Genomic DNA, 252,491 nt, shown 5'->3' with positions numbered 1-252,491 from the left:
TCAAATCCTTTCCTCATTTTTAAATCGGGGTAAAGTTTTGTTGCTGTTGCTGTTGCTGTTGAGTTGTTAAGACTTTTTAATATATTCTGGATACGAGACCAAGATCTAGCTTAGAAGGATGTTAATATTCTTTAATTTTGGGAGAAGTCCTTGAGAATTCAGTATTGATTAGGTTTGGCTCTGAGTGACAAAAAATTCAAAGTAAATATGGTTTACACAGGAAAGAAATTGATCTCTTTTGTAAATGAAGTCTAGATATAAGCAGTTCGGGGACCTAGGTTTCTCATGTATGTATATGGACCTTGGCTTCTTATGTCTGTATATGGACCTAGGATTCTTATGTTGTTGCTCCACTATTCTCAATGTGTGACCCCACTTCATGGTCCAAGGTGACTGCCCGAGCACCAGCCATCTTGGGTACTTTACATTCAGCACAAAGGAAGAAAGATGAAGAGGAGCGAGCGTGCAGCCTTGCCTTAGGGACTTCCCTCATAAGTCACACACAGCACTTTTATTTATTTCTCATTGGAAAGAATTTGTTCTTGTGTTCACCACTAGCTGCAAGAGAAGCTGGAAAATATAATCTTTATTCCAAGCAGCCGCATATCCAGCTAAAAATCAAGAGTTCTATTGTTGAGGAAGATGGGGAGAACAGATATGGGAGGACAACAGATATGGGAGGGCAAGTGTCTCTTGCAGCTCCTCTGGTATTTGTGTAAGCACTGTTGTTGCATATGCCATTAAAATGTACAGTCTTTTCTATCCAGTTTAACAGTCTTTGTTTTTTAATTGTAACATTTAGCTCATTTACGTAATACAGTTGTGGATACATTTTATAATTAGTTTTCTGGTTGTCTCATCTCCTGTTCCTTTGTCTCTCTTTTTCTGCCTTTTGGATTAATGAATACTTATTATTTTCATGTCCTCCTATTGTCCTATTTTACATTATAAATAAAATTCATATTAGCTTATTATTTAAGGTTATCCTAGAGATTATAACCTTCATACTTGACTTAACAACATCTCATATATTAATGCCTTTACCACTTCCTGGACAATTCAAGGACCTTTAGATGACTTCAGTACTATTGTTTTCTATACTGCTATTTTCAAGTATTTTATTTTTCTTTATATTTTAAAACTCATAACGGGAATTCCCTGGTGGTCCAGTGGTTAGGACTTGGTGCTTTTACTGCCATGGCCCAGGTTTGATCCCTGGTTGGGAAACTAAGATCCTGCAAACCGCATGGCACAGCCAAAAAAAAAAACATAAGACGTTATTGTTTTTTAAGTCTGTATATTAATTTATATGTGTCATAATTACTATTTGTATTGCTTTTCACTCTTCTCTGCATCTTTGGCAGTTCTTTTCTTTCATCACCTTGACAGTATCATTCATTTGTCTTTTGGAGTTCCATTGTTTCTGTTGCAAAAAATCTGTAAGTGCTATTATTCGTTTTAAAGAAATGTGTCCCTTGCCCCACCCTACCCCCAGCTGCTTTTAAGATTTTTCTCATTGTTTTGTTTATGGTGTCAGATCTTTTCTGCTAGGAGTTGTAAAACTACTTGAATCTGTGATTTGATTTTTTTAGTCATTTTGGGACAATTCTTAGGCATGAATTCTTCAAATATCGTGTTTGCTCTATTCTTCTTTCCACTCCTACTTAATTAGGACTTTCACAGTGAACCATATGTGTCTTAGATTCTCTTCTGTTTTGTTATTGTTTTATTCTTTTTCTTTTCATGTTCAGCCTAGATTTTTTTCTATTGACCTATCTTCTAATTCACCAGTCTTCTCTTCAGCTGTGTCTAATCTGCTGTTTAACTCATCTACTGAGTTCTTAATTTCAGTTACATTATTTTTCATTTCTATAATATCTATTTAATTCTTTTTTAATTGATTTGAACACTGCTAAAATTCTTCATCCTGTGTATTTTCTTGAACATATTACAGTTACTTAGAAGTTATTTGGAAGCCCATGTTTGATAATTCTTAATGCCAGTTTCTCTTTTTCTCTTGATTTTCAATCATTTGTTGTTGCCTCCTGGTATGGTAGGTAACTTTTGCCTGAATGCCTGACATTGTACATGAAAAATTATTGAGATGGTGATATTAACTCTTGATGATGTTATCTTTCACAAAGGATTTACTTTTTTGCTTCTAGCAGGCAGTTTGTATAAGAACAGATCAGTATAAGAATTAGCTGGTTCAAAGCTGATCTTTGACCCTTTTTTTTTTAATTTTATTTTTTCTTTGGCTGCGTTGGGTCTTCATTGCTGCACGTGGGCTTTCTCTAGTTGCAGTGAGCGGGGCTACTCTTCCTTGCGGTGCGCGGGCCTCTCATTGCGGTGGCTTCTCATTGCGGAACATGGGCTCTAGGCACGTGGGCTTCAGTAGTTGCAGCACGCGAGCTCAGTAGTTGCAGTGCACGGGCTTCAGTAGTTGTGGTGCGAGGGCTCAGTAGTTGTGGCTTGTGGGCTCTAGAGTACAGGCTTAGTAGTTGTGGCGCATGGGCTTAGTTGCTCTGCGGCATGTAGGATCTTCCTGGACCAGGGATCGAACCTGTGTCCCCTGCATTGGCAGGCGGATTCTCAACCACTGCACCACCAGGGAAGTCTGATCTTCAGTCCTTTTGAGGGTTGGTATATTTACATTTCATCTAGCGCTCTTTTACCTTGGCTGATCCTGAACTCCAATTTTTATATCCCCACTCCTCTAAGAATGCCTTAAACTCTACTTACCTTTTCAACCTCTGGGCTACCACTTTCTGCTCAGCTTTTCCCACCTTTAGCTTTTCAGCCTTAGGCCCCTGCTTATGAATAGGCAGTTGCCTTAAGGGGAAAACAAATGCTAAATATCAGTCTCACTTCCATACTTCCCTACTGCACATGATCTGGATTCTTCAGGTCCTTACTGCCTTGGTGGCCCTGGTCTTTTCAAGCGGACCACAGAGTTCTCCATCTTTATATCTGTATCTATATCTAATGTTTGGCTAGGGTAGTTGGCCTGATAAAAGTTGGTCTACTATAGCCAAAAGCAGAAGTCCCCATAATCTGTTCCATGACAAAAACTCCTACTAGAGGAAAGCAGGTACCTAGATTATTCCTAGAATATCAATTCCATTCATTTTCTCCTCTCTCTTCTTTTAAAAACTTTATAGCCTTCATAGCAATACTCTATACATATGCAATATTTTGGTATCTCTGCTTGAGCACACTCTGGAACCCTTTACCCCTCTATGTCATGTCTCAGTCTATGTAGAGCTTTTATATACTTTCACCAACTCATGCTTGGATGGAGAGAGGCCGTGATGTAGAAGCACTGGCAAAGCCAGCTGCAGATTACACTTTCCGTTTTTATTTGATCTCAAACTAGAATCCTGTCTGTCTTGGTTCAGGAACTTTCACTGTGTGTTTTAGTTTGCATTTAACTTAGTCTTTTCGCCTGGTGTAGACTGTATATCGATTTTAGTTCACAAAAGTGACTCACCCTAAGAGGCTGTATATATTCAGTTTGTTGCAGGGAAGAACATAGATATGCCAAGTCAATCCTTGAGTTAAACCTTTTTTTTTTTTTTTTTTCCTCCCAAATGCTCACCAGTGTGAAAAGGCTTCCTGAATGATGGGTGCCTTTCACTGTCCACCTCCTCCAACTCTCCTTCAGATAAATTTATCAATATAACTTGGGACAATATGCAGAAGTGGCTGCACTTTAATTCATAAGCAGAGACCCTCATTGATACTACATTTACTCCTAAATCCAAGACACAGCAATTACCCTTATTTTACCTAAAACAGAATTTAGCAAATAGAACACACCAAGACTTTTCAAGAGGTACTTGTTGTACGTGGAGAATTTTAAGTGAATCTATTTTCATTTTCTCAACTCCCATGTACTCTCCAAAAATTGATCTTCCTGTTAATATACCTGTCTCAGACTGATTCTCTTTCCTACCATCTCTTGCACATTTGTCCTTCTGTTTACAGAATTATGAAATAATTCTCACCCATCTATCTCTAATTTTACAGTGGCCAAGGTAGGGAAAACAAAAAAACCCTGGGAGCCTAGAGAGGTGATTTGAAATACGCGGAGAAAGATGTTTGTAAGGGCTAACAAATCCTTTTTTGCAACTCAGTGGTTTTCAGTTGCTTACTTTTGATAAAATAAAAGCCTAATAGAGGGACTTCCCTGGAGGTCCAGTGGTTTGGACTCCGCACTTCCACAGCTGGGAGCATGGGTTTGACCCCTGGTTGGGGAACTAATATCCTGCATGCCGCCCAATAGAGCTGTCAGTCAATATATCATTAGAAATTATTTCATGTTTAGCATATTACTCAGAAAAATTTAATGAATGCAATGACATTGAGTAACAAAGATTGAGTTACTATAAAACTCCATTTTCATCTACTTATTCACCTGAAGAGTTTTCTCAGTAATTTTATTTATAAATAGGAAAAATAGGAATAGAATTTATGTCAACTGCTATCTTATTTTAGTTATATATTTATAAGTAATTATAGTAATATATAGTTATAAGGAATATATATATATCTGTGGAGCTATGAACTAAAAATAATAAAACTACAAACTAGTGTCAACTCTAATAAGAGATGAATTTCCAGTAAGATTTAAAATATTTTATGCTTAATTACCTATAAAATTTCTAATGTTTATGATTTGTGTTCTAATAGTTATTTAATAACAATCTAGAAAAATATTTTTAATACCTACAGTTTAGTCACAGGAAATCAATATTTAAATTTTTAAGTTTATATTCATATTTTTACTATACAGCAGTATTATAGGGGGATAAAGAAAATATTTTAAGCACTCCAAATATACTATAATTCTGTAAGGGAAATGGAGTAAAAATACAGATCCAATGAATGATGTCAAATGTCCAACTGTTAAAGAGTTTTCTTGTATTATTTTATTGATGATGGGAATCAAATTGCTATAGCATTTAGATTCTATTAGGTATATTTAAGAGAATGATATAACAGTTTCTATTTTTAAAAATATAAGTGTTTATAGCATGCCCCTGGAAATTATCTTATTTATACTTATTTAAACTTACGATGATAAACTTTAGTTATCAATTTTAAAATATGTGAAGTGGTACATACTTTCGCAAAATTTGTTTGGGAAATTCTGTTCTGGCAGATGGTAAGCGAAAGGTTGGCAGCAGGTTCCCATACGAGTTAAACAGACCTACACAGACAGCTCTTTATTGATAGTTTTAGAGACATTTAAAAATGTTTCTTAATTTTAGATTTGGTGCTAGAGAGTTTATCAGGAATAGCATGTCACACTATCTTCCAGGTGAGCCAGTCAAGTCATGGTGCTAGAAATGTAGAAGAAACTGCTGTACTGCTTGGGTCAGATCTTTCAAGGGCTGTATTGATAGGATTCTAGCCATTGCCTGAAGAAAGAGAGAAATCAAACAGAACTCTATGTAGTCAAAGCCTAATTCTTACATAATAACAGAACTGACAGCTCTTACAAAGTGAAAAGTTTACAATTTCTTTTTTTAAAAAAATACATATTTATTAATTTATGTTAAATAACAATAGCAAATCCATCACCTGTTAATATAGAACTGGCATATTTTTATGACAAATAATTATATTTTCCAAAATAAAATGTTTAGTGAGAGAGCAACATAGTTTTACAATTTTTGCAAATTTCTTTAATGTCTGACTTGTTAGAAGGCAGCTGGATTCTCATGTCTGCTTCTGCTTTCAGTTGGCTGCCATCTGTTGTTTTGGTTGAAGTACATTAAAAAAAAAAAAAAAAAAAAAACTAGCCCCACACAGATATGTAAAGGTTACATTTTCTATCAGCAAAAGAATATACATTTTGACATGTCTTACTAGAAGTGAGTTTTTAGTTGTCACAAGATTACAATTAAATAGTTACATTTTTTGGAAAGCACTTTCCTTAATTTAACACCCTTTCATGCCTGTGTAACTCAAGCTTTGTCATAATCTGCTTGACAGTAGTTCTGAGAACAGTCCTATAGAATTTCACATCTTGTTTCCTCATCTGAAGTCCTGAATGGATGGTGAGTTTAAGCAGATACTTTTCTACATTTAAGTAAATGACAAGGTTTTCCTTTTTCCTTCTCTTTATCCTCGTGGTGATTACCTAAATAGATTTTCTAATCTTGAACCATCCTTGCATTCTTAGTATAAACCCTACTTGGTCATGATCAATACTATTATTACTAATAATATATTTGTGGATTTTAAAGATATTTTTTCAAAGTCTGCTTCTTTGTTCACAAACCACCCTATGATAATCTTTATTGTACTGTATGTATATTCATAAGTGATATTAACCTATAATTTTCTTTCTTATATTGTTTCTGTTTGGTTTTGGTATCAATGATATACTAGTATATCAATGATATAATAGCTCATATTTTAAAAAATGAGTTAGGGTTCTTGAGTGTTTGATAAAACTCACTTGTAAAATCACCTGGGCCTGGTGCTTTTGTTTTGTGGAGTGGAGTGGGCAGATACTCAACTAACTTTCTTTAATGGTCATAGATTCTTTAAGATGTTCTATTTTTTCACAAGTTAGTAAGTTTTATTTTATTAGGAAATTATTCATTTCATCTGTTTTTAAATGGATTGGTATAAAGCTATTCATGGTATTTTCTTATGATTTTTAGTATTTATACAATGTATGATTTTTCATCCCTAATATTATTGATTTGTGCCTTATTTCTCTTTTTTCTTGATCAACCTAACTAAAGATATATCTAAGTAATCTTTTCAGAGAACAGGTCTTTGTTTTGTTTGACCACTCAGATTCTTTTATGTTTCATTAATTTTTTTCTGTTATTTCATTATACTTGTAATAGTTTATTCTTTTTGTAACTTCTTGAGCTATTCATTGATCTTCTATAGTTTTTGTTTTCTAATAGATGTATTTGAGAGATATATTTCTCTCTTTATATTACTTGAACCCTTTTCCAGAAGTATTGATATGTGGTACTTTTTCATTTCATAATTTTCAATATGACTGTTAATTTGACTCAGTTATCTAAAAGTGAGGATTTAAAATTTTTTTTTGTTGTTTAAAAAATATATGAAGCAATTTGGCCTTCATTTTTATTTTCACTTTTTGAAATAAATTTCTACATATACTTCATTGTGGTTATTATTTCTACTTTGTTGTGGTTACTGTTTTTCCCTTTGCATACTCTAATCCTTAGAAGTGAATCAGTAAGACCAGCTCACACTCAAGGGGTTAAAAAGTAGACTCCACGTTTTGAAGGGAGGAGTGTCAAAGAATTTGTGGACATACTTTAAAATCCCCACAGTGGAGCTAATGCACATACAGATTTTGCTGGAGCACAATGTTGTACTAAAAACAAAGTTCTTTCTAATTTATGAAAGCTATGAAGCAGAAGTGAATTTGAAATTGGTTGCAGTGACTGTATTATTTATGATAACATCTCAAGTGTGATATTCTACCAAATAGCCCTGTAGTTAATTTACACACACACACACTTTACACTAACTGAACTATTAAACATTTAAGCTAATATTAAAACAAAAAATTTTTAAAAATTAATTTTAAAAGTATGATATTTACCATACACTGTGGGAGTCATCCGCCTACTTCAAAAATGTATAATTATTTTAAAGTGACTGCTCATAGACAATTGTTTTATTACATGTTACTGCAAAAAGTGCATTTATATATCATTCTGTGAAGCATGACTTTCCATTTAAATTAAGTGATTATTCTCAAGTAATTTCATTATTTTCTGTTCTCATTTTTATTTCACACATGAAAAGCAAAGCTATCATTGTTGATGTTTCATTAGCAGAACTTTGCAGTTAAATAATGTCAATATCATCAGATATGTCAAAAGAAATCAGTTAAGTCAATGCCAAAATTGGTCCAAAAATTTTAAAATTCAGTTCAAGGAACTGAATAAACCTCTTGGATATTCATTCCGTTGAAGATACAACCAACATCTGACAACATTGTGCATGTTACAAATTAAGTTTAAAAGCTCCACATTGAATAGAAAGCTGTTTGACGGTTTTATTAGTTATTTATTACTATGTAACAAATCACCCCAAACCTTAATTTAAAACAAACATTTATTTTCTAACACAATTTCTATGGGTCAGGAATTTGAGGCTGGCATAACTGGGTGGCTCTATTTTGGGGTCTGTCATGCAGTTGAGGTCAAGATGTTGGCTGTGGCTGCAGTTATCATCTGAAGGCTTGATCGGGGTTGGAGGATACCCTTCCAAATGATTCACTCACATGGCTGTGAGCAGGAGACTGTGGCCTCTCACCACTTAGGTGTCTTCAAGGGGTTGAGTGTTCTTACAAACATGGCATCTGGATTCCTCCAGAGAGAGTGACCCAAGACAGTAAGACAGAAGCTGTCTTTTATGGCCAACTCTCAAAAGTCTACATCATCACTTTTGGGCTCTCTAGTACTTACACTCCTAGCTGTGGCATGTTTAGCCCCACTCTGCACTAGTGCCATGTTACACATGCCAGTCACTGCATCTTGTGCCCTCCATTTGAGCATACTTCACTAACGATTACTTGTACCTTAGATAGAATAGGTCTACCAGGTCCTCAAGGACTGACTTAGCCCATAAACATAGGTTATGCCTTCCTTCTGAAAGCAGAGATTGGCACCATCTGCCAATTCTCTGACTCTTGTGTAAACTGCTCGAGTGAGATGCTCAGCTAGCACTGAAGCAAGAGATGTAATGGCCATTGGTTCAGGTTCTCTTCTTAGGTCCAGTGTCTGTATTTCTAAGGCCAGTTCAGGGCAAGCCCAGCCCTTGCCAGTGTAGGTGCCCCCTTTTCCTCTACTGAGACAAGGGAGTTGCTCAGACTTTACAACCATTACTGCACCTATGAAGGGGGATGGGCATCCCTTACCAAAGCCTCTATTCCTGTGGTTATCAATCCTGGCTGCATGTTAGAGTCATATGGGGAGTTTTGAAAATATACTGATTCCCAGCTCTCATCCCTCAAGATTCTGATTTGATAGGTGTATGGTGGGGCTCCTGGCATCAGTATATTTTGAAATATATTCAGACAAGTAGAGTCTGCAGTGAGGGTTAAGAAGCATTGCTCTATTTTCTCCCTGGTTAACTCGAACAGGGGTTGTCAAACTTTCTGTAAAGGGCCAAGTAGTAAATATTTTAGGCTTTGTGGGCAACTATTTAACTCTGCCAGTGTATCGCAAAAGCAAATGAATGAATGAAAAGCTGTGGTCCAATAAAACTTTATTTACAAAAGCAGGTAGTGGGCCAGATTTCGCCTGTGGGCTGTAGTTTGCCAGCCCTTGAACTAGATCAACCCAACATGAATAGCACCCCAAAGCTGTTAACAGAAGCCTCTGTCAGTGCCACCAAACTTCAGGAGACTCACTAATGTATTCTGAATTCTGGCAATGGTGAATGGTTAAATTTCACTAGTTGTCACCTGTTTGAAACCAGCTGGTTATCATAGCCCCTAGCTGTGGTGTCTTGAATAGGATTGGACCCGTAGGACCTAACCTTTAACCAAAATCTCAACTATCACCCTACTGTGGCAGTTATGCTCAGGGGCTCTGAGCCAGAAGACCCAGTCTGTGGGACTCTTGTCACACGAGCTATGATATTCACTGCAGTGTCTCAGCAGAAGGCCCTATGGACATGCAGTCACTGTTCCTAGTCCCTGGTATCTCCCCCACTTGGCTGAAGATGCATGTTGGAAGATAATTTTCATGGATCTCTTGTGTTTCTTCATGTCTTGAAATTAAGGCACTAACGTCCCTTTGTTCTGGATTATCTCTTCAAGAATGTTTGTATAGGGCTTCCCTGGTGGCGCAGTGGTTAAGAATCTGCCTGCCAATGCAGGGGACATGGGTTCGAGCCCTGGTCCAAGAAGATCCCACATGCCGTGAAACAATTAAGCCCGTGTGCCACAAATACTGAGCCTGCGCTCTAGAGCCCACAGCCACAACTACTGAGCCCGCGTGCCAGAACTACTGAAGCCCATATGCCTAGAGCCTGTGCTCTGCAACAAGAGAAGCCACTGCAATGAGAAGCCCGTGCACTGAAATGAAGAGTAGCCCCCGCTCACCGCAACTAGAGAAAGCCCGCGCGCAGCAATGAAGACCCAACGCAGCCAAAAATAAATAAATAAAATAAATAAATTAAAAAAATACATCTGTATAGTGACCATCCTTTAGAAAATAGTGATAGTGTCTCTCTCCAAAGCAGAGAGAAGACATTTCTCAAAGAGCAGGTACTCTTACCCTCCAGTCTAATAAACACAGTGTCTACACAGCAAAGGGAAGGCATGCTTAATGCCCACAAGGAAAATTTGGGGTTCCCTTAAATTCAGGGTTTCTCTTCTATAATGCAACCCACTGTGTATGCCAGTTATCCTTCTGGCTCCCTCCAAGTTGCTCCTATAGGACTCCAGGGCAAGGAGAAGCTGATGAAAATATGCTGATGCTCATATTAATTGCTAGACTGAGTAATAAAGTTCTTTGTCTCTGATCGAGAAGCCTCTTTCTTCTGCCAACAGTGAGAGTGTGTCAGGTTAACCTGTTAGCTTACAAGTAGGGTAAAAGCTCAGATCCTTTACATTTCTCGACAGTGCCGTGTCCTGCAGTGTTTTCTGTGGAACCGCCATTAGTGCTGGCTTACTGGAGCCAATGGGCCTTCATACAATAATCCACTCCCCAAAATGTTGTTATGGCACGTTTGCAAAAGTACTGTCATAGGACCCACAGCCAAGGGCTATAGTTTGGAAACAAGTCTCCCTGGTGACCTGTACTTCATACTCCTTTCCCACTCTTCACTTAAATCATGAGGTTTTTCTTGCCAATTCTACTGCCTATGCCAATGAGCTAAGCCAATCTAGTTGGAGTTTATAGATCTGTGAGAATGACAGTGAAACTCAGCCTAAGTTGTTTTCACTTTGCCATTGGAGCAAAAATCAAATTCATGGCCTAAAGATGAAATTAAAGGTATGACTATAAAATCCTTCCCTAAGACCTCAGAAAGATCAAAGGTGGTGTCTTAGAGCATTTTCAGTCAGAATAAAGGCTCTTTAAATATTTTAAGGATGAGCCTCACAGATTCTCTTAAATAATAGGGCCTCTAGGAAGCTTAAGGGCATTAACCCTAAGATATCTCAACAGAAGCCCACGGTAGAGCAGGGCTTATCTTGAAAAGATTTATGTGTGTGGCATATATCTAATCGAGTTAACCTCAAAAAGATTTTCATGAGACCTTAGAGTTTTAAAGAGAACTACATCAGTGGAAATATAACTGGGACTGAGACCATCCAAAATGAAAAGAGATTTTGGACCTCTAAACATCTATAAGCAGGGACCAGCCTGAGAAAACGACTCAGATGCAAACATGTGCTACCTTTATCTTGTGGTTTAACAACCCATACAGGATATTGTAGTGAATGCTGAAGCTTGAGAAAGTTCTAGGAAGTTGTCCATTTCATCTCTGTTTAAAAATTATTGGCATCCAAGTGTTCATATTTTTTCTCTTGTGACTTCTCTTTTTCATTATCAATATAATCAGAATTTCTCATTTTTCAGATATTTGTCCTTTGATATATTATTGTATCTTTCTTTTAAAATCAATTTTTGGGAATTCTCTGGCAGTCCAGTGGTTAGGACTCAGTGCTTTCACTGCCGAGGGCCTGGGTTCAATCCCTGGTCAGGGAACTAAGATCGCACAGGCTGCCCAGTGTGGCCAAAATAAATTAATAAATAAAAATAAAATAAATTTTTTCTCTCATCTATATCATATTGCCAATTTTCCTACTTTTTTAGAGAATTTATTCTAGCTTCTCAAACTGGATACCTAGTATATTAATTCTAAGCCTTTCTTCTTTTCTTTTATAAGCATTTAAGGCTGTAAATTTCCTTCTAAGTTTTACTTCCACTGAATTCCCTAAGTTCTGATATTGAAATTTTCATATCATTCAGTCATTTAAAAAATGCCCATTATCACTTAATTTTGACCTATAAGTTATTTAGAAGCATGTTTTAAATTTTGCAAATGTATGAAGAGTTTTAAAATTGATCTTTTTCTTAGTGATTTATAACCTAATTACTTTATAATCAGAGAATATGGGCTATATGATACTGATTCTTTGATTATTACAGGGACTTGCTTTTGGCCTAATAGGTAATTATGTTTGTAAACATCCCATGTATGCTTATGTATTCTCTAATTGTTGGCTCCAGAGTTCTATTATACGTTAGTCTATAAACCAAACATTTCTATTGTTCAAATCTACCTTTATGTTTCTTGTAAATCTCCTTGATGTTGTGGTAATTGAGAGGGGATTTGAAATCTTCCTGTATGACTGATCAGTCAACTTAAACTTGCATTTCTATTTTTATTTTGTATAGTATGAGGCTCTTTTACAGTTGCATTCAAGTTTATAACTGTGAATATCTGCCTGTACACCTTTTATCATTCTTTAGTGTCCATTGCTATCCCTAATAGCGCTTTTAACTTATTGTCAGTGTATTAGCTTCCCAAAGCTGCTGTAACAAAATACCACACAGCTGGGTGGCTTAAAACAATAGAAATTTATTCTCTCAGAGTTCTGGAGGCTAGAAGTCTGAAGTCAGGGTGTCAGCAGGGCCATGCTCCCCATGAGGGCTTTGGGGAAGAATCCTTTCTTGCCTCTTCCAGCTTCTGGTAGTTGGTGGCAATCCTTGGCACTCCTTGGCTTGTAGACTCATCACTTCAATCTCTGCCTCATCTTCATGTGGTATTTTCCCTGTGCCTGTGTCTCTACATCCAAATGTCCTTCTTCTTACAAAGACAACCATCATATTGGATTTAGGGCCCACCCTAGTCCAGTATGATGTCACCTTAACTTAATTACATCTGCAAAGACCCTATTTCCCAATAAGGTCACATTCACAGGTTCTGGATGGACGTGAATTTTGGGGGGAACACTATTCAACCCAGTATAGTCAACTATTAATGTAGCTATCTCAGCTTGTTGATTTGTCTAATATATCTTTTCCCATCCTTTTATTTCCAATCTTAAAATGTACTATACTTCAGGTAAGTCTCTTAGAATCACTGTATAATTGAAATTAAAAAATTATAACATTTTTCTTCTAGCTAGTGAGTTTAATTCAATTACTTGGATAACTGAGATATTCTAAATTATATCTCATTACCTTGATTTACCCCCCTTTTCTATTTGTCTTTTTTTTTAATTGAGGCTTTTTGTTTTATAATTTGCTGTTTTCCTCTCCTGTTTCTACTATTTTGGTGGTTACCCTTGAACTTTGACCATACTGTATTAGCTTCCTATGGCTGCTGGAACAAATTACTGTAACCTTAGTGGCTTAGAACAACAGGAATTTATTCTCTTGCAGTTCTGGTGGCCTGAAGTCTGAAATGGGGTTCTCTGGGCCAAAATCAAGGTGTCAGCAGGGTCTCACTCCCTTGGGAGGCTTTAGGGGAGAATCATTTCCTTGCCTTTTCTAGCTTCCAGGGCTGATTCCTTGCGATCCTTTAGTTCATGGCCCCTTGTTCCACCTTCAAAGCCAGCAGCATCGTCGTAATAAACTTCTCCTCTTTTGTATTAAAATCTCCCTCTGCCTCTGTCTTATAATACACTTGTGATTACACTTAGGGCCTACCTAGATAATCCAAGATAATCTTCCCATCTCAAAATCCTTAATCACTTCTGGCAAGTTCCTTTTATTGTATAAAGTAACATTCACAGGGTTCTAGGCGCTAGAAAATAGATATCTTTGGGGGCCATTATTCAGCCTACCACACATACATATTAAGTACTATCTTTACCTCCTGAACATTGCAAAGAATTTAGAACACTTTCACCCTAATCAAAATGCCCTACCTAATTTTATGCAGCTGTTCAATATTTGTTATTTCTATTTTCAAACCAATTAAATCACACTATAATTACTAGTAGTATTTTATATAATGTTTGCTTGCATTTATGTACATCTTTTGCATCTTATTTGCCATCAGTTATTTTTTCCATTTGAGACCCCTGGGATGTTTTTCCTTTTTCCTGAAATACGTTTTTAGAAGTTCCTTTACTGTAGATCTCTTATTGGTAAACGCCTTCATTTTTACCTGTAAATGTTACTTTTTAAAACCTCACTTGTAAGAGTTTTGCTGGGAACACAATAGGTGGACCACTACTCTCAACATTTTGAAGATCTTACTCCACTGGCTTCTGGCTTCCACTGTAGCTGTTTAAGAACTCTGTTGTTGTTTCAATTATAGTTCCTTTATAGCAGGGGTTGGCAAACATATTAAAGGAACAAAGAGTAAATATTTTGTGGTTTGTGGGCCATATGGTTTCAATGGTAACTTGCAGTCACTCAACTCTGCCACTGAAGTCCAAAGCAGCCACAGGCAATGCAGAAATGAACTGGAGTGGCTGTGTCCTAACATTTTATTTACAAACACAGTTTGTCAACATCTGCTTAATAGTGATGTGTACCTTCCTTCTCTTTGATTGCCTTTTAAGATCTCTTTGCCTTTGGTGTTTTGCAATATCACTACTATATGTCTAGGTATGGATTCTCCTTTATCCATTTTTTGCTTCCAGGATTCATCTTCTTTTTAATTAATTAATTTATTCTTGGCTGTGTTGGGTCTTCATTGCTGTGCACGGGCTTTCTCTAGTTACGGCGAGCAGGGGCTACTCTTTGTTGCGGTGCGTGGGCTTCTCATTGCGGTGGCTTCTCTTGTTGTAGAGCACGGGCTCTAGAATGCAGGCTTCAGTAGTTGTGGCGCACGGGCTCAGTAGTTGTGGCTCGCGGGCTCTAGAGCGCAGGCTCAGTAGTTGTGGTGCATGGGCTTAGTTGCTCCACGGCATGTGGGATCTTCCTGGACCAGGGCCTGAACCTGGGCCCAAACCCATGTCCCCTGCATTGGCAGGGGGATTCTTAACCACTGTGCCACCAGGGAAGACCTATAGTTTTTATCATTTTGAAAAATTTTGGCTATCAGCTCTTTAAACACTTTTTTTTCAGCTCTCCTACTCTTTCTCTTCTCTTTCTGGGAATTTGACTGCATATATATTGTCCTGCTTTATATTGTCCCACAGATCACTGAGGTTTTGTTCCTATATTTTCAGTGTTTTTTGTTTTTAAATCTCCCTTTTTGTATTTGGATTGTGCTGTCACTGTTTTCTTATTCACTGATCTTTTCCTCTGCTAATCCCTTATAGTGATAATTTTACTTCGTATATCATATTTTTGATCTTTAGAAGTTCTGCTTAGTTCTTTTTAAATATTTACTTCTCATTATATTCAAGTTTTTCTTTATATCTTTGTACTTATTCATAATATTTATAATAACTATCTTAAAGTCCTTGTTTAGTAGTTTATAATCTATCATTGTTGGGTCTGTTTCTACTGATAGATTTTCCCCTGATTATGGTCTATATTTTCCTGATTTCTTCACATTGTTGCAGGAAAGAATTCAAGAGTGAGCCATAGTAAAGTGAAAGGTTTATTCAGGGAGATACACACTCCAAAGACAGAGTGTGGTCCATCTCAGAAGGTGAGAGAGGCCTCATCTTCTTAAAATGTCAGTTCAGGAAAAACATTAGCCATTACCTTTCCAAACAGTCTCTTTCTTACATTCTTTTTGCGATTCTTGTTTTGCTAGACCTTTGCATTCTATCCTCCATAATCATTATTTTTCTTCATATTTTCTCTTTTTGTCTCTCAGAGCTACATTGTTTCTTTCAGATCATTAATTATCTTGTTAGCTATCTTTTTTTACCTTCTCCATAGTGGCTTTTTAAAAAAAAAAAATTAATTAATTTATTTATTTATTTTTGGCTGCATTGTGTCTTTGTTGCTGTGTGTGGGCTTTCTCTAGTTGCAGCGAGCGGGGGTTACTCTTCATTGCAGCGTATGGGCTTCTTATTGCGGTAGCTTCTCTTGTTGCAGAGCACAGGCTCTAGGCGCGCAGGCTTCAGTAGTTGCAGCACGTGGGCTTAGTTGCTCCGTGGCATGTGGGATCTTCCCGGACCAGGGCTTGAACCCATGTCCCCTGCATTGGCAGGCAGATTCTTAACCGCTGCACCACCAGGGAAGTCCCCATAGTGGCTTTTGATTTCAGGAATTCTATTTCTCATTTTTAAAAGTTGCCTTGAATTTCTTCTTTCCAAACAGTTATCTTCTTGTGTGTCTCCTTCGTGATTATGTTAGCTCTAAACATTTCAAACATTCTATATAACAATTCCAGTATCTGTATTCCTTGGGTGACCAATTCTGAGTTATTTTTTTCCCTCTGCTCTGATTGACTGTTTGCAGAACGTGGGTATTTCCCTGTTGGCTTGCTAGGGTTGCCATGACAAAGTAACACAGGATGAATGGCGTAAACAGCAGACATTTATTTCCTCACTCTTCTGGAGTCTAGAAGTCCAAGATCAAGGTAGCAGCAGGTTGTTTTCTCCTCAGACCTCTTTCCTTGGCTTGAAGTGGCCACCTTCTGTGTCCTCACATGGTCTTTCCTCTGTGTACAAGCATTCCTGATGTTTTTAAATCTCCTTTTCTTATAAGGACACCAGTCACACATGCACCCCAATGTTCATTGCAGCACTATTTACAATAGCCAGGTCATGGAAGCAACCTAAGTGCCCATTGACAGATGAATGGATAAAGAAGAAGTGGTACATATATACAATGGAATATTACTCAGCCATAAAAAGGAACAAAATTGGGTCTTTTGTAGAGACGTGGATGGACCTAGAGACTGTCATATGAGTGAAGTCAGAAAGAGAAAAACAAATATCGTATATTAACACATATATGTGGCATCTAGAAAAATGGTACAGATGAACCGGTTTGCAAGGCAGAAATAGAGACACAGATGTAGAGAACAAACATATGGACACCAAGGGGGAAAGCGGGGGTGGGATGAATTGGGAGATTGGGGTTGATGTACATACACTAATATGTATAAGACAGATAACTAATGAGAACCTGCTGTATAGCACAAAGAATTCCACTTCACTGTACTGTAGAAACTAACACAACATTGTAAAATAATTATACCCCAGTAAGAAAAATAAAGAACACCAGATTGGATTAGGGCCCACCCTAATGGCCTTTTTATTTAACTACCTCTCTTAAGGCCCTATCTCTAAATACAGTCATATTCTGAGGTAAGAGGGGATTAGGGCTTCAACACATGCATTTGGTGGTGGTGACAAGGGTGGGGTAGGGGGGGAGACACAATTCAGTCTGCAACAGCTATGTATGTGAAGTCCTTGGTGTTTTATGTAGCATTTCTGTTTAGTTTCCTATGTTGATAGAAGTCCTCTATACTAATTTAAAAGTATTTCAAACATTATTTGAAAAAGTATTCAAGACCTCATTCCCCAAAACTATGACTAAGAGCCCACAGTAAAATTCTAAGGTTAATTTTTTTTTCTCCTGGGATACAAGAGGTTATTTACTATAAGACTTCATTCAGATGGCACTGTTTCTGGGAATGGAAATTTATTTACAGATATCAGATTTAAGTAAATACTAATTTTGACATTTTTGCTGCTGAAAGCAGCATAAACAAAGAAAAAGACAGCTTTTGGAGTCAGATCTGTGTTTGAAATGTTGACATACTGTTTTCACTCTTTACTACTGTGTTTCTTTGAACAAATTATTTAACGTTTCTGAACATCGAAGGTGGATAATTCTATTCTTTCTGTGGATTGTCCAAAGGATTAAATGAGCATGCTATCTAAAGCAATAGTTCTAAAATTTGACAGGGTGCCTTAAAGAATGTTGAGGAGTACATTTTAAAAAATACAGGTTTTAGGTCGGGTCAGCAGAGTATTCCATGGGTTTATGGTGGGGTTTAGGAATGTATCATCTTGAACTTCCTCAGGTGATTCTGAATGTAGCCAAATTAAAAAATTATAGATTCCTCTCACTCTGGTCCTACACAGTCCTGCTAATTGATTTTGATAAATACAGTTGACCCTTGAACAACACGGGGGTTAGGGCGCTGACCCCCCTCACAGTCAAAAATCCACATATAACTCTACAGTCAGCCCTCCACGGCATCCGCGGATTCAACCAACCACGGATTGTGAACTACTGTAGTCTGTCTTTATTGAAAAAGATCTGTGTATAAGTGGACCCGTACAGTTCAAACCCACGGTGTTCAGGGGGCAACTGTATATTTTAAATGGTGGGGAAGTTACAGAAGAGGTTCCTAAATTTAGTAAAGGTAATTTGACATTTCTTGAAAGATACATGTGGGCTCTTAAAAATGTGATTAATTTGACTGCTGGGTTTATTTACATACAACTCTCCCGGACCTAAGAAAAAAATGAAAGCAGTCTGCAATATATATGCAAGAAGAAAACAGAAATATATGATGATAGAGGATAAAAAGTAGGAAAGACGTGACCAAGGAGAAGAATGGAGGCAGAAGCCATTCTAAATAATAGAAAGAGAATGGAGACAATAAGTAAAGGTAAACTTAAAACATTTTAAATAAAAGATTGTGTTTAATTACAGAATACACTATCATTGTACAAACGCCAACACAAAAGAATGAAAGTTCCTCTATTCCCACCTGTTATTTACCTTTTGAGAATTTCTTATATACACATACACACAAACTTTTGTTGTTAGCTTTTCAAAAATATACATATAGGTTAGTACTATTTTGCAACTTGAGTTTTTTCACTACTCAATAGTACATCATGAACCCCTTCTGGTTCAGTATATACAGAACTGACTTGTGTTTAATGGCTGGATATGTCACTCATGTTCAGTAACATGAATATACTGTAATTTATTTTACCAATCCCTTTGCTGATGGACATTTAGGTTAACTTCATTGTTTTGCCATTACAAGTAATGCTGAAATGAACATCCTCTTCATATACAAATATAATTTTTTATTATATATTCGCCACATATTATATAATATATAAAATTCAAATTATATATATATTATACATATTTACTTGCATTTGTGCAAATATTTCTGTAGGCCTGATTCCTGGGTAAAAGGAAATGCCTTACTCTTATGCCTTTTTCTATATGACAAATTTCTGACTTTACTTGTTAACTAAGAAATGACTTCTGTTTCAAAATATGCCAAATGCATGCAGCTTTCAGTAGCACACACTGTAGATTAGGACTTGGTGAACTTGAGGACTGAAAGGATTTCTTGGCCTGCTTGCCTGGAAAGTGCAGTGGTCCCTTGTAGACCTTTTGTCTTCATTATTTCCAAAATTTCTTCTAAAACGAAAATTAAAACAAAAGGTAAAATCCAATTAAATCATATGGTGAAGTACATATTATCACTAAACAGTTTAATAAGATGATAAACACAGACTATTTACAAATTCTATTTATCTAAGAAAATAGCATATACCATGTAATTTCTGTTGAAGTGAACTTGGACTTTAGAAAGATGAGAGCACCTTGGATTTTCAGGGTGTTGCTGAGAATTCTAATCAGACTGAATAACTGCTTTGCAGTGGTAGCCTACTCTGGACTCAACAGAAACGTTAGTTATACTTGCTATTACAGTAAATGATTCATTTTTTAGTTGATTGGCTCTAATCTCTGCCCTATATCCTCCCTTTTGGATGAAAAATGCCAACGAGGGTGTGTGCAAATCATATACTGACACTGAAAAGTGGTAGTAAATGAAGTAGCTTATTTCTTTCAAGAGTACTGAAAAAAGCAAGACCTTCCCTTTCCAAATAAGTAACACTAAAAAGATGAAACCAAGAAACTGGAGTTACAGAAAACAAAAAACCCCCTCAAAACCAAACAAACCGAAAACCCTAGTAATTATGATGTGATTTGAGGGGCTGAGAATGTAACATATAAGATAATAATCAATCCTGAGATGTACAGAAAAGAGAAGAAAGATTATGGTCGATTTAGTTAACCAAGTAATCTGAAAACCAAGATATAAAAATCGTATCAGGAGATACCTTTCATGATAAAACTTCAGATGAACTAAAGAGTATGCAGCAGAACTGTCAAAGACATAAAGACTAGAATATAGAGAGAAAATTCACAGGGTGAATTGAGGGTGAGGTGTTGTAAGAAGAAATTATAGATTCTGTATTTGAATATTAGTTGATAAATTAGGGAAAAAACTCTCCCTCACTCCAAAAAAGACAATACTCTTTAAAATCAGAAAAATCTACCTCTAAAAAATCTCTCTCCTCTTTCAACATGAATGTTATGTCTGTATTATCTGTTGTCAGTGACTACATTCATTAACATTCTGGGTTACTACCGTCTTTGACATAATTAGCCTTGATTTCAGCAAAGTAAATGGTTAAAAGATAAACTGGTCTGTATTACCTGGATTGTTTTCTTTAATGGTGACTAAATAGAACAATCCTCTTGGTGAAAGGAGCTCTGGAGCCAGTGGAAACAATCTGTCCATGACTTCACGACCATTTCTGCCACCAGCCCAAGCTGCCTCTATCCCGTGACTCCTTACCTGTGACCAATTAGAAAGATTGTTCTGTTTTGACTTGTTACATTAAAAAAACTGAATCTTTTTGACAAGTAACATTCACCAAGCGGGTATACACTTTTTATTTTACTGCTGATGAGGAGGCAGCAGTAAAGTTGAATCTGAGCCCCACCATTTCCTAGCATGTGTGACCTTGCATAAGCCTGTAATCTTTTTTTTTGCCCTTGGGATAGACCTTTGTGTGATTAGTAACATAAAGCTAAAGGTCCTAAATATCTGTCACCATTTCACATTTAATTACGGCAGCTGGCACTACAGGAGAAAATTCCCTCACAGAACCCTTCATGTCTCCAAATCTTATACAGATAAGTCTGTAATCTTGATGAATTAGTTTCCTCTCTTACCTGTAAAATTAGAAAAACAACAGTTTTATCTGTAAAATTAGGAAAATGATAAAAAATTATTTTTCTCCTTTAGGAATAAATGAGGAAGTACATTTAAAGTGTGAGAACAGTGCTCTGAGCATAATAATGTGGTTTAATAATAGTTGATACTATTAATACAATGTTTAAATTCTTATACTTAATACAGAACAATTAGGAAGAAACTAAAAGGGAGAAATTGTATTATAAGAGATCTACTTTGCAGAAACAAAGTTTCAAAATGTCCCACTGTATCTGGCTCTCTTCTAGATTACTGAGAGTACTTCAGTCCCTTTTTGGGAACCCATTTATTACATAAAAGTACATTGAAGCATTTTTTCCTATAATGATCTAATTATAGTATAGAAACAAAACCCATTAGTTTATATAGTATTAAAAATCTTTAGATCCTTAACATTGTACATGTTTCTAAAACTTAAGAATACATCGAGAGATGAATGGATAAAGAAGATGTGGCACATATATACAATGGAATACTACTCAGCCATAAAAAGAAATGAAGCTGAGTTATTTGTAGTGAGGTGGATGGACCTAGAGTCTGTCATACAGAGTGAAGTAAGTCAGAAAGAGAAAAACAAATACCGTATGCTAACACATATATATGGAACCAAAAAAAAAAAAAAATGGTCATGAAGAACCTAGGGGCAAGACGGGAATAAAGATGCAGACCTACTCGAGAATGGACGTGAGGACATGGGGAGGGGGAGGGTAAGCTGGGACAAAGTGAGAGAATGGTAGTGTATATATGGACATATATACAGTACCAAATTTAAAATAGCTAGTGGGAAGCAGCCACATAGCACAGGGAGATCAGCTCGGTGCTTTGTGACCAGCTAGAGGGTGAGATAGGGAGGGTGGGAGGGAGGGAGACGCAAGAGGGAAGAGATATGGGAACATATGTATATGTATAACTGATTCACTTTGTTATAAAGCAGAAACTAACACACCATTGTAAAGCAATTATACTCCAATAAAAACATGAAAAAAAAAAAAAGAATATCTTGATGAAATCACTCAAAAACGACTTAAACTCTAATACAATGATTTTCTTCCTAATCCCTTTAATGGTTTTTGTCCATGTTTTAGTTTAAATTATTTACATACAATTATACATTCTGCTTTTATTCATTTATCATGGCATATATTTCCCCATTAAAAATAATTTCTTGGGAATTCCCTGGCAGTCCAGTGGTTAGGGCTCCACACTTCCGCTGCAGGGGGCATAGGTTTGATCCCTGGTTGGGGAACTAAGATCCCGCAAGCCACATGGCGTGGCCATAAAAAAGAATTTCTTTATACCTATAACCATATACATGTACAATTAAGAGAAATATGTTCATATACCTCCTTTAAAAAACAAACTGTACTTTTCCTGTTTTGCTTGTCTGCTACCCTCCCATCTTACATACACACACACACGTTTTTCTTTTTTGTCCGTGTTTTACGAAAAAAGGATTATATCTACATTCTTACCTGTATCTTGCTTTTCTCAACAGTACCATATGGAAATCTCCTCATGTGATCAGGTATAGTTCAATTTCCTTTTTAATGGCTGCATGATATTTTATTGTGGAAAAGTATCATTTCTTATTTAGCTATTGATGGGCATTCAGCATGTCCATTTGCTTAATTTTTTTTGTATCTAATTTAAATTATTCTCATATTTATCATAAGCTCCTCAATATAATTTCCCACATAGTTAATCATACTAGGGAATTTATCAGTTCCTCTGCTTTTTTTGTCATGACTTTCCTCCTGGAGACTTCCCTTTTCTAACATTCCAAGAATTCCCTTTTTCTGGGGCCCATATCTTCCCGTTTCTTGGCTTACTCCCTTATTTTGGTGGAGCCCATTCTCTGGATGTTTCACAGGGTAAAGTCATCTGTGGAAAGAGTGCATGGTGACGACAGCTTTTGCCAAGCCTGTCCCTTGTCATTTCTGTTTCAGTGTGGACTAGGAGCCCTCTGTGCTGGACCCTGTTTACATGCCCCGCCCTCCCAGGGATGCTCAGCCAGGTTTTTCTGCTTGCACTAGAGACGGCCCTCCAGGAGGATCTCCTGGCAACAACCACATTCTCACAGGCCACAGAGGGGAAGTTTTCATCTCTGGAAGGAGTCACGTTTGGTGGTCTGCTGACTGCCTACTACCTGGGCTTTGCTGTGCCTGCTCCTGATACTTTATAAGTCACAGGTACAAACCAACAGTACCTAACCTCATGTTGAGGGATGTAATAGTAAGTATAGCCACAACTTTTTATATGTACAAACTCCTACTATTTGTATGTCTCCTGGATCTAACCTCTAAGTCTCTTAACTTTTACCTTCATTGTTTCCTTCTTTTTCTCTTCATGCTCAATGCACTGAAATATTTTCATTTGGTTTCCATACCACTGATTCAGGTCTTGACAGAGACTACATTCTCTTTAAATTCATTTCCTAATGTTTTACATAATGAAGCATGTTTTCAGGCTCCAGAAAATCTTTGTTGTGCTGTATTTAACCCTGCTCTCCAGCTAATTGCTCAGCTAATGGAAATTATGACACTATCTCTCTCTGTTGGAACTCTGACAAAGCCCAAGTCATTGCCCACACTGAATTACCTACATAATTACACACACAGCTTAGGAGTAGGAATGTGGGAGAAAGGAAGCCCATTCATCTCACCATATTCCCAGAATCTCCTCCTCATTCACTAGTCCTCCTAGTAGTCTGTAGACCTGATAAACCATGATTTACTTAACTGTCTCTCTTCTGTTACATATATAGGTTCATTTTACTTGTCATCATAAATAAAGGTGCACTAAACATATTTTTGTAAATTACAATTTATATTCTACTGTTAATCATTTTCCTAAATTAGATCTCAAAGACTGAGATTATTGGACTAAAACATTTTTGTCACGCTTGATATTTATTTCCACAGTGCTTTTCTAAAGAGTTTTATTAAGCTGCAGGGACTTCACTGGTGGTGCAGTGGTTAAGAATCCTCCTGCCAGTGCAGGGGAGACGGGTTCAATCCCTAGTCCAGGAAGTTCCCACATGCAGAGGAGCAACTAAGCCTGTGCGCCTCAATTACTGAGCCTGTGCTCTAGAGCCTGCGAGCCACAACTACTGAGCCCACGCGCCACAACTACTGAAGCCCACGTGCCTTGAGCCCATGCTCTGCAACGAGAAGCCACCGCAATGAGAAGCCTGCGCACCACAACGAAGAGTAGCCCGCCTCTAGTAGCTCACCATAACTAGAGAAAGCCCGCGCGCAGCAACGAAGATCCAACGCAGCCAAAAATAAATAAATAAATAAATTTATTTAAAAAAAAGTTTTATTAAGCTGCATTTACCTCAACTGCTGTTCACCTTATGACAATGACTTTCCTTCTCACATGAGTTCATATGTCAGGGGACCAAGAACTTCTCAGTAGTCACAGCAGCAATATAGACCCTTCTCATCTTGGTAAAGGTGAATGTAATATTTATCAGTCTTGCCAGAGAGTGATCATCAAAGAATAAAATAGGTACAATAATTCAGAGGAAAGCTAGCTAGTCCATCACTAAACTTTTGTCTGCTTTGACCATCCCTGCTTTAAACTGGGAAATGGTTACTGTGGTCTGCCTCTTCATCACTGGAAAGGCTACAGCAATGCGTGTCAGGGTTATAGCTTTTTCCTACCTGAGATGAGGACTGCTTTCCCCCACCCCCACTTCCTGACACCTGTGAAAGGACGAAAGCTGAGACTTTCAGAAATAATTCCTATGGGAATTTAAGGTGATTAAAAATATTTTTTTTTGCAAATTTGTTATTCATGATAAAGGTACACACAGATACATGAATTTGAACACCATGGCTTGATTTGGATGGGATTTTAAAGAATAGATATGGACCACAGTTTGTATTTCCATTAGTTTCAGGTTCCTTTCCTATGTCTACCAATAGTATCCAATAATTGACAATTATGAGTAAAATGAGAGCAGCCTGTGTTATTAGCAGCTGACTGATGTCATATGATGAAGTATGTTTGACTTTTAGATAGAAAAAAGCTGAAAATATTAGTAATTAAATTTTGTTATACGTCTTACCTCTTCAGGTGGAGTCACTACATAGGGAGGATTAAACACCAGAAGATCAACTTTTTCCTTCAATCTTGGTAGCAAGCCTTTGACCTAAAAAATGTTCAAAATAGTCAGAATTTTAAGCTGGACCCAGAAATAGTAAATAAGTAGATGGATAGATAGATATCCATCTAATCAATCCTTAAATATACTCTCTCATGTTTTTAGAAAAAATGTGTTAGAGAGCCAAATTTAAGACAGATATGGAGATAAATATCATTACACTTTCATTCAGATAAAGATTATATGCATTCACCTAAAAATAAGGAAAATAAACTATTTATCAGAATGACCCTCTGCTCTTCAGTAGCTCACGTTTACATTCTGCACTCACTTTTAGAAGATAAAATAAGATGGAGGCAAGCTCTCATATATTCTACATAGATTTGTGCACAACTTTAAAGTTATAGCTGCTAGCTCATGAAGCTCAATAACAAAAAAACAAACAACCCAATCCAAAAATGGGCAGAAGACCTAAATAGACATTTCTCCAAAGAAGATGTACAGATGGCCAATAGACACATGAAAGAATGCTCAACATCATTAATCATTAGAGAAATGCAAATCAAAACTACAATGAGGTATCATCTCACACCGGTCAGAATGGCCATCATCAAAAAATCTACAAACAATAAATGCTGGAGAGGGTGTGGAGAAAAGGGAACACTCTTGCACTGTTGGTGGGAATGTAAATTGATACAGCCACTATGGAGAACTGTATGGAGATTCCTTAAAAAACTAAAAATAGAACTACCATACGACCCAGCAATCCCACTACTGGGCATATACCCAGAGAAAACCATAATTCAAAAAGAGTCATGTACCAAAATGTTCATTGCAGCTCTATTTACAATAGCCAGGACATGGAAGCAACCTAAGTGTCCATCATCGGACGAATGGATAAAGAAGATGTGGCACATATATACAATGGAATATTACTCAGCCATAAAAAGAAATGAAATGGAGGTATTTGTAATGAGGTGGATGGAGTTAGAGTCTGTCATACAGAGTGAAGTAAGTCAGAAAGAGAAAAACAAATACAGTATGCTAACACATATATATGGAATCTAAGGGAAAAAAAAAAGGTCATGAAGAACCTAGTGGCAAGATGGGAATAAAGACACAGACCTACTAAAGAATGGACTTGAGGATATGGGGAGGGGGAGAGGTGAGATGTGACAGGGTGAGAGAGTGTCATGGACATATATACACTACCAAATGTAAAATAGATAGCTAGTGGGAAGCAGCCACATAGCACAGGGAGATCAGCTCGGTGCTTTGTGACCGCCTGGGGGGGGGTGGGATGGGGAGGGTGGGAGGGAGGGAGATGCGGGAGGGAGGAGATATGGGAACGTGTGTATATGTGTAGCTGATTCACTTTGCTATAAAGCAGAAACTAACACACCATTGTGAAGCAATTATACTTCAATAAAGATGTTTAAAAAAAAAAAGTTATAGCTGCTAACTTAACATTTATTTTCTATAACCAAGGGAAATGTTTTACAAGATGACAGAAAACATATATGAATGACAAAAATATCAGAAGACAGAGTTTTATTTTTCTTTCTGCTTCTTTAATTACTTGTATATGTACTGGCTAAAACAATTAGATATCAAAGAAACAAAGGACTAAAAGTAGTGGGAAGAGACCTGAAAACATCAGTTGTTTGGCATTGTATAAATATTTGAACTGATACAACTTCCTATAGAATAAGAAAAATGTCTTTTTAAAGAAAGTATATTTAGGGCAAAATGCCATTTAAAGCATCCCTCTGATTGAATTAAATAACTAAGTATTTAAAAAATTATGTCTGATGATGTCATCCTATACCTTCACAGGCACAGTAAAGTAAAAATGCTGTATCTGGATGAGTTCTCACCCCTAAAGCCATTTCCTTCAATTATTACTTCACACTGACTCTCACTCATGAATTCCAACCCTGCTATTCTTCAAAGGTAACTTCTTTCTCTACTCATTTAAAAAGAGAACAGATAACTATTTTGCGGAACATAATTCAGGTGTATCTTCTGCAAGTAGAAAGGCGACTAGCTAATCTGCTGTTCTTTCTAGTAATAACATTGGTGAGGAAGTACATTTGTAATAACCAAAAGCTTTGTTTTCAATTCCATAAAGAAATTAAGTTTCCCAATTGTAAAAAGAATTCAAAAATGTAATTTTCCAGAAATGCTGAGTAAGGAAATTAGAAAAGAATTTGCTGTGTAATTATTTATGATGGCCCTGAGGTACTATATACTAATAATCATTTCAGTACTGGACTTCAAATAAAGGAACAAATTGACACTAAAAAAGTAGAAAATTACGGAGTTAAAAAGGAAATGGATTTAAATGAGAAGTCACTGTGGACTGGATATAAAGTCTAATTACAGGCAACCCTCACTCATCCATATCTACCTTTTGAATAGTCTCACAGCACTAGAATAAACCCAAGAATTAAGAAGTAAGCAAAAAAGGCCTCTGACAGCCAAGTTTTAAATCCATACAGCAAAAGGTACTTTGTGTGAGAAGCACTTATTCAGAATCCCTTAACTGTTAGTTTAAATACAAGTCTAACTAAATTAATTGTTTGGTATTCTAGCACAAAGCACATGAAAAGAGACAGGAAAATGCTATCAATGGGTAGCAGTGAAACATAACAACATAAAGCCAGTGAAAAGACAGACAAAGAGGAGAGAAAATAAAAACTCAAAATCACTGCAGGCTACAGCTACTTAATGTAAAGGCAGAAACACCTGAATAAACCTTAGTCATTATCACGTATAGTACAGAATAATAACTGATATTCATATTAATGACCCTGAATCACTAAAAGGTAAAATTATGTTCATTTTGTTTTAAGAATGTAAGGAAATGCATAAGACATATTTGAAAAAGATTTTCTTCTAAAACTAAAAAAGAAATACAATGAAAGTACTACTTTGTGAACAAACTCAGTTATCCAAAACAATGATTTTCTTTTATATGATAGCTGTGACACTCTATGTCCAGTGTTCTGAATACAAGCAAATGTAAAGAGTTTTGTAAACTGATCACAATACCTATGCTCATACCTATCTCTTCCTACCTTCTTTGCCACAAGTCAACACTCCGCATCATGGTCAGCTTTCATTACTGAAAGAATGGATTGTGATAGCTTTAGAACTGACTACCACCAGTCATGTTATAAAACAGCTGTGAGACCTCTCGACTTTGATTCAGAAGATGTGGGCTTAAATTCTGGATTTATCACTTTATTAGTTATGTGACTTTCAAAAGTGTCCCTTACCTCTGTTAACAAAAATAGATATTCTGAATTTCTTGTATCTCTAAAGTTTTATTGTTCTATCAAAAAAAATATATAATACTAATTATGGACACATTAAAGAAACAACTTTAAAAATTTAGGGACTTCCCTGGTGGCACAGTGGTTAAGAATCCGCCTGCCAATGCAGGGGAAATGGGTTTGATCCCTGGGTCCAGGAGGATCCCACATGCCACAGAGCAACTAAGCCCGCAAGCCACAACTACTGAAACCCGCGCGCTCTAGGGCCCGTGTGCTGCAACTACTGAAGCTCGCACACCTAGAGCCCATGCTCTGCAACAAGAGAAGCCACTGCAATGAGAAGCCTGTGCACCGCAACGAAGAGTAGCCCCCGCTCGCCGCAACTAGAGAAAGTCCGCGTGCAGCAACAAAGACCCAACGTAGCCAAAAATAAATAAATAAATAAATAAATAAATAAAATAAAAATTTAAAGAGTAAAATCACCACACTGATTGAGTACCTTTCTTGACAGTCTAATTTTTAATGGCAGTAACAACTTCTAGTGATATGTACAGAATTTCTTAGATCTTTGGATTAATTCCTTCTAAGCTGCAAAATCATTTGTGAGTTTAAAAAAGAGAAAAGCTCGATACCCTTATCAGTACAAGAATAATACAGGTCAAGAAGCACGGAGAGCATTTTATATTTCTTACGCCCACCTGGTACATACTATTATGATTTTTGCTTATAAAAAGGCATTCACATTTATAACTGAAAAAAAGTTCAGAATCATCCAAATCTTAGTAATATAATGTAAAATGTTTTAAAAACTGGAACTGAAAAACGTACGATGTGTAACTTAAAATGATGGTTCTGTAGTTGTCATTTGTTGTTTTGACCTGCCCAGGACCCATTCTGCCTTTCATCTGATTACATGTCTTTGACTTTCATTGGGGAAACTCTACCTCCTCTCATTCTCAATCCAGGTGGCTTGGATTATCCCAGCCGAGCTGCCGGAGTGGGACTATGAATCAGGCTCAAGCCAATGATGTGCATATTCCAATCCCCCTTGAGAGACAGGCATATGACTAAAGCTGATATAACAAATGGTACTCATTCTGGGGCTTCTGCTAGAGTAACTGAATAGAAAGTGTTTCTTTCCCTGTGAAGTTGCTGAGAAACAAGATACAGACATGCAAGCATCTTGTTACCATGAAGGGAACGACTGCTGAGGAATACAGCCACCAGAGAGAAGTTTAGAGCTAAGAAAAAGATGCCTGTAACATCATTTGAGTTCCTGAAACCGTTCACTCTTTTTATTAAAGCCAGTTTGAGCATTCTTCTGACTGAAAGATACCTGATCTATACAGGCCAAGAGAAAGTTCCTTTGAATTGTGGAAAAGATGGATTATATCAGTCAAGAATTTACTTTGTTCAGCGGGTTAAAAGTTAATTAATGACTCAAGTTTCTTTGACCTAAATCACCTTGACCTTAACTTACCTGAAAAGAAAATTAATTATTACAGTACTGGACAAGAACTAACAGCTTACCAAATCCGTAATTACTGGTTGAATGTGGACGTTGTTACAGCGTGCTGTCTCCAGGGTACACGCTGCCGCCTCAGGGTTGACATCAGTGCACCTATAAACAGAACAGAAACCAACCACATCCTGTGTCTACGGACAAAAATTCAAGGAATGTTCTACTCCTTTTACGTAAAGTAGATCTATAAAAAAATTGGAATGCTTTAATAATGGTGAATAAAAAAAAAGAACTCAGATTTGTTATATTGACGAAAAAGATTGTTATATTGATATAATGTCCAAGAGTAGGAGAATATACTTACATGCACACGTATCTGAAGGAATTTATTAAATTATGAATCCAGTAGAAGAATACTATGTAGCTACCAAAAATGAAATTTAAAAGGAAAATGCTCATCATACAATATTAAATGAAAAACATAGGAAATGAAAAAAAATAAATAGAGGAAACACAGTTGGACCATGTGTGGTAAAATTTATAGGTGATTTAAAAAGAAAAATTATTTATTTGGTTGCACCTGGTCTTAGTTGAGGCAGGTGGGTTCCTTAGGTGTGGCATGCAAACTCCTAGTTGCGGCATGCAGGTGGGATCTAGTTCCCTGACCAGGGATCGAACACAGGCTCCCTGCGCTGGGAGCGTGGGGTCTTAAACACTGCACCACCAAGGTGATTTTTATTTTCTTCTTTATATTTTCTATATTCTCAAATCTTCTAAAGAGAAATTTTATTAACTTCCAATTTTTTCTGATAATCAACTTATTTATCTAAAAAAAGATTCATTTTTTTATTCCAATAATTTAATAGAAAATTAAAATAATAAATAATATGAAAAAAACGGAGAAGATGCTGAGCTGGTGCAGGCCCAGGCCCGCCTAGTACAAAGTTAAGGAGGTAGGGAGGAAGGTGGGGAAGCAGGAGGAAGGCAAACTGCCCTGCACAATGGTGAGGAGGCGGCTCAGAATGTGGTGGGTGTTATTAACGGCCGGCTCGACACTTTGGTGTGTACAATGTACTCAAAAAAGACAAACGGAATTCTAAACCCTTCTAAACCAGCTGGTGAGGGAAGAGGGCAGGACAAGGATGGGGATGAGGGAACCAATGTAGGCCTTCTCAAGGCCTCTGAGGGGAGGGGCTGGAATGTACTGTGTGGTTAGCAATGAGGTGGGAATGGATGGAAAAGGGCCAAAGTGAACTGTACTATGCAATGAAGGGATGGAAGAAAGACCCACGACTTGGCCAGCAAAGCCGGGGCAAAGGTCTGGGAAGGGGAGGAAGAGAGAGAGGGACTGGGTCCCAGTAGCCTGGGTGCAGTGGTTAAGAATCCACCTGCCAACGCAGGGGACACGGGTTCGACCCCTGGTCCGGGAAGATCCCACGTGCCGCATAGCAACTAAGCCCATACGCCACAACTACTGAGCCTGCTCTCTAGAGCCCGCAAGCCACAACTACTGAGCCTGCGTGCCACAACTACTGAAGCCCGCACGCCTAGAGCCTGTGCTCTGCAACAAGAGAAGCCACTGCAATGAGAAGCCCATGCACCGCGATGAAGAGTAGCCCCCGCTCGCCGCAACTAGAGAAAGCTCACGCGCAGCAATGAAGACCCAACGCAGCCAAAAATAAATTAATTAAAAAAAAAAAGATTCAAATTTAGAGATGACCTAAAATTATTATGCTTCTTGTATAATTATGCAGTATGATGGAATGGTTTTGAACACGCAATTATAACTTTTAGGGAAGCATAATTTGCATCTGAGTACTTACTACGCTTAAATAGACACTATCAGATACATATTATTTACTTACAAAAATGATTTCATTCAAGCAGTTATATCCATAGTGAAACTCTTAGACCAAGACGTGGATGAATTTGTATACTTACATGTACAAAGCTTGAGGACCTATCATAGAGGCTAGGAATGCAGATACCACTCCAGACCCTGACCCTACTTCAAGGCATATTTCCACTCTAAAAAAACAAAATAAAACAAGTATTAGTAGTGGTATTAAAATACACATCTCGGAAAATAACTCATGCTACTTTTATGTCTATTTCTCCAGCATCATCCCTCACCTACAAATATATGGAAATTTAAAAGAAATTTATAAATAAGCTGATTTCCGACAACCACTTTGTGCTTGTTTAATACTGCATAGTTCAAAACTGTTTTGGGGTATGTAATTTATTTTAAGTCTGTAAAATAGTAATGTAACAGGTAGCTTTCAATTAATTTCCATAAAACATTACATAAACCATGGAATGTTAATTTAGGGTTGGAAATATTAATATGGAAGACATCAGCCCTTCCCACAAGGAGCTTCTAGTTTGGTATTTCCTAAAATGGTAGGATATTATTACAATATTTATTTATGAAAAACATTTTCTCTGTCACTTTGAAGTAATTCATAAGTCCATCAGCATATCCCAGGGAAAGAAAAGTTCCCCCATTCTACTGATAATAGATTTAGAGCAGCAAAGAAATTCCATATTTGTACAGCTCTACACTGAATTGGGAAAATATCTGAGTATCTGATCTTAGAATATTAATAATACTCTTAAGAATGCTATTGAATATAATAAATTCTTGATTCTACTGTATTTGTCCTTCCCTATAATCATATACATACATCAAAGGCACGAATTATCCCCATTACAGAAATAGGTTTGATGGGATTTAGGGGCCTCTCTAGCACCTAACTTTCCAAACAACTATTCAAAAACAACAAACTCCAGCGGTTTCTCACTTTTGGAACCATTCTACACATCTGACAAGCCTTTACTGTGCTCTAGGAAGGTCTGTTGAATCTTACCAGGAGGCTTCTACTTGAAAATAACTATTGTGGCCTCATAAATAATTAAAACTCCTAGACCAGAAATACCCAAGACTTTAAAACAAAATCAGTTCCTTTTACAGCACACTTTGCAAGGCACTTTGTGCTTGTAAATCTTTCTGTGATATCTTGATAATAAAAGACAAGTTATAAAACAGTACTGTTTCACTCTATATTCCAGTAAATCCAAAAGTTCCACCATTCACAATGAAAAACTAGTTTAATAATAGTTGGGGCATTTTACACATGGAAAAATCTGACCAAGAGGGATAAATAATCACAATATGGATCTTTGAAGCCTGACAACTCTTTGTTTCATCCTGAGAAAACCCATTTCAACTCTTGATCTTTACATAAATCTAATTATCCAAATTTCCTTCACTTAAAAAATGACAATGTAAGTATTCACTCTTTTTATATTATTAATTTAAAACTTATATGAGCACTTCAACAAATCAATTTTAATACTTATTAGGAGCTAGGGTATATTCTACAGGCAGCTAGCTGCATGTAACTTTAAATTTTTTACAGTTAAATGAAAAATTCAGTACTAGTCACATCTCAAGTGCTCAGTAGTCACATGGGGCTAATGGCTGTTGCTAGATAGCTGAGTATGCTATTCAGTGGGTTCAAATACACTCCCCTACTCCAATATTTTACAACCTCATTTCCTTTTTGTGCTCTTCCACCGCTAGAGGATGCTTTCATGTACTGAGTAAATTAATGCCATGCGACACTGATATTTACTAAAAGTTGTAATATTAAGACGCAGCGTTTTCAGAATGTTTTGCTTTTGAACGTGTTATAATATCGCTACTCTCAGGGGCTTAGGGTCTTCAGTTAACAGCTGATAGGAAAAGATACGTCCCGGCGTGGTGAGGAAGCATCGAGTCCCTGAAACCAAAACACCACCTTGGCAACTGCGGACAGATCCCCGCTACACTGACTACGTGTATCCACGGAAAAATCCTCAGGTACGGTGTTCTGGTGTCAACTGTCGCCAAGTGGACCGACACCGCCTCCTCTCGGAGACAGCGGCGACAGTCCTTGCCTTGATCGTCCGCCGCCGCCTCTCCAGGACTCCCGAGCCCTCTCCCGCGGGGACCCTCGCCCTCCTCGCACCCCGTGAGTTCGGCTGCCGCCGCCTCGAGCGCGTCCAGCAGCAGGAATGTGTCCTCCGCGGGCTCGTACACGTCGCTGAAGGCGCCACGGCCCACATGCCTGTGCAATGGCGTGGGGAGGCAAGGCGCCGCCATCTTTCGCCCCTCCGGCCCACGCTTATGCGCAATGCGCATGCGTGCGTGCAAGGGCGCAGGCCCAGCAGTGGGGGCGGAGCACCGGGGGGCGGAGAGTCGCCTCGCTTACAGGTAGTCAGCAGATGCGCTTGGGATTTCTAATTAGACGGTTATATAATCTGCAACTACTAACATTTGCTTTCTTCTTTAGAGTATTAAATTTTCTTTTATTTTATGGACTAGCACCGGATAGAGGCAGCCTGTATTGTTTTTGATTAAGGGGAATGTTTTCTCTCTCTATTCTACACTTAGAAGTTTTCCTCTATTCCTAGTTGGCAAAGATTTGAAAAAATACATAATGTAATGGTTACTAAATTTAATCTTTTTTTTTCTTTTACATCCATTGAACTTTCAGCGTTGAGCCTTAAGATTAAGATTTTTTTTCCTTATTTCATTTTTTAGTAGTGCAATATAGTACAAAAATTGCCTTCCTTATGTTGGATCATGAATGCTCTTTTTACAAACCTCACTCAAGCAAAACGATGCATTTTTCTTTTATTTAATACACTGTTGAATTTGAAATGCTAATGATCTAGCTCTGTTTTGTATCAGGGTTATGCTTCCTTAGGACATCGTTTCTGGAGCATTTGGTAGAACTACCCATAAAACTGATTGGGCTTGGTGCTTTTAGTGGGTGGTTCTCTGGTGTTTGGGGGAATCTTCTGTAGGTTATTAGACTATTCAGGTATTTGCATTCTTTTTGACTCAGTTTTTGAAATTTCTTTCTCACTAAAACATTTAAATTTGAGAAATAAAAATACAAAGTACTTGGATAACATTTTTAAAAACCTTGAATATCCACCACCCAGAATTGACAATTGGTAGTATTTTCTCATGTTTCCTTAAAATAGTTTTAAAATATAAGAACTAAAATATTACAAGTGAAGTGGATGTTCTTTCTGTACTCACCTTCAGTTCCATTTTGTAATCCTCAATCCAAAATAACTTCTTTCATGGATTTAGGATCCGTCTAACCCATGTTTTCATGCTTTTATTCGTACATTCATAGACAACATCTGGTTTATGTATTTTCATATTTGTGTAACTGGTGATAGGTTGGAAATATTGTTCTTCAAATTTCCTTTTCACTCAACATTATCTGAGATTTGTGTCTTGGTATATAAAGTTAGTTTACTCCTCTTAATTGCCACATAGTTTTTTTGAAATTATAAAACAATTGCTATCTGGCATGGATAAATATCAATTGGTAAACATTTAGTTTTTTCCAGGTTTTCACTGTTATGAACGACACTGTAATCAACTTTCTTAAACATGGCTTTTCCCTGGTCTTTTACAGACATTTCCTGGCATTCAACCCAGAGTGGATCAGCAGGGTTGTAATGTGTACGCATTTTAAAATTTACTTGACATTTTCAATTTTCCAAATTTCTCCCCAAGCTAATTATACTTATTTATATTTCTGCCACCTCTTTGTGGCAGATTTTAATATTTAATATTGTTAGATTTATTTTTTGTTTATTTTAAATTAAATTGTTCTAATTGCTAACTGAGGTTAGGCATGTGTTCATATTTTCATCATTTGAGTTTCTTCCTTTGTGAATTGTTCATTTTTGCATATTTTTCCTTTTTGGTTTTGTTTTTATTTTTACCAAGGTTGATAACATACATAGACCAAATAATTCTACATGATTTATTATGAAAAAACAATCCACTCTAACACCCCAGCACCCAACTTCTCATGTCTCATTTCCCAGGGGTGGCCATTTTCAACTTTTAGCTGTTTCTTTGCCATTTATTCCCATCTTTCTATATACCAAGCTTATAATGATATTACTTGATTTCTCAACTTTAGCATTATCTGTCGAGTTCCCATAGTAGGAGGTAAAGTTCTCATGATAGAAGGCAAGAATTTAATTCTTCTGCCTCAAATAAACAAATGTAATTGCCACCCCCTCTCTCCCCATGTTCTCAATATGATTATATCATGATTTTTTTACATTTTTTTTATATAAATGCTACTCAAAACAGATGTGTAATATACCAGTTACATTTGCTTTCTTGTACAACTTTTTGCTTTTCCTTAAAGTTAATAATTATCCAGTATATTAGTTTCCTAGGCCTGTCATAACAAATTACTACAAACTAAGGGGTTTAAAAGAAGTTTATTCTCCCGTAGTTCTGGAAGTGAGAAACTGAAAATCAAGGTGTTGGATAGGCCATCCTCTCCATGAAGCCTCTAGGTAAGAATCCTTCCTTGCCTCTCCTAACTTCTGGGGGTTACCAGCAATCCTTGACCTTCCTTGGCTTGTGGCAGTGTAGCGCCCATCTCTGCCTTAGTCTTCACATGGCCTTCTTTCCTGTATGTCTTTGTATCTCCAAATCTTTCCTTATTAGGACACCAGTCATTAGATTTAGGGCCCTACCTATTCTAGTATGACCTCATTTTAACTTGATTATATTTGGAAAGATTCTATTTGCAGATAAGGGCATATACACAGAGGTGAGGGTGGGTGGATGGTTTAGGACCTCAACATGTCTTTTTGGGGAATATGATTCAACCCACAACACCTAGTGATAAGTACTTTTTCACTTGCATAGTTTTCTACATATCAAAGTTCAGCCTCAAAGTCTCTTCTAATTGTTTATCCTCTGCCTGCCCACCACCCCGCCCCACATATATTTAAAGACATTGAGAATACTGATTACTTCTATCTAATCTATTTAGGCACCAATATATGGCTCTGGGGTTCATTCCTTAGTTTTGCCTCTTCAGCTTCGTTCTCAGGTTAATCCTCCTTTTGGTACCTAGATGGCTGCATCTTTACAGCTTCATGCCACCAAATTCAGTGGAAGAGTCTTTTTCTCCAGTTGCTTGCACAGACAAGTCCTTATCATTCGCTCTTTCTTATTGGCTCTGAATAGGTCATGTGCTAATGATTGACTTGATCCTGTGACCAGGTAGATGACATGATCTCCCCCTGCCTCTCTTGGGACCCGGAGGGGGTGGGCCCACCACAACCAGAGAGCCAAAATGATCCACCAAAGCAAAACTGTGGTACTGATATAGATGCTGGGCAAAAAACATGAGCTGTCTACTACATGAAAGTTTTTCATATGTTTGGTAATTATTTGCCTTCAGTTTGTTATTGCATTTTGATTTTGTTTTTCAGTATTTTTTGCTATGCAGGTATTTTAAAATATTTATTAAATCTACTTTTAAAGTTTCTGATTCTTGCATTGTGCTTAGTAATGTCTTTCCCACTCTCTGCTCTTTATTTTCTGGTTTTAAAGTATAGACTTCACTATATTATTTGGATCTACCTTATTAGTTAGGTCGTTAGATCTTCTAGAATCTTATTTTATATCTTCTTGATTTTCTATGGCCTGAATGAAGTGATTTAATTGTTTATAATCGACGCAATCAAAAGTCTTTCATTATTAGCATGCTTCTGTCTACTTATATATTTTTTGGTAGTTTTTGAATTTTCATGATATACCAGTTGGGTCATTGATATTTATGATCAATACATCTTATTTGAGGATTATGTTTACTATAAAATGTCTTTGTCTTGCTTACTGCTTTTTGTTGTGAATTCAACCTTGCTTAAGATTAAGAACACAACACTGCTTTCTTTTTGTTTCCATTTTCTACTATGCCTTTGTCCTTTTTTCACTGTAATTTTTTCACCCTTAAACTTTGAAACACACACATGCGCACAAAGACATTATGTTCTCACGGTGTTCCCACTGATCAGCATCATATCCTCTCTTAATAAAGATAAAAATTTTAGCATGCTTTCACTTGTTTCTCCTAATGTCTCCCAACCCCATTTCCCATGTTGAGATCACCTGAGAATTTAGATGATACTTTTGATTTTTTTTAAAAACAGCTGACAGTGATTTTAATTTAATGACTCTACTGGCTCTCTGATCCACATATTTATGGTATCCCATGTTTTTTCCTAGGACTCATATTTAGCTGGAATACATCCTTTATTAATTATTACTGATGGTAATACCCCAAATATCTTTATTTTACTCTTCAACCTAAGAAGTAGTTTGTGTGTATAAAGAATTCTAGGTTGAGAATCATTTTCCCTTAGAATTTTGAAAATATTTCTCCAGTGTCTTCCTAACATCCAGTGCTGCTGATGAGATGTAGTGCCAATCTGAGTCTTATTCCTTTATAGAAAATTTAATTTTGGCCCTGGAAATGTATATTTTTGGTTTTCTGAAAGACTCAAGGTAGGAGATGCATATCCATAAGTAGATCTATATGTGTGATGGTTAATTTTATGTGTCAGCTTGGTTGAGCCATGGTGCCCAGAAACTTGGTGAAACTTTATTCTGGATGTTTCTGTGAGGGTGTTTTCAGATGAGATTAATATTTAAATCAGTTCACTTGTATTAAAGCAGATTGCTCTCCCCAGTGTGGGTGGGCTGACACCCAATCAGTTGAAGGTCTGAATAGAGTAAAAGACTGACCTCCCCAGAGCAAGAGGGAATTCTGCACCAGATAACCTTTGAACCTGCACTACCACATCAGTTCTTCTGGGGTCTCCAGCTTGCTGGACCACCTTGCATATCTTGGGACTTGTCAGCCTCTGTAATTGTGCAAGACAATGCCTTGAAATAGAACTCTTCCTATATATACACATCCTGGTTCTGTTTCTCTGGAGAACACTGACTAATACTATATGTGTATATATACTTTTCATTTTGTTAAATACTTGGTGGACTCTTTCAATGTGATCAGTCTTTCTTCCATCAGTTCTGGGAAGTGTATTTCTATGTTTTCTTTGATTTTCCCTCTCCTTCATTCTCTGTTCTTGTCTCCTGGAAATCCAGTCATATAGATGAAGATACACCTAGATGTCTTCAGGTCTTTTTATTTTTATTCTTTCAATCTGTCTTAGATTGGGCTACGTGAAATGGACTCTGAGGTGTGTGTACAGGAAGTTTATTGCCCAAGTTCTCTAAGAAACAATATCTGTTAGGGGGAGAGAGGCAAGGTAGGGAAAAGGGAGAAGTTGAGCCATGATGCAGTTGCAACCAAGGCCTCAGCTGACCTTACATGGAGCTCTGGAGCTGGGATGACCCTTCAGATTGTCCCAAATTCAAGCAAGGGGACTTGTGTGCCTTTGGGGAAAGGACATATAACCTTGGGCAGACAATTCTCTTTCCTAAGGGCAATTCCTGGAGAGAGACTTGGCTGTGAGCTGTCAGCAGCCAAAGGTGGTGGAGTGCCTTGGTCCCTAAGGGGGAATCTGGGTGACATACTACAGCACTCTCTACACCATCTCTGCCATTTTGAGGGAAATTTAGGCTTCCAGCTAACGTGTCCTCTCTTTAGTTGAACATATTCTGCTTTTTGCCTTCTCTAGTGAGATTTTTATTTGGTAAGCCTTTTTCTTCCTAGTATAGGGTTTTAAAAAATAATAATCTTTTGTTTCATGGAGGCAATATCTATTCTCATCCCTTTGAGATTTACTTTTTTTTGAAGTTTCCATTTGTTTGCTGTATAAATTCGAATTTGGTGAAGTTTCCTTTTTTCATTATGTTGTATGTTTCTCTTTCATGGTGTTTGTTTACCTCAGGTGTTTAATTTTCGGTTGCATGCTCATCTTTGTAGCTGAGGTTCTGTTAGCCTACGTATGAAAGCAGTATGCATACCACAGTTAGCCTCCAGGGATTTTGAGAAGATGAGGAGTTGTGCTGCCAGGCAGAGCATACCAGTAACTTCTCTTAAGGAAGTGGAGCTCCCTGTTTCTCTTAAGCATGGCCTCTGGCCCAACACTCATATCCAGTACTCCAGTCTGTGTCTGTTATCTACTCAACAGAGGGAGTTAGAGGGGAGTTAGAAATCGCCTGCCTACTGCTCTGATATTGATGGAATCAGCCACCCTGGTGGTTGCTCCAGGATTCCCTCCAACTCCTTGTGTCCACAACCTGTACACTTGGCGTTCTCTGGTCACTCCTGACTTTCCTCTGGCAGTCACGTGCTTCCTGCTCCCTTTTTAGGATGAGTGGGACACTGTATCACCTCACTCCCTGTATCCTTTCCATCTTCCTTATAGTAAGTCTTCCTGGATTATTGAGGCTGCAACCCTCAAAAACTACATTTTTTAGATTCCCCTGAAGCTCCAGTTTTAGATGTGATTTAAATCCCACCAATCATTTACAACCACGTAAGTTTTGGAAGGAAGAGTGGAACACTCTGATGTAGAGGCTGACTTCTTGCCTGTGTTATTTCTGCTGGCAAGCTGAGTTGTAGAGGAGTTTGATTTTTTTGCAACAACTGTGACAGGATTCTCAGTGTTAGGCCTCTAGCTTCATGGGTATCGAGAGGCAGAGCACAGTTCCTTCATTTTGCAGCTGTGGATGGGGGTGTATGTGATTTGAGTCTGCAGTTAGCAGCTGCAGCAGCTGATTCCTGATTCCATGGTTTCCTGACTGTGGCAGGGCCAGTAGCTCAGTTCTGTAATGTGCCTTTAGGAGGTGTTCCTGGAAGTTCAGTTCAGAGCTGATCTTCTTTAAACCTTTCAATGATTATAATACCCATTGGATATCGTATTTTAAAAATTCCTTTTAGCTTGAACTAATTAGAGTAGATCCTATGGTATGCAACAAAACCCTCACTGATACATGGGGATTCCCTGCATTTTCTGGTATGTTGTGATAATACCTTCTTATTTCAGAGATGTTTTACATTTGTTATTTTAAGGATATTTGGTTCCATCATTACTGGTGGTATTGGTGGTATGGTAGTAAAATCAAATGCTTAGTCAGGCATTTTGATTTCATCTTCCTAGTGAGAATTCTTTTTTCTCAGCGGCAATGGAGTCTAATACCATATTGCAACAAGGTATATTTCTACTCTTAAAAAGGCTTTGGTATAAGCCTCTTACATAAGAGAGAATATCTTCTCTTTTTTTCTGGCAAGATATATTTAGCTGGTTCTTGTCTCATCTTAGCCTGGCTTGCATTTTAATAGTAACCACAAGTTGCAGCTGGCTCTCTTCATGACATCCAAGAGTGGAACCAACCTTGATTAGTTTCCAAGTCTCCTCTTGGTGTAAGGGGGTTATGTAGATTATTTAAGTTAATTCCACTATAGTTTAGTAGTTAGTGAAATAACACATGAGTCAAAGATAGATCATTTTTAGTGCATCTTCAAGAATGACTCTAAATCTTTCCAACAAAAGAATTCTTTTCAAAAATTTTTGTTTGTTTGTTTTCATAAAGCATCAACCTTTCAGGGTTGTTCACTACACTTAAAACACTATGACACAGACTGGGAGAAAATATTTGCAAAAGACACTTAAAGTACTGTTATCCAAGATATACAAAGAACACTCAAAACTCAAGGATAAGAAAACAAACAACCTAATTAAAAGCTGAGCAAAAGATCTGAACAGACACCTCACCAAAGAAGACATACAGATTGTAAGTAAGTATAGTTAGGAAATCTCAAATTAAAACAATGAGATATGAGTATACACCTATTAGAATCGCCAAAATCCAAAACACTGATAACACCAAATGCTGGTAAAGATGTGGAGCAATAAGAACTCTCATACGTTGCTGGTGGGAATGCAAAATGGTACAGCTACTTTGGAAGACAGTTTTGTGGTTTCTTACAAAACTAAACATACTCTTACCATATGATCCAGCAATCCTTGATATTTATCCAAAGGAATGGAGAACTTAAATCCAAACAAAAGCAGCTTTATTCATAATTGCCCACATTTGGAAGCAACCAAGATGTCCTTCAGTAGGTGAGTGGATATATAAACTGTGATACGTCACAGACAATGAAATATTATTCAGCTCTCGAAAGAAATGAACTATCAAGCCATGAAAAGACATGGAGGAAAGTTAAATGTATATTTTGAAGGGAAAGAAGCCAAACTGAAAAGGTGATATATGGTATGATTCTAACTATATGACATTCTGGAAAAGGACAAACTATAGAAACAGTAAAAATATCAGTGGTTGCCAGGGTTTAGTGGGGAAGGAGGGTGAACAGACAGAGGCTAGAGGATTTTTAGGGCAGTGAAACTATTCTGTATGATACAAAATGGTGGATACATGGCATTATACATTCATCAAAGCCCATAGCATGTGCAACACTAAGACTGAAGCCTAATTGTAAACTATGGACTTTGGGTGATAATAATGTGTCAGTGAAGGTTCATCGATTGTAGCAAATATCTTGCTTTGGTGGGGGATGTTGATTGTGGGCAGGCAGTATGTGTGTAGGGGAAGGGGGTGTATTTAAACTCTGTACTTTCCATTCAATTTTGCTGTGAATCTAAAATAGCTGTAAAAAACAAACTATGACACACTAAAATATATATATTTGTTATTGGTTAGATTTAGAAGTATAATTTTAAATATTTTAATGAAAATTACAGTTAAATGTGGAGTCAAAGATAAGCATGTTTTAGTTAATGAAATGCCTTCTATTATTATTACTATTATCATAATTATTATTGACTTAAAAATCCTCAGTAGACCTTATAAATTTAGTGATCAATGATGTTCATATTGAAAAATACATATATATATATACTTGACAGAATTGGTTTTTGTTCTTCTGACCTTGCTGTTGTTAATATTCTCATGGTATAAAAATCTCAGTTAAAAATGTTAAAAAGAATCTCTCCAATACTACACAGCCAGCACAGTAAGCGGTATGGTTACCTGCCAGTACAGCTCTTTTTGCATCAGCCAGTTGAACTGTTAAGATGGTTACTCATCCACTGGATAATTTCACAACCCTCTTCTTAAACTTGGTTGCTTTGGACACATTCTACCCTGGAAACAAAATCTAGGCTCCATAATACATTCAGAAATAGTACACTCATGTCTCTTTTCCAGCTGGTGCTGGTAGGGTTGACACATTTACTTCTGCACCATAGGAACGGCTGCTAGAAAAGCTCAAGTGTGCATTCAATTCCATTACTTTGGCACAATGCAAAGTCACGTAGAAGAGGGAGACTCTCTCAGCCTCTCTATATTGGAAAATTAATTCTTTTAAGTGCTTTAAAAAATCTCTACATGTGCTCAGATCTTATGAACTTAGGATCAGCAATGACCTCATCACCTTCAGCTGGTCTAAAAGTTATCTTTGGCTGCTGTGTACTTTATGAAATCTTGTTAATTATGACTGTTTTTCCTAGTTATAAGTCCTTCTGGGTAAATTTTTATAAAACATTCATTTTTATCACTTACATAACCACATAAAATATTTTCATTGGTGTCAAAATGTCATGTTATTGCCAAACAGATTCCATTTCAATTTCTAGAAATTATTGGAAAGTTAATATTCACATTTTAATGGCACCCTTGCTGTAGTCTTAAGTCATGTTTTCCTGAAATTCCCAACAGAAGTCATCATTACATTGTGTTTATACAGGATAAAGCACAGAAATAGACAACATTTCCAGTTAATCTCTGTGGTTAATGATTACCCTTTTCCTTTTTTTTAAAAAAAGACAAATCATGAATAAAATTCAGGGTCTTTTTGAAACTGAGTTTTCATGAAAATGATCATCGTGGATACTCATCATTCACTTCTGTTTTCTGCACAGTGATATTTTAGTTTAGGAATCATAAACTGAATCTTTCCCCTGGCTTATGAAACTTTACCCTATCCATTTCTATTTAAAGTGAGGTTAGGTAAGAAAGTCATATTCCTACCTAGGCTTTTGGTTTCTCTGTAGAGATGTCAATTCAAGAAAACTCAATCTCGACATTGTTACCGAGTCCCAAGCTCGTACAGCTCGCTGCATGACAAGCCAATAAATCTAGAGAAGAGTTCAGGAATAGCAGCTTTATTCAGAAAGCCATCAGTCTGAGAAGATGGTGGACTAGTGTCCCAAAGAACCATCTTACTTGAGTTAGAATTCAGGCTTCTTTTATACTAAAAGGGAGGGGGTGTGACTGATTGTTGCAAACTTCTTGGTGCTGTAATTCTTTGTTCTTGTGGTTGTCCACGGTAGGTCTGGTCACAATGTTCCTATAAACCTCCAGCAAGACAAATTATTCTTTGTTCTGCAACTTTTTTTCTCTATATGAATGGAAAAGTGTTATACATCGTCCCCTACATATGAACCATCAAGTTGTGAACTTTCAAAGATGCGAACCTGCGTTCCCATGTCCAATCATGTAAATTAGTTCACATGTCTGGAGTACATTGTCACGTGCGTGCATCCTCTACAAGTGGTTGTGCTTTTGTGTACTTTACAGTACTGTGTGGAGTACAGTAGTACAGTATCTTTATTTCAAGCCCAGGATGTGAGTGAAATTGCAGCTTGCCTTCCATCCCCTATTGCTGACAATCCTTCAGCTCTACCATCTCCCACCTCCTCTCCCTGCTCCAGTCAGTAAGTCTTCTTGCCTGTTCACTCGATGCCAGCCCCTGTATGCCAGCTGTTGTACTGTACTACTGTACTTTTCAAGGTACTGTACTGTAAGATTAAAAATGTTTTCTTCATTTTTTGTGTTTGTTTTTTATGTATTATTTGTGTGAAAAGTGTTATAAACCTATTACAGTACAGTACTATATAGCCGATTGTGTGAGTTGGGTACCTAGGCTAACTTTGTTGGACTTACAAACAAATTGGTCTTACGAATGTGCTATGAGAATGGAACTCGTTCATATGTAGGGGACTTACTGTACCTTTAAAGGTTAGAGCCTTGAGAATGAGCTATCCTGTATATTTCAGGCTATAGGCAACTTTCTTTTACAAAAGGTGCAGAGCCAGCATGACTAAGCACAGGCAACAGAGCACAAAGATTAGAGCTAAAGGAATACATCCAATATGGAGTCAGGTTTGTTCTTCTCTGTTACAACCTCATTTCAAGAATGTAATTGTTTAACTGCAAAGCTACACTTTTGGGTAGAAAACACCCTTTGGAGGTTGCACATTGAAGCCATGTTTAGAGATCTGGAGAAATGAGCTTTTAGCAGTAATCACATTTACTTTGTCCCCAGTCTGGAAGAAGTCCCCACGAGAGCTGGAGGATGACTGAAGAGCTGACTTTGATTGTGGTTGCCAGAACATGTACCGTCACTCTGAGACTTTTCTTTGCCTGGATCTTGCACATCCCCTCCTATGGACCAAATTGTGGTGCCCCCTCCCCACAATTCTTATGTAGAAGCCATAATCCCCAATGTGATGGTATTTGGAGGTGGGGCCTTTGGGTGATAATTGGGCTTAGATGAGGTCATGAGAGGGCAGGCCTTCATGATGGGATTAATGTCCTTGTAAGGAGAGACATCAGAGAGTTTGCTGTCTCTCTTTCTCCCTGCCATGTGAGTACCTCGTGAGACGGCAGCCATCACAAGCCAGGAAAAAGGCTCTCACCAGAACTCAACCATGCTGGCACCCTGATCTCAGACATCCAGCCTCCAAAACTCCGAGAAATACGTTGTTTAAGGCCTCTTAGTCAGTGATATTTTGTTATGGTAGCCCTAGCTTACTAATATGTCCCCCAAGGACAAGATACTTGGAGCCAGAGCACACACAAAGGGTCTGGTGGGGAATTCAGGTGGTGTTCCAGGCAGTTCAGGAACACATGTTTTACACTTTCAATTACTGCCTCTTTCAGTGTATAAATAGAACCTCAGAAGATGGTTAAGCTGAAGAGAGAGCCTTAAGAGGACAGCATTCCAGCAGGATCAATTAACAGTTTGTAAGTAAAATTATCATTTTTGCCTATACTGATTGCTAATGAAATTCTTAAAGTAGTTGTTATTCTTAAGAAAGTTGAATTGATAGTTTAAGTTATGGAATGTTCTGAGCTGGGCCCTATGCCTTCCTCATATTATTCTCATTAAATATTTGTTGTTTTGATTAAAAATGTTTTCTACTTCATGGCATAAATTTAGCAAAGAACAGGAGGCCTATTCAGGAACTTTATTACATTCTTGTGAGAGAGTATACCTTTATGGCTCACTTATACTAGAAGTGGCACTAATTACTTGGGAATGTGAGTGAAAATTTGCCCTGGCAAATTTGGAAAAGCAGCTTAAAATAGCTCATATAGGGACTTCCCTGGTGGTGCTGTGGTTAAGAATCTGCCTGCCAAAGCAGGGGACACGGGTTCGAGCCCTGGTCCGGGAAGATCCCACATGACGCAGAGCAACTAAGCCCATGCGCCAAAACTACAGAGCCTGCTCTCTAGAGCTCGTGAGCCACAACTACTGTGCCTGCATGCCACAACTATTGAAGCCCACGCGCCTAGAGCCCATGCTCCGCAACAAGGGACACCACCGCGGTGAGAAGCCTGCGCACCGCAATGAAGAGTAGCCCCCGCTCACTGCAACTGGAGAAAGCCCGCGCGCAGCAACAAAGACCCAATGCAGCCAAAAAAAAGAAAAAAAAATAGCTCATATACACATGGAGTTTTTCTCTACAGTCTTGACTCAGGCACTTATTATCTTGACTTTCTGTAAGTCATCAGAGCATAAATGTAAATTACTTCTGTTTTCCCCCAGTTTTACTGAGATGTAATTGCCATATAACATTGTATAATTTTAAGATGTACAACATAATGATCTGATATATGTGTATATTGGGAAATGATCACCACAATAAATGTAGTTAACATTCATCACCTCACATAGTCACACATTTTTTTCTTGTGATGAGAACTTTTAAAATCTACTCTCTTGGCAACTTCCAAATATACACTACAGCATTGTTATCTATAGTCATCATGTTGTACATTACATCCCAGAACTTAAATGCCTGGCATTTGTTTTTAATAAGTAGGATTTGGCAGTTTTTAGAAGTAATTTAAGGTGGAAGTTTGCACCTTTTGACCTTTTGTACCTTTTAAATTGGGTGAAGGTGATCAAAAAGTACAAGCTTCCAGCTTAAATTACTTCTAGAAACTGCCAAATCCTACTAATCAAAAACAAATGCTGAGCACATGTCTAATATTTATTGTACTACATATTTATGCTTTTGAAATATTGCTTGAAACAGCTATCTAGGACATAGCTAGTTTTTGTCACATGTAGATCTATGTCATAACTAAATGTGTTGTGACAGAATTTTCCCTGTAGGCCAGAGTTGCATATATTCAATCGTGGTGGACAGAATAATGGTCCCCCAAAGATGTCCACATCCTAATCCCCAGAATCTGTGACAGTTTTAACTTACCTGGCGAAAGGGAACTTTACATATGTGATTAAATGAATGATCTTGCGATAGGGAGATTATCCAAGTGGGCTCAATGTAATCATAAGGCTCCTTCTAAGAGGGAGGGAGCAGAGTCAGAGTAAGAGTAGGAAATGTGGTGATGGATGTAGCAGTCAGATTGAGAGAGAGAGATTTGAAGATGCTGGTTTTGAAGATGGAAGAAGAGAACAAACCAAGGAACATATGTGGCCTCTAGAAGCTGGGAATGGCCAGGAGATGGATTCTCCCCCAGAGCCTCCAGAAGGAAGGCTGCCAACCCATTTTAAACTTCTGATCTCCTGAATTATAAGATAATAGATTTGTGTTGTTTTAAGCCACTAAGTTTGTGGTAATTTGTTATAGCCGCAATAGGGAAATAATACATCAATTACCACTGATTTAATTTTCTTAACGTGGTACAACTAATATCAATTAAAAACAGTTTAAACTTTAGACCCTATTTCGAACCTCTAAAGACACAAGCATGGCGGATGTAAAAGACAGGCTAAGTTAAAGTTCTAACATGTACTGGCCCCCAGTTGAAAGCTGGGGGAGATGGTAGTGGGTATAGTGTGCAGTCCTTTAATATCCAGCACGCTTAGACCTGCACCGTCTACCCACCTGGGGCTACTGAGCCCTGAAAATTCAGCCAGTGTGAAATGAAACGTGCTGCAAGTGTAAAATACACCATGAATTGTAAAAAGACTGTAAAATATTTCATTAATAATTTAAAAATATTGATCAGATGTTGAAACATTACTGTTTTGAACATATTAGGTAAAATATAGTATTAAATTTCAATTTCTTTTTACTTTTTGATTGGGAAATGAAAACATTTTCATTACATATATATGGGTGAGTCATATGTTTTTATTGGATAGTGCTGCTGTAAACAGGTAATGCTATTAATGATGTAATTAACAAGATATAGATTATTTACATGCCGATTAATGTATTATTGAGTAATGAATATGCAAATGCAGTCGAGAGTTAATAGGTTTATTTATATACATTTAATACGTTTTACAATTAATATCTCCATTTTTTATAGTCACATTCTCCTAGAGTCTGATCTCCATAATCAGATTCGACATTTGGGATACATATGCCTTTTTACCTGCAGGCAGTAACGATAGTTTTGAATCACTTAGATTTTTTTGTCTTCTCCCAAAGACCCCATGGACATCGTATCTTTCTTTTTCTGAAGAAATAGAATTTCTTTTGAAATCCAGTCAATGTTTCATAAAGGCATCTAGCCAGTGTAATTTCCTGGACCAGATTAATGTTTGTAGGATCAAGGAATCTTAGGAAACTAAACAGAATCTGTAAGCAATTATATTTTGGGTGATGATTACCTTAGAGTTCAGTGAAGAAAAAACTATACATGTGTGTGTTAAGAATATATATGTAATGTATATCAATGCATATATTATGTATATATACATAATTATGCATAAAGAATACATGTTATATGTACATGTATATGTGTTATGTATATATATCAGCACATATATATTATGTAATATACATATATTATGTGTATATATATATACATTATATATACACACACATATTCCTAATACACATACATATATAGTTATATAAATGCAAAAGCAAAGTGATGAATATTTGATAAAAGGCAAAGACTTTGCCTTCTGGGCACTCCATGACATTTTGGGGGTGCCAAATATCACCTAGGACAAGATGTTCATGGTTTGACCCTCAACCTGAGCAAATCTATGTATTAAGGAAATTTATACAAACATTACAATTTCAGTAAGTGAGTAAATGTTATAAATGATTCTTAGTGGGTGGATTTCTCCTTAAATTACTTGGATCATCCTTCCCTACCTCCAGTTCTCCCCTGTATTTTGTAGGGGCTACCACACCCAGTATCTCCTGCTTGGTGTGAGTATTGACCATCTAAAGGGGTCTGTAATGAAATGGTAACCTTTGAAGAGGTTTCCCCACTTTCTGATAATATCCCTGTGTACACTTATCATTGTGGTATATGTTCAGGAAGTAGGGAAGGCTTTTCAAGGAATACTTGGATTGGATGGAAGTCAGCTACCAGAGGCTAACATCCAACTGAAATTCTATCGGCAAAAGGTCTTGTTTCTTTCCTAGTGAAAAGTGGAACGTATATTTCTTGGCTTGCCAAGAGTATAAAAACATCTCATTCATTAACAGAACTTAGCTTTCATGTTTTAAATAAATAATTCTCCTGATTTCTTAGATAACACACCAATTAGATATAAATGCACTTATGAAGAACCTGGTGCAAGGGGTTATCCCAAATAGCACTTCAAGTCTAAGTGCCCTTGGTTAATGTTGTCAAGGCATGAGGCTGAGTGAGGACACGGCAAGTTTACCTGCCTTGGGGCATTTCTGAGACCAGCTGGCTCTCCTAGAGCCATAAAACTTTTTACTATTTTTTCTGCATATATTATGCCATGGAACTGTGTGACCTTCTGGGACTTCTGCTGCTTGTAAAAAGGCCCAACATTTTTGTTGGCTGAAGTGCAGGGTGAGAATTGCTCATCATCCTTGCAGAGCAACAGGAGACCTCTTTCGGGGCTCATTGGTTAACCTGCACGGGAGGGCAGTTAATGAGCCAATGAGGGAAATGTTAACATTAAATTAAAATATGTGAAGAAGGTTCCTATGAGCATCAGAAGAGCTAGATGCAGTAGGGGCATTGAGAGTCAGAATTCAGGGAAAGAACAAAGTGTTTTGTTCTTTTCTAAGGCATGCAGAGCTCATTATTCTTAATGGAAATGAAATTTACAGGGCTGAGTGCCTTGAATAAGTCAGAGGTTGGAAACCCTTTGACTCAACTTTATTGGCCAAAAAATTTCTCTAAAGAGAAGCTTGCTTGACCTACTGTGAGAATATTTATTACTTTCATAAATAATCAATACACATATTTCTACATATAGTTTCATCACATTTGGAAAAACTTCTTATTGGTATAGAAGGTATAGATGAATTAAAACCAAATGCCCAAAATGCCCATATTCTCCCAGAGAATATGGAATTGGCCTTAGAAGAATGTGATCTTTGGGCTGATAGATAAAGCATGGTGCTAGATGTCTCTTTCTGGTATGTCCTACTGAATTCTTAAGATTCTCAACGGTTATCATTGAGCCAGTCCGATCAGCCCAAAGAATGACAAGGCAGTATAATGCAGCAAATAAATTAGGCCTTGAAATCAGCAAACCAGGTGCCAAATCCCTACTAATTTCCGTCTTATTTAACATAGCAGAATTTAGTAGTATACAGTATAACAAAATAGTTTACTATTCTACCCAATAGACTTTATTCTACTAAATAGAATTCTATTCTACTAAATAGAATTTAGTAGTATATAGTATACTAAAATAATTGTGCAGAGTTTTATTCAGCTCTTTTGGTTGTAAAGACTAGAGAGTCATCTATTCCAATAATTAAAAAAGTTTTAATGTAGCAGTATACGTATATTGTTTAGAAAAATGGTCTCTCAGAAACCCAAGCACAGGGTTCACAGTAGAAAAATCTCTATAGAAAATGGAACAGGAACTGGGAAATAATTTGGAACCTAACACAAGCCTGGGATCCTCAGAAGTTGGGGTCTGTTCATTTCGATCTGGGTGCCTAAGTGTTTTTTTTGGCTCCGGCTCCCTCTGCCCAGATGGAGCACCCATGGCTTTCATTTGCATTGTGAACGCATCTCCTTTCACAGGCTATGGAACTGGTGTGGTAATCTGCTGGGGGCTGCACTTCTGGTGTGGGTAAGTGGGGGCTGGGACCACAGCTGGGACCAGTGACCCAGGATGCACAGGACAGTTATGTGGGCACTGCCATGGCCATCGTCTGCCAAGGCCCAGGAACTGCCTAGGGAGCACAGCCATGGGGAGGAGGCTGTGGACCTTCAGCAGGCCCCACCTGCCTGGCCAGAACCGGTACCCCAGCTCCTGATGTATTTTGTTGGGTGCCCAACTTTAATATGAAGACACCATGTGTCCATATGAAGACACTGTACATCCAGTACCTTCTCTATGGCTACCAAATGACCTACTTTTTCTGTATTTCACTACTCAGATTCCTAGAACAGGCATTCTGGTCTGGATAAGCATTTACTGGCCAGGCCACATTGTAGTCCAACGACAAGACTATGGATTGGCCAGCCATAGGACAGGTCTTTGCCCCAAACTTGGGTGGTAATTAAGGGACTATCCCTTTAGCAGGGAGAATGGGTGGATATCTTACTTTTGCTGGAGTTGTTGGTATAACTGGCACAATGACTATGTCTGATGGTTCCTGGGAGATTATTATGGTTGGATTTGATCTACATGCCATCCTGTTTTCTGATTACATTTCTCCACCATCACTGGGGCACAGGTGGAAATAAGGCAAAGGCCTTTATTTGAGAACACATCTTCTGAATGTCCATTCAGTGAAACTCAGAGACCGTCTCTAGGTAAGACTCAACTTTTTAAACTATTCACTTCACAAATGTAAAGCATAGAGGTTTTCCTACAGGGAAGTGACAGAGCAGAGCTAACCCTGGGCAAAAGGGTCAAGAGGGCAATAAAGTTTTGTTATCAGGAACTTTCTTTCTTCTCCAACCCAGAGCCATTTTATACCCCAGTACGTTAAAGGCAGCTGTAGTTTGGTAAGAAGAGGATGTGACTTGGAATCAGAAGATACCCTTAAATCACACCTTTGACCCATATCCTGTGCCTTGGGTAAATAAACGAGCTTCTCTGAGCCTTAAATTCCTCATTGTAAAGTGCAACTATCATACAAGGTTGTTTTCACTACCGTGTGAAAGAGATGGGCCTACGGTACATGATTGTTTAATAAATACTTAAATCAGAGGTGGAAGGGGCACCTAAGAGCTCTTATTTTATAGATGTGGGAGCTGGGGTCCAGAGATGTTATTTCACTTGTTTAAGTTCAACCAGCTACTTAATTGCAATCAAAACTAGAACCCAGGTCTCCTGATTTCCCAGGCCAATGTTTTTGCAAACTCCCTCTAAGTTTCTCCACAATTCTCAAAACTTGCTCTTTAGAAAGTCTGTGTAGGTGTGCAAAGTTATAGCTTCTAGTTTCTTTCGATGAACAAAACATATTTTTATAATTAGAGTAGAAATTCCCAAGGTTCTTTTTCTTTAATTTTTTAAATTTATTATTTATTTATTATTTTTATTTTTGGCTGTGTTGGGTCTTCGTTTCTGTGCGAGGGCTTTCTCTAGTTGCGGCAAGCGGGGGCCACTCTTCATCGCGGTGCGCGGGCCTCTCACTGTCACGGCCTCTCTTGTTGCGGAGCACAGGCTCCAGACGCGCAGGCTCAGTAGTTGTGGCTCACGGGCCCAGCCGCTCCGCGGCATGTGGGATCTTCCCAGACCAGGGCTCGAACCCGTGTCCCCTGCATTGGCAGGCAGATTCTCAACCACTGCGCCACCAGGGAAGCCCTCTTTTTTTTAAAAAAAGAAAATATCTGATTCTTATTTACTGTGAAGAATGAATTAAAATTAAATAAATTACTGTCCTAGGTGAACATGTGTTTAGTAACTCAAGTCTTAGAGAAGTGAAACTCCTTAACTAGGCGTTCCTGGGCCTCCCTGGCCTCTTACAGTCACTCTGGCCACATGATTTCCTCCTGTGGCTCTAAGGCTGAGAGCAAAGCCAAGCCTTCTAATTGGCAGTCAGATGCTTCAGACTGAACGACCACAAAACCCAAGGTGATTGGGGCTCACCTGCCCGAAGTGTGCTCTGTGCCATGCATTCCTTTGTCTTGTGAGCAAAATGTGGCATGGTACAGTGGAAACTTCGTGTAATCCTCTATATTTTCAATTACCAAGGAATTCTTTTAAGAAATGTTAAAGGACTAGATTCCAGAGTTTCTTAGCAGAATACAGTTGGTTTGTCTATACATAATTGTTATTTTCTTTGCCCAGGAGTGCAAGATTTTCGAAGCATATCTTTTTTCTTCCACTTATTATAATTTCCTCACAAACACCTATTGTCTATTTTGTGCAAAGCACCATGGGAGATACAAAATGGTATTTGATACTCTCTTTCCTAAAGGAACCCATTTCCTTGTTGAGATGAGAGCAGAAGCTCCATGGGACCTTATCTGTCTTATTCACTGTTGGAGTTCAGTGCCTAGACCAGTATCTGGCACAGAATAGACACTCAGGAAATATTTGTGGAATGCATGAACGAATATACCTATATCAAACGTTAATAATAGCTAATGCTTATGTAGCTAATATTTACGCCCACTAGTTTTCCAAGTACAATTGCTGCTTCATTTGATCTTCACAACTCTATGAGGTAGGAACTATTAATACACCCATTTTGAAGATGGGGAAACTGAGGCTTAGAGAGATTAAGTAACTATCCCAAAGTTGCACACTGGTGATACTGAGATTTATACCAAAATCATCTGGCTCTGAAGTCTGTGTTCTTAACCACTATGCTCTGTTGCCCCTGCATGTTATGCTTCCTTAGGGCTAAAGACACTCCTTCCATGCATGATTTTTAGAACTAAAATCAAGGAGTGTTGTAGGGGTGAGGGATAAATCAGGAGCTTGGGATTAACATGCACACACTACAATATGTAAGATAGATAACCAGCAGGGACCTACTGTATAGCACAGGGAACTCTACTTAGTATTCTGTGGTAACCTACATGAGAAAAGAATCTGAAAAAGAATGACTATATGTATACGTATGACTGAATCACTTTGCTGTACATCTGAAACTAATACAACATTGTAAATCAACTATACTCCAAAAAAACAAAAAAAAATCAAAGGATATTTATAATGGAATCACATATGCGGCATTAACAACAAGAAAGCTGGAAAGTTTTGTAGAGTATGAAACAGATGTAGGACCAAAGCCTAAGGGGTAAGAAGGATTTAAACAGACGAGAAGTAGAGTTCATCTCTCTTTGACTTCTGGGAGAAGATGACCTTGGAAATTCTCTTTATAATATGGTTATGTCATAATCTTATACAATATTATAGTATTATTTAAAATTTTTTAACCAGTTTCATCATCTTAACTAGTTCGTGTCGGTGAGAATCCAGTCTTGTTCATCTTTCTATGCCCCCTTAGTGCTAGGTTGGGTCCCTTCCCATTGATTTGAAAGAAATTGAATTATCACTAGGTGGTAACTTGATGGGCTGGGGAAAGCTAACTACACCAAAATATCCTTGCCAAATTTGAATTCTGATAAGCTTGCCTCTTTCATGCTTTTCTCCAACTCTTCTTTTTAAGAAATCCTCAGGAAAAAAACACAAACACAACTACTCATATGAAATCATTTTTGACATCTTCAGAGATTTCTCTAGGTTCTGGCCCAAGTCTGACTGTTGTTCTCTTCTACCTACATTCTTCCTACACTTGAGGGATTTCAAAAAATGTGCTTAATGATTGGACCTTGTTTTAATTTTCTCTAACTTATTTATTTTCTCTTGAGGTTAAGAACATTTTGTAAATTTGCAAATACCAAAAGTATTTTGCACACATGTAATAAGTTTAAGAAAACAATCAGATCAGATTCAGAATATCTCCCCAAGGAAAGGAAGTGCACAAAATAGTCAAATGAGTAATTGAAAAACAAAGCAAGGGAACTAAAATATCTCCCCGAACTAGTTCCTAAGATATGCCTTTTTTCCATTATGAAACACTGACTAGTCTGCACTGGTTTTTATATATATATATATATATATACATATTTAGCTGCATTGCGTCTTCGTTGCTCCTCGTGGTCTTTCTCTAGTTGCAGCGAGCGGGGGCTACTCTTCGTTTCAGTGTGCAGGCTTCTCACTGCGGTGGCTTCTCTTGTTGTGTAGCACGGGCTCTAGGCACGTGGGCTTCAGTAGTTGTGGCACGCAGGCTCAGTAGTTGTCGTGCACGGGATTAGTTGATCCGCGGCATGTGGGAACGTTCCCGGACCAGGGCTCGAACCCGTGTCCCCTGCATTGGCAGGTGGATTCTTAACCACTGCGCCACCAGGGAAGTCCCTGCAGTGTTTGTATTTTGAAGTGAAACTTTGATGGGAAAATTCATAACTGAATCCATTGTGTATTTAACACTACCATTAACATTCTTTTTCTTGCCAGATATTTTGCTATGAACTTAAGCATTTATCCTCGATATATTTTCCAGCTTCTTCAGGTGTTCATTTTTCTTGTTGCCAATAAATATTCCACTAAATTTTCAAGTCACAGTTCCTGAAAGGTAGGACAGGTTCACCATATCTTTGTAGAGACTAATAATAAAAGCATATTTTCTTTTGTTCATCCATAATGAATAACACAAGCTCCTGGTTTGAATTTTACTCCACTGAGTATGATCTCCTTGGTCTGGAGGTCTGATGTTGATAAACAAGTCAGTTTTGGAAATGCTTGGGATCTGAAGAAGAGTGGCAAGCTATGTATGGCCTAACTGACAGGTTGATAAAATGATTGAAATTGCTAAATTGACAGGACCAAAGTTGATAAATTGATAAGTAAACATTTCTTGAGCACCGACTATATGCAAAGCCAACTTCAAATTGAGATTTGCTATCCATTAAACACAGGTGAGGGTGTAGGGGCTTGATGTACACACCTCGTTAGTGATGTGTTTCCTGATTCCCTACCAGCAAGTCACGGACAAGAATGAGCTCTTCTCAGCTTGCTGTTCTAACTTACTTCAACTGGGCAAGAATTTGACTTCCACATGCAAATCAGTTGGTCTTTGTAACTGACACTTTAATGCATTCTGCTGCATAGCGGTGCCACCATGTACTACTTCTGGCTTACTTTGGACTTCACACAAACTTTTCTTTGTCTGGATCTCATCTTGCAAAGAGACACTCCCCATGTCTACAAGATCTAATTATATCTATTTGCGTAAGTCAAACTAAAACAAATGTTGATAGGCTTATCATGAGTTCGTTCATTATGTCTGGGACTCAGGAGACTATAAAGAAACATGAATAATGGGAGTAGAAACAGTAGTAAAAATAACAGTAAAAATTAGTAGGAATGGTAAAAGATGTAGTTAATGTTTACTGAATGCCTAACCCTGACATTGTGCTAATTTCTTTTTTTTTTTTAACATCTTTATTGGAGTATAATTGCTTTACAATGGTGTGTTAGTTTCTGATTTATAACAAAATGAATCAGTTATACATAAACATATGTTCCCCTATCTCTTCCCTCTTGCATCTCCCTCCCTCCCACCCTCCCTTATCCCACCCCTCTAGGTGGTCACAAAGCACAGAGCTGATCTCCCTATGTGTGCTAATTTCTTTATGTGCAATAACTTCCTTTTACAGAAGAAGAAATTAAAACTCAGAGAGGCAAAATAACCTCTCCCAAAGCTCACACAGTCCCAGTGGTGGATCTGGGAAATGCATTTTTATTTAAAGTTTAGCAGAACTCACCACTTGGGTGTGTTTTTTTTTTAAACAATATCTTTTTTTTTTTTTTTTAAAGAAATTCACGTTCTTTTATTTATTTATTTATTTATTTATGACTGTGTTGGGTCTTAGTTTCTGTGTGAGGGCTTTCTCTAGTTGTGGCAAGTGGGGACCACTCTTCATCGCGGTGCGCGGGCCTCTCACCATCGCGGCCTCTCTTGTTGCGGAGCACAGGCTCCAGACGCGCAGGCTCAGTAACTGTGGCTCACGGTCCCAGTTGCTCCGTGGCATGTGGGATCTTCCCAGACCAGGGCTCGAACCCGTGTCCCCTGCATTGGCAGGCAGATTCTCAACCACTGCGCCACCAGGGAAGCCCTGGGTGTTTTTTTTTAAGAGGGGAAGTTTGTGAATATCATTTCAGTTTCCCACTTTCCATTGGATAGATTGAGTTTTCTTCTCTGTGCTTAAAAGCTGTACATTCATAGGGAGGGTGGGAGGGAGGAAGACGCAAGAGGGAAGAGCTATGGGGACATATGTATATGTATAACTGATTCACTTTGTTATAAAGCAGAAACTGACACACCATTGTAAAGCAATTATACTCCAATAAAGATGTTTAAAAAAAAAAAAAAGCTATACATTCTATTTTCATTCTTACGGTGGTTACTCCTTTGCCTAAGCTTATTGTCATATTTATTTATTTATTTATCCTTTTTTGGCCATGTGGCTTGCGGGATCTCCCCGACCAGGGATTGAATCCAGGCCACGGCAGTGAAAGCCCGGAATCCTAACCACTAGGCCACCAGGGAACTTCCTGTCATATTTATTTTTTTTCTATTGAGTGCTGAAACTTTTCAGTGTCTGTGTTTCCCTTGAACCAGACAAGTAATGCTCTCATGTCACTTTGTTCTCTTCCCCCATCACTACCTCACATCTTATGCTGATATTTTCTAGAATAATTCTAGGTCACTAAGGGCAAATATTATCTTTTTCTTTGCTTTGGTTCTAGCCTTTTTTTGTTTTTTTTTTTCTTTTGGCCACACCACGCAGCATGTGGGATCTTAGTTCCCTGACTAGGGATCAAACCTGGGTCCTGGCAGTGAAAGCACTGAGTCCTAACCACTGGACCACCAGGGAATTCCTGGTCCTAGCCTTTTAAAGACAACTTTCATGTTGTTTAAATCTTCTCTGCCCTGATTGTTTTTGTCTGCTTGTTCTATCAGTTATGAAAGAGGTATGTTAAAATCTCTCATTACGATTGTGAATATTCTATTTTTTGTTTTAGATTTTTCAATTTTTGCATTATAGATTTTCAACCTATGTTAATAGACAACCAAGTTCCGAATAATTATGTATTCTTGGGGAATTGAATCTTTATCATTGTGAAATGTTCCTTTTCATCTTTGGTAAAGCTTCTTACCTAAAAGTCTATTTTGTGTGATATTAGTATAGCTACACTAGGTTTTGTTTGGTGTTTAGCATGTTTTAGCTTTGTGCATCATTTTACTTTTACTCTTTCTGTTTTTTTTTTTTTTTTCTTTTTGGTTAAGGTGTGTGTTATGGACAGAATGTTTCTTCCTCCCACCTAAAGACACACGCTGAAGTCCTAACCCCCAGTGTGTCTGTACTTGGAGATGGGGCCTCTAAGTGATGTTGAAAACTCGGCCTCTGTGTCCGGTGCTGAATCGAATCTCACAGACAGAGTTTTGGGTGAAGTAAAAAAGAATAGCTTTATTGCTTTGCCAGGCAAAGGGGGACACAGCGGGCTTGAGCCCTTGAAAAACTGTGTGTCCCAACCCGGGAGGTTTTGGTGAGGAGTTTTACAGCAATGGTTCAAGGGAGGGGTTGCTGATAAGATTAGGGTGTGTGCAGGGCCTGCACTCCTCTAATCTGGTCTCAGGTAATCTTTTGATGAGCTTCTCTGATTCCTTTAATCTGGCCTCAGGTGGTCTTCTCTGGAATGAAGAATGCTGACATCTTCCATTTGTTGGGGGTTTTAGTTCTATAAAGAGCTTAAAGATATTGTTATGTGTATCCCTTGAGGTGGAACCAGGACCCTGCCCCAAGACTGCACTATTGTTTCTTGGCTGTTCCTCCCTTGTCTCTGCATTCCCTCCCTTCCCTGATTAGCAACTGTTCAAATATGCCCTTTGGAGCTCAGGGAAGGTCATGGAGGCTGGAGTCTGCTCCCTACAAACAAGCAATGGGAGACACAGAAAGGCTTCCATGCTCAGGAGCCCCACAAGGTCCTGCTCGTTTTCATAAGGAAGTAAATAAGGTTAAATGAGGTTTTAAAGGTGGGGCCCTGATCTGATAGGATTAGTGTCCTTATAAGAAGAGACCTCAGAGAGCTTGCTCTCTTTTTCTCTGCTTGTACCCAGAGAAAAAGCCATGTGAGGACATAGCAAGAAGATGACAATCTATGAGCTAGGAAGAGAGCTATAACCAGGAACCTTAATCTTGGACTTCCCAGCCTCCAAAACTGTGGGAAAATAAGTATTTCTTATTTAAGCCACCCAGTTGATGATATTTTGTTATGGCAGCTGAAGCTGACTGATACAGATTTTGGCACTGTGAAGTAGGGGTGCTGCTCTAACAAATACCTGAACATGTGGAAGTGGCTTTGGGCCTGGGTAGTAGTCAGAGGATGGGAGAGTTTTGAGGCACATGCTAGAAAAAGCCTAGATTGTGTGAATGGAGGGCTGGTATAAGTACAGATGTTACAGGCAATTTCAGTGAGGTCTCAAATGCAAAGGAGGAACAGGTTATTAGAAACTGGAGGCAAGGCAAACCTTGTTATAAAGTGGCAAAGAATTGGCTGAATTATGTTTCAGTGTGAGCAATGAAATTGGGTATTTAGCTGAGGAGGTTTCTAAGTAAAGGATTGGGAGAGCAGCTTGCTTTCTCTTTACTGCGTATAGTAAAATCGGAGAGGACAGAGATAAATTGAAGGAATTGTTAAGCAAAAAGCAACCAGAACTTGAAGATTTGGAAAATCTCAGCTTATTCATATTGCAAAAAAATGAGGAACTGCATTCTGAAAAGAACAATAAGGGTGTGGCTGAACAACCATTTGATAAAGAGATAATGGGTGCCTCCGGATTTGGTCAACTATCTCAGCAGAAGACAGGAATAGCGATGAGATTATACTAACAGAGACACTGCCAGTTTGAACTAAAGGGGACAGAGAAAGTGAAACAGAACGAAGGCTGTTATACTTCTAGGATTCTACAGGAATGGATGATTCAGCTGCAAACATGGTTTACCTTCAAGAAAAGGGAAGTACAGTTGACCTTGAACAACATGGGGAGTTAGGGGCACTCTTCAAGAAAAGGGAAGTACAGTTGACCTTGAACAACATGGGGAGTTAGGGGCACTGACCCTCCCCGTAGTCGAAAATCAAGTATAACTTTTACAGTGGACCCTCCGTATCCACAGTCCTGCATCCTCGAGTTCAACCAACTTCTGATCATATTCAGTGAAAAAAATCTGCGTGTAACTGGATCCATGCAGTTCAAACCTGTGTTGTTCAAGGACCAACTGTATAACCCTGAAGGTGACTCAGAGACCATCAGGGCTGCCACTCCCACCACAGGCCCAGGGGGGCAAGGCTGCTTCCTCCTTGGTTTTGGAGGGTTGGGCCCCCTCCTTGTTTTCAGCAGGCGAAAATGTGGACCTTAAATCCCATAACAAGTGTCCTTGTAAGAGTGAGGCAGCAGGAGATTACACACGGACGCACAGAGGAGAAGGCAAAGTGGGCATAGCAGCAGAGATTGGAGTGATGCAGCCACGAGCCAAGGAGTGTCTGGAGCCACCAGAAGCTGAAAGAGGCAAGGAACAAATTCTCCCCTAGAGGCCTCAGAGTGAGTGTGGCCCTACTGGCACCTTGATTCCAGACTTCTGGCCTCTAGAATTGTAAGCAAGTAAATTTCTGATTTTGGCAATTTGTTGTTAGAGCACCACAGGAAACTAATACAACCCACAACCTTCTCTAAAGTGATTCTCCCCTTCTCTCCTAGCCATTTGAAATTCCATTATTTTGTTTATTTCACCTTGAGTTTAACCTCACTTCTCTGAGCCTTAGCTTTCTTATGTATAAAATGAGGGGGTTGACCTGGATATAGTACAATAATAACTTGTCTATCAGACAGAAGGCATGAGCTAAAATAAATGGCCCCTTCAAACTCTATCTTTATTTTGTCAGAATATTCTAACCCCCCATTCAAATAAATTTACAAATAACTCATTCATTTTTTTAAAAGACTTATTTATTATTTTTATTTATTTTATTATTTATTTTTGGCTGCGTCGGGTCTTAGTTGCAGCACGTGGGATCTTCGTTGAGGCATACGGGATCTTTCCTTGTGGCGCACCTGGGCTTCTCTCTAGTTGTGGCACGCGTGTTCCAGAGAAAATGAGCTCTGTAGTTTGCGGCACACAGGCTCTCTAGTTGCAGCGCGGGCTTAGTTGCCCCGCGGCATGTGGGATCTTAGTTCCCTGACCAGGGATCAAACCCGCATCCCCTGCATTGTAAGGTGGATTCTTTACCACTGGACCACCAGGGAAGTCCCATAGCCCATTCATTTTATATTAGGCAGTTTTTTGTTTTAATTTACACCCAGATAAATGGAAGCAGTGAGAGAAAGAAAGAAAATGCAGGGAAAGCAGTTCTGTTTTCCCACCTTCTGTTTCTTGATTCCAGTTTCTGGCTCAAGGATCATCAGCCTCTGAAGCCCCAAGGATCCCCTTTCAGGAATTGTTCGGTATTTCTGGGTGCTCCTGGCAAGCTTATTGCACAGACAAGGATAATTGGAGAAAAGTTGGGAAAATGGAAATTCGTAAAGGGAAGGAATAATCAGTAAAAGAGATAAAGGAGAGAGAAATAAAGGAAGGCAGTATGCTGAGGAGAAAGAGATTGGAAAGTAGTATTTTGCGGAAAGTAGCATGTGATGACCCCACCTCAGCGAAGCAGATTACTTCATTAAAAACAGCACTGTCATATTAAATTATATTATGAAAAAAGGGCATTTCAGGTTGTTGAATTATGAGAAGTACAAATGGTTTAACTCTTAAGGGCATGGCTTGGATGAGAATCCACCCTCTTCCTAGCTCTGGTACCTTAACTTCTTTAAACTGTCATTTCCTCATTTGTGAAATGAGTGTCATAATAGTAGCTACCTCATTTGGTATTCTGGGGATTAAATAAAATATTCATAGTTAAAATCCTGGGGACTTCCCTGGTGGTCCAGTGGTTAAGAATTCACCTTCCAATGCAGGGAACTAGGGTTCAATCCCTTGTATGGGAGCTAAGATCCCACATGCCATGAGGCAACTAAGCCGTGTGCCGCAACTACTGAGCCCACGCACTGGAACCCACACGCCACAACTAGAGAGAAGCCCGCATGCCACAACAAGAGATCCCACGTGCTGCAACTAAGACTCGACACAGCCAAAAAAAGAAATCCTGGCACGTCGTAAGTACTCAGTAAGTGTTACGTACTTTATTATTATTATTGTTTAGTGATTATTATTGGCATACTAGGTCAGTAATAGAGAATTATAAGCCTTGAATTTTAATTCAGTCCTAACTAGAAATTATAACTCAATCTAGCAGCTATGTGTCAGTTAGTTTAATGAATCAATTAGTTTAATGTATGAAATTTAAATTATATCTATCTGTATCTAGTTTCTTTTTATAATAAAATTGAATTTTCTTTTTCAAGTCTGTTTGCTAAGAATGGAAAAGAGCTTCCCTGTAATAGAAAGAAGTTTCATTTAATAGTTTTAAAGACCAATAATTTCTAACTTTGTGAACTTCTGACTTTAAATGTGGTTGTAGAATGTAACCTGTGTGTTTATCACCATGGTTTGTTATGTGGAGTTGCATATATTGGTTAAAGTAAATTATATTTATTAGAATATGTTTGTTATAGGAATGACATTTATCCACCAAACCTTATAATATACATGCCAGCACTATAATCCTTAGCTCACTATCCATCATTTCTCACTTGAATCTGTGACTTCATTAGAATATCAGTGACCTTTGTCTCTACAGGCTTATTTGTGATAAACTTAATTATTCTAACAGATTTAATTGACAAAGTAAATGCAAGGCTTTCTCTGTCATTAGAAACACAGCATTCTAGAAAGAACATTGTGTCTTTAGGAGATGTTTTCCAGGAAAGACAAATCTGTAAAAATTCTTCATGTCATCAGAGTTTATACTATTATTCTGGAGTGGGAGGTTATTATTCCTATTTTGCCAAAGAGTACAAGGGGATCAGTAGCTTCATGAAGGCCAATAGCTACTCTCTGGTGTGACCAAGACCATAATCGGAATCATCTGTTACAAATTCTCCTTCCAGTCCATAACATTACTTTACAAATTGGAATACTTAAGTGACACCAAAAAAACAAATAAATCTTAAATCAGATGTAAACTCTTTAAATAGTCTCTGGATACGAGAGCTGCTTAGAAACTAATAAAAATTATTTTCCCTATTGGATGGAATGCTAATAAGTTATTTTGGTTGTTGTGAAAATTCATTAGTGTCTATGTGAACAGCATTAAAAGTGTACTACCTATTAAAGGTTACCTATTTGCTTATTTTGACCACCATTTTCAAAAGTGAGTTTTGGCATTTCAACAAAATTAATGACCAACTCATTTTAGGTCACCAAGTCCTTGCAGTTGACTATTATTCCCCAGAAATTTCCCTGAGCCAAGTCTTATAGCCAAAGTAATTCTTTAACAAAAGTCATAATTGTGAGTAGGCGTAATAACTCCAAAAATTTACACGAAATAGATGGAGCTGCCAATGTTCAACAAATAAACAGGATAAATGAATGGTTATATGTAAAAGAGTAAATGAATAAGAAATAGTACACTCACATTTTCATCTGCCAGAAATAATCGCCTTTGGTGGTTTTGAGTAATGTCAATTATTGAAATAATTAAGGGAATATGGAGAAATCCAGAGACTAAAATATTGAATGACCAATCATTGTGTAAATGTCTATTCTGTATATGACATTTCCATAGATTCTGTGGCAGATAAAAACAAGTGTAAGGCACAGCTACTGTTTCCAAAGACTTCACAATTTGATTTGTAAAACAATATTTGATACAGAAATAACAGAACTTTAGAGCATGAATCAAATACAGCAAGTTTTATAACTGAAAGACATCTTAGAGATCACCTACCTAATCTTCATGGTTAAAGAAGTAATTTAGTGAAAACTTAAAATGATTCAGCTCCTTATATTTGTAACCAACATGACAGGCTCACTCCTTTTATATTTTTTATTTTCTCCCTTCATACTGAATGCTATGGTGTCAGTTGACCATATGAATTGAATCACAAATTCAGTGAATAATTCACTGACTTATGAATAAAAATTGAGTTTTCCATTCATATATTGAAATTCTGACTCACAAGGCAAAGGTATCAGGAGGTGGGGCCTTTGGGAGGTGATTAACCTATGAGGGTGGAGTCCTCATGAAGGGGATGAGTGCCCTTATAAAAGATCTCAACCTTAGAGGTCTCTTAACCTGAAGTTCATGGACTTCTAGAGATCTGGTGCCCATCTGAATGTACAAGAGGGCATTTTCTTCTAGAGAAAGAGTGTCTAGCTTTGTTCAGTTTCTCACTGATCCCTGTTATCCTCCAGAAGTTAAGAACCCTTTATTTCCCTAAAGCCTGGTGATACAATAGAATAAAGTGGAACATCAGTATACCTTTTTTCAAAAGCTAAAGCTCAAAGAGTTCATTTATTAATACATTAAAAACAAACAAACATTGAGGAAAAGGATAGATAGCAGTAGGGCTTTTGGGGACATGGTGACATGAATTTGGTTCCTTTTCTCTCTACAGGGAGACACTGTGGGGGATAAGAGCCTGAGGTTTCCACACTCAGGCCTAGGGGACCAGAGGATGCTTCTCCTTCCAACACTCATGAGAGTCCAGCCATTCAGAATTCTCCACACCATGACTGGGGTCCCATGAACTGTCAAAGATAAAGAACAACAAATCTAAGGTTCTCATAAGTGAGAGAGAAAAAAAATATCAGGCAGAAAACCTAGAGCACAAATTCAGCGGAAGCGAATTGTTGGAAGAGCAGAAGAATAATTGAATTAAAAAAGGAAATATGCTTAAGAGCAGCAGATAAAAGACTTCTTTGAACTTGACAACATGATTTCTGAAATAAACAACTCAGTAGATGAGTTGAAGATAAGGATGGTTGTTGTGGATGTTTGAATTGGTCAGCTGATGATCAGCTGAAAGGACTCTCAAAGCACAAATGAAAGCCCTAATTGAAAATGTAGGCAACCTGGATATATAATTTGAGGATCACTATCATGGAAACAATCAACATTCCTAAATGGAAAAAAGACCAGATGGAAGAAAAGCATAATTAAACAAATACTAGTAAAATATTTATCTGAAGTAAATAGTCTTGAGACTGTCAGTTGTAAGGGCTGCCCAAATTACAGGCTTTACTGATGAGAAAAGACACAATTACTGATAAAGAGAGAGACACATATACTGATAAAGTCCTCCCAACTTTAATAATGAAGAGAATATTATAATGTTCTAGGCAGGAGGAACAAACAATCAGCCAAAGCAAATATCCAGGAAGCACTGGACAAATGACATCCTTTATTTATATTTCAAATTAATTTACTGAATGCTGATAGATAGTGGAGTAGCACCAATCAAAGAGTTGCAACCCAAAGTATTCTCAAATAAGATATCATTGACCTGTCAGAGTGAGAGAAATATATGTGAGCATAAACAAGAATTCAGAGAGTATATCAACCATACACCTCTTTAAGAAAAGTACTTGTGAAAATCCTCTAACTGAACAACAAATGAACCACAACAGATGTCTTAAGATGGAGAAAATATAGCGGCAAGGTAACAGTGGCAAGCAGCAGTAAATGTCTTTTTCCTTCCTTTCCTTCCTTCCATCCTTCCTCCCTCCCTCCCTCCCTCCCTCCCTCCCTTCCTTCATTCCTCTCTCCCTCCCTCCCTTCCTTCCTTCCTCTCTCCCTCCGTCCCTCCCTTCCTTCCTCCTTCCCTCCCTCCCTTCCTTCTTGTTTCCCTCCATACATCTATCTGAATAAGAATATGATAGCTCAAAATGTGATCCATATGTACCATGCAAGGTCTTTGAAACAGGAAGAATAAGCTTTAAGTAAATTTCCTTTCTTTATTTTTAAACCACTTTATCGTGTACACACATTTAATGTATAAAACTTGATGAGTTTGGAGATACATACTTTTGAAGCCATCACTGTAAAGAATACCATAAATATATCCATCACTTCCAAAAGTTTCCTCCTGCCCTCTTTATTTATTTTTATTTTTTATTTTTGTGATAAGGACACTTAGCCTCTTAGTAAGGTTTCAAGTAGAGAATACAGTATTGTTAACTATAGACAGTGATGTACAGAAGATCTCTAGGATTTATTCATCTTGCATAACTGAAACTTTGTATGCTTTGACCAGTACTTTCTTGTTTTCCCCTCCCCCCAGCACCTAGTACCACCCTCTGCACTCAGCTTTTATGAGTCTGACTATTTGAAATTACTCCTATAAGTGGGATCATGTAGTATTTTTTCTTCTGTGTCTGGCTTATTTCACTTAGCATAACGTCCTCCAGGTTCACCACGGTGTTGTATGTGATAGGATTTCCTTCTTCTTTTTTTTTTTTTATAAATTTATTTATTTTATTTTATTTATTTTATTTTTGGCTGTGTTGGGTCTTCGTTGCTGCGTGCGGGCTTTCTCTAGTTTTGGCGAATGGGGCTGCATTGCGGTGCACATGCTTCTCATTGCAGTGGCTTCTCTTGTTGCAGAGCACGAGCTCTAGGCATGTGGGCTTCAGTAGTTGTGGCACACGGGCTCCAGAGTGCAGTCTCAGTAGTTGTGGTGCACAGTCTTAGTTGCTCCATGACATGTGGTATCTTCCTGGACCAGGGATCGAACCCATGTGCCCTGCATTGGCAGGTGGATTCTTAATCACTGTGCCACCAGGGAAGTCCCAGATTTCCTTCTTTTTAAGGTGGAATAACATCCCATTGTGTGTATATACATTTCTTTATCTATTCATCTGTTGATGACATACAGGTTGTTTCCATGTCTTGGCGATTGTGAATAATGCTGCAATGAACATGGAAATGCAGATATCTCTTTGAGATCCTGATTTCAGTTCTTTTGGATATATGCCCGGATGTGAGATTGCTGGAGCAAATTTATTTCTATTTTTAACTTTTTGAGGAACTGCCATACTGTTTTTCCATAGTGGCTATATCAATTTAAATTCCCACCAACAACATAAAAAAATGTCCTTTTCTCCATATCCTCACCAATACTTGTTATCATTTCTTTTATTGATAATAGCCATCCTAACAGGTGTGAGGTGATATCTCATAGTGGTTGTGATTTGTATTTCTCTGATGATCAGTGATGTTGAGAACATTTTCATATACACATTGACCATTTGTATGTCTTCTTTGGAGAAATGGCTATTCAGGTCATTTGTCCCTTTTTAAATTGGATTTTTTGAGGGGTTTTTGTTTGTCTTGTATTGTTTTGTTTTTTAGTTTTTTGCTATTTTGTGCTTTGAGTTCCTTATACATTATGGATATTAACCCTTTATCTATAAGATTTGCAAGTATTTCCTTCCTTCCTATAGATTGCCTTTTCACTTTGTGGATTGTTTCCTTTGCTGTGTAGAAATTTTTAAATTTGAAATTTCTAATATGTATGACACTAACTCAGAAAGACCTAGGAGTTTGTGACTGTGGAGAGCAGTGGCAAGTAGAAGCACTCCAAGGTTCTCACTGGAGGCAGAGGGTGAAGGAGGGGAGGAGTGAGGGGAATGAAGATATTCTATAGGCCTCATCTTATCGGGTTGAGAAAGAAGTAGAGATGAGCTAGAGCATCCTGGTGGGGGAAAAGAGCAGTTAGGGACATCATTGACAGAGAGCATAGACTGGGGTAAAAATAACACCTAGCTATATGCTATTTACAAGAAAATAAAGCCTCATTTAGGCAGTGTTAATGGCTAAAATTGAAGACTGAACAAAGAGATATGAGACAAATTCAAATAAAAAGGAAGGAGTGTGTGGTGGAACTTTGCAGCTGTTTTGTGGTCCAGTTGCATGAAGATAAGAACAAAGATAGAGGGTCTTAATAGTGGGATTACAGGCTGAGTTGTGTCAGCGTGACCTGTAAAACAAGAGTCTGTTACTGTCTAAAAGTCAAAACCAACCACAATACCTGACACAATCTGAAAAGTTTTTAATGAGCATCTGACCATTCAAGAACACTGTTCCTAGAACATATATAGCTTTGTGACATGAATGCAGTCTAGTTAAACAGTATAAAGATTTAACATCGACAGTATCTCATAGAATCCTTTTTCCAAAAGGAGAGCGTTCTTTGGCCATTCTTTACAAAACCCAGAACATCTATTTTCTGACACAAGTGCAATTTATTTTATGCAACAAATGGCAATATTAATGACAGACAAGGTCAAATTTAAAATTAAATGCACGGAAGAAGTACATTATGTAATAATGTTTACGAAGAGTATATTACACCAAATAACATAGCAGCTAACTATACAAAGTAAAATATTTTAGGAATAAAGGCAAAATTTGAAAAAAATAAAATTATTGTGGAAGGCAAAATATTCATCTTCCATACTGGGACACCTCTAGTTAAAAACAGAAAAAGGACATACAAGAAAGAATGATACAATCAATAAACTTTATTTAATAGATGTGTATTAAACCTTACATACTTCTAAGGGAGAATAAATATTTTTCACATATTTACAGAACATTTACAAAATAGATCTTGTTCTTGTACTGTACGTGGTCTCAGAAAACTTCAATAATTTTATTTTTAAAAATTTTTAATTATTTATTTTGTAGTAAAACAAATAAAGTGTTTATTAGGAGGAAAAAGAGTATATGTGAATAGGCACACACTGGCAGACTCAGAGAGAGAGTCGCACACTCGTGGTAGTTTAAATCACTTATATGGGGCATTTCTTCTGGGTTTCCTTTGGCCAATCCTGAGTTCGTATTTGGTTTATCTCAGGGTCCTCCCCTGTGTGCATGCGAGCATCTCCTAGCCAAGATGGATTCTAGTGAAGAGGCCTATGGGTAGGTTGACATCACTTACTATGGGGTGGTGCCTCCTCCCTTTTGACCTCTGAGGAGCCTTTCTGTGCATGTGTAGTTGGGAAGGTCTTCTTGACCTCGAGAATGAGGACTATGTGGTCTCTTTATCTCTTATCTGGGCAGGGCTCAACTTCTCCTCCCTCCTGCTATTGTCTTTGTCTTGGAGTATCTGTCCCCAGGGGACAACTCCAGCTGCTCAGCCTGGGGCCCATCCATCTCCTGCCTCAAATCCCCCTGACAGATGTAGACCGCAAGAAATCTTTATTGGGAAGATGAAGGGTGAAGGTCTGTCTTCTATAGCTTCTTTAGGCTGGCATTGGCCTCATAGACCCTACCTAGTTGGGGTCATGGAGCTATCGCCCTATCTCATTAAGGGGCCCCAGGGTGACTTCCATTGTTATTTCATCAGTATCTGCTGTGGGGAGTGGCTGGAAGTTTTCAAACTTCAATACTTTTATTTTATTTATTTATTTTTTTGGCCACGCTGCGCGGCATGTGGGATCTTAGTTCCCTGACCAGGGATTGAACCCATGCCCCCCGAAGTGGAAGTTTGGAGTCTTAATCACTGGATAGCCGGGGAAGTCCCTAAACTTCAATAATTTTAAAGTAGAAATTTTGTAGTTCAAAATCCCTGATCAAATTCAATAAAATTGAAAAACAATTATAAAAAGTTGGCTTAAAATTTCAGTTTCTTTGGAAATTGAAAAGTATACTTCTAGATAATCTGTGGATCAAATAAAATATTAAAAGTGAAATTACAGACTATGTTGAAAACAGTGTAAAGGAGAACATTTCATAACTAAACCTTTGAAAGCTATCAAAATCTGTACTCAGGAAGATTTTTACTTTTAATGCCATCATTATTAAAGGAGAAAACCGAACAGATGAAAATAATAACTCCACTTAAGAAATTAGATAGAGAAATCCGAAGTAAACCAAAAGATACAAGTTATAAGAAATGAAATCTAAAATTAATGAATAACAAAAAATTAGAAAAAAGAAAAAACAAATCCAAAAGAAAATTTAAAAATACCCATAAAATAGATGAGCACCTTATAGCGCTGATTAAGGAAGTTAGAAAAGGAGTAAATATTAAGAATAAGAAAAGAAACATAAACACATATAGAGAGAAATTTAAAATAATTATAATATAAAAATGTAGAGAAAAACAAATACCGTATGCTAACACATATACATGGAATCTAAAAAAAAAAAAAAAGGTTCTGATGAACCTAGGGGCAGGACAGGAATAAAGACGCAGACATAGAGAATGGACTTGAGGACATGGGGAAGGGGAAGGGGAAGCTGGGATGAAGTGAGAGAATAGCATTGACATATATATACTACCAAATGTAAAATAGATAGCTAGTGGGAAGCAGCCATAGCACAGGGAGATCAACTCAGTGCTTTGTGACCACCTAGAGGGGTGGGATAGGGAGGGTGGGAGGGAGACACAAGAGGGAGGGGATATGGGGATATGTGTATATGTATAGCTGATTCACTTTGTTATACAGCAGAAACTAACACAACATTGTAAAGCAATTATACTCCAATAAAGATGTTAAATAAAAAAAAAAACAGAAAAATGTATGCAACTCTAGAGTAATAAATTCGAAAAACCTAGAAAAAAATAAAGGATTTCCTAACAAAATAAAAGTTAACAAAACTGACCTAAGATTGGATTAAATTTTAAAGGTAATATAGCAAAGATGATTATAACTTTAACATTGAGAAAGGCACCGTGATCAGACGTTTTCATAACTGAGTTTTAGCTAATCTTTAAAAAGTAGATAACTGCAGTATTATTTGAACAGTTGAAGGAAATCTTCCAAATCCATTTTTCAAGCCAAAATAACTTTAAAATTAACCTGCTAAAGATGGCCAACCAAAAAACCCATAGATCACTAAGGAGTGTAGAGGGTAATTCTTTTTTTTTTTTTTTTAATTTTTGGCCATACTGCAAGGCATGTGGGATCTCAGTTCCCCAACCAGGGATTGAACCCTCGCCCCCTGCATTGGAAGGCAGAGTCTTAACCACTGGACCACCAGGGAAGTCTGAGGGTAATTCTTAATACATTTTACCAAACAGTATCTGCAATGCATTTTACAGAGCAGATTCCCCATCCCAGATTTTCAGGAGTTCTTGAGTATCAGGAAATCTATCAACATAATCTATTATATCAACACATTGAAGAAAAAAATGTAATTTTAGCAATAGATGCTTAAAAGGCATTTGATAGAAATCATTAGTTATTTCTAATAAAATTATTAAGGAAGATAGATCATGAAATAAGAAAATATAAACCACTCAGCAAATGCTTTAAGTTTTAAAACACAAAAACTATTTTAATTAAATTAGTTACTAGATAGGGATATCCACTACCACCATTATACTTAACATTATCTTGGAGGTACTAGTGGATATAGAAGGTAAGAAACTAAAATAAATGATATATTGGGAGTTCCCTGGTGGTCCAGTGGTGAGGACTCGGCGCTTTCACTGACATGGGCCCGGGTTCAGTCGTTGGTCGGGGAAATAAGATCCTGCAAGCCATGCAGTGCAGCCAAAATGAAAAAAAAAAATGATATAAACTTTGAAAAAAATAATAAAATGATCTCTTTTTGATGATGATATTTGTATACCTAGAAAATTCAAGATGCCCTAGTAAATATCACCAGATTTGAAAAGGAGAACTTGGTGAGGGCATGGATACAAGATAAATTATTTTTAAAAGCAATAATTTTCAAAATGTACTTTAACAAAATACTTAGAAACAGAAATGGGAAAGATTTCCTATTTACAATCATTGAAAAATGTAAAATACTTAAGAATTACTGAATAAGATAGACAAATTTTTTCTGTAAGGGAAATGATAAAATCTTAGTGAAACAAATTAAGTAAGATTTGAACAATGGAAAGCATACCTGTGGGACAGGAGTACTTAATAACACAAAATCAAATACATACACCTAATAAATGTGTAAGCATAATGCACTAAAATTAGAATTGCTGTTTTTTGGGAGGATCATTGGTCAAAGAAGGTTAAAGTCCATATTGAAGAACAGATGCGCCAGAATAGCTAAGAAAATATGCAAGGGAGATTTGTGAGAGCTCTTATCTTACTGGTATTAACATGTATAATAAAGCTACTGCATCTCAGTCATGTGGTATTGGTAAAGGAATAGAAGAAACAATGAAGAAATAGAGTCCAGTGTAGATGATAGTTGAATATATTTCTAAAGTGGTAGATCATTTTAGTGAGAAATCAATCAATTATTTAATAAATGATGTTTAGACAACAGACTACCCATCTGGAAGAAAAGTATGTCCCTATCTTATTCTACATTTAAATTTAAATTCCAATGGCTGAAAAGCTTACATGGTCAAAATAAAATTGCAAAAGTCATGTAAGATGACCTAAAAACTGAATGTATAAAATCTATGCACTGAGGAGCATATTTTCCAGAAGCTATAGAAATCCAGAAGCTATAAAAAGAGAGACATGTTTAAATTTATAAAAGATAAGAACCTTGATATGACAAAAGATACCATAAAAAATAACAGATGAACATTCAATTTAGAATAAAATATTTGTAACTGATTTGTCCAAACAGCTAAATATTTGACAAAAAGAGAAACAACTCAACTGAAAAATGGGCAAAGAGTAGTGAATCCAAATGGCCAATAAATTTATAAAAAGATTCTCAAATTCATTATTAGCAAGCAAAATTCAAATAAAAGTAAAAATAAAATGTCATTTTACACCAGACTGACAGGAATGGAAGAGAATATGATAACTGTTACTGGTGGTGATTTAGGGAAAGGATTACTCTCATGGTCATGGCTGGTAGAAATATGAGGTGTTATAGGTTTGGGGAAATCCATCTGCCAACGTCTATTAAATTAAAAAAAATATGTATACTTTTTTGGCCCAGTCCATGAACTCTGTTCCACAGAAAGAAATGCATCAGTATGTGAGGCTTTATCTTGTAGTGGCAAAAACCTCATTAGAAATAATGCATTAGTGTTATATCCCTTGACCTATAGTATTTTCCACAAGGTATTTAAAATTTTTTAAAAATTTATATTGAAGTATAATTGATTAACAATGTTGTGTTACTTTCAGGTGTACAGCAGATTGATTCAGTTATACATATACATGTATCTATTCTTTTTCAAATTCTTTTCCCATTTAGGTTATTACAGAGTACTGAGCAGAGTTCCCTGTGCTATACAGTAGGTCCTTTTTTGTTATCTATTTTAAATATAGCAGCGTGTACATGTCATTCCCCAATTCCCAATGTATCTCTCCTCCTCCACCCTTCTCCTCCTGGTAACCATGAGTTCATTCTCTAAGTCTGTGAATCTATTTCTGTATTGTAAATAAGTTCATTTGTATCATTTTTTTTTTTTTTGGATTCCACATCTAAGCGATATCGAATGATATTTTTCTTTCTCTGTCTGACTTACTTCACTTAGTATAATAATCTCCAGGTCCATCCATGTTGCTGCAAATGGCATTATTTCATTCTTTATAATGGCTGAGTAATATTCCATTTTATATATGTACCACATCTTTATCCATTCATCTGTTGATGGACATTTAGGTTGCTTCCATGTCTTGGCTATTGTAAACAGCACTGCAATGAACATTGGGGTGCATGTATCCTTTTGAACCATGTTTTTCTCTGGATATATATATATATATATCTTTTTAAAAATATTTATTTATTTATTTATTTGGCTGTGCTTGGTCTTTAGTTGAGGCATGTGGGATCTTCAGTTGTGGCATGCGGGATCTAGTTCCCTCACCAGGGATTGAACCCAGGCCCCCTGCATTGGGAGCTTTGAGTCTTAACCACTGGACCACCAGGGAAGTCCCTGGATATATTTCCGAGTGAGGAGAGCAAGACATAGAAATTATAGGATCCCTTTTTGTAAAATAACAATACTCATATATGTAGACATATTTACATGTACATTTCTGTATAGGATTACATGGTCAGAGATTATATGGAAGGTTAGGCTAATGTGAGGAGTGAAGAGAAAGGAGATAGGTAGCTAGAGAAAACTATCCCTTTTCCAAAGGATGAATACCAGCCATGGTTAAGGTTATTTAAAATTGCATAATATTGACTATGAATAAAATTCCCAATGAAGAACTTAAAAAATTAAAGCCTGTCAAATCAACTGTTTTGGAGGATATAGACTTTGTGATATTTGTGAATGAATATGTACCATGTATATGTATGTATATATATATAATTTTTTTGTCATGTTTATTTATAGTCTCACATTTTTGGAAGTAGGTGTTATACCATACCATATTATGTTAAACCATAAATAAGCAATAGATTTTTAAAACCTTTTTTTCAAAAACAGTCATGCCTATAACACCCTAAATAGTGCATATGAATATACATTTTATGCTTTATTTTTAATAGCTGATGGAAAAATAAAAATAAGAAATTTACATTTTTTTTTTTTGGCCGCGCCACACGGCTTGTGGGATCTTACTTCGCTGACCAGGGATTGAACCTGGGCCATGACAGTGAAAGCTACAAGTCCTAATCACTGGACCACCAGGGAATCCCCAAGGAATTTACTCTTGATATTAGAAGACACTCCATTTCAGACAGATAAAATAAATTTCATACTATTGTTTGCTTCATGTTCTTTTACTTCCAATGTTTGGAAAATTCTCTATTGAAAATTAAAATGGGACACTAGAATGCTTTTCAAGGAATATGAAGAATGAAAGCAAGGAATTTCCTAGGGCACAAGTGTCCTGCCAGCATCAACTTTGGATTAATTAGATCTGGCAATTCTCAAATTCATATTCCAATTTCAGAAGTACTTTTAACTCAAGTTTTGGACCAAGGTGTGGGATGGAGAATTTCTCTTTATAGTCATATAGCATCAAGTCAAAATCTTGGGTCGGGGAGGGAAGGACTGGGAATGTGGGATTAGCAGATGTAAACTATTATATATAGGATGGATAAACAACAAGGTCCTACTGTATAGCACAGGGAACTATATTCAATATCCTGTGATAAACCATAATGGAAAAGAATATTAAAAAAAGACTGTCAAAAGAATACATCTTAGAGTATATTGGCAGAAAGGTGGCAGGGGATTTATAATAAATATATCCATGTGAGTTTGTAACATCAACTAGTACTTTTTCTTTTATAAATTTATTTATTTATTTATTTTTGGCTGCGTTGGGTCTTCGTTGCTGCGCGCGGGCTTTCTCTAGTTGCGGCGAGCGGGGGCTACTCTTTGTTGAGGTGCACAGGCTTCTCATTGCGGTGGTTTCTCTTGTTGTGGAGCACAGGTTCTAGGCGCGTGGGCTTCAGTAGTTGTGGCACGTGGGCCCAGTAGTTGTGGCTTGCAGGCTCTAGAGCGCAGGCTCAGTAGTTGTGGTGCACAGGCTTAGTTGCTCCGCAGCATGTGGGATCTTCCAGGACCCGGGCTCGAACCCGTGTCCCCTGCGTTGGCAGGTGGATTGTCAACCACTGCGCCACCAGGGGAGTCCTAGCAACTAGTACTTTTCAACCCTAGCAGTGTATTAGAATCACCTTCAAGTGCTTATTAAAAATGGGAATCCTTGTTAAAAATGCACACACACAAAAAAAGTCAAACCCTTGTCAAGCCTCTTTTGAGGTAGTGTGACATAGGTATAGATGTCTTCCTCCTCACCTCTAACTCCTCATGGTAGGAATGAAAAATGTAGGCACTGATACGTTTTTCTTTAATAAATGCCATGAATTTATGCTCAGTAAGATGTCATTAGTATTCTCCTACTAGTTTGACATTGAAAAGTGCGTCTTGACAAAGGTATTGAAAAACAAGGACTCTCATGTTTTGCTGGTGGTTAAACTCACTCAACTGTTTTAGAAAGTAGTTGGCAATATCCATAGTAATTGAAAATACACAGAATATTCAACCCAAAATTCACTCTTCTGGGATTTTTCTACAGATAAGCTCTCACATGTATGCACAAGGATGTTCATTACAATATTTTTTTTTAGGTAGCAAAATATTGGAAACACCTTGAATGTCTGCCAGTAGGAACCTAGTTAAATAAATTATGGTATATCCATAAAATAGAATATTATACATCACCTGTAGAAGAATGTGGCAGATCTAAATGTGTCAATATAGAAATATCTTCAAAAATATTTTAAAGGAGAAAATCAACATGTGTATGGTGTGCTTATATTTGTGAAAAAGTAGAACATGCATGCAAGTCATATACACATTATATATAAATGTGTATACATAAGTATATGTATTTGTGTCTGTCTGTGATTGTATAAAAGCACACTTCAGAGATATTGCGGGTTTGGTTCCAGACCACTGCAATAAAGCAAATATAGCAATAAAGCGAGTGACACAAATTTTTTGTTTCCCAGTGCATATAAAAGTTATGTTTGCACTGTAGTCCATTAAGTGTGCAATAGCATTATGTCTAAGAAAACAATGTGCATACCTCAACTAAAAATACTTTGCTAAAAAATGCTAACCATCATCTGAGGCTTCAGTGAGTTGTAGTTGTAACATCAAAGATCACTGATCACAGATCACTATAACACATATAATAATATAATATAATAATAATGAAAAAGTTTGAAACATTGTGAGAATGACCAAAATGTGACACAGACACAAAGTGAGCAAATGTTGGAAAAAAGGTGCTGATAGACTTGCATGACGCAGGGTTGCCTTCAATTTGGAAAAAATGCAGTATCTGTAAAGCACAGTAAATCGAAGCATGATAAAACGAGGTATACCTGTATACATAGAGTAACTACGTATACATAGATTCTCTCTTTATCTGTCTCTATCTATACCCATCTCTATATCTATCTATCTATCTATCTATCTATCTATCTATCTATCTATCTATCATCTATCATCTATCTATCTAAACTGATACTAGAGTTTATCCCAGGGAAGGAGAACTGAGAAACTGGAGGACATGGATGGGTTTAATTGTATACTCCTTTATACTAGTAGAATTTAAAAAAAAAAAGGGAAGCATTTATTTAGTATATTCCAGATTTTGTTTTTTATACCCATTTTATGGATGAGGAAGCTGAATCCCAGTAAAGCAATATGCTTGTTTCCATAACCACTAGGTAATAGAGCCAGGGTTTGAATCCAGGCAGTCTAATTTCAGAACCTATGCTCTTACCTAAACGTGTGTATATGGCCTCTTTCCACAAATTAAAAAAAAATAAATTAAAGTTAAAAACAACCTCACTGAGTTAGAAATTTCAAAATAATGGAGCCAAGAAAGAGGTATAATTTAATTTGTACTTGTTTAATTGGGAAATGATTTCTTTCTGATTATCCTGTGGGGATGCACCTGGTAAATCATTCTCAATTTTGGACAAGTTGTAAGAGTCAGAAAAATCTAGAAATTATGTAACTGCCATTTCTGGACTACGTCACATCCATCTGTTTATGTGTCTCTGCTGCAGTTATAAGTAGCAGCCTTTGGGCACCATGCTCCCAAGAACTGAAAAGATTTGATGAGTGCCATGTCTCTGGGGTTTGTGTTTGCTTGAGGTGGTGTGAACTAATCTATCAGCTCATGGGCAAAGCTGATTCCAACAGTTAGTGGTTTCATTTCTTCCTGATCAAACTGTAAGTGGCTTTCTTTCTTCCTGATCAGACACTCTTTTACATAGAGCAAAGAAGTTAAGGCAGGATCATAAGACAGAAAATATTACCAATTGGAAAGATCCAGAGGACTTAGGGCTAAAAGACCAATTTTAAAGCTTGGATGATTATATGACTTTGGACAAATCACTTAACTTTTCTGAGTCTCAGTTTGCTATCTGTAAAAGAAAAATGCTAATACCTACCGCAGAGGTTGTTATGAAGACAGATGAGATAACTCCTTAAAGTAACTAGCTCAATACCTAGCATGTGATCACTGCCTACATAAAGTGTTCAGCTCAATACCTATTGCATGGTTATCACTCAAAATATATGAGCTGAATCTGAATTTCAGTTCCTTGTGAGCAGGCACACAATTCACAGTTGTTACTTGAATGTATGAATCAATGAATGAATGATTATGATTAACATAATCTTCTGCATGTAGTGTAACACCTGTATGTTGAATCTTCTAATGATGGAAAAGTGAGTCAGATCAAAGATCCAGAGTGTGAATATCTGTCACCCAGGTGTGAAAACCAGAAAGTTAATGGTTCTTAGGTGGAGCAGGATGAGAGAGTTTTAACTCTGTATAGTATATAGTTTAGAACAATCTTCTTAATTAATATCATAGTACAGGTTCTTTGGTGTAATAGAATCTGCCCTCAATTCAGTGATTCTTTTGTGAATTTATTACTATTATTACATTGTGTTCAAAAGAGCTCAAGTGTCCCAAAGCTTTTGCTTCCGGCTCTTATTACTAATTATTCCCATCAGTGGTAAGTGAGACTTACAGAGTTAGAAAGGAAAAAGAGCAGGAATACTCCAGGTATTGGGAACACACTCAAGACAACTCCTGATTGTCATTTCCTCTCTTAACCTAGAGGCCTTGATTGTATCACCTTTGGCTGAAACCACATCCTGAAACATGACTGTGCCTCTTTGTACTGGTTCCAGAATGTTTGTCCTACAATGTGAGATTTTGTGCCCCTTCCAGGGAAGGATACTTAAGTCCAGCCCTGATAATAAGGCAAAGTGACTCCAGGGAGAAATGCCCAGTGTCTGTGCCTTGCTATGTTGGGTTTATGCTGAAGAAGTGAAAATCAAAAGCCTTAAGCACAATAATTTGTGCTTTTAGAGTCTGGAAGAGCTGCATAATATATGAACCTTTTTAAAAAGAAATCGTGTAGTTAATAAATTCCCCCTAGCAATTTGCTAATAAATTAAGCCCTATTCCCCCTGCAAAAAAAATTTTTTAAAGTAAACATTTATACAATGCAGATTGCACTAAAAAAGAAGAATCTGAACTAAACAGTGTTTTTTTGTTTTCCATTAACTTGTGCACAAATACTGAAAATGACATAGAATACCTACAGCCATGGACATGAGTCTGACAATACTTGGCATGTAGATGTCAGGGACCAATTACTGTTTGAAAGGCGATACTGTTCTTTTTTGTAACTTTAAGTTATCAACCTGCTGCTGTTTGTGTAGCCATGACATCATGTTGTATCCCTTCTGTCCCCACAACTTGATGTCTATTAATATACTGAATACCAGTGGTCATTGGCTCATGGACCCATAAGTTGCATCCAAAAAAAATCAGAATAGAAGACAATACACATTTTCAAAAGCTTTTTTTTTTCCCATTGATGGATGGAATATTTGTTTTCCCCTTCCTTCTGCCTTCTTCTCTCACCCCTTTCTATCTTCTACCCACCTATTAAAAACTATTTTGAAGATATTTTCTCCAATAATTGTGTGGATGTACCATACCCAGGATTCTTGGTTTCAAATACAGGAGTTGACTCTGGTTAACTTAGGTTTTAAAAGAAGAATTTAATAGACCTACATGGAGGACCACACTCTGGCAAGAATTCAGGGAGGCAAAGCCTGGCTTAGACCTTGGCGGAGGAAAGGCCTACTCTCTGGCTGGGAGCAGGCAGATCTTCTGCTCTTAGGCTTTTCCATACTGGGAGGTGGGACCTCTGCCAGCCACCTTTCTAGGGATTTCCTCCAAATGAGCAGAACATTTCATTTTCAATGTCCAGTAGCTTCTCAATTTGGAAGAAAAAAGAAAACCCTTAAGCTTCAATTTTTTTCCCCCAAATGTATTGTTTAGAACTAGGATGGCTATTGTGAGCGTTCACCTAGTAGGTCGTAGAGTCTAGTAGGTGTTAGAGCCACCTACATCCTTTACCTCTTAGTGGTACATTAAACATGAAAGCAGCAGATTCAGTGTCTGGTGAGGACCTGTTTCCTGGTTTGCAGATGGCCACCTTCTCACTGTATCCTTACATGGCAGAGAGAGAGAGAGCAAGTTTGCATGTGTTTCTTCTTAGAAAGGCACCAAACCCATCATGTGGGCTCCACCTTCATGACCTAATCACCTCCTAAAGGCTTCACCTCCTAATACCATCACATTGGGCATTAGGGCTTCAACATATGAATCTGGGGGAGACACAAACATGAATATCCATAGCACCTCAGATCTGGCATATAGATGCCACTTAATAACTATTTGTTGAATGAGTGATTGCATGAGTGAGTAATCTCATGTTTATTTGGTGTTCTTTCCAAGATTATCTGGGAGATTTTCAATCTTCTTGTCTGCTCTGAACTCTCACTACGGCTCTGTGAGGGCGTCTTCCTTGGGTCCCTCTGTTGCAATTTATTGGACGATTGGCTCATTCAGGAGGAACATACTTGCATTTTTTTAAAGAGATTTTTTTTTTTCCTTGATGTGGACCATTTTTAGTCTTTATTGAACTTGTTACAATATTGCTTCTGTTTTATGTTTTGGTTTTTTGGCCCCGAGGCATGCGGGATCTTAGCTCCCTGACCAGGGATCTAACCAGCACCCTCTGCATTGGAAGGTGAAGCCTTAACCACTGGACCACCAGGGAAGTCCCCATACTTGCATTTTGAAGACCTTGGTTATATCAATTTCTTCTCAATCCGTGAAGAATCAGCATACTGGGGCACTCTTCTTCCTCATCCATTTAGGCTGAAGTTCAGCACCGTAGTGACTATTCTAAGTATGACTGAGGAGATTATTTCCATGTATGCAGCATTTAGCAAGGTTTACTTGGTCACTGGGAAGATGGGTTAGTTCAGCATTGGCTTGTGGATTCTTTATGCTGGTTTCAGTACTTTCCTTAGTGATGATCCTTGTTGGAAAATTTTCTGTTGTCAATTTATTTTTATGCAGTATGTGGATGACCTTCACGAAGAATGACTTAAAAATCTATTGTTACTCGTAGGATGTGCTGTTGTCCATAGTGGCCTCGTGCTTGCCATTCTGATGGAATGTTAATTAATATTCAGTCCTGGAGAGATTTGAATGGCTCTGGCATGCTAGCTGATTGCACTAAGGATCTTAGGTAAAATTACTTTTCAACCAGAGAGACTCTTTCCCTAGATTTAAATATTCTTTCATGTTTCAGTCATCTTGAACTGTGTTTACTTAGCTAAATTTTTTTTTTTTTTTATGGTGGGGACCCAAAATAACACAGGATACCTGCCAATATTTACAAAAATTTTTCCCTATTGGGGTGTGTGTGCACATATCAGGGCCCTTTAAGGTTATACTTACAGTGGGATCTTAAGTGTGCGTGATGATTGTCAAAAGGCAGTGAGAGTGACTTCCATCTATGGGGTGTCTGGATTATTCTGTTTGTGCTGAACTTTTCCACTTTCATGAGTTTAGAAAAACTGCAGGCCTGTGGAGTCATTTAATGTTTTTTGACCATTTAAAGCAAATGCATTTCAACATTTATAGACTACTTTTCTGGGTGCCCTTTTTCCCTCTCATTTCAGCCATAGGCTGAAATGACCATCCTTGTTCTGTGCTCATATCTCCAGCTGCCCCCTCCTCTTCCTACCTGTGCCTTCCTTTCCCATGGCTGCAGCCATCTGACCAAGAGATGGAGGTGGACCTGGGCTCCAGTCTCCTGAGATCAACTGTCCTAGGACCGAGGAATTACCCAGGCCTTGGCCTTTCAGTGCTAAAATCAGGAAAGTCCTCGGCAAACCAGGATGGTTGGTCCCCATACTTTTATTCTTGTTAGGGGATCTTTAAGAATTCCTAATCAACAGCTTCATTGACTGGACATTAAGTCTGTGACCTTGCATTGTTGCCCCAGCACTGAATTTTGCCTTGATCTCAGGTTGAGGAGCCATCTTGCACCTACATCTAGTAGAAAGGTCTTGGTCATACTTCTTTATGATGGAGGTCCTCTTGTCATTATCTGTCTAGTACTCCAGGTCCTTCTAGCCTGGTTCCTGCCATGTTAGCCTTGGTCCCCAGGCTACATCTCTACCTAATGTGGTCTGCTTCTAGCTCTTTGGTGCCAAGACACCATCTATACCACCTGTTACCTATGCTCAACTTGAAGTCTACCTAGCACCTCTAGTACTGGTTCTCAAAGTATGATCTTGCACCCCATCTATGCATTAGCATCACATGGGAACTTTTAGAAATGCAAATTCTCAGGCTCCATGATCCTTAAAGCATGGCTACTTCCACTTTTGATAGAGACTGTCCAGGTTTGCCCAGGACTGAGTGGCTTACTGGGCATGGGGCTTTCAGTACTAAAACTGGGAAAGCTCTGGGAAAACAGGACAGGTGAAAACCTTAACTGAGTAAGCCCATTAGTTTATTCAATGCTATTGACTTATGGGGACAGTAAAACAGGGAAATAAAAAGATTATCAAACCTTCAGGATGTCCCCTCATTTACAACCAAAAGAAAGAATGCCAAAAGGAAGACAGTCTATTATGGGATATGCATGTGCAAAATGTATATTTGAATAATTTTCAGAATTGAATAGGTTCATTTCAACCAGGACTGTTTAAAGACTCTTTTTCTTTTTTTAAAAAAAACTTTTCTTGGAAGCAAACTCAGTGGAGTCAGGTTTTTAGAATGAACTTGCTGTGTAATCTCGAGCAAAGTACTGATCTTCTGCTTTATCTGTATTTGGGACAGTAATAAATTTTTCTTCTAATTACATTACAGGGGATGAATTGAGGATAAATGAGATTAAGTAGTGTCTATAAAAATACTCTATTTCTTAGATGGATGCTGTATAAGTATGTCATTTTATTAACAGTAATAAACCCATACACAGACACTTTCCGAAGAGAACATAATGTCTCTTACAAGATATGAGAAGAAACTAAAGGTAGCACCCGCCTTCCCCAGATGGGAGTCATTTCTCTCTCTTGTGAATTCCTATAAGGCTTACTGTCCAGGCTTGTTCTCAGCCTTGACTGCATACGGGAATCACTCAAAGAGCTCTTAAAAAACACAAACACAAACAAACACAAACTGATGCCGGGGACCCCCTTCCCTCCAGAGGGCCTGATTTAATCCATCTGCTGTGGTACTAGGTCCTTGGGTGGTTTTGTTTGTTTGTTTGTTTTAAATTTTAGAGTTTCATTTATTTTTTTATACAGCAGGTTCTTATTAGTTATCCATTTTATACATATTTGTGTATATATGTCGATCCCAATCTCCCAATTTCCCAGTTCATCACACCACCCCTTGGGTGGTTTTAACTTCACCAGGTGATTCAAATATTTAGCCAGATTTGAGAGTCATGGGCCTAGAATAGTTTTCAAACATTAGTCATAAGAATCACTGGGGAGCATGTTAGAAATACAAAATTAGCCTCCCCCTCAGTCTGGTTAAGTACATCTAGGGTAAGATTCAGCAATCTGCTTAGTGTATAAACTTGCCTGAGGGTTCTGATGGAGCTGGTTGGAGATCTGGTCATTTTTAGAAACTTTTAACTGGATGTTTATTTATTTTTTTGCACAATATGGGGCACATGGTTAGTAGAGTGTCTAATATATTACAGGTATTTAATAAATGTGTGCTGAATGAGGCTTGCTGATTTGTATCCATCGAGTGACATTGATTTTCAGCTCTTAGATTGTAAAGCACTGGGCCTCAGGACTTGGGGCTACTTTTTAAATGATCTGTGCCTCAGTTAAGCTTGACACAGATGAGGTAATGTAAGCGCTTAATACACATCTCCACAATGTCGAGAACCTTGCCGAGCTGGAGAATGCCCCAGCAGTAGAAAGATGACCCCACGCTGCTCTTCACCTTGAAACTCAGCCTTGTATTCTGGTTTCTGAAATGGTTCAGTGGAAACAGAGATCCGATGTCCAGCTCAAACTTTAAAAAAGTACCAGCCAGCAGAAATTAGCAAAGCCCACTGTCATATCCAAATCAATGATTTTATTCGATTATTTTTTCCTCTTAGAACCCCATTTCTAAGCCTGCATTCAGCAAACAACAATCCACCTAGTTTGCTAAGTGTTATCACGGCCTCAGAAATGAAAGTCCCAGAGCACTTTGAACTTTGCTGTTGAAAAATCACAACAGAGAAGCAAAGCCTGATATAAAATGGTCAGAAGCCTTTGGATATAAAATTGTCGACTTGGCAGTTTAACAAGGCCCACCCTGCATGCAGCAAAAGGCTGAAAGTCCAAGACAAGCAAAGGCCTATAGCAGTCGCTTAACAGAATTAGCCCTGCTGCCCTGTTCACATTACACTGCATTTGTCAAGCTCGATAGCCATCTCTTTCTTCCTGGAAGAACCAACTATTTTTTTTTAAGTTGACTTTTGTTTTCTGAGCCATGCCAACATTCCAGCCACATGAGAAAGCCTGAAGAGATCTAAACCCCAAATTCAAAGTACTGTTTGTACTACAAACATGTTACAGTTGTCATTGAACAGTACACAAACACATTAGGAGGAGGGAATGGAAACTGAATGGACATTAATTTCTGGGGTTAGCTGCCCAGGTGGAATGCTAATATTTCAGAGGGCCCATCCAAATGGTAACAGCCTTCCCTAAAGTCTAATTCAAGTCACTATAGGACAAAGCTTTGTTGATGCTAATCACAGCAGCTCAGCTAGATAATTAAATCAAACCTTCAGTAACAATTGAGGACAGTCTCCAGCTGGAGTTCTTCAGTTCTTTCATAGCAAAACTAATCTACCAACAATTAAGAGGGCCCAGGGACATTTACATATATAAAAGTGTGTTGTAACCACTTTTATGGTGTGGCTCATTTGAAGGAAATAAACTACAGAAATTCTTCACATACTTCATTCCACAAATGTTCTATAAAATTCCTGCTGTAATCGGTCCCTTATAATATCTTTTTTTACAACATAGGCCAAGAAACCCAGCATTTTTAAAGAAAATGACTATTTCACATGATTTGTGATTTAAATTGTGGGTTTCTTAATATTGTCAGTAGGACTTAAAACACAAATTGCCAAATGTTTAAAATAACTTTACCTTATTCTCTGCTTAATTTGGATTGATACCATTAGGTAAATTTGTAACTGCTAAGGAAAATAAGGAAGACCTTATTTTCTTTATCCTAGATATCTAGAATACTTTCCCAAATTCTTCTCAATCCGTTGGCTCCACTGTAACGTCAAGTAGGAAAATGGCTTTTTAGAGTGACAGGAATTCTGCAGGATAAAATGTCCATAAAAAGGGGACAGAGAATGTGATATTCTACAAGGTAAATAACTTCCTTCTTTGCAGTTGTTTGTCCAAATTCCCTTATTCAGTTACCCTAATGTTTGTGTTTATGTCCCTTTTTGGTCTTCCAGGTTGTATTACTAAACTTCCAATATCTAGCTCCAAAGAGATAGACAGTGAAAATAACTAAAATAAGCTACTAATAAATGTTCCCGTTAGCAAGCAGAGACAGGACAAGGTCTTGAAATACCCTCTGACTTGTAAACAAAATACTAAATTATGCTCTAATTTGAATACACTTGATTATACTAAAATTTTATTGAAGATTGAGCTATATCACTATAACAGCAAACAAATGTCAGGTCTGTTGGCCTCATCATTAGCAACTGGAAGAGGGGCAGTGGAAATTATTGGTAAGAGCATTTTGGGTCTTCTGAGACTGGAAGTTTGGCGGAGGATTTTAGTGATTTTTTTCAGACAACCATTTTAGCCTCTTTGATACTCTGCCCTTGAATTTTCACTTAGATTGTTAATATAAAGACCTGTGGTGGTCAAGTGATATGAGTTTATGGACACAAACACTGTTGTTCCTTCCAAATTCCTTCAGCCAGGGAAGAGAAACTAATACTGAGCGTCTGTTATGGACCAGTTTCTTTCACATGTCAGCTCATTGAATCATTTCAAGATTACTCACTTTGTGCTATTATCTCCACTTTCACAGATGAGAAAATGGAGTCTCAGAGAATGTAAGAATCTTGCATAATATCACTCTACTACTTAGTGGGGCAGCAGAGATTCCAACTGAGGTTGCTGATTCCAGAACCCACATTTTCTTCTACTGTAGTATCCCGAGTCGTTAGACGGTTAGAATAGGCTTTGGATGGTGTCAGTGAAACAAATGGATGGAGGTGAGCTGGGGAACCTCAAGAAAAAGAGAACAGTTGAATGAGTACTAAGTCAGATCAAAGCTACATTTCTGGCATTTCACCCTTTGTGCTTTACCCTGCCCATGTTTCTTTAAGAATTATAGCCTTTTAAATATAAGGAATGAAAACTTTTGGCTTGTGGAAACCTGCAGAGAGGAAACACACTTCTTGGGATTTGGGAGTGTTAAGACAACTGGGCTACATTTGGAATTTAGCCTCTAATGTAGGTTTTTGTGGAGAAGCCACTTTACTTGGGTATTTTGCATAGAGGGCAAACAAAAGCATATAGGATTGCTTTAGATTCCTTGCATTTTAGGTTTCTCACTGTTGTAAACATCCAAAAAATAAGTGCCAGAAACAGAAAATTGAGCCTACATGCTTTAAAGCATTTGGACATCATGATGAAATCTGTAAATTTTGTACACAACTTTTTATGAAAAGGAGGTAAATTACTAACACAAGTTTTTCTGGATTTTGAAAAGTATACACATGGTATCACCTGTGATAAGCATACCCTTAGCCTGACTTTGCATATTCTACCCCTGAATTCATATCACTTACAATAAATAGAAAACCAGAATGACATTCTGAGACATCTTAAAATAAGAAATTCTTGGTAAAAAAAGGTCATGCTCCTTAAGCACAACATACCTATTGAGTCAGGGACCTGGGATGATTTTAAAAAGTCAATCATTAAAAACTAAAGGTGGAAAACTAAAGGACTATTGGGTAACTCCTCCACTACCTAGAAATTCAATGAGCCAGAAAACTGCCCAAATATTCTCATGCATATGATTTTTCAGTTGCTGACTTTTACCTACGCTTAAATAAAAAAAGCTAAAACTCTTCACATATAAAGTATACAAAAATACTTATAAACACATGAATGATGTAGATTTAAATGACCAGGTTTTTTTAAAGCTAATAAACTGTACAGTTTTTATTCGGTTCAGACGGCACATTTTGACTCCACAACATAAAAGACTATGTGTATCCTTACATCATGCGTACCCAATAATACCCATCTAGTTTTACTTGAGGCTTTTCTGTACCCTATTATTTGTTGACTCTCTCTCAAGCAACTACCAGAGCTTCAAGAATTCCCAGTTCTGGTGGGAAGCAGCAGCATAGCACAGGGAGATCTGCTCGGTGCTTTGCGATGACCTAGAAGGGTGGGATAGGGAGGGTGGGAGGGAGACTCAAGAGGGAGGGGATATGGGGATATATATATGCATATGGCTGATTCGCTTTGTTGTGCAACAGAAACTAACACAGTATTGTGAAGCAATTATACTCCGATAAAGGTCTATTGAAAAAAAAAAGAATTCCCAGTTTCTTCAAATATTCACCAACTGAGGGTAATGAAAACATTAAAGGCTGATTATAGATAACCCACAGTTCTTAAGTTTGGAAATGGTAAGGAAAAGACAGATAAGGAGGAACATTTAAAACAAAACAACAAATATAGGTGAGAGTTTGACATATCGAAAAGCAACTTTTAAATCAGCAAGAACTTACCTCTGTAGTTCTATTGCTTTTGACATTGAGAAGTGAATCCTAGAGCTCTTCTCTGAGGTTCTACCCATTGAGGACGTTGTGAAAACAATAGTTCTTTGCCTCAAGATTGTGGTGACCAGTGGCAAAGCTAAGCTGAAGCTACCAGAGCTTTACACCAAGTCCCCCGGGCTGTGATGAAGCTCCTGAGGGGTTCTGGGAAAGATAAAGTGAGGTCCAGCTGCAGCTAGCCCACCATGAAAACTTCTCTGCACAGCTGTCCCAAAGTTTGGATGGCTGAGAATTCCTAAGGAGAGTGAGGAAAAAGAAGAGGAAGAAGAGAAAACCAGAAGGTTGTTTGGAGTGGGGAGGGTCTCAGGCTCTGTCTAGACATCATTCTATATTCCTGTCCAGAAGTGCACATGGTTGGTCCCCAAGAGAGGCTTATATTATTTTATTTATGCAGCAATTTTACGTGGTGGTATCAATTTCACTTTAACAATGGACAAAGCATAGTTCTGTGAAGGTAAGTATGGTGACTGAGCTCACACAGATAATAAATGGGAAGCTGGGACTTAAACACTATACTTTTGTCCAACGCACTGTCTGTCTCCCAACACATAGAGCCAAGGAATGGAAGGGGCAATTAAGGAAGGTCATTGCTCTCTGCTCCTCTCATAGGCCCATTTTCTTCACTCCATCAGACATGTATTAGTAGCTACTTGGTGCGACTAGTAATCTTAATAAGGCCCCTTATTTCTCTTCTTTAATTACTCCTGCAAGGTATATATTTCTCAAAAATGAATACTTATGAAATGAACCACTTCAAACTTATGTTTTTCAAGCGAAGTCTAGAGTTAGTAAGTATCTAAACATTACTCCCAAACAAGAGATGTGCGCTTTTTCTTCCTCCCTCTTTGATTAACCCCATACGTACCTAACATGTTGGGGTTACTTGTAATTTTGGTTATAAATGGTTATTAAATTTTAAAAAATCAATGATTTTTGAAATAACTACTGTTTTCTTTGTTGTCTACAATGTATTGTATTCCACAGCTTCCTATTTTTATATTTAATTTAAAAAAATTTTGGAGTAAATCTTGAAAAATTATTTCAGAAAGGATGAACAATTAAGTTTTCTGAGTTCTTCTGTATCTAAAAATATCTTTCAATTGTGTTTGCACTTGAAATTTGGCTGGCATAGATTTCTAGGTTCAACTGTTAATTTTTCTTAGAATTTTGAATAAAGTACTCCAGCATTTTCTCACACCCAGTGTTGCTGGGTCTGAGAAATGACAGATAGATAGTAATCTAATTCTCATTCCTTAGTTGACAACATTTTCCCCTTCTCTGGAAGTGTTTAGGATTTTCATTTTATCACTGGAGTTTTGAAGTTTCATGTGGATGTGATTTACTGTTGTTCATTCATTCATTCTCATAGGCACTTGATGGGCCCTTTGAATGAAAAGATTCATGTGTTTCTTCATCTCTGGGGAAGTTTCTTCAATAACTTCTATGTCATCTCCTTTTTTTCTGTGATCTCTGTTTTCTCTCTGGGATACCTATCAGACAGCCGCTGAAACTTCTGGATCTGTCCTCCAAGTCTTCTTCTCTTCCTTCATGCCTTCTGTCTCATTTTTCTTTTGCACAGTATTTTGGGAGACTTGCTCAGCTTGAGCTTCCAGCTCGCCAATTCATTCTTCAGCTATGTCCATTCTATTTAGATAACTTAAAAAATTCAACAATAATATTTTAAATTTCCAAACCCTTTAATTTGTTTTTCTTTTTGGCTATATCCTCCTGATTTCTGAGAATATCACTATTGTATTAATTTGCTAGGGCTGCCACAACAAAGCCATAGACATGGTGGCTTAAACAATAGAAATTTATTTTCTCATAGTTCTGGAGGCTGGAAGTCCAAGATCAAGGTGCTGAGCAAGGTTAGTTTCCTCTAAGGCTTCTCTCCTTCACTTGCAGATGTCCATCCTCTTGCTGCCTCTTCAAATGGTCTTTCCTCTGTGTATGCACATATCTGCTTTCCCTTATGTGTCCTCATCTCTTCTTATATAAGGACTCTAGTCTTGGATTAGGGACCACCCAATAACCTCATTTTAACTTAATTACTTTTTTAAAGGCCCTATCTCCAAGTATTCTATACAATCACATTCTGTGTTACTGGGGGTTAGGGTTTCGAGATATAAATTTTGGGGGAATTCAGCCCTTAATGACTATATAAAATTTTTACTTAAAGACATCTCCCTCACCTTGTTCTATTAATTCTGTTTTCTCAGATGTTAGTTAATCAGTTAGTTGGATTTGGTGCCATTCTTTAGTGGTATTGTTTTAACTCAAATGTTCAGTAATTTTTAGGTGTTTTCTTATCTTTGTCCTTGTCACTTGTGTGAAGATGCTGATTGTAGTAACTGTAGATCACCTTTATTGATTGCATGGGGGGGCGAAATGCTCTGCTGGATGAGAGGTAAGGAGGTTCCCTGCTCCTCCTTGGGTCAGTTTCTTTTTTTTTTTAATTGCAGCATAGTTGATTTACAATGTTGTGTTAGGTTCAGGTGTACAGCAAAGTGAATCAGTTATACATATACATATATCCACTCTTTTTAAAGTTCTTTTCCCATATAGGTCATTACAGAATATTGAGTAGAGTTCCCTGTGCTATACAGTAGATTCTTATAGTTATCCATTTTATATATAGTAGTGTATACGTTAATCCTAATCTCCCAATTTATCCCTCTCCCCACCTTTCGCCCCGGTAACCAGAAGTTTGTTTTCTACATCTGTGACTCTATTTCTGCTTTGTAAATAAGTTCATTTGTACCATTTTTTAAAATTCCACATGTAAGCAATATCGTATGATATTTGTCTTTCTCTGACTTACTTCACTCAGTATGACAATTACTAGGTCCATCCATGTTGCTACAAATGGCATTGTTTCATTATTTTTTATGGCTAATATTCCACTGTATATATGTATCACATCTTCTTTATCTGTTCCTCTGTCGATGGATACCGCCTGGGTCTTGGACCCTGGAGCAGACATCAGTGCTTTACCGCAGTTCCCAATGTTTCTCCTGGCAGCTGTTTAGCAGGATGTGGGAGGGACTAACCAGTTTAGCATCTCCAAAGCTGCCTTCAGACTCTTCCCTATTATTTTATCTGTTGACTCTGGAACTCCCAGAACTGCATGTCACCTTCTTCTGCATGTGTTTCACACTGAGGCTTTTTTCAGTTTTGTGACTCTGCAGATACGATTCTGTCTGTTTACCACCTTTTAGAGATTTCTCAGAAATGTCTTTAGATGGTACACTTTCTTTTCTTCTAACATGTGGTGAATTTATTATCTTTTATTTTTTATTTTTTTGCTTTTCATGAAATTTGGGGTAAGGGTGATAATATGTATAATTGCTTCTAAATTTTTACATTTTTATCAAGTAAATCTGGAAATGCCATTATATTATCATTCAGTATCAGTAGATATTCGAATATGTTAAAAATGCCCTCAGTCCCTCTGGCTAGATCACAAATAGTTGTTGTCTAATGCCCAACAATCTCCATTTCTATCTTCCTAGAACATTTTTACTCCTTCCATTTTTGTTCTCACATCTTTTCTTAAACGTCTTCAACAGCCATGTAAATCCATAAAACATCTTGACCTTAGGATTTACCCACCTTTTTGATGAACCATATCTTTAAAAAAAAGCACTATTGACCTGTTGAGAGGAAAAAGATTTAAGGAACAGATGGATTTTATTTTGGATATGTTGCGTTTGAAGTGACTAAGTGATATATACATAGGAACATTGAACAGCCATTTGGAGATACAGTAGAAAACTCTTCAAGCTCCAGCTTACCACTCCATTTATTCAAGGAAATCCTACTATGTAAGTATTATTATATTATGTACCAGAGATACAAAGATTAGCAAAGCATGATACTTGCATTCAAGTAACTGAAAATCTAGTGAGAATTTCTACAAAAGAAGTGTGTACAATGGATACAGAGAGTGAGTGGAATAGTGAGGACAAGCCAATCCCAAATCTCTACCCACTCTGTGGATTCTCTTTGGGTTGGAATATGCCAAAGTAAAGTACCATACACACTTCTCTTTGTATGTGCTTGGCTGGCTAACTGGGGCACTGTTCAGTACGTATTGTACAACCTATCCTTTTCGTGTTAGGGGCTTACTCTTTGGTTTAGTGAAAGTCTCTCCACACCATTCCTCCTCCACCTCTTCACCCACAAAAATGCACAAATTGTTATTCAAACTCTGGAAAAGTGGCTCTTTGGAAGATGAGGTGTGGTTTTCAAGGGGGAGCAGAAAGACCAGCAGAACATAGACTAGGGAAGAAGGAACACTCAGGTGAGTCTCTGGAGGGAAATCATCACAATGAGGATACTGTGGGAGAATGAGTCTTGAGTTCCTGGGAATGGTTTTAGTTATGGGTTGTCAAGAGAAGAAAGGTATGCTGGATGTTGTTTATTGGCTTTCAACAACATCCTTGCCCTTCTAAGCTCCATCCTGCCTTAGAGGGCTGAAATGTTAAAAATTATATTTCTCAGTTTACCTTGTCAGCAGGTTCCAGTCTAGATTTCTCCAATGTGAGGCTCATGTGTGAACTTGGAGAAGTAGGAAAGAAGGAGGAGCTGTTGACCTTTGGTTGTCATGGGAGGCAGGTGACTGAGCATCAGCAGAGGATGGGGGTGAGATTTTGCAAAAGGCTACTGGGTGTCTTGAGAATTATTCACTCTGATGCTTGTGGAAATTTCTTGGGATTCCTGCCCTTTAAGATTTAAATTATTTCTTGAAATACCCAGAATGGCTCCTGTTTTCCTGACTGAACCCTGACTGACCAAAGGAAAATGATCGCTGCCTGAACTGGCATGAAAGTTGCGTGTACCATTTGGGGAGCCTAAGTAGGTGTCATTTCCACAGATGGTTTCCCCAAGAACCAGAGGCATGGATGCTACTGAATAGATAGGAGTGAATTTCTGGCAGGGCAGGGCCTGGCACTCGCACTGGGCTAAAAGAAATCTCAGTTTGTCCCATGGCCACAGTGGATCCAGACATTCAGACTTTTTGGGCTTTGTCATATCCATGTGCCTTGTAGACCATGAAACTATGTGGGAGATCAAGGTAATGAGAGACTGCAAGGAAATTTATACCCAGATATTGATAATCTTCCAAGGTTTGTATCAATGGTTACTTATTTCTTGAGGCATTTCCCTGAGTTATTTCAGACTTATTTTTGTATTTCAAAAATGAAACTCCTTTTAGATGCACTCAAGATAGGTCCAACTCCTTATGAATTCTGTCTGTAATTAACAGCCTTACAATGAGTTTTCAGCATAATATATTGGAGAATTTTAAGAAAAATGTTATGAATTGGGAAATTGGGATTGACATATATACACTAATATATATAAAATGGATAACTAACAAGAACCAGCTGTATAAAAAAATAAATAAATTTCTAAAATTCAAAAAAGAAAGAAAAATGTTAGAAAGACTTTTTTTCCTGAACAATTATATCCACAGTAGCAGAAAGTGCTTCCCCATTTTAGAATACTGAATGGATATTAGGCTTACATTAGGTCTTCTTTCCTTTTTTTTTTTTTTTTAACATCTTTATTGGAGTATAATTACTTTACAATGGGGTGTTAGTTTCTGCTTTATAACAAAGTGAATCAGTTATACATATACATGTATCTCCATATCTCTCCCATCTTGCGTCTCCCTCCCTCCCACCCTTCTAGGTGGTCACAAAGCACCGAGCTGATCTCCTTGTGCTATGCGGCTCCTTCCCACTAGCTATTTTACATTTGGTAGTGTATATATGTCCATGCCACTCTCTCACTTTGTCCCAGCTTACCCTTCCCTCTCCCCGTGTCCTCAAGTCCATTCTCTACGTCTGCATCTTTATTCCCGTCTTGCCCCTAGGTTCTTCATGACCTTTCTATTTTTTTTTTTAGATTCCATATATATGTGTTAGCATACGGTATTTGTTTTTCTCTTTCTGACTTACTTCACTCTGTATGACAGACTCTAGGTCCATCCACCTCACTACAGATAACTCCATTTCGTTTCTTTTATGGCTGAGTAATATTCCATTGTGTATATGTGCCACATCTTCTTTATCCATTCATCTGTTGATGGACACTTAGGTTGCTTCCATATCCTGGCTATTGTAAATAGAGCTGCAATGAACATTGTGGTACATGACTCATTTTGAATTATGGTTTTCTCAGGGTATATGCCCAGGAGTGGGATTGATGGGTCATATGGTAGTTCTTTTTTCAGTTTTTTAAGGAACCTCCATGCTGTTCTCCATAGTTGCTGTAAAATTTACATTCCCACCAACAATGCAAGAGGGTTCCCTTTTCAGCACACCCTCTCCAGCATTTATTGTTTGTAGATTTTTTGATGATGGCCATTCTGACAGGTGTGAGATGAAATCTCATTGTAGGTTTGATTTGCATTTCTCTAATGATTAATGATGTTGAGCATTCTTTCATGTGTTTGTTGGCAATCTGTGTATCTTCTTGGGAGAAATGTCTATTTAGTTCTTCTGCCCATTTTTGGATTGGGTTGTTTGTTTTTTTGATATTGACTGCGTGAGCTGCTTGTAAATTTTGGAGATTAATCCTCTGTCAGTTGCTTCATTTGCAAATATTTTCTCCCATTCTGAGGGTTGTCTTTTTGTCTTGTTTATGGTTTCATTTGCTGTGCAAACTTTTACGTTTCATTAGGTCCCATTTGTTTATTTTTGTTTTTACTTCCATTTCTCAAGGAGATGGGTCAAAAAGGATCTTGCTGTGATTTATGTCATAGAATGTTCTGCCTATGTTTTCCTCTAAGAGTTTTACAGTGTCTGGCCTTCCATTTAGGTCTTTAATCCATTTTGAGTTTATTTTTGTGTATGGTGTTAGGAAGTGTTCTAATTTCATTCTTTTACATGTAGCTGTCCAGTTTTCCCAGCACCATTTATTGAAGAGGCTGTCTTTTCTCCACTGTATATTCTTGCCTCCTTTATCAAAGACAAGGTGACCATATGTGCGTGGGTTTATCTCTGGGCTTTCTATCCTGTTCCATTGATCTATATTTCTGTTTTTGTGCCAGTACCATACTGTCTTGATTACTGTAGCTTTGTAGTATAGTCTGAAGTCAGGGAGCCTGATTCCTCCAGCACCATTTCTCTTTCCCAAGATTGCTTTGGCTATTCGGGGTCTTTCTTGTTTCCATACAAATTGTGAAATTTTTTGTTCTAGTTCTGTGAAAAATGCCAGGGGTAGATTGATGGGGATTGCACTGAATCTGTAGATTCCTTTGGGTAGTATAGTCATTTTCAAACTGCTGATTCTTCCAATCCAAGAACATGGTATATCTTTTCATCTATTTCTATCATTTTTAATTTCTTTCATCAGTGTTTTATAATATTCTGCATACAGGTCTTTTGTCTCCTTAGATAGGTTTATTCCTAGGTATATTATTCTTTTTGTTGCAGTGGTAAATGGGAGTGTTTTCTTAATTTCACTTTCAGATTTTTCATCATTAGTGTATAGGAATGCAAGAGGTTTCTGTGCATTAAATTTGTATCCTGCTTCTTTGCCAAGTTCATTGATTAGCTCTAGTAGTTTTCTGGTAGCTTCTTTAGGATTCTCTATGTATAGTATCATGTCATCTGCAAACAGTGACAGCTTTACTTCTTCTTTTCTGATTTGGATTCCTTTTATTTCTTTTTCTTCTCTGATTGCTGTGACTAAAACTTCCAAAATTATGTTGAATAATAGTGGTGAGAATGGGCAACCTTGTCTTGTTCCTGGTTTCAGTTTTTCACCATTGAGGACGATGTTGGCTGTGGGTTTTTCATATATGGCCTTTATTATGTTGAGGTAGTTCTATGCCTACTTTCTGGAGGGTTTTTATCATAAATGGGTGTTGAATTTTGTCAAAGCTTTCTGCATCTATTGAGATGATCAAATGGTTTTTCTCCTTCAGTTTGTTAATATGGTGTATCACATTGATTGATTTGCATATATTGAAGAATCCTTGCATTCCTGGGATAAACCCCACTTGATCATGGTGTATGACCCTTCTGATTTGCTGCTGTATTCTGTTTGCTAGTATTTTGTTGAGCATTTTTGCATCTATGTTCATCAGTGATATTGGCCTGTAGTTTTCTTTTTTTGTGACGTCTTTGTCTGGTTTTGGTATCAGGGTGATGGTGGCCTCGTAGAATGAGTTTGGGAGTGTTCCTCCCTCTGCTGTATTTTTGAAGAGTTTGAGAAGGGTAGGTGTTAGCTCTTCTCTAAATGTTTGATAGAATTCACCTGTGAAGCCATCTGGTCCTGGGCTTTTGTTTGTTGGAAGATTTTTAATCACAGTTTAAATTTCAGTGTTTGTGATTGGTCTGTTCATATTTTCTTTTTCTTCCTGGTTCAGTCTCGGAAGGTTGTGCATTTCTAAGAATTTGTCCATTTCTTCCAGGTTGCCATTTTATTGGCATACAGTTGCTTGTAGTAATTTCTCATGATCCTTTGTATTTCTGCAGTGTCAGTTGTTACTTCTCCTTTTTCATTTCTGATTCTATTGATTTGAGCCTTCTCCCTTTTTTTCTTGATGAGTCTGGCTAATGGTTTTTCAATTTTGTTTATCTTCTCAAAGAACCAGCTTTTAGTTTTATTGATCTTTGCCATCATTTCCTTCATTTTGTTTTCATTTATTTCTGATCTGATCTTTATGATTTCTTTCCTTCTACTAACTTTGGGGTTTTTTTATTCTTCTTTCTCTAAATGCTTTAGGTGCAAAGTTAGGTTGTTTATCTGAGATGTTTCTTGTTTTTTAAGATAGGATTGTATTGCTATAAACTTCCCTCAGAACTACTTTTGCTGCATCCCATAGGTTTTGGGTCGTTGTGTTTCATTGTCATTTGTTTCTAGGTATTTTTTGATTTCCTCTTTGATTTCTTCAATGATCTCTTGGTTATTTAGTAGTGTACTGGTTAGCCTCCATGTGTTTGTATTTCTTACAGATTTTTTCCTGTAATTGATATTTAGTCTCATGGCCTTGTGGTCGGAAAAGATACTTGATATGATTTCAATTTTCTTAAATCTACCAAGACTTGATTTGTGACCCAAGATATGATCTATCCTGGAGAATGTTCCATGAGCACCTGAGAAGCATGTGTATTTTGTTGTTTTTGGATGGAATGTCCTATAAATATCAATCAAGTCCATCTTGTTTAATGTTTCATTTAAAGCTTGTGTTTCCTTATTTATTTTCATTTTGGATGATCTGTCCATTGGTGAAAGTGGGGTGTTAAAGTCCCCTACTATGATTGTGTTACTGTCGATTTCCCCTTTTAGTGTTTGCCTTATGTATTGAGGTACTCCTATGTTGGGAGCATAAATATTTACAATTGTTACATCTTCTTCTTGGATTGATCCCTTGATCATTATGTAGTGTCCTTCTTTGTCTCTTGTAATAGTCTTCGTTTTAAAGTCTATTTTGTCTGATATGAGAATTGCTACTCCAGCTTTCTTTTGATTTGCATTTGCATGGAATATCTTTTTTCATCCCCTCACTTTCAGTCTGTATGTGTCCCTAGGTCTGTAGTGGGTCCCTTGTAGACAGCATATATATGGGTCTTGTTTTTGTATCCATTCAGCCAGTCTATGTCTTTTGGTTGGAGCATTTAATCCATTTACATTTAAGGTAATTATTGATATGTATGTTCTTATGACCATTTTCTTAATAGATTTGGGTTTGTTATTGTAGGTCTTTTACTTCTCTTGTGTCTCCTGCCTAGGGAAGTTCCTTTAGCATTTGTTGTAAAGCTGGTTTGGTGGTGCTGTATTCTCTTAGCTTTAGCTTGTCTGTAAAGGTTTTAATTTCTCCGTCAAATCTGAATGAGATCCTTGCTGGGTAGAGTAATCTTGGTTGTAGGTTTTTCCCTTTCATCACTTTAAATATGTCCTGCCACTCCCTTCTGGCTTGCAAAGTTTCTTCTGAAAGATCAGCTGTTAATCTTATGGGGATTCCCTTGTATGTTATGTGCTGTTTATCCCTCGCTGCTTTTAATATTTTTTCTTTGTATTATGTCGTTCTGATAATATAGGACTGACATGGGAATTTAGAGCTGTGGCAATTATTTATTTATATTAAAAATTAATTAATTAATTAATTTTTGGCTGCACTGGTCTTCGTTGCTGCGTGCAGGCTTTCTCTAGGTGTGGCAAGCAGGGGCTATTGTTTGTTGTGGTGTGCGGGCTTCTCACTGCGGTGACTTCTCTTGTTGCAGAGCATGGGCTCTAGGCACACAGGCTTCAGTAGTTGTGGCATGTGGGCTCTAGAGCTCAGGCTCAGTAGTTGTGGCACACGGGCTCAGTCACTCTGTGGCATGTGGGATCTTCCCGGACCAGAGCTCGAACCCATGTCCCCTGCATTAGCAGGCAGATTCTTAAACACTGCGCCACCAGGGAATTCCCAGAACTGCGGCATTTAAAATGAAGTTATCAGAATGTCATCAGGGGTATTATTTATTTTGGTTTGTATAAACATGGGCAGAAGGAAAACTGTGTTCAAACTTTATGTGGACTGTGGGTTGCAGTGGTATTTATGTCCATTATCTCCTTCAGACCTCAGTCTTTCTCTGCTGGTCTAGTTGGAAGATTTTCTCTTGAGTCATACTTCCATGCTTAAAAACCTTAAGGAAAGTAGCGCATGAACTTCAAACTCAGTAGCCTGTCATTTTTTTTTTGCCGCAATTTTTATTTTTATTTTTTATTTATTTTAACATCTTTATTAGAGTATAATTGCTTTACAATGGTGTGTTAGTTTCTGCTGTATAACAAAGTGAATCAGCTATACCTATACATATATCCCCATATCTCCTACCTCTTGTGTCTACCTCCACCCTCTCTATCCCACCCCTCTAGGTGGTCACAAAACACCGAGCTGATCTCCCTGTGCTATGTGGCTGCTTTCCACTAGCTATCTCTTTTACATTTGGTAGTATTTATAAGTCCATGCCACTCTCTCACTTCCTCCCAGCTTACCCTTCCCTCTCCCTGTGTCCTCAAGTCCATTCTCTACGTCTGCATCATTTTTATTCCTGTCCTGCCGCTAGGTTCTTCAGAACCAATTTTTTTTTAGATTCCATGTATATGTGTTAGCATACGGTATTTGTTTTTCTCTTTCTGACTTACTTCACTCTGTATGACAGACTCTAGGTCCATCCACCTCACTACAAATAACTCAGTTTCATTTCTTTTTATGCCTGAGTAATATTCCATTGTATATATGTGCCACATCTTCTTTATCCATTCACCTGTCAATGGACACTTAGGTTGCTTCCATGTCCTGGCTATTGTAAATAGAGCTGCAGTGAACATTGTGGTACATGACTCTTTTTGAATTATGGTTTTCTCAGGGTATATGCCCAGTAGTGGGATTGCTGGGTCATATGGTAGTTCTATTTTTAGTTTTTTTGAGGAACCTCCATGCTGTTCTCCATAGTGGCTGTATCAATTTACATTCCCACCAACAGTGCAAGAGGGTTCCCTTTTCTTCACACCCTCTCCAGCATTCATTGTTTGTAGATTTTTTGATGATGGCCATCCTGACTGGTGTGAGTTGATACCTCATTGTAATTTTGATTTGCATTTCTCTAATGATTAGTGATGTTGAGCATCCTTTCATGTGTTTGTTGGCAATCTGTATATCTTCTTTGGAGAAATGTCTATTTAGGTCTTCTGCCCATTTTTGGATTGGATTGTTTGTTTTATTGATATTGAGCTGCATGAGCTGCTTGTAAATTTTGGAGATTAATCCTTTGTCAGTTGCTTCATTTGCAAATATTTTCTCCGATTCTGAGGGTTATGTTTTCATCTTGTTTATGGTCTCCTTTGCTGTGCAAAAGCTTTTAAGTTTCATTAGGTCCCATTTGTTTATTTATTTTTTAAATTTCCCTTTCTCTAGGACGTGGGTCAAAAAGGCTCTTGCTGTGATTCATGTCATAGAATGTTCTGCCTATGTTTTCCTCTAAGAGTTTTACAGTGTCTGGCCTTACATTTAGGTCTTTAATCCATTTTGAGTTTATTTTTGTGTTTGGTGTTAAGTAGTGTTCTAATTTCATTCTTTTATATGTAGCTGTCCAGTTTTCCCAGCATCACTTATTGAAGAAGTATCCTGTCATTTGAAACCTTCTGTCATTAGGTTCTAGTATTCCTCATAGAAGTCTGATTTGGTCTCTGTTTCTACCTTTGGAACATATTTTGTGAATCTCTCCTTCGGTACCCTTGTTTACTCTATTCCTGTATCCTGCCTACCATTAATCTGAATACTACGTTTTCTTCAAAGGCCAGTTCAGATGTCTTGTTCTCCAAAAACATTTCTTCAGTTCACATTACTGATCAGCAATCTCTTCCACCTTTTGAAGTCACAAATTACATGTCACTTCTATAGGAGGACTGTCCATTACATTAGGAAAATTCATCCAGAACAGAATCTTATTCTACTTTATTACCATACTAAGAAGAGAGTACATAAAAATTTGATGAAAAAAAAAAAAACCACTCAGCCACAACCTCAGTGATGCTTCTGTAATTGATTATTTTTGGTACATGAGTGGTCTGCATAAATGGTTATAATGATCTTGAGACACTTAGAATATATCGTTCAGCTGCAGGGATTCTGGTATGCACCAAAGTAAAGCAAAATAACCTCATTATTAACCAGAATATATCGTTCAGCTGCAGGGACACTGGTATGCACCAAAGTAAAGCAAAATAACCTCATTATTAACCCAACAGTGGAGCTGACTCTTGACTCCAAACGGGCAGTAGTATAATGGCTCTTGCTGTCACTACCCTTTTTGGGAGACCATCATATGAGCAGAGACTGTCATTCCCTACAAGGATTCAGATAAGTGGTGGTTGTCACCTTCCCTCCAGGATCCGAGAAGTCAACATGCCTGTTTTCAGCTAGAAAGTGATTAGAGGTCAAGAGAATTTGGAATTATCACCATGGAAGAAGCCCACATGGTGCCAACAGTAACGTGATGGTATCATGTGTGGGAACGGTGAGCTCAAGTGTTGAGAAATGTGAGCTGGGTAGAAATACAACTACTAAGAGGTAATTTCAATTTCATAATTTTTTAGGTTGAGATATTTTTTTCATAATGTTTTAATATCTAGTGAAGTAATACACATACAGCAAAGAAAAACAGGAAGGTACATGAATGCACAGGGAGAGGCACAGTCCCTGCACACCTCAATTCCCTCCCCAACTCTAACTTTCTGTTTTGAGTTCAGGTTGTTACCACCAAAACGCTCATTCATAGACTATTCTGCTATTTCTTTCATCTTAAAATAATTTTCAGACAGTTTCCAGTTTGAAATTTTAAAATTTAGGTCACCTGGACCAACTCCCTCTCTTCTCTCTGACCTCTTCCCAATATTAGACAGTCCTTCTGTCAGTTACAGTGTAAACATAAGTCATATAATTAAGTACATGTTTTTTAAAATCAGATTTGTATTTCTTGTCATCTCTACTTCTACACTTACTCTCCAAGCGCTGTTAACTGGACCTTTGTTAGGGGAGATAATATTTATTTTATATTCTGTACCATAATTATGTTTTGTCTACTTTGATTGTAGGTTGACTTAAGAGTTCAAAACCAGTACAGTTCCTTAACAAAACTATGATAAAGTAAATGTTATTTATCCAAAGCCAAAAAAAAAAAAAAAAAATGACAGTTTTAATCTGTTGTCCTTGAGTGCTTTAAAAATAACATCTTGGCAAACATTAAAAATAACATTTTCATAATTAAAACTATTAAATTCAAATCAGTTAAGATGCATTTAGGTAAAAGACTAAGATCAGAACGAAGAAGTAGAACTATCTCTGCAGATAGCAGGATTGTTCACATGGATAATCTTAAGGAATCTATAAACTAACCATTAGAGTACATAAGTAAATTTAGCAAGTTCACAGGATACAATGCTAATGTTAACAAATCAATTGTATTCATATATAATAATAGCAGTAAATAATAGGAAAGTGAAATAAAACAATTTACAATAACACCAAACAGCATAACATATTGAACAACTAACTGTTTGCGAACAAATCAGATAACCTTGATGAAATGGACAAACCCCTAGAAACACAAAACCTACCAGGAATGAATCATGAGGAAATAGAAAACGTGAATAGATCTATAACCAGTAAGGAGATTAAAAATGTAAGAAAAACCTTGGATCTTATGGCTTCACTGGTGAATTTTACCCAATATTTAAAAAATAGTTAAAATCAATTCTCCTCAAACTCTTCCAAAAAATTGAAGAGGAGGGAACACTTCTTAACCCATTCTGCGAGGCCAGCATTACTCTGATATCAAAGCCAGAAAAAGACGCTACAAGAAAACTACAGAGCAGTATCCCTTATGAACATTGATGCAAAAATCCTCAACAAAATACTAGCAAACCAAGTTTAACACCACATTAGAAAGATCACACACCGTGACCAAGTGGGATTTATTCCTTGAATGCAAAGATGGCTTAACATATGAAAATCAAGCAGTCTCTTACACCACATTAACAGAAGTAAGCAAAGAAATACATTATCATCTTAATTGAGGTGGAAAAAACATTTGACAACATTTAACCCCCTTTCATGAGAAAAACATTTAACAAAATAGAAATAGAGGAAAACTACTTCAATATGATAAAAGCCATATATGAAAAACGCACAGTAAATATCATACTCAATGTTGTAAGACTGAAAGCTTTTCTTTCAAGCTCAGGAACAAGGTAAGGATGACTGCTTTCACCATTTCTACTTAACATGGTACTGGAAGTCACAGCCAGAGCAATTAGGCAAGAAAAAGAAATAAAAGTCAAGCAAATCAGAAAGAAGAAATAAAATGATCTGTTTGTAAATGATATGATCTTATACGTAGAAAACCCTAAAGTGTCACCAAAAAAACTGTAATAACTAATAAAAGAATTCAATAAATTTATTGGATACAAAATCAACATACAAAAATCAGTTGTGTTTTTATACAATAACAATGAACAATCCCAAAAGGAAATTAGGAAAACAATACCATTTACAAAAGCATCACAATAATAAAATATGTAGAAATAAACATAACTAAGGAGGGGCACAAGTCTCTAAGATAGCCCCATCCACCAGAGGGCAGACAGCAGAGGCAAGAAAAACTACAATCCTGTAGCCTGTGGAACAAAAACCACATTAATAGAGAGACAGACAAGATGAAAAGGCAGAGGGCTATGTACCAGATGAAGGAACAAGATAAAACCCCAGAAAAACAACTAAATGAAGTGGAGATAGGCAACCTTCTAGAAAAAGAATTTAGAATAATGATAGTGAAGATGATCCAGGACCTCAGAAAAGAATGGAGGCAAAGATCAAGAAGATGCAAGAAATGTTTAACAAAGACCTAGAAGAATTAAAGAACAAACACCTAGAAGAATTAAAGAACAAACAGAGATGAATGATACAATAACTGAAATGAAAAATACACTAGAAGGAATCGATAGCAGAATAACTGAGGCAGAAGAACGGATAAGTGACCTGGAAGACAGAATGGTGAAATTCACTGCCGTGGAACAGAATAAGACAAAAAAAAAAAAAAAAAAAAAAAAGAAAGAAAACAAATGAAGACAGCCTAAAGACCTCTGGGAAAATTAAGTGAAACAACATTTGCATTATAGGCGTCCCAGAAGGAGAAGAGAGAGAGAAAGGACCCGAGAAAATATTTGAAGAGATTATAGTCGAAAACGTCCCTAACATGGGAAAGGAAATAGCCACCCAAGTCCAGGAAGCACAGAGAGTCCCAGGCAGGATAAACCCAAGGAGAAACACACTGAGACACATAGTAATCAAATGGACAAAAATTAAAGACAAAGAAAAATTATTGAAAGCAGCAAGGGAAAAACAACAAATAACATACAAGGGAGCTCCCATAAGGTTAACAGCTGATTTCTCAGCAGAAACTCTACAAGCCAGAAGGGAGTGCCATGATATATTTAAAGCAATGAAAGGGAACAACCTACAACCAAGATTACTCTACCTGGTAAGGATCTCATGCAGATTCGACAGAAAAATCAAAACTTTTACAGACAAGCAAAAGCTAAGAGAATTCAGCACCACCAAACCAGCTCTACAACAAATGCTAAAGGAACTTCTCTAAGTGGGAAACACAAGAGAAGAAAAGGACCTACAAAAACAAACGAATAACAATTAATAAAATGGTCATAGGAACATACATATCGATAATTACCTTAAACATGAATGGATTAAATGCTCCAACCAAAAGACACAGGCTCGCTGAATGGATACAAAAACAATACCCATATATATGCTGTCTACAAGAGACCCACTTCAGACCTACGGACACATACAGACTGAAAGTGAGGGGATGAAAAAAGATATTCCATGCAAATGGAAAACAAAAGAAAGCTGGAGTAGCAATACTCATATCAGATAAAATAGACTTTAAAATAAAGAACGCTACAAGAGACAAGGAAAGACACTACATAATGAACAAGGGATCAATCCAAGAAGAAGATATAACAATTATAAATATATTTGCACCCAACATAAGAGCACCTCAACACATAAGGCAACTGCTAACAGTTATAAAAAAGGAAATCAACAGTAACACAATAATAGTGGGGGACTTTAACACCTCACTTACACCAATGGACAGATCATCCAAACAGAAAATTAATAAGGAACATAATCTTTTAATGACATGATAGACCAGCTAGATTTAATTGATATTTATAGGACATTCCATCCCAAAACAGCAGATTACACTTTCTTCTCAAGTGCAAATGGAACATTCTCCAGGATAGATCACATCTTGGGTCACAAATCAAGCCTTGGTAAATTTAAGAAAATTGAAATTATATCAAGCATCTTTTCTGACCACAATGCTATGAGATTAGAAATCAATTACAGGGGAAAAAAACGTAAAAAACACAGACACATGGAGGCTAAACAATACGGTACTAAATAACCAAGAGATCACTGAAGAAATCAAAGAGAAAATCAAAAAATACCTAGAGACAAATGATAATGAAAACATGATGATCCAAAACCTATGGGATGAAGCAAAAGCAGTTCTAAGAGGGAAGTTTATAGCAATACAAGCCTACCTCAAGAAAGAAGAAAAATCTCAAATAAACAATTTAACCTTACAACTAAAGGAACTAGAGAAAGAAGAATGAACAAATCCAAAGTTAGTAGAAGGAAAGAAGTCATAAAGATCAGAGCAGAAGTAAATGAAATAGAAACAAAGAAAAAATAGCAAAGATCAATAAAACCAAAAGCTGGTTCTTTGAGAAGATAAACAAAATTGATAAACCACTAGCCAGACTCATCAAGAAAAAGAGGGAGAGGACTCAAATCAATAAAATTGGAAATGAAAAAGGAGAAGTTACAAAAGACACCACAGCAATACAAAGCATCCAAAGAGACAACTACAAGCAACTCTATGCCAATAAAATGGACAACCTGGACGAAATGGACAAATTCTTAGAAAGGTATAACCTTCCAAGACTGAACCAGGAAGAAATAGAAAATATGAACAGACCAATCACAAGTAATGAAATTGAAACTGTGATTAAAAATCTTCCAACAAACAAAAGCCCAGGACCAGATGGCTTCACGGGTGAATTCTATCAAACATTTGGAGAAGAGCTAACACCTATCCTTCTCAAACTCTTCCAAAAAATTGCAGAGGAAGGAGCACTCCCAAAGGCATTCTATGGGGCCATCATCACCGTGATACAAAAACCAGACAAAGATACTACAAAAAAAATTACAGACCAATAAAACTGATGACTATAGATGCAAAAATCCTCAACAAAATACTAGCAAACAGAATACAATAACACATAAAAAGGATCATACACCATGGTCAAGTGGGATTTATCCCAGGGATGCAAGGATTCTTCAGTATATGCAAATCAATCAATGATACACCATATTAACAAATTGAAGAATAAAAAGCATATGATCAACTCAGTAGATGCAGAAAAAGCTTTTGACAAAATTCAACATCCATTTTTGATAAAAACTCTCCAGAGAGTGGGCATAGAGGGAACCCACCTCAACATAATTAAGGCCATGTATGACAAACCCACAGCACACATCATTCTCAATGGTGAAAAACTGCAAGCATTTCCTCTAAGATCAGGAACAAGACAAGGATGTCCACTATCACCACTGTTATTCAACATAGTTTTGCAAGTCCTAGCCACGGCAATCAGAGAAGAAAAAGAAATAAAAGGAATACAGATTGGAAAAGAAGAAGTAAAACTGTCACTGTTTGCAGATGACATGATCTTATATACAGAGAATCCTAAAGATACCACCAAGAAACTACTAGAGCCCATCAATGAATTTGGTAAAGTTGCAGGATACAAAATTAATGCACAGACACCTCTTGCATTCCTATACACTAATGATGAAAATTCTGAAAGAGAAATTAAGGAAACACTCCCATTTACCATTGCAACAAAAAAGAATAAAATACCTAGGAATAAACCTACCTTGGGAGACAAAAGATCTGTATGCAGAGAACTATAAGACACTGATGAAAGAAATAAAAGATGATACCAACAGATGGAGAGATATACCATGTTCTTGGATTGGAAGAATCAATATTGTGAAAATGACTATACTACCCAAAGCAATCTACAGATTCAATTCAATCCCTATCAAATTACCAATGGCACTTTTTACAGAACTAGAACAAAAAATCTTAACAGTTGTATGGAGACATAAAAGACCCTGAATAGCCAAAGCAGTCTTGAGGGAAAAAAACAGAGCGGGAGGAATCAGACTCCCTGACTCAGACTATACTACAAAGCTATAGTAATCAAGACAATATAGTGCTGGCACAAAAACAGAAATATAGATCAATGGAACAGGATAGAAAGCCCAGAGATAAACCCACGCACCTATGGTCAACTAATCTATGACAAAGGAGGCAAGGATATACAATGGAGAAAAGACAGTCTCTTCAATAAGTAGTGCCGGGAAAACTGGACAGCTACATCTAAAAGAATGAAATTAGAACCCTCCCTAACATGATACACAAAAATAAACTCAAAATGGATTAGAGACCTAAATGTAAGACTGGATACTATAAAACTCTTAAAGAACACTCTGTGACATAAATCACAGCAAGATCTGTTTTGATCCACCTCCTAGAGAAATGGAAATAAAAACAAAAATAAATAAATGGGACCTAATGAAACTTAAAAGCTTTTGCAAAGCAAAGGAAACTGCAAACAAGACGAAAAGACAACCCTCAGAATGGGAGAAAATATTTGCAAATGAATCAGCAGACAAAGGATTAATCTCCAATATATATACACAGCTCATGCAGCTCAATATTAAAAAAACAAACAACCCAATCAAAAAATAGGCAGAAGACCTAATTAGACATTTCTCCAAAGAAGACATACAGATGGCCAAGAAGCACATGAAAAGCTGCTCAACGTCACTAATTATTAGAGAAATGCAAATCGAAACTACAATGAGGTATCACCTCACATCAGTTAGAATGGGCATCATCAGAAAATGTATAAACAACAAATGCTGGAGAGGGTGTAGAGAAAAGGGAACCCTCTTGCACTGTTGGTGGGAATGTAAATTGATACAACCACTATGGAGAACAGTATGGAGGTTCCTCAAAAAACTAAAAATGGAATTAACATATGACCCAGCAATCCCACCACTGGGCATATACCCAGAGAAAACCATAATTCAAAAAGACACATGCACCCCAATGTTCATTGCAGCACTATTTACAATAGTCAGGTCATGGAAGCAACCTAAATGCCCATTGACAGACGAATGGATAAAGAAGATATTGTACATATATACAATGGAATATTAGCCATAAAAAGGAATGAAATTGGGTCATTTGTAGAGATGTGGATGGATCTAGAGACTGTCATACAGAGTGGAGTAAGTCAGAAAGAGAAAAACAAATATTGTATATTAACGCATATATGTGGAACCTAGAAAAATGGTACAGATGAACTGGTTTGCAGGGCAGAAATTGAGACACAGATGTAGAGAACAAACGTATGGACACCAAGGGGGGAAAGTGGTGGGGTGGGAGGGGCTTGGTGGTGTGATGAATTGGGCAATTGTGATTGACATGTATACGCTAATATGTATAAAGTGGATAACTAATAAGAACCTGCTGTATAAAAAAATAAATAAAATAAAATTCAAAAATTCAAAAACAAAACCCCCAAAAAACAGTATAGAACATTTCAGGAGTATACACCATTTCCATATCAAACTATCAATCATTTACAAGCATCCCAATCATGTTGATTTGTAAAATACATGAAAAGAAGCCCAATGTTCAGTAAATACCAACTGAATTTGAGACCTACTTTTGGGAACTTAGAGGCTGATCAAGAAGGAAGTTTGATTCAGGATTTTGTAACGTTCAAGTATTTGACCAAAATAAATTACCCTCAAGTGATATTGAAGGTTTGCTTGAAATGTGATAAAAATATACATACATATATATATATATATATAAAACAAACCTGATTTAGGTAGTGATGAACAGTTTGTTTAAAGGTTTATTGGTGGTTACCTTGGATGTGAAAGATAATATTAAAGGCTCTTCCATATAAACTTTAGACAAAGTTTTGGGGTTTCTTGGTTTTTAAATTTTTTATTGAAGTATAGTTAATTTACAGAGTTGTGTTAGTTTCAGGTATACAGCAAAGTGATTCAGTTATACATACACACACACACACACACACATATATTCTTTTTCAGATTCTTTTCCATTATAGGTTGTTAGGCAAAGTGTTATTTTTTGGAAGCATAATTAGTACTTTATTTCACTTTTTCCTTTACATTGATGATTTTTAAATTGGGATTTTCTTTTTGAAGATTAAAAATTATAGTTTTACAGTTTACACAGTTCCACAAGAGAGCTCTAATTACTCTTCATTGCCCTGAAAGAATTCCTGCATCTTTTTTTTTTGGTCTTTTCTTTTCTTTTTTTTGACCATGCTGTGCAGCGTGTGGGATCTTAGTTCCCTGACCAGGGATAGAACCCGGGCCCTCAGCACTGAGAGCTCGGAGTTAGACAAAGTTTTCTTTTAAGTGATTTAAATTTTTTTCTATTTTATTTATTTATATTTTTGGTTTACCCTGAGTTTTGTTGTGGCCCCTAAATATTCCCTAGGCCATTGGTTGGTCCTTCTGAAATTTCCAGGTTGAAAAATGTGTCTTTTTCCCAGTTAGAGCTGTGGAGTTGATGAACTGCCTTGGAAGTCAAGATAGTGTTGTTTTATGCACTCCTTGCAGAAATAATCAACAACAATCTGTGGACACTAACACTTCATCGAGGCCAATGCCATCCTCACTGTCGAATGCACATGGTGCCCCTGTCCTGAAGGGGCACAGGAAGGACAGGAGGTGAGCGATGGTGTCAGGCAAGGGAGTCAGCTAGGAAGAGGCTTTCATGATAAGTTTTAAAAAGAAAAAGAGGAACTTAGAGACTTAAAAATCCAATTCTGAATATTAAAGAGTTTGGGAGAAAAATGACTTGAGTGAGAGCTAAAAGCTTGAAAGAGACACAAGAAAATAAAACCCAACTTCATAAGAGTGAAGAAAAACGGCTAGTGTAATGCAGGAGGTGATGGGTGGCAGATAAAAAGGCACTGCCTGGTAGTCAAGGTAAAATAGGGGATTCTGTGGTGTGTGGGTGCAGAAGGAAATACTGAAAGCCTTCAAGGAGCATTTGGACCTGATATACACAACCAAGAGTTCTGTTGACTTCATCTGTGTTTTTAACCTGATTTATACCCAGCAAACATTTCCCAGCCCCTCTTCTTCATGGCTTTCTGGGTGGGGCACCATGAACCCTGCCTTCTCTTAGGCTTAGTTTCTGCCAACAGCCAGTCCAGAGGATCACTCACCAAGGAAACTGAGCCTGTTTTGCTGGAAACCACCTGGAGCGTTCCAAAACCATTCTTCTGCTCTCCCAGCTTGCGTTGCCTCCTCTTTGCTCATCAAGCCGCAGCTGCCCACTGCTAGAGCTTCTCTGCACACTCGGGATAGAGAGGTTCTTGAGTGTGTAAACCTCAGGGCACGGTTTTGGGTGAGGTGTTTAAAACCACCATCTCAATCCCTCTTGACCCTTTCTGGATGAAATCCCAAAACGATCACAACATAAACAGAATGCTTAGTCCTACTTTTTTCACTTGGTAGCTCTGTGACTGTGGGCAATTTAATTGACCTCTCTGGGACTCAGTTTCCTCATCCTTAAAATGGGGATAATAAAAGTACCTACCTCGTAGAGTTGCTGTGAGAATAAAATGAGATACTATATGTTCAGCAGTTACTTTATAGGTAGACAGAATGCTAATAACTGGACAGATGGGACCAATTATTCTTATTCATTTATTTTTATTGCTCTATCAGCAATAAATTTTGGAACTTTGGAGTGTAAATGGGAACTAAAATAAGGGGCCTGTGGTCATTTTTCCTTTTGATCCCCACTCTTTGCTTTTGGGGGGCCTGGACAGGAAAACAATGGCAGTGGCAGAGCACCAATCAATAGAGACTAGTAGCGGTAGCGATGGCAGTCATAGCAGGAATAGTAACAGCTGATTTTTGTGGATGGCTTTGTGCCAGAGACTGTGCTGAGGACACAAATCTCCATCACATCTCTCATTGCCACTGCTCTTATAGCTAGAGGTGCGGCTGGTCCTGGAGCCATCGTATCTCTTCCAGCAAAAGGCTGCCTAGTCTCTCACCCAGTGAGTTGAGATGCTTGAGCTTTTCCTTAGAGAATCTTTTAAGATGTTCTGCCTAACTGCTGGACTCCTAACTTGAGTGCTGTCCTAAGATTGTAAACACTGAACTGGAAGTTCCAAATTCCATGGCAGCTCCCGAGAAATGGAAGAGCAGGTGGCATGACCAAGAACCTGGGTTCCAAGGCCCAGATCCCTTCATTCAGAGTAATTTATTTTGGTCTATTTTCTGCCTTGATATCCCCCACCCCTGACCTCATTTGTAAAACTTTTTAGACAAAAGGCTCATAGTTTTCAAAAAAAAACTGTGAAAGCCACTGCACTACACTTGGTCTCCTTATGTAAAATGACAGTTCTAAACTCTCTGCAGTATTTTGTTAACCAACTCAGTGTTGAATTCTTGAAGGTTTGAAAAGCCCTATGAGGTTTTCAAAGGTGTTTTTAGTGAGTAGAAAACATCATTTTTATTTATCATCTCATTTCTATGTCGGTAGCTTTATTTATACAAAACTGGACAGCTTGATTTTGATCAGGTATATAGTTGGGCATGCCCAAATTTGGAATATTCTTTTGTGAGTCTCCTTTTTTTGTGGTTCAAGTGATGAGATGGCCCAGTTTCAATCAAATAACCTGACACTCATTTTTCTTGATTCTTCAAGTGATAGTATTTTCCAAGAACACTTGAGTTTAGCAGTATACACCCTGAGATTCACATCATAGCTTTGTCCATTGCATTTTATGCATAGGATGCTGTAGTTATGTACAATAGTATTTTCCAAGACAGGGAAAATCCTCATGGTTGTATTCATTGGTCCAGACCTACAATTGGTTGGGAAATCAAAACACTATCGCCATGTATGAGTTATTTGCCTCTTGCTTTCAAGCGGGCCCCTTTGTTTTAAAGCAGTGGCACTTATATAAACACCAGACTTACTCATCTTATGCTTACTTACATGTGAAATTCTCAAACTACACAATCTTGGATTGCTCAATGTTGTAACAGACAAACCAATGCAACCACTAAAAAAGTCTAGATAAAAGAAAGCTATAATGGAATCATTTTTGAAATTTGGTAGAGGCAGGGAGAGGACATGGAAGGTCTGTGTTCGGGACGCAGAACTTACTCTATGTGTCTCTTCATTTGGGTGGTCCTGATCTGCATCGTTTATAGTAAAACTGTAATCACATAGTAAAACTGACAAAAGTGTTCTGAGTACATGGGGTACATTCTAAACATTCATTAATCAACTGCACAGATGGGGCATGGTACTAGTAGGAAATATTAGGTTTCTTTAAAGAAGTCTGATCACAGCTTTCACTTAGTTCCCTCAGTGTTTCAGTCAGGAATCTCTAGAGAAGCAGAATAAATAGGATATATATATAGAGAGATTTATTTTCAGGAATTGACTCATGCAATTATGAGAGCTGGAAAGTCCAAAATATATAGGGCAAGCCAGCAGGCTGGAAATTTAGGTAAGAGTTGACACTGTAGTCTTGAGTCCAAAATAGGGCAGGCTAGACAGGCTAGAAACTTAAGTAGGCTTTCTATGTTGCAATTGTGAGTTAAAATTCCTTCTTCTTGGGAATTCCCTGGCGGCACAGTGGTTAGGACTCCTTGCTTCCACTGCTGGGGGCACAGGTTCGATCCCTGGTTGGGGAACGAAGATCCTGCATGCCGCATGGTGTGGCCAGAGTAAAATAAAATTCCTTCTTCTCCAGGAAACTTCAGTCTTTTTCTTAAGGCCTTCAACTGATTGGATAAGGCCCACGCACACTATGGAGGGTAATATGCTTTTCTCGAAGTCCACTGACTGTAAATGTTAATCACATCTAAAAACTACTTTCACAGCAATGTCTAGACTGATGTTTGACCAGACAACTGGGGACCATAGAGTAGCCAAGTTGACGCATAGGATAAACAATTACACTCATTATTCTCTTTCTACTTTCTACTGCTATGAGTCAGCTTCTACCAGAAAAAAATCTTTACACAAATCTGCTCACACTGTACTTTTATGTCCTTAACCGAAGCTATCAGGACATTAAGACAAAAAGATTGTCCTTATTGGCATGGATTTTTCTTTCTTGCTAGATGTTGTTATGGGTCATGGGGCTGATCTTAATAATTAAAGCAGTAAGATATGAGCACAAGAAGAAACAAACCAATAGAAGTGACTAGAAAGTCTCAAAATAAACTCAAATTAACCTCCAAAAATATATTAATTTGCTGAAGAGGTCATGGTACTTGATTGACTGGTAGATCATAAACCAGTAATCCTATCCAAACATTTTATCACTCAGAACACTTGATAATTAGGAGTTAGAGAGATACTGATAGAATGATTCCACTACCTTGCTCAACTGTGACCACATTACATGACACATTTCCTTCATCTTTACATACTTGATAAGGGAAGAGGTGGAAAGATAACCAACATTCACTGAGTGCCTGTTATGCCACATGCCGTATTCTAGGTACTTTACATACTGTATGTAATTAATGTTCCTCAAACTACTCTGTATATTTAGTGACAACCAGGGTTGGGGCCCAGGAATCTGTGTTTTTAATGAAATTTATTCTTGGTTCCAATGCTGTAAGAAGATTGTCATTGTTCTTATCTTGCAAAAGCAAGAAAATTGAAGCACCAAGAAATTAAACAATTTGTTAGGACACCCAACTGACACAAGGTAGAGCTATGTGTTCAGTCTCAAGGAAGTGGGCTTCAAAGCCAACTTCATCCCTAGGTGATGCCACGGGCCAGTGAAACTCCATTTGCACTCTGTGCTTGCAACAGTGGTTTCACTGCCATGTCCATAGCAACTCTAGCTCCCCGATGCCTTTTTTTCTTTCCATCACCTGCCTCTAGGACCCAGCATCACAGACTCTCTTGAATTATACTATTGATTATTATATGATAAGATTTTGCTCAGTAGCTTGAGCAAAAAGGTGAACTAATGAGTTCCATATCATATTTCCTAATAATCTCTAGCCATACCTCTATAAGGGAAAAAAAGTTTGGGAATTACAACTAGCCATTTCTAATCAACAAAGCTTGTCAAGAATTTGGAGACTTCCATCAGCTGAGATGTTTCTCAAACAAAACACAGTCCCAAGTCCTTGAATCTTTCAGCTGGTTAATGTCTCCATGGACACTTCTACATGACTTTACACTGTTTTATTTAAAAGTTCTGCTTCCTTACCTCTGAAAATAGTGTATTTAGAGGTGCTACATGCTTTAAAAATGTACAACTGTGAAAAATGACATGACGCTGAAGCAAGCAAAACCTCTGGCAGAAAGTTGAAATTGAGGCTACCCAAGATCTCAGCCAGTACATAGTGTTTCTGCCTACTCCAAATCTTCAGCAATTTTGTGAGCTCTCTTCCCTCATTTTTTTTTTTTGGAGTACATACATCAATATGTACTGTGGCATAGTGTCTGGATTTCCAAAAATCCAGAAACATGAGTCAGCTCTTTGACTATTTTCTACGAATTTGGTGAAGTACTGTATTCATGGAATCCAAGTGTGTTTTTCAGGAATTACATCCCTGTGCCTCCACACTGACAGTCCTGATCAGTGTGTGATGTTCTGATGTGTTCTACATTTACTTTCTAAGGGCAATGTTGTCAGGATAGATAGTTATTCAGAACAGGTGAATAATGCAATGGTTTAATACATTTAATATTCCTGTTAATGTAAAATGTCATATACAATCATATGTAATATGGTTCCAACTTAAGAATATCCTTTTAACTCTGTAAGGCTGGTAGAAATCCTTGTAGGAGCCTGTTATGAGTTGAACTGTGTATCCTCAAGAAAGATATGTTGACATCCTAACTCCAAGTAACTCAGAATGAATATGACTTTATTTAGAAATAGGGTCATTGAAGACATAGTTAAGTTAAGATGAGATCACACTGGAGTAGGGTGGAACTGTAGTCCAATATGACTAGTGTCCTTATAAAAAGGAGAAACTCGGACACAGACACAGACATGCACAAACAGAAGATTATGTGAAGAGACATATGGGGAGAAGACGGCCACGTGAAGATGGAAGCAAAGATTCAAATTATATGGCCACCAGACAAATAATGCCTGAGACCATGGGAAACTAGGAAGAGACAAGGAGGGATCTTCCCCCAGATGGTTCAGAAGGAGCATGGCCCTGTCATCTCTTGGATTTGAGACTTCTAACCTCCAGAACCATGACACAATAAATTTCTGTTGTTCTAGGCCACCCAGTTTGTGGTACTTCATTATGGCCGTCTTAGGATGCTAATACAAAGCCTTTGCTGGTATTTGCAGCTGTGACTGCCAGAAAATGTGTGAGGAAGCCAGAACTAAACTGAGGTCCCTGATTAAGTAAACGTATCCAGCTCAGGGCTCTAAACGTCATTTGTATCATAAGACTTCCAAAGGTAGTGTCTATATTCATGACCTCTCCCCAAGCTCCGGGATCAAATCTCCAACTGCTCACTGGATAGATTTCTAAATGACATCTCAAAACTAGCATGACCAAAGCAAGACATTGAATTCAATGCCCACCCAAACTTCCCCTAGTCTACCCTATCTAAGTGAATGACACCACCATCTACTAAGTTATTCAAGCTCAAATCAAGAATCTTCTTCCTTCTTCCCTACCACCATAAACAATCCATCTGTGTGTCATCTAAGTGTTACCTCCAAAATAAATTCGAGGTCAGTAGATTTTACTACAAATCTACTTCTCAGACTTCCTCTAAGATGTAGATTTGTAATAAAAGAATAAAAATTTTTTTAAAAAAGAATTAATTAAAAATGCCATTGGGAATTTGATACGGATTGCATTGAAAGTGTAGATTGCTTTGGGACATATGGACGTCTTAACAATAGTAGGTCTTACAATCAATGAACACAGGATGTCTTTCCATTTATTTGTGTCTTCTTTAATTTCTTTCAGCAACATTTTATAGTTTTCAGTGTACAAGTTTTTACCTCCTTTGTTATGTTTTTTGTTGAATTTTATTTTATTTTTTATACAGCAGGTTCTTATTAGTTATCCATTTTATACATATTAGTGTATATATGTCAATCCCAATCTCCCAATTCATCACACCACCAAACCCCTTGCCACTTTCCCCCCTTGGGGTCCATATGTTTGTCCTCTACATCTGTGTCTCTATTTCTGCCCTGCAAACAGGTTCCTCTGTACCATTTTTCTAGGTTCCACATATATGCGTTATATACGATATTTGTTTTTCTCCTTCTGACTTACTTCACTCTGTATGACAGTCTCTAGATCCATCCACGTCTCTACAAATGATCCAATTTTGTTCCTTTTTATGGCTGAGTAATATTCCATTGTATATATGTACAATATCTTCTTTATCCATTGGTCTGTCAATGGGCATTTAGGTTGCTTCCATGACCTGACTATTGTAAATAGTGCTGCAATGAACATTGGGGTGCATGTGTCTTTTCTTTTTTTAAATTAATTAATTAATTAATTAATTATATTTATGGCTGTGTTGGGTCTTTGTTTCTGTGCGAGGGCTTTCTCTAGTTGTGGCAAGTGGGGGCCACTCTTCGTCATGGTGTGTGGGCCTCTCACTATCGCGGCCTCTCTTGCTGCGGAGCACAGGCTCCAGACGCGCAGGCTCAGCACTTGTGGCTCATGGGCCTAGCCACTCCGCGGCATGTGGGATCTTCCCAGACCAGTGCTTGAATCCATGTCCCCTGCATTGGCAGGCAGATTCTCAACCACTGTGCCACCAGGGAAGCCCTGCATGTGTCTTTTTGAATTATGGTTTTCTCTGGGTATATGCCCAGTGGTGGGATTGCTGGGTCATATGTTAATTCTATTTTTAGTTTTTTGAGGAACCTCCATACTGTTCTCCATAGTGGTTGTATCAATTTACATTCCCACCAACAGTGCAAGAGGGTTCCCTTTTCTGCACACCCTCTCCAGCATTTGTTGTTTGTAGATTTTCTGATGATGCCCATTCTAACTGATGTGAGGTGATACCTCACTGTAGTTTTGATTTGCATTTCTCTAATAATTAGTGATGTTGAGCAGCTTTTCCTGTGCTTCTTGACCGTCTGTATATCTTCTTTGGAGAAATGTCTATTTAGGTGTTCTGCCCATTTTTTGATTGGGTTGTTTGTTTTTTTAATATTGAGCTGCATGAGCTGTTTATATATTTAGGAGATTAATCCTTTGTCCGTTGATTCGCTTGCAAATATTTTCTCCCATTCTGAGGGTTGTCTTTTCATCTTGTTTGTAGTTTCCTTTGCTTTGCAAAAGCTTTTAAGTTTCATTAGGTCCCATTTGTTTATTTTTGTTTTTATTTCCATTACTCTAGGAGGTGGATCAAAAAAGATCTTGCTGTGATTTATGTCAAAGAGTGTTCTTCCTATGTTTTCCTCTAAGAATTTTATAGTGTCCAGTCTTACATTTAGATCTCTAATCCATTTTGAGTTTATTTTTGTGTATCGTGTTAGGGAGGGTTTTAATTTCATTCTTTTACATGTAGCTGTCCGGTTTTCCTGGCACCACGTATTGAAGAGACTGTCTTTTCTCCATTGTATATCCTTGCCTCCTTTGTCATAGATTAGTTGACCATAGGTGCGTGGGCTTATCCCTGGGCTTTCTATCCTGTTCCATTGATCTATATTTCTGTATTTGTGCCAGTACCATATTGTCTTGATTACTGTAGCTTAGTAGTATAGTCTGAAGTCAGGGACTCTGATTCCTCCAGCTCTGTTTTTTTCCCTCAAGACTGCTTTGGCTATTCACCGTTATTTGTGCCTCCATACATATATTAAGATTTTTTGTTCCAGTTCTGTAAAAAATGCCATTGGTAATTTGATAGGGATTGCATTGAATCTGTAAATTGCTTTGGGTAGTATAGTCATTTTCACAATATTGATTCTTTCAATCCAAGAACATGGTATATCTCTCCATCTGTTTGTATCATCTTTAATTTCTTTCATCAGTGTCTTATAGATTTCTGCATACAGGTCTTTTGTCTCCCTAGGTAGGTTTATTCCTAGGTATTTTATTCTTTTTGTTGCAATGGTAAATGGAAGTGTTTCCTTAATTTCTCTTTCACATTTTTCATCCTTAGTGTATAGGAATGCAAGAGATTTCTGTGCATAAATTTTGTATCCTGCAACTTTACCAAATTCATTGATTAGCTCTAGTAGTTTTCTGGTGGCATCTTTAGGTTAATCTGTACCAATTTTCTAGGTTCCACGTATATGCGTTAATCCTGAATCTTTAGGATTCTCTATGTGTAAGATCATGTCATCTGCAAACAGTGACAGTGTTACTTCTTCTTTTCCAATCTGTATTCCTTTTATTACTTTTCCTTCTCTGATTGCCGTGGCTAGGACTTCCAAAACTATGTTGAATAACAGTGGCGATAGTGGACATTCTTGTCTCGTTCCTGTTCTTAGAGGAAATGCTTTCAGTTTCCCACCATTGAGAATGATGTGTGCTGTGGGTTTGTCGTATATGGCCTTTATTATGTTGAGGTAGGTTTCCCCTATGCCCACTTTCTGGAGAGTTTTTATCATAAATGGGTGTTGAATTTTGTCAAAAACTTTTTCTGCATCTATTGAGATGATCACATGCTTTTTACTCTTCAGTTTGTTAATATGGTGTATCACATTGATTGATTTGCATATACCGAAGAATTCTTGCAAACCTGGGATAAATCCCACTTGATCATGGTGTATGATCCTTTTAATGTGTTATTGGATTCTGTTTGCTTGTATTTTGCTGAGGATCTTTGCATCTATAGTCATCAGTGATATTGGTCTGTAATTTTCTTTTTTTGTAGTATCTTTGTCTGGTTTTGGTATCAGGGTGATGGTGGCCTCATAGAATGAGTTTGGGAGTGTTCCTTCTTCTGCAATTTTTTGGAATAGTTTGAGATGGATGGGTGTTAGCTCTTCTCTAAAAGTTTGATAGAATTCACCTGTGAAGCCATCTGGTCCTGGACTTTTGTATGCTGGAACATTTTAAATCACAGTTTCAATTTCATTGCTTTTGATTGGTCTGTTCATATTTTCTATTTCTTCCTGGTTCAGTCTTGGAAGGTTATACCTTTCTAAGAATTTGTCCATTTCTTCCAGGTTGCCCATTTTATTGGCATAGAGTTGCCTGTAGTAGTGTCTTAGGATGCTTTGTATTTCTGCGGTGTCTGTTTTAACTTCTCCTTTTTCATTTCTAATTTTATTGATTTGAGTCCTCTCCCTCTTTTTCTTGATGAGTCTGGCTAGTGGTTTATCTTCTCAAAGAACCAGCTTTTAGTTTTATTGATCTTTGCTATTTTTTTCTTTGTTTCTATTTCATTTATTTCTGCTCTGATCTTTATGATTTCTTTCCTTCTACTAACTTTGGGTATTGTTTGTTCTTCTTCTCTAGTTCCTTTAGGCGTAAGGTTAGATTGTTTATTTGAGATTTTTCTTGTTTCTTAAGATAGGCTTGTATTGCTATAAACTTCCCTCTTAGAACTGCTTTTGCTGCATCCCATAGGTTTTGGATCATTGTGTTTTCATTGTAATTTGTCTCTGGGTATTTTTTGATTTCCTCTTTGATTTCTTCAGTGATATCTTGGTTATTTAGTAACGTATTGTTTAGCCTCCATGTGTTTGTGTTTTTTACGTTTTTTCCCCTGTGATTGATTTCTAATCTCGTAGTGCTGTGGTCAGAAAAGTTGCTTGATATGATTTCAATTTTCTTAAATTTACTGAGGTTTGATTTGTGACCCTAGATGTGATCTATCCTGGAGAATGTTCTGTGTGCACTTGAGAAGAAAGTGTAATCTGCTGTTTTGGGATGGAATGTCCTATAAATATCAATTAAATCCAGCTGGTCTATTGTGTCATTAAAAGCCTTTGTTTCCTTATTAATTTTCTGTTTGGATGATCTGTTCATTGATGTAAGTGAGATGTTAAAACCCGCACTGTTATTGTGTTACTGTCGATTTCCTCTTTAATAGCTGTTAGCAGTTGCCTTATGTGTTGAGGTGCTCCTGTGTTGGGTGCATATATATTTATAATTGTTATATCTTCTTCTTGGATTGATCCCTTGTTCATTATGTAGTGTCCTTCCTTGTCTCTTATAGCATTCTTTATTTTAAAGTCTACTTTATCTGATATGAGTATTGCTACTCCAGCTTTCTTTTGATTTCCATTTGCATGGAATATCTTTTTCCATCCCCTCACTTTCAGTCTGTATGTGTCCCTAGGTCTGAAGTGGGTCTCTTGTAGACGGCATATATATGGGTCTTGTTTTTGTATCCATTCAACGAACCTGTGTCTTTTGGTTGGAGCATTTAATCCATTCACGTTTAAGGTAATTATCGATATGTATGTTCCTATTACCATTTTCTTAATTGTTATTCATTTGTTTTTGTAGGTCCTTTTCTTCTCTTGTGTTTCCCACTTAGAGAAGTTCCTTTAGCATTTGTTGTAGAGCTGGTTTGGTGGTGCTGAATTCTCTTAGCTTTTGCTTGTCTGTAAAGGTTTTGATTTTTCCGTCGAATCTGCATGAGATCCTTACCAGGTAGAGTAATCTTGGTTGTAGGTTGTTCCCTTTCATCACTTTAAATATATCATGGCACTCCCTTTGGCTTGTAGAGTTTCTGCTGAGAAATCAGTTGTTAACCTTATTGGAGCTCCCTTGTATGTTATTTGTTGTTTTTCCTTTGTTGCTTTCAATAATTTTTCTTTGTCTTTAATTTTTGTCCATTTGATTACTATGTGTCTCGGCGTGTTTCTCCTTGGGTTTATCCTGCCTGGGACTCTCTGCACTTCCTGGACTTGGGTGGCTATTTCCTTTCCCATGTTAGGGAAGTTTTTGACTATAATCTCTTCAAATATTTTCTCAGGTCCTTTTTCTCTCTCTTTTCCTTCTGGGACCCCTATAATGCAAATGTTGTTGTGTTTAATTTGTTCCAGAGGTCTCTTAGGCTGTCTTCATTTCTTTTCATTCTTTTTTCTTTATTCTATTCCACAGCAGTGAATTCCACCATTCTGTCTTCCAGGTCACTTATCCATTCTGCTGCCTCAGTTATTCTGTTATTGAAGCTTTCTAGTGTATTTTTCATTTCAGCTATTGTATTGTTCATCTCTTTTTGTTTGTTCTTTAATTCTTCCACGTTTTTTTTTCTTTACTTCTTCTAGGTCTTTGTTAAACATCTCTTGCATCTTCTCGATCTTTGCCTCCATTCTTTTTTTGAGGTCCTGGATCATCTTCACTATCATTATTCTAAGTTCTTTTTCTAGAAGGTTGCCTATCTCCACTTCATTTAGTTGTTTTTCTGAGGTTTTATCTTGTTCCTTCATCTGATACATAGCCCTCTTACCTTTCATCTGTCTATCTTTCTGCAAATGTGCTTTTTGTTCCACAGGCTGCAGGATTGTAGTTCTTCTTGCTTCTGCTGTCTGCCCTCTAGTGGATGAGGCTATCTTGGAGGCTTGTGCAAGTTTCCTGATGGGAGGGACTGGTGGTGGGTAGAGCTGGCTGTTGCTCTGGTGGGCAGAGCTCAGTAAAACTTTAATCTGCTTGTCTGCTGATGGGTGGGACTTGGTTCCCTCCCTGTTGGTTGTTTGACCTGAGGCGATCCAACACTGGAGCCTACACACTAATGGCAGACTCTGGTAGGGCTCACGCCAAGGAGTACTTCCCAGATCTTCTGCTGCCAGTGTCCTCGTCCTCATGGTGAGCCACAGCTACCCCCCGCCTCTCCAGTAGACCCTCCAACACTAGCAAGCAGGTCTGGTTCAGTCTCCTATGGGGTCACTGCTCCTTCCCCTGGGTCCCAATGTGCATACTACTTTGTGTGTGCCCTCCAAGAGTGGAGTCTCTGTTTCCCCCAGTCATGTTGAAGTCCTGCTGTTGATCTGATTTTGAATCCTAAGGTAGAAGTCGAGTGGTGGCCCTAGACACGATCATGGCATGGTCATGGAGAGAGGAAGGAGTCTCCACTTCCCAAACCTATTAGCAATCGCTGCATGTTCTTCATTCACTGAGCCAAGGAGCAACCTTCCACTGCAAGGGATGGTGGGACATACATGTTAGTCGGGAAGCATCTGGGAGAAATCCAGCATGCACACCCACAATGTCCGGCCACATGAGCCTCTCCTCCAGTCGGACCCACAGGCTTCTGAACTGCTGGATCCACTGCTTCCGCTGCAGCTGCCTCTGCTTCTTCCAGAAATTTCGTCGTGCCTTGCCTGGTAGGTCAGCACTTCTGGGCAGAGACACGTGGAGCGGTGAAAGTGAGGGCCCCGCAGACCCAGCTTCTGGTACCAGAGTTGTTCTATATTGTTTTTCCCCAAATCCTTCTCTTTTTTTCTGTACCTTTTATGTGTTCATTCAGTAAACACTTACTGAGTGCTTTATTAGGGGATGATCCCTGTGCTAGGTGTTGCAGATATAAAGATGAAGAGACAAAGTCCCTGGATTTAATAAACTTCTAGAAGGGTCAGTTGGAACTGGAGAGGGGAGGCTCTTAGCCAATAGTCAGTAGATGAGAAAACCTTTTATTTGAGGTTCATATTAGGCAGTGTTTTGCCATCAGCCAGGCTCTGGAAGAAAAGGACCTTTCTTATGATTACTTATTATATAATGGGGGCGGGGGAAGTTCCTCAACCATTCTGAGCTTTAGATTTCTCATCTATTACATCAATAATTATTGTGGATTTATAAATTAGAGCCACCGCTATCTGAATAAACCTCTTGCTCTCTTCCATCTTTCTCAGTGTATCTAAAAATTTTGAAAACAACATAGATGAAGAATAATGGAATGAATTCAACAAGGACAGAACTCTTGTCTCCTAGGGGCAGTGTTCATTCTTTGCCAAAATGCTCCAAGGACACTATAGGATAGTTCAATATTTTATGTAGTGTTATGTTTGGATATGCTTATGTAGAAAAATGGCAGAACCTAACTCTTTGACACACCAAAGTGCTACAGAACCAGGTGTGGTCCTCAATGACCCCTATTAGTAGACACTTGGGATCCAGAATTCTATCAGCACATTTAACGGAACCATTTTGTGAGCAGACCACAGAATCTGCACTTCTTACTTGAGTCATATTACATGGAACCTCTCTTGCCCTGGAGGAAAAATAGCCTTCATTGAATCAAACATCAAACAGAGGCACTTAGTGGCTAATCCCATGGTTCTTCAGTGGTTACTTATCAACTCTGTAGTCAGTGAATAATTTAAAACAGACTTCTTCATGCATTATTCAGTAAAACCAAACCTGTAATACAATGTGTGGATACCACATTTCCTGAAGGGAATTTGCTGCCTTTGATTATTTGTACATTTCCTTCCCCCAGATTCCCAAATATTCAGTTACAAGATTATCCGCTGATCTGAACGACAGCTTTATTAATGTGCCAGTCCAATTGTATTGACATTGTTGTTTTCTGTGTTCACATATCTTCCAAATACCTCACATGATGGGCAGTTCATGAACATTCCTGTTGAATTTACAATGTTGTCCCAACTGGACCTGACACGTGAGTTATTCTGATTATACATCTCTATATTTAGGCAAAAGTCTTGTTGCTTCACTTTCTCTCTTAGGAAAGAGAATTTTAGTTGACGAATCTTACAGCTTCAGTATTTTTAGTGGAGTACTTCTGAAATGGAAATTTTGATATCCAAAATACTTTTGGAAATAATGGCTAGGCAGTGAAGTATTTATGCTACTGATTGGATAGCATTCTATAATATTGTAGGCTGATGAATTTACATGTATTGTGTTTAAAGGTGGCTCTTTCTGGCAGCCAGTCCCAGGTTTGGGTGAGAGCTCCCCAATCCAATTGGGCAAATGTTCATGAAAGTTTATTCTCTGCTTTACTCTTTTTGCCTTGACTTCTGTTGGAGCAAATCATTAAGTCATTTCTAATTCTATCTGTTGTTGGCCAAAAGGTAAGTACTTCACCTGGAGGGGCATCAAGTTCACACTCTCTCCTGTGTAAACAACAAACAAACAAAAAACAAACAAAAAGAGCTTTAGGTACCTAGGTCATTTCCAAACATGTTAATTTTGTTTCCTGAAAAAGTATACTGAAGAGGAAGGAAGAGTAGCTATACTAGTTTCTGGCTGCTGGAACAAATGGCCACAAACTGGGTGTCTTAAAAGAGCAGAGATTTTTTTCTCTCACAGTTCTGGAGGCTAGAAGTTTGAAGTCAAGGTGTCAGCAGGGCCACATTCCCTCTAAATGTTCTAGTGGGGAATTCCCTGGTGGTTCAGTGGTTAAGACTCCGTGCTTCCACTTCAGGGGTCATGGGTTCGATCCCTGGTCGGGGAAAAAACATCCCACATGCTGTGCGGCACGGCCAAAAAACCCAAAGGAAAAAAAAAAAACAAAAAAACAAAACAACCAAAAAAGGCTCTAGTGAAGATTCCTTCCTTGCCTGTTCCAGCTTCTGGTGGCTTCAGGCGTTCCTTGGTTTGTGGCTGCATTACCTCCAATCTCTGCCTCTGTTTTCACATGACTGGTTCCTCCTTCTTCCTGTATCTTCTCTTCTTTTTTGCGTGTATCTTACAAGGTCATTGAATTTTGGGCCCACTTGGATAATTCAGGATGATCTCATCTGAGGATCCTAACTTAATTACATCTGCAGAGACCTTTTTTTTCTTTTTTCTTTTTTAACATCTTTATTGGAGTATAATTACTTTACAATATTGTGTTAGTTTCTGCTTTATAACAAAGTGAATCAGCTATACATATACATATACATATATCCCCATATCTCCTCCCTCTTGCATCTCCCTCCCACTCTCCGTATCCCACCCCTCTAGATGGTCATGAAGCACCGAACTGATCTTCCTGTGCTATGCTGCTGCTTCCCACTAGCTAGCTCTTTTACATTTGGTAGTATATATAAATCCATGCCACTCTCTCACTTCGTACCAGCTTACCCTTCCCTCTTCCCATGTCCTCAAATCCATTCTCTACGTCTGCGTCTTTATTCCTGTCCTGCCCCTAGGTTCTTCAGAACCATTTTTTTTTTTTTTTTTAGATTCCATATATATGTGTTAGCATACGGTATTTATTTTTCTCTTTCTGACTTACTTCACTCTGTATGATAGACTCTAGGTCCATCCACCTCACTACAAATAACTCAGTTTTGTTTCTTTTTATGGCTGAGTAATATTCCATGGTATATATGTGCCACATCTTCTTTATCCATTCATCTGTTGATGGACACTTAGGTTGCTTCCACGTCCTGGCTATTGTAAATAGAGCTGCAATGAACATTGTGGTACATGACTCTTTTTGAATTATGGTTTTCTCAGGGTATAGGCCCAGTAGTGGGATTGCTGTGTCGTATGGTAGTTCTATTTTTAGTTTTTTAAGGAACCTCCATACTGTTCTCCATAGTGGCTGTATCAATTTACATTCCCACCAACAGTGCAAGAGGGTTCCCTTTTCTCCACACCCTCTCCAGCATTTATTGTTTGTAGATTTTTTGATGATGGCCATTCTGACTGGTGTGAGGTGATACCTCATTGTAGTTTTGACTTGCATTTCTCAAATGATTAGTGATGTTGACCATCATTTCATGTGTTTGTTGACAATCTGTGTATCTTCTTTGGAGAAATGTCTATTTAGGTCTTCTGCCCATTTTTGGATTGGGTTTGTTTTTTTGATATGGAGCTGAATGAGCTGCTTGTATATTTTGGAGATTAATCCTCTGTCAGTTGCTTCATTTGCAAGTATTTTCTCCCATTCTGAGGGTTGTCTTTTGGTCTTGTTTATGGTTTCCTTTGCTGTGCAAAAGCTTTTAAGTTTCATTAGGTCCCATGTGTTTATTTTTGTTTTTATTTCCCTCTCTCTAGGAGGTGGGTTAAAAAAGATCTTGCTGTGATTTATGTCATAGAGCGTTCTGCCCATGTTTTCCTCTAAGAGTTTTATAGTGTCTGGCCTTACATTTAGGTCTTTAATCCATTTTGAGTTTATTTTGGTGTGTGGTGTTAGGGAGTGCTCTAATTTCATTCTTTTACAGGTAGCTGTCCAGTTTTCCCAGCACCACTTTTTGAAGAGGCTGTCTTTTCTCCATTGTATATTCTTGCCTCCTTTATCAAAGATAAGGTGGCCATATGTGCGTGGGTTTATCTCTGGGCTTTCTATGTTGTTTCATTGATCTATATGTCTGCTTTTGTGCCAGTACCATACTGTCTTGATTACTGTAGCTCTGTAGTGTAGTCTGAAGTCAGGGAGCCTGATTTCTCCAGCTCTGTCTTTCTTTCTCAAGACTGCTTTGGCTATTCGGGGTCTTTTGTGTTTCCATACAATTTGTGAAATATTTTGTTCTAGTTCTGTGAAAAATGCCCTTGGTAGTTTGATAGGGATTGCATTGAATCTGTAGATTGCTTTGGAAGTATAGTCATTTTCACAATGTTGATTCTTCCAATCCAAGAACATGGTATATCTTTCCATCTGTTTGTATCATCTTCAATAGAGACCTTTTTTCTAAATAAGATCACATTCACAGATTCTGGGAATTAGGATGTGAACATGTCTTTCCAGGGTCTGCTGTTCAAACCGCACTATAAGCCAAGGTTTTATTGCTAGCCATTTCACTTGGGTTGTATATAAACCATTTAATAACCACCATTTGTTTCATCTTATCAGTCACATAACCTCTCAATTCACTAAAAAACCCTCTTATTCGATAGAATGAAGAAGTTGGTTTTCCTTTACAAGTACAGTTCAATATCAGTAATTTATCCTGGATATATTTACACAAACAGCTTGAAAATAGCAAAGCTACTTTTACCAACAGGTGCATGTTGTTTTAGGCAGATGAGTTATTGAAATTGACCAGCCACTCCCCCAGGAGCTTTGTTAAAAGTTGAGAAGCCTCGTATTTGCAATTCACCGGCAGTCACCACTAGATGGCAGTCTTGGCTCATTAGAGAGCATCAATCTTGCCTAATAGTTTCTCCAGGAAGTGATTGCACTGAGACCACCAATTCCTAAGGCAGTTTTTGCTTCCCTTTAAATACAACACAGTTAAAATACTAACACACATGTGAATAAATTTATTTTTTAAAATTTATTTATTTATTTATGTTTTATTTTTGGCTTCTTCTTGTTTTATTTTTGGGTCTTCACTGTGGCAAATGGGAGCTACTCCTCATTGTGGTGCGCGGGCTTCTCATTGCTGTGGCTTCTCTTGTTGTGGAGCACGGGCTCTAGGTGTACAGGCTCAGTAGTTGTGGTGCACGGGCTTAGTTGCTCTGCAGCATGTGGGAATCTTCCCAGACCAGGGCTTGAACCCGTGTCCCCTGCATTGGCAGGCAGATTCTTAACCACTGCGCCAACCAAGGAAGTCTGTGAATAAATTTATACTCCATAGAAAGAGAAATGAGACACTGAATTAAAACAAAAATGCAAGGAGAACAGCAATCTCAGGCATTTGGAGAAAACGTCTTCAAGTTTTCTTTATTTTGGGCTAAAGCTGTAATCATAAATCCAGTTTGCTTTACACATACTCCCTGTTTTTTGGTGCCATGGTTCTCCACTTTGGCTGCACAATGAAATCCTCTGGGGAATTTGAAAAGTTACTGATGCCTGGGTGCTACATGAGAGATTCTGATTTGCCTGAGCTTTGGGAGCAAAGGCTAAAAAGATCCAGAGAGAGATAAAAAGCAGCAAGGTTCATGGGGAGGCACAGGGAAATGTGTTCTGGAGTAAACATACATAGTGAGGTAGAGAAAAGATGCAGTACTGAAGGGAAGAAGGCTGAGAAGGTAGAAGCTGACACAGGAGGAATAGCCATGTTACCCTAGCGACAGAGGTTCGATATCAGCTGTTGTTGAGTGGGACCATTTTGTGATTTGGAATTCACATTTCTCTTACTGCCCCAGGTGTCCATCTAATGAGTCCTCATGACTTGAGACAACCGGTGAGACACTGTTTCTTGCGACCACAAGAGCAGGGGCACAGAAGAACTTCCACTGGGTAGGATGTGGACTCCCTGAGCTTTTCCCTATTTTGTCTCGTCCCTCGTATGTGGGTGCTCAGGGGACTTGAACACAGTGGATCTGGCTCATCCTCCTCCTGTTGCTTAATGCTACCAGGTGACTGACTCACCTGCTACCAGGTGACTCAACTCAGGCACCAATAGATCCAGAACCACTAGAGCAGTGGTTCCCAGCTCTGCCCCCGCCTGCCCCAAATTGAGATCTCCTAAAAATACTTTTGTTTTTCTTTTAAACATTAACTGTAATAAGTTTATGTCAAATAGAGCATCATAAGAGGAATCTCGTCGGAAGAGGAAACATAGATTGCTCAACTTCCCCTACTGCCCCCCACCCTTTCTGGGGAATTATATCATTTGTGTGACCACCAGTTGGGAACACAGTGCAGGAGATGAATAGTTCTCAGCCAAGGAAGGACAGTGCTCCAGAGTCTCAGAAATGGAGGCTGGGTTTTTATTCATTCTTTGTTTAGAGCAAAGTAATATGCACACTTTTCTTGGGCAAAGAGGAGAATCAGAGTATATGCCAGTCATTCTCAGCCTTGAGTACATGATGAGATCCCTTAAAAAAAAATACCGATGTTTGGTTCTAGTTACACAGATTTTGATTTAATGGGTGTGCGATGTGGCCTGGAAATCAGAATTTTAAAAACGCCTCTGAGGTTATACTAATGTGCAGCCAAGATTGAGAACATTTGGTGTGCACACTCTTCCTAATCCACACAATGACAGCTATCATTCTCTTTTCTTCTTTTTAAAAAAATTTTAATTGAAGTATTGTTGATTTACAATGCTGTGTTGGTTTCTGGTGTACAGCAAAGTGATTCATATATATATATATACATATATATATACATATATATATATATGTATATATATATATACATATATATATACATATATATATATGTATATATATATATACATATATATATACATATATATATATATGTATATATATATATATTCTTTTTCATATTCTTTTCCATTATGGTTTGTTACACGATATTGAATATAGTTCCCTGAGCTATACAATAGGACCTTGTTGTTTATCTATTTTATATATAGTACTTTGTACCTGCTAATCCCAAACTCCTAATTTATTCCTCCCTGCCCCCTTTCCCCTTTGGTAATGATAAGTTTGTTTTCTATGACTGTGAGTCTGTTTCTGTTTTGTAAATATGTTCATTTGTATCATATTTTAGATTCCACGTGTAAGTGATATCATATGATATTTGCCTTTGTCTGATTTACTTCACTTAATATGATAATCTCTAGTTCCATACACGTAGCTGCAAATGACATTATTTCATTCTTTTTCATGGCTCAGTAGTATTCCATTGTATATATGTACCACATCTTCTTTATCCATTCATCTGTCGATGGACATTTAGGTTGCATCTATGTCTTGGCTATTATAAATAGTACAGCCATCATTTTCTACATCCAACCAACACTCACAGATAGGAATGCTATTTAGACAGAGGAATTTCTTTTACATTATTTTCCAAATATTCTTTAGAAAGGACAAAAATGCATTTAGAATGTACACATATACAATATCCCTTAGATTATTTCCAGAATACACTTAGAGTTTATTTTTTCCTTCATTAATATTTCTTCCTAAAGTTAGAGGGAAGATAGAAAAATATTTATTGATTTAATGAGTATTTATCTATCACCCACTCTGTGCCCAGAACTGTTCTATCAGCTACTCATGCTGTGTTTTTTTGCACCAGCCATGGTGTAATCTCATGCTCTGTTTTCCATGGTTAATGATAGATGGAAACTGCTGTACTCAGAACAGTCACACAATGTCCAAAACAAAGAATCAGTAAAACACCTGAACTTCAGTATCCCCTGTGGTGGTCCACAGGGTGCTTAAGAAGTGTGGGTTCACTGATTTAAGTTCTCTCTGAATAATACAAAACATTTTAAACAACAGTAAACACCTTCCCAAACCTAACCAAATAGCATTTTGATGTTCCATGGAACTGGGAGAGTGGTTTGGAAAAATGTTCTTAGTTTATTGCAGGTGTTTATCATCAAAATGGAATCACATTTCCAAGTTTTTGTTTTGAAAGCTGGCATTCAAAAAGATTTCAGAGATGTTTTCTGGTGTAGTTCATTGCTTCACGTTACCAAAATCGTTTCACTTCTGTAAACGTATTTTGTTATAAAGTGATTAGCCACAAAGTGTTTGTAAAATGGCCAAGCTTGTTAAGTCATCAAAAAAGCAAATACCAAGTTAAAAACTTAGTTAACTAAGTTAAAGTGAACTCACAAGGTATTGGGTTGGCAGTGCTATGTTGGTGTTTAACCTTTATAGCATTAGACCAATATTTCTTAATAATAATAATAATAATAAAATCTTTGTAGAGGTACTGTTGTAGTCTTCTGTGGGTAGGGTATCAGTGAAGCCCTTGTCTATGAGTGGTTAGTTAATGATTTTAGTCTGGTCTGGGTCCAAACTCCTTTTTATACATGCTCAGGAGCTATCATCCACTAGCCCTAAGCAGAACCTTCTCTATTTTAGTTCACATTTAGTCACGTTGGGTTTACAGACCTGCCAGTCTAGAGGCTGAAGCAAACATATGCAGACTTGCTGTTGCTTAAAGAGTCTCTCCAATTATTCATTTCATCCATATGTTGGCTGATTCGTGCCAAACTTTAAGTAGGAATTGACCCTTTAGTGGCAAGAAAGAATGTACTCTAGAAACAAACTCACAGACATAGAGAACAGACTTGTGGTTGCCAAGGGGGAGGACGGGTGGGGGAGGGATGGAGTGGGAGTTTGGAGTTAGCAGATGCAAACTATTATATATAAGATGGATAGACAACAAAGTCCTACTGTATAGCACAGGGAACTATATTCAATATCCTGTGATAAACCATAATGGGAAAGAATATTAAAAATGTGTATATATATATATATATATATATATATATATATATATATATGAAACTGAGTCACTTTGCTGTACAGCAGAAATTAACACAACATTGTACATTAACTAGATTTCAATAAAAAAAGAAATAATTCACTCTGGAAGGAACTACTTACCCCTACCCCCATGCATTGTGAACAATGTAGATTTTACTGATGCATTTGTAGAGGAAAAGGAGGAGGATTTTTACACTTCAGGAAAATGTCCATAACATTTCATACATGTCCCTTCCTTGTGTCCTTTCTCTCAAGCCCTTCAAACCTCTGCCAAGTGGCTTGTCTTCCTGCCCTCACCTAGCTAGCACTAATCTTCCCAGCTTTACCCTGGGCATCCATATCTCTCCCTTTCATGTGAAGAGCAATTTAGTCTTAGCACCTCACAGCTAAACCCTTGCCCTCAAATCCTTATAGAGCAGGAGAGCAGTAAAAACAAAAGTCTCCTATCACCAGGGTTGCCAGATTTAGCAAATAATAATACTGCCAATGTGGCATGGGACATAATTACACTAAAAACGTATTTGATATATGTCTGAAATTCAAATTTAACTGGATGTTTTGTTTTACCTGGCAACCCTAACTGTAGCCTTCAGAAGCTTTTCTGATCTTTCACCACTCAGTATTCTTCTGGAGTTAAAAGCTGACGAAATTAGGAGCTTGGGATTAACATACACACAGTACTATATATAAAATAGATAACCAACAAGGACCTACTGCATAGCACAGGGAGTTCTACTCAATATTCTGTAATAACCTATATGGGAAAAGAATCTGAAAAAAATGAATATATGTATATGAATAACTGAATCACTATACTATACACCTGAGACTAACACAGCATTGTAAATCAACTATACTCCAATAAAATATAAAAAAAAAAAAGCTGACGAGTGTCATAAAAATTTGGCCTGAGCTACAATTTTGCTTTTTGATAGTTCCAAGTTTAGTACACAGGAGTTACGGTTTTATATCTTTTTGGCCCCTCGTCAAACTCTGGTGAAAATCATCAATGTCCAGCCTGACCTGGCTCTTTTAAGAAACGGGAACATGCAGCAAATAATATTCCCCTGTACATGGACTGAGGCCCATCTCTGCTAAGCCTCTGACACCAGTGGGACCCATCTTCCTGAGCTGCTTGACCACATCCTTCTGATTTTCTGCGTATGTTTGAATAGATCCAATGATAACAAACTGTAAATTGCAAAATTTAGTTAGATAACCCTGGGTGTCTTATCTATAGACATTCAAGATCTGGATGTTAGATATAAATTTTGAACTCATTTTTTCAATGTTTAGAATTGGATATCTGGTAGAATGTAGAAAAAAAGTTTAAACATATCTTGTGGGGCTGCATCTGCATCTGGAATTATCTGTGGAATTGGAAATTGTAAGCATTAGACATGGCAACTTAGTTTTCAGACTTTTGTTCAGACATTTGGCAGGGCAGCAAGAAAAAGCTTGAGTGTAAGTTTTCATAAAACTTTCTTGCAAGAGAGGGCTTTTTGTTCAGGTCTCATTAACTGATATTCTGTAAAATTCTTATGAGGGCTTGACATAAACATATTCACAATTACTAAGTTAAATTATGTTATCAATTACTATTTTTAAGGTGTGGATATAAGAGGCACAGAAATTGGGATTTAGGCATGCTCTGAATTTCTGCAAGGATCCTATTGATTGGGTTTTGGAAGTAACGACATTTAAGTTGATCAATTAGTCAATTTTAGTTAAAGGCAGTGAATATTTGGCCCATGTGTAAAATCCCAGCAACAGGTAGATATTTAGATTCTTACCAAAATGAATCAAGAAATTGTCTTTCACAAATCAACACAGGAATCCTTTTGTCTATATGCTGATAAGCTGTGATTAATCACAAAAGGAAATCAAAATGTGCTTTCATAGCCATATGGCAGAACCATAACTTGGTCTCTGGGTAACGGGCTGGTGGGCTGTTTCCCACAGGGCTGGTAGGATGGCATCATGGCCTTGGTAGATGTCATGTTTGGTCTGGCCTCTGTCTTAGAGGCTCTTAAACTGGATTTTGGCAGAAGACTGAGAGCTGATCCATCTCTCATGAGCAGACTTGTTAAATAAGCTCATGAGACAGAGGAATAAAATCAGAATGTCTCTGCCTACCGCTCCAGCTGCATCTCCAGGCCTCTCCCCCATTGTTCCTTCTGTTCCAGTCACAAGAGTTTTCTTTTAGTTTTTGAATGTTCTATGCCCTTTATTTCCTATCTATTTATTTGTATGTGGTTCCCTTTTCCAAGGATGTTGATTTCTGCTATAAACACTCCCCACCTCTTTGTCTCTCTGTCTCTTTCTCTCTCTCTCTCTCTCTCACACACACACACACACACACACACACACACACACACGAGCTTGGGTAACCTCTTCTCACCCTCTCACTTTTCAGGTTTAATCTTTTTAAATTAATTAATTTATTTAATTCATTTTTGGCTGTGTTGGGTCTTCGTTTCTGTGCGAGGGCTTTCTCTAGTTGCGGCAAGCGGGGGCTACTCTTCTTCACGGTGCGCGGGCCTCTCACTATCGTGGCCTCTCTTGTTGTGGGGCACAGGCTCCAGACGCGCAGGCTCAGTAGCTGTGGCTCACGGGCTTAGTTGCTCTGCGGCATGTGGGATCTTCCCAGACCAGGGCTCGAACCCGTGTCCCCTGCATTGGCAGGCAGATTCTCAACCACTGCGCCACCAGGGAAGCCCCTTCAGGTTTAATCTTAAACTTACTTCCTTAGGGAAACCTTCATGGATACATTACCCCTGCCCCCTCACCCCGGTCCCAGGTTATGTTAGGTCCCCCTGCTCCATAACTCTTCTCATGCATGGCATTTATCGTCCTTATAATTGTTTATTCAGTGTCTACCTCCCCTGCTAGGTTGTAATGTCCACGCGGGCAGACATGGTCTAACACTGATGACAGCATTGTGACTACGGAATTCCTTGTGGTGCCTTTCCTCCAGAGTCCTCTATGCCCCTTGGCAGGTTTGGGAACTCAGATCTCGCTTCTGTGAGACGAATATGTTGGCCATCAGTGGGCATCTATCTCAGTGATTCTCAAGAAAGATCAACATTTTGTTTCTTGTTCAAATGTGCTCATTGAACAATTTCTGCTCATGCCTAAGCAGAGAGAGGAAGTAGCAGCTGGCATCAGGACTTAAGTTCCTGATTATCTGCCAAATTATAGACTCTGGGGGTGGATGGTATCTAACATAGGTGCCCCCTGTCCTGGGCTGGCTCAGGTCTGAGCAGCATGACACATGCCAGCTAATGTGATTGAGCACTGTTACACCATAAACCAACTGGCCATCTGATTTTTTTTTCATTAAAAACTTTTTAAAATTTTATTTTTAATACAAAGGTTACACTTCATTTACATTTATTACAAAAATTGGCTGTATTCTCCGTGTTGTACAATATATCCTTGCAGCTTATTTTGTACCTAATAGTTGGTACCTCTTACTTCTCTACCCTTATATTGCCCCTCCCCCCTCCCCTCTCTCCACCGGTAACTAGTTTGTTCTCTTTATCTGTGGGTCTGTTTCTTTTATTGTTATAGTCAGTACTTTGTTGTATATCTTAGATTCCACATATAAGGGATATCATACAGTATCTGTCTTTCTCTGTTTGACTTATTTCACTTAGCATAATGCCCTCCAACTCCATCCATGTTGCAGCAAATGGCAAAATTTCATTCTTTTTTATGGCTGAGTAGTCTATTCATCTATTGATGGACACCTAGGTTGCTTCCATATCTTGGCAATTGAACATTGGGGTGTATGAATCTTCAAATTAGTGTTTTTGTTTTTTTGGATATATACCCAGGAGTGGAATTGCTGGGGCATATGGTAGTTCTATTTTTAGTTTTTTGAGAAGCCTCCATACTGTTTTCCAGAGTGGCTGCACCAATTTACATTCCCACCAGCAGTGTAGCAGTTTCTCCACATCCTCGACAATATTTGTTATTTGTAGACATTTTTGATGATAGCCATTCTGACAAGTATAAAGTGGTATCTCATTGTGGTTTTGATTTGCATTTCCCTGATGATTAGCGATGCTGGCCATCTGATTAGGAAAAAAAAAAAATTCTTAGGGGACCTTTTCAAAGACTTCCCTTTAACACCTTTATTTTTAAGTAACTTCCTTATAGTGCCTCTTCTTTCTAGGATGAGAAACCTTTGTTTTGAAAATCAAGTTAATGTCAGAAGGTTTGTTTTGGTGAGGATGGAATAAGACAAAGCAGATCTCGCAGACTTCATTCTGGCCTTGTGGGGAGCTAGAAGGAGCACTAGATGAAAGTAGACAAGTTCTGCCACTGATGGCCTGTTCTTGTCTGGGTCAGTTTCCTCTTCAACATGGTTTCTACACTTCCTTCTTATTTGAAATTTTTCATTTAGTATAGTGGGAAGAGCATGTGCTGTGAAGGAGTCCAGGGTTCTTGAAATCCCAGCTCTACTGTTAATGTATATATGGCCATAGACAAGTGACCTCAACATCTGAGCCTCAGTTTCCACTTCTGTAAAATGGGATAATGTTGGCACTTAACAGTTGTTGTGAGGCTTAGATGAGGTAGATAATCCACGTGAAGTCTTAAGTGTAGTTTCTTCATACGAGAAGCACTGATTAAACTGTTACTCATATTTGTAAAATGGGATCAGTGACGTCTTCTACTAGGGTTGTTACTAGAATCAGATAAGAAAGTACATGTAGACGCTAAGCTTCACGTCTGGCCATGTACCTTCCAATAAAAGTAAGTTCCCTTCCCTTCTCGTCCCACTTCCACTTCAGACAATGATATATTTTCCTGGAAACTAGAATGGGCCTTCTTCTTGCTGAAGATAGTTCCGAGAACACAAAACATTTTCTTCTTTTCAAAATTACTTTTTTTCCTTCCATCGAAACTGGTAAGTGATCATTATTGCCCTGATGTTTTAATGACCAGCCTGTAACCTATGATTTTATGATTTTAACCATACCCTATGATTTTACCCCATTTCTTCATCCTTTCCACTCTATATTCCTTGTAGTGATTTTGGTCTTGAGTGATTCTGAGTTATTTTATTTGTGGGTCCCATCTACGTTATTTAGATCTCCACAATCCCAAAGACAGTGATGGCTATTCTGATTTTTGCCTGTCTCTTCTATCATCTAGTTAGGGGGGTGCTCCTCAATTTTTAAACATGCTACAGGGACTTCCCTGGTGGTGCAGTGGTTAAGAGTCCACCTACCAATGCAGGGGACACCCAGTGCAGGGTTCGAGCCCTGGTCCGGGAAGATCCCACATGCTGAGGAGCAACTGATCCCGTGTGCCACAACTACTGAGCCTGTGCTCTAGAGCCCACGAGCCACAACTACTGAAGCCCGCATGCCTAGAGCCCATGCTCCGCAACAAGAGAAGCCACTGCAATGAGAAGCCCACGCACTGCAAAGAAGAGTAGTCCCCGCTCGCTGCAACTAGAGAAAGCCCAGGCGCAGCAACGAAGACCCAATGCAGCCAAAAAATAAATAAAGAAAGAAAACCATAATTCAAAAAGAGTCATGTACCAAAATGTTCATTGCAGCTCTATTTACAATAGCCAGGACATGGAAGCAACCTAAGTGTCCATCATCGGATGAATGGATAAAGAAGATGTGGCACATATATACAATGGAATATTACTCAGCCATAAAAAGAAATGAAATGGAGGTATTTGTAATGAGGTGGATGGAGTTAGAGTCTGTCATACAGAGTGAAGTAAGTCAGAAAGAGAAAAACAAATACAGTATGCTAACACATATATATGGACTCTAAGGAAAAAAAAAAAAAAGGTCATGAAGAACCTAGTGGCAAGACGGGAATAAAGACACAGACCTACTAGAGAATGGACTTGAGGATATGGGGAGGGGGAGGGCTGAGATGGGACAGGGTGAGAGAGTGTCATGGACATATATACACTACCAAATGTAAAATAGATAGCTAGTGGGAAGCAGCCGCATAGCACAGGGAGATCAGCTCGGTGCTTTGTGACCACCTAGAGGGGTGGGATAGGGAGGGTGGGAGGGAGGGAGATGCAAGAGGGAAGAGATATGGGAACATATGTATATGTATAACTGATTCACTTTGTTATAAAGCAGGAACTAACACACCATTGTAAAGCAATTATACTTCAATAAAGATGTTTAAAAAAATAAAAATAAACACGCTACATTTTGAAATTTCTTTGATTGCTTTAATAAAAAATGACACTGACAATTCATTTGGTTGTTAATTTGATTCCCTTTAAGCAGAATAAATTTGAATTCTGGGCCCCCTAGAGAAGTTCCAGATCAACCTCCTCCTTATGTTTCATTAATTGGAAAATGAAGAGCTTTACAGTACAAAAGCTTCTTTTATTATCATGGGTCTTTTAATACAGGACTAGCACTGATATTATTTACATCTGTATCTGTGACAGCAAAGATGTTACTTGCAAGTTTTTTATTTACTCAGGTATATTTGTTTTGATTGAATATTGTTTCTCCTAATCAGTTTCAGTCAATAAGTTTCATTACCAAAAGCCACTGCCAGTTTATAGTGTATTTTCCAAGAGGGGTTTTGCTTTCACTTTTTATAGAATTTGAGTTTTTATTTTCTAAAAGGAAGTTATAGGGAATTCCTTGGCGGTCCAGTGGTTAGGAGTCTGTGCTTCCACTGCAGAGGGCATGGGTTTGATCCCTGGTTAGGTATCTAAGGTCCCACATGCTGCATGGTGCGGCCAAAAAAAAAAAAGTTATAGTCATTCCTTCCCTTCTCCCACATTTGTTGTTGTGTTCATTCCTCTCTCTAAAGACTTTTAGGGTCATGACTCTGGCCTCCAGGAATTCCACTAAGATTGACTGTGGTCCCACATGGATTCATTCTTTGATTCTGACACTGTGCTCCCTTCACTCAGAGCAGCTTCCTGTTGCAAATAGAAAGAAATCTTGTCATCTTGGAATAGATTGTAGTCGACGGCTCTCTGAACAGATTTCCTCTCCTTCTTTGCTTATGTAAGTCTGTAGACATACTTGCTCTCCAGTAAAGTTCTGTTCTTCTCAACCGCCTCATGACAATAATTTTTAAAGGATTAGATCACTGACTTTTTCAAATTCCACCTGGAAAAGATTTTTTTCTAATATTATGCTGTTCCCCATCCAAAAATCGATGGATGCAGCATCAAGAGAAGTCTAAACAAAAGAACTATCTACATTTTCATTTTATATGTTTTTCTTTAGGTAATTCAAGCTTCTATCAACAATTGAAAGACTTACGAGACCTTTTTTTTCAGCTTTTTTGAGTTATAGTTGACAAATGAAATCACAAGATATTTAAAGTATACAATGTGATAATTTAATATATGTATACATCATGAAAAGATTGCCCCCACTGAGTTAGTGAACACATCTATTACCTTACATATTTCCTTTGTTTCTTTTTTGGTTTTTTGGTGATAACATTTCAGTTCTATTCTCTTAGCTAATTTCAAACATACAATACAGTACTATCAACTATAGTCACCATGTTGTATATTAGATCCTCAGAACTTAGCATCTTATAATTGAAAGTTTTGTAACCTTTTACCAATTTCTCCCTATTTCCACCACCCCTCAGTCCCTGGTAATCAGTTTTTTATTTTTTTAATTTTTGAATTTTATTTTATTTGTTTATTTTATACAGCAGGTTCTTATTAGTCATCAATTTTATACACATCAGTGTATACATGTCAATCCCAATCTCTCAATTCATCACACCACCACCCCTAGTCCCCCGCTGCTTTCCCCCCTTGGTGTCCATACGTTTATTCTCTACATCTGTGTCTCAATTTCTGCCCTGCAAACCGGTTCATCTGTACCATTTTTCTAGGTTCCACATATATGCATAATATATGATATTTGTTTTTCTCTTTCTGAGTTTTCTACTCTTTGTTTCTATGAGTTTGCCTTTTTTTTTTTTCTGGCTGCACCGCATGGCTTTGTGGGATTTTAGTTCCCCGAACAGGGATGGAACCTGGGCCCTCAGCAACTAGAGCATGGAGTCCTAACCTCTGGACCGCCAGGAAAGTCCTGTGCTGCTCTTTTGTTAAAATAACCATTATCTTCACAGAAACATTTTGAAAATTAATTTTAATAATATCATCAGTTTTTCTTACATCAAAATAATGTGTATCTGGCAACAGAGAACATCAGTATTTCTGGAAAATTACAGTTATATAAAGGGATATTAGATCAATTTTATCTTTTTGTATTTTATTTTATTATTTATTTATTGACATATAGTTGATTTACAATATTATATTAGTTGCAGATGTACAACATAGTGATTCAATATTTTTATAGATTATACTCCATTTAAAATTATATTTAAAATTATTATTATTATTATTATTATAATGGTTATATTTCCCTATACTGTACAATATATCCTTGTTGCTTATCTATTTTATACATAGTAGCTTGTGTGTCTTCATTCCATAACCCTATCTTCCTCTTCTCTCTTTCCCTCTCCTTACTGGTAACCACTAGTTTGTTCTCTGTATCTGTGAGTCTGTTTCTGTTTTGTTATACACATTCGTTTGTTTTATTTTTGATTCCACATATAAGTGATAACATGGAGTATTTGCCTTTATCTGTCTGACTTATTTCACTAAGCATAAGACTCCCTTGGTTCATCCATGTTTTTGCAATTGGCAGAATTTTACAGTTTTAAAAAAAGATACAGTTCCCTGTGCTATACAGTAGGTCCTTGTTGTTTATTTTACATATAGTAGTATATGCCTGTTAATTCCAAACTTCTAATTTATCCTTCTCCCCTCTTTCCCCTTTAGTAACCGTATGTTTGTTTTCTATGTCTGTGAGTCTATTTCTGTTTTGTTAATATGTTCATTTGTATTGTTTTTGCAGAAGGCAGAATTTCGTTCTTTTTTGTGGCTGAGTAGTATTTCATTGTATATATAGACCACATCTTTTTTATCTGTTCATCTGTTGATGGGCACTTAGGTTGCTTCCATATGTTAGTTATTGTAAGTAATGCTGCTATGAATATTGAGGTGCATGTATATTTTTGAATTAGTGCTTTTGTTTTCTTAGGATATATATACCCAGCAGTGGAATTCTGGATCATGTGGTAATTCTAGTTTTAGTTTTTTGAGGAACTTCCATACTGTTTTCCATAGTGACTACACCAATTTACATTCCCATCAACAATATACAACAGTGTACATGTTCCCTTTTCTCCACTTCCTTGTCAACATTTCTTATTTGTAGGCTTTTTGATGATAGCCATTCTGACAGGTGTGATGTGATACCTCATTGTGGTTTTGAATTGAGTTCCTCTGATTAGTCATGTTGAGCATCTTTTCATGTACCTGTTAGCCATCTGCATGTCTTTTTGGAAAAATGTCTATACAGGTCGTCTGCCCATTTATTCATTGGGTTGTTTGTTTTTATGATATTGAGTTGTATGAGCTGTTTATATATTTGGAACCCTTATCAGTCATATCATTTGCAAATATTTTCTCCCATTCAGTAGGTTGTCTTATAGAAAAGATAGATATTAATTATATTTCACTAAAATTTTAAAAAAAGTTTTCTTGTGAATTTTTAATAAATTAAGGATACTAAACTTTCTTCTATCACTTGTATGACAATTATTACCTAAGTTTTTTCAAACTATTCATTTCTCCTTTTATGACATGCAAAAATTTAATTTTTCATTTAAGTGTCCACATTTTCCTTTTAGATAGGCATAAGTTAATGTGGTTTAGTGAAAGCACAATGTAATGCATTTATTATATTATATATATTAAATATATTAAATTAAATGCATGTATATATATATAAAATAAGGTATTGACTCATGCAATTATGGAGGATGAGTAGTCCCATGATCTGCCATCTCAGGCTGGAGACTCAGGAAAGCTGATGGTATAATGCAAAACCCTGAGAACCAGAGAGACAATGGTATAGATTCCAGTCTGGGTTTGAAGGCCTGAGAACCAGAACTGCTGAGGGAAGAAAAAGATTCATGTCCTAGTTTAAGTAATCTGGAAGAGAAAGACAATTCAAACTTCTTCTGCCTTTTTGTTTTATTCAGGCCCTCAATGGATTAGATGATGCCCACTCATATTTTTTTTTTGAACATAAAAAATCTTTTAAATTTATTACTTTACACTTAAAGCATAAAGTATAGTATGCCGTAAATAACATGAAAGGAAAATATAAAATTACAAAACACCCAAACACAAACAAAGACAGGGAAAGGAAAGTAAATTTCAGGTGGGGGAGCAGGTTGATGGTGTAGATCAGGAGCTGACAGTGATGGTGGTTGCAGAGCTGGCTCTGCCCATGGGGGTGGTGGATTTCTGAAAGAGCTCTGGGTCTCCTGCAAGAGCCTGTACAGGCTCTCCCTGTGGGGGAGGAGAGGGTGGTCGTTGTGGTGGTGGTGAATTTTTTTTTTTTTTTTTTAAACTTTGGGTTTATTTATTTATTTATTTTTATGGCTGTGTTGGGTCTTCGTTTCTGTGTGAGGGCCTTCTCCAGTTGCGGCAAGTGGGGGCCATTCTTCATCGCAGTGCGCGGGCCTCTCACCATCGTGGCCTCTCTTGTTGCGGAGCACAGGCTCCAGACGCGCAGGCTCAGTAATTGTGGCTCACGGGCCTAGTTGCTCCGTGGCATGTGGGATCTTCCCAGACCAGGGCTCGAACCCGTATCCTCTGCATTGGCAGGCAGATTCTCAACCACTGCGCCACCAGGGAAGCCCGGTGGTGGTGAATTTTGACCTGGCTTTGAATCTCCTGCAGGACCTGGTGCAGGCTCTCCCTCCTGGGGTAGTAAGTCACCATCTGGCTGTGGGTCTCCTGCAGGAGCCAGTGCCAGTTCTCCTCGCAGGGGTGATGTCCACCCATATTGGGGAAGGCCACCTGCTTTGCTCAGCTCACTAGTTCAAATGTAATCTCTTCTGGAAACACCTTCATAGACACACCCAGAAAAAAATGTTTAATGAGTTATCTAAGTATCTCTTGGTCCAGTCAAGTTGACACATAAAATTAACCATCACAAGGTCCATTTCTTTGGCCTAAAATGCTTATAAATGTTGAGCATCAAACACAAGTATCTTGGACCAAGATATTTGGGAAATATTTTGGACACAGATATTTTCCGAATGTTATATATCAATTATGATATGCATATACCTTGATTATTAGATGCAGTTCAGTTCTCCATGTGTCAAGTAAAATAATTGAAATAAAGAAGAAAAATCACCAAAGGAATAAAGTCACTCTCAATTGAGACTACATTGCAAAGATTAAGACTATTCAATTTTGAAAAGTCAGAAGGGAGAATGATTAGGACGTGATAAACACAGATATTGATGTTTCAGCACCCTTTACATTTTGAATAAAGTAGTTTTTGTATTGAGAATCTTAGGTGATCCTAATGGAACTGTACAGTAAAGCAGCAGTCCCCAACATTTTCGGCACCAAGGACTGGTTTCGTGGAAGGCAATTTTTCCATGGACCAGGGTGGGGGACGGTTTTGGGATGATTCAAGCACATTACATTTATTGTGCACTTTATTTCTATTATTATTACATTGTAATATATAATGAAATAATTATACAACTCACCATAATGTAGCATCGGTGGGAGCCCTGAGCTTGTTTTCCTGCAACTAGATGGTCCCATCTGGGGGTGATGGGAGACAGTGACACCTGAAGTGTGTTGCTTATGTCTAGTCTACTCCGTAAGATGTAGCATAATTGTCACTTGCCACTCACTGATATTGTTTTGATATGAGTCTGCAAGCAATTGATTTATTACGGTCTCTGTGCAGTGAAACCTCTCTGCTAATGATAATCTGTATTTGCAGCTGTTCCCCAGCGCTAGCATCACCGCCTCAGCTCCACCTCAGATTATCAGGCATTAGATTCTCATAGGGAGTGTGCAACCTAGATCCCTCACATGTGCAGTTCACAGTAGACTTCGAGCTCCTATGAGAATCTAATGCCGCCACTGATCTGACAGGAGGCAGAGCTCAGGTGGTAATGTGAGTGATGGGGAGCGGCTGTAAATACAGATGAAGTTTTGCTCGCTCGCCTGCCGCTCACCTCCTGCTGTGCAGCCCTGTTCCTAACAGGCCACAGACGTGTACCACTGGGGACCCTTGCAGTAAAGGATTAACTTAGCAGGTTATCCACACCCCGTACATTCCAAAGAAAGGTTGACCTTTGCCTTGTCCTTGGGTGGTAACCTCTAAGCCCTTGGAGTATCTTGCTTGATAAGAGCATCTTTGTTCCCCTGGAAGATGTATTAGCTCAACCTCTAGAGGGACTGGAGACTGAAGGTCAGCCGAGTGAGCAGTCAGACTGGACATGAAGGCTCAGATGAGCTTCCCTGGTTGGTAATACTCTGTGCTTGTTGTCATACATTGCTGCTGGGAGAATTAAGCTGTCCACATAAATCTACTGCAAGAGGACAACTGGATGCTTATACCTAGTTTCTCCTGGAGTTTACCTTTCTCCATTGCTGATTTTAATCTGAATTCTCTTGATATATAATAAACCATAATTGTGAACATAACAGTTTTTTTGAGTTGAGTCATTCTAATGAATCACTGAGGACCTCTGAACACAGGAACATACCTTGAAAACTCTAGCATGGCTTCATGAGTGGCCACACGTTCCATTTAAATGATGAAGATGATCTTAGGGTTGGATAAATAGGGTGCAAGGCCCTAAAGTTAAAATAAATAGAAGAAGAGGCATACAAAACTGCATTCTGATCTTCAAGAAGTACCCTGAATTGATAGGGAATTCATCTTTAGGTAGAGGTCAATCAGTGGAAGGGGGCTTTAAATTATAAATTGTGAAATGCTTCTTTAATATCTGCTAAACTGGCCTGGCCTTCAGTGAACATAACCCATGTTCTTTGAGATAGGGCCTTGGGGAAAAAACCCTGAAAAGTGAGAATAATAAAAGCTGTATTAGTAGAAGTTATTTAGGAACCAGAGAGTGAAAGGACCATGCTTTTGGGAAACTCTGAAGATCCATAAACATGATGAGAAACCTCCTGCTGTGTCAGTGAAAAGCCTCGACTGCAGGTAAGTGTAGCCTGTCTGGAGGTCCTGCTGATGGATGAGTGATGTCATCAAGCAGTGATGTCACAGTCACAGCTCAGGAGCAATACTGAGAGTGGATCAAGAGCCAGGGCAGCAGGGGCAGATAAAGGCCACCAAGAGGGGAGGATGTTGTCAAACAGCCATAGAAGAATGGTAATGGTGGCTTAGAGGAATTCCTGAGTCCCCCAGGATTCTTCCAGGGAGTTGGGTCTCGAGGGATTTGAACAACTAACTTCTTTGTTGCACAGACATAGAGTACTTGACTCACTACTTATTATTTTAGTGAGTAAAACCTTAGTTCAGTAAATACTACTGTTATCTTTTTGAACCTCAAGGTTTGAAAGAGCTTTAAAAGTTTTCTAGTCAGTCTTCCAAAGTTACCCAAGCAGAACCCAGTGAGGGTCCCAAGCTTGTCAACTAAAGTTTAGCCACGTAGTGTATTGGCAAGTTTCAGTCAAGCCCATGTGAAGAGGATGAAAGGATAAGCTATAGACTGGGAGAAAACATTTGCAAACAGCATATCCAACAACGACTTGTATCTTTGAGTTTTGAGAATATTAAAATTCTCAAAACTCAACTAAAAAAAAATCCAGTTAGAAAATGGCAAAAGACAGGAACATTTTAGTGAAGAAGACATACAGATGACAAATGAGCACATGAAAAGATATTCAACATTAGTAACCATCCAGAAACGCAAATTAAAACCGCAATGAGATACCAGTACCTACTTATCAGAACGACAACACCAAATGCTGGTGAGGATGCAGAGAAACTGAACCATTCATATGTTGCTGGTGGGAATGGCAAATTGTATTGTGGGAATGTCAAACTTCTGAGAAGTTTGGCAGTTTCTTATAAAACAAAACCTGTAAATACCATATGACTTAGAAATTACACTTTCGGGCATTTATTGCAGAGAAATGAAACCTTATACTCATATGAAAGTGTTTATAGTTTTATTTGTAATAACCTAAAACTGAAATCTGTCCACTTGTCCTTAACAAGTGAATGATTAAACAAAATGTGGTCCATCCATACCAAGGAATACTATTCAGTAACAAAAAGGAACAGACTATTGATACACATAACAACTTGGACAAATCTCCAGGAAATTATGCTGAGTGAAAAAAGCCAATCCCCCAAAGTTGCTTACCGTATGATCTCACTTACACAGGCAGACCTCAGAGATATTGTGGGTTTGGTTCCAGACCACAGCAATAAAGTGAATATCACAATAAAGTGAGTCACATGAATTTTTAGAAAGTTATGTGTACTCTATAATGTAGTTTATTAAGTATGCAATAGCATTATATATAAAAATGTACATACCTTAATTAAAAATATTGCTAAAAAATGCTAACCATCATCTGAGTCTTCAGCAAGTCATGGCAGTAATGTCAAAGATCACTGATCACAGATCACCATACCAAATATAATAATAACAAAAAAGTTTGAAATATTGTGAGAATTACCAAAATGTGACGCAGAGACGGGAAGTGAGCAAATGCTATTGGGAAAATGGTGCCGATAGACTTGCTTGACACAGGGTTGCCACAAAATTCAATTTGTAAAAAACACAGTATCAATGAAGCAAAACAAAGTGAGGCACATAAAATGAGGTATGCCTGTATAGTATCTTGAAATTAACAACATTTTAGAAATGGAGGACAGACTAGTGTTTGCCAAGGGCTGGGGATGTGAGGCGGAGGACAGGGTAAGGGAGGTGAGTGTGGTTACATAAAGACGATATGAGAGATCCTCGTGGTGTCAAAGCTGTTCAGTATCTTGAGTGTGGTTGGATATACAAGACTACAGAGGTGATAAAACGATATAGAACTACACATACACATATTCACACACGAGTACAAGTAAAACTGGGGAAGTCTGAATAAGACAGATGGATTGTGTCAGTGTCAATACCTGGTTGTGCCATTTTACTGTAATTTTGCAAAATGTTATCACTGAGGAAAAATGGACAAAGTGTATAAAAGATCTCTCTGTATTATGTTTTATAACTATATACATTTATAATTATCTCAATAAAAATTTCAGTTAAAAAAAGTTCGTCTTTTAGAACCTGGGGCAAGAGGGGAATAAAGACACAGACCTACTAGAGAATGGACCTGAGGACACGGGGAGGGGGAAGGGTAAGCTGGGACAAAGTGAGAGAGTGGCATGGACATATATACACTACCAAATGTAAAATAGATAGCTAGTGGGAAGCAGCTGCATAGCACAGGGAGATCAGCTCGGTGTTTTGTGACCACCTAGAGAGGTGGAATAAGGAGTGTGAGAGGGAGGGAGATGCAAGAGGGAAGAGATATGGGGATATATGTATATGTATAGCTGATTCACTTCGTTATAAAGCAGAAACTAACACACCATTGTAAAGCAATTATACTCCAATAAAGATGTTAAAAAAAAAAAGAAAAAAAAGTTCATCTTTATTCCCACTGATTTGAGATTCTAACTCTTTAATGTATTACATTTCCTATGTATTTGTGCCTATTCCTAGACATTCTATTTTATTCTTCTACTAGTTGGTCTTATGTCTAGACAACATGAAGATTTTGAACTTGCTGTTTCTGAAAGATGGCTGATCTATACATAGAAAATTTGAAGACTCATCACATCACTACCGGAGGAAGATTGTTTCAAAAAATGGCTCCAATCATCTGTTTCATTCTACCTGCCCTTTTCTTCTCTCGTCAAGAGGTGGTGTCTCTTTCTCTTCTCTTTGTGTCAGTACCAACCTTGTGACTTTCACTGGCCAATAGAATGGTGGAAATCATGCTGTGTGATTTCTAGTCCAAGGCCTTAAGAGGTCTTGCAGCCTCCTTTTTGCCTTCTTGGAAACAAGTCACATGTGAAAGAGATCAAGATAGACTACTGAATTATGAGAGGCCAGATGGAGAGAGAGTGGTTCCAGCCTTCCATCCATTTTTGCTGAAGCCCAGACGTATGGGTGATGCCATCTTGAATTTTACAGTTCAGTCCAGTCACCAACTGAATGTAGTACCAGCTGAGTCCAGGTAAGATAAGCAGAAGAACCACTTAGTCAATCTATAAAATTATGACAATAAAGAGTATTCTTTTAAGCCAATAAGTTATGTAACAATAGATATTTTATATAAGTAAATATAAAAGACATAATTAATAGGCAAAGGTGAAAAGTCTTTTTCAATTAAATTAATCTGTATTGAATACCTACTATGTGACCAGCCAGAACACAGGCAATTTAAGAGACACATCAAATGAGATACTATATGTGAAGAATGTCTTTTAGATAGTAAAGAACTTTTCACGTCTAAGGTCATTTGCACTGGCATCACTTGTAGTAGCAGGACTAGTTAAGGGAAAATAAGGATGGAAGAGGAATGGAGATGGAATAAAGGAAAAGATAGAGACAGGGAGATGGGAGAGGGTCAGAGCAGAAAGCAAATGGTGCAAAATTATTATGAAAAATGGTGAGGACTGAGGAAAGAAGAGAAACTAGGAGAAGAAGAGAATGAGAAATGTGAGAAAATATTGAGGAGGCGAGGGGGACAGCTGCAGATAAATAACAGGGGAAGGTGCTGAGATGAGCTTGGCAAAAGAGATAAACTACATTTCTCACATCTTGCATTTGTTCTGTGGATTTCAGAAAAAGTGTGTTTTGCCTTTTGAAAATTTTATATTCAAGAAAATTATATGAAATCTAGAAATTTAGGACTATTCTTTTGTACTATTGAAATCATTTTCAAACATTAAAATTTTTTACTTATTTTTTATTGAGATATGTTATATTAGTTTCAGGTGTACAACATAAGATTCAATATTTGTGTAAGCTGCAAAATGATCACCATAATAAGCCTAGTTAACATCCATCCCTGCACATTGTTACAAAAATTTTTTTTGTGATTAGAACTTTTAAGATCCACTCTTTTAGCAACTTTCAAATATACAATATGATATTATTAACTATAGTCACCATGCTGTACATTACTTCCTTAGGACTAATTTATTTTATAACTAGAAGTTTGTACCTTCTGACCACCTTCACCCATCTAATCCACCCCACCACCACTACCTCTGGCAACCATTGATCTGTTCTCTGTATAAAATTTATTTTTTAAAATAAAGGTTCTCATGGGATTTTGGAAGTCTTGTCCACAAGTAAAGGTGCTATTTAGAATTTGGAAATTTGCTTTGGAATTTTAATGGTGTTTTATAAATACAAAAGCCTTGTTAACTTTGGTGAGTAAATAAATGAATTCACTGGCTAGGCTTTGGAAAACCTCTTTGAAATCAAACACTGTTTGGTGACAATTTCTTTCATCTTTGGGAGGTCAAGATTGGTTTATACTCGAATAGAAAAGTCCTTCATTTGTAACCAGTCTCCTTCCCCTGCCAAATGTGTTCTTTAATTCTGTTGTGACAGTTATTTGCCTACCCTAAGCCATCCCATCCCCTTTCCCTTGAGGCTTGATTTTGTCCTGGTGTCACCTTCTCATGAGTGCAGGATAGGTGACAGTCTCCATGGACCCCAGGGAGTGAATTATGATTGGTTTAAGGCAATCATAATAAATTCATTCCCTTCACAGGTATTGATTTAGGGATGGGCGTGTGACTAAATCTAACCAATAAGACCTGATGAGAAGTCAATTGGGGAGCTTCTGGAAATTTCCTTGCTAAAAATAATTAAGACACAGATGGAAACTCCCCTCCTTTTCTCTACATATTGCTGTGTTTAAAGCTGTCTTCTGATGCTGCTGCAGCCATATTTTGACTATAAATGATGTCACGTGACATACTGAGGATGACAAAACTAAAATATAGAAAGCACCAGAGGCTTTGATATTATTTATCCACTGAATTAAAGAATGCTGCCTTGCCCTATCACAAATTTTCTTACTGTTTGAGCTACTTCAAATTGGGTATTCTATGACTTGCATCAATAACATTCTAACAGATATACCTAATGCTTACAGAAAACCAAAGAAGCACATTTTAGTGAAAAACGTTCAATAATAGTTTAGCCACAGTCCACAGTCCTTTGCCTACTCTTTCTACACTTGTGTGAGTTCCTCCCAGAATAGGATTATACACAACAGCCTTGGGTATAACGGGCAATTATTCTTTGAATTGCATCTCATTCTGTCCCTACTGTGAGGTGGGCTGAGGCAGCTGAACACTGCTGTGGCAGGTAAGCCCCTGGCTCTAGCCAGAGTTGCAGGGTTAAGAATGCAAATGAATAAAGAAAATGTGGTGTATACACACACACACACACACACACACACACACACACACACAGAATGGAATACTACTCGGCCATAAAAAAGAATGAAATTTTGCCATTTGTAGCAACGTGGATGGACTTGGAGGGCATTATGCTAAGTGAAATAAGTAAGAGAAAGACAAATACTGTATGATATTACATATGTAGAATCTAAAAAATACAACAAACTAGTGGATATAACAAAAAAGAAGCAGACTCACAGATATAGAGAAAAAACTAGTGGTTACCAGTGGGGAGTGTGGGGAGGGGGAATATAAGGTTAGGGGATTAAGAAGTACAAACTACTATGTATAACATAAGCTATAAGGATATATGGTACAACATGGGGAATATAGCCAACATTTTAAAATAACTATAAATGGAGTATAAACTAAAAATCGTGAATCACTCTGTTGTACACCTGTAACTTATATAATATTGTACATCAACAATACTTCAATAAAAATAAATAAATAAAATGTTGTAAAATTAAGAATGCAAATGATAAGGAACACTTGGGAATTTGCTCTGATTTCTTTTTCTACAAAAATAATCTCATAGCATCTGAAAGATTTGTATGACTCTCAATATTTGTAAGCAGAATCCCAGCCACAAATTGCAGCCTGGGAATAGTTTTCTTGCTCTAGAACATCAGGTTTCAGGTCATAGAAAAACAACACCAAACCAGATTGGTGAGGCCTCGGCTTTGAGGGAGACGCACTGGAGAGGCTGGTGCAAACTCAGTACAGCATGGCAACTGGGATTTCCCAGAGATGGTCACTGTCTCTGGATACATGTCTGCAATTACTCTTGCCATGCATGGTTGGTGACCTTAGTCTGAATTATTTACATGATCTCAATGGCACAATGTATGTTTTGAAATGCAATTACTAAAATAGTCCCTGTCTTTGCTGAAAAACAAACTCTTCTTTCTCACCCAGGGCATATTCTGGATGAACATTTTCTGTTAAAACAATCTTTTAGATTTTTGAATATTAAAAGTTTGAATCTTCTGTTAATATGTCCCTCATTTCTTTATAGGAGTTCAGTTCTATATCCTTATTGAACTCTGTAATTCTAGTTGCTAAAGATGCCTAGTATGTACTATGGGCTCAAACATCATTTGTTGATAATAAATGAGGGAGTTACTGAGTGAGGGAACAAGTAGGGGAGTTTGAAACAAAGCATTAATAGAACAGTTTACCTTAATTGATTATTAGCTAGCTTGCCCGCAAGCACCTGAAGTCAGGCCAAATTGCCAGTGCATTATTCACCCACTTGGACTTGTATCTGGTGCGATTCCAATCTGAGACAGCATGCATCAGAAAATGTCTTGCTTATCTCCTGGCCCTTACTGGAACTCAAAATTAAGACAAGAGGAGAGAAGGCACTAGAACTATTTGTCCTAACTGATTGAGGTTTGGGTTTCATAATTATTGAAATGCACAAACTGCTTCAAACAAATGAAGAGAACAAGCTGAAAAACAATTTCTATCAGATCAAACCTGTACAATTCAATTTCATGTAACCTAACCTTTGTTGGTTGCTTACTAATTCCAGGCACCTTATCAGTTTCCTGGGATGCAAAATGTATAAGATCCTGTCTGTTCCACTGAAGATATTTTAACTCAGGAAGACAGATGTAGGCAAGTAACTATAACATAAAGCAAAATGATCATTATAAAATGCTGAGTGAAGATAGATGCAATGTCTTTGGAGCAAAGAAGAACGTTTGGTTAATGCTGATGAAGAATTAGGAACAGTTTCATGGATGAAAGTGGTATCTGAATTAGGTCTTGGATGATAAGGAGAATTTTGGGAAGGGGATAAAAGGACATCCCAGGCTCAAAGAATTATATGAGCAAAATTTTCCAAGACAATATAATTTAGAAAGATATTAAATGAGGTCATAATTATAACTCATTCCAGATTTTTTCCTTTGACATGAAGCTGTTAAGAACAGCTTATTCTAAGGTATAAATAACCTCTACCCAGAATTGGATAAGATCTGGAATGATTTTTAAAAAACTGACATAATGATTAATAATTCTTATGGTGTTAAGACACTGTAACGAGCTATCATAACCAGAGACCAGTCAGGAAACATTTTAAACAAGCTGAATTTGCCCCATAAGAATATTTTAAAGGCCAATTAAAATATTTTCTTCAGTAGATAGAGTGCTTTCAAAGTTTACCTGTAAATCCTGTAATGTAAATAAAGATGTTCTCGACTGCAGTTGCCTTATGGTCTATCCTTTTTTGATGTTTAGGGCTTGCTTAATAAGGCATGGTTGGGACATATGTTTTATTACCGAAGTCTCTTGGATTTATCTTCTGACTAATTGGGCTTTGACTTCAGAACCACAGAGCAATGCATATTCTCCATATTGTCTTTTCTGTTCCTGCAAACCCCAGAGAACACGGTGTTTGAGTGTGATGGAAATTATTTCACTTTCTCTTGATTTATGGTTGGTGGAGAGTATTTGAGACTGGCATCAGGTTACAGGCTTTTTTTCCCCCTCTTTCAACATTTCCCGTCACAACAGCATGTTCTAGGGTAACAACTTTCCCCACCCCCAAAAGCTCTCCTGGGATTAGATTCCTGGAAGAACCAGTCCTGAAAGTGACGGGTGTGGAAGTGACAGACAGTTGGCCTGCTGGGTCACTGTTCCCAAAATAGTGCCCTCAGAGCATTTTGTTCCAAGCCCCATTCCCCATCCTCTTCCCTTTGCCTGAAAAGAAACTGAACAGGTGAGAAAAACAGAAGAAGAGCCTGAAGGGAAGGGAATAAGGCCCTTAAGGAGACTGGGTGGCCATGGGATGTAGGGAAGAGGGAAAGTTCCCTCTTCCCTACATCCCAAAGTGTTTTTTCCTGTCAACGGTGAGCTCAGTGGCCCACTGAGGAGTAGCATGTGGAGGAGGGATTGTGGAATGCACCAGAGTGGAGGAGCTGTGCCCAAACTCTGCCTCTCGTAGAATCCTTAGTGAGCTGGACAAGCCTTCTTCAACAACAGAAAACCTTGCTGCAGGCATGGCAAATAAAAATCACTCATTTAGAGCAGGGGTCCCCAACTTCTGGGGGGTTGAGTGGGGGGTAAGCGACCGAAGCTTCATCTATATTTAGAGCTGCTCCCCATCACTCGCATTACCGCCTGAGCTCTGCCTCCTGTCAGATCAGTGGCAGCATTAGATTCTCATAGGAGCACGAACCCTACTGTGAACTGCACATGTGAGGGATCTAGGCTGCACGCTCCTTATGAGAATCTAATGCCTGATGATCTGAGGTGGAGCTGAGGCGGTGATGCTAGCGCTGGGGAGCGGCTGCAAATACAGATTATCATTAGCAGAGAGGTTTGACTGCACAGAGACCATGATAAATCAATTGCTTGCAGACTCATATCAAAGCCCTATCAGTGAGTGAAAACAAGCTCAGGGCTCCCACTGATTCTACATTATGGTGGCTTGTATAATCATTTCATTACATATTACAATGTAATAATAGAAATAAATTGCACAATAAATGTAATGTGCTTGAATCATCCCAAAACCATTCCCCGGCCCCCTGGGTCCGTGGAAAAATTGTCTTCCGTGAAACCGGTCCCTGGTGCCAAAAAGGTTGGGGACTACTGATTTAGAGTGTACTCTAAAGGTAAGTTCAGTGCTCAGACGGTAGTTACTCTTGCCTTAGAAGTACTGCCCCGTGGTGCCCAGCATGCTGGATGATAATTTTGATTCATCCAAATTTAATTATTATTCAACCCATTAGCCCAAAGGCAGAGGATATTTAGTCCAAATGTGACCCTTGTATGCAATTCATTTAGCGAAAACCATTGCTCACACAAGAAGTCTACTTAGAAATGATTCAGAATCAGACGCCTTTACAGCTCTGAATTTTTGTCCTTGGAACTGGGCAGCTATAACTCGAGCAGAATAATTTTAGTATGTGCAGACTTTTTCCACATAGGACAAGAGAGCCTTAATTCACAGATTTTGTGGAGAAAGCTTCAGTTCACTTGGTCTCTTGTTTGAATCATTAGGGCCAAGTGAGAGAGAATGAGAATTTATTCCAATGGGAAATAGTTAAATTAGGAAGGGATTAAAAACTATCTACAATTATTTTGCATCATCTCCAAGGGAACTCACAACCTCACTTTAACGATATGCTAGGAAATTTCCATCTGGAATAGAAAACACAATGGAGTCCAAATATGGGTGTCCTAGTGCCCACATATGGTGCTATTTGGAGCCAAACCTCATGCTTTGTTTTACTTTGTTAAATGTTCTAGTAGATCCTGACCTTCATTTTGGGTAAGACAACCAGGAGAACTTGGATATGTTACTGAGCTAAAATATAAGTTCAAATATTATGTTAGCTAACTCACATCCCAGAATAAAACTTTTGCAACTTTTCAATTTTTCCTAGATATTTTCACATCACCCAGGGAGCAAGGCCAGAAGCTTCAGGTCAGAGATTGGGTCTTGTTTTGAAACTTGGGGGTCCCAGATGGGCTTTAGATAATTGACCTCTGGAGGCATAGCATATCTGCTAGTGGACCAGTCAGGATCCTTGCCAGTGTATAAAATGCAACTGGATCTTACAGCAATGGCGCTCAATCTGTCAAGAAATTAGTGGGGGAAGGAACATGGCCCACCAGCTTTGGTACCCATTAGATGTACCAATGTACATTGGTTGTGCTCTAGAAGAGACTTAAGACTGAGGTTGCATCTTCCCTTCCCACCAACCCCCATGTAGGAGTGGGTGGTAGGCTGAACATGAGAAGGGTACTTCTCGTATGAAAGATGGAACAAGGGAGAGCAAGGCCCAAGTACCTCTGAGCTAGGAAGTGGGTGTAGTTGGATGATCTTTTGCTTCCATCAATCTCCAAAGCATCCCACACCCCCATCGAAGCTTGGTGCATGGGTAACAGAGTGAAACACAGGGTAAGAGAAGTGCCTGCTATTTCAGTAGGGGAATGCCACATTGGAAATGTAATCTAAGGGGAGGTCACCTCTAGCTGTGAAAGGACCCTGTCCCTTGGAGATACAATGAGAGACAGATTCTCTTCTTCCCTTTTCCCACACTTTACTGACACCCTGATTGCTTGCTCCTCATCCATAAAGGAAGAGTATGGAACAGACAAAAGACAAGCACGTTGGAGGCTGGGTGAATAGAAAGGAGGACACTGGGCAGGGCACATAAAGGAGCTGAAGGGACTGAGGGTCCCTGGGAGAGATCATCCCCACCAGCTTGAGACAGGTGCCCATGGGGGGAAGTCTTGTGAGCCAATACCAAAGAATCCGTGTATGTCAAGGAGTAGGGAAGGATAAATTCGAGAAAGGAAAGAAGCCACTTCTGAGCCCTTGAACTATTGCATATGTACCAGCATTTGTGCATTAGAAGATACGATTTGAATATGTAGCAATGCCTATTTTATGTGCTTTTCTAGGCTCTCTGTGTGGTTACAACGGATTACAATAAAGTCACTTCATGATGAATTTTACAACCCCTTTCTTTCATTGTTGAAAGCATGACAACAATTAGCACTATATCATGGCTTTTGTCAGTTCTTTGACACCTACCTTTATTTAATCAGATAGGTTTACATGCAGGCTGAAGTCCTGAGTTCTCCTTAGTTCTGGTCACTGCATGCTAATTTCACCGATTTTTCAAGAACATAATTCTTTTTTTAATCTCATGCCTTTGTTTCAAATCATGGCTCTTTAACTAGTCATTGTTCACATTTCCAGCTTTCTCTAATTTTTCCTGAAGCTCAAGTGTGAGGAAAATAGAACTCAATGCATTGATATTTCCTTTTGTTTGGAGGTTGATTCTTACCCACATCAGGCACAGTGGGACTTTTCTAGTTCTTCAGATCTGGCCATTGTCAGCGTTCCTTTTATCACCCACCCAAGAAGTTATGGTGGAAATCTTTTCGGTCAGTTTGACAGACCCCACATTCACTATAACGGGTTTTTGAATGGCAACAACAAATTCAACAATTTGCAAATCTCAAGGTTTATGTGTTAGAACTTATTCAAGATAAACAGCACAATTCTTAGGACTAAGAAACTATAGTAAGTCAACACAAGATTATAGTTAGCACATTAATTATCTATTGCTGGCTAATAATATTACCACAAATTTAACAGCTTAAAACAACATGGACTTATTATTTCACAATTGCTATAGGTCAGGAATCTGGCATGGCTTAGCTGGGTCTTATAGTCCTCTGTTTACAAGGCTGCCATAAAAGTGTCAGCTGGGGCTGCAGGCTCATCTGAGGCTTCACTGGGGAAGGATTCACTTCCAAGCTGGTGTGGTTGTTGATAGAACTCAGTTCTTTGTGACATGTTGCTGGCTGTTGGCTGAAGGCTCCCTGCAGCTCCTCAGCACATGGATCTTCCCAACATAAGTACTTGCTTCCTCAAAGGCAGCCAGGGAAAGAGTTTCCCTGCAAGACAGATGTTATAATCTTATGTAATGTAATCACATATATCCCACCATCTTTGTCATGTTATATTGGCAAGGCCCGGGTCCCACCCACACTCAAGGGGAGGAGATCACACTATGCATTGAATCCCAGAAGGATACTATGATTGTCAGGTGGACCATGGAAACCAGCTTAGAGTCTCTCTGCCAGATAGCAATACTTAACAACGTATAATACTCATGGCTGGAGTGAGAAGTAAATGTAGCAGTCATTGCACACTCACGCTTTGCCAAAGCACATGGGGGAAAAAGAGTGGAATTATCATATTACCTGATGCTCAGCTACTCAGGAATGGCTCACCTGGAATGGTGAGCCTGTCCCCTCTCTTCCCTGATGGTCACAACCTACAATAGGCGGCATCTAATTGTACCTGCAAGTACTTCTAGGAAGGGTAATTTTGACTAGGGAATCAGCTGTCCTCTGCATTCTCCCCTAGCAGGTAAATGAGTCTGCCTGCCAATACAGGGGACACAGGTTTGTGCCCTGGTCCTGGAAGATCTCACATGCCACGGAGCAACTAAGCCCATGTGCCACAACTACTGAACCTGTGCTCTAAAGCCCGTGAGCCACAACTACTGAGCCTGCGTGCCACAACTTCTGAGACCCATGTGCCTACAGCCCGTGCCCTGCAACAAGAAAAGCCACAGCAATGAGAAGCCCACGCACTGCAACAAAGAATAGCCCCCGCTCACCGCAACTAGAGAAAGCCGACGTGCAGCAACGAGGACCCAAAGCAACCAAAAATAAAAAATAAATAAATAAAATAAAAATTAAAAAAAAAAAATAAAGGACTTGTGTGTTATTTGTGCATGTCCTGATAGAAGATAGATGTGTTAGAGGTTAAAATAGGTTCCACTGTTGCTTCTCTTTCTGTCCCTTACATTTCTTATTTATTCCAATGGGCTTTCCTGATATGATCTTCTTTTACTGCCTGTTGGGCCTCTGCACAAATATTTCCTGCTCAAGTTCTCTCTTGCTCTTAGAAGCTTCAGCCTTACTTTAGAAATTTTCTATTTAAAGTTAACTTGCTCTAAAATAAACAAATGGGACCTAATGAAACTTAAAAGCTTTTGCACAGCAAAGGAAACCATAAACAAGACCAAAAGACAACCCTCAGAATGGGAGAAAATATTTGAAATGAAGCAACTGACAAAGGATTAATCTCCAAGATTTACAAGCAGCTCATGCAGCTCAATAACAAAAAAACAAACAATCCAATCCAAAAATGGACAGAAGACCTAAATAGACATTTCTCCAAAGAAGATATACAGATGGCCAACAGACACATGAAAGAATGCTCAACATCATTAATCATTAGAGAAATGCAAATCAAAACTACAATGAGGTATCATCTCACACCGGTCAGAATGGCCATCATCAAAAAATCTACAAACAATAGATGCTGGAGAGGGAGTGGAGAAAAGGGAACCCTCTTGCACTGTTGGTGGGAATGTAAATTGATACAGCCACTATGGAGAACAGTATGGAGGTTCCTTAAAAAACTAAAAATACAACTACCATATGACCCAGCAATCCCACTACTGGACATATACCCTGAGAAAACCATAATTCAAAAAGAGTCATGTACCAAAATGTTCATTGCAGCTCTATTTACAATAGCCAGGACATGGAAGCAACCTAAGTGTCCATCATCGGATGAATGGATAAAGAAGATGTGGCACATATATACAATGGAATATTACTCAGCCATAAAAAGAAATGAAATGGAGGTATTTGTAATGAGGTGGATGGAGTTAGAGTCTGTCATACAGAGTGAAGTAAGTCAGAAAGAGAAAAACAAATACAGTATGCTAACACATATATATGGAATCTAAGGAAAAAAAGAAAAAAAAAGGTCATGAAGAACCTAGTGGCAAGACGGGAATAAAGACACAGACCTACTAGAGAATGGACTTGAGGGTATGGGGAGGGGGAGGGGTGAGATGTGACAGGGTGAGAGAGTGTCATGGACATATATACACTACCAAATGTAAAATAGATAGCTAGTGGGTAGCAGCCGCATAGCACAGGGAGATCAGCTCGGTGCTTTGTGACCACCTAGAGGGGTGGGATAGGGAGAGTGGGAGGGAGGGAGATGCAAGAGGGAAGAGATATGGGAACATATGTATATGTATAACTGATTCACTTTGTTATAAAGCAGAAACTAACACACCATTGTAAAGCAATTATACTCCAATATAGATGTTTAAAAAAAAAAATAAGGTTAACTTGCTCTAAACTCTCTTTTCCACACAGCACACGTGCATACACAACAACTTGCAAATACGGTGTGTCCTTCTGACAACTCCCAGGCTTGCATCTTGGACTACGTGCTGGGTGTTTCTGCGTGGCTGTCTTGGGTTGGAGCCTTTCAGTAGCAGATTCTAAAACAAGGATTTGAGTATAAGTAGTTTATTTGGGAGATGATTCAAGGAAATAGCAGCAGGGAGTGGGGAGGTGAGACAGGAAAGAAAAGAAAACTATCAAAGGGTGTGATATCAGACAGGTTACTGCTGTGTGTGGCAACAGTTCAGTTCTGTCAGGTGACACTCTAGAACTTGCTTCCAGAGTTGTTGCCCTTGCTCTCACTCCCAGGGCAAGGGAGCTGGGATTCTTTAGTCATTGGTTGAGGACTGCCTTTGAGGTGTATTAACTCCCTCTCATTTTTGGTGGGTTCCATGTGGTCTAAATGGTCTACAATGGCCAGCGATCACCTTAGAGAGAGAGAGGTTGGTGCTTGTAGTTGAAAACCGTTAGTTTAGAAGCACCTGTCACATCTGCTTAACTGTTTCTCAGTTTATCACCTGAAAAGAACATGGTCATTCTCATCACCTCATTTCTTTCTATGTCAACATAGCTCCCCCTGTTAATGCCTCTGTCTGTCAAGCATCACTACTCCTTGGTTATTGAGGCTTGAGTTTACTGGATTATTTTCACTTTTCCAATGAGGGAGCTGCGGCTCAGAAAGTTCAAGTGACTTGCCTAATGTCACATGAGTTGTAGGTGACAGGTCTTTTCACTATTCTACATAGCAGGGCGTCCCAGAGATGGAAAGGGGCCGATGCAGCTTTGCTTTCAGAAGCTCTGACTCTGAAAAAGTCTGTGACCTAATCTAAGGCAACAGGACTCACACTCTTCTGTGGCATTTCTCTCTGGGCTTCCTGTTCGTGAACTTCCTTTTCCCCCCAAGCTGAAATTGGTGCACTAGCTGTCTCTAATTACATAGATGGTTTAATCATTCTTCTAAATCTTTGCTGTGCTACTAATTCCAATTCGTTCCGGAACCTCAGAACAAACACATGCCTTCTTTAGATCTTATTTTCTCACTCAGTGAATTTTGGGGACCCTTTAAACCCTAACAATCTGAGACAGGTGACAGAGGACTTGCTTTTTATAGTGGGCTAGATACAAAGGAAAAAGTCAGCCTTACTTATTTTCAGATAGACTGTGGTTTGTATAACCTTCATAGGTCAAGCAGAAAATATTGTAGACCTTTTCAAATATTCAAGGGCATGTTCTTTGTCTTCTTGTGCAAAGACTTAAAAGTGTGACAGGAATAGCTACTCATGTGACTAACTAGGGCCATAGCAGTAAAGGCTTGTGAAACGTAATGTACTAGAGATAGCATCTCCATGAGAGAAGCTGCATTCCTTTCTTCTTGCGTGAGTTCCCGAAGGTTGTCAGCAAGCTGAGGGCAACATCTTTTCTTAGGACAAGCTAAGATATTCAATTTTACCCCAGAGCAAGTATCAAATGATCTGGGAGTGTAAGGAATACACAACGTAGAGATTTTATTTCTAATGAGTAGACACTGGAAACACATTTGGAAGTCTATCATGATGTTTCTTTTCTTACCTCAGTCTAGTGGTGTCATTGGGTTGAATTCTGCGTGGTTTGGCTTCAAACTCTTTTCATTCTCATCTTCATCTCTTTCCAATTTGCCACCCCATTTTATGGTCTACACCTCTCCTTCCAAGTTCTTGCTCCTTTTTATCTTCTTGATTCCTCATCTTTCTTTTTCTTTTTAATTGAAGTATAGTTGATTTACAATGTTGTGTTAGCTTCAGATGTACAGCAAAGTGATTCAGTTATATATATTCTTTTTCATATTCTTTTCCGTTATAGGTTATTACAAGATATTGAATATTGCTCCCTGTGCTATTCAGTAGGTCCTTCTTGTTTATCTACTTTACATATAGCAGTTTGGTTCCTCATCTTTTATTCAATCTGTTGCAAACAGATTGACCCTTACCTCCACTTGTTTTTATTTGGTCACACCATGCGGCTTGTGGGATTTTAGTTCCTCGACCAGGGATTGAACCCATGTCCTCAGCAGTGAAAGCACAGAGTCCTAACCACTGGACTGCCAGGGAATTCCTTACCTCCATTTAGTTTTATAAAACATGTACATGTGGCAACTGAGGGGGACAGAGTGGAGAGAGGTCGGTAAGCCTCTCCAAGCCCGACTATATGGTTTTCCTTCAGGGCTTTCTATGCTCCTCCCAAGTATCAAATAATAAATTGAAGAAAATCTTTGTAGAGCAGATGGGGAAGCAGAGTCACCAAGGAAGTAAAGGACTCGGTTGGAGTTATATGACATAGGCAGCCAAAAGAACAAGCTTCAGATCAGCTCATTTTTACTGTAATCTTTGATACAATGAGATGACTCTTCCTTCTAGAGGGGGGGGTTGTAAACTTCAACCCCTGAGCCAAATCCTGCTCACCACCTGTTTTTGTAATTAAAGTTTTATCAGTCTACAGATAGGCCCACTTGTTTACGTGTTACCTACGCCTGCTTTCATGTGTTATCACGTGTTATCATGGCAAGCTCAGCTGTTGCAGCAGATATCCTATGAGCTGTGGAGCCTAAAATATGTACTCTCTGGTCCTTTATAGAAAAGGTTTGCTGATGCCAGAAGGTTATAAAACCTTGCATATCATGGGGTGGATATTTCTCATAATTGGCTCCAGAGTATGGTATAAAGCTTAATTAAGGCTTCAGTCTACTTCTCTTGCCTTCAAGAAAGAAAAAAAAAAAAAAAAAGACAGGTCAAGATGGCAGAGTAGAAGGACGTGCTCTCACTCCCTCTTGTGAGAACACTGGAATCACAACTAACTGCTGAACAGTCATCAACAGGAAGACACTGGAGCAAACCAAAAAATATACCCCACATCCAAAGACAAAGGAGAAGCCACAATGAGACGGTAGGAGGGGCACAATCACAAAAAAATCAAATCCCATAACTGCTGGGTGGGTGACTCACAAACTGGAGAACACTTATACCACAGAAGTCCACCCACTGGAGTGAAGGTTCTGAGCCCCACGTCAGGCTTCCAAACCTGGGGGTCTGGCAACAGGAGAAGGAATTCCTAGAGAATCAGATTTTAAAGGCTAGCAGGATTTGATTGCAGGACTTCGACAGGACTGGGGAAACAGAGACTCCACTCTTGGAGGACACACACAAAGTAGTGTGTGCATCGGGACCCAGGGGAAGGAGCAGTGACCCCAGGGGAGACTGAACAAGACCTACCTGCTAGTGTTGGAGGGTCTCCTGCAAAGGTGGGGGTGGCTGTGTTTCACCGTGAGGACAAGGACACTGGCAGCAGAAGTTCTGGGAAGTACTCCTTGACGTGAGCCCTACCAGAGTCCGCCATTAGCCCCAACAAAGAGCACGGGTAGGCTCCAGTGTTGGGTCACCTCAGGTCAAACAACCAACAGGGAGGGACCCCAGCCCCACCCATCAGCAGACAAGCAGATTAAAATTTTACTGAGCTCTGCCCACCAGAGCAACAGCCAGCTCTACCCACCACCAGTCCCTCCCATCAGGAAACTTGCACAAGCCTCCTAGATAGCCTCATCCACTAGAGGGAAGACAGCAGAAGCAAGAAGAAGTACAATCCTGCAGCCTGTGGAAAAAAAATCACATTCACAGAAAGATAGACAAGATGAAAAAGCAGAGGGCTATGTACCAGATGAAGGAACAAGATAAAACCCCAGAAAAACTAAATGAAGTGGAGATAGGCAACCTTCCAGAAAAAATAAACACAAGCTTTAAATGACACAATAGACCAGCTAGATTTAATTGATATTTATAGGACATTCCATCCAAAAACAGTAGATTACATTTTCTTCTCAAGTGTGCACAGAACATTCTTCAGGATAGATCACATCTTGGGTCACAAATCAAGCCTCAGTAAATTTAAGAAAATTGACATCATATCAAGCATCTTTTCTGACTAAAATGTTATGAGATTAGAAATCAATTACAGGGCAAAAGTGTAAAAAAACACAAACACATGGAGGCTAAACAATATGTTACTAAATAACCAAGAAATCACTGAAGAAATCAAAGAGAAAATCAAGAAATACCTAGAGACAAATGATAATAAAAACACGATGATCCAAAACTTATGGGATGCAGCAAAAGCAGTTCTCAGAGGGAAGTTTATAGCAATACAAGCCTACCTCAAGAAACAAGAAAAATCTCAAATAAACAATCTAACCTTACACCTAAAGGAACTAGAGAAAGATGAACAAACAAAACCCAAAGTTAGCAGAAGGAAAGAAATCATAAAGATCAGAGCAGAAGTAAATGAAATAGAAACAAAGAAAAAATAGCAAAGAGCAATAAAACTAAAAGCTGCTTCTTTGAGAAGATAAACAAAATTGATAAACCATTAGCCAGACTCATCAAGAAAAAGAGGGAAAAAAAAACAAAAAAGAAATAGAGGGAGAGGACTCAATAAAATTAGAAATGAAAATGGAGAAGTTACAACAGACACCGCAGAAATACAAAGCATCCAAGAGACTACTACAAACAGCTCTATGCCAATAAAATGGACAACCTGGAAGAAATGGACAAATTCTTAGACAGGTATAACCTTCCAGGAAGAAATAGAAAATATGAACAGACCAATCACAAGTAATGAAATTGAAACTGTGATTAAAAATCTTCCAAAAAACAGGGCTTCCCTGGTGGCGCAGTGGTTAAGAATCTGTCTGCCAATGCAGGGGACACGGGTTCGAGCCCTGGTCTGGGAAGATCCCACATGCCGCAGAGCGGCTAGGCCTGTGAGCCACGACTACTGAGCCTGTGCGTCTGGAGCCTGTGCTCCGCAATGGGAGAGGCCGCGACAGTGAGAGGCCCGCGCACCGCGATGAAGAGTGGCACCCCCCTCGCCAGAACTGGAGAAAGCCCTCACACAAAAACGAAGACCCAACACACCCAAAAATAAATAAATAAATAAATTTATTAAAAAAAAAAAAATCTTCCAAAAAACAAAAGTCCAGGACCAGATGGCTTCACGGGTGAATTCTATCAAACATTTAGAGAAAAGTTAACACCCATCCTTCTCAAACTCTTCCAAAATATTGCAGAGGAAGGAACACTCCCAAACTCATTCTATGAGGCCACCATCACCCTGATACCGAAATCAGAAAAAGATACTACAAAAAAAGAAAATTACAGACCAATATCACTGATGAATATAGATGCAAAAATCCTCAACAAAATACTAGCAAACAGAATCCAAAAACACATCAAAAGGGTCATACACCATGGTCAAGTGGGATTTATCCCAGGGAAGCAAGGATTCTTCAGTATATGCATATCAATCAATGTGATACACCGTATTAACAAATTGAAGAGTAAAAAGCATATGATCATCTCAATAGATGCAGAAAAAGCTTTTGACAAAATTCAACACCCATTTATTATAAAAACTCTCCAGAGAGTGGGCATAGAGGGAACTTACCTCAACATAATAAAGGCCATATATGACAAACCCACAGCAAACATCATTCTCAATAGTGAAAAACTGAAAGCATTTTCTCTAAGATCAGGAACAAGACAAGGATGTCCAATCTCACCACTATTATTCAACATAGTTTTGGAAGTCCTAGCCATGGCAATCAGAGAAGAAAAAGAAATAAAAGGAATACAAATTGGAAAAGAAGAATTAAAACTGTCACTGTTTGCAGATGACATGATACTATACACAGAGAATCCTAAAGATGCCACCAGAAAACTACTAGAGCTAATCAATGAATTTAGTAAAGTTGCAGGATACAAAATTAATGCACAGAAATCTCTTGCATTCCTTTATACTAATGATGAAAAATCTGAAAGAGAAATTAAGGAAACACTCCCATTTACCGTTGCAACAAAAAGAATAAAATACCTAGGAATAAACCTACCTAGGGAGAAAAAAGACCTGTCTGCAGAAAACTATAAGACACTGATGAAAGAAATTAAAGATGATACCAACAGATGGGGAGATATACCATGTTCTTGGATTGGAAGAATGAATATTGTGAAAATGACTATACCACCCAAAGCAAACTACAGATTCAATGCAATCCCTATCAAACTACCACTGGCATTTTTCACAGAACTAGAACAAAAAATCTTAAAATTTGTATGGAGACACAAAAGACCCCAAATAGCCAAAGCAGTCTTGAGGGAAAAAAGTGTTGTTGGAGGAATCAGACTCCCTGGCTTCAGACTATACTACAAAGCTACAGTAATCAAGACAGTATGGTACTGGCACAAAAACAGAAATATAGATCAATGGAACAAGATAGAAAGCCCAGAGATAAACCCACGCACCTGTGGTCAACTGATCTATGACAAAGGAGGCAAGTATATATAATGGAGAAAAGACAGTCTCTTCAATAATTGGTGCTGGGAAAACTGGATAGCTGCATCTAAAAGAATGAAATTGGAACACTCCCTAACACCATACACAAAAATAACTCAAAATGGATTAGAGACCTAAATGTAAGACTGGAAACTATAAAACTATTAGAGGAAAACATAGGAAGAACACTCTTTGACATAAATCACAGCAAGATCTTTTTTGATCCACCTCCTAGAGAGAGGGAAATAAAAACAAAAATAAACAAATGGGACCTAATGAAACTTCAAAGCTTTTGCACAGCAAAGGAAACCATAAACAAGACGAAAAGACAACCCTCAGAATGGGAGAAGATATTTGCAAACGAATCAACGGACAAAGGATTAATCTCCAAAATATATAAACAGCTCATGCAGCTCAATATTAAAAAAACAAACAACCCAATCCAAAAACGGGCAGAAGACCTAAAGAGACATTTCTCCAAAGAAGACATACAGATGGTCAAGAAGCACAGGAAAAGCTGCTCAACATCACTAATTATTAGAGAAATGCTAATCAAAACTACAATGAGGTATCACCTCACACCAGTTAGAATAGGCATCCTCAGAAAATCTACAAACAACAAATGCTGTTTGGGTGTGGAGAAAAGGGAACCCTCTTGCACGGTTGGTGGGAATGTAAATTGATAGAACCACTATGGAGAACAGTATGGAGGTTCTTTAAAAAACTAAAAATAGAACTACCATAAGACCCAGCAATCCCACTACTGGGCATATACCCAACAAATACCATAATTCAAAAAGACACATGCACCCCAATGTTCATTGCAGCAGTATTTACAATAGCCAGGTCATAGAATCAATCTAAATGCCCATCGACAGACGAATGGATAAAGAAGATGTGGTACATATATATAATGGAATATTACTCAGCATAAAAAGGAACAAAATTGGGTCATTTGTAGAGATGTGGATGGATCTAGAGATTGTCATACAGAGTGAAGTAAGTCAGAAAGAGAAAAACAAATATCGTATATTATGCATATATGTGGAACCTAGAAAAATGGTACAGATTAACTGGTTTCCAGGGCAGAAATTGAGACACAGATGTAGAGAACAAACGTATGGACATCAAGGGGGGAAAGCGGTGTGGTGTCGGAGTGGTGGTGTGATGAATTGGGCCATTGGGATTGACATGTATACACTGACGTGTATAAAATGGATGACTAATACGAACCTGTTGTATAAAAAACAACAAACAAACAAACAAACAAACTAAAACCTCAGAGGCCTCAAGATGGCAGCCGCAGAGTGCAGGACCCATCTGAGCACAGGGCCCCATGCAAATGCACAGGTTGTGTCCAGGAAGCTTGCCTTGATCCTGGGACTTTGGAGCGCAAAACAACATCACAGGTCACCTATTCATAGATGATGACTGTTGCAGTTTGAAAACTGGCTACGCCACACTTCTCAGTTGAGTACCTGGAGTAAGCATGCAGCCAACTTTGGCAGCCATGGAGAGGGGCCCCACTAGGAGTGCATGCTTCTCCGACTTGGCATGACTTGCTGCACTGTGCACTTTCTGGATCTAAAGAGCATGTCTGGATCCACAAGCCACTCGGCTCTAGCCTCCTCCCAGCTCTTCCCAGTACATGCGAGTTATTTTTAGGTGACCTGTGGTGGAGAGGTTTGACTTGTAATTTTCATGCCTGAGCTTTGGGTTTCACAGGAAATGTTTGAAAGAATTTAATAGTGATACAATGCAACACACACGTATTAACAAGGGCGTATTGGTTTTGTTCTTGTTGCCTAACCATTAAAAATTTCTATTCTTAGTCTTTTTCTCTTCTCCCTGCTCCTTATCAATTCAATCTTCTCCACCTTCACAATTCTCTTTTGCCAGATTCTGAGCCTCTCACTGATACACGAATTTCCTTTCCCTCATCTGTTGCCAACCCCTCTGGTTCTCTACGATGAATGAATTCTTGTTGTTGCCAACTTCCTTTCAGTATTTTCCAAAATCTTTTCTTCTTTGCTCTGATCAGATTCTCCTCTGAATTTTTAGCCCTGGAATCTAAGTACTGACTTTCTCCATTTGTCCCTCTGAACTGATAACACAATGCAACTCATATTTAATCATGGCTCCTGCCTTCCCTGTCCCTGTCATTTCCTTCATGTTCTAGACCTTCTCTTCAATCTTCCATCTTCACTGGATGGCCAAAGTATCAAGAAATAAGTGACTGGCCAGTCTGAATGCCCTAGTTCATTCATCTTTTGTCTTCGTTGTACTAACCCCCCCAACTTCTTAGAAACTTACTTAGTTTATATGTCCAACACTCCCATACTGTTGAGAGCAAAAGCATCCACTAGACTCTCCTGCCTTAAGTTAAAAAAAACTGAGCACATGGTATATGCAAGATTTACCTGCATTGGAAGGCGCAATGAGGAAGAGATTGGAAGTTAAAACACATAGTGGTTTAATCACCAGGTGGTGCTAATGGCAAAGGTCAGCTTCATTATGGTGTTAGGTGGTCCCAGGGTGGGCAGGTGCCCAGCTCATAGGAAATACATGATCGAACAATACATCTGTTGCTCGGAATAATTAGGTAAAACACTATGGGCATTGGTAATGGATCAAATGCCAAATTTGCCTTGTGTCCTCTTGAGTTATGGACAATATTCCTGTAAACTGTGCCAATGATCAGAATTTACTTGATTTCTTTTTCTTTTTTTAATATCTTAATTGGAGTATAATTGCTTTACAATGGTGTGTTAGTTTCTGTTTTATAACAAAGTGAATCAGCTATACATATACATATATCCCCATATCTCCTCTCTCATGTGTCTCCATCCCACCCTCCCTATCCCACCCCTCTAGGTGGTCACAAAGCACCAAGCTGATCTCCCTGTGCTATGTGGCTGCTTCCCACTAGCTATCGATTTTACATTTGGTACTGTATATATGTCCATGCCACTCTCTCACTTCGTCTCAGTTTACCCTTCCCCTTCCCCGTGTCCTCAAGTCCACTCTCTACATCTGTGTCTTTATTCTTGTCCTGCCCCTAGGTTCTTCAGAACCATTTTTTTTTCTTTTTAGATTCCATATATATATGTGTTAGCATACGGTATTTGTTTTTCTCTTTCTGACTTACTTCACTCTGTATGACAGACTCTATGTCCATCAACCTCACTACAAATAACTCAATTTCGTTTCTTTTTATAGCTGAGTAATATTCCATTGGATATATGTGCCACATCTTTTTTATCCATTCATCTGTCGATGGACACTTAGGTTGCTTCCATGTCCTGGCTATTGTAAATAGAGCTGCAATGAACATTGCGGTACATGACTCTTTTTGGATTATGGTTTTCTCAGGGTATATGCCCAGGAGTGGGATTGCTGGGTCGTATGGTAGTTCTATTTTTAGATTTTTAAGGAACCTCCATACTGTTCTCCATAGTGGCTGTATCAGTTTACATTCCCAACAACAGTGCAAGAGGGTTCCCTTTTCTCCACACCCTCTCCAGCATTTGTTGTTTGTAGATTTTTTGATGATGGACATTCTGACCCATGTGAGGTTATACCTGACTGTAGTTTTGATTTGCATTTCTCTAATGATTAGTGATGTTGAGCATCCTTTCATGTGTTTGTTGGCAATCTGTGTATCTTCTTTGGAGAAATGTCTATTTAGGCCTTCTGCCCATTTTTGGATTGGGTTGTTTGTGTTTCTGATATTGAGCTGCATGAGCTGCTTGTAAATTTTGGAGATTAACCCTTTGTCAGTTGCTTCATTGGCAAATATTTTCCTGCATTCTGAGGGTTGTCTTTTCATCTTGTTTATGTTTTCCTTTGCTGTGCAAAAGCTTTTAAGTTTCATTAGGTCCCATTTGTTAATTTTTGTTTTTATTTCCATTTTTCTAGGAGGTGTGTTAAAAAAGGATCTTGCTGTGATTTATGTCAGAGTGTTCTGCCTATGTTTTCCTCTAAGAGTTTTATAGTGCCTGGCCTTACATTTAGGTCTTTAATCTATTTTGAGTTTATTTTTTATTTTTATTTTTTAAATGAAACTCACATGCACAGGGTGAGCCCTTCTTTTTTTTTAAATTTTATTTATTTATTTATTTTTATTTATTTATGGCTGTGTTGGGTCTTCGTTTCTGCACGAGGGCTCTCCCCAGCTGCGGCAAGCAGGGGCCACTCTTCATCGTGGTGTGTGGGCCTCTCATTATCGTGGCCTCTCTTGTTGTGGAGCACAGGCTCCAGACGCGCAGGCTCAGCAATTGTGGCTCACGGCCCTAGTCACTCCGCGGCACGTGGGATCCTCCCAGACCAGGGCTCGAACCCATGTCCCCTGCATTGGCAGGCAGACTCTCAGCCACTGTGCCACCAGGGAAGCCCTTGAGTTTATTTTTGTGTATGGTGTTAGGGAGTGCTCTAATTTCATTCTTTTAGCTGTACAGTTTTCCCAGCACCACTTATTGAAGAGGTTGTCTTTTCTCCATTGTATATTCTTGCCTCATTTATCAAAAATAAGGTGACCGTATGTGCGTGGGTTTGTCTCTAGGTTTTCTATACTGTTCCACTGATCTATATTTCTGTTTTTGTGCCAGTACCACTGTCTTGATTACTGTAGCTTTGTAGTATAGTCTGAAGTCAGGGAGCCGGTTTCCTCAAGCCCCATTTTTCTTTCTCAAGATTGCTTTGGCTATTCGGGGTCTTTTGTGTTTCCATAGAAACTGTGAAAATTTTTGTTCTACTTCTGTGAAAAATGCCACTGACAGTTTGATAGGGATTGCTTTGAATCTGTAGATTGCTTTGGGTAGTATAGTCATTTTCACAATGTTGATTCTTCCAATCCAAGAATATGGTATATCTCTCCATCTGTTAGTATCACCTTTAATTTCTTTCATCAGTGTCTTATAGTTTTCTGAATACAGGTCTTTTGTCTCCTTAGGTAAGTTTATTCCTAGCTATTTTATTCTTTTTGTTGAAATGGTAAACGTGAGTGTTTCCTTAATTTCTCTTTCAGATTTTTAATCATTAGTGTATAGGTGTGCAAGAGATTTCTGTGCATTAATTTTGTATCCTGCTACTTTACCATATTCATTGATTAGCTCTAGTAGTTTTCTATTTGCCTCTTTAGGATTCTCTGTGTATAGGATCACGTCATCTGCAAACAGTGACAGTTTTACTTCTTCTTTTCCAATTTGGATTGCTTTTATTTCTTTTTCTTCTCTGATTGCTGTGGCTAAAACTTCCAAAACTATGTTGAATAATAGTGGACATAAGAGTGGACATCCTTGTCTTGTTCTTGATCTTAGAGGAAATGGTTTCAGCTTTTCACCACTGAGGATGATGTTGGCTGTGGGTTTGTCATATATGGTCTTTATTATGTTGAAGTACGTTCTCTCCATGCCTACTTTCTGGAGGGCTTTTATCATAAATGGGTGTTGAGTTTTGTCAAAAGCTTTCTCTGAATCTATTGAGATGATCATATGGTTTTTATCCTTCAATTTGTTAGTATGGTGCATCACATTGATTGATTTGCGTATATTGAAGAATACTTGCATTCCTGGGATATTCCCCACTTGATCATGGTGTATGATCCTTTTAATGTGCTGTTGGATTCTGTTTGCTAGTATTTTGTTGAGGATTTTTGCATCTATGTTCATCAGTGATATTGGCCTGTAGTTTTCTTTCTTTGTGGCATCTTTGTCTGGGTTTGGTATCAGGGTGATGGTGGCCTTGTAGAATGAGTTACGGAGTGTTCCTCCCTCTGCTATATTTTGGAAGGGTTTGAGAAGGATAGTTGTTAGCTCTTCTCTAAATATTTGATAGAATTTGCCTGTGAAGCCATCTGGTTGTGGACTTTTGTTTGTTGGAAGATTTTAAATCACAGTCTCAATTTCAGTGCTTGTGATTGGTCTGTTCATATTTTCTAATTCTTCCTGGTTCAGTCTCGGAAGGTTGTGCTTTTCTAAGGATTTTTCCATTTCTTCCAGGTTGAACGTTTTATTGGCATATAGTTGCTTGTAGTTATCTCTCATCATGTATTTCTGCAGTGTCAGTTGTTACTTCTCCTTTTTTATTTCTAATTCTATTGATTTGAGTCTTCTCCTCTTTTTTCTTGATGAGTCTAGGTAGTGGTTAATCAATTTTGTTAATCTTCTAAAAGAACCAGCTTTTAGTTTTTATTGATCTTAGCTATGGTTTCCTTCATTTCTTTTTCACTTATTTCTGATCTGATCTTTATGACTTCTTTCCTTCTGCTAACTCTGGGGTTTTTTTGTTCTTCCTGCTCTAATTGATTTAGGTGTAAGGTTTAGGTTGTTTATTTGAGATGTTTCTTGTCTCTTGAGATAGGATTGTATTGCTATAAACTTCCCTCTTAGAACTCCCTTTGTTGCATCCCATAGGTTTTCTGTCATCGTGTTTTCATTGTCATTTGTTTCTAGGTATTTTTTGATTTCCTCCTTGATTTCTTCAATGACCTCTTGGTTATTTAGTAGTGTGTTGTTTAGCCTCCATATGTTTGTATATTTTTTACAGTTTTTTTCCTGTAATTGTTATCTAGTCTCATAGCATTGTCGTCGGAAAAGATACTTAATACGATTTCAATTTTCTTAAATTTACCAAGGCTTGACTTGTGACCCAAGATATGATCTATCCTGGAGAATGTTCCATGAATACTTGAGAAGAAAGTGTATGCTGTTTTTTTTGGATGGAATGTCCTATATATATCCATTAAGTCCATCTTGTTTAATGTACCATTTAAAGCTTGTGTTTCCTTATTTATTTTCATTTTGGATGATCTGTCCGTTGGTGAAATTGGGGTGTTAAAGTCCCCTACTATGATTGTCTATTTCCCCTTTTATGGCTGTTAGTATTTGCTTTGTATATTGAGGTGCTCCTATGTTGGGTGCATAAATATTTACAATTGTTATATCTTCTTCTTAGATTGATCCCTTGATCATTATGTAGTGTCCTTCTTTGTCTCTTGTAATAGTCTTTATTTTATAGTCTATTTTGTCTGATACGAGAATTGCTACTCCAGCTTTCTTTTGTTTTTTTTTTTCAGCTGTGCTGCACAGCTTGTGGGATCTCAGTTCCCTGACCAGGGATTGCCAGGGAATGAACCTGGGCTATGGCAGTAACCATTAGGCCACCAGGGAACTCCTGGAATCATTTTGAAATATGCTAGAGCACTTTGTTCTTTTTTTTTTTTTTAATTAATTAATTAATTTATTTTTGGCTGTGTTGGGTCTTCGTTTCTGTGCAAGGGCTTTCTCTAGTTGCGGCGAGTGGGGGCCACTCTTCATCGCAGTGCACGGGCCTTTCACTGTCGCGGCCTCTCTTGTTGCAGGCACAGGGTCCAGACGCGCAGGCTCAGTAGTTGTGGCTCATGGGCCTAGTTGCTCCGCGGCATGTGGGATCTTCCCAGACCAGGGCTCGAACCCGTGTCCCCTGCATTGGCAGGCAGATTCTCAACCACTGAGCCACCAGGGAAGCCCCTCCATCTTTCTTTTGATTTCCATTTGCATGAAATATTTTTTTCCATCCCCTCACTTTCAGTGTGTATGTGTCCCTAGGTCCGAAGTGGACCTCTTGTAGACAGTATATATACGGGTATTGTTTTTGTATCCATTCAGCCAGTCTATGTCTTTTGGTTGGAGCATCTAATTCATTTACATTTTAGGTAGTTGTCGATATGTATGTTCCTATTACCATTTTCTTAATTGTTTTGGGTTTGTTATTGAAGGTCTTTTCTTTCTCTTGTGGTTCCTGCCTAGAGAAGTTCCTTTAGCATTTGTTGTAAAGCTGGTTTGGTAGTGCTGAATTCTCTTAGCTTTTGCTCGTGTGTAAAGCTTTTGATTTCTCCATCAAATCTGAATGAGATCCTTGCTGGGTAGAATAATCTTGGTTGTAGTTTTTTTCCTTTCATCACTTAAATATGTCCTGCCACTCCCTTCTGGCTTGCAGAGTTTCTGCTGTAAGATCAGCTGTTAATCTTATGGGGATTCCCTTGTATGTTATTTGTTGTTTTTCCCTTGCTGCTTTTAATAATTTTTCTTTGTATTAATTTTTGATAGTTTGATTAATATGTGTCTTGGCGTGTTTCTCCTTGGATTTATCCTGTATGGGACTTTCTGTGCTTCCTCGACTTGATTGACGATTTCCTTTCCCGTATTAGGGAATTTTTCAACTATAATCACTTCAAATATATTCTCAGTCCCTTTCTTTTTCTCTCCTTCTTCTGCGATCCCTAGAATTCGAATGTTGGTACATTTAATGTTGTCCCAGAGGTCTCTGAGACTGTCCTCAATTCTTTTCATTCTTTTTTCTTTATTCTGCTCTGCAGTATTTATTTTCACTATTTTATCTTCCATGTTACATTGTTCTGCCTCAGTTATTCTGCTACTGATTCCTCCTAGAGAATTTTTAATTTCATTTATTGTGCTGTTCATCATTGCTTGTTTTTTTCTTTAGTTCTTCTAGGTCCTTTTTAAACGTTTCTTGTATTTTCTCCATTCTATTTCCAAGATTTTGGATCATCTTTAATATCATTCCTTTGGATTCTTTTTCAGGTAGACTGCCTATTTACTCTTCATTTGTTTGATCTGGTGGGTCTTTACCTTGCTCCTTCATCTGCTGTGTATTTCTCTGTCTTCTCATTTTGTTTAACTTACTGTGTCTGTGGTCTCCTTTTCGCAGGCTGCAGGTTCATAGTTCCCGTTGTTTTTGGTGTCTGCCCCCAGTTGCTAATGTTGGTTCAGTTAGTTGTGTTAGGCTTCCTGGTGGAGGGGGTTGGTGCCTCTGTTCTGGTGGATGAGGCTGGATCTTGTCTTTCTGGTGAGCAGGAGTGCGTCCAGTGGTGTGTTTTGGGGTATCTGTGACCTTATTATGATTTTAGGCAGCCTCTCTGCTAATGGGTGTGGTTGTATTCCTGTCTTGCTATTTGTTTGGCATAGCGTGTCCAGCACTGTAGCTTGCTGGTCGTTGAGTGGTGCTTGGTCTTAGCGTTGAGATGGAGATCTCTGGGAGAGCTTTCACTATTTGATATTACATGGAGCCAGAGGTCTCTGGTGGACTAATGTCCTGAACTTGGCAATTCCACTTCAGAGGCACAGGCCTGACACCTGGACAGAGCTCCAAGACCCTGTCAGCCACATGTCTCAGAAGAAATGGGAGAAAAAAAGAAAGAAAAAAATAATGTAAAATAAAATAAAGTTATTAAATTAAAAAAAATGAGTAAAAATTAAAAAAAATTAAAAATAATACAAAAAAAAGAAAGAAAGAAAGTAGAGAGCAACCAAACCAAAAAACAAATCCATCAATGATAACAAGTGCTAAAAAAGTATACTAAAAAAAAAAAACCCCAATAATGGACAAACAGAACCCTAATACAAATGGTAAAAGCAAAGCTATACAGACAATATCACACAAAGTCCACCACCTCAAATTTGGGATGGTTCGTTGTCTATTCTGGTATTCTAGAGTTGCAGGGTACATCAAGTTGATTGTGGAGATTTAATCCACTGCTCCTGAGGCTACTGGGAGAAATTTCCCTTTCTCTTCTTTGTTCCCACACCTCCCGGGGTTCAGCTTTGGATTTGGCCCCGCCTCTGCACGTAGGTCACCTGAGGGCTCTGTTCTTCGCTCAGACAGGAGGGGGTTGAAGGAGCAGCTGATTAAGGGGGGAGGGAGGGGTATGGAATGTGGTGTGAGCCTGATGCAGCAGAAGCCAGCATGACGTTGCAACAGTCGGAGTTGTGCCGTGTGTTCTCCTGAGGAAATTGTTCCTGGATCAAGGGACCCTGGCGGTGGCGGGCTGCACAGGCTCCCAGTAGGGGAGGTGTGGAGAGTGACCTGTGCTTGCACACAGGCTTCTTGGTGGCTGCAGCAGCAGCCTTAGCATCCCAAGCCCGTCTCTGGGGTCTGCGCTGATAGCCGCGGCTCGCGGCCGTCTCTGGAGCTCGTTTAGGCAGTGCTCTGAATCCCTCTTCTTGTGCACCCCCAAACAGTGGTCTCTTGCCTCTTAGGCAGTTCCAGACTTTTTCCTGGACTCCCTCCCGGCTAGCTGTGGTGCACTAGCCCCATTCAGTCTGTGTTCATGCAGCCAACCCCAGTCCTCTCCCAGCCTCCGCCTGCACCAGCAGGTGAGCAGACAAGCCACTTGGGCTGGTGAGTGCTGGTCCGCACTGATCCTCTCTGCGGGAATCTCTCTGCTTTGCCCTCTACACCCCTGTTGCTGCGCTGTCCTCCGTGGCTCCAAAGCTTCCCCCCACCCCCTGCCCACCCCCCTGTCTCAGCCAGTGAAGGGGCTTCCTAGTGTGTGGAAACTTCTCCTTCACAGCTCCCTCCCAGAGGGGCATGTTCCATCCCTATTCTTTTGTCTCTGTTTTTTTTTTTCCTTTTGCCTTACACAGGTACGTGGGGAGTTTCTTGCCTTTTGGGAAGTCTGAGGTCTTCTGCCAGCGTTCAGTAGGTGTTCTGTAGGAGTTGTTCCACATGTAGATGTATTTCTGATGTATTTGTGGTGAGGAAGATGATCTCCACATCTTACTCCTCCACCATCTTGAAGATCTCGCCCTGTTGTGGCCTACTTAATTTCAGTTGCTACAACTCAGGCCTTAGAAATGTAAGAATTGGGCTTAACACATTTATTTTAATATTTGGTTCAATGATCTTTTTTTGCTAGAATGTATCATTTGTTTTCTTTCTATCACTTTCTTTCTTAGTCATCTTAACCCATTAATAGATGGACCAATCCTTTCTTCATAAAGAAATTTAAGCAGTGCCATTTCTTCACAAAGAAAGGTCATTGTTCTGGGAAGAACATTGCTCTTATTTCAGTCTTACTAGGTAATTTCCAGCCATGATTTTCATCATCTCATATGTGTATAGACACAGGGTACTGAGTCACCGCTTGTGGATTGACTATGTAATTGTCCTTCATAGTGACATCTATCTGGTGTTGTCAAAACTTGGCAATCCACTCTCTTATAAACCCTGGGTGGTTCTCTATCATTTTACAGGTAAAAATAAAGGTAATTCCTAGGCAAGCCTCTCAAATCTCTGACCACCCAAGATATTTTACCTCTTGGGTTTACTCCCCTGAACTCCATGGTAGAAACATGGTTGAAACCACGAGTCACAGCTTTTTGGTAAATCTCTTAGGGGTGTGAGATACCTAAGCCAAAATCCAGGACCAAGAGGATTTGGGTTGCTGAAAAAGAAAGAATGACTGTGAGGCAAAGTGCCTAGAGTGAGATGTACATACATTTTCATTTGTGTGTACCTGTAAATGACACCCAGAGGACAGCTCTTTAACTTGTCCCCACGTTAGGGTTAAGCCTTGTTTACCTCCAGTATAAATCATCACTCTTGTGGTTTTGGCCATTTTGCAGAAATGACATTTTCCCTCTTGTTTAGAGACGGCTCCACTGTAGTACATTTCCTTGATTGCAGAGATTGTGGGAGCTATGATTCTGGTGCCATTAGCCTTCTCATTTTGGGAAAACTTATCCCCTCTGATAAGGAAGAAACTTGAAGATTTCACGTGAATTTTTCTAATGCCCTGTGCTTTCTGTATTTGCATACTCATGCTGTGCCTTCCCCAGCTCTGCCTGGGTAACTCTCCCTACTCTTAAAGGACCAGCTCAAAATGCCTCTGTCCTCAAGAAGCCTTTGTCAACCCTCGCCAGCAAAATTAATCTCTTCCTTGACTCTTCTAGCTCTTGGTTTATGCCTCTTCTAAAGCATGCATCATGGTTTTCCCAGCCCAAGAGCAGCTCATTCCCAGGAAAGGTCTCAACTCTTGCTGCATTGCAGGCAAATTCAAAGTGAGGATAATTACGTTTGACCTTGTATTCCCCATGGAGCCCGACAAAATGCCTTGCACGTAATAGGTTCTCAATAACTATTTGTTGAATTAAATTAGATTACATTTTATAAACGTTTGTAAATGAGAGAGCATTGCCTTACATGGCTTACAAAAAGAATCTGTTGGGATAAAAATAGACAAATAAGAACTTAAGTTGAAGGGTTACATCTTACACAGTGAGGTTGTGTCATTTTGGATTTTTGGAAAACCTCTCAAAATTTATGCTTCCTAAAGATCCTGCAGCTTTAACATTTTGCCCACAGGCTAAAAGGCAATCAGAATGGATATTGATAAAATGGAATATTTTTATCCATGCTAATCAGCCTGGCTCTGGCCAAATTTTTGGCCTTCGGTATGTGCTGCTGAGTAATGTCAGACGCTCACAAGTACACACACTGACATTTACAAGGCATGAGATGGGCTCAGCCAAGTTCAGAAACAAAGCCCCCCCCCTTTTGATTGGTTCACCAGAACTTCCTCAGATACATTTAGTTTTTGCTACTAGAGGAAATGACAGGCTGCTGGTACCAAGTGAATTTCCATTCATTTCTTCACTCCAGGAAATAACATTTGCATACGAGGGTCAGGTACTCTGTGAAGTTTTGGGTTCATGAGGTTACACATCCAACTGTGTGAAGGGGACCTTGGGCTGCTCTGGCATTGGCACTAAGAGAAGCTGCACGTAGAGCTTGAGCTGTTTTAGAACCTCTGATGTGGGATTCGTAGAAATGAAAGTGAACAGGACTGCACTCCAAACACGTCCTGGATGATCTTAGAAAATGCCAGATAAAAATCCAAGAGGCCTACTTTCTTCTTTCAGAAAAAATACTATCCTAAAAAAAAAATAAATAAAAAGAAAGCACTATTTTACTTTCGTGCTTCATAAGAATATCAGACTATATTTAGTAACTTGTGTAATTCCACTGACTTTTTTAGATGGATCCCACCAGGCAGGTTCATAGCTCCCCGACCAGGGATTGAACTGCACCCCTTGCAGTGGAAGCGCCGTGTCTTAACAACTGTACCTCCAGGGAAGTCCTGAGGCTCTGTCTTTAGATGGGGTAGATACACTCAGGATCATGGAAGCACGTGTCTCTAATTGAAACACTTCCTTTTTTTTATAATAGAAGAAAACATGTATCTATATTGCAAGAATAATAATTTTCCAGACTTGCTTCTGGAAGAAGCTTCAAGGTCATGATGATGATGATGATGATGATTTTTATTGACCACTTAGATTACTTCTGTTTTTTTATTATTATAATAATGCTATTAAGAGCATCTTTATATGTAAATCTTAGTCTACATTTCCTATTATTTCCTTTATATAGATTCTCTCTCTCTCTTTTTTTCTGAAGCTTCAAGATTATTACAGGGCATTTCTATGTCCAAGTTATGATTGGAATCCAGTCTCACAACTAAGTTACAAATGTCTTATAAGGACTTTATGACATCAGAGACAAGGCACAGCCTGGGGAGGGGTTAGTTACTGAAAAAGCAGCTGTTTATTTGGTTCCTTTAACTGTCATGAGGATCAGAGGATTCATTCCTGGTTGTTGAGATGACCCAGGTAACCAGACTGATGATGTTACTTTCAGTTATTTCAAATTCTATTTGTTCCAGTTCTGTTAAGAGTGAACTTTTTTGCTTAGCCTATTTACTGGCAAATGGGAGCTGAGAAAATGTAGATTAGAAATTGGTTTCAGGAGTTAAATGCAACAATTTAATTTTAGAGATTAAAAAAGATTGAGCGGGAACCAGTCATTTTCCAAATAAGATATCAGAAACTGTTTTTAGACTTAAAGAATTTTATGTTCTGTTCTATTTATTACTTTCCTATATCCTTTCTGTGAACTAAAGTTTTTTAAACAAAACTTTTGCTCATGGTGGTCATAAACAGAACAGAGGTGTTAAAAATTGGCTTTTTAATTTTTCTGTTTAAATCTTGAGTGTAACATCTCTCCACCCTTAACTGATGGCTGGTTTTAGTCACATGATTTCAAAAAAAAAAAGGAAAAGAAACATATATTTAGTCTACTCCTTCTAGAATAATCTATGGAGTTTTTAATTAGTGCATGGTACCTATAATAATCTTCCTCTTTCAGTCATGCTAAGCTCAACGAAGTCCCTTTTAACAGCAGATATTTTTACAAGCGTCATCCAAAATAAGGGCTCGTTCTTTTCAATAACATTTAAGAATTCGTTGGTCTGCTAGGAAGCCAACAGCCCTTAAAAGTATTAGGTGAAGAATGTCTCAGGATTTCCCTGTGTCAAGATAGTGAATTAATGTATCTTAAGACTCTTTGAAGTCTCCAAACATGGCGAGATTGGAAGAGCTGGCTGAAAAGTGGTGTTACTAAGAACTAAGGGTCGGCTATATTTCAGATGTCAAGAAGTCTTTTGTTTCTTTATAAGAGAAACTGAACCAGGTTCTAGTCTTAGCCCTGATACCAGTGAGCAGTAATGACCTGGAAAGTTACTTAACTTCTCTGAGACTTTGTTTTCTAATCTGTAGAATGGGTTTGGCCTAGTAGACATCAATGGTTATTTCCACAGTTATTAAATTAATCTATTAAATTGTCATATACTGTACTGTGATGTTCTATACAACAGTGGTACACAAAGTGAGAACCTTACAGCTAGAAATGAAAAAATATTAAGGGAACCTAATTTCATACTTACTTAGAAGATTTTTCTTTTTTTCCAAAGCTCATTCTATGATAAGATTTCCACGTGCTTTTCTTTTTCTTAATTTAACCTAATATATGCCTGAATCCCTTCATATATTAATGTATTTCTTCACCGGGTTATAAATACTATAAGTTCATACACTGTCTGTTTCAGAAGTATTTACTTGGCCATTAGTCCTTCTACCTTCAAGGTGAGAGTAGATTACCTACTTCTTCGCAAAGCAATGGTCCATTCAACTGAGTTAGTTAAAATAGCAGTGATAAAATGACTGACTTATTGATTATTGCTATTTCTCAACAAGTTATTTTGGTGTGTAAACATACAGTTTGCTATTTTGTTAGAAATTATGCCAATTTTTGGGAGAAAACATCAATGTTATGAAGCCATAAAAACACCTTTGATGTTCTTGTAAAAGATGCACAATCTCTCTCTGGTTATACTCTTTCTAATTTCTTGGTAGACGGATCAGTTAAATTGGCTGAGAGCTATATCCTCTTAGCCATCCTCTGTTTTAATCATCTTGCTTCTGAAAATACCATCCTCTTGGTACTATGAACAGAGACCCTGTTATAACAGTAAGATTGCCTCTTAGAGGGTCACACTCTGAAGGTCAAGTTCAAGGTTGCCAAGTGCTTAACAATATTGGTATTCACACCTCTTGACTGGAACCTTAAACTTAAAAAAATACTAATTTGTTTAGAGCAGTTTTAGGTTCATGACAAAATTGATAGGAAAAAAAGGGAGAGGTTTCCCATATACCCTCTGCCCCTACACATCCATAGCCTCATCTGTTATCAACATTCTCCACCAGAGTGGTATGTTTGTTATCACTGATGAGTCTATGTTGGGAGGTCATAATTATCCAAAGTCCATAGTTTACCTTAGGGTTCACACTTGGTTTTGTATAGCCAATGGGTTTGGACAAATGTATAATGTCATGTATCCATCTTTATCGTTTTATCTAGAGTATTTTTACTGCCCTAGAAATCATCTGTGATCCACCTATTCATCCCCTCCCAATCTCAAGCTTCCAACACCTGGCAACCACTGATCTTTTTAGTGTCTTCATAGTTTTGCTTTTTCCAGGAAGTCATATCATTGGAAACACATAGTACATAGCCTTTTCCGATTGGCTTCTTTCACTTAATAATATGCATTTAAATTTCCTCCATGCCATTTTATGACTTAATGGCTCATTTCTTTTTAGTGCTGAATAATATCCCATTGTCTGGCTGTACCACAGTTTATTTATCATTCACCTACTGAAGGACATCTTAGTTGCTTTCAAGTTTTGGCAATTATGAATAAAGCTGCTATAAATATTCATGAACATGTGTTTGTGTGGACATATATCTTTACCTCCTTTGTGTAAATACTAAGGAGCATGACTGCTGGATTGTGCAGTAAGAGTATGTATAGTTTTGTGAGAAACTGCTGAATTGTGCAGTAAGAGTATGTTTAGTTTTGTAAGAAACCACAAAACCGTCTTCCATATTTTGCATTCCTACCAGCAATGCATGAGAGTTCCTGTTGCTTCACATCCTTGTCAGCACTTAGAGTTGTCAGTGTTTCAGATTTTGGCCATTCTAGACTTTTAAACTTTATAAAAGGTGACATGCTGTTAGAAATTTTGTGTGAAATTTTGGCTGTATTTCCTTTATTCCAAGAAACAGGTTTGTGCTCTCAAGTTTCTTAAAATGGACTCTGGAGGCAGGCAACTCTGAACTTGAGAAAGTTATTTCAACTTTCTTTGCCTCAGTTTCTTCTTCTGGAAAATGGGACAATAACCTTATAAGTTATTGTGAGAATATGTGTGTGGAACAGTGTTTGGCACATATAAAACACTATATAAGTATCTACTGTTATGATTATAAAGATATTGATCATTACTTTTACTTTGAGAAACAAATCATGTTCTTTTTTCTGATGGTGGCATAGGGTTTCAAGGAGGTAGATAGTTCAATCTCTTGGCCAATGCCTGAATCTCCAACAATAGAAATATTAGAAAGTAGAGCCAACTTGGATAGATGAATACAGCCCACTACTGGGTGCACAAATTAACACTGCAACAGGACTCTAAAGTACCAGGTCTTCAAAAGTCTTAAAAAATTAGATCACCAAATGTATGATGTTTACTGCACAACAAGGTTTATCAAAAATCTAAAACAGTTTGCTCAAATATGGATGATTTGGTGGATTTGGTAACATGAATAATTCACTTGCCTCCAAGTATTTGGAGGAAGCAAACCAGAAAGTGGAAATTCTATGAAAGTTCTAATGAACAGGGCAGGAATATTCCCACCCCACTCTGACAGTCTCCCTCTGACAGTGGAGAGAGGGACCAAGTTTTATTTATTTATTTAAATTGGAGTATAGTTGATTTACAATGTTGTGTTAGTTTCTGGTGTACAGCAAATTGATTCAATTATACATGTATATTCTTTTTCAGATTCTTTTCCATTATAGGTTATTACAAGGTGTTGAATACAGTTTCCTGTGCTATAAAGTAGGACTTTGTTGTTTATCTATTTTACATATAGTAGTGTGTATCTGTTAATCCCAAGCTGCTAATTTACCCCTCCCCCTCCCCTTCCATTTGGTAACCATAAGTTTGTTTTCTATGTCTCTGAGTCTGTTTCTGTTTTGTAAATAAAAGTTCATTGTAGCATTTTTAAAAATTCCACATATAAGTGATATCATATGATATTTGAGGGACCAAGTTTTAAGTGGGGCTTAGATTCATATAATTGATAATTCTGCATGTTTTCTCAGAGGATGGAATATGTCTTTCCATTTCTCTATTTCTAATTCCCTATGTTCAGAGTCTTTTTGATTCCCTGGAATTTTCTTAAGGAAACCCAGATATCCCAGCAATAATTCTGAAACCTCACAGAAACCTCTAAAAATAACTTGAGGAAAAGAATTGAGCCCAAGTGGTCCAATACTTGATGGAAACTGGCGTACAGAACAGTGGCAAAGTCAAGTGAAAAAGAACTAATTAAAAGTGTCTATGTGGGAGGGACCTTCAAGATGGTGGAGGAGTAAGATGTGGAGACCACCTTCCTCCCTACAAATACATCAGAAATACATCTACATGTGGAGCAACTCCTACAGAACACCTACTGAATGCTGGCAGAAGACCTCAGACTTCCCAAAAGGCTAGAAACTCCCCATGTACCTGTGTAGGGCAAAAGAAAAAAAAAAAAAAAAACAGAGACAAAAGAATAGGGATGGAACTTGCCCCTCTGGGAGGGAGCTGTGAAAGAGGAAAAGTTTCCACACACTAGGAAGCCCCTTCACTGGCTGAGATGGGGGGGGTGGGCGGGGGGTGGGGGGAAGCTTTGGAACCACGGAGGAGAGCGCAGCAACAGGGGTGCAGAGGGCAAAACAGAGAGATTCCCTCAGAGAGGATCGGTGCGGACCAGCACTCACCAGCCTGAGTGGCTTGTCTGCTCACCTGCTGGTGCAAGCGGAGGCTGGGAGAGGACTGGGGTTGGCTGCATGAACACAGACTGAAGGGGGCTAGTGCATCACAGCTAGCTGAGAGGGAGTCTGGGAAAAAGTCTGGACATGCCTAAGAAGCAAGAGACCACTGTTTCAGGGTGCACAAGGAGAGGGGATTCAGAGCACTGCCTAAATGAGCTCCAGAGACAGGCGCGAGCCGTGTATATCAGCGTGGACACCAGAGATGGGCATGAAATGCTAAGGCTGCTGCTGCAGCCACCAAGAAGCCTGTGTGCAAGCACAGGGCATTATCCACACCTCCCCTCCCGGGAGCCTATGCAGCCTGCCACTGCCAGGGTCCTGTGATCCAGGGACAACTTCCCTGGGAGAACACACAGTGCACCTCAGGCTGTTGCAACGTCATGCTGGCCTCTGCCACCGCAGGCCCGCCCCGCATTCTGTACCCCTCCCTCCCCCTGGCCTGAGTGAGCCTGAGCCCCCTAATCAGCTGCTACTTTAACCCTGTCCTGTCTGGGCGGGGAAGAGATGTCCTCAGGCGACCTACATGCAGAGGTGGGGCCAAATCCAAAGCTGAACCCCAGGAGCTGTGCGAACAAAGAATAGAAAGGGAAATCTCTCCCAGCAGCCTCAGGAGCAGTGGATTAAATCACCACAGTCAACCTGATGTACCGTGCATCTGTGCAATACCTGAAAAGACAACGAATCATTCCAAAATTGAGGCAGTGGACTTTGGGAGCAACTGTAGACTTGGGGTTTGCTTTCTGCATCTAATTTGTTTCTGGTTTTATGTTTGTTTTAGTTTAGTATTTAGAGCTTATTATCATTAGTAGATTTGTGATTTGTTTATTGATTTGGTTGCTCTCTTCCTTTTTTAAAAAAAAAAATATATATATATATTTCTTTTTACTGTTTTTGTGAGTGTGTATCTGTATGCTTCTTTGTGTGATTTTGTCTGCATAGCTTTGCTTTTACCATGTGTCTTAGGGTTCTGTCTGTCCTTTTTTTTTTTCTTTACTATACTTTTTAGCGCTTGTTATCATGGGTGGATTTGTTTTTTGGTTTGGTTGCTCTCTTCTTTCTTTCTTTCTTTTTTTTTATTACTTTTAAATCTTTTATTTTTAATAATATTTTTTATTTTAATAACTTTATTATATATATATATATATTTTTTTCTTTCTTTCTCTTTTTTTTCTCCCTTTTCTTCTGAGCCATGTAGCTGACAGGGTCTTGGAGCTCTGTCCCAGTGTCAGGCCTGAGTCTCTGATATGGGAGAGCCGAGTTCAGGACATTGGTCCACCAGAGACCTCCTGGCTCCACGTAATATCAAATGGTGAAAGCTCTCCCAGAGATTTCCATCTCAACACCAAGACCAAGCTCCACTCAATGACCAGCAAGCTACAGTGCTGGACACCCTATGCCAAACAACTAGCAAGACAGGAATACCACCCCACCCATTAGCAGAGAGGCTTACTAACATCATAATAAGGTCACAGACACCCCAAAACACACCACTGGACACAGTCCTGCCCACCAGAAAGACAAGATCCAGCCTCATCCACCAAAACACAGGCACCAGTCCCTTCCACCAGGAAGCCTACACAATCCAGTGAACCAACCTTACCTACTGGGGAAAACACCAAAAACAATGGGAACTACGAACCTGCAGCCTGCAAAAAGGAGGCCCCAAACACAGTACGTTAAAAAAATGAGAAGACAGAGAAATACACAGCAGATGAAGGAGCAAGGGAAAAACCCACCAGATGAAACAAATGAAGAGGAAATAGGCAGTCATCCTGCAAAAGAATCCAAAGGAATGATATTAAAGATGATCCAAAATCTTGGAAATAGAATGGAGAAAATACAAGAAACGTTTAAGAGGACCTAGAAGCACTAAAGAGCAAACAAACAATGATGAACAACAAAATAAATGATTTAAAAAATTCTCTAGAAGGAATCAATAGCAGAATAACTGAGGTAGAAGAATGGATAAGTGACCTGGAAGATAAAATAGAGGAAATAACTACCACAGAGCAGAATAAAGAAAAAAGAATGATAAGAATTGAGGACAGTCTCAAAGACCTCTGGGACAACATTAAATGCACCAACATTCGAAATATAGGGGTCCCAGAAGAAGAGAAAAAGAAAGGGACTGAGAAAATATTTGAAGAGATTATAGTTGAAAACTTCCCCAATATGGGAAAGGAAATAGTCAATCAAGTCCAGGAAGCACAGAGAGTCCCATACAGGATAAATCCAAGGAGAAACACGCCAAGACACATATTAATCAAGCTGGCAAAAATTAAATACACAGAAAAAATATTAAAAGCAGCAAGGCAAAAGCAACAAATAATATATAAGGGATTCCCCATAAGGTTAACAGCTGATCTTTCAGCAGAAACTCTGCAAGCCAGAAGGGAGTGGCAGGACATATTTAAAGTGATGAAAGGGAAAAAAACCTACAACCAAGATTACTCTACCCAGTAAGGATCTCTTTCAGATTTGACGGAGAAATCAAAACCTTTACACACAAGCAAAAGCTAAGAGAATTCAGCACCACAAAACCAGCTTTACAACAAATGCTAAAGGAACTTCCCTAGGCAGGAAACACAAGAGAAGTAAAAGACCTACAATAACAAACCCAAAACATTTAAGAAAATGGTAATAGGAACATACATATCAACAACTACCTTAAATGTAAATGGATTAAATGCTCCAATCAAAAAACATAGACTGGCTGAATGGATACAAAAACAAGGCCTGTATATATGCTGTCTATAAGAGACCCATTTCAGACCTAGGAACACACACAGACTGAAAGTGAGGGGATGGAAAAAGTTATTCCATGCAAATGAAAATCAAAAGAAAGATGGAGTAGCAATTCTCGTATCAGACAAAATAGACTTTAAAATAAAGACTATTGCAAGACACAAAGAAGGACACTACATAATGATCAAGGGATCAATCCAAGGAGAAGATATAACAATTATAAAAATTTATGCACCCAACATAGGAGCACCTTAATAAATAAGGCAAATGTTAACAGCCATAAAAGGGGAAACTGACAGTAACACAGTCATAGTAGGGGACTTTAACACCCCACTTTCACCAATGGACAGATCATCCAAAATGAAAATAAATAAGGAAACACAAGCTTTAAATGATACATTAACAAGATGGACTTAATTGATATTTATAGGACATTCCATCCAAAAACAACAGAATACACTTTCTTCTCAAGTGCTCATGGAACATGCTCCAGGATAGATCATACCTTGGGTCACAAATCAAGCCTTGGTAAATTTAAGAAAATTGAAATCGTATCAAGTATCTTTTCTGACCACAATGGTATGAGACTAGATATCAATTACAGGAAAATAAACAGTAAAAAATACAAACACATGGAGGTTAAATGATACACTACTAACTAACCAAAAGATCACTGAAGAAATCAAAAAATACCTAGAAACATATGACAATGAAAATATGATGATCCAAAACCTATGGGATGCAGCAAATGCAGGTCTAAATGGGAAGTTTATAGCAATACAATCCGACCTCAAGAAACAAGAAACACCTCAAATAAACAACCTAACCTTACATCTAAAGCAATTAAAGAAGAGCAAAAAACTCCCAAAGTTAGCAGAAGGAAAGAAATCGTAAAGATCAGACCAGAAATAAATGAAAAAGAAATGAAGGAAACAATAGCAAAGATCAATAAAACTAAAAGCTGGTTCTTTGTGAAGATAAACAAACTTGATAAACCATTAGCGAGACTCATCAAGAAAAAGAGGGAGAGGACTCAATAAAATTAGAAATGAAAAAGGAGAAGTTACAACAGACACTGCAGAAATACAAAGCATCCAAGAGACTACTACAAGCAACTAACTCTATGCCAATAAAATGGACAACCTGGAAGAAATGGACGAATTCTTAGAAAAGCACAACCTTCTGAGACTGAACCAGGAAGAAATAGAAAATATGAACAGACCAATCAAAAGCACTGAAATTGAAAATGTGATTAAAAATCTTCCAACAAACAAAAGCCCAGGACCAGATGGCTTCACAGGTGAATTCTATCAAACATTTAGAGAAGAGCTAACACTTATCCTTCTCAAACTCTTCCAAAATACAGCAGAAGGAGGAACACTTCCACACTCATTCTAAGAGGTCACCATCACCCTGATACTAAAACCAGAGAAAGATGTCCCTAAAGAAGAAAACTATAGGCCAATATCACTGATGAATATAGATGCAGAAATCCTCAGCAAAATGCTAGCAAACAGAATCCAACAACATATTAAAAGGAGCATACACCATTATCAAGTGGGGTTTATCCCAGGAAAGCAAGGATTCTTCAATATATGCAAATCAATCAATGTGATACACCATATTAATAAATTGAAGGAGAAAAACCATATGATCATCTCAATTGATGCAGAAAAAGCTTTCAACAAAATTCAACACCCATTTATGATAAAAACCGTCCAGATAGTAGGCTTAGAGGGAACTTACTTCAACATAATAAAGGCCATATATGACAAACACACAGCAAACTTCGTTATCAATGGTGAAAAACTGAAAAGTTTTCCTCTAAGATCAGGAACAAGACAAGGTTGCCCACTCTCACCACTATTCAACATAGCTTTGGAAGTTTTAGCCACAGCGATCAGAGAAGAAAAAGAAATAAAAGCAATCTAAATCTGAAAAGAAGAAGTAAAACTGTCACTGTTGGTAGATGACATGATTCTATACATCGAGTATCCTAAAGATGCTACCAGAAAACCACTAGAGCTAATCAATGAATCTGTTAAAGTAGCAGGATACAAAATTAATGCACAGAAATCTCTTGCATTCCTATACACTAATGACAAAAATCTGAAAGAGAAATTAAGGAAACACTCCCATTTACCACTGAAACAAAAAGAATAAAATACCTAGGAATAAACCTACCTTTGGAGACAAAAGACTTTTATGCAGAAAACTATAAGACACTGATGAGAGAAATTAAGGATGATACCAACAGATGGAGAGATATACCATGTTCTCGGATGGGAAGAATCAACATTGTGAAAATGACTATACTGCCCAAACCAATCTACAGATTCAATGCAATCCCTATCAAACTAACAATGGCATTTTTTACAGAACTAGAGCAGAAAATTTCACAATTTGTATAGAAACACAAAAGACCCCGAATAGCCAAAGCAATCTTGAGAAAGAAAAATAGGGCTTGAGGAAACAGGCTCCCTGACTTCAGACTATACTACAAAGCTATAGTAATCAAGACAGTGTGGTACTGGCACAAAAACAGAAATATAGATCAGTGGAACACTATAGAAAGCCCAGAGATAAACCCACGTACATATGGTCACCTTATTTTTGATAAATGAGGCAAGAATATACAATGGAGAAAAGACAGCCTCTTCAGTAAATGGTGCTGGAAAAACTGGACATCTACATGTAAGAGAATGAAATTAGAGCACTCCCTAACACCATACACAAAATAAACTCAAAATGGATTAAAGACCTAAATGTAAGGCCAGGCACTATCAAACTCTTAGAGGAAAACATAGGCAGAACACTCTATGACATAAGTCACAGCAAGATCCTTTTAGACCCACCTCCTAGAAAAAAGGAAATAAAACCAAAAATAAACAAATGGGACCTAATGTAACTTAAAAGCTTTTGCACAGCAAAGGAAACCATAAAAAAAGATGGAAAGGCAGCCCTCAGAATGGGAGAAAATATTTGCAAACGAAGCAACTGACAAAGGATTAATCTCCAAGATTTACAAGCAGCTCATGCAGCTCAATAACAAAAACACGAACAACCCAATCCAAAAATGGGCAGAAGACCTAAACAGACATTTCTCCAAAGAAGATATACAGATTGCCAACAAACACATGGAAGGATGCTCAACATCACTAATCATTTGAGAAATGCAAATCAAAATTACAATGAGGTATCACCTCACACGGGTCAGAATGGCCATCATCAAAGAATCTACAAACAATAAATGCCTGAGAGAGTGTGGAGAAAAGGGAACCCTCCTGTACTGTTGGTGGGAATGTAAATTGATACAGCCACTATGGAGAACAGTATGGAGGTTCCTTAAAAAACTAAAGATAGAATTACCTTATGACCCAGCAATCCCACTACTGGGCATATACCCAACGAATACCATAATTCAAAAAGAGTCATGTACCACAATGTTCATTGCAGCTCTATTTACAATAGCCAGGACATGGAAACAACCTAAGTGTCCATTGACAGATGAATGGATAAAGAAGATATGGCATATATATACAATGGAATATTACTCAGCTATAAAAAGAAACGAAATTGAGTTGTTTGTAGTGAGGTGGATGGACCTAGAGACTGTCATACAGAGTGAAGTATGTCAGAAAGAGAAAAACAAATACTGTATGCTAACACATATATATGAAATCCAAAAAAAAAAGGTTCTGAACAACCTTAGGGGTAGGACAGGTTAAAGACGCAGAGGTAGAGAATGGACTTCAGGACACGGGGAGGGGAAAGTGTAAGCTGGGACGAAGTGAGAGAGTGACATGTACATATATACACTACCAAATGTAAAATTGATAGCTAGTCGGAAGCAGCCGCATAGCAGAGGGAGATCAGCTTCGTGCTTTGTGACCACCTAGGAGGGTAGATAGGGAGGGTGGGAGAGAGATAGAAGAGGGAGAAGATATGGGGATATATGTATATATATAACTGATTCACTTTGTTATAAAGCAGAAACTAACACACCATTGTAAAGCAATTATACCAGTAAAGATGTTAAAAAAAAAGGGTCTATCCGTCCACAAGTGGATGATACTTCTGTTGTCTAGAGGTATTTTTCCTCTAACGTTTTCAGAATTACATAACCTAAAAATTCATTTTAAACCAGTAACGTGGTAGCAGTATTGTGACTGCAGAATGTAACTTCATTTATGGACATTTCCTTTGAAGGTTAAGTACAGTTTGTGTGTGTGTGTGTGTGTGTGTGTGTGTGTGTGTGTTTACACAGGATCACCCAAAGTAAGCTCATGTGTATTTTTATCATTACTCATGGACTTGTAAGGTTTTAAACCCATTCTGTACAAACTGCAATACATCCCACATAGACTCAGAGAAGCTGCGCCCAGGGGTCTGGTGAGCAGTTTTACAGGTGAGCACAGTGGGGCTCAGCGTGGTTTAGTAGCTTGACCACAGTCACATGATCAGAAAGACGGAATGGGCTTCCCCACCCGGGTCTTGCAACATAGCACTGGGCTTACTGCCCTTCCTCATAAAATTTTCCTCCCCAGGCCAAAGCAATTCCCTATATCCAAGCATTATTTTCAATTTGTCTCTTCCCCTTCACTTCCATAGTGAAAGCATCAGCTACACCTGTAGACTCCATGGTCACAACATACGTGACAGATCCCTCTAGAAGTGTCCGTCCTCATTACTAGTTGAAGGCATCTTCACATCCTGATGCACTCTTGCAAGTGATTTTTGACCGGGTATCCTGCTTCCTTCTATTCTCTGCTCCTTTAAACCTTTCTCCACAGGCAGACTGAGTATTCTCTGCTCCTTCATACCTATCTCCACAGGCAGCCTGAGTATTCTCTGCTCCTTCACACCTTTCTCCACAGGCAGCCAGGTGATTTTTATAATAGTCTTGAAGCCTTCCAAAAGCTTGTCTTCTCACCTACTATAAAATCCCCATGTGTGGAATATTGCAGACCCTCCATGGGTCAGCCATGCCTGGCTCTCAGACCTCTGTTCTCCACCCTCTCCCTCCCCTTCTTCACTCCTGACAGTGGGGCTTGTTTGTGCTCTTCAAGCAAGTTGAGATGCTTCCCTCCCTCAGGGTTTTTGTACCAGCTCTTACATCTTTCTGGAATGCTCTCTCTAATTCCACAGAATTTCATATAGTTAGATTAAATTTTTAGATTGGCTCTAGCTTAATATTACCTCTTTCCGACCACCCAATATAAAACGACTTCTCAGACACTTTCTATCACATGACTCTACTGTGATTCTCAACATAGCTATCTATTTTATAAGCTGTCCTTATCACACATACATTCCTTTATTTTAAACGTCTATTTGCTGTTGATCTTCTTCATATCAGCATGTATGGTACTGAGCAAGGCTTTGCTTATCTTATTCACCTCTGCTTTCTCAGTGCCTAGCAATATTTGTGAATGAACACAGGGGTGATGTTAGGTCTAATTTTTCCTGTTTCATGCATCATGCTTTCTCGTTATCAGCCAGCTTACTGAAATGACAGGCGTTCACCCCGTGGCGAGGAATGCAGACTCTGAAGGCAGATATACACGGCTCAAATCCAAGCTCGACTAGTCACTAGCAGGGGAACTTTAGACAAGTGAGTTTCTCAGAATCTCAGTGTACTCCTCTGTAAAATAGAGAGAGCTAATAATAGTATCCACCTCATGGAGTTGTTGAGACAAACGTGTAAACATGGCAACAATGATAAAGTACAGAGAACCCTGCCAGCCACATAGTAAACACCTTGTAAGTGTGTCAGCTGTTCTTACTATAGGATGTGTATATATAATCTAGGTCATATAGTTTTGTTATACATAAAAAAGAGGATATTTATATGCTTTTATTACTTATATATATCTACATTATAGATGTAATGTTAGCTATTTTTCTTATTCTATTATTTGATAGAGTAGCAAATAGAAAGTGTTACAAGATTTGTGAAATACCATAAAATAGATGCCAGCCAGCCACTCTTTTCTTAGCTGGCTCTGTTACAAGATTCAGATAGGTTCCTTCTGGTAGCCAGCCTTCCTTCCTTCCTTCCTTCTTTCCTTCCTCCCTCCCTCCTCACCCTCCCTCTGTCTCTCTATTTCAAATAGCTTTTATTTATTTATTGTAAGAACACTCAACCTGAGGTCTACCCTCTTAACATTTATTGAAGTGCACAACACAGCCCTGTTAACTATAGGCACGATGTTGTACAGCAGATGTCTAGAATTTAAAACTCTATGTAACAGTTTTGATGAAGTAAACATCTCCGGTAGAACATGCAGTTACGACAAACTTCCTGAAGGTAGCAGCAGAGGTCTAAGGTTTGGAAAAAGCTCCAGGGCCCTTGCAGACACCCTGTATGATTTGAAGGGGTGAGAAAAGTTATCCCATGGGTCTGCTTTCGTATCTTAAAACTCCCTTTCATTATTATTGCTGGGAAGGGGTGTGTCATGGTATTTCTGGAAGCTTCTCTAATGCAAATGATATCTGGGAGGCGGGAGCTTGCTGTTATTCATCAAAACCTCAGGCAAAATGAGAGCACTGATGCATTAATAGGATGCAAGGAGGTGGAACTGGGGGTGGACGTGCGATAGCGGCGGGTAGCAGGAAGAAAAAGGCTTGGGTTTGGGCGCGTCTCAGAACGCCTTGATCTGCAGGGAGGGGCACAGCCAGGAAAAGCCAGAGCTGAACCCTCTCTAAATCACGGGGCCAGAGCAGTTCCCTCTTGGCCGGGTCTAAGGTTTGAACACCTAGAAAAACGTCATTTATAAAGTTTAAATAACATGTAGATTCCACAATGTTTATGTGTACATATCAGATTCTCTGTATTTATTAGAGATCAGAGGAGTAATAAAATGGATAAAAGGAGACCAGGAACATTGTCAAGGGTTCAGATAGTGACTCTTTGCAATTAAATGTGAAGTACTTAGTATGCACCACTAGAGAGCGGTATTACCCCACAAAATGTTTACACCAAAGGGTTCCATCTTGTAAGCTAAGTGGACCGCCTATCATCACGCGTGTTTCCCGTTTGTAGCAGTGATTGGAATTATGCTTATAAGGAGCAATTATTCTTTATTTGCGCTTTTTTCCATAAATGAAAAATACATCCTTTTTTTGGTTGTTGTTGCTAATAGTGGCTGCTTTAGGTATACTTCAGTTGTTGTCTGGGATTATTAGATGGGGGCCTAAATGTTGTATTGTCTGTGACTCTACGCATTTTACGATTCAAAATTATCAGTGGAAAAAAAAAACAACAACTAAGCAACATGTGAACTGACGTCTAAAACCCTCACGGCCAGAATATATCAACTGCTGCAAAATTGCAAGACAAAATAACATAAAACTGTTCAGTTCATAATTTACTCTTTTTGATTTGCAGTCTATGGCTTTTCCTAATAGCATAAAACAAAATGGTTACAAAATATGGTCCATATGGTTTACACATTTTATGACCATTTGTGTATAAAACAGCCCTCTGTAAGTGCATTTAGTGGTTGAAGAGTTTGCAAAGGTGATTATCAAATAAGATAATGTATGTAAACTATCTAGCCCAAGTCGTACACATAGCAGGGATCATAAAAAATGGAGGCCGCTGCTCCATTTATTAAGAGAAATAATAGATTAGGGAATAGGTACAACAGTCCTTTACTACGGTGGTACAGGAGCAGCCAAACAGTGAAATATCAGGCTGATGCTTTAGTGGAAACCACTATATCAGGGCAGGAAAAGCAACAAAACATTCTATCTTCAAGAGACACTGCAGACCACAGTGGTCAGCAATGAACCGTTAACACCTCTCGAGAATAGCAAATCCATATTTTTCTATTTTGCTCGATTTGGATTAAATCTCCAGAGAAAACTTAAAAGAACACTTCTGGGGGCAGTTTTTGCTGGGATCTGCTGAGTGTCTGGTTTCTTGGACAGCTTCAGAGCAATAGAATATTTGGTAGCCATAGTGACATTGCAGCTTCAAGACACTATTGGACTGTATAGGGCATAACAGGCAAAGATGAGTGGCCTTAATGGCTGGGATCATCCAGTTTTCACCGTCTTCTCTTGTTTTAGACTTCTTCCTCCTCCTAGTAGGTATAGATGGGGCGAATTCCTTAAGTAAGGCCTCTTGTTTGGACCAATTTAGACTCTAGCCATTCTTCAAGCTTTTTCCTCCCTCCCTCCCTCTCTTCCTTCCTTCCTTCCTTCCTTCACCTCCCTCTCTCCCTTCCTTTTCTCTTTCTGGGCATCCTAATGCCTTGTTTCTTATTGTATTCTCTTCATTTTAGATCCAAACATTAGAAGCAAATACTTTATTTCGCCTATTTCCTGTTATGGAATGAATTGTATCCCCTCTTTCCATATATAGGTTGAAGTCCTCACCCCCAGTAGCTCAGAATGTAACTGTATTTGGAGACAGGTCTTTAAAGAGGTATTTAAGGTTCAATGAGGTGGCCCTAATCTAATGACTGATGTCCTTATAAAAAGACATTAGGACACAGACACACAGAGGGGAGACCCTGTGAAGACACGGAGAAGACGGCCATCTCTAAGCCAAGGAGAGAGGCCTCAGAAAAAAACCAAACCCGCTGACATCTTGATCTTGGACTTCCAGCCTCCAGAACTGTGGGACAATAATTTTCTGTGGTTTAAGTGGCCCAGTCTGTGGTACTTTGTTACAGCCGCCCTAGCAAATGAATACATCCCCTTAGAATATACATAAATAATGGAACACTTCAGGAATTTGTGCCTCATCCCTGCTCAGGAGCCGTGCTGATCTTCTCCATATCAGTCTAATTTTAGTATGTGTCCTCCTGAAGATAGTACTCCCTGTAGATTCCTTAACTCCCAAATTTACCAAATTTTTTTTTTTTTAAAAACTGGGCTTCGCTGGAGTTAGGGTCTCACCCCTGCTGTGGCCACATCCCACCCGTGGCTGCCCCCTTAGCAGTTGCATGCGTGTGAGCCGACACCGAATCACAGTATTTCTGAGCAGTTTCAGGGCCCCTCTACTAGGTACAGCACGTTGATTCACTTTCAAATTGAACATCACCACATGTACAAAAGCATCAAGAAAGAGAACAAACTTAAAAATGGTGCGTGTGGGTGGGAAGGAATCGGGACCGTGACTAAAGGGAAAATATTGGTCAAAAACTTTCTCTTACTGTTGTGCTGGCAAACTGTTTCTCCCTCAATAGAATGACCACATGTCTATAGAGCTCATTAAAATTCTCCTGTTTGGGTGAAAATACTGAAATAAAATACTGCAGATGGCAGCATGACATTACACATGATGATTTTGGAGCAAAGCCACTCCATCATTGTCCCACTTTCTTTTTTTTCCTAGTGGGTAAGTTACTGGAACCTTTTAAAAAATGATTATTTATGGTGAAAACTTGGATAGGCAATTATGCCTGTTTTTCAAGTTCACTTCCACGGCCTGTACGACAAAGTACCAATCAGCAACATCCCCTTGAAAAGCCTCTAGGCAAATACATTGTTATTCTAGCTACCCACCAGGAGAATCCCAAGTTTAGATTTCAACCTATTTTGAAATTCAATTTCAGAGATGTACCCAACCTTCTTTGAAGTTCCTAAAGATAAGTTTACCAAACGTTAACAAAGAAATAATTGTTCTCAGAACTTATGGCAACAAAGTGATGAGACTGAGAGCTGCCTTTTAGACTGATGCACACATGCTGCTCTGTAAGGGACATACAGACACAGTTCAATTTTCCCCCCATTCATTTTTAACCAGAAAAAATAATTGCTTTGGGAACTCCAATAATGACTGTTTTCAGCAAAATCTCTAAACACCAGGTCAGCAAATTTTTTCTCTTCAGGTTCAGGCAGTAAATATTTTCAGATTTTGGGCCACATGACCTCTATCATAACTCTGCATTATACCCGAAAGCAGCCATGGACAATATGTACACCAATTGGTGTGGCCGTGTTCTAATAAAACTTTATTTATAAAAGCAGGTGGACAGATTTGGCTGTACATAGTTTGCCAACGTCTGGTCTAAACCTGGGCTTGCTAACTCTCTGTGGAAGACTCCCAGTGTTAAGTTTGAACACTTCTAAGGACATTTTGCCCTCCCTCATCTTTTTTTTTTGGTTTCCCACACTTACATGCTGCTACAATTCATATATATTTCAAGCATGACCTTGTGTTATTTTTTTTGAGCTAAAATGTTGAGCTTGAGACACGTTTAATCATAGTGTTGGCTTGGGCTTATTTCAATTTTTCTTATTTCTTCCCATGGGGCCCATCTGGCTTGGGTTCAACCTTAGGAATAAGGGTTTGGATTTGTGTCTGCGCTTGTTTCGAAACTGGCCCAGTAAGTATGAAGGTAATGGAACAAATGCTCTTCAGGTAACTTGGAGGTAAAGCATGTGTGTAGTAAGCAAACAACCAGCTTAGGGAATTATTTACATTGATAATTATATTAGAGGTCACATAAACATGCATTTATGAACAGTGCCCTATATGTAATAAAATGCATTAAGCAATTTTCAATAAGGTGATGTGTTTACTAATATGTTTATCAACAGTCAGGTTCCATAAGAGGCTAAATCCAAATACAGTTCACTCAAGGCCAATGTCTAATCTCTGGTTGAAGATGGTCCAGGTGTTGATAATGATGATGAGTTTGTGGAAATCAGCAAACATGATCTCAAGTCTACCTTAAGGCAGACCTGAGCCCTGGTTGGCCCCAGCCTGTCTTCCCTCTTGAAGGGATTCCCTTGAAGGGAATTGAGCTGCTAGGCTGTTTCCCACCTGCCCAGACTGGAGCAGACCCCAGAAGAGTAAAGCAAATCATTTCCAGCAACTTCTGTGGAAGGTATATATGGAAGGATGCTTTTGATAGCTTCTGGCCTCACTTTTTTTTTTTTTTTTTTTTTTAAATTTATTTTATTTATGGCTGTGTTGGGTCTTCGTTTCTGTGCGAGGGCTTTCTCTAGTTGTGGCAAGCGGGGGCCACTCTTCATCGCGGTGCGCGGGCCTCTTGCTATCGCGGCCTCTCCTGTTGCGGAGCACAGGCTCCAGACGCGCAGGCTCAGTAGTTGTGGCACACGGGCTTAGTTGCTCCGTGGCATGTGGGATCTTCCCAGACCAGGGCTCGAACCCGTGTCCCCTGCATTGGCAGGCAGATTCTCAACCACTGCGCCACCAGGGAAGCCCTGGCCTCACTTTAATTCTAAGGTTATAAGAACGTTATAGAAGTGATGACCTTGAGCATGAAACTGAAGCTAGTTAAGGATATCTCTTCTGTCACATAAAATCCACACATACTACACTTGATATACATTGTATGGATTAATTTATGAATAAACGCCATCATACATATGTGGACTATCATACCCATGGACTGAAAAGTGGGCAGAAATCTGTGGTTGGCCTTCAAACCTTGACCTGGAGTCATTTGAATTCCTGCTTTGTGTCAGCTCTCATAGGAAAGTAGAGACATTCCAGAGGCTTACCTGTACAATAAAGGACTTTGTCTGTTTTTATCTTTCTTGCCAGTTTGGAAATCTTATTGCGTGGGCTGAGCTGCAGAAATAGACAAAACTACATAGAGAAACCTGCTTCATGGAACAGCCTTGGAAAGTGTGGTTACTAAGATATAGATAGGCTTTATGTAAGGGGAATTTCCATTATAAATATACTCAAAGGACCAGAGAAATGAATTCACATGAAAAACATACATTGGGTGCTTGGAAAGTGTACTTTCTACAGATAGGTTGTGTAAAATCATATCAAGGGAATTCTCCAGGGGAAGACTCAAGAATTTGTTCAAGGCGTTGGTATCAAAAATTCTGCTAACTTGTTTTAATTATTGGCTGAAACTTGATGGAAAGAGGAAAAAAATCCTCCAAATGATACAAAGTGGACCTTTTTTCCTCATGCTCCACAGAAGTTTTTTGGAAACATTTTCCATTTCCACCCTTATTTGGCAAGCTTTGAATATGTATATTCAGTGCATACGTAAATGTCTTTCCTAGATTCTGGAACTGTGCTGTCCAATAATGGTAGCCACTAGCCAGGTTACTCTTAAGCACTTAAAATGTGGCCACTGCAACTAAGGAACTGAATTGTTAATTCTATTGAATTCTAGTTACTTTTATGGAATTTCACATGTGGCTGTTGGCCACCTTATTGGGACATCACAGGTATAGAACATTTCCATCATTGCAGAAAGTTCTATTGAGACCGTGCCCAGTTCTAGAGTGTGACAGGTCAATGTTTTGCTCATAGAGTTGTTTTTAATATTGAAGACTTTGTTTTCTACCAACTGACAAAGTTTAAAAAAGAGTGCTGTGGAAAAGACAGCTTAACTCCCATTTTATCCAAACCTTCTTAACGTTTGCTTAAACTACTTTCCCCCCCACTATTCTGAGTAATTCTGTTTGTTCTTGTCTGTAGCATTTTATATTTAGTTCTTTCTAATGTAGTTAAATACAAATATACAAATATCAGGAAACACTTCTTTAATTAGTTGTGCTTGAAATGTCCTCACGAATCCTTCCTGCAATAACTGAGTGACCCATTCCATATTCCCAGTGGGAAAAACAAAAAAGAGAAAGACCTGTTTTCTTCATTCATGCCAAACAGGAAAATGCTGTGGTTTGGCAATAGAAAATTAAGAGAGAGGAAGCTTTTTAGGTCTTCAAAATGGAGTAACAAAACATGCCTGTCAACTTATTTTGCTCTTCTTCCTAATTTCTCAAGAGAGTATCTGTGAATTCCGAATTTAGCTTTTTTTGGGTTCTCACTTTAAGACACATTAGCTTCAGGAAAAAAAGACCTTTACTTATTTTTTAATCATGGTTTACAACCTAGTGTGGGTATATTTCAGGATGTAGCTGGTGTTCTCAAAAAGGTCGTATACCATCAAAATGGTCATTTTCTGATGATGCTATCAAGAAAAACTAATTGAAAGCAAGATGCGTTAAAATTACTAGAGCCCAAGATCCTTGAGGGCACCAGTCCTGTCTGTTTTGTCCCCATGGTAAACCCAGGTGCCCCCAAGTGCTTGTGCTATATGGGGCTTCTATGCCATTTATTTTTTTAATAATTTTTTTTACATCTTTTTTGAATTATAATTGCTTTACAATGTTGTATTAGTTTCTGCTGTACAACAAAGTGAATCAGCTATATGTATACCTATACCCCCTCCCTCTTGAGCCATTTAAATGTGAGAGTCAGTTTGTATATTATTACGGGATAAGAAATGCTATTACTGCAGAATGTTGGGGATCAGGGTCATCTCGGAATGATTTTCTTAGGTCCTAGGCCCTCCTGTTTTGGGGATCAGGCAGCAACTTGGGATAAGTAGCCCCAAAGGTAAGGGCCCAGGCTCCTGGCCTCTCCATGTAACTGTTTCCTGTGTCACAGAAAGGTGTCTCAAACGCAGACCCAAGTGTCAGAGATGGACAGATTTAACTGTCCCAACTGGCATTTACACTTTAAAGAGATACTCAACTTACTGTCTATTTTTTTCCTACCAGATTTACTGAGCTGTTATTAACATATAGCACTGTATCAGTTTCAGATGTACAGCGTAATGATTTGACTTACATACATCATAAAGTGATGACCACAGGCAGTTTAGTGAACATCTATCATCTCATACAGATACAAAATTTAAGAAATAGAGCAATTTTTTTCCTTGTGGTGAAAACTCTTAGGATTTACTCTCTTAAGAACTTTCATATATGACATGGAAACGTACTCATCTTTCCTTTTTTTTTTTCATAGTTTCAACTTTTATTTTATTTTATTTTTAACATCTTCATTGGAGTATAATTGCTTTACAATGGTGTGTTAGTTTCTGCTGTACAACAAAGTGAATCAGCTATACGCATACATATATCCCCATATCCCCTCCCTCTGCGTCTCCCTCCCACCCTGCTTATCCCACCCCTCTAGGTGGACACAAGGTGATCATCTTTCTGACATGTGAAATAGGAAGACAGTGAGAGGGGAGTCCTCCCTAGGCCCATATCAACGAACAGTTTCCCATTCCTTTACTATCTTGTCTCATCCTTACATTGTCAGAAAAATACATCAGCAACATTGCATCCTACTAAAAGTTTGCTAACACCTTTTCCACATAATAGCTATCAACATACTTAATAGACTTCAGCTGTCTTTTTGGGCGATCTGGCAATAAACCTAACTAAAAAAAAAAAAGTCAGATTTTTAAAAAGAAATTCTGCTTTATTGCTTAAATGTCGAAATAATACAGACCACCAGCTAAGCGAATAGTTTTTTGAGAACGAAAGTTGAACACACACATAAAGGGAAGGTGACAAAATGGATTAATGTGTAAAAAGGGGCCCAGATCTGCTGGCAAATCATTGCTATTCTGAGCTCTCCACCCTCAACAATGATCTGAAGAAGCTAAAAAACAATCTGTGAACCCTCTAATAATGCTATCTCCAAATAAATAAAAACACAGTGCAATTCCCTTTTCCATGTCTCTCTCCAGCCTGCTCTTGACTGCATTTCTCCCTGAAAATGACTCTTTACTTTGAGCATCCCTCTTAGTCTTCTTGGATGCTGGGTGTACATTACTGGCTAGAGTCCAATCAGCAATGGAAACTTCTGAGCATTTTGGCAGACCTGGCTTGAGAAATTATGCATAGCTTGGTAAATTCAGCCATTGAGCTGAGTTGTGAGAGCCGTAAAGTGATGTACATAGAGAAAGACACAATTCTCAACAGCTGTTGAAAGTCCTTAAAACAAATATCTGTGCCCTATGAGCTTTTATTCTAAAGTTGGTGCACATTTCCAAGGTGGCCCAGGAATCACACAGCAACCCATCTTTTTTTTTCTTGACATTCTCCGAACCAATTAAGCTCTGAAAAACCATTTAAACACAAGTAGGCCAGGATTTCAACACTTCCAAAAATTAAAAAAATAAAAAAGAGGCTGATATTTGAAATCTTGTTTTCCCTGGCCCTGCCCCCAAAGCCTCAAAAACATTTAGTAATAAATAGAGGACTGAGGACAGAAAATCTTTTTTCCCTCCTAAAAAACTTTTTGTATTAGCTTTGTATTAGTTGGGACTCTTGTCTCTTTCTACTTCTGAGTTTATGGGTAGCCTGTTCAAACCATCCTTAACTCCTCAGTTTTGCACATGGAAGGGAGATGAGGATTCTGCGGACTTATTATACAGATAAGATTTAAAACTCCGTGAATCTTGAAATATCAGTAAGGGAAGGGAAATCTATCTGCCAGTTTTGACTTTCTCATCTGGACTGGTTGTGGCTTTTATTTCCTTTGCACCTGCCTCTCTCATTCTTTTCTTTGGGAGCAAATGCAGTCAACAGGATTTCTAGAAAGGATATTAGCGTACTTAGGTTTCTGGTTTGGGAACAACAAGTTCCCCCTCTTGGTGGCCCTTGAAGTGAGGTGTGAAAGCATCCTGGTGTTTTATTGATGAGAGATCAGGAGGCAAAGATAGATTAGGCTTTGTGGAATGGAGTAGCCAGAAAATAAAGGCGGCTGATCTACTTCTAGGGGCAGTGTGGGTCTGACATTTACTGCCTGCCCATCCATATTCTCATGCTTGGAATTAGAAATAGGCTTGCTCTATAGGCCACCTCGTTGCAGCAGGAGCAACTGAGGTGTTGCTGCTGGACTCTGTAAGCAAGACTCATGCATGCTGTCTGGGACAGATTGCAAGAGATGGTCTCAACCCTTCACCCCTCCTTGTGTCTATGCCTCCTTGCAATATGACTTTGCAGTTCTTTCCATCAAAAGGTAGCATCTATTTCCCCACTGTCTGCATTTGGGCTGACCTGCTTTGGTCTTTAGAATCTGGTAGATGTGCTGAGGAGCCAGTGGAGCCTAGGCCTCTACCATGGGCAGAATTCCAATGTGACCTGCAGCGACCCTCGCCCTTGTGTAATCTTCTTGCCTTGACTGCTTTCAGCTCCTGTGAAAATGATGCGCCATCGCTCTTGTGATTGATTATAAGAGGGATTTTGCAGATATAATTAACTTCCTAAATCAGTTATCCTGAAGAGGGAGATTATCCAGGTGGTCTTTTTTTTTTTTAAATGATTTTTATTTATTTATTTATTTATTTATTTAATTAATTTTTGGCTGTATTGGGTTTTCCTTTCTGTTCAAGGGCTTTCTCTAGTTCCAGCAAGTGGGGGCCACTCTTCATCACGGTGCGCGGGCCTCTCACTATCGCGGCCTCTCTTGTTGCGGAGCACAGGCTCCAGATGCGCAGGCTCAGTAATTGTGGCTCACGGGCCTAGTTGCTCCGCGGCATGTGGGATCTTCCCAGACCAGGGCTCGAACCCGTGTTCCCTGCATTGGCAGGCAGATTCTCAACCACTGCGCCACCAGGGAAGCCCTATCCAGGTGGTCTTGATCTGATCAAGTAGCCCTTGAAATCTGGGTCTAGAGATCAGAGACAGAGGAAGTCAGAGATCTGAGGCATGAGGAGGATTTGAAGTGCCCTTGCTGGCTGGAGTGAGCCTTGTGGTAAGGAGTGTGGGTAGCCTCTACTTGCTGAGAGTGAACTCTGGCTGATGGCTAGCAAGGACGCAGAGACCCCAGACCTACAACTGCAAGGAACTGAGTTTTGCCGACCCCAACAAGGAGATTGGAAGCAGACATTTTCACCCCCTACCCCACCCCCAGAGTTTCCAGACAAGAACTCAGCCTGGTTAGTTTTCAACCTTGTGATGCCCAGAGCAAACAGTCATGTTGTGCTGAACTTCTGATTTACAGAACCATGAGCTAATAAACAATTGTGTTAAGGTGCTAAGTTCATGGTAATTGTTACATAGCAATAGAAAGATAAGACAGTCTCAAAAGACCTGTGCACTTCTAGTCTCTCCTGGAAACTTGCCAAGGTCATGAGACCATGCCTGGACTAGCCTACCGGAGACTGAGAGGGCCCCTGGAGCAGAGCTCAAGAGCCTCTGCTGACAGCTGGCCAATTTCTAGAAGCAGAGCCATGTAACAAACCCATATTTGACCCCAGGTGTCTGAGGTGGCTCAGCCCATTGTAAAAACATTCAGCTTATGCTAGTCTAGGTCGCTGTCCTGCAGACTCATGTGTGCTGTGGTCTGAACATCTGTGTCCCCACCCAGATTCACATGTTAAGTCCTAACACCCAGTGTGATGGCATTAGGAGGTGGGGTCTTTGGGAGGTGATTAGGGCATGAGGGAGGAGCCCTCAAGAATGGATTAGTGCTCTTATAAAAGGGGATCCAGAGAGATCCCTTGGTCCTTCTGTCATATGATGCAATTTATGAACCAGGAAGCAGGTCCTTACCAGATACCAAATCTGCCACCACTGTGGTCTTGGGCTTCCCAGCATCTCAAACTATGAGAAATAAGTTTTTGCTGTTTCTAAGCCACCCAGTCTGTGGAATTTTGTTAGAGCAGCCTGAATGGACTAAGACGATGAACTATATAAAGGATTGTTGTTTGGGCCATTCTGTTTCGGGATGGTGTGTTACACAGCAGTGTCTAATTGATACATTGGCTACCTTCATGAGCAGGCACTATACTTTTGATGTCTGCACTTAAAGCTAACATGTATATTATTACATTAGAAAGGATGGAAGCTGCTGTGCTGAAGATATGCAGCTTTTCTCTGCCTGGTGATGAGACCTCATTTCAATGAGCCATTCAGGTGGCATTCTACCTTAGAGCAGATGAAAACGGAGGTATGGTTTGATCAGGATTACTGCACAGGCTATGCCAAAATTCCTCATTGTCTCTCTAATTCATGGTAGATACATGATCAATTTATAAACATTCGTTGTGATCAGGAGCTCAGGGTACATTATTTTAACAACTCAACTTTTTGCAACTGTAAATACGTTTGCAAATTGTAAATATGTGAGAAAAAAGCAAATTGTCTTGCTGAATTTCTGATTATTGTCAGAAACAGACAGGCTACTGCAAAAATGTAAAGCTGTAAAAGAAATGTAAAAGATGAAGATGAAAAGATTTCAATGGTGCACTAATATTGGAGTTTAAAGTTGTATAGACATTTAAAAATAAATGCAGTGTCTCTGTGTGTGAGTCAGAATTGTCCTCAATAAACTCAAGCACACTGTTTTGCAAACTTGGGAGTCTTCTTCAAAAGGACACAAGCCTATTCTGTGTTCCCTAGATGAACAGGTAGGTCTGTGAAACAAAGATATGGGTTGCTCAATTTCATTTTGAGCTCCTGATATGGCTATCTTGGTTTCAGGAATTGCCATTTCTGTAGTATTTCAGTACTAGGAAGACTGCTACAGCATCTAATGCTACTATCTCCATCAAGGAGATATGATCATGGCTCACCCCAACCCCCAAATTAACCAAGAAATGAGAGAACAGACATCTGTGGATGGAGGTTGCTGTAAGAATAGTGTGAAGGAGGAAATAGATCAGCAATAGGGCTGCCATTGCTGAGGGATTGGGTGGGGAGAGTGCTGTGACAGGGGAAGAATAAACAGTGGCTTAGGAGCAACAACAAGCAGGTTATTAAAAGGTTGGACAGGAAAAAATGTCTGTGTGTGAGAAAACTGGGGGTGGGGAAGTGGGTAGGGAACTTAATTCAAAACATTAGTGACTCATAGAGAAAGGAGAACAAAATGTAAGGTGATGATAGAGGATATGTGTTCAAGTTCAAGTTCAGTTTCAACGGCAGAGAAGCTGTGATTGCATCACTGATTTCACTCGTTCAGGGACTTGCAGGGGTGCCCCAGGGAAGGCTATCTACTGGATGTTTCATGTGCTTGACAGGATATTCAAATGGAGGCTGTTGTGGGGGCTTAGATGAGAAACAGAGTCAATGTTACCTAAGAGGAATTCTGCTACATCCAGGTAAATGAAGACTGTGGAATTTGTATAAACACTGTTGCTGCCCATTTGTACCATTTGTGTCAGTCAAGGGGGAGGAAATGAGCAGGGGGGCAAATCAACCCCTAGGAAAGCCTCCATCTTGCATAGACCCTATTCTAGAAGAATCTGGGTATTTCCAAGAAGCAACATTTGTTCTTGAGGGAGAGATAGGTTTCTGGGGGATGCCTGGAAGAGGGGGATAATGCCTAGGACTTAGCTAAAGTCTAGGTTTTGCTTGTGCAGATGGAATCTTCCTCCCTGGAGTGTGGAGAATCTCAGAGGCTTTGGGTGTATAGGAAGGTTGTTGACGGTCATCCATTCCACTGGTCTCTCTAGGAAACATTATTCACACAAACTCCTTTATCTTGGCCTGTGGACCCCTGTCTAGTCCCTTTCTGCACCCCAAACCTCATGCCTACAGCCTTCTTTAGTTCTGGGCAAGGGAAGAGCAGCTTATTGAACTGGGTCTCAGAGAAATGCACAGGTATGTCCATGACTCAGAGTCTTCTGCCTCTTGAATCCCCTTCACACGTAGAGCCCCTCCTCGGAGACCCCAGGTGACCTGAGATATCCCTTTACAATAGCAGTCATTGCATTGTTTTTGGTAATACACTTGTTTTCCCCCCACACTGGACTGTGTTCCTGGCACACGAGTTCTCTGTTTTATTTATCGCCTATCCTCATCACACATCACAGTGCCTGGCACACAATGAGCACTCAAATATCCATTGAAAAAATGAGACTAAATATGGAATTACACATATGACCATAATTTGGTTAAAATTTTTCTTTTTGTCCATTTCCTTAGGATATGAAATCTTGAAGACACAAAGGTCTACATGGATTATATTTCTGTGCAGCATGTAAGGCTAGAAATAGCTGTTGTACAGACCTGGTACTTCAAAGGTGACAGGAAGTGAAGTGTCGCCATCTTTGATCTATAGCCTATATCGAAGAACAAAAGGGCAGGGGAGACTGGGTAGCTGATGAAAGCAATGATCTTGTTTCAAGTTCAAAGCAGAGCTTTTGCGAGCGGTTATGTTATCAGGAGTGACACATCCCACCCATGTACTCTGGACAAACCTTTGGATGTCATCACCTTTGTCTGGGTTGCTAGCTACTGGTGAGTCTCAGGCTGGAAGCACCAGCTGCATGGTCCTGAGGTGTTCTGCAGCCTTCCCTGGCAGGAGCTGTTGACACCAGTGACTGCTTGCTTCTAAGTCAGGTGTGTATTTTATTTTCTGGCAGAGCTATTGTTTCATGACTGTCATAAAACTTCAGATTTAGGGGACATTTCAGGACATGGAAAGAACAATCAAGTTTCATTCCTGAAATATTTTCACTGGCAAGTATATCTTCATCAAATAGTTGGTTCCAAGCAGATCCTGAATATGGGGAGGTATAATTATAGTACGGAGTAAGGCACTTTTTCAGGGATTGGGTATTTATAGATTCTGGCTCCATCATGTCCTATCTACATGACCTTGGGTTACTCAGTCTCTCTAAGATTCAGTTTCTTTATATGTAAAATGGACATCATATATAAACAGGGCATTGTGAGTGTTGGGAGCTGCTTATTCCTTACTCCTGATGTTTCTTGCCATTTGGAATGACCTCCACCTTCCCCTTCCTCCCCTCTCCATGATTAGCCCAAGGCTTATAGCCTCTTTCCACTACTCCTTACTCATTCAGAATTTATTGACCCAATGGGTAGGTGTGAAAGAGCATGTGTAGTATACCCCTTCCTCTATCATTTCTCCTGGGGGCAAGCTGCTTATAGGGAGTGGATGTTTTTTCTGCTGGGATGGTGGAGAGAGCCCTACTGCCCACTCCCAGTGCCGTCTGATGTGTCTGTCAGTGTGGGCTGCTTCTGAGAAGGTTCCCTACGATCTCTGTCTCATGGTACTCATGCCCTTTTTAAATCTCTCCCCCTTGAGTGTGTGCTGAACCCAGTGACGTGCTTCTAACAAACAAAATATGGCAAAAATGATGGGATATCACTTCTGAGGTGAGGTTACAAAAAGACTGTGACTTCTGTCTTGCTGGCCCTCTCTTTCTTTCTCTGGTGGAGCCCTTGCTCTGGAGGGAAGCAAGCTTCTATGTTATAAGTAGCCCTGTGGAGAGGATCATAGAGCAAGGGACTAATGTCTCTGGCCAGCAGCCAATAAGGAACTGAGGCCCTCAGTCGAACGGCCTGTGAGGAACTAACTCCTGCCAGAAGCCAGGGAGCCTGGAAGCCAATCTTTTCCCAGGTGAGCCTTTAGATGACCACAGCCCTGGCCAACACCTTGATTGTAGCCTTGTGAGAGACACTGAGTCTGACGACCCAGCTGTGCTGCACCCAGATTCCTGATCCACACAAACTGTGAGATAATAAACGTTTGATGTTTAAAGCTGCTAAGTTTTGGGGTTATTTGTTACACAGCAATCAGTAACTAATACAGCTGGGCAGGTCTGTCTAATTCTTGTGTTCAGTTTTAGGAAGCCCTTTGTCCCTCAGATTTAAGTGTGTTCTCCAGCTTAGCCTATATTGGTCATAAACATGATAGTTTGCTCCCCATCTGCATTTTTCTTTTTGCCTTATTTCCTATGTGTTTATTAATTAGAAACCTGGACAAAGGAGAGGTGGGTTATTTATTACCTGCCACACCCTCCTGTAAAAACCTCAACATGAAGGCTCTCCAGAGATGTAACTTGTCTTCAAGAACTGCTGTTGGGTTTGCTGCAAGTGAAGTAGGAGGGATCCAGCTTTGCCTGAGACAGCATATTCCCAATGCTATCAATAAAAATGCATGCACTCTTTCTAGGAATTGCTCCTGGACTTGACAGAGGCTTATGTACTTTGAAGTCCCTTCATTTCCAAACCCAATTCACAAACTTTGCATGGCCTCTGTCTTGACCTTGTCATTTGCTCCCATCAAAAACATCCCCACTTGAAGCCTAAATCTTAGGAGTAGAAATCTCAAGTTCATGGGAAGCCCGTGTAGGCGGGATGTGGAGGCTTAAGCAGCTGCTTAACTTTGAGGTCACTTAAGGAGAAGGACTGGCTTTTCCCCACCTGATCATTGTGGCCCATGTTACTTTGGGGAGAAGCAGAGGGAGAAACTGAAATTATCATCGAATAAAGAGTTTCCAGAAAGTGTTAACAATGACACAAACATTTGGCATTTGGCTCCCTTGGCTTTTTCTCACTTGTTCTTTTTCAGTTCAGTGAATTTAAATGAGTGCACACTTAATTCCAAGGCTTTGGCCACTCCTGGACATTTTTTAAACATGGTCTAGGACTGGACACTGTGTGAATAGCCTCTCCCTAAGAGTCCCAGCTCTCTGGAAGGCAGGGAGTGGGCACCTTTTGGCCCCCTCTGGAGGAGCAGGGAGAGATATACGTGACCTGGCAGCTTGAGAAGGTTAAAATGTGCTGTTTCAATTTCTTCCCTTGTGTCCTATTTCAGATTCTACTATTTTTTTTAAAAGTATTTAAAAACAGAAAAACAGCATTTGGATTTTATAAAATACAACAGATCAATTCCTACTTGTGGTTTCTCCCTGGAGCCTGGCATGAAGAGCAGTCTTAACAGATATTTTTCAAAAATCATTAGGCTCTCTAGAATTCATGCCCATGACATTTGGATTGGATCCATTTTTTAAATCTAATGCTTTTCTACCCCCAGTGGTCTCTGGCCTTTCATCCTGCTCTTTACATCATGAATTTAGGAAAAAACAAGTATTTTCCCACTGAAAATATATGAGTTCTTTCATGTTCATTGATTTCTGGGCAAACAGGACCGCTTGAGTAGGAAAGAGAAGCATAGCTGATAAATTCTCTGCCCTTTAGGAAGGCTCCGTGATTTTTAATAACCCCCAATCTCTGCTCCTCACCTCTCTCAATTTCCTTTGTGCCTACTCATGATAAACTTACTTTCATATCTGCATTAGATTACCTAGGGTTATCAAAAGTCATAAGTGATAATTATTTAAGAAGGATTTTATTTTATTTTATTTATTTAAAAAATTAAAAAATTTAATACAATTTTTAAAGGTTACTTTCCATTTAGTTATTACAAAATACTGCTATATTCTCCATGTTGTACAATACATCCTTAAGCCTATCTTACACCCAATAGTTTGTACCTCTTACTTCTCCACACTTATATTGCTCACCCACCCCCCACCCCCAACTGGTAACCACTAGTTTGTTCTCTATATATGTGATTCTTTTTTGGTTATATTCACTAGTTTGTTGTATTTTTTAGATTCTACGTATAAGTGATATCATACAGTATTTGTCTTTGTCTGATTTATTTCACTTCACATAATGCCCTCCAAGTCCATCCATGTGACTGCAAATGGGAAAATTTCATTCTTTTTTTATGGTTGAGTAGTATTCCATTTTATCTATCATCTGTCTATCTATCTATCATCTATCTATCTATCTATCTATCTATCTATCTATCTATCATCTATCTATCTATTTATCTATCTATCTACCACAGCTTCTTTATCCATTAATATGTTGATGGGCACTTAGGTTGCTTCCATACCTTGGCAGTTGTAAATAACCTGCTGTGAACATTGGGGTGTGTGTATCTTTTTGAGTTAGTGTTTTTGTTTTTTTCAGATATATACCCAGGAGTGGAATTGCTGGGTCATACGGTAGTTCTTTTTTTTTTTTAATTTTTTTTTGAGAAACCTCCATACTCTTTTCCACAGTCGCTGCACCAATTTACATTCTCATCAACAGTGTACATGGGTTCCCCAAAAGGATTTTATTTTAGAAGTCATTATATGATTTTAATGTACAGTTAATATGCAATACACCTACATAGTTAATTTGTAAAATACCTGTCATTTCACTAGGAGACTGTATTCGTTTCCTATTGCTACTGGAGCAAATTACCACAAACTTAGTGTTTAAAACAATATACATTTAAAAAAAAATTAATTCATTTTTGGCTGCATTGGGTCTTCGTTGCTGTGCACGGGCTTTCTCTAGTTGCGGAGAGCGGGGGCTACTCTTTATTGCGGTGCGCGGGCTTCTCATTGTGGTGGCTTCTCTTGTTGCAGAGCACGGGCTCTAGAGTGCAGGCTCAGTAGCTGTGGCACACGGGCTTAGTCGCTCCCGGCATGTAGGATCTTCCCGGACCAGGGCTCGAACCCGTGTCCCCTGCATTGGCAGGCGGATTCTTAACCACTGCGCCACCAGGGAAGCCCAACAGTATACATTTTTAATCTTACAGTTCTGGAGGTCAGAAGTCTGAAACGGGTTTCACTGGGCTAAAATTAAGGTGTCAGCAGCGCTGGCTTCTTCTAAAGACTCTAGGGGGGAATCTGTTTTCTTACCTTTCCCAGTTTCTAGAGGCTGCGTGCATTCCCTGGATTGTGGCTCCGCATCACTCCAGTCTCTGCTTCCTTCATCACACCTCCTTTGACTCTGACCCTTTCACTTTTTGCCTCCTTCTTTCACTTTTAAGGACCCTTTGTGATTACATTGGGTCCACTCAGATAATCCAAGAAAATGTCCTCATCTCAAGGTGCTTGACTTGATCACACTTGCAAAGTCTCTTTTGTCCTGTAAAGTTAACGTATTCATAGGACATCTTTCTGTGAAAAAGGGCCAATATTCTCTTTACCGTAGGAATTTTCAGAATACTTATTTCTGTGCCATGATAGAAAAGCATCCCATACTGTCTCTATCTGTTTGTATCAAGGCCAGGATGAGACGAAAGACTACAGTCTTTATCATTATTATTGTTATTGTTTAGAAAAGATACAAATTTTATTGCTGTTCTTTTTTGAATTCCTAGGTAAAACTATGGTAATTCAACACTAACTGAGATCTTTTGCCCTACTATGGAAGGAATCACCCTGAATTCAATAAATAAACCATTCAGTAAAGAAATCATTAGTTTAGGAACCAATTGGCTCAGACTGCCTGAAACTACACATGTATTGTTATAATTAAATCGCTGCATATTGTTTCAGATTATTATATGTATGCATACACATTACACATAAAATAAAGGCACATTTAACATTCACACAAATCTAAACCAATCACTGGAAAATTTACACAAAGGCTAGTCCTGCCAGGCTGTTTTTTTGAATTTATCTACCTGTGGATTTTATTTGATTCCCTGACATAAGGCAAGTGGAATAAAATCCAGACCACTGGTCCAAATTTCATCAGCCGTAATGAATGATACAGGTCATTAAAGATGGCCATTTCATGCGATCCTCTGACCCAGAAATCTCCATTGATTCCTCGCTGCCCCCTTTAACTTTTCCTGTATTGTCTCCACCTTGTCTGTTATATGAACATCACCAAAGCTGTTCTTTCCACTTTTCCCTGACATCCTTAGTGATTTCCAGCATCCCTGTCTTTTGTTATCTTATATTGCCCTCTGCTAGAAGACACTCCTCTTTTCTTCTCCATTAATCTTAAATCACCAACAAATCTACCCACAAATCAAATTATTCTGACTTGGTGATTCCTATAGCACCCAGGATGCACCTTATTCACTTGTAATTTTGAGCAAGCTCTTTTTATTTGCGGCAAGGCGCAACTTTGAAATGTTAACTAATGTATTTTTTTCCTTTTCTGGTAACTATTTGCCCCCTCCTTTTGAGGCAGCTGCCAGGGCATTAAAGTTTTATTAACTTGTCCAAAGGGTGAAACAGCCAAACCAAAGAGTTAGTTCTCAGTTTTGAGGTTTCAAAAGCTTGGCCTCTGAATTTCACACGGCAAGGTTCAGAAGGACTTGGGGGTCAGAAAGTCTATTCCAAAGCCAGTGAACTGTAAACTGGTGTGTGTGTGTGTGTGTGTGTGTGTGTGTGTGTACCCTGGGGGTTCACAGACTTCCAGATCTTTAATTCCCTAGGTCCTCTTCTCAAACTGATCTGTCTATAGACACACTTACCATCTGCAGGGTTTCTTGTTTACTTTTCACACTTGTTCTTTTCCCATTTCCCCTCTTATTCACTCCTATTCTTGCTATGATGGAAAAACTCCCGAGAGCCAAAGCAAGGGACCCTGTGAAATACTGATGTTGAGAAAGCAAAGTGCTCTGATGACTGGCAAACACATCCTTTTCAACTCAGATGGCTTCTAATTCTTTACCCTAAACAAAATTGCTCTTAAATTATCATGAGACTTACTCAAGATTATTCCAAATAATCTTTGATGATAGACTACTATGTTATGTTTAGAATGTAACTCCAGAAAAGTTCAAAGAACTGAAGGCTGTTGCTATAACAAAATCTATTCCATTCCCAGCTACTTATTATTTTTTGAAAAGTTCTTTCAGTGCTATTTATTAAGATGAGGAATAACACTAAAGTTGACCTTTGTCTCATTCTAGTAATAAAATAATATTCCTGTATGAAGAGATGAACTAATTAGGAAAAACAAACCAATCCTGTCCATTTTATTGACATGAATTTCTGCTAGCATTTGAATTATTCTGTTTACTTATCAACATTAAAATATATTTGTATTGTTTCGCTTACTTGTGTACTAAATGAGAAGTGTTATGAGAACTCTTCAGAAGAAAAATTTAAAAAAAGTTTGAACTGTATGGTCACAGGAAATTTTAAAAAATGTCAATTTATATCTTTTTTTTGAGGGAATTATGATAAGCGTATTTACCAAAATTCTTTCAAATACAATGTTATTGTATTAGGATGAAGTTCTATGGGGAAAATGGAATGGAACTAAGACTTCAAGGAACATTATAAAACAAGATACACGTACATTTATATTTTTAAATGGACAATGGTGTGTATCAAATTCCTTTGGAATTTAGATTCCATTGGAAACATTTAAAAGAGTGGAGTAACAGTTTTATTTTGGACTTTCAATATTTACATTTCCCTGAAAGTCACATCTAGCAACCACTTAAACTTTTGACAAAAACCATATAAATAACCTAAAAATGTGTTGTAACTAGTGGGTATAACATCTTGAAATTATTTTAGGGACTAGATGAGCAAAAAGGCTTGAAGACCAGATCATAAGAGTCATTCATAATGATTTAAAAGCAAGCTTTCACATGAGATTAACAACCTATAGGTTGTGGGTAACAGAGAATGTTGATTTGAAGAGTGACAGTGCCTGGACTTGCCTCTGACAGTAGGTGGGAACTGGGGTCAGGAGATGATAGAATTTGCAGTGTCCAACCTGAGAATTGGCAGAATCTAAGTCCTCACTCTAGTCTGCAATTCCTAGGTAGCCAGTGATGGGTGGATAAGAGCAGGAGAGTAGAGATGGCTGTGTGGGAGAAACACCTAGGATTTATGAAGTTCCATTCATATGGTCCTTCCTAGTGTCCCTCTGGGTCTGGAGCCCAGTTGTCGCACAGCACTTACCCATCTCATTAATGCACCCTGTTTAGCTCACCTCCCTTCCCTGGCTCACTTTCCACACTGCCTGACTTATGCTTCCTGAGACCACCCCCCAAATAAACTACCTGCACCCAAGCTCTGTTACAGGATCTGCGCCCAAACCAAGATATGTGCCATCAGTTACTTTCTTAAATGGAATAAAATTAATTTCAACTCAACTTAGCATGCATTTATTGGGTGCATGCTAGGTTGTCTCTAGGGATACCCTAGAACTATTAATTAAAATTAATTAATTAATCAGAATGGAATTGTCAGGAGTATCAGCCGATTCTCTGTACTGTGTGTACATAAAGAGGTTTGGGAAAAACTGACCTTGAAGAAATTAATCTTAAAAAGAGACGAAATGTGTAGTGAGAAGCTGCTCTGTCAAAAGCCGGAAACCAAATGCAGAGACATAATAAAAGTTGAATATTTAGTGCACTTCTTTTGGAATAACCACAATTTTTCATTAAACATTTTTTCCTTATGAAATTTGCTGCTGCCCCCTCATGGCAACGAGGAACCATAAAAGAACCCAAGTGTAGTGTCTGGTTTTAAAACAATGGTTAAGGTTTATTTATAAGGGCAAATGAGAGTCATGTTCTATTATGGAGTTAATAGGAAATAAGCAAGATTTCCCTCTTAACTTCCATTATGGCTCATACGAATGCTAGTAATGCAATTATGTAAATGTCTGGCTGAGGTTTGGAGTGCTGCCTTTATTATTTAGCTGTAAAATTATAAAATGTCTAATTTACATATTACTTTTTTTTTTTTCAGCCGTGGTCTAAAGCCTATAAACAAGGTTTTATTTTTCAGAGAAGTTTTTTTAAAACAGAGGCTTCTGGCAGTGAGAATATATAGTCTTACCCTGCATTTGGCCTTGAGCTTTGAGCAGGGAGATATGTTTATAACTCCAGCTGGAGAAAACCAAAATTAGAGAGAAATAATAAGCATGTTAATAACTTTATAAGTTATTAACGAGTAGAGTCAGAGGGCTTGGAGGGGGGACCTGAGTTTCGAAACTCTCTTGGATAGTTTTTCTACACGTGTGATCTTGAGCAGAAAACATGGAAGCCTCTTGTGACACTTAGAATCATCACTGAGGCATTAGTGTCAGTTGGTTTTTTGATGCTCGAAATTACTAAGTTCTTCCTTCACTAAAACACTGTAGTGTTTTAATAAGGAACAGACGTGGGTCAGGAAAAAAAAAAGACACAGCGTGGAAGGCAGTGCTGGCTGCTTATATATCCATAGACTGTGTAAGCTGGAAAGAAGCTTTAGTATCATCTACTGTTTAAAAAAACCACTTTTTGGCTCTTACTAGGCACAGTGCTAGACAGTTACAAACATGACCTCATTCTATTGTTTTATCTGTCCTATGAAGTGAGCATGATTATCTCCATCTTTTTTTAAAAGTTTATTTTATATTGCGATATAGTTGATTAACAATGTAGTGTTAGTTTCAGGTGTACAGCAAAGTGATTCAGTTATGCATATACGTGTATCTATTCTTTTTCAAATTCTTCTCCCATTTAGGTTATTACAGAATATTGAGCAGAGTTCCCTGTGCTATATAGTAGATCCTTGTTGATTATCTATTTTAATTATAACAGTGTGTGCATGTCAATCCCAAACACCCAATCTATCCCTCCCCCAACCCTTTGCCCCTAGTAACCATAGTTCCTTCTCTAAGTCTGTGAGTCTGTTTCCATTTTGTAAATAAGTTCATTTATATCATTCTTTTTTTTTGATTCCACATATAAGCTGTATTATATGATATTTGTCTTTCTCTGACTTACTTCCCTTAGTATGATAATCCCCAGGTCCATCCAAGTTGCTGCAAATGGCATTATTTCATTCTTTTTAATGACTGAGTAATATTCCATTGCATATATGTACCACGTCTTCTTTATTCATTCATCTGTTGATGGACATGTAGGTAGCTTCCATGTCTTGGCTACTGTAAACAGTGCTGCAATGAACATTGGGGTGCATGTATCCTTTTGAGCCATGTTTTTCTCTGGATATATGCCCAGGAGTGGGATTGCTGGATCACATGGTAGCTCTATTTTTAGTTGTTTAAGGAACCTGCATACTGTTCTCCATATTGGCTGTATCAATTTACATTTCCACCAACAGTGCAAGAGGGTTCCCTTTTCTCCACACCCTCTCCAGTATTTATTGTTTGTAGATTTTTTGATGATGGCCATTCTGATTGGTGTGAGGTGATATCTCATTGTAGTTTTGATTTGCATTTCTCTAATAATTAGCGATGTTGAACATCTTTTCATGTGCATCTTGGCCATCTGTATGTGTTCTTTGGAGAAATGTCTATTTAGGTCTCCTGGCCATTTTTTGATTGGGTTGTTTGTTTTTAAGATATTGAGCCGCATGAGCTGTTTGTGAATTTTGGAGACTAATCCTTTGATTATTTCCATCTTATAGACTCCCAGAGGTAATGTGGCCAAGGTCTTAAACTAGAAATCAAAGAGCAAAGATTTATTGTTTTTTAGTAGCTTTTGCTTAATTTTTGTTAGATAATTTTATTAATTGATATATAACTGTAGGGTGAATTTTTATTTCATTTCATGGTGGTAAGAGCACAACATGAGACCCAGCTTCTTAAGTTTTTAAGTGTATAATACATTATTGTATATCACTATAGGTATAATGTTGTGCAGAAGATCTCTGATTCATCTTGCTTATCTGAAACTTTATGCCCATTGATTAGGAACTTCCCATTTCTCTCTCCTCCTTGCCCCTAACAACCACTATTCCTTCCACTCTTTGATGCTATGAATTTGACTATTTTAGGTATCTCGTATAGATGGAATCATGCAGCATTTGTTTTTCTGTGACTGGCTTCTGTCACTTAATGTCCTCAAGGTTCATTCATTTTTTTGCATTATTGCAGAATGTCCTTTTTTAAGGCTGAATTACTATAGCATGTATTGATATATACCACATTTTCTTTATCCATTCATCTTTGATGGACACTTGGGTTGTTTCCACATCTTGGCTGTTGTGAATAGTGCTGCAACGAACATAGGAGTGCCAATATTTTTTTTGAGATCCTGATTTCAATTCTTCTGGATAAATACCCACAACTGGGATTGCTGAATTGTATGGTGGTTTTATTTTTCATTTTTGAGGAATCTTCATACTGTTTTCCATAGTGACTGCACCATTTTTTTTGCATTCCCACCAACAGTGCTCAAGTGTTTCAATTTCTCCACATCCTTGCCAACACTTGTTGTCTTTTGTTTTTTTGATAATAGCCATCCTCACTGGTGGGAGGTGACATCTTATTGTGGTTTTGATTTGCATTTCCCTGATGATAGTCATATTGAGCATTTTTCATATACTTGTTGGCCATTTGTATGTCTTCTTTGGAGGAATGTCTATTCAAGTCCTTGACCCCTTTTTTATTCAGGTTATTAGCCTTTTTAAAAAAACTATTGAGTTATTGTTGTCTGATTTTTAACTACTCTATATATGTCTTATTTTTCTTCTGTGCTCTCTGTTTTGATATGCAATCTTTGGAAACTCTGTGATGTTCCAAAATCCCCGGGGTTATAAGTGACAGAGAAAGACTTAGAATGTAGTCTTTGACCCCCAGGCAAGTGGCTTGGTGCTGTACCACCTACCACCACCCCAGGCTTCCCTGTATGACAGAGGAGATGGCTGAGATGCAAGTGTGTAGTGACATGTAGACCAATTGTTGCCAGCATTTAAAAATAAAATCTCCAAGACTTGTAGCAGATTTTGGAGATGCAGATGTCTGGAGTATAAAAGGGAGTTGAGCCTCCTTCACTACCTCTTATGGATGCCTTCCTTCCCAGAAATAACCAGGACAGGAACCATTTTAATGTCCTTTGGCTGATAAATGGAAACTCACCCAAAGACTTTTCAGATGACTTTCAAAAAAACAAACAAGAAATTTTATACAGGTAGCCTTGGTAGTTTTGTTTTACAAATGCCCATTCTATTCATTTAGTAATTTTCTGCCTTTTCCATCAGACTCTTATTCCTGTTGACTTAGCTTTTCATCTACCTAGAAAAGCTTAGTTCATCTAAAATTGTGGAACTTCACAGTACACTACTTTTTAAAAGTTTTTGTTAAATATTATCCTTAAACTTCACTTCTTTAAAAATTTTATTTAGTATTCTCTTTTATTATTATTATTATTTGCTCTTCTTTTTTTGCTGTTTCTTCTTACTTTTTCTTGAGTCTTTTACTTTATTATTGTTTAAAAATTTTTATTGGCGTATAGTTGATTTACAGTGTTGTGTTAGTTTCAGGTGTACAGCAAAGTGAGTCAGTTATACATACACATATATCCACTCTTTTTTAGATTCTTTTCCCATAGAGGCCATTACAGAGTACTGAGTAGAGTTCCCTCTGTTATACAGTAGGTTCCTATTAGTTATCTATTTTATAAATAGTAGTGTGTATATGTCAATCCAAATCTCCCAATTTATCCCTCCACCCCTCACCCGCTGGTAACCATAAGTTTGTTTTCTACATCTGTGACTCTATTTCTGTTTTGTAAATAAGTTCATTTGTACCTTTTTTTTTTTTTTAGATTCCACATATAAGCGATATCATATGATATTTGTCTTTGTCTGACTTACTTCACTCAGTATGACAATCTCTAGGTCCATCCATGTTGCTGCAAATGGCATTATTTCATTCTTTCTTATGGCTGAGTATTATTCCATTGTATATATGTACCACATCTTTATCCATTCCTCTGTTGATGGACATTTATGTTGCTTCCATGTCCTGGCTATTGCAAATAGTGCTGCAATGAACATTGGGGTGCATGTATATTTTTGAATGATGTTTTTCTCTGGGTATATGCTCAGGAGTGGGATTGCTGGGTCATATGGTAATTCTATTTTTAGTTTTTTAAGGAACCTCCATACTGTTCTCCATACTGGCTGTACCAATTTACATTCCTACCAACAGTGTAGGAGGGTTCCCTTTCCTTCACACCCTCTCCAGCATTTATTGTTTGTAGATTTTTTTGATGATGGCCATTCTGACCAGTATGAGGTGATACCTCCTTGTAGTTTTGGTTTGCATTTCTCTAATAATTAGTGATGTTGAGCATCTTTTCATGTGCTTTTTGGCCATCTTTATGTCTTCTTTGCAGAAATGTCTATTTAGGTCTTCTGCCCATTTTTTGATTGGGTTGTTTGTTTTTTGATATTGAGCTGCATGAGCTGTTTGTATATTTTGGAGATGAATCCCTTGTTGGTTGCTTCATCTGCAAATATTTTCTCCTATTCTGAGGGTTGTCTTTTTGTTTTGTTTATCGTTTCCTATGCTGTGCAAAAGCTTTTAAGCGTTTCTTCTTACTTTTTGACCTCTGCTTCTACACTAGTTCTAGACTGAAGATGAACCGATACCCTAAAACTCATGATGATTCAGCATTTTCCCCTTGCAAAATCTTAACTTTTGGAAGTTAATGACTTTCTTTTCGTCTGTTTATATCTTCAGAGAATGCCACTGAAGGCATAAACCATATTTTCTTTCTACCAATAAGTCATTTTTATTTCAAGGGTTTGATGACCGTATCAAATAGACATTTATTTGTGTGTGTGTGTGTGTGTGTGTGTGTGTGTGAATGTAATGGTTAAGAATGTGATTGCTGATTACCTGAGTCAAATCTGGCTCAAATCTGGTGCTACCTAGGGCAAGTCACCCAATCTTTCTTTGCCACAATCTTGTAACCTGAAAAAGGAGGAAAGACAGTAGTATATATTTCAGAGAGTTCCTGTGAAGATTAATTAAGTTGTACTTGGGACAGTGTTTGGCTCAGAATAAGTAGGAGATAAGTGTTAACTACTATGTAGTAGTATAAATTCTCACAACACGGCTATTGGGTCTAGATCAGCACTGTGTGATGCAAGCATAATGTGGGTCATATACGCAATTGATTGATTGATTGATTGACTGATTGCTGGGCAGGGCCACAGGCCCATAATTCAGGCTTTATTTGCATAACTGAATCTCTGCATCTTCTACCTTTTGGTAAGTGAGCTATTATTTTTGACAGAGGGATCTTCAATAGGAGTCTTGGATAAGACTGATCATTTTTTAACCATCAGGCAGTCCAAGGAACTATTTTAAAAGGGATAATTGAATATCTTCATGTATACATTATTAAGACACCTAAATTTTTGGTGTTTACAGTATATAATCTTACTGCTACTTTTTAGTCTTTTTTTTCATTTTGCACAACCATGATATTAGGTATTAAGTGACATAATTCTTTCTCTACTAATGAACTTGTTTATCCATTTTGCAGACTCTAAATTGAGATCTTGTGAAAAGGAAATAGATAATGTGGGAACACAGAGAAAAATATATTGAAAATCAATGGAAGTATTGTTAACTACAGTATCATAAAATGTAAAAAGGTTCTAGTAGCCACATTTTAAAAAGGTAAAACATAAACTGGTGAAATTTATTTTAATAGTACATTTTATTTAACCCACCATATAAAAATGTTCCAATATGTAGTCAATATAAAAATTATCACAAGATATTTTACTTTTTACAAAAAATCAACTGTGTCTTTGAAATCAGGACATATGTTACATTTCCAGTACCTCTTCATTTGGACCAGACAGTCTTGTGCTCAGTGACCACATTTGGCTGGTGGATCCTGCACTGGGCAGTGCAGGTCTAGATTGCCAAACACTAAGATGAAAATTCTGATACAATGCCTCATTTGCCATGGATATTTTATGTAACATACTGGCCAGACTAGTAATACTATTAATCTAGGAATAGGGTTGGACTCAAGAAGTGTTGAGAAGAACTCAAAGTTTGTCTCCAGAGTTCCAGCTCCCAAGTTCAGGGCCTTCCTCCCATCTGGCACAACACTCCCTGCCCCAGGCAGGATCTCATGGGGGAGCCCACCCAAACCTACACTCCAGGGCTTTAGGTTTTGACATTACTGTCCATTCTGTGTCCTAATCCCCAAGGACTTGAATGTGATGAAGTTATAGTTGATTCTTGTTATTTATGGTAGTTATGTTTTATAAAGTCTCTGCAAACACTGGATTAGCAAATACTAAAGTGTTGCTCCTGGGGAGGTACAGGGTTAAGTTCTTGGGCCTCTGGTCACCATATTTTCATCAACCATCCAACGTCTAACCTTTTTAAATGTATTTCTGTTTAAATATACCTTAGTTACCATATACTGTTGATTCTTGAACATTGAACTCATGGCCAACAGCACTATAACTCATGCTTAAATGAAATTTATTCAATACACATACTACACAGTACTTTGGCACTAAGCTTGGGGAGCCATTCTATATATTTATTGATTGACTGATTTCAGTTTTATTGAGATATAATTGACCTACAGCACTGTATAAAATTTAAGGTATACAGCATAATAATTTGACTTACATATATCATAAAATGATGACCACAGTAAATTTATTGAACATCCACCATCTCATATAGATACAAATTAAAGAAATAGAAAAAAATTTTCTTCCTTGTGATGAGAGTTTTTAGGATTTATTCTCTTGACTTTCATATATAACATATGGCAGTATTAATTATATTTATCATGTAGTACATTACATCCCTAGTACTTATTTATCTTATAACTGGAAGTTTGTACCTTTTGACCAACTTCATCCAATATTCCTAACCCCCCAACCCCCTTCCCTGCCTCTGGTAACTATAAATCTGTTCTCTTTTTCTATGAGTTATTTGTTTGTTATTTGAATTATAATTGACTTACAACATTATGTTAGGTCCTCATGCACAACATAGTGATTTGAAGTTTCTACACATTTCAAAATGATCACCATGGTAAGTCTAGTTACCATACAAAGATATTACATTATTATTGACTATATTCCTTATGCTGTACATTTCATTTTAAACAGTGAAATCACCAACCAAAAGCACAAAAATACGAAAAACATGGCAGTAACTAGACTGCTAAAGGACACTTGTTTTATAGTATGAGAGCTTAAACAAGAAGGCAGAGTATTGTCTTGATTGACCTCAGTTGGAAATGTATATGTGGGGAAAGTCAAACTTTTTGCCTCTCTGTGCATATCCATGAACGGACACAAAAGTTCCACGAATATTGATTTTGATGTTACAAATAAATTTTAGTGCATAGGCAAATTTGGGAATAATTGAGATTGGCTGTATTCCTTTTTTGACAGCATCTACATTTTCAGAGATGCTTCTAGTGGATGTAGGTGGGCAGTTGGGAAGCTATGGTGTTCCTTCAAACTTCATTACATGGATGATGGCTCATACATGGTGAACTGCCCACTCCCAGGGAGTGGAGCAGCTGCTAAGTGAGAGTACCCTGGGGCTTGATTGGGCAGAGTCAGCTACAAGCAAATAGAGCCAGAGAATGAGCAGAGCTGCACCTTGGGAAAAGGTAAAAGCACAGGAGCCCCAAATCTAGTGATCTTCAAGTGCAAAGCAAGGGCAGGGGTGGGAGATAAAGTCAACTGATGAGGAGGCCATAAGAGATAGTGAGATGAAAAGGTCAGGACCCTTGGGTGAGTAGGGATGGGGTGTCTAGAGTTGCCTTTTTTGGGGAACCAGCTATGTGGGGCATAAGTAAGTTTCTCTGGGATAAAGACACAGGGCTTTGAGTGAGCACAGTACCCTGGCTCACACCTAAGCTTACTGTACATAGTCAGTGACAGATTATGCAAGAAGTGTTGGTATCTCCATCTACTCTTTTGTCTCATCATTAATCAAGTTGACCTGATTTTCTTAATTTGCTGGGCCCTCACCCTTTGTAGCATCAAACCACCTTTTGTTTGAAACAAACAAAGTATATGTATATATTGTAAGTGATTCTAATTTCATCAAGAAAACAGCAGCACATTTAAAATATATAGTGATTCTGTTATTATACATGTTTATCCATTACACGGAACTCTCTTTTGGGTAAGTCTTCTCGAATAGTTTATTTTCTTTTTTTAAAATAAAGATTGTGTTTAGCCTCTTGTGTATCACTCAGTCCCATGTCACAGTAGACATTCTTTAACCATGTTTGTTCTTTCAACTAGGAATATTATCTGGTTTCATTGTTTCCAAACTGGAACTGATTTTTCCTAGTCTTTATTCTACATAAAATTCAGCCTGATCACATCACCTCTTCCTGCCCTTATTCCAAAACACTCTCCACACCCTACCTGTCCAGGAAAATATATTTTGAACAAAATTGACAAGGCTTAGGGGGTGTATTTTCCTACTTTATTGCAGCTTTGTAAAAATTAGGAGATCACATAAGCAAAGAATAGGAAAAATATATCTGGAATGATATAATATGGTACAGTGGGAAGCCAAATAACCAAGTTGGAAAAGGATGCTAGGAAATTAATCAATAAACTAGAATCTGGATAAGATAAAGCTTAGGAAACTTATCCATCAAGTAGAAACATTTTTGTTGAAGAGGTGTCAGGACAATGATATAACGGAAAATTTCGAGAAATAGAAAAACGATCCAATAACTCAATACTAACACAACTCCATAAATGTTACCTACTATTCTTTTTTTTTAATTGAAGTATAGTTGATTTACAATGTTGTGTTAGTTTCAGGTATACAGCAAAGTGATTCAGTTATTCTTTTTCAGATTCTTTTCCCTTATAGGTTATTACAAAATATTGAGTATAGTTCCATGTGCTATATAGTAGATCCTTGTTGGTTATCTATTGGTAGTAGTAGTAGCTGGTAGTAGTACCTGTTAATCCCAAACTTCTAATTTATCCCTCGCACCCCCTTTCCCCTTTGGTAACCATAAGTTTGTTTTCTATGTCTGTGGGCCTATTCCTATTTTGTATATAAGTTTATTTGTATCATTTTTTTTTAGATTCCACATAGAAGTGATATCATATTATAGTTAACTACTATTCTTCCTTGCAGTATAGGGTGGTGGCTAGGAGTGTCAGCTCAAGTCAGACAGACTTGAGAATAAATTTCAGGTCCATCATTACTGACTGAAAAAGTTCTTTAAGAGTCTCAGCTTTAGTTTTCTTAGCTGTATATGGGCATAAATAGATAAAGTATCTAAAATGATTAATGAGATACCTGGGGCAAATTAACTTATTAAAATAATCTTTTAAACACATATTTCTTAAGCCTGTGCTATGTACCATCTTCATAGACCTTATGGTCAAGAGAGGGAGGCAGACAATCAAATAAGCACACAGGTAGGTAATGGCAGATGGAAAAGGAAAAATACAGAATGTTAGGAGAGCAACAGATAGAGAGATCTGGCCTGATCTGCAGGGCCAGGGAAGGTTTTCTGAGAAAGTGATGTTGGGCTGAGAAGTAGAGGACAACTGGGGGTTAAATAAGGAAAGAAGGAAGGGCACATGGGATGTATATATTAACAATAATTTAAAGTTTATTCCAGATCCAATTCAGGTTAATCTGATTTTAATGTAGCATCACATGGCAACATTCTGAGTTCATTCCTGAGATCACTGTTGTACTTATCTCTGTTTTATAGATCTGTGTAATCTCTGGCCTTAGGGGGTAATCTGGGTTTGGATCACAAAGCAGTGAAGAAATGAATATATAGATCCTTTTTTGACCTACCTGCTAGAGAAATGGAAATAAAAACAAAAATAAACAAATGGGACCTAATGAAACTTAAAAGTTTTTGCACAGCATAGGAAACCATAAACAAGACCAAAAGACAACCCTCAGAATGGGAGAAAATATTTGCAAAAGAAGCAACCGACAAAGGATTAATCTCTAAAATATACAAACAGCTCATGCAGCTCAATATCAAAAAACAAACAACCCAATCCAAAAATGGGCAGAAGACCTAAATAGACATTTCTCCAAAGAAGATACACAGATTGCCAACAAACACATGAAAGGATGCTCAACATCACTAATCATTAGAGAAATGCAAATCAAAACTACAATGAGGTGTCACCTCACACCAGTCAGAATGGCCATCATCAAAAAATCTACAAACAATAAATGCTGGAGAGGGTGTGCTGAAAAGGGAACCCTCTTGCACTGTTGGTAGGAATGTAAATTGATACAACTACTATGGAGAACAGTATGGAGGTTCCTTAAAAAACTAAAAAGAAAACTACCATATGACCCAGCAATCCCACTCCTGGGCATATACCCTGAGAAAACCATAATTCAAAAAGAGTCATGTACCAAAATGTTCATTGCCGCTCTATTTACAATAGCCAGGACATGGAAACAACCTAGGTGTCCATCGACAGATGAATGGATAAAGATGTAGCACATATATACAATGGAATATTACTCAGTCATAAAAAGAAACAAAATTGAGTTATTTGTAGTGAGGGGGATGGACCTAGAGTCTGTCATACAGAGTGAAGTAAGTCAGAAAGAGAAAAACAAATACCGTATGCTAACACATATATATGGAATCTAAAAAAAAAAAACAAAAAAAAACGGTTCTGATGAACCTAGGGGCAGGACAGGAATAAAGATGCAGATGTAGAGAATGGACTTGAGGATATGGGGAGGGGGAAAGGTAAGTTGGGACGAAGTGAGAGAGTGGCATTGACATATATACACTACCAAATGTAAAATAGATAGCTAGTGGGAAGCAGCCACATAGCACCGGGAGTTCAGCTCGGTGCTTTGTGACCACCTGGAAGGGTGGGATAGGGAGAGTGGGAGGGAGATGCAAGAGGGAGGGGATATGGGGATATATGTATACATATAGCTGATTCACTTTGTTATACAGCAGAAAGTAACACAACAATGTAAACAATTATACTCCAATAAAGATGTTTAAAAAAAAAAGAACTTTAGAAATAGCTAAAGCAGGAGATCACTGTGATTTTAAATTAGCAAGGCAACTGCTGCCATTAATTTTAATATTTGGATGATACATTCTTATTGTAAATGCAACCTTAGGTGGTTTGAAGGGGTAGTCTGCAGGAAATGAGCTGTCAACAAGAATACACCACCTTGATATGGGTCATGATTAGGTCCCATAGTGGCTTGACAATGACACATATGATCCTCAGCTGGGTCAGCTGTACAGGCAAAGCCCTCGAGGTATTGGGGGATCAAGTGTTTTTCTGGGGAATTGAAAGTTGGCCAGTGTGGCTAGATGGCATTGAAAGAGATGAGCCTGAATAGGTGGGCAGAGGCCACATCAAGCTGGACCTTTATCTTCAGGGCAGTGGGGAACCAATGAAGGACTGTAAGCTGGGAAGGGAGACATGATGGGCTGTGAGAATAGAGTGAAAGAGGGGCAAGGGTGAATGTTTGCTCTTCCTGTCCTTACAGTGAAAGCTGATTGATGGTGGCTGAACCGAATGGTGACATGTACAATTGAGAAAAATGGAGAGATCTGGGAAGCGAAATTGACAGGACTTTGATGGGCTTGGTGTGGCCACTGAGGAAGAGGGAGATGTTAAGGACGAGTTCTGGTCTTCCGACTGGAAACTGCATATGTGGTGGTGCCATTCATTGCAGTGGGCAATACCAGAAAAGTACCAGCTTTATAGAGTAACGTGCTTATTTACACGCAGACATGTTTCACAAATCTGAAACCATAATGTACATTTTGCCTAACAACTTACTTTTATTCATGAAAGAGCATCAAGATTCATACGCATGTATCTATGCAAACACACATACACAAAAATCATAGCTTTGCCACAATTGGTCTATACTAGCCCAAACCTTCACTTAGCTGTATTATAAACTTAAGAAATGTGAAAATTTTACACTGTTTCTATCACTTCTGAAAATCTGTCTTGTATGTTTTGCTCTTAGGTTTCTAAAGAACTGCAATGTATTAATCCCCTGGTCAAACAGTTATTTTTCTCCCCAGACAGTGAAATTTATGTTTTGAAGATTTAGTATCATATTCAAGATTCTGAACCACTTTCCTGCCTCATGTTCATTATTTTCCTCCTCACCCTGGGTGTATTGTATTTTTTTATTTGTTTGTTTTTATTCTGTCGATCCTTCTGCCTCGAATGTCCTCTAAACACTTCTGCCCCAGCTGAACTCGTATTCATCCTTCAAGGCCTCTTTGAAACATTACCTTCCCTCTGAAGCTTTTCTGGATCCCTGTCATATTGTTTCTAACCTGCCTCGTTCTGGTGTGAGTTTATCTCATAGACAGACTTGCATTAAAGTGAAGTTGTTCCTATCAGTCTTCTCCTTTAGGTCAAGAGTTTCTAACACTTTTTTGATGATACTTTCTGATTTAAGTTGGGCTCTCCTAGAAGCAGATCCTGAGATGAGGATCTGAGTGCAAGTCATCTCTTTCGGGAGGGAATGGAGTGGAGTGGGGAATGGAGACAGGGAACGGAAGAAAGCTGGTATGAGGTGCGTTACTGAACAGGTAAACCCTGCAGGCATCCAGGGCTCCTTCCCTCTGGGACCTCCGAGAAGCTGTGTAGAGAAGGGGTCCCCAACCCCCGGGCTGTGGACCGGTACCTATCCATGGCCTGTTAGGAACCGGGCCTCACAGCAGGAGGTGAGCCGCTCCCCATCACCCACATTACTGCCTGAACCAGCCCCCCCGCCCCCTCCTCCCCCACCGGTTAGTAGAAAAATTGTCTTCCACGAAACTGGTCCCTGGTGCCAAAAAGTTGGGGACCGCTGGTGCAGAACAGGTCTCAGGGCTATTGCACCTGAAGGCAAGGATGCTGGAGAGATTTTCCTCTAATGTCAGCTAGTCAGTGGTTGGTTGAAGACTGCTCCAAGGGACCTTGACTCCCCAGTGTTTCTGCTCTGACCTGCTCTGCTTCTGGGCCAAATACACTCCAGCAGCCAGAGGACCCCTCATACAGAAGTTGCAGATATTTGCAGTTGGTGAATAGGGAAAAGTGAGTGCTGAAGGCACTGATGATATCTGCAATGCCCTCTGTATATACATGGAATATTTTCTTACTTCTAAGTCATATGCAACAGTGAAAGCTTCTCCCTTCTCCTCTGAAACAATTAAGACGACATGTATCCGAGAAGGAAAAGAGGCTATTACAGAGGGAAGAGTGGTAAGGACCTGTTTTTTCTTTCTTTTTTTAAATTAAATGTACCTAGAGTTTTTAGCTAATATATTTGAATATGAACATATTAAAAATTAGGGTCTAGAGTTTATAGTGGCTGTAGAAGAAAAGTGAAAAATAACAAGACTCTGGAGTCTGAGCGTTTTTAGTGTGAAAGTGTCACCAGCACAAGGAAGGGGTTATAAAATCTTATCATGAAATATGGGAAGCATTAACCACATAGTTTAAAAAAGGTTAAAAAAGGAGAATTTTCTCATGAACAATGTAACATAAAGCCTGTTTAATGAAGAACTTGGAATTTGGATATGGCTTTGGTTTAGGAATGTGTTATCTGAAGTCTTAAAAAATAGCAAATGTATTTTATGTGAAGCATACACATGGAAACAAGCTTATTTAATTTTTTCCCAGCAGAAAAAAGAGAAAACTGGTTCTTTTCATTCCATTTTCCATATGTTTGTAGCACTCACTATCTTCTGATTCTTTTCCATTGTGTTCTCTCTTCACTCCTACTCTTATTCCTCCTCCCTGGTACTGAATGCTTTTTAAGGTGATGTGATTTCTGGATTTGTAGAGTATATTAATTTTTCAGGAAACGAATCAGTATGGAATTGCACAGTGTCCAAATTATTGGGGTGGTCAAAAAGTTCGTTCAGGTTTTTCATAAGATGTTATGGAAAAACCTGAATGAAATTTTTGGCCAAACCAATATAAAGTATTTAGGTGATTTGTCGTCCATACACATATGGAGAAAACATATATAGATTCTCTTATTTGTTTGCATGGTTCCTATCACAAATAACATTTCAAAAGCAAAGGGAGGTGAAAGTCTTGGTGGACTTGTGTTACCTTATATTACTTTCAAGAACAAAATCAGACCACTCATTGGCTGGTTTTTCTGTTTCCAAATCATATTCCCAGCAGAATGCCAATCCAGACCAGCAGTTTAATTCATTATTATGCAAAGTCCAAGAGAGTGAAATTTTAACCTCTGTTTCTAACCACTTCGTGTTTGTTTTATCTATAATTAACTTAGTGAAAGGCATCTGATGACAGATTCTTCCTTGTGCTCCAGTTACCTAACTTATGAGGCTCTCCAAAGAGTTTAATGCAACCACTTTATACTGAAAAGTGTCATGTGGTAGAGCAGGAATATTAACCAAGAATTCTAGGTGTTTTAACAAGGAATCCCAAAGGGCATTATTGGATGAGCCCACAGGGAGAATGCTTGTAAAATGTGGTTGGTTATGTCTGGGGCATATTGTGGTCAAAAGAACACAGTACCGAAACCAAAATTAGTTCCAAAGTAACTTAAATCCCTTACGTCTCTGGAAATCAATGCTTTTTAAAATTCCTTTTCCCACCCTTCTTCCATCCATGATGCATCGGCCTTTATTTTTCAAATGTCCTTCACCTGGGAAAACTCCTCCCCTAGCCCCAGACACTCCAATTTCCCATGCTCTTCTCCGATGCCACTCACCTGATTCTGTCTAAAAAAAGCCCTAAGGAATCAGTTTAGCAAAAGTGAGAGCTCCTTAGAGGGCTGAAAAGAGGAAGACAGACTACGTAAAGCTAGAACCCTTTTTATAGGGCAGTCAGAATTACTCACAATATTCCAGGTGTATGAGCCAGTTTTGTATGAGGAACGACAGATTTCTATGATTTACTTTTAGCATCCCTCCCCTTTTTAAAAAATTTTGGCCATTTTTTTTTCCCACTGTGCAGCGCGGCATGCGGAATCTTAGTTCCCCGACCGGGGATTAAACCCGCGCCCCCCTGCACTGGAAGCACGGATTCTTAACCACTGGACCACCAGGGAAGTCCCAGCATCCTTTTTTGATAATTCCAGAATTATTTTTGTTGTTATAGCTTCTCAAAGGACTAATATCTTTATTTTTTTACGGGTTATATCAAGTTTGTTCTGTAACTCTTCTTTGTTTTGTAAATTTTCCTTTACAGATTTATTGAGATATAACTGATATACAAAAACTGCACATCTTTAATGTATACAATTTGATGAGTCGGACATATGCATATACCCATTAGATCATCACCAAAATCAAGGTAACAAGCATACCCATCACCTCTAAAAGTTTCTTTGTGTCCATATGCTTTATCTTGGGAGGGTAATATAGGAAGAAATCTTTATTTACATGGAATGATTCTCCTTCACCCGGTCCTGACTTATTTTGACTAAGGAAGAGTCACAAAATGAAAGCTTGAGTTTTCTTATCAAACCAATGCAGCTAGCAGACTATAGAGGTGGGACTTAAAGGGTGGTCTGGGAACTCCAGGGGTTCCCGAGAGAAATTCAGAGGGTCTGGGAGGTCAAAACTATTTTCATAATAATACGAAGACATTATTTACCTTTTTTTGGTTTACATTCTCTCATGAGTGCACAGAGTATGCAAAGTTCATTGCAACTAACCTTTGAAAAATACACTTGCTGAGTTTTGGTGTAGTATCAAAGAAGAATATCCACAATTATCTGAAAAGGTTACTAAAATATTCCTCCCATTTCCAATTACATCTCTGTGTGAGGCTGAATTTTCTTTGCATATTTTAACCAAAACAACAGATTGCAACAAATTGAACGCAGCAGCAGATATGAATATAGTTGCTTTCTGTTAAGCCATGCATTAAAGAGATTTGCAAAAATGTAAAAGTATGTTACTCTTCTCAATATATTTTTTGAAAACTATAGTTATTTTTCATAAATATATCATGTATGTTAACATTTAATGGGTTTATTATTATTTTTAAATGAATAAATATATATTAAAAAATTCTCAACTTAAATTTCTAATAGAAGAAATATCAATTAACATAACCCATATAAACAAAAACCCCTTGAGATCCTCAGTGACTTTTGAGAGTGTAAAGGGATGCTGAGGCCAAAAAGTTTGAAAAGTGTTGGACTTTGGAGAATCCAGATATCATTCTACATTCTTTGTGCACATGATTAATTACTTCTTCCAAGGGTTGTGTTATATTTCCTTCCCTCACTGGGGTATTTATATTTATTTTAGAGCATAGAGTAATCTCCTACAGGCTTAGAGTTCCAAGGTAGAATAGGGTACATATAACAGCAAGAAAATACAGTAGTAATAGTATGGTACAAAGAGTAATGTCAATTTTAACATTTGTGGTTCAGGATAAGTATCTAAAAATTCAGTATTTAGCCTCCAAATAATAATTTTATAAACTGGGCTAATTATCCTTAAAATACAAGCCTTTCTTTTTGTGTGGTGGTAATGGCCATAAAGAGAAAAAAATAGTGTGAAGTCTGGGAAAGTCATCTAATTCTTAAAAAGTTTAGAAAATTCTGAACTTTCAAAGATGAATGAGGTCTCAAAATTTTAGAGAAAATTTAACAATGTAAGAAAGAAAATTTATGAAAGTAGCTAAATTTTCCTGCTTCCAGGATGAGTACAATTGACACCCGTGGAGACATCTGATGGCCAAATTGTACGTGTATTTTGCTGAAAGCCTTGCTTTCCATTACAAGGTTCGTAGGATTCGCTGGCAAAATAACCACTCTACACTCAGTTAAACAAGAATTTAGAGAGAGTTTATTGAATTAACAAAGATTACAGAATACTGTAATAATTAAGAAAAGAATAGTATAACTAACTGAGAAAGAATAGTAAAGACAGAGGTTTATACATCACTGAATTGGGGAAGCACCTACATCCGGATCCAAGCAGCGCTGGGAAGTCCCTTGAACGGCAATCTGGAGTCCCAGTTGCGAAGGTCCTGGGCTGTGCGTCCACCGCATGGGTGAGACTTCAGTTTGACATTCGAAGGAGCCTGGGTTTTAGCACCAGGCTGCAGGCTGATAACAATCAGCCTGCTTGCAAGTTTGCAGCTCTGGTTGTTGTCATAAATGCCTTGGTTTTAACTCGTAAGGTTTGGAATGTTCTTAATCTCTGGGGGCTGGCCAGACCCTCAAGGTGCAAGAAGTCCCATGACTAACCTCTGTCTTATCTAGCATTTTATCTAGTGGTGTCCACACGTTTGTTCTCTACATCTGTGTCTCTATTTCTGCCTTGCAAACGGGTTCATCTGTACCATTTTGCTAGATTCCACATACATGGGTTAATATACAATATTTGTTTTTCTCTTTCTGATGTACTTCACTCTGTATGACAGTCTCTAGGTCCATCCACGTCTCTACAAATGACCCAATTTCATTCCTTTTTTTTTTTTTTTTTAAATTAATTAATTAATTAATTAATTTATAGCTGTGTTGGGTCTTCGTTTCTGTGCGAGGGCTTTCTCTAGTTGCGGCAGGCGGGGGCCACTCTTCATCACGGTGTCATTCCTTTTTATGGCTAATATTCTATTGCATATATGTGTGCTGGCGCCATCCCTTGCTGGCCTGGGTGTAGCTCAGCAGTTTGGCATGCAGCCAGCTTTAGCGTCATTGTCTGGTCAGAGAGAGGCTTGGTGCCGCCTCTGAAGCCTGAACAAGACGACTTTACTAGCTTCCCCAACAATATGTACCTCTCTTCAGTCTATGGGTGAGGTAAGACACGAGCAGCACGTGATTGAGAACTAGCAAGGACCAGCAATTTCTCAGAAATACAACCAGTTCCTGCAGAGTCTTTAGATGTTTTTCAAGTGGAAACCAAACATTGCATAACAGGTTAAATGTTATTGTGGTTGCAACTGCCTGCTTTTGAATGCTCAAAGGTATACACCAAGGAACTCTTCTATGTGAGAATAGATGGCATTTAGAGACAGATTTGAGATTTCCTATGAAAAGTTAGATTTACTGCAAAGTAAAACAATTAACCTATGACTTTGCCTGTAGGGAATGAAGCACTGATAGCTGGTGTGATAAGCAGAATAACAGCCTCCCAAACATATCTATATCCTAATCTCCAGAAAGAACCTGTGAATATGTTACCTTACACGGCACAAAATACCAGCAACAACAACAAGAAACCAAAAAAACTTTGCAGATGTGATATTAAGGATTTTCAGATGGGGAATTTATCTTGGGTTATGCAAGTGGGCCTAAGCTAATGTTTTTAAAAAATTAATTAATTTTAATTAATAGGTTTAAAATTATAATTAATTAATTAATTAGGGCTGTTTTTTGTTTTATATTTTTATTTTCACTTTTTTTTTTTTTTTTTTTTTTATATTTTTTTTTTTTTTTTTTTTTTTTTTTATTTTCACTTTTATTATTTTTTATTTATTATTATTTTTTTATTGGGGTATAGTTGTTTTACAATGTTGTGTTAGTTTCTACTGTACAGCGAAGTGGAGTTCCCTGTGTTATATGGCGAGTTCTCATTAGTTATCTATTTTATACATATTAGTGTATATATGTCAGTCTCAATCTCCCAATTCATCCCAACCCCTTTCCCCCCTCTGCCCTCCTTGGTGTCCATACGTTTATTCTCTACATCTGTGTCTCTATTTCTGCCTTGCAAACTGGTTCGTCTGTACCATTTTTCTAGATTCCACATATATGGGTTAATATACAATATTTGTTTTTCTCTTTCTGATTTACTTCACTCTGTATGACAGTCTCTAGGTCCATCCACATCTCTACAAATGACCCAATTTTGTTCCTTTTTATGACTGAGTAATATTCCACTGTATATATATACCACATCTTCTTTATTCATTCATCTGATGATGGACATTTAGGTTGCTTCCATGACCAAGCTACTGTAAAAAGTGCTGCAATGAACATTGGGGTGCATGTGTCTTTTTGAATTATGGTTTTCTCTGGGTATATGCCCAGTAGTGGAATTGCTGGGTCATATGGTAATTCTATTTTTAGTTTTTTAAGGAACCTCCATGCTGTTCTCCATAGTGGAGAATCAATTTACATTCCCACCAACAGTGCAAGAGGGTTCCCTTTTCTTCACACCCTTTGCAGCATTTATTGTTTGTAGATTTTTTGAGGATGGCCATTCTGACTGGTGTGAGATGATATCTCATTGTAGTTTTGATTTGCATTTCTCTAATAATTAGTGATGTTGAGCATCTTTTCATGTGTTTGTTGGCAATCTGTATGTCTTCTTTGGAGAAATGTCTATTTAGGTATTTGGCCCATATGTGATTGGGTTGTTTGTGTTTTTGGTATTGAGCTGCATGAGCTGTTTATATATTTTGGAGATTAATCCTTTGTCTGTTGATTTTTCTGCAAATATTTTCTCCCATTCTGAGGGTTGTCTTGTTTATGGCTTCCTTTGCTGTGCAAAAGCTTTTAAGTTTCATTAGGTCCCATTTTTAAATTTTCATTTCCATTACTCTAGGAGGTGGGTCAAAAAAGATCTCACTGTGATTTATGTCAAAGAGTGTTCTCCCTATGTTTTCCTCTAAGAGTTTTATAGTGTGGTCTTACATTTAGGTCTTTAATCCATTTTTTAAAAATTATTTATTTATTTATTTATTTTTAGCTGTGTTGGGTCTTTGTTTCTGTGCAAGGGCTGTCTCTAGTTGTGGCAAGCGGGGGCCACTTTTCATCGTGGTGCGCGGGCTTCTCACTATCGCGGCCTCTCTTGTTGCAGAGCACAGGCTTCAGACGCGAAGGCTCAGTAGTTGTGGCTCACGAGCCCAGTTGCTCCACGGCATGTGGCATCTTCCCAGACCAGGGCTCGAACCCGCGTCCCCTGCATTGGCAGGCAGACTCTCAACCACTGTGCCACCAGGGAAGCCCTTTAATCCATTTTGAGTTTATTTTTGTGTATGGTGTTAGGGAGTGTTCTAATTTCATTCTTTTACATGTAGCTGTCCAGTTTTCTCAGCACCATTTATTGAAGAGAATGTCTTTTCTCCATTGTATATCCTTGCCTCCTTTGTCATAGATTAATTGACCATAGGTGCATGGGTTTATCTCTGGGCTTTCTATCCTGTTCCATTGATCTATATTTCTGTTTTTATGCCAGTACCATATTGTCTTAATTAATGTAGCTTTGTAGTATAGTCTGAAGTCAGGGATTCTGATTCCTCCAGCTCCATTTATTTTTTTTTCTTCAAGATTGCTTTGGCCATTCAGGGCCTTTTGTGTCTCCATACAAATTTTAAGATTTTTTGTTCTAGTTTTGTAGTATATATATATATATATACCCCATCTTCTTTATCCATTTATCTGTATGATGGACACTTGGTTGCTTCCATATCTTGGCAATTGTAAATAATGCTGCTGTGAACATTGTTTTGCATATATCTTTTCAAAGTAGTGCTTTTATTTTCTTCAGATATATACCCAGGAGCTGGATCATATGGTAGCTCTATGTTTAGATTTTTGAGGAACTTCCATACTGTTTTCCATAGTGGCTGCATTCACACAGGTTTTTAAAAGCAGAGAATCTTTCCTGGCTCTGGTCAAAGCAAGGGAGATGTGGCTACAGCAGAATGGTTAGAGATGCAATATTGCTGGCTTTGAAGATGGAGGAAAGGACCATGAGTGATGGAATACAGGTGGCCTCTAGGAGCTGGAAAAGGCGAGGAATGGATTTATCTCTAGAGCCTCCAGAAAGAAATGCAGGCCTGCAGACACCTTGATTTTGTCCCTGATTGGACTTGTAATCTAAGAAATGCTAGATAATACTTTGTGTTGCCTTAAACCTAACTTTATAGTAATTTTTTACAGTGGAAAATGAACATAGCAAGATTGAAATTGATAACCTAACCCTCAGCTCTTTATTTTCTCTTCAGGTACACTATTGTGTGGGCTAATAATATTCCATCTAAACCTGCTGTCCCAATAATAAAATAGGAAGTCAACGAGGCACATGTTGCCTTTCTATTTGTTTCATGAAGTCCTCTTTGGAACCAATTTTTAAGTCTATATCAGAGTGAGTGAAGAAGAAAATCAGTCTTATGGGAAAATCATTCTAAATTTGTGCCTTTCTTTTGGTGGAAAAAGGGAAGAGAAGTAATGAGGAGTCTTAAAAATTACTTATATCAGGCTTCCCTTGTGGCGCAGTGGTTGAGAATCTGCCTGCCAATGCAGGGGACACGGGTTCGAGCCCTGGTCTGGGAAGATCCCACATGCCGTGAAGCGACTAGGCCCGTGAGCCACAATTGCTGAGCCTGTGCGTCTGGAGCCTGTGTTCTGCAACAAGAGAGGCCGCCATAGTGAGAGGCCCACGCACCCTGATGAAGAGTGGCCCCCACTTGCCGCAACTAGAGAAAACTCTCACACAGAAACGAAGACCCAACACAGCCATAAATAAATAAAATAAATAAAAAAAAATAAATTAAAAAAGATTACTTATATCAACTAAATAATTTATTGTGGTTATTTAAGATCAAGAGATATATAAATATTAGTTTACAAAAAATAAAGTTACCATATGATCCAGCAATCCAACTCTTGGGTGTATATCTAGAAAAGACAAAAACTCTAATTGTAAAAGATACATGCACCCCAATATTCTTTGCAGCACTATTCACCAAGACATGGAAGCAACCTAAATGTCCATCAGCAGATGAATGGATAAAGAAGATGTGGCATATATACAATGGAATATTACTTAGCCATAAAAAAGAATGAAATAATACCATTTGCAGTGACATGGAAGGACCTGGATATTATCATAGTAAGTGAAGTCAGACAAAGAAAGACAATATTATATGATATCACTTATATGTGGAATCTAAAAAAAAAGATATAAATGAACTTATTTACAAAACAGAAATAGACTCACAGACATAGAAACCAAGCTTATGGTTACCAATGGGGAAGGGAGGGGAAGGGATAAATTAGGAGTTTGGGATTAACATATACACACTACTATATATAAAATAGATAAACAACAAGGTCCTACTGTATAGCACATGGAACTATATTCAATATCTTGTAATAACCTATAATGGAAAAGAATCTGAGAAAGATATATATATATATTCTTATATATATATGTGTGTATGTATATATATATATCTGAATCACTTTGGGTACACCTGAAACTAACACAACATTGTAAATCAATTACCCTTCAATTAGAAAAATTTAGTTTACAGAGGAGAATGGATCCAAAGAAATGTTAAAAATTATTTGCTAATTTTAAAGCTTTGGCCCAATAGTAGGACAGTGGTAGAGGAAAGGTCAAGGTGGGACACGAAAAAAGAAAAGAAACAGCAATTTCTAAGCTGCTTGGAGAGAGAAGAGCTGTTTCTTTTTCTTTACCCTTAGGGCCAAAGATGCCTAAGAGAAGACCAGAACATACAAATGGTAGCAGCAGTGAAAAGGGAATAAGGCAGTGACTCTGGATGTAAAATTAGAAGTACCAAAGCAGTTTGAAGCCAGCCATGAAGTTTGCCAAGATTTGAAAACATCAGTGCTTACTGCCTTTACATGTTCCACCTGGTATGGGGACCAGGATAATATTTACTTTTAGCATTTTTATTTTGAAACGTTGTATATTTTGTCACTGATTTTTATTTAAAGTCAATCATTTATTTAAAATGATTGGCATTCATTACTTAAGAGTAATTTTTAGTGCCTCTTAGGGCCAAGAGTTTTCCTAGGAGATGACAGCTGGAAGTGGGGGGAAAATAAGGCTTACCTGAAAGAATTCGATTTTTTAGACAACTTTTCCCCACTGTGTCCATTCAAAGCCTACTTGCATTTCATAACTGTAGTGGAAAGGGAATAATTATTTGCCAAAACCTCCTAGAACATGCTGAACATCATGGTAAAAGGAATATAACCTGTAGTAAAATTGCTAAGCAAGGAGTTTAGAGCTACATCCCTAATCAATTGTGTTATCCAGATGGTGTCCCAGATCCAATATAAATTTCCAATATAAATTTTGCAAGGAAAGCAAAAACTTTAAGAAGCTGCATATTGTATTTGAAGTCTCAGGGCACTTAGAAATTGACTCATGATTATAAGGAGGTTTAATTGCAAGAGGGATGAATTTGGAGGGCTGACAAAGAACCAGAATGGGAAGGAAAAGAATTTCTATGTGGTCTGAACTATACTCCCCAACTAGGTTTAGCTTATAGAAAGTCAGCATTTTAACCTAGTCCTGGCTTCCTTCTACTGGTCTAGGAAGATTCCGTTAACTTAGTTAATTTCCAAGACACGAGAAGCTTCCATGAGTTCAGTCCTCCAGCTGACGTTTGTACGTGGAGGGTTCTTTTTCTTCTGTCTCTTAAAGTCCCAAATAATAGGTTGGAGAGTATTTTTACTATAAGGTGACATTGGCAGACATGTTTCATAGATTCATGATGTCAATTACCATTAACCATGACCAAATAAGCCACTGACCCATGAACATGGGGTAAAATACCGGTGTCCTGACCTAGGAGAATAATGTCTGAAATACCAAGAGAAGGATGAAAAAAATGTAACGCCTCATTAAATATAATGTTATTACACTGTGATTCTTTTTTAATGTAACTAGCTCTGAATCAGAGTATCCAATAAATTTTACACAGGGTGAATGTACTTCTGTAAAAACCATGTTTGTTCTGTGCAGGAAGATGCTGACTAAAATGCAGGGGATGGGGAACGTAAGAAGTGCAGTGTAGCGGAAATTGCCACAGGAAAGAGCTGTCTTTGGCTTGGACCCTTGGATAGAGCAATAAAACAGAAGTCAGGAGGCTTGGATGTCAGCTTTTCTTCATTCCTAGCTGAAAGATGAGCAAGGTACTTAATTCCTCACTGGGCTTCTTCCTCTGTAACATGGTGTCAGTAACACCTACACTTAGCATTATTGTAAAGACTATATTAGAAACAGGAAGCAAGACATCCAATATAATACCTGACACACTGGTACTTAATGAGGTGGGCTTTCCTCTTCCTTTAGCGTTAATCTAGAAAACAAGGATAATAATGCTTATTTTATACCTTACCCTAGGCACTCCCTCTATTCAGCCAGAGATTCTTCAGGGAAATTCCCCCCATGCCCACCTTTTTTTTTTTTCTCTTTTTCTTTCTTTCTTTTTTTTTTTGAGAAAGATAAATATAATCAACACTTCAAATACGATTGATCATAACGAGGACAGTTGTCTTAACAGTGGAAGAGTTGAAAGAACAAAGTCAGGGGCAAAGGAGGAATAGGTCAGGAAAAGCTACACCCTGGAGGTGACGCTGGTCCTCTGGTGGGAGGAGATGGAAAAGGGCTGCAGACACCCTAGGGACAACCTTCTCCTCCTTGATGTTTTCCTCAGGCTCGAACACTTTAGTGGCCAGGAGCTGGTGGCACTACTTCTTTCTCACTTTAAGGATCAATGACTGGTAAATTTAGCATTTAGGTGTTTTGGGGGAAAGAAAATTGGTATTAACCTATTAAATACAGTTAAATAACATGGAGAACATGCTTAGTATTTTAGGGATGCAGCAGGAAGATTCTATGAAATTAATTTGAGTGAGGATCCCTGGCACATGAACCAAGTGTTTACAGTTCCTGTTTCGCCGGGCATGACAAACCCTATCTGACCTATCTGTTCCTGCACAGTGTAAGCAATCTCAGACTTGAAAAGAGGACAGACGTGTTTGTGCTTGCAAACTTTCCTTCAATACATTTAACGAAAAACTTACATGCCTGCCTTTGGCTCTCCATCCTTTTACTGATGATATCTTTTTGGCAGACAAATTTCTCTGAAATTTGATAAGACCTGAAACAGGACTAAAGTTCAGTGTATGCAGTTTTATTTTTACCTTTCTCAAACCTCAAAACGTTAATGGTACTTAAACATGCATTCTTTTCTTATTTTTGTTTGGCACATATAAATCCTTCTAAAAAATACTCAAACTCAGCAGGCTGATCCACTTAGCTGTAAATTCTGGCCAATTTTTTACCTTCAGAATCTTCCTTGGACAAATTTTTTGTATTTCATATTTTTCCTAAAGGTGGTTGTAGGGTCATCCACAGCCATCATAATCTTTTTTTGTTTCACTGTGTTTCAGGATTCTCTGTGGTAAACATCCATTGACTTTGACTTCCTAAGTTTCTTTCAGCTTTGAGAAATGAGTTTTAAAAGAACATTTCCAGCACTAGAGTAAATGTACTCCTTGTGAGTGTGTGTACTTTCTTGAATTCAATTTATCTGAGATCTGTTGATTCACTCTTCCATTTAGATTGCAAATGCTTCATAGCACAATTACATCACTGATCCTGATAGAGCTGGGTGTTTGTATTTACTTTCCACTCCCCATAACATCAGGTTATTATGGTGATGATATATCATCTGTCTTTAGTTACTTGCTTATTCAGTGAGAGGACTAGTGTATATTCTACCATATAGAGATAAAATGTTCTGTATAAATAATAAGAAGAATTGTTCCCTGGAGTCAAAGAGAGAGGAGTGGCATGAATCCTAAATATTAAAGCTATAATGAATTGGTTTCACTTTCAAATTATCCATTCACTTTAGTTCCTTTTTCCCCCTGCTCAAAAAGTAGCATTTTGGTCAGTTTAGACCAAGTTATAAAGCAGTAACAAACAAACCTAAAATCTCAGAGGCTTACAATAACAAAGAGGTATTCCTCAGTTGTTTAACATATTGGATGTGGCTTGGTTATAGCTCTGTCCCATGTCTTCTTCATTCTGAAGGAGCAGAGAATATAGACCAATGGTAGAACCACACAATGGCTTTGAAAGGATTTGTTCAGAAGTGAACCATGTTACTTACACTCACATTTCATTGGCCATTGCAAGTCACATGGCTAAGCCTGATGTCCATGGAATGAGTAGTGTAATCCTCCCCCAAGGAGGAGACCAACAGGGAGGGAGCCAGTAGGAAGGAACTGGATGAAGAGCAGCAAGTATTTTGAAAAAGTAGTTCAATGTACTCTCTAATGCTTGTTAATACCTCCTTATATATATACACGGATAACATTTACAAACAGTGTGGGTGTAAAGTAATGAGCACGATTTTCCTTAAAATAATTTTATCTAAATTTTTAGTCTCTGAGCAACAGATGTCTCTTTGACAAATTTGTCAACTTCTCCAACATTATTCAAAGGTCTGTGAACATTATTTGTAGTCTCAGTCCTTTGAGGGTGGTTTGAAATTTGGAAATGCCTAGCACTCATTTTTAGTCAATCTGTGTAATTTAAAGTACTTACTGCCTTTGTGACGTTTGGTATGTGTCTGTTAGTCAAGCTTAAAAATTTTTTTCCAAGCTTTAACTTCTCAAGAGTATAGGATGTATCATATGCTATTTTATTAAATAGTTCATTTTAACTAAAATTTTAGATTTTCTTCTGTTGTTTATAAAGTTATCCTGAAGGCCATTTCAAAAAATGAATTCCAACAATATTTTGAGCAATGGTTGTATGGATTAAAATATGTGCCTAATATTAGGTGGTGAACACTTCAGAGGTAAAAAAAAACTCATTTGGATACTTACATTTTGGTTGATTTTATAAAGAATACAGCAAAACCACGAGACAGTAAGTTTTGGCTAGGGTCTCTCATTCTCCACCCAAGGGGTGGGGTTTGGTTGGGGTAAGTATTTAAGATTCAGTGCCTTAAAAAATAATTGGTCTGTTTATGACACATGTAATAAAATAAAAATATTTTTGTTCAAATAGTTACTAGAAGATAAAGTGGAAAAAATTGGTTTTCATTAACTTTGCAATAATTCAATCTTAGCTTTTGTGAGCTTGCGATTTTTGGATCCTACTTACAGCTTTTGGTTCATTTCCTGTATTAGTTACAACATTTTATAATCATTCCTCATTTGTTTTTGTCTTCCTTTTTCTTTTTTTTACAAGAATTTTAAGTTCCTTGAGGAGATGAAACCAAGTCTTCATATTCCTGGCACACACCTTACAATACTAGTAATTATAATTACAATACCAATAAGACTAACATTTATGAATTATTTATAATGTGCTGAGCATAATTTTAGGCAATTTCTCATTTGAACTTATTTAAAGCCATGAGGCAGTCAAGTTATATTATTTCCAGTTTATAAATGAGAAAACTGAGTCAAAGAGAGGCGAAGAAACCTGTTCTAACAGCACAGCTAGTAAGCATTTAAGTTCAGTTGGTTCCAGAGCCCATGCTGCCACTAAAACTACATATGCTGCTGAATATATGTTTGTTAGTTCACTATTCATTCAATTAGAAAAAATATTAAGCACAAGCAGTATCTTGAGCAAAGGAAAGATAAGATAAAAGATTGTGGTATTGGCCTTCATATCTGACTCAGACCAACTAATTAGGAAAGAAAGATGAATGAAGTTTTCCATGTTGAATCTTGAGCAAGAAGGAATTACTCAGAGAACCGGGAAGAGATAGATGTCCCCGCAGAGAGAAGAAAATATTAAAAAAATAGAGAAGGGAGATTAAATATTTGAGAAATGCGAGTCCAACTACATTCTAGAGTGTGTCAAGTAAAGTGGCAAGAGGACAAGGAAGCTAAGCAGAGACCAGAGGATGGCTGGTTTGAACCATGCTAAGGATTTAAGACTTTAACCAGAAGTGGTGGAGGGAGGCTCTGGAGAATTTTAAGAAGAGCTTGTAATGTGGATGACTTCCTAGTGCCATCTTAAAAGATCTCCTGTACCTTTCATTGTTGTTTTCTGATAGTACTTAGAGTATTAAAGGATGATGTGTATGCTAGTTAAACAATATGGTGGCACAGAGACCTAAGACATCCCTGCAAGTTAGATCAAAGCAAATTTTGGAGGTTGGACAGTCTACAATTCAAGGCAAAGATGTACATTAACCATCAAAAGAATGGAAAGAAAACAGAAAATGAACCACAGCGCGTACCTGGTATAAACGTTCAACAGGCTTGAGGAATGGAATTACTCAAGAAATTGTTGACCAGGCCGATGGCTGAAAAAATGCATCCTTTGTTGAAAAATCTACCTTTGGAAATACATTTGTAACTGCATCATAATAGCTGAGAAGTTGTATTTTTGGTAACAATTCAATGTTTTGTTCATAACATCCACTACCTCTAGGTTTATAAGTCAATCTTTAAATGGGCACACTTTCTGAAAATATTTTGAAAAACATTTCACTTTTGATTGTGTGGATGAAGAAGGGAAAAGTCCATGTTGAATTTTACTTGAGACAAACACTGATTAAAGGAGACAAAATTAGAGCTTTTCTTCATTCTTTCTAACAGCGTATGAAAAGTGATTGATACATGTGCATCCGAGATGGATGAGATTGCAAACATGTGGCTGCCATGCTCAAGGCAAATTCCATTATGTAAACCAACTGGACTGCTGAAAGCTCACTGTGCTTTACATTATAAAGAATGCATGCTTTTCTGCACGTTCTGCTAAGACAAAATGATGTGATTTCCAAAAGATAAAAATGCATTTACACTCGGCAGGCTTTGGCATGCCTGGGTATCATTTTGACATTACTTCTGTGCAATGGAAATTTAGAAGGAGAATCAGAGATTTGGGTTAAGAAACAGACATAAAATCTATAAAATTCCTCATTTTTTGGGGGGCTTATCGATACCTGATATTTGGCAGAAATTTTTAGCCTCGAGTTGGGTTGGCTTAAAAATGAATCCTTGTTAGGTTAAAAATGTTACAAATCATATTAACCAAGTCCTTATTTCTATTATGACATTAGCTTTAGTAATTTGCCATGCTTGCTAAAATTTGGGGAGTTGTTGCCATGCTTTCACACTGAAGACCCCTCACAAATGCCACCTTCTTTGTAGACTTTGTAGATTTCTTCCAGCTTCTCATTTGTATAGATCTCTATAAAATCTACACATTTGTTGAATGAACTATTTACTGCTCACAGTAAATATGATATGCATATCTTTCCATTTTTAATGGAGATATAATTCACTACCATAAAATCAGTGTACATTTCAATGGTTTTTGGTGTTTGCACAAAGTTGTACGATCATCACCACTGTATAATTCCAGAATATTTTCATCAGCCCACAAAGAAACCCAGTACCCATGGGCACTCACTCCCCAGCCCTCTTTCTCCCCAGACCCTGGCAATCACCAGTCTACTTTCTACCTCTATGGATTTGCCTATTCTGGACATTTCACATACATAGAAGCAGGTAAAATGTGGCCTTTTGTGACTACCTTCTTTCACTTAGCATAATGTTTTCAAAGTTCATTAGGTTGTAACGTGTATCAGTAATTCATTGTTTTTTATTGTAGAATAACATTCCATGGTACGGATATACCCATTTTATTTATTCATTCATCAGTCGATGGATATTTAGGTGGTTTGCACCTTTTGACTATTACGCATTATGCTGCATAATATGAATGCTATAAACATTCATGTACAAGTTCTTGTGTGGAACATGTGATATATTTAAAGATATTGTATTAGAATGAAATATTTACTTTTAATATTTATTTATTTTTATACATTTAAATATATTTTATTAAAATTAAAACATTATTCACATTTAAAAATTTATTAAAGAATTAATTCAACATTAAAATATTTAAAATACATAAAAACATACTATTAACATTTTGGTTTATCTTCTTTTAGGCTTCTCTGGTTACTTTTATGATGCCTTTGTTTAAAAAAGCCAATTTAGTAACAAAATATGCATACTGTTTGATATTCTACTATTTTTACTTTACTTTCCCTATAGTAAAGTATGTATGGTATATATATTTCTAAGATAGAATTTTTAATAATTATATATATCTCTATATTTTATTTTAAATATTAGGTTATCTTTCTGTACATTATAACTGCAATTCTTGAGGGCAGTTACTTTGCTTTATTCTTCATCCCTTTTTCTCCTTCCACTAGTAGCTAGCAAGTATCACCTAGAGTAGTAGTCTCTCAAATGTTTGCTGAAATGAATTTAAAATATATATGGAGTTATAGAATTTCAGGTTTGAAAAGAGTCTTAGGGGTCATCTGGTACCGTGAATAATATGGATGATATGCTTTTTGAGTTAAAAGTGGATTTAACTAGTGACTATAATTTTGACTTTTAAATGTGCATATTTAATCTCTATACTATGTTCTTTGATTAAACCATTTGGGAAGACTGAAAGAAGAGTAATAGGAAATTTGCTCCTAAGTCAGATCATGCGTAATGTTTAGCAACTTCCTGGATTCCTGTATGATAAAATTTGAAACTTGGAGAGAAATGATTAATGATTTTTTTTTTTGCAAATTTAAAACTACATTGGTGAAAATAAATATTATTTTTTAAAAGTATGAAATGTTCAACAAAGTCATTAAAAAATCTCAGCTACCTCCAGTGTTGTCTTGTCAGATATTCACAGGTTGTTTCATAACAGAAAAATGTATTTGTTTTGCATGTTGGGTTCAAACTTCATATTCTAACATCACTGTTGACACTTTATCTATTGTTGAATCACAGTAACATCACTAACTGTATATTGCCAAGTTGAACTTGTTACAATTTTTTAAAAATATCATTAATCCAAGCACCTAGATTGTGGTATTGAAATCCTACTTCTCACTTTAGGAATCTAGGGCTTCTTGGAGGAATAGCTGATTCCAGGTTCTGAGGCAGGATATGCACAAAATTAGCCAATTTGTGCCAAATTCAAGGAAGCCATCAGGGACCACCAGTGTCAGAGACCACCAGGAGCCAACTTGAAGAGACCACCTCACTAGTAAAGAATGGGACAATTTGAGCTTTAATAAAGGTTTGAGTTGCCATAGAGTGAACCTCATCAAAATATTTCAATCCTTAAATTCATAATTAAAAAAATAATTGGTCATTTTTGGAAGATAATAGAGAATCAATTCATTGTCTTGAAAACTCGTTTAAAAAAGGGAAGGATCAAGCATTTATTGTTTTTCCCACATGAAGTGTTCTATTCGATAACAAATAGTAGATGAGAAGCATCTCTTTATAAAGTGTATTCCAGTGAATAAACAAAAAGAACTGATAGAATTATCACCAGTTAGCAACACACAAATACAGATCTAAGCATTGAGTTGCTGTCACAAGAGAGAAAGCCAGACATGACATACCTTCTGATGAAAGAATTCATCACCACCTAGTCCTGCCAAATGGCTCGAATCTGAGATTGATCAGGGCTCTGGACCCTGCTGCTAATTTGCAGGAAGTAGAGAGGGCAGAGAAGCTTGGTGAACTGCACTGTGAATACACAATCAACGTAATTCAGACTGAGGGAAGCTCTGCAGGTTAAAGTACCTGTGTTCTTCACAGATAAACTGAAAGGAGAAGAAAAGGATGAAGAAGGACACTGTAGATTGGAAATGTCTTAGCAGATATGTTGGATTTTTAAAAAATTTGCTAAGACTAAACTATAGAAAATATTTAGAACTTATCGCGTTCATGATAAGCCTCTAAAATGCAAGGAAGCAATTTCTGTAAAGGCAAGAGAGAAGTGGCTGCGTTCGGGATGGGCCACATGGAGGGGCTTTTAGGTGGCTGGCAAAGCTCTATTTCTTGACTCAGGTTAGGGTTTCAGGCATTGTATTAGTTTCCTATTGTTGCCATAGCAAATTACCAAAAAAAAAAAAATTAGTGGCTTAAAACAACAAAACTTATTATCTAACAGTTCTGTAGGTCAGAAGTCCAGGTGAACTTGACTGGATCCTCTGCTATGGGTTACAAGGCTGAAATCAAGTTCTTGGTCAGCTGGGCTCTTATCTGGGGTCTCCAAGCTGATTCACACTTTTGGCAGAATTCAGTTCCTTGTGGCTGCAGGACTGAGGATCCTGTTTCTTTTCTGGCCGTCAATCATGGGACCCTCTCAACTTCTCAAGGCTACCCCCTTTCCTTATTCCATTGTCCCCTCCATCTTCAAACAGCAAGAGTGGGTTGCATTCTTTTTATACTTTGGATCACTCTGATTTCTCCTTCCCCTGCAACTCTTCCACTTTCCTCTTCTGTTTTTAAGGGCTCATATGATTACATTGGTCTCACCTTGATAATCCAGGATAAGCCCCCTATTTTAAGATCAGCTGATGAGGAAACTTAATTCCATCTCCAAAGTCACAGTAGTACCTAGATTGGTTTTTGACTGAATAACTAGGGGACCAGAATCCTGGAAGGATGTCTTTAGAATTCTGCCTACACAGGTGTTTTTACCTTATACATTGGTTTTGTGTAGTTTTTTGTATTTGTCTTTTATTTTACAAATATAAAGGCTAATGAGTCATTGAGGCAGGCAAACTGGAGCCTTCTTGTGATATTAGAAAGATAGTTACTAAAGATGTTTACCTTTCTTTAGAGAAAAAACAAAAAAATATTTTTTTCTTAGCAGAAATAATTTGTATTTTCACTTTGTCTAAGAATAGTAAAAAATATAGGTATGAAAAAGTAAATTCTGGAATTTGCTGCTTTTATTGATGTAAGTAACTCTAGAACATTTGCAATAAAAGATCATGCCTTAATAAAACATGATTTGGAGTAATTAAGAGCGGTTTTAAAGGTGCATTCTTTATAATAGTTTATGGATTCTTAGGATATGACTGCTTGAATCCATTTTGGCAACAGCTTTTATAACAGCTGATACTCTGGTTTTCCTGCCATTTTATAATTACCTTTTGGTATAGTTACCATTACATTTTTTGCTAACTTAATTGGTATATCAAAGTTGATCTACACTAGGGGTGGGCAAACTTTATTTTTTTAAAGGACAGATAGTATTACTTTCATTTTTGTAGGCCATATCACCTCCATATTCAATTCTGTCACTGTAGCCCAAAAGAACATAGATGATACCTAAATTAATGGGCATAGCTGGATTTGGCCCATGAGCCATAGTTGGCAGAGCCCTGGTGTGTGTGTGTGTGTTCAGTATTTTGCTAGTGAGATTATTTTCACTGTATTCAATTGTATGAGTATATCAGACAAAAATAAACAAAATAGAGGCAGCCACAAAAATCTATATTTTCCTTTAATTGTAGCATAAAGATTTCAGTCTTAGAACAAGTTTTACAAGTATGTGTAATGCACATATCTGGATTCTTCTCTGAGATTTGATAATAAAGCTAAGTATATTTGTATCAACCTTCTTATTCATTAATTCATTTAGCAAATATTTATTGAGCACATGCTATGTGCCAGGCACTATTCTAGGTGCTGGAGATAAGCAGTTAACCAAAGTCCCCACCATCAGCATTCTAGTTGGCCTGATGTTGATAATGTCAAGAGTCCAGGATATAATAAGCAACAGTTTTTAATAGTTTCTCCCCGACTTGCAATAGAGCAGTATATGAATACAAATGTTAACGCACTTTTATTGTTAGATTTAAATATTGTTTGCAGGACTTCCCTGGTGATGCAGTCGTTAAGAATCTGCCTGCCAATGCAAGGGACACGGGTTTGAGCCCTGGTCTGTGAAGATCCCATGTGCCACGGAGAAACTAAGCCCGTGTGCCACAACTACTGAGCCCATATGCCACAACTACTGAAGCCCACGTGCCTAGAGCCCGTGCTCTGCAATAAGAAAAGCCACCACAATGCGAAGCTTGCACACCGAAACGAAGAGTAACCCCCACTCTCCGCAACTAGAGAAAGCCCGCGCACAGCAACGAAGAACCAACTCAGCCAAAAATAAAAAATAGATAAATAAATTTATAAAAAATTAAAAAAATATTGTTTGCATATGCTTTCCTATAAATTGACTATTCAATTAGTGTTGAAAAATATCTGTGCACCCCAATGTTCATTGCAGCACTATTTACAATAGTCAAGACATGGAAGCAACCTAAATGTCCATCAACAGATGAATGGATAAAGAAGATGAGAGATACACACACACACACACACACACACACACACACACACACAATGGAATATTACTCAGCCATAAAAAAGAATGAAATAATGCCATCTGTAGCAACATGAATGGACCTAGAGATTTCATGCTAAATGAAGTAAGCCAAACAGAGAAAGAAAAATATCTCATGATATTGCTGATATGTGGAATCTAAAAAAAAAAAGGTACAAATGAACTTATATACAAAGCAGAAATAGACCCACAGACATAGCAAACAAATTTATGGTTACCCAAAGGGAAAGGGGGGAAGGGATAAATTAGGAGCTTGGGATTAACATAAACACACTACTATATATATATAAGCTAGATAGCCAATAAGGGTGTACTGTATAGCACAGGGAATTATACTCAACATTTTTTAATAATGTATAAGGGAAAATAATCTGAAAAAGCATATATATATTGAGTTATATATAACTGAATCACTGCTGTACATCTGAAACTAACAACATTGTAGATCAACGATACTTCAATAAAAAAAAGAAAAAGAAGAAAAGTATCTGTGACTCTATGTTATATGTTCACTGTAGTTTGTTTCAGATTTATACTGGAGCATGCTAGGATTCAAAATTATTTTGCAAAATTTTACTGTGTAACACCCATTGAAGTCCTGGGCAATGTACCATCACACTTTGTTGTCTTCAAGATGTATTGTATAAATTTGAGAGATGCTGCTTTCATTGGACATACTGCTGTGATTGAAATCAACCCTAGCTGAAGAATCAGCTGGTGATAATTGAACATGTGGACAGTTTAACTTGAGACTCATCAATTTATCATAGCCATCAATAACTTTTATTTTTAGCTGGTTATACATATCCATTTTTGGTTTTAGAGGAATTTATTCTTCTTACCTGGGGAAAAGGAAAAGTTAACTAAGAAGACCTCAAGACTTTTAATAACTCTATAATGAAAATAAAAAGTCAAACTTTAGCTAGAACTTACGAATGCCAAAGTGTTGGGCATTCACTTTCTCTTGCATAACTGACAGTTATGCTGTGGTGAGACCCTCTCTATCCTTAAGCCTTTCCTGGCATCTGAGTGAATTACATGTGCCTTGCAGTCATGTCCTTCCTAATGTACTCTTACATGAGTTAACGTGCATAGGTCTAAATTTAAAAAAATGTTGAGCTATGACTTATCTCCTCAATCACGTTTACAATATATTTATATATCATTTACAGATATGGTTAGAGAAACTTTACTCTAATATCTGGATAAAAACAAGTTATTCTGGTAGCACTAGTTTCTACTCTGTTTAATTTTGGTGGATGTGTACATGCTTGTGGGCACATAGTATTTTCTTTTCTTTCTTTCTTAAAAAATATATTACAAATAGCTAAACTACACAAAAATATGAATCACAAGTTTGTAGAATTCCTGGAGCTCCTCCATAAAACCCTAAGGTCCTGTAGGACAAATCTGAGACATTCAATCTATCAATTCCTTTATTTTTCTGCATAAGAAATAGAAGCCCAAAGAGATGGTGCATCCAATGTGGCAGCTCTGAAATCAGACCCAGGGGGCCTACCCCCTGGTGCAGTGCGTTCTCTATTGTTATGGCATGAATTTGCATTAATAGACATTACAATCTCTGTAATTTACTTTAAAGTATTTACCATTCTTGACATTTGGTATGTGCCAGTTAGCCTTTAACTTTAGCCCTGTGGTCAGGTACACTGCTAGCAGGATATCCATGGTGACAGGTGGTGTTATGTGAGAGTGGACCCACTCTGGAAGCAGCTTCTACACACCCTTTTGTTCTATATCTTTTAATCTGTAAATGATTAAAAAAATTTTTTTATTGGAGTATGGTTGATTTACAATGTTGTGTTAGATTCTGGTGGACAGCAAAGTGAATCAGTTATGAATATACATATATCCACTCTTTTTTAGATTCTTTTCCCATATAAGCCATTATAGAGTATTGAGTAGTAGAGCTATACAGTAGGTCCTTATTAGTAATCTATTTTATATATAGTAGTGTGTATACATCAATCCCAATCTCCCAATTTATCCCTCCCCTGCCTTACCCTCCGGTTCGTTCTATATCCTTTTGATTAACTGTGGATGCTTTATGAATTAGCACATTGATTCCAAATTTGGGTTTCCATTGCTGAATCCTGTTTGTTCATTAGCATGATGTTTGTCAGAAATAGACTTTAGCTCTCACGGATGAAATCAAACATATTTTGAACATATGGATTGGCTTCCACTCTTTTGAACAGGGTATAAGCCTCCATAGATGTCTGCACTAGTCTTTTTGGGATGACAATCATGTCTGATTCCTTAATGGGTTCTCAGTCTAGACACTGGTTTAGGAGGACTTCTGACTGTATGGTGCCCTCTGGGCATAGAATCCTGCCTCCAAAATCTTGCTGAGTCTGCTTCAGGTGAACTTTTCATAGCATGACCACTAAAAGGGCTTTATCCAGTGTGTAGAACAAGTTGTATAAACTCTTTTACACTCTCTGTTGATAAGTATTTATTAATAGATGTCTGCCTGTATGATGGAATTTGGACTGAGATTTGTTTTCATTAAAATCACATAACCAGGGGACTTCCCTGGTGGTCCAGTGGTTAACATTCTGCACTTCTACTGCAGGGGGCAAGGGTTCGATCCCTGGTCGGGGAACTAAGATCCCGCATGCTGAGCAGTGTGCCCCCCCACCAAAAAAAATTAAAATCGCATAGCCAGGTATGGGAGAATAGTATACTCTTGCTGTCTCAGCCTTCTTTGGTATCCAAGAATCTAAGAGTGCAGGACCAAACTAGCTTAAGTAAGTTTGCAACTACAGGTGATATACCTAATTTTGAGAGTCAGTGGGTTCTTAAGTCTTCTGCTCCCTTAGTATATTTTTTCCTTCTTCCCTTTACCACAGCGTTTTGCTAAATTTACAAGAAAGTGGGAGTTGTCTCTCTGGCTCTTTGTGACTCCCTGGGAAGTGATTGATTTTGTTGTCCTTCAACTTCCTTCCCTTGCTGGTACTATTGCTTTTGGGACACAAATGTCATGATCCCAATGACCCCATGTCAAGCTCCCAGCACCATTCCTTGTAGAATTGAGTCAGATCCACAGGTACTTTGTCATCGGGGTGGGGCGGGAAGTTGACCTGGGGACTTAGAGCTCAGGTGAGTTAGTGGCCCACTGGAGATTCCAAGTGTTATGGGCTGAATTGTGTTCTCACAAAATTCATATGTTGAAGTCCTAACACTTAGTACCTCAGAATGTGACTGTTTTGGAGATAGAGCCTTTAAAGGGGTAACTGAGTTAAAATGAGGTCTGTAGGGAGGGCCATGGTTCAATATGACTGATATTCTTACAAGAAGAGGAGATTAGGACACAGACAGTTATAGAGAGAAGACCGTAGGAAGACACCAGGAGAAGGCAACCATTACAAGCCAAGGAGAGAGGCCTCAGAAGAAACCAACCCTGCTGACACCTCGATCTTGGACTTCCAGCCTCCAGAATGGTGAGACAATAAATTTCTTTCATTGAAGCCATGGAGTCCGTGGTACTTTGTTAAGGCAACCCTAGAAAACTAATGCACCAGGTAGTTTGTTCCCAATTCTACCTGCCTGACTCCTCTCCTTGATCTGTTGTTGCCGCTTCGGCCCTGACTCTGAAAGCTCACACACTGGAATTGGGGTTAAGCCTTCTAACATTCCATTTTGTGTTAGAGTGAGTTCCAGAAAGCAGTGTAGTGTCCAGCCGACCCTGCAGGAGGAGCTGGCTTTGGAAAATAAGGCACCTCAGACTCGCAAATGAGAAACTTCCTGCTGCAGCTCCAGGCCCTGCAAGGAATTGCTAACAGAGATGTAACATTCTGGATTGTTTTTATTCTCCTCTCTGCAGGTGAGGAAAACTCTCTCTGGTTCCAAGTTAAAAACACATGTTCCAATACCACAGGAACTAAGATGAGTTTTCAACTTTCTGTTGTCAGTCCCCAAGGATGGACTTATGTCCAAGGTTTGTGCCTTTCCTAGCTCTGAACTAGATTATTCATCCCTGAAAATCCACCTTATTAGTTGGAAAGCAAGCCATAAATAAACCCCAAATTGATACTGAGATTGGGAGGAGAAAGTTATATATACCTACTTCCTTTAAAATGCATCATCAATCGTTATAATCTTTTTTTTCTTTTTTCTTTTCGGCTGTGCAGCGCGGCATGCGGGATCGTAGTTCCCCGATCAGGGATCGCACCCGACCCCCTGCAGTGGAAGCATGGAGTCTTAACCACTGGACCACCAGGGAAGTTAGTTCCAATCCTTATAATTGTAAAGTCATGTCCAGAGCGAGATTGGGAATGTATCACGTCTGTTTCTATTTTGTAGTATTTTTGTTCAGCTTGCTCTCTGTCCTTTGTCAGTGATGGATACCTTGCCCCCACCACTGACAATTTTGTTGGCAGTCACTTTGGATATTCAAGACACTTAAAAACAGCTAAATAAAACATAGGTTTTCTGAAAGATGGACCTTGGGGTGGGATGAATCAGACTATGGTCTTCCTGACATAATTTGCACATCTGCCAATTTGGGACCTATCAATTTTCTGTCTGGAACACCACATTTAAAGAAATATATTGGTTATGGCAGTAAAAGTTTACTATTTAACTTCTGTGAACCTTGCCTATAAAACTAGAGTAACCACCTGTTCTATCCTCTTACACGTGGTAGACATGGAGGAACAGCCAATTGTTTTGAAGCACTTGATAAACGGGCTAAAATCACACATAGAGTGTAAGCTTCCTATGATTTATCAATGCAGTCTAGCTCCCAGAGCCTTATGTTGTTAGTGAATCATTCAGAGTTACTGGGTCTCATAAAGAATTCTCAAGTGCTAAAATCTGGTGATAAAAAAGACTAAAAAAATGCAAGTGGGTAAACAAGGAGCTACATGGTAGATGAGCCTCTTGTTTATCTCTAGAGGGGGCAGACAATCTTACTCAGAGAATCATTCTGTTCTCCTACCTGAATGAGTTAGGCTCCTGTGAATCCCACATATTTGAGGTCACTGGTCAGAGGTATCCTTCAAGTTATCTGAGTGGGTAAGGCTAATGAATGTTTTCTCTTCAAGTCCTGAAAGACATTAGCAATCATGATGTGAGAGACACTTTAGCATTTTTATATTTTTTTCCCGCTTATCTAGTTTCTTTAAGTGATATAAATGGTTTGTATCTGAGCTAAGTGTTTGAGTTAGGGCTGCTGCTGAGGGTACCAATGTATCTTAAATTCATTTCTGGAGTGAGAAAGTGTATTTAAATCCACTTACAACAACAAGAGAGAAATAGTGTCAGACAAATTTCTGATTGGAGAAAATAGTAATGAGGGATCTGACTTAAATGGTAAAACACTTAGATGATCTTTATTTTTTCTTTTCTTTCTTTTCTTCCCTTTTCTTTTTCTTTCTTCTTCTTCCCCCCCCCCCACCCCTCCTTTTTCTCCTCCTCCTTCTCCTCCTCCTCCTCCTCCTTCTTTGCCTTTAGTGTGTGGAAGGAGGAATAAAAAAGCTAGGGTCAACTAGTTATAAAGGAGAGAGCTTTGCTCAGTTGAACCAGGAACTGTGAGATTAAGGGAACAGCTGAGATTTAGTACACATCTGTGAGAGAAGCTTTGGGGTTTTAATTTCTTTAATTAAAACAAACAGGGAGAAATGGAAAGAGAGAGCAGGAGCCAAGGAGAGAAAAAATAAAACAGGACATCCTGGTGCCTTGAACCACCTGGGTGCCCTGGACAGCCTGGTAATGTGGCACCTTACACCACTCATCTTTAAATATTTGTCCTATATTTATTTTAGAGGAGGGGCTGAATACTGCTTGGGGAACGACAGAGGAGGAAGGCTACCTTGTGGCAGAGCCCACTCTCTTCTCTATTGGTAGGGATTTAGCTCTGGCCTCAAACTTCCTTGTCCTTGTCCTCCTCTACCAAACGAGAGCCTTGCACCGCCTGGGGGACAGTTGAATAAGCACTGAGAACTAAAATATTGCCTGCCATATCAGTAAACAAAGGATGTTGCAGCCATCAAGCCATCACATTAC

At 38.2% G+C, this 252,491-nt stretch overlaps 1 protein-coding gene, 1 long non-coding RNA gene, 2 other non-coding genes and 1 pseudogene across 4 annotated transcripts; 2 read left to right on the top strand and 3 right to left on the bottom strand.

The window, feature by feature from the left end:
• Nucleotides 1–1,155: 1,155 nt before the first annotated feature.
• On the top strand, nucleotides 1,156–1,227 carry TRNAK-UUU (transfer RNA lysine (anticodon UUU)). Its single transcript has one exon. It is a non-coding gene; the product is annotated as a tRNA-Lys (tRNA).
• A 17,345-nt stretch (nucleotides 1,228–18,572) lies between these two features.
• Nucleotides 18,573–33,950, bottom strand: N6AMT1 (N-6 adenine-specific DNA methyltransferase 1). The gene is made up of 6 exons (XM_059921412.1): nucleotides 33,802–33,950; nucleotides 31,730–31,816; nucleotides 29,857–29,947; nucleotides 25,013–25,096; nucleotides 20,379–20,520; nucleotides 18,573–19,292 (listed from the first exon to the last, which is right to left on the bottom strand). Exons 1-6 carry the CDS (start codon nucleotides 33,933–33,935, stop codon nucleotides 19,186–19,188), a joined length of 645 nt encoding a protein of 214 aa, XP_059777395.1. The 5' UTR covers nucleotides 33,936–33,950; the 3' UTR covers nucleotides 18,573–19,185.
• Nucleotides 33,403–246,254, top strand: LOC132364929 (uncharacterized). Its single transcript, XR_009502961.1, has 4 exons — nucleotides 33,403–34,046; nucleotides 36,112–36,175; nucleotides 45,555–45,638; nucleotides 245,939–246,254. It is a non-coding gene; the product is annotated as an uncharacterized LOC132364929 (long non-coding RNA).
• LOC132365683 (U6 spliceosomal RNA) lies at nucleotides 193,182–193,288 on the bottom strand. Its single transcript, XR_009503201.1, has one exon. It is a non-coding gene; the product is annotated as a U6 spliceosomal RNA (small nuclear RNA).
• On the bottom strand, nucleotides 216,323–223,750 carry LOC132365525 (ubiquitin-conjugating enzyme E2 D3-like; annotated as a pseudogene).
• Nucleotides 246,255–252,491: the final 6,237 nt, after the last annotated feature.

This window comes from Balaenoptera ricei, chromosome 4 (genome assembly GCF_028023285.1).
Source record: "Balaenoptera ricei isolate mBalRic1 chromosome 4, mBalRic1.hap2, whole genome shotgun sequence".
Lineage (NCBI taxonomy): Eukaryota > Metazoa > Chordata > Mammalia > Artiodactyla > Balaenopteridae > Balaenoptera > Balaenoptera ricei.
Note: the sequence above shows the minus strand (reverse complement) of the source record. Positions and strands in the feature narration are given on the sequence as shown.

Excerpts from the sequence above, each read along its gene's own strand:
- N6AMT1 (XM_059921412.1), bottom strand. The coding sequence starts at position 33,935 with ATGGCGGCGCCTTGCCTCCCCACGCCATTGCACAGGCATGTGGGCCGT. Across the intron at positions 25,097-29,856 it reads AACCAGTAATTACGGATTTG|GTCAAAGGCTTGCTACCAAG; the intron begins GTAAGCTGTTAG and ends AACATTTTTTAG. Across the intron at positions 20,521-25,012 it reads TAGTGACTCCACCTGAAGAG|GTAAGGAGTCACGGGATAGA; the intron begins GTAAGACGTATA and ends AATTGGTCACAG.